Below are 248,778 nucleotides of genomic sequence, written 5' to 3' on the forward strand. Positions count from 1 at the left end.
CTGTTCCTTACAAACAAGGAACGGGGGACACAGAAAGGCTTCTGTGGCCAGGAGCCCCATAGGGTCCCGCTCAGTTTCAGTACTAAGGCCTGGAAATGTGGCTAGTGGGACTGAGGAACTGAATTTTAAACCTTACTTAATTTTAATTAAAGTTTAATTAAAGTTTATTTTTGGAAAAAAGGTAAGTATATTTCAAGTAACTTTAATATGTGAATCTACTTTTTCAAGTGTAAATTTAGTGAAACCTAAATACGCATCAGGTATTTCCAATGAAAATTCAGCATCCAAATAGAAATTTACACTAAAGGTAAAATACACATCACAGTTTGAATTTAGTATGAAAAAAAAGTAATTCAAAATATCTCATTCATTTTATATTGAAGATATCGCATTAAACTGTCAACTGAAATAAAGAAGCAAAATGTAAAAGTTGTGAGTTAAGTTCTGTTCTGGGACCTTACTGAGGGCTATAGCCTAGGAGACAGCCTCTCGGATAGCTCTGAGGAACTGCTCCATAGAGGTCAGGGAGCAGCCAGGAATATATACGAACTTTTTTGCTGTGAAAAACATTTGTAGTCAAGCATGAAAAGGTTACTGCTAATCACAAAGAACAGACATCTCAATGATTTTAGTGCTTTTCTACGTTTGGAAAGATGTTAGAATCTCGGGGTCACTGAAATTTTTCCTTAGCTATGTTTCTTATTTTTCCAGGGGCCAGTTTATCCAAAGTACAGAATGCTTCCTGTTTTTCTCCTTCCTGAATTCCCCTCAGGGTGCACTGTCCGTGAGCCACTGCAGTGGCTAATGGCTGGAATCTTGTAGAAGTGGAATGGCAGGCAACATTTTTTTCTAAACACAACAAAATACATTATAAAAACAAATTTCAGCAGTTTCTTCAAACATTTTAAAGAAGCGGCTACCATAAATGTAAAATTACATACGCGGCTCACATTTTGTTTCCAGTGGCCAGCAATGACCTAGACGGCGTGGCAAAGAGTAAAAGCCCCCCAAATGGTGGCTATCATTTGTGTGATAGGAATGGGAACGACATTCCTTTGTGAAGATTAACAGTGCTTAACAGTGAACGTTGAGAAATTTATACAGTACCCCGTTGGTTTTTGTAAGCCCCTCAAGTTCTTTTTGCAACAGGAAGAGCTAGAAAATAACAATTCTGGAGGAAAAAGAGGTAGCAGCTATTTTAAGGAGAGGTTTTAGATTCTTCACTTCAGGCTTGGTACCACGCTCAGAAATAGAAAACTGTGCCAAATTTCCAGACTCCCATCTCGGTGCGTGCCCTATGGCAGCTCCCAGGACCTGCGGCCAAACCTGCGGTCTTTCCCGAAAACTTCTCAATTTCTTCCCAAAGGAGAAAGGCCTGAGTCTGCGAGGCTCCGGCGCCACCGACCTCCGCGCTCCGGGTGCCCAGTCCAGCCCCAAAGGCGGCTCGAACAGCACACTCGCGGAGGCGGGCGCGCCGCAGGAAAGCCCCAGGCCGATGCCGCCCGACGCCTGCAGGGAGCGGCGGCTGGACAGCTAGCCACCCGGGTAGGCGGCGGGCGGACCCAGAGCCGGAGACGCCAAGCGCCCGGCGCGCAGAGACCAGCTCAGGGATCAGCAGCCGGAGGCGGGCTCCACTCCCCTTTCGAATCCCGAACGGGGCTGATGACGAACACAGGGAGCGACGGACGCACACACGCCCCGCGCTCGCACGACAGTACCGTGCAGGGAGCGGGAGGGAGCCTCGGTCCGTCACCGGCGCGACCAGCGTTCCGCGTCCTCCACTCCCTGCGCTCCCGCCACTTCGGCAACCCGACGCCCGCCTACCGCCTCCGCCCGAGGCCTCCGCCGCTGCGAGGCTCGCGGCTTCCCTCCTGTCTCTTTAAATGGTGGGGCCAATGGGCCGCCCCTGCAGCTGCTACCGGGGTGGCCCCGCGCCCCGCTATTGAGGGGCGAACCAAGATGGCGGCGGCTTTGGCTCTGTGAGGAAGACGGAAGAGGCGACGGAAGAGGCGGCGGCGGCAGCGGAAGAGGCGGCGGCGGCGGCAGCGGCGGAGGGAAAAGGACTCCCAGTAGCCAAGAGCGCTCGTGCGCCAGGGGGCTCTCGGAGTCTCCCGCGTAGTGGTGGCAGCTGCAGCAGGACCAGGCGCCGGTCGGCTTCGGACATTTGAAGCAGGGGAGCGGAGCGCAGTCCCCGGCTGCGGTGGCAGGGCCAGGTATAAGGAAGGAAAACATGGCGGCGGCGGCCTGAGGAGGCGGCGGCGGCGCGGGAAGCAGCTTCACGGAGATCATGGCGGAGGCGGGAGCAGGGCAGTGAACGGCGCCGCGAGTTCCTAGCGCGGCGGGGCGGGAGGCTGCGAAGCGCTGCGTGGCCCCCTCGGGGCGGCCGGCCTCGCCGGGCCTGGACAATAGCGCCGAGGAGCCGGAGGCGAGGAAAGGCGGGGGCCAGAGCTCAGGCCCGGCGGCGGGCCATGAGGGCGGCAGCGCGGCCCCGGGGCGGCCAGCGGCGGCAGTGAGGCCGGGGAGCCCTCCGCTCGTGGGCGTCCTCTCGCCTCGGCTCCCGCCTTCCCCGGACCCCCTTCCCGGGCGACTCCGGCGGGGCCTTTGCCCCGGCCCCCGGGCGGCACGATGACCGACACCCGGCGGCGGGTGAAGGTTTACACACTCAACGAGGACCGGCAGTGGGACGACCGGGGCACCGGGCATGTGTCGTCCGGCTACGTGGAGCGGCTGAAGGGCATGTCCCTGCTTGTCAGGGCCGAGAGTGACGGTGAGTGAACCCCTCGCGGCGGGACCCTCGCCTCGCCCGCGCCCCTGGGCCACCTGCCCGGTCCTGTGGGGCTAGCGGTCCTCTGCCTGAGAAGACGGAGGGGACGGAGGCGGCGGCTTGGGCCGCGGCGGCCGCCGCCTCGGGGGAGGACGGGCCCCCGGCCCCCCTGTCCTCCCGGAGCTGCCCGGAGAGCGCTCCAAGTGTTTCTTTCTCTGAGTGCCCCGGCGCACTTGCGCGGGCACGGGCGGAGCCAGGCGCGTCTGAGCGGTGCCGCCGGGGCGTGTGCAGAGGTCGGGGGCCTGGGAGCGGGAGCCCGGACCGTGCAGTTACTTTGCACAAGAGTGACCTTGAGAAAGCTACTGATCAAACCGATCTTCTGCCTTAGTTCAAGCGTCTGTAAAGCAGCCGTGAAACTTTTCTCGGAGCTGAGAAAGTTCTTAGCTGTTTAACTTTTTGGAGCATAAACATTTTGTTGTGCTTTTCTTCTTCTTTTTTTTTTTTGTTTTTTAACGTATCATTGCTGCATCTTTCCGATCCTGTTGTAGGTTGGCAACCCTGGTTCTGGATCTGGCAACTCTGCACTCGGCAGAGGAAGTGCTTCTTTGCCGTGGGAAGAGAGATTTGTGTTCCCGCAGCGTTAGTTGTCTTTTTCATTAGAAGTGCAGAACTTTGTGTGTAGTTTCACTGGGTAAACGCCCTGCAAGTTTGGAATCATTTTATCCGAGCATTTTATCCGTTGATAAATGTATATTCATAATTTGGTTCAGCTAACAGGTGGTGAGAAGTTGGCAGAAACCTTTAAAATCTTTCGAATCTGCCCTAGGGATGCATGTGTTTCACATATTTTGAAACAGCCCTTCAAGTTCAAAGACCACCGTTGATTGAAGATAAGTGTTTCACATTTTTAAAGACTTAACGCAGTTTAGGGATTGCCACTTCCTCCGGTGGCGTACCATGAATTTCCCTTAAAATGTTCACATCAAGTAAAACTTTTTTCAAAATAGTTCCTTCTGAATTTGAAAATCTGCTTTGTAACGATAGCCTATAATTTTATGGTAGCTAACTGAGTTTATTACGATTGTAGGTCTGTATCTAAATTACTACAAACTCATTTCAAGGACCTTTAATTGGACTTCCTACCCAGAACTCCAATTCCACGGAAAACAAATGAGACTCACCATTCTGTAATTGAAGACTGTAGGGACATTGCTTTTCAATTTGAATTGAAAGAAAAATGGTAACTTGGAGTATATTGCCCACAGATTACTTTATAAGCCTCCCCAAAATAACTTAAAACTGGAGAAAAATTATTTTTCCTTGGAGGCATTTAAATGGTTTTGAACACATTGGGTAAATTTTTCTGAGGCCTATATTATTTGTCTCTTAAAATACAAGTTTGAATGTGAAGTGTTAGTGTACTTTTCTGTATGACTATCATATAGTAACCAACTATTCTAACTTCTATGTTTTTGCTTGTTTGGAAAACTTTTTACATAGTGAGTTGGAAAGTATAGGCTTTATAGGTTCGGTTAATCGTGTAAATGTGAGATGAATTCTTTGAAACCTCATAATAATTTGAAATGAGACATACTTTCACATCACGTGTTTAATTGGACTCATTATACAAAGTCCTTTGTTTAAAGTATTTTTAAGCATTAAGTCTTAACGTCATATTGTCATAGGGAATCATACTCTTCTAACACAATAATATAGGAATCCGGGTTTTTTCCATTTTTATCTAATAGGGAAAGAGCTGAAATAAACTGACTGTCCCCTTGTTAAATTTATAAGTTGTTAGGAAAACTAAATCCAAAGAGTAGGCTTAGAAAATTCCAGGATACTTGTGAAATACTTTGTAAATAATCTTTAATTTGACGATTTATGGGGGTTTTTTTCCTAACAGGAAAACTCCAAATAGGAATAATAGTCAAAATTTATTGAGTGTCTACCGTGTGCCGGAGATTCTTCACTTGTATCCTCTGGTGTCCTCTTGGTGTAGGTACTGTTATTAGCCATATTTATAGATCAGGAAACTGAGGCTCAATGAAGCTAAATAACTTAAAATCACATAGCTAGGTTAAAAAGCAAGGAAGATCAGTGTTCGAACTGAGGTGGGGGAGAGGTGTCAGGGATTGAATAAGACTTCTAGACTATGACTTGAAACTAGTATTATGAATTATTTAATTACCATCATTAACTGTTAATAGTGTGTTTTAAACCCTCATATTATTGTCTACTTGTATTTGCTGCTTTATACTTAGATTCAAGGTTCATTTCAAAGAAAATGAAAACAATTTTTAGCCTAAAGATATTTAAAATTATAGTTCATCTCCAAGCCACATGTGGGAGTTTTGTATTGGCTGCTAGCTTGGATTATCCATTATTGTGTGCTTCCCTCATTTTCCATTACAGGATAATTGAGAATTTTCTTTTTATTGCGATGAGCAAAATGGAAAGTTGTTTCTGGTTTTCCATAAAATGAGTCATTTATCTTGTAAGAGGAGCATATACACTTATCTAAAAATCAGGAACGAAATTTCTGAATGGAAGTATTTGTGTCTTCCCTGTTACAGGGCATAGCTGTCTGGATAAGTATGCCCTTCCCGTCTGGAGCTGAGTGCTTGGCAAATCTGTAGCTCTCCTAGCCTTGGAGGAGAGATGTCCCACTAAGTTACTGAGCCCATTTTCTGGATTGCATCCTTATTCAGTAGGTTCCTACTGGCAGATATGTTGTAGGAACATATCTTTTTTTAAAAACGAAGGTAGATTACCTCATTACCTCATAGCCATGTACCTGCAAAGTTCCATCCTCCAATAAAGATTACTTAGTATTGTTTTTTTTCTTCTCCCAGTTTATGCTGTCCCTGTTAGGTTGGTGAAGTGAGGGTAATGATGTCATCCTTTACTTACTCTCTCACTTTATGTTCAAATCATTCTACTTGTTTTCTCCTTTATTATTTTTACCACCTCCACCTGCCAATTTTAGAATTGATAAAGTAAAGAAATTGGAATTTCTCCACACACTGAAGGATGTCTTTGAACATAAAATCACGTCTATACTCTTTATTCTGGATTACTTTGCCAATCATCAAGAATAGTGTTCTTGGGGCTTGCCTGGTGGCGCAGTGGTTGAGAGTCCACCTGCCGATGCAGGGGACATGGGTTCGTGCCCTGGAGCGGCTAGGCCGGTGAGCCATGGCCGCTGAGCCTGCGCGTCCAGAGCCTGTGCTCCGCAACGGGAGAGGCCACAACAGTGAGAGGCCCACGTACCGCCAAAAAAAAAAGAATAGTGTTCTTATATTTGGTTTTCACCTTAAGTTTTATGAAGTATTTTTTACGTTTCATAATGGTTTTAATTCTGACTAGTCAAAGTTAAAAAGATTTCATTTTCATTGTTATTTGAGGCATGAAGAAATGAGACATGGGGAAATGTTTTGTTCAAGGTAGTGCTGCTAGCTAATGGTAAAAACTGGAATCCTGTGCTTCTTCCTCTTGGTAGAACTTGGTTGTAGGTATATCTGCCTCTACTCCTACTATAAATAGAAAAGGAGGTCAACAGTTTGGGTAGGAGAGTCTGTTTTGTTTTGTTTTGGCTGCGGTGGTGAGAAATAAACAGAGATAGCATCAGCATATTTTATGTTATTCTTATAAATCAGTAAGTAGTATATAATCTTGCATATAGTAAGCACTCCAAATTTAGCTACCAAGAAGAACCCAGTGTCAGTACTGGGAGAAATATTTCACTTTGAAAAGTTGATATAAATGTGCTTTTTTTCTCCTGTGTAGACCTACTTTGTGGAAAATTAATAGGCTTAGGATAACCAAACCCTTATTTTCATCTGTTGCATGTGATAGCTTTTGAAAGTTTGAGGGCCATTGGCTACACTGGGTATACCTGATGGGGTTGGAGTGTAGTGAAGGCTTGACACAGGGGTGGGACCTTTTAACATAATGCTACCAAGTTTTTTTTTTTTCCCAGGCCTTCATTTTAGGTTTTAAATGCCATGTGTAATCTGTGGTCCACAAAATTGGGAGGGAGGGACCTGGAACACAGACCTGCTATAGGTTTGAAACATACACTAGTCTCCTATCATCATGAGATTTTGGACTTCCATTAATTCATTTTGATGGTGTTTTCTTTCTCCTAAGGAAGCATAGTACCTAAGCTCTTGCCCTTAGCTTTGACCGTTGATAATCTCAATATACTGGAAAAGCCAGTATATTGCCAGTAAGATTGAACTGTTTACTTAAGAGCAGCAGACCTGGAAGCTCTTCATTCTGAAATCCTTAAGTATTTATCCAAATCTGAACTGAGGTCAGGATCTAAGTTTCTTAACCGCAAACCAGATACTCCCATATTACCCAAATCTGATTGATTGGTTGGTATTGAAAATAAAGCCATAAAATTATAGAAACTATAGTATTATCATTTCTCCAGTGAAGGGAATTGATATCTTCTGAACAAGTGAATTTTCCAGCTAAATTAAACTGTGTAAACAAGGTTAAAAAATCTCAACAATTTTCATGGAATATTTCCTAAATACTATATATTGGAAGGTTTTTCTTAGGCAGTCTAATGAGCCTGTGTTGGTTAGCCTTTTATTTGTAATGTGTTTCTGGATCATTGTTATCAGTACTAATTTTTCTACTATTCAAGATTATAGTGATGCCAGGGAAATGATATTCTGATCATGCTGTTAAAGAAAAGTATTGAGTGCTGGTTATGTGATAGGTTCTGGGGTAGGCGCTTTAATATAAAATTTCAGTGAATATTCAAAAGCAACCCTAAGAGGTATTATTTTTTTCTAACCATAAGTCTTGGTGCATTGATTCTTTGATTGGATAGTTCTGGGGTCTTTTTTTCCTGTACCCAGCCAGAAATCTAGACTTTTTTTTTTTCCCAATGTAAAATCTTTCCATTATAAAAGATTTGCATGAATTTAGTGTATGAGTATGTTTGTTAGAACTAGGAATCAAACAGGCTGTCTGCTGGCTGGATCTATACTACAGGCACTAGTTTTAAGTTCTCCGATTTCAACTCTTCAGATGAGACTTCATTCTGCATGTACTAACTACCCTCCCCCATCCTTGGAGGTGTTTGTTTTGTTTTGATAGGGGTGTATTGGGGGTTTGCAGCAGGATACTAGAAAAGTTCAAGAGGAACCAAGATGTGAAGTAGGGAGGGAACGTTTTTAATGACCTAATTGTTTATACCCATAATTGTACTGTTTGTTTTATTGTCACTTTTTCTTGCTATCAGTCTGTGACAGCTTTACCTGTAGTTGTCTTGGTGATGTTATGAGTGGCATTTCCCCTTCTTTACCATTGTCCCCCCATTTCCTGAGTGTACAGATCTCCTTGTTATCAGTATATTTGGGGCCTCTGTTTGTGTCAGGATATACAGATCTATCTCATCTAAAACTAGCGTAGTATTCCACTGTATATATTGAATTCACACAGTACAGTGTTGGTGGCATAGAGTAACATTTCTCAGATTTTTTCCCTCAGGATACCTTTATAGTACTAAAATTGAGGATCCCTAGTAGCTTTTGTTTATGTTTAAATAAAAAATATCTTTTGATATTTAGCATATTAGAAATTAAAATAAGACTTTAAAAATCTTTTCTAAAGCAAGAATTCAGTGACAAGAATGTCACTGTTTTACAGTTTTACAAATCTCTTTATAATGTCTGGTTCAATTTTTTTTAAAGTGTTCTTTTCTGCTTCTGCATTCAATCTGTTGCACTATCAGTGTAGACACTGTGAGAAAAATAAGAATGAAAATGGCAAATAATCTGTTAGTAATATTATGAAAATAGTTTTGATTTTTCTAGGCCTCTTGAGATCCCCACACTCTCCAGCTGGCTCATACATTGTTTCTAGTTTTTTTTTGCCTTTACAAACACTGCTAATGATATCTGTATTCATATACTTGGCACCTGTATGAGAGTGTAGGATAATTTCCTAGGATTGTTGGACCAAAGAGTAGTATGTGTTTAGAAGCTTTGTAGATAAAGGCAAATGACCCTCCAAAAAGGTTGTGCTGATGTTCAGTTTGGGTAATAGTAAATGAGAATTAAGGACCCTCTTTATTTTTTGAAGAAGTATATGTGCAAATATGGCCTTGCACGCCTGTCAGAATCTTGGGGATGGACTCTGACAAGCATTTGCTGTGCAGGAGTATTTAGTTCACCTGAGCGTGGCTGATTTTGCTAGTGGTCTGAATGATAGATTCTGCAGTGACAAACTTAATTACATGTATTGATGCATTCCCCTTAGCTACATCAATCTCTCGATTTTTGTGTTTCCATATTTCCTTCCCAGTCATTCAGGTGGGAAGTGGGAAGACCTTTCTCAAGTCTTGATATTGGGGTTTGCTATGTAGGCTTGTCTTTCTCTTGTCTGTGTGAGTGTCTTTCTCAGATGTGTGAGGAGATGGTGTCATGGTGGGGGGTGGGGGTGAGAATGAATTCCTCTTGGAGGATAAAGGCATCTATTTCATTGGATAGGATGAATGTGTTCCTCAAATAAATTGGGGTGGGGGGCTGTTTTACGTATGTGTTTCAGTTACTAAGATATACTGGATCTACCCATTATCAAAAGCATTGTGTTCCCCTTAATGAGAACTTCAACTCCCTTGATGTCATTTAAGGTCTCCTATTAAGGAACATTTTCCTCATTTCTCCCCTTGTTATCTCTGCTACCATGATAAATGCCTCACACCTATAGTTGAACTCTACATCCCCTTCCATACCCACTTATTACTGGGATGGAACTACTGTTCCCAGTACTGTAGCTGTAGCAATTGCTAACAAATAAACTTGTTGGGGGGAAGGATTGTGTAAATGCATATTAACACTCAGCTGGATCTTTTTCAGTTGATTGGATAAGTGCTTCTAATTTTATTCAGTAGAAACTATGAGATGGGAGTGGGGAACCTAATAGATGGACTAGGAATAAAACTAGAAATGTGTCTTTTCATTATTATCTTACTTAGCCCCCCAGTTAAAAGGCTGTTTCCCATATTCCAGCCTCTACAGCCTACTGACATCTTGGGGAACATGGTATTTGGGGACCAGAGCTGGACTTCCTAAAGTTATATCTTAGACTAAAACCATTGGATATGGCTGAAATGGTTTCAGGAGAGATGCTTCGCCCTGACATCTTGAATGGCCCAGGAAAAAGAAAAACTTACCAGAAGCTTCTAGTATGTGCTTATTCTTGTTTTCGCCAGCATTTCGGAAGGGAACACTTCATACTTTGAATTTGTGATTGATTTTTCCTTTTTAGTCATCCTAACACTGTAACACTACCGAGTTTTGAAACAAATGCAAAAAAAAAACGGCAAAAAAACTTGTACTCAAAAAATAATAGTTGGTGTTGGTGTTTTGTTTTAGCAGTTGCCAAGTCAGGTGTGTGGGTTTTTTTGTTTTATTTTTAAATTATTTATTTTTGGCTGTGTTGGGTCTTCGTTGGAGTGTGCGTGCTTCTTATTGCCATGGCTTCTCTTGTTGCAGAGCACGGGCTCTAGAGCGCAGGCTCAGTAGTTGTGGCGCACGGGCTTAGTTGCTCTGCAGCATGTGGGATCTTCCCGGGCCAGGAATTGAACCTGTATCACCTGCATTGGCAGGCAGATTCTTAACCACTGCACCACCAGGGAAGTTCCAGGTGTGTGTTTCTTGAAATCACAACTTGAAGTGATAGCTCCAGCCCCTATGCTGTGTGTCATTTTACCCCTTCTCTTAAACTTAAAAAAAAAAAAAAAAAAAAAACTTTTAAAGTATAATACATCAAAAAGGTACACAAATCTTAAGTATTCAGCTTGATGAATTTTTCACAAAATAACCAGCACAAAGACAAAGAAACAACATAACCAGCACTCCGGAAACCTGCTTCATGTCTCTCTTCAGTCACTATCTCTCCCCTTCCCCTCAACAACCTAACTTCTAACACCATAGATTAATTTTTGCCACTTTTTGAACTTCATGTAAATGGACTTATGGTATATACTTTTGTCTGAGGCTTCTTTCATTTATGTTTGTAAGGTTCATATACATTTTTGCATTTACATATATTTGGTTCATGCATTAACATTGCTGTATGATATTCCATTGTATGAATATTTACACTTTAGCTTTTTTTTTTAACAGAATTCACATGCCATCTCATTCAAAGTGTATATAGTTCCGTATTGTCTAGTATATTCACAGGGTTATGCAACCATCACCACAATGAGAGACCATTTTGTCCTCTAAAAGAAATCGTGTACCCATTAGCAATCACTACCCATTTGTTCCCCCTTCCTCGCAGTCCTAAACAGCCACTAATCTACAAATCCTCTAAATTTGCAAATTCTGGACCATTCATATAAATGCAGTCCTAAAACATGTGGTTCTTTGTAACTTGGCTTCTTTAACTTATGTTTTCAAGGTTCAGTTACAGCATGGATCAGAACTTCATATCTTTGTATAGCCGAATAGTCTTTCATTTTATTTACCCATTCATCAGTTTTTGGACATTTGGATTGTTTCCACTTTTTTGCTGTGTGTACACAAATTTGTGTGGGCAAATGTTTTCGTTTCTCTTGTATGTACCTAGGAGTGGAATTGCCCGTAACTCTCTTTTTGAGGAACTGCCAAATTTTTCCAAAGTGGATGCCTTTTTATATAGCTACAAGAAAAATGTATGAGGGTTCCAATTTCTCCACATGGTTGCCAGCTCACGTCATTGTGTGTCTTTGATTATAGGCTTCCTAGCTGGTGTAAAATGGTTATCTTTTTGTGGTTTTGGTTCGCATTTCCCTAATGACTAAAGGTGGTGAGCTTCTTTTCATGTTTATTTTCCATTTGTATATCTTCTTTGGAGAAATATCTACTCGGATCCATTGCCCATTTTTAAATTGGGTTATCTTTTTATTATTGAGTTGTAAGAGTTCTGGATGCAAGTCCCTTATCAGATATATGATTTCCAAATAATTTTGCACATTCTGTGGGTTCTTTTCACATTCTTAATGGTATTGTTTGTAGCATTTTTTATTTTTGTTTTGATTATGTCCAGTTACCATCATTTATCAATGATGTCTGATTTTTTTCCTTTGTGCTTTTGTGCAGTTTGACTTTTAAGGTGGCATTACTTACTTAGTTTGGTTCTATGACATTAGATCTCTTGCATCTTCTGAAATATGTTATAAAGTAATCCATTTGTTTCACTCTATTATTTATGTAGTTTTCTGCGGATTGATTGTTTTTTGAGGACATGATATATTTCAAAGTAGGGTTTTTGGAATGTATTTTCTCATAGAAACATATGTTTTGAATATGATTATATGCCATGACTCATCTTTTAAAAGTTTGATCCATAATGTACTTGACATACTTTGTGATTTCATTGGGAAATAATAGGGTGCAATTTTTGTTCTAGTAATTAAACAACAAACAGTGAAAGAATATTTACAGAGATAGTTGGAAATTTTAATACTTTTAAGGGACTCTAGACATTGAGTTCGTTTGCTTGCTGCTTTTTCTTCTTATAAATATATCACTAGACAGCTCTTAGTAATTACCGAAATAAAAATTCGTTGATTGTGCATAAAGAAAACTAAGGGGCACTGGAAAATTTATTTTGATTATTGTGGCAAAAGTTGGAAAAATGGGAAGAAGAGTAATCAGGCTTCCTCCAGAATGTGAGAATACTTGTCTGAACCTCAGTGAGCCAATAATAGTAAAAAGAAAAGAGCTTAAAGAAATAGGGTGTTGGGAGTACAGGTGGAGAAAATAGGGAGACTGTTTAGTTACCGTAAGTACAGAAAGGGTAAGAGACAGATTTTGGGTTAAGCAGTTCACCTGTGCTATACACTGGAAAGATTCAAGTAAAGTGGGAAGCTTTCTTGTGCACAAGGTGTTTGCAAATTAAGTCACTGCAGCTTGGCAAATGCTGGTATTTTACTATATATATTCAATATCACTGAGCATCATTACCAGCCCATGGTAGTGAATGATCAGTAAATTACTAACACGGGGCAGTATCATAAACTTAGTAAACAAATTTTAACATAAAGGCAAAACTAGTCAAATTTGGAAATGTTAAGAGTGCCCTTTTCTCAAGTGTCTAGCCACTATTTGGAATGGATAAAGCAACTGTTTAATGTAATATGAGAAGAGTTGAAAGCTTTGGATGAGAGACAGCTGCAGAGAAAATGCTTTTTCTCAAGTATTTTGGGTCAGAACTTGGCTTTAAACTGGAATTGGTTGAGGAGGGGAGAGGTATACATTTAGTCTTAAAATTTGCTCTTTGTGGAGACATACAGATGGCCAACAGGCACATGAAAAGATGCTCAACATTGCTAATTATTAGAGAAATGCAAATAAAAACTACAATGAGGTACCACCTCACAGCAGTCAGAATGGCCATGATTAAAAAGTCTACAAATAACAAATGCTGGAGAGGGTGTGGAGAAAAGGGAACCCTCCTGCACTGTTGGTGGGAATGTAAATTGATACAGCCACTATGGAAGACAGTATGGAGGTTCCTTAAAAAACTAAAAACAGAGTTGCCATATGATCCTGCAATCCCACTCCTGGGCATATAGCTGCAGAAAACTAATTTGAAAGGATACGTGCCCCCCAGTGTGCATAGCAGCACTGTTTACAATAGCCAAGACATGGAAACAACCTGTCCATCGACAGGTGAATGTATAAAGATGTGGTACCTGTATACAATGGAATACTACTCTGCTGTAAAAAAAGAGTGAAACAATGCCATTTGCAGCAACATGGATTGACCTAGAGATTATCGTACTAAGTGAAGTAAGTCCGACAGAGAAAGACAAATACCATATGATATCACTTATATGTGGAATCTAAAATATGACACAAATGAACTTATCTATGAAACAAACAGACTAACAGATATAGAGAACAGACTTGTGGTTGCCAAGGGGGAGATGGGGTAGGGGAGGGAATGAGGGAATGGATTGGGAGTTTGGGGTTAGCAGGTACAAACTATTACATACAGAATGGATAAACAACAAGGTCCTACTGTATAGCACAGGGAACTATATTCAGTATCCTGTGATTAAACCATAATGGAAAAGAATATGAAAAATGTGTGTGTGTGTGTGTATATATATATATATATATGTATAACTGAATCACTTGGTTGTACAGTAGAAATTTAACACAACATTGTAAATCAACTATACTTAAATAAAATTTTTTTTATTATTTTGCTCTTTGTCACAAAGCAGTAGTTATTTTCTAATACCTTGAGTCTTACGATACTGCCGGGGAAAAACAGAAATGTGCAAATTAGCTTATTCTGAGAAGTAAATTGATAATTTGAAGATGGAGAAGTGTGATTTCTGTATTAAACAGAAATATAAGACTTTCTGAAGGTGAATCATAATGTGGGGATGTACTTGGGCAATGGATCATATCCTTGATGTTTTCAGACTTTTACCAGTGAATTCTTATTTTCAGTCTTGAGAGAGACCAGATTTTATTTATAATGCTTATTTGCATGTTTTAAGTTATTTCTCTAAATAATACTGTATATTAGAGATTTAATCCCAGATCATCTGGCTTCACACTGTGCTGTTTCACTACCTTCTGCTGCCCGGGAGTTGTTAGATTTCTCTTACCATCTAGTGCTCGCTCTTTAGATGATCGTGTCTGTTTTGTTAAAAGTAAACATGTATAAAGCAAGCATTTCTTAGGTTACAGGCTATTATATTTAAATTTGTATTGTTTTAAAATAATATTTCCTCAACTGAAGTTGTATGTGCATCAATCCTTCAAAAAAGGAAATGTGTGTGTATGTAAGGGAATATAATTTTGCTGCTTTACAGTTACATAATGGAATGTGTTTTTTTTTTCTTTTTCCTCTTTCCTAGGTTCTCTACTTTTAGAGTCCAAAATAAATCCTAATACTGCATACCAGAAACAACAGGTAAAATTTTGAAGATGTTCTTTATCCTGCATATTATCCTCTCGATTTGGTGATTAAATGAAAATTTGCCATCTGATTCCTTACAATGAAAATTTTGGAGTAGATTATAAGATGCTTTGCCAGTCTAATTCTAAAATCCAGTTCTACCAATCTCTGTATATATAAAGCAGTCATTTTAAATTAAAAAAAGAAAAACTTGCTTCAAGTTAAGCTAAGTTCTAGATATTTGACTAACTGAGCCTTATTCTCAAAAGTTAAAACCTAAAACGACACAGTTTTCTTGTTTCTACCTAAAGAGAATTTAAAAAGTGACCAATGATGGAATAATCAGCTACTAACACAGCTAAATGGTAGAAACTCCTTCCTTCACTGTTGTAAATGCTAGTACAGGAGGAACATTCATATCTCTATACAGCAACTCAGTATAAATACGAATCTGATTTCTTATATTGCCTGACTGGGACCTTATAATGATGTAAGTTTTTTAAGAACTTTCAATTTGAGTACACTCTCTTTCTTGTACCCTTCTGATGCAAGAGATATCTGAAAGTAAATCTCTCACTTAATACTTGCAAGCACTGTCATCAAAATTGGTATTTATTTAGAATATACCCATGTAGATAATACTGAGTGCTTTACAAAGCCAATGAAATCAGTATCAGTTCCCTCACTGCCCTGAAGATGCAGATATAAAATAACTTAAAATACACTACCAACACATTTATATTACTTTATAAATATATAAATATATAACTTTATAAATTATAAAGTGCTTTGCTTCATCATTGACTATTAAAATACTACTAGAGGCAAGTTAGTTTTATTTTGCACATAAGATGATGCCTAAAGATTGTGGCTTGCTTGAGATCACACAGATAGTACCTAGGAAATCGGATATTTACTCCTAAATTTATATAACAGTGATTTATTTGTCCAACAGGTATTGGTACAATATGAAATATTTTCTTGATGGTTCAGTGGTCTGTTAAATACACTTTGTTGCATTTGGTGTTCTTAAGAAAACCCTCAGGTTAGATTGCAATGGCTGGAGACTAGAGTATTATTTGGTTTTGATATTCTATACATAAATTAACGTTTTGAGTTTTCAGTCAGCTGAAGAGTAAAAGCACATCCTAAGAAAAAGAAAAGATCAAGTCTCTTTTGAGGATGAATGAACAAATCTATATGTCTTAACCTATATAGGCTGTTGGATGATAAGCAAGCAGGATGATTTGGTGAAAATTAGGCTCTTCAAGGAAAACAGAAGAGTAATTCCTAAAAATTTTCAAACTTATGAATTTGTCAAATGGATAACTAAGAGCATATTTCTATCTGTGCCCTGATTTAAGCCTCCAAATGATTCTGAATATACATTGTAACAGAGTAGTTGCTTACAATTGTCTTAAACTTATCTTATTACTAATGTGATAGTGGTTTTAGACTTCTTCCAATAGATCTTACCTTATTACTGGTTTTCAAAACAGTATGATCCCATTTATTTAAAGACGAAACTGAGGCCAACTGACTAATTTCTGACATGTTGATCTTACAATGTTAATGTAAATTATTTTGAGCTGGAACAGCTACTCAGTTACTGGAACAGATTGCTTGCCTGGGATCTATGATCTCTTGAGTTTTTGAAGATAATAAAAAGCGGTCTTTGAGCTCTTTTTTAGAATTCTGAGTAAGATTTGTGGATTTATCCTCTTAGTAATGCTGCACAGCCTAATCAGCGGATTGTTTATTTACTTCTGGCTGGCATCACTTCAGTTCAGTAAGAGACTATTGGTCTCATGATTGACAGTTAAATAATTGACTGAACAGAGTAAATATGCAATTTAGCAGACAAATTTTTAAACATGGGATCCATTTGTGTACAATAAGCGGTGTCCTTACGAGGTACTGAAAAGTATTAGAAATTACATAGATCTTTTAAGATACCTTAAAATATAGTCATGTTTCCTCCTCAATACAGGAGCTTTTATCATTTCAGTAGATGCTCAGCCAGCCTTGGCTTGGCTCCTTTCAGTTACTTATTAGATTAAATTATTTTTCTTTATATTGTGTTCACATCTAATTTCTACTCCTAATTCGTCTCTTTGGACCAGTTTGAAAAAGGCTACATGGTAGCTGTTACATTAGGCTTCGTTTTCAAATGTAACTCTCCCTAGTGCCATTCAGAAATTCTTAATGTGATTCATAGATCCCTCTGGAAGGCTCTTTTTTGAAATGGTTAATTGCTGTGAAACAGTGTATGTGTTTATTTATAGTCAGTAATTTCAAAAAGATACCTTAGACCCTATAAATATACCATGCATATTGTAGAATACAGACTATTTGTACTACAGGAAATATAAAGTGGTCTCGGTATTATAATTGTAGTGTCTTGCTGAGATTACATCTTAGTAAAAACTGTTGAACTGTTTATTAAACTATCATTAAAAAAACAAAAATTGGTATGAAATGAATAAAAGGGTGGTAGGTGGTAGGAGCATCTTGCTTCTTGAACTTTGGTGAAAGTTAAAAAACCTCTGTCCGGGTAAATGCTCACGTTACAAATTTAGCCAATAATTTCAAGGGCGTCATGGGCCTCAAGTGCCCCAGGTAAAGAACACCTGATACTGAAAGTTAGAGAGGAGGAGGAGCAGCTATGTTTATTAATCACATCCTCCTGACATGCCCTTGCTACTGAATACTCAGGACTTCCTCTTTGAGCGTTTTGACTAGAGCATAAAATGTAACTTAATGTGCAAGCAAAGGATTGATATAATGTTTAGTTTGTATCTTTTGATATATTTAGATTATGTGCTCAATTTGTAGTGCTTTTCATATATTGGTTCAACTTCTCCTTAAGGAGAATGTTTTCATTTTATAGATTGGATAAAGTGAAGTGCAAAAAGGCATTGGAAATTACTGACATCAGTGTTACAAAAAGTAAAAATGAGTACTGTTCTCAATTCCCTATTGCTTTGTTCATTTGCCTTATACTTTGAAGTAGTTTGTGATAATATATGTTAATCATTCAGACTTCTTTTCTCTCAAGGACACTTTGATTGTGTGGTCTGAAGCAGAAAATTATGACTTGGCCCTTAGCTTTCAAGAAAAAGCTGGATGTGATGAAATTTGGGAGAAAATATGTCAGGTAATTTTAAAAATCAGAAAATCAACATGCTTTCTTTTTAAGCATTTTGTTTTTTGCTGTGCTTTATGCTAATGCCCCAAATTTTAAATAGAGACACATTTCATATAGATCTTCTAAATTCACTGCTGTCTGTGAAAAAGCTTGATTTATAGGAAAGTACAGTTTATTGACATTAATCTACCCAGCCCAGACCTTTTCTGAACTCCAGAGTTTTATATCCAGCTGCTTTTGAGAGCTCCTCCATGAGTGCTAACTAGCATCTCAAATTTAATAGTCTAAGACTGAACGTAATCTCACCGAGATTTGTTCATTCTCGTAGCTATCTCTCTCATCTCAGTAAATGCCACCCAGTTGCTGAAGCCAGAAACGTGTTTATCCTTCCTTCATCTTCTATATCCATTCAGTCCCTCAATTGTAAGTCTTAAATGCATTCACTTATCTTCATTTTCATTGCTGTTAGTTTACTAAGCCACCATCATTGCTTGCCTGGTTTATTGCTTTCATTCCCAAATCTGTACCACAGCTGGAGTGATCTTTTTAAAAATGCAAGTCTGATCGTGTTACCCCTTGTTCAGTAACTTCTTATGGCACTTGACTATCTCTTCAGTGTCATCATGCATGTTCTCAATTGATTCTGGAATTCCTTAGTGGTTCTAGTACCTCAGTCTAGTGATAAAATCTCCACAGTCTTTTGAGAATGGTCATTTTTTATGCGCTCTGATGGCTAAAGCCACTGGTTCTTGTTATGGACTTATTTAGACCATTACATCCTAAGGATGCTTTCTCTATCTTCATGTTTATTTTATCTGGAGAATAAATAACTTTCAGGAGATTCTTTAATTCATTGGTTCTCAAGGTGTGGTCCTCAGACCAGCAGGATGAGCATGACCTGGGATCTGATAGAAATGCAAATTCTGAGACCCCCGTCCCAGATCTACTGAATCAGAAACTATGAGTAGGTACCAGTAATTCTATTTTAACAAGCCCTCTAAGTCAGATTTTCTCTGTAAAGGGCAAGATGGTAAATATTTTAGGGTTTGTGGACCATACAGTTTAACAGCTATTCTGTTCTGCTGTTGTACTGTGAAAGTAGCTATAGATAACACATAAATAAATGGACATCGTTCTCTTCCAGTAAAATTTTATTTACAAAAACAAGTGGTGGTCCAGGTTTGGCTCGTTTGTCAACGCCTGCTTCAGGTGATTCTGATGCAGCCTGAAGTTTAAGAGCCACTGACTTAGGAGAAGCCACAGTGCTCTTGAGGCACAGTTTCTCCTTAACTTGCAGGATTTATTTCTGCTATATAATTCTACTTAGCTGTGTTTTTCATAAATTAACCTGCCTGTTAAGCTGTCCCTTTCCTTCTCTTAACATGTGAAACGCTAACATGTTTTTATGCTTTCTTTATGTTTTCTTTGCTTTCTGTCTCATACAGTTGTTTTTACAGCATGTTCCTCTAGATTTTTGTCATGTGGAGTTCTTCCATAGAAAGAGAAGAGATTAATGAGCTCAGGGTGGTGCTGAAAGCACCCGTTATTAAGAAAAATCTTGTTCTCTTTCACCTTTCTAAGATGAACAGTCCCACCCTGGACACAATCTTTTATTGGGTCAATATTTAACTCAGACCTGGACTCAATCTGTTAACTGTCATGCCTGGCTCTCCTTTAAAATTGTTGGGGCTTTATTATGCTTCTCCTTAGTCTGTAACACCATAAATTTTTCCGTCATTTTCTCTTGGGGCACAAGTAGTAGTACTTGTATACTTTGCTCTACAATGACTTTCCTGGGAATCACTGCCTACTTTGTTGTTCCTTTCTGATCTTCCCCTCCCAACTTTTACATAGTTTATGTTCAAGATGTCATTTCTCAATGACTCTTATGATCCTGGCTGTACTTCTCAATTAATTTCTGGATCCTGGCTTATTTTAGGGAATTTACTGTATTTTGTTCTCTGAGATCTTATGTTTCTCTATTTCTTGAACTCATCATTTTTTGATCTAGAAACAACTAAAAAATCTCCACATTATCTAGTACTCTCCTTGATAGCAGTTATGTCTGGGTGCATCTCTTTTTCCTTTTTATATCTTTATGATCTTCACATTCTCATTTGCTTCATTATCTGTCCGGATTGACTTCTGAGATTTATCCTTTCTCATAAGGAAAGCTCTCTCTTCTAGCTTAGTCTACTTTCCTTTTTAAATTTTCATTCTTCTATTGCTTCTCTTCTGAAAGTAAGACTGAAACATATTTGTCAGATTATTACAGTTTCACCATGTTTCCCTGAGAAGATCAAATTCCTAAACACAGGTCTTTTTGATTACCTGTTCAGCCTTCGTATTTGCAAATTAACTCCAGAAGATGGCATTTTTCATTATAATAAGGGCTCTCATCCCTTATCATTGGTTTTGTAAACAACCCCCTACCATTTTTCTATAGGTAGAGCCATAGCTTGAATACTAGGAGTCTAAAGCTGTGATGAGATCTTACGTAATTTAAAAAAATCCAGGGCCAACTTGAGACCATGCCAGGTAAAAGCTGTGAATGTGCCTAGCCTCCTTTTAGTGGTGCTGCCCACTGGGTTAAGGTCAAGACGGTATTGCCTTGCAGCATTTTTCTATACTTAGTCCAGGACTTCTTCCCTTCTAGTATCCATCAACATCTCTTAACCATGCTAAGCAATTTAAGTTTGTTGGTCATTTCATATAAGGCCTAAATTTTCCATCCCTTTGCCATTCATCTTGGCCTTTTGGGCTGGTTTAGTGGCAGTGTCTCAAATTACAGGGCCAAGATAGCAAAACTCATTTCATTCCAAAATACGTCTTTGACCTTTTGTAAAAATTTTCTTTTACCTTAAAATGTATTTAATTGTGAAGACGTATAAGTTATCTTTTTATAATTAGAGCCCCTACACTGACATACAGTTGGGGTTTATGACAAACTTTAGAGCTTCTAGGGGATCATGAGAGGTATAGGTTTGGGTGTGTAGAAAGGAGAACTTCCATGGTTTGGTTACTTAACTCTAAGCAGGTATTCCTAGGGGATAGCTCTGCTACACATAGGTTGCAGTTACTTTTTATGTGGTTTTATTTTTGTGTGGGTGCACTTGTTTCCCACTCAGTTTTTCTTAATCATCATTTTGGGCTACCAACCAGCGTTTTCATACCAAATCAGTGACCTACTTTGGTCCCAAGCCAATTCGTAAATGCTCTTGGCCCTTGGTTTCTAAATTAACTGATATTAAATATTTTTCTTATTGCTTACAATTATATATATTTTCTATGGTCACAGCATTTGTTTGAATTTTACTTAAACTTTGAAGAGTTTTGTGGCTCTACCAGAGCACAGTGCTAGGAGTGTCTCTGAGATTTGCCCTGGTCTGCTGGAAAAGAGGCCATGGATATAAAACGTGAGTGGATGTTTTACCACTCTGTATGTTGTGCGTCTGCAGGGCACTGTAAGTCACAGTCACACTTAGTTTAGTGGATCTTTAGAATGTTTCCGTTGCTGGTAAACCTTGTACTAACAAGAAAGCTTATTCCATTTCTGAACTTTGAACTTCCTTCCTTAAAATCGAAAGTGTATGTTATTTGTAGAAATGTGTTCAGAAAAGTAGGCAATTGTGTCGAGCTTTGTTTTTTTTTAACATCTTTATTGGAATATAAATTGCTTTACAATGGTGTGTTAGTTTCTGCTGTATCACAAAGTGAATCAGCTATACATATATCCCCATATCCCCTCCCTCTTGCATCTCGCTCCCACCCTACCTATCCCACCCCTCTAGGTGGTCACAAAGCACCGGTGTCAAGTTTGAAGACTTAAAGTTTGTCTAGTCTTAAACTTGAAAATTACCATTAATAGTTTTCTTATAACATCTCTTGTATCTAAGAATACCATTGATTATACTTTGTCAGCTATCATAAATCTTGTTTACTAGGTTCAAGGAAAGGACCCATCAGTGGATATCACTCAGGACCTTGTAGATGAGTCTGAAGAGGAGCGTTTTGATGATATGTCATCGCCAGGTTTAGAATTGCCATCTTGTGAATTAAGTCGCCTTGAGGAAATTGCAGAACTTGTGGCATCATCTTTACCTTCCCCCCTGCGTCGTGAAAAACTTGCACTAGCACTGGAAAATGAGGGTTACATTAAAAAGCTCTTAGAGCTTTTTCATGTGTGTGAGGATTTGGAAAATATTGAAGGACTGCACCACTTGTATGAAATTATCAAAGGCATCTTCCTCTTGAATCGAACTGCTCTTTTTGAAGTTATGTTCTCTGAGGAATGTATAATGGACGTCATTGGATGCTTAGAATATGATCCTGCTTTATCACAACCACGAAAACATAGGGAATTTCTAACAAAAACAGCCAAGTTTAAAGAAGTGATTCCCATATCAGATCCTGAGCTGAAACAAAAAATTCATCAGACATACCGAGTTCAGTATATACAAGACATGGTTCTACCTACCCCTTCAGTCTTTGAAGAAAATATGTTATCAACACTTCACTCTTTTATCTTTTTCAATAAGGTAGAAATTGTTGGTATGTTACAGGTGAGTTAGATCATTCTTTTTTTTCCTACTTAAAAAGATACTGATTGCCTCCAGCAGAAATAATTTTCTGTTCCTTTTAGGCACACAAATTGAATTTTTAATTTTTGTCTAAAGGTATGTATTTTGGTGATATTACAAGAGATTGTAATATATAATACTGTGGGACCAGAAGGTTGTGTTGGATTAGGGGTGATAAATTTAATTAAAAAAAAAAATCTAGCTTGAAGAAATAGGAAAAGGATCTTAATGAAACACTTGAATGTGGAATTTAGGGATATTAATCTATCAGTTATGCATAGAACAGAATAGATTGGAAGAGGAAAGAAAAATAAAAGAGAAGCCAAGAAATAGGTCATTAAATATAGAATACAAATTCTATAGCATTTATACAACTCCCAGGTAATTATTTATTAGAGGTACAGCAGATGTTGGCAAGTTATAGCTGCATGTCTCCCTACCAAGAGGCATGCTTTTGTAATGGATGAGAGTGTGGGGAGATTAGGCTAGAGTATGAGTTTTAGCTCTGCCTGTCACTTAATAGCTATGTGGCTTGGGCAACTTTCTTAATCTCTTAAAGCTTCAGCTTCCTGATCTTAAGGTTGGTGATATTAGTACCTACCCTATAAAGTCATCTGAAGATTAGATCAGATGCATGCCTATAAAGCATTGAACATGATACAAGACTCCTGAGTATTATTTTAAAGTATCTATTAATAATTGCCTATTAAACTCCAGATTTTCTTTTTATAGTATGCCCAGTCTCGGGTGTGGTGTGGTAGGGTGCTTGCATCAGAACTGCCTAGGATGTATCCTGGATTCTGCACATAGCACACAATCCAAATGTCTGAGCTGGCCGGTAATCTGCATTTGTAACACCCCCAAAGTCAGAGAATCTCTCAGTAATTTATCCCATGGTGCATGAATTAGTCTAGTCCAGTTGAAATATGTTTGCATAGTGCAAAGATTTGTGAGTTGCACACTTCCTGGGTGTTTTGTTTCTTTATGCTCAAGATGTTGTAACAATAACAGCTGTGTGATATGATTTGAAAGCTATTGTAAGACCTTACCTCAGATCTACAAATAAAATAATTATTTGAAACCTGGATTTGAATTTAAGAAAGAGGCAAATAAATGTCAGTTAGAGCTGCTTGGTAGCACATGTTATGAGTAATACAGTAAATTTAATTTTTGTTTATTCCTTTTTAGAAAATTGCTGTATTTTCAGTGACCCTGGTTTTATCACCTTAATATATATATATATATATATATATGAATTTAGATAGAAAAGTCAATTTTACCAAAACTGCTTTCCTGAAGCTAGTGATAAGTCCAGTTCACGTTGATTAATTTGACATGTTTTCCATTCATTTAAGACAGACAAATAACATAGGCAATACAGTCTGGTAAGTACAACAGTATTCCTTGACATAGTGTATTGTGATTGATAATGGAAGAAGAAGGGTGTTCTGGTACCAATTTTCATTTGTTCTTTGCTAAGGAACTAGTTTTTGCTAGCTACCTAATAGATCCTCTGTTCTGGTCTAGTTCTGATTTCTGGTCTCCTTGGATAGTCCTAAGCACTGCTGGTCCCTTTCTTCAGCTCCACATGGTTCTCATTTTGTTATATAGGGATTTGTCACTTCTTTGTTTTCTTGGTCTTCAGACCTGTAAAATGCCAGTTTTACTCATTAAGTATGAATAATTTCAAGTTGTTAAGTCTTTGTTTCCCTACAATACGCTCTGTAAAATGCAGGCTGCCAGTGCTGTAGGTCTTTCTGTTTCTCTTGATGCTGAGCATTTATATTGAAAGTGCTGCTATGAAGGAAGGTGAGTTTTACACATTTTTTGACAAGGAGTAATTAAAGCAGGTTCTTACCTTGTACACAGTCATAACCCTTACTGTTGACTGATTCTTTGTAATACTGTTGAACCTTCTTAATTCTCTGTACTTCACAGAAGTTCAGAGAATCTTTTTTAATCATTTGATTTCCATTTGGTGGGATATATTATGTCTGAGATGGATCTTGATACTGGATGCCATTTGAGGTGTGGCCTATTTGTACACTGCAGAAAAAGTAAAGGTGGAATAGCCAAACTAATTTAGTGTCACAGAAAATGTTTCTTGAGCACCTGCAGCAGTGAATAAGGGGTTTATAAACTAGTGGGAGATACACACATACATACATACGTACACATACATATACATGTATATATATATATATACACACACACACATACATATATACATTTAGACTTAGGCATGTCTGTAGGGCATGTAGTGTTGAATTTATTTCTACTAGCTGAGGTAGTATGGAATTAAAACAAAATCTTAACTAAAAATAGTGACAAAAAATTGAACACCTACCTGCTAACTGTGATTGGGCATTGGGTAAATTTCTTATAATTTCTTATAATTTCTCAATTATAAAATAAGGAAATTTCTTATAATTATATATTATAAATTTCTTATAAATATATATTATAAAATAAGGAAATTTCTTATAATTTCTCAATTATAAAATAAGGAGGTAAGATAAGATAACATATGAGGTTATTTCCAAGTTCTATACTCTAACTTTTACATGCCCAGATGAGTATCCTATGAGAGATCTTTTGAATCATTTCTAAAATAATACATTTTAATTTAACATAGAATAATTTAATAATTATTGTTATATGTCTGTAGGTGGATAGCTTCAAATAATAGATGTTTCTTTAAAAGTTCTGAATTTAGCTTTTTACATAATTGAATCATTTCTGGTTTTAAAACATGAAGGAAGTTTTATCTTTATTTGAGTGGTTGTAGAACCTTAACTTCTAAAGTTAAGATTATGAAACCCTATGAAAATCATGGGTCTACAGACCATGTTTGTTTTTGTAAATAAAGTTTTATCTGAACAGAGCCATACTTGTTCATTGACATTGCCTGTGGCTGCTTCCTACTATAACAGCAGAATTGAGTAGCTGTGGTGGAGTCCGCAAAGCCTAAAGTGTTTATAATGTGGCCCTTAACTAGACTTAAGAAATAGAGCCTTGCCAAAATATAAAGGATAATCTTTGTATAAATCCCCAATTTATCCTTTCATAGTTTTTTCCTTCTCTTTTAAAAAACAGCATTGCCAATACCATCTTCCCCTTTTCCAGTTATTGCGATTTATATCTTCTGTATTAGCGTTTTGAAAATATATTACACTCTTACTATTAGCATAATTAATTTATCCTTTGATTTCACAGGAAGATGAAAAATTTCTGACAGATTTGTTTGCACAGCTAACAGATGAAGCAACAGATGAGGAAAAAAGACAGGAATTGGTAAGAAATTTGATATTATGGAGGGCATGAAGCTAAAACAACACACCTTTTATATTCACTTATCCTTTTTCCTAATTTCAGGTTAACTTTTTAAAAGAATTTTGTGCGTTCTCCCAAACGCTACAACCTCAAAACAGAGATGCTTTTTTCAAGACTTTGTCAAACATGGGTATATTACCAGCTTTAGAAGTCATCCTTGTAAGTTTGTTTCTCCTTATACTTAATTACCATCATATTTTTAATCCACAAAATAGTATATTTCTTATGTAGCATGCAACTGTTTGATTATAGCCAATATTTAATATCAGTTGTGTATTACATAAAGTTAAAAAGCTATAAAATTCTAGTATTAGTCCTTACAGAGAGTACTGAAAGGACACATACAGGAATTTTCCATATTTTTAATATCGATAATTTGTTAACTTTGCAGCCTATTAGTTGAAATGTTAAAGTAGAAAAAAAACAGGAGTAAAAGAAAGTATAACTTTATCCATAGAAAAAGAATTTTACATAAGCAGAATTTCCTTGACCTCTCTTTTTTTATTCAAATGTTTTCTTATAATTTGTTAGGTTTTGGATTTATATAGCTTCAAGTTCCATATTTTTGTTACTATAGGAGAAATAAGTGCTTTTTATCTGCAGGGCATGGATGATACACAGGTGCGAAGTGCTGCTACTGATATATTCTCATACTTGGTTGAATATAATCCATCCATGGTACGAGAGTTTGTCATGCAGGAGGCACAACAGAATGATGATGTAAGTAAGAAGTTAACAGAGCAAAAAATAACCAACAAGGTAAATATTATTTGCACTAACAGTAAGTATTTATACATGGGAAGCTATAACTGTATTTATTATTCATTTCTTAAAGATTTAAATAGTTGATGTTTGAGAAAAGTGTAGCCATAATATCATGGCTTATTCTTCCCCTAACTGGCTCCTGTCTCAGTTTATAAATTGTCTTACAGCAGTTGTTAATGCTCAACTTAAATTTCTTTAAAAATTTTTGAGATCGGGCTTCCCTGGTGGCGCAGTGGTTGAGAGTCCGCCTGCCAATGCAGGGGACACGGGTTCGTGCCCCGGTCCGGGAAGATCCCACATGCTGCGGAGCGGCTGGGCCCGTGAGCCATGGCCGCTGAGCCTGCGCGTCCGGAGCCTGTGCTCTGCAACGGGAGAGGCCACACAGTGAGAGAGGCCCGTGTACTGCCAAAAAAAAAGAAAAAAAAAAAATTTGAGATTAAGTTTCTTAATTCAGAAGTTAATGTGCTATGTAGTGTTGTTTAAATCATTTAATCAATAAATTGTTCTTCTATATGTGGAATTATGAATAACTTCCCTAGGAAAACATTGGCTTTGCTAGGGATAGAGTCTCAAAATCATCAAGAATGATGAAGCACATTCCTTTGGAAAGTGTTTAGGGTGCTTTCTTTACTGCCTAACCATAGGGAGCAAGCTGTTGTGTTGTGCGTGCGCGCACACACACACACACGCACACACACACACACACTCACATTCACTCACTCACTCACTTACCCATCAATTTCAGAGTCGGTGAGAGAATGTATCCTGGTGATGTGAAAGGTTCTCCCAGAGTCTGTGGTACATGGCGTATGTGGAAGCCGTAAATGTTTGTGCTCTGTTTTCTTTTCAGATAATTAAACCAATCATCCTGATTTTTTATCTTCTCTTTCCTCCATAAAATCTTGGAAGTAACTTTTTACTTAAGAATAAACTAAGATATTCTGCCCTCAAACAGAGAGGGTAAAAAGACAATCTCTTAGAAAAAAATATATGTAGAATTCCAGCCTATCATATTTTTACAAAATGAGGAAATAGACTTTTTAAAGAGATCGTAATGTGTTGTGATGTCAAAATGAAGTGGAATGCCTAGTAACTTCTATATTTAACACTTGTTTACAAAATTGTAATGTCAGGGTAGGTGCAGGAAGTGCCAGTTTGAACTGTTGAATATTATGTCACATTTTGCTTTTATAAAATAGTCCTATCTTGAAAACCTGTGTGTGTGTGTGTGTGTATATATATATAAAATAAAGGCTATTCTTGTTGGCGCTGTAACCTACTAGTTGAACATACATTGATGTACTTCATTCATACGCAGTCGTCTTCTTGATTCCCAGTCTTGATTGTTATTTCCATGTATGTCTGCATTTTCTCTGTCTATCCTACCATTGCATATATAGGCAAGAGCAGGGATTTTTCTCACTGAATGCCTCTCAATTTTTCCTCTTCAGCCAGGAAAACCAGTCATAGTAGAGCATCAGGAAAACTTAAGTCAATTTTGTATGTCATTTGGAATATCTATAATATATTTGTTCTCCTGTGTGCTCTCTAAATAACGTAATCTTGTTTCCCCCAATTTCAGACATTCAGGTACCAACTAATTTTTTCTTAAATTTATTTTAAATGGAAACTTTATATCATTTCCATAAATGGAGAATAGGTACAGTTATCATCTGCCATAAATAGAAGGAATCTATAAAAATGCAGTGAAAGAACAATGTTATAAATTTTAGCTAAACATTCTTACTGTTAAAGCCCGTTAGCTTTCTTCAGAAGGGAGATTTTGTTATCCAGAGGTGTAAAAGATCTGTTAGCACCAAACTGAAACTTTGTTTTTATTTTCATCGGGATTTAAAGATAAATCTCCTTGATTAAAAGATAAATTCTTTTTGGTACTATTTGTGTAATGTGCCTATACCATACTTTTGGAAAACTGCTCTGTATCCATTAAAGAAGTCAGTCAAGCATTTCATTTTGTTTGCAGTTAAGATAGCCATAGCTAGGTATAATGCTGTAGCATGTCTCATAGTATATGCTTTTTCCATTCCCTCCTATAATAAGTGATCCTTACTATGTGTATTTTTCTCACCAGGATATTTTGCTCATCAACCTCATTATAGAACATATGATTTGTGATACAGACCCTGAACTTGGAGGAGCAGTCCAGCTTATGGGCCTCCTTCGAACATTAGTTGACCCAGAAAACATGTTAGCTACTGCCAATGTAAGCTACGGGCATTTTTCTCTTTTTCATACTAGTATAATTTTTATTGCTGGTAGGAACCAATGCAGTTAAAGTTCATGGAAGTGTTTTCGATTCCTTAGAAAACAGAAAAGACTGAATTTCTGGGTTTCTTCTACAAGCACTGTATGCATGTCCTTACTGCTCCCTTACTGGCAAATACAACAGAAGACAAACCTAGCAAAGGTAAGGTAATACAGGTTGGTAGTTAAGTTCTTGGTTCTTGAATTCTGAAACTCAAAAAGTTGGTGTTAACCTAGAGGTCTACTAATATATTTTCAAAAGAGGTAATTTCAAGGTAAAATTTCTTTTAAAAGTGCTATAATCAGAGGTACTAGAACTGTGAAGGAATATACTAGAGATAATTTTTTGCTTTCAGAATTTTAAAACAATATTTTTTGTTAAAGCAATATTTGTATTTAGTTTGCATTTACATGTATGAAACAAATAGAAGGAAGAAGCTATTAGAAGATTCATTTTAAGTTATTTGTACTCCAGGTGTGTAGATACAGAGCAGAGCTTGTGCTTAGTATTAAGCAGTTTTTCTTTGCATTGAGGATTATTCCAAAGTAGGATTATTTCTGCATTTTATTCCTTTAGCTTTGTGTGTGTGTGTTTGATTTAGAAAATAGTTTTAGGGTCTTCATTGGGAAATTCCTTATTGAAGCTTTGAGAATAAGTAAGTTATTTTGTTATATGAATTATCAATATAGTATATTTAACTTATGACACCACTTAGAAAAAAATGTTAAATTTACCTTTTTTAATGACTCTAGAATCAAGTCTTGGAAATGTGATACTAATTTTTCTTGTCTACTTTATTCATAGTAGGTAAAGCTTGAGGCTTCTTTTCAAACCCACATGTTCAATTCATCAAACATTTATTGAGAACCCATTGTGTGGAAGGCACTGTGCTATATATATAATCTTTAGGGGTTAAATGGGAGAAATAAAAGCAGTGAGTAAAATAGTTTTGGAGGCTTACTGCCTGGTGAGGAAGATAAGCCAGTAATTATAATTCAGCGTGGACTCACTATGTGTAGTAAAAGGAGGCACAAAGTACATGAATCAAAGGAGCAGAGAGAGTAGTTCCATCAAAGCCAGATGATGTGTGGTAGGAGGACCTCCTGTGATATCTGTATATCCGTTGAGGGACATAAGACATGGTAGAGCATTCTTGCCCTCTGGAATGAAACAGATCTAACAGATTTGTATCCCAGTTTGCCTTACTAATATTTCACACCTGGGTCTTGTGACACTAATTCTTCACAGAGTTATTTAAATTAAATGTGAAAAAATGGAAAGCACAGTTCTTGGCACATGGTAGGCATTCAATAAATGTTAGTTCCCTTTTCCTTAACTTTAACATATTTGGGTTAATAGAAGGGATTTTACTTGATTAGAATTCGGATTCTTAATTTGGGGAGGAAAAGAATATAAGCCATTAAATATAATTGTGTTTTGTTTTGTTTAGATGATTTTCAGACTGCCCAGTTGTTGGCACTTGTATTGGAATTGTTAACATTCTGTGTGGAGCACCATACCTACCACATAAAGAACTACATTATTAATAAGGACATTCTCCGGAGAGTGTTAGTTCTTATGGCCTCGAAGCATGCTTTCTTGGCATTATGTAAGTGTTGCTTCTGGTAGAATTACTTATTGTCTGTATATTATTATTGTTATCTTTCGGTGTTATTGCCTGAGAAGAAAAGATCACTGATTGCAGGAGACCGAGGTTCTAATACTAAACTACACTGATAATGTACTTTTGCCACATTTTGATCAGGTGATTTTCCTGACTCTTCTTTCTCAATATACAGTAAAGGGGTTAGAGTGTACCTACAAAATGTATTAAAGTATTATTAAAATGGCACCTTAAATCATTTTATTTGCCGTATTTATTTTTGACTTTATATAGCATGACAGTCACAAATTGGACATTCTTGTGAGACCAGAGTCTCACACTGAGTCATGAAGAATACATTTGTAATTTGGAAAACATAGCTAATAGCACCGAGTTTCCAAAATACATTTTTTCTAAATTACAGAATGCCTAGCACAAATGCCTGCAGATGGTCTGTTCATTAATTCCACAAATATTTTTCCCCCAGCTTTACTGAGACATATTTGACATATCACATTGTGTTACCTCAGATACTTCAGAGAAGGGGTGACAGACCACAGCTGTGGCCAAATCCAGTCCATGGTCTGTTTTTGCACAACCTGGAAAGTGAAAAATAGTTTCTGTGTTTTTAAAGCATTGTTCAAAAAAAAAGCTACAGAGACCATATGTGGCCCACAAAGCCTAGAATATGTATTCTGTAGACCTTTATGGGAAAGGTTTGTCACCTCTCGTAGAGCAACAGATAGTCTTTTAACAAGGCTGTTCTTAGTTATACATGTTTTTCAAAAGTTGACTTTCACTGTATTCTGAAGACCCTAGTTTACAGAAGTAAAACATGTTTCTGAATTAGAAATAGGTTAACCCAGAATATTCTTGATCATGTAGCAGTCAGCCTTCTTTGGTAAGTTGGCACACCAGTTTTAGAGTACCCTAGAGGCTCAATAAGAGATGTCTGTTGGTAACTAACTCTTTTTGGCCTTTTGGTTTTTATGGGTAGGTTTGGTTTTGTTGTTGTATAAAGGCATCATAATCATCCAGTAATTAGAAGCCTGAACATATACATCCATTTTTGCTGTCTTTTTTTACTTCATTTTAAATCATTTTGCTTGGGAATTCCCTGGCCGTCCTCAGTCAGTGGTTAGGACTCTGCACTTTCATTGCCGAAGGCCTGAGTTCATTACCTGGTTGGGGAACTGAGATTCCACAAGCTGTGCAGCACAGCCAAAAAAAATGTTTTGCTTAATTGACTTTTAAAATATCCTTAAATTATGAAAACATTGTTTATAAGGATATTTCTGACATTGATTTATTCTGTCAACATTTTATCTTTAAAATGGTATTCAAAATAGAAAGTTTAATGAATTTTTCTTAGAAGGAAACCTATTAGGGTGACACTTGTTATAGTTGAATTAGTTTTTCAGTCTGGTGTACACACTGCAGTATGAACTGAGAATACATGTGGTCAGATGCTTTTCAGCCAAAAGGAATAGTGCATATAAAGGGCTCTTAAACTCATATTCATTTTCCTTATAAACCTATCATAGCAAAAGTGAGAGTCCCAAAGCAAGTTGAGAGGAAGTTAATAATGAACACTTCTTTGATTTGTTCTTTCATGTCAACATAGAAGGTTTTGTTTGAGTGTAGGAAAGGGAGTTTGAGCAGATGGGACAGAACGGGAAAACTGAATAAATTAAAAAATTAGTTTCATTTAAATAAATTTAACACCTACTACCATGTTTTATTGATTCTAAGATATGTATTTATCATCTCAAATCAAGGTGAGTCTTAAAATTAATGGCATGTCATTATGATTGGTAGCTTTTTTTCTTTGTTTTGTTTTCTTAGTAGTAGAAAGGAAGGTTTTTTGCGATCAGTGGCATCTTACATTTGATGAAGTATGATGCATACCTAATATTAGGAAAAAGATGATTGACCTGAAGTCAGTTGTCAAGTGGCTCAGAGTTCATTAGGAGGAGATAGTCTGTAAATACCAAAACAACATCAAAAGCACTATATCGAGGTGTGTTTGGATGTATAGTGGAAATGATTTATTCTCCCTGAATGAGGCAGATCAGGAAAACCTTGCAAAAAGAAGTAAAGTAAGTTGTGTCTTGATCATGGGAGAGTGTGAAATTCTTGGTTGAATACACAATTAAAATGAACAAATGTGAAAGTGTGGTATGTTAGAGGTTTGGTATAGGTAGAACACATGAGTCTAGTGGGAGAGTGGCAGAAAAGGGAAAGGCCTTTTCATCTCATTTTGCTTACAGTATTGCAAAGAAAATTTCTCACAGTTCAGTGAGAACTATGAAGAGAATCATGACAAATTAATGAGTTTATGTTGTAGGAAATTAATCATGCTAGCAAAAATCTTAGTTATGTTTTATTATTTTAATATTTTTCAAACTAAGTTAGGTTATCATTAATTAAACCTTACTCTTTCTCAAATGATTCTCACTCAGTGTGGCTCTCTTCCCAGGATTGAGAATGAGTAGCTTCTGAAAGAAGATGTCAGTCATTAGGAATGCACTCTTTAGGACTGGCTATACAGTAGGAGTTTTAATCAAGGAGTTCTAAAAGAATTAAGCATAAATTTGCAGAGATTTACTATCTATTCAGTCTTAGGAAAGAGTACATTAAAATATTAAGTATAGTATTTTTTTTTTTAAGGGAGATTTTATAAGTAGATTTAGATGTCCACTTGTAAAGACAAAAGATTGGTTAAATGTACACAGTTTGGGGACTTTGAATTTTTTATACCTGCTGGTTCTTAATTATTATACTTGTATCATATTTAAAGACGACGTAGTCAAGTCTGTGAGTGAGAACAACAATCCTATTTAGTCTTTATAGGTTAGATATGTATGTGTATAAACACACAGACACACACACAGTTTTATCATTCTTGGCCTTTACCAGATTCTTGGATCTTAAATTGTAGCTTTTTAGTTCCTACCTATATGTTGTCTGGCTGTTTTTTAAAATATGGAAATCTATAAGAAGAATGAAGTAGAGAAAAATTTTGTGGTAGATGCTTTTTTTCAGCTATCATTAGTTACATATGCAGCAAAAAGTTTCAGACTTACATAAAATGTCATGTTGTGTAAGGTAAAGATTTATTATTTGTTTTAGAGATGATTGAAACTAAGCGTAAGAGATTCCTGGCATGTTAATAAAGGTTAGAGATGTGAGTGGAAGCAGAGTGCACTTTTACATTGAAAATCCTACATTTGTGCTAACTTGACCTATCGCGAAAGCTTTCTCTGACCTCCTTCGAGCAACGTGACTTCATTAGAACTCACTGGTAAATTTTTGAAAGTAACTTCATTCAACAGCAAGCATAGTGGTTGGACATTTTTCATGCAAGTTTCTTTCTGGGGAGAGGTTTGGGTGGAAATGGCACGATTCTTGATATAAATAAATGCGGGCAAACGAGGAGCAAAACAAAAGAAAAGCCCGTTAGAGTTGCCTTCTGCCCGCCTGGGCAGCTTCTGAGCAGCGCTGCTCTTGAGGCGGCGGCGCCAGCTGCATACTCTGGTCTAGCGAGTTCTAGGAAGGGAGTTTTCTTTGCACTTACCCGGGAACTGCATGCACACCACAGGGTTCAATTAGTGTGTGTTATGGTAGGCCACAAGTCTTCACAAAGCCTGCAAAGTTGGAGTAACAATTTTTAAAATAACGGCACTTGCCTTAATTACTAAAAGCTTAAAATTTGGCCTATTAGCCTGAGCTCTAAAGTATTGATTTTTATTCCAACAAGTGGAACTGCCTAAGTTCCTTTGTCAAGTAACATTAAAAAACAAACAAAACAACAAAAAAAAACAAGCTCTCAAATCATTGTTTTGGGAAAATAAACCCTTATTAGGCTTTGACTTATCACAAAGAAAGATGATGCTTACTGTTTAAAATGTCTTATTTCACCATGCTTATGTATTTGAAAATACTCAGTAGTTTAAAAAATAAAATGCAATTACTCTTCTATAAACTATTTTGAACTCCCTGCCCAGAGTGTCTCTTTAGTAAGAGACACTGTTAAATAAGTTGGATTGTTAAGGCAGTTTATAATCAACTGTACCTAATTGGGCATTCACTTGTGGACCTCTTTTCTGCCAACTAAAGAAAAATTGAGCTGCTTTACTCCTCTGCCTTCCTACCCAGAAACCGTGTCAGCATGGTTGCCTGGCTACCTGCTCATGAAGGACTTGATTAATAACAAATTGGCAATTTAACGAGCCACTTCCATGATCTCCAAAGAAACCAAAATACAAACACAATATTTAATCTTGCCAACCGAAGACGATGTGACTGCATGAAGTGAGTATGCTTTTTTGAACTGTTTACAATAACTGGGGCATTAACTTACTGATAATTCCATTTAGGTAAAGAGGGCTTTGTTGAAGTCTAGCTGTCTGGGTATATTTGGATCTTGACGAATGGTGACTTAAGTAACTCCCCATACCTCAAGATGTAAATATACCTTTTAATCTGTAAGTTAAAGCCTAATTAATTGTAAAAAGGAAAACTAGGGGAAAAAAATAAAAAGCATACTCGCTGCAGTAAGCATAGAGGACCACATTTTAAAAACATCCTCTAAACTGATTCCTAAACTCTGGGAAGGCAAATTTTGGGTCATGCAGATTTCTGTGGGTTTATGGCATTTCTACAAACACATCCAAAAACAAATCAATGTAAACACCATTAACCCTGATAAGAGTGTCCAAAAATAAGGAAGATCAAATTATAGAGTGGATTGCCCTAATAAAACAATGTTTTTTCTGTTGTTTTGAAGGTATATACAAAAGGATATATTTGGAATTTTCTCATCTTAAGTAGTATGATAGGTTAATTCATTTATTAGCCCTAGCTTAGCTCTAATTTCAGATGTAAAGTACATTTTGGTAATCAGTAACTTATTTCCAGAATTCTTCTGGCTCTCTAAGACTTGTGTTCTATGGTGACATACACTGCTTTTAGAATACATTTTTCTGATAACCTTTTTGTAATCCTTATCTTTAGGTTCATACTTCTGGAAGCAGTAACTTATTACTGCATGAAGAACTATGTTTATTTAACAGGTTTTTTTGTAATTCTAAAATATGAAGATATGGTATGTAATTTGAACAACAATGCCTCTGTGTTTCAGGTGCTCTTCGTTTTAAGAGAAAGATTATTGGATTAAAAGATGAGTTTTACAACCGCTATATAATGAAAAGTTTTTTGTTTGAACCAGTAGTCAAAGCATTTCTCAACAATGGATCCCGCTACAATCTGATGAACTCTGCCATAATAGAAATGTTTGAATTTATTAGAGTGGTAGGTTCTATACTTTGTAGTTAGAATTTTGGTTTTGTTTGAGCAAATCAAATATGCATTGTTGGTATTTTGGCTTATTGAGATTATTATATTTGGAGAGAATTTTTGAAAGAAAACCAGTGTTACCAAAAGCTTATGAGAGATTCAGTTTGAACTAACAAAAACCAAAATAATCTCTCTCAGCAGCTAGTTTCAAACTATCTCAGGATAGTTTGAAAACTGATTTAACACTGTCACGGTAGTCATTTTAAGAAAGTAAAATTATAGTTGGCATAAGTATTCAGATGTGTTTTTTGTTTGTTTTTAACTTTGAGGTTTTTTGAATTTTCCTTGACATTCCTCCATATGTCTCTAAAGAGTAAATTTCATTCTTTAATGATATAGTAGGCTGGTAGTTCTCAAACATTGGTGTGTCTCAGAATTATCTGTGGCATGGTTTTTTAAAATTTCGGTAAAATAAACATAACAAAATTTGCCCTTTTAACCATTTTTTAAAGTGTACAGTTCACTGGCGTTAAGTGTATTCACATTGTTGTGCAATCATCACTGCCATCCATCTCTAGCACTTTTCTGTATATATGCCTAGGCACCACCCCAGACTTACTGAGTGAGAATCATCTAGGGTAGGACCTGAGCATTTACTTTGGAAAGAGCCATGGATAATTCTGAGGTACACCAAAAGTCAGGGGCTGTTGAAGTAGCCAGTATTTGTTATGCCCATTTGCATTTTTTTGTCCCTAAGATTGGATAATAATTTTAAGAAATTAAACCATTTTGGGCGGGTTTATGAGTTCACTACAATTAAGCCTCATATTTTGCTAATTTTTCCTATCATTTTTTATTATAATTCTTTTTTATAGGAAGATATAAAATCATTAACTGCTCATGTAATTGAAAATTACTGGAAAGCATTGGAAGATGTAGATTATGTACAAACATTTAAAGGATTGAAACTGAGATTTGAACAACAAAGAGAAAGGCAAGATAATCCCAAACTTGACAGGTAGATTACCACATATTTGAACCTATTCATTCAGCGACAAGTTTATGATGGTAGCTCTTTTTTGCTTGTTTATTATTTAGCTTGGCAGCAGAGGGGGAAATAAGCAGATGGAGGTTGTAGTTTTCTCTAATGGTCAATGTAAATGTTTTCCTGACGGTGTTAGGTGGGTATCAGTATGATTTGTAGACTTTTCTCAGGCATATATCAAGTTAGATAATGCAAAAGAAAAAAAGCAAAACACTGATATGGCAATAAGGCTACTTTTGTGTCCAAAGTAAAATCAGAATATTATTGTATTTGCTTTGCTTTAAGGTTACAAATTATTTTAATGCAATTGTGTACATTTTTTTCTAAATACCTGAGTTCACATACTTGTGGTATATTTTAAAATCCATAAATTAAGACTTGTTAATTCGTAGTTTTGGCAAGTTTAATAACTGATCTGTAACAGTACAATTTTGATAATGGGAATTTTGATTCCACTACTTAACACTAGATATGGTGGAGTGTAGTTTTTTGTTATATGCTAGGTAAAATCTGTTTTTTTTTCCCCCACCTCTGTGTGTATAAATCTGTATTATTCCATTTATCTATTAAGACTGTAATTTGGGATAATATTTGAAGACGAAAGTCTTTATATGAGTCTATTAATTCTACTTTCTTCTCTTTACTCATAGTATGCGTTCCATTTTGAGGAATCATAGATATCGAAGAGACGCCAGAACACTAGAAGATGAAGAGGAGATGTGGTTCAACACAGATGAAGATGACATGGAAGATGGAGAAGCTGTCGTGTCTCCATCTGACAAAACTAAGAATGATGATGACATTATGGATCCAATAAGTAAATTCATGGAGAGGAAGAAATGTATGTTGAAAAGATGGGCAAGGAAATATTGAAGGCTTTCTCACTCTAGGTTTATCCTTTTTTTCTTGACAGAATGATTAGTATCTACTTTGTGTCACAACAGATACTAAAAGACTCTTGCTTTATAGAGTGTGAATTTAATAGCTCTGTTGTGAAGGTATAGACTAAATTTTCCTAATTTGTCTTGAGTGAGATATTTCAGAAGGGTAGGAACACTGACTATAATACTGAAGGTCTCCTTCCTTCTCAGTAGTAAAGTCCTGTGGATAAGGATGCTTAGTATTTTGCTAAGCTTTGTTCATAAACTGAATTTCAGTGTCGCTCTCTGGCAAAGGAGTAAGCTAGTTAATTGTGTTTTTAGTGCCACCTCACTTGGAGGTTTTTGAAAAGATGAGTATGGGTGACAATTATTGACAGTATTCTCATTTTTAGTAAAAGAAAGTGAGGAAAAGGAGGTGCTTCTGAAAACGAATCTTTCTGGTCGGCAGAGCCCAAGTTTCAAGCTTTCCCTCTCTAGTGGAACAAAGACTACCCTCTCCAGCCAGTCACCTGCAACAAATCTGCCTGGTTCTCCAGGCTCACCTGGATCCCCAGGATCTCCAGGCTCTCCTGGATCCATCCCTAAAAATACATCTCAGACGGCAGCTATTACTACCAAGGTATGTTTTTGACTCCCAGACCTACCTAATTTAAGCTTTCCCAACAATAAAATTGTTGTGACTAGTAGTCCCTTTGGTTACTGTCTTTTGGAACTGATTTTAACATTTGTGAACTAGGGAATAATTCTCCCACCAGCAGTTGAGAAATTTCTGAAAGTTTTTATGACCAATTCAGAAGTTTGAATATATTCTTATTTTGGTTGTTTGCATTTTAGCACCTTAAGTTCACATTTGTATGTGTCAAAACATCTACAGAAATTTTAAAGTTAAATTATTATTTACTTTTATCAGCTTTCCCAATTAATACGCAGATAAAGACTTCGTAGGAAGAATATAATCTAAATATCTGGACACTCCTAACTTAATTTTGTCAAGCAAGGTTTATAAAAAAGAATTAACTGTCTACTATCACTAACATTTCCTTTAGGAAGGATCACAATTTTACCACCAAAAATGTAGGAAAGACATAATCTCAGAAAAAACCAATTCTTTTGGCTGCCTTATGTTTCCCTGGACTAGCAGTTAACAGACTGGCATTTGGGATTCATTGATCTACATCAAGACTAAAGTGAGCTACAGTGGTTTCTGGTGAAGGAGCAGGGCTAAAAGGAAGAAGCCTGGATGAAATAATGAGGAAGGGACAGGGCAGAATCACTTTCCTAGCCTCCGATAGTCTGTCTACCCTCATTTCTAGTGGTCTGTTTATTTTCTGTGGTTTTAATTTTGATGCTGTTTAGACTCTGTTAAAGAAAATTTTTTTAATGCAAAAAGTCTTAAAACTTAAGTTTTGAATTTTAAATTCAGTAATTAGTGTTTATCTACTGGGTGTTTTGCAAGGATCATAAACTGCTTAAAATTTTATCATGGAAAACTTGGGAAATATGTAATGAATTTCAGCTGCATACAATCTCACCTCCCAGAAATAACCAGTTAGTATATTGGGGTGGGGGTATATCCTTTACCAGACTTAAGACATATGTATTTGAAAATGTAGTGTTTTCTTAAAGTAATCCTTATTTCCGAACAGGGAGGCCTTGTGGGTCTGGTAGATTATCCTGATGATGATGAGGATGATGATGAGGACGAAGACAAGGAAGACACGCTCCCTTTGTCAAAGAAAGCAAAGTTTGAGTCATAATGGCAGCTGCCTGTGATCAGTACCTGTTGAGAAAACTGGTTCTCTACCCCTCCCCACTACAAATCTATAACAGAGCAGTGGCCTCTTGTGAATGACTGACACAGCTCAGCTCGCACACTTGACTTCTGCTCATCAAGTGCCAATTCAGTGGAGCAGGAGGAGGGGATAATTATACATTTAGGGGGAAGACTTACACCTTCGAGGTCTAAGCTTGGACCACACATTGCCCTTTTCTCAGGGAAGGAAATGGAAACGAAAAGCCAACAGGGCAGGGGTTTTGTAAGTGGAACTCTGGATTGACTGGTCAGTTGCTACAATCAGAATATGCTTTCTCGGACCATGTTTGAGACTCAGAAGAATAGGCTTTTCTGCCCTAATTCTTCACTAGTTAAGAATGCCAGCAGTTTCTTTGTATAAAGAGACCTGCCTTTAAAATCGTACATTCTGAACATTTTAGTCAAGCTACAGCAGGTTTGGAAAAACCTCTTTGGGGGAGGGGCGAATATGAGGTTTCCTCTTTTTTATCTGTTCCCTTTGCCCTTCAAACTGCAGATTTTTTTTTTAAGTGGGGATTTGTCCCTACTTGATTAAAGATTGAGTGGAATTCTAGATGTGGTCATTTGTGTCATAATTTTTTTTGTTTCATTTTGTTTTTGATTTTTTTTTCTCCTGAGTGTATCCTTAGTTGTTGAGTATATATATTTGGGACCATTAAAAACTTTTTTGATGTAATATAACCTAACGTTGTGCTGGTACCTGTTTTACCATGTGTAATTTTTGTTCTCCATCACAGTTCTTAATTTGTTTAGAGTTTTATGAAAGATGGAATAGTTTTTATTGACAAAAGCAAAGTAATCTTACAACTATGTGCATACAAAAAGCAATACTATTTTGTGACTAAATATTTTATATTAAAATTTACATCAGCAACTGTCTTGAGAATTCAGGGAAATAGAGTGGAATTTAAAATTTCAGCAGTTTTGTTAAACCTAGAAACATAAAATTAGTATTCCAAAGAGATTCTGAAATTTCATATCTTGGGAAAATGATGGTACATTAAATCAAAATTGAGGATGAATAATTTAAAAATAACGTATTTGACTTTTGAGTAATAAAAAAAGTGAAGAGTAAGAGAAATTGTATTAGTTGTATTTTTTTTTCTTTTTTTTTAATTACTCCCTTTGGAATACCAGTTGGAGTTGTAAGCGGTGGTTCCTAAATAAATACCTGGCCGGAGGACCATCAGATACCACTTCATTAAAACAGTATGTTTAAATAGGTTCTTTTTATTGTCTTAGGTGTGCTAAAATTCTTTTAAGGAAACGAACATAAATATCTCAATTCCACATACCCTCACTTTTTTAAAGTGAAGATTTTAGAACTTACTGAAGAATGTATTTGCAAATGTGAATAAAAATCCATATCTAGGAAAAGGATACTATTTTAAGTATCATATACTTTAACTGGATAATCTAGCAAGCACTGTGTGCTTCTACCTTAGCTCCTCTTTTGCTTAGCCCTCAGTACATTGCGATACCAAAAACAAGCTTATATGGAATAGTTGCATAGAAAACCAGAAAGCAACAACTTGCCACAGTCATGAAAAGTCTTATTGTTGGCTAATTTTTTTTTACTGAAACTTTGGGTGCATTATTAACTGTAAGAGTTTAAGTGTATTTCACTACAGTATAGAGCTTCTTCTGGGCCACAAGTTCTGGCAATTAATCATTTTAATCAACTTATCTTGCAAATAAAGAGAACAGAAACTTAATAGGATGTAAGTTAATTATATTATGTCTTCCTTTATTACCTAGAAAGTCCCGTGTGAAATGTTTGTGCCTTAAACATACAGTTTAAACTGACCTTTCTGATTGACTCGTGGAACATGTATTTGTCTTGGTATTCTGGGGGTTCTTGGGTAGTGGGAAGAACCATCCCTTGTTTTTATGAATTGTGGTCCAGTATATTAAAAAAAAAAGATACTAACTATTGGCCTTCAACATTTAAGGGATGCCCTTTCATTGATGGACAGATGGGTTACTGAAGCGGAACTTCACACATGCTGCTACAATAGGAGAAAAGTCTAAACAGCTGCTTGTTTCATGGAGGAAGACTCTTAGCAATAAATTGCTAGAAACACAACACTTGAATTGACACAGTACCGTCTGACTCAAGTCCACACTTTCAAGTATAAATACTATTTTGATAACCGATGTGAATATAATAATGTAAATACGTATTTTAATGATACCTGTTGGTTCTTTTGCTCATTTTAAAATGAAAAATTTCACTTCTCAGAGTGATTACCTAGCAGTTTCTGAAAAAGATCTGTAATTGCTACAGAAAACACCCTGACATCCCATCTTGTCCAGAAATGCTATCCTGGCATTTTTTTGGTAGAATGAAGCCTGATGGGTTTTCTCTGCCTGATTGATTGTACTCAGATCCTGCATGTCATTTTCTCTGGAACACCAATGTTGCTGCAAGTCAATTTTGTGAATTTGGAACTGAGGAACATGGAGCAGGGGGGAACATTCCTCTGTTTTTATTCTTTATTTAAGCAGTGGCGTTTGTAAAGCTTGCACGATTAGAACAGCAAGGAGTTTACACTGGAAGATTTCCTTAAGTGGATAACTTTATGTTATCAACCTATTTCTAGTAGTCACCATGAATAACTTTGTTTAAACAGCATGGTAAAATCCCTTTGGGGGAAAATTTAGGACCTTCGAAATTCTTCTATACAAGGAAACTTTTTCTGCCGTAACATCCATTTTGAGCAAGAGAATTACAGAAACATTTTTACGGGATGGATTATTGTCTACCGTTATAGTGGGACATTGACACGTGAGGAAATGGGGCAATCATCAGTATTTGTACTCACTGCTAACTCAGTCTGATTTTCCTCTTTGGCCTTAATGCTTCTTCATCTTGGCTCTTTTGAAAGGAAACTGTAGAGAGGCTCTCTTCAAATAGATTAAACGTCCTAACTGTTGGAGTCAGATGTCTTGGTCCTTAAAATAGCTCTAGTTGGAGACACAACTTTCCTTGACCTTTCTGCTCTCCTAGGTAAGTTCTTCCATGGACTCAAAGGGCATAGTGATTTCTTCAACATGATGCTAGATCGGCTTAATTTCCATATATTCCCACCACGGTGTAAGTCACGTCCTACCTGTAAATTCAGTGGCCCCTTTCCATCTTTATATTACTTGACACTTAGGCAGCATTTGCTACTATCCATTATCTTCTTGATACCTTATTCTCTTGGCTTCTCTCACATGTGCTTTAACATTACTGTTTGATAGTTCCCTACTTTACCTCTTAAATGCTGGGATTCACTAGGGTTCCATCTTGGGTACTCATCTTCCCAAATTCCAGCCAGCCACATTACTTAATGTCCCTGTTCCAATCGTCCTGTGCTCTAAAAGACTGCCTTAACCTGTCACGTGCCCCTCTGAATGCTCTTCTTGCCTTGCCTGCTGATGAACTCATTTATCATTCAGAAGTGCTCCCCTGATACTTGGGACTCCATCCTTGAAGGAAGGGGTTATATCTTTTTCAACTTTGTATCCTTAGTGTCTAGCATGATACCCAGCCCACAGATGGATCTCCACATGTTTATTGGATGAATAAAGGAAAGACTGAGTAATGTGCATGCAGTATAGAGACTGGGAAAGTCTTTTAGCTGATGCCCTTACACAGTCAAGTTTGACTCATTCTTGACCATGGAATTCCCTCTGTGGATATAAAGGGAGGACTCAAGACCTCTGTCCTGTCCTTCATACCTTTGAGCCTTAGGTTAACAACACAAGGGGGTATTTTTGGTTCATACAATTAGCATATCTTGAGTCATTTCAACAACCACTAAAATTCTACTTAAACAGACCAGCTTTCCTGGTCTGTTCATCCTGGGCTCCAGCATCTCTAACTCTAACTCTCTTACTGGTCTGTTGGTCACAGTTCTTCACCTGTAAGTACAGACCCCTGCCTTTTATTGCTAGACTTAGCCATAGCTGTAGATTTCACAAGCCACTTATCTATTGGTCTGATGTTTATTTTATTAAATCTCATGCTCTTAAACTTTTATATCTTGGTCTTTTTCCTGGGGTGTGAGTTCCTAGAAGGCAGGCCCAGATTTAGATGATTAGGTATATAGGTAGATTGGTTGGGTAGATAGATTTTCTATGTAGAATCAATGGATACTTCACAGAATAATAAAAGGGATGCATTTTCTTCATTGCTGAAAGAACATTTTAGATAACGAGCCTGAAGAATGTGATCACTCAAACTGTAGCACTGCATTCTAGCATTAAATAACCTTGTACAGGAATGTGTTAACTGCTGTCTTGCAGAAAAGAAGCAGATCGATTAATTTTACTTTAATGCTGGTGTAATTCACAAAGCAAAACCTGAATTGCTACTTCAGGTTTTCTCCTTCTAAAGTACTATTCTGGAAGGAGATGAGGAAATGATGATATGTTTTATTAACAACTTCCTAGATGGTTCTCTGGCTCATAGGTGTCCCAACAAAACCAAGAGCGCAGAAGAAATTGTCTTTTAGAATTCTCGGGTAGCTTTCAAAAAGGCTCTGAATGTGATTTGAATTATTAGTGAAAACCTTTTGCCCAAAGCCCTGCCAATTCAAGCGCTTCTTGGACCTACACTGGAAGACTAGAATGGGGGTGGCGGTTGGGGATGGAATGAACAAGAGGTTGAATGAGCACTCAAGAAACTCACAGTATGTGCTCCACACATGTTGATTAATCAAATTGATACCAAGAACAAATTTCCTGGGAGAAAGTGGTGTAAAGCTACAGAGACAAGGTGTAATTGCAACAGCATAGTCAGAATGTCCTGAGTTTGAATCCTTACTCTGCTACTGAGACCTTAGACAAGTTCCTTAAGCCTTGGTTTCCCCATCTGTAACGGGAGTAACATTACAAGACAAGTGTGAGGAGTGTAGAATGAACGTGTGTGTGTGTGTGTGTGTGTGTAGATAAAGCAACTAACTATCCCAATGGTATATATTCAGTAGATGGTAGCTATTTAATATATTAATGTCCAAATCTGGAGAGAGATGGGTATGATGATTTTGTCTTTAAAACTTAAAACGATCCGTTTTCAGGAGTCAATTCAGTCTATACTATATAGTCTATACTATATAGTCTATACTATATAGTCTATACTATATATATCAGTCTATATATATATATAGTCTATACTATATAGTCTATATATATATATAGACTATATATATATATATATCTATACTATATAGTCTAGACTATATATATCTATAGTATAGACTATATATAGTCTATACTATATATATCAGTCTATATATATATATATGATATATATATATATCAGTCTATACTATATAGTCTATACTATATATATCAATCCCCCCTATAGTGGGGGATTGATATCCAATATATTGGTTAAAAGTACATTCAGGACTGGCAACATGGACGAGCTTGGCAAATCTGCCCCACACAAAATAATTTAAAAACTGGGTAAAATTGTCAAAACCAACCATTTCAGGACTCTGGACATTAGCCAAAGGTATATAACAAATTGAGAAGAGTTCATTCAAGAATCTTCTTTTTAAAAAGCGAGAGTCTGGCATTTGGCCTGGGGTTACTCCCATGCCCATCTTCCACTATTCCCTCAGCTCAACCAGCTAGGTAGTTCTACCAATGCAGGACAGCTGTGAAAACAAGCAGTTTCATTACTGGAAGTGGCTGACTTGATTCGAGTGGAGGAAAAAAAAATACATGCCCTCAGTTGTTCACAAATTGGTTGTTCACAGAAACAGTAGCCTGACCAAGAAAAATAGAAGATTCAAATTACTAAAATCAGAAATGCAAGATACTTGGTTGGGACACTGTTACAGAAATGAAAAGGATTACAAAGGAATACTATGAATAACTATGCCAATAAATTAGATGAAATGGACAAATTCCTAGCAGGACATAAAATAATAAGAAATAGACAAAAATTTGAACAGACCAATTATTAGTAAGGAGGTTGAATCAGTAATCAAGAACCTCCCAACAAACAGAAGTCCAGGACCAGATGGGTTCACTAGTGAATTCTACCAAACATTTAAAAAAAAATTAATCCCATTCCTTCTCAAACTTGTCCAAAGTTTAGAAGAGGAGGGAACACTTCTGAATTCATTTTATGAGGCTAGCATTACCCTGATATCAAAACCAGACATGGATGCCACAAGAAAATAAAATTATAGGCCATATCCCTGATAAGCATAGATGCAAAATCTAAATCTAAAGATTTAGATTTAAGCAAACTAAATCCAACAATACATTAAAAAGATCATATCCATGGTCAAATGGGATTTATTCCAGAGGTGCAAGGATGGTTCAACATCTGCAAATCAATGTGATAAGTCCCATTAATAAAATGAAGGATAAAAACCATATGATCATCTCAATAGATGAAGAAAAAGCATTTGACAAAATTCAACATCCATTTATGATAACTCTTAACAAAGTGAGTAAAGAGGGAACGTACATCATCATAATAAAGGCCATATATGACAAGCCCACAGCTAACCTCATACTAATGGTATAATAAAAAGCTGAAAGCTTTTCTTCTAAGATCAGGAACAGGACAAGGATGCTCATTCTAACCATTTTTATTCAACATAGTATTGGGAGTCTTAGCCATAACAATTAGGCAAGAAAAAGAAAAGGCATCCAAATTGGAAAGTAAAGTAAAACTGTCACTATTGGCAGATGATATTATATAGAGAAAACTAAAGAGTCCATCAGAAAATAATTAGAACTGATAAGCGAATTGAGTAAAGCTGCAGCAACAAAATCAATATACAGAAATTGATGGTGTTTCTAAATACAAATACATTATCGGAACGAGAAATTTAAAAAACAATTCCATTTACAATTGCATCACAAAGAATAAAATATCTAGGAATAAATTTAACCAAGGAGGTAAAAGACCTATACATGGGAAACTTTAAGACACTGATGAAAGAAACTTGAAGACACAAATGAATGGAAAGATATTCCATGTTCATGGATTGGAATAAATAATACTGTTAAAATGTCCATACTACCCAAAGCAATCTACAGATTCATTGTAATCCCTACCAAAATTCCAATGGCATGTCTCACAAATAGAAAAAACAATCCTAAAATTTGTATGGAACTACAAAAACCCTGAATAGCCAAAGCAATCTTGAGAAAGAAGAACAAAACTAAAGGCATCACATGTCCTGATTTCAAACTATATTACAAAGTTATAGTGATCATAACAGTATGGTATTGGCATAAAAACAGACACATAGATAAATGACATAGTACAGAGAGCCCAGAAGTAAATCCACACATATACAGTCAATTAATTTATGACAAAGGAGTTAATATATAATGAATGGGGAAAGAATAGTCTCTTCAATAAATGGTGTTGGGAAAACTACAGCCACCAGCAAAAGAATGAAACTAGACCACTATCTTACACCATACACAAAAATAAACTCAAAATGGATTAAAGAATTAAATATAAGATCTGAAACCACAGAACTCCTAGAAGAAAACAGATATTAAGCTCCTTGACATCAGTCTTGGCAAAGATCTTTTTGGATTAAGCAACAAAAGCAAAAATAAACAAGTGGGACTACATCAAACTAAAAAGCCTCTGCACAGCAAAGGGAACCATCAATAAAATGAAAAGGAAATAAAACAAAATGGGAGAAAATATTTCCAAATCATGTATCTGATAAAAGGTTAATCCAAAATATATTAGGAAGTCATACAACTCAATAGCAAAAACCAAATAATCCAATTAAAAAATGGGCAGAAGACTAAATAGACATCTTTCCGAAGAAGACATACAGATCACAACAGGCAGGTGAAAAGGTGGTCAGCATCACTAATCATCAGAGAAATGCAAATCACAACCACAGTGTGATTATCATGTTAGAATGGCTATTACCAAAAGCACAAGAGATAACTAGTGTTGGCGAGGATGTGGCGAAAAGGGAACCCTTGTGCACTGTTGGTGAGAATGTAAACTGGTGTGGCCACTATGGAAAACTGTATAAAGGTTCCTCAAAAAATTAAAAATAGAACTACCATATGATCCAGCAATTCCACTTCTGGGTATTTATCCAAAAAACCCCAAACACTAACTTGAAAAGATATATGCCCCTCCCCTCCATATTGACTGCAACATTATTTACAAATAACCAAGACATGGAAGCAACCTAAGTGTCCTTCAATGGATGAATGGATAAAGAAAATGTGGCACATATATACAATGGATATTATTATTCAGCCATAAAAAAAGAAGGAAACCTTGCCATTTGCAACAATATGGATGGACCTTGAAGGCATTATGCTAAGTGAAATAAGGCAGACAAAGCCAAAGTATGGTATCACTTATATGTGGAATTTTATAAAAACAAACCAAACCCATAGATAAAGAGAACAGATGGGTGATTGTCAAAGGTGGGGGATGGAGGGTGGGCAAATAGTTGAAGAGGGTCAAAAGGTACGAACTTCCAGTTATAAAATAAATATCATGAGAATGTAATGTACAGCAAGATGACTATAGTTAATAATACTGTATTATATTTTAAGATCTACTCTCTTAGCAACTTCCAAAGTTCCTATCACAAGAAAAAAAAATTGTAACTGTGGGGTGATGGATATTCACTAGACTTATTGTGGTGATCATTTTGCAATATATACAAATATTGAATAATTATATTTTACACCTGAAACTAATATAATGTCATATGTCAATTATATCAATAAAGAAGAACTAGACAATTTGAACAGATCTATATAATACATGAAGAGATTGTATTAGTGATCAAAAAGCTACCCATTAAAAAAAAGCCATATGGCCCAAATGGTTTCAAAACTGAATTCTCTAAGTTTTTCCAAATTCTTCCAAAAAACAGAAGAGGACTCATTCTGTGAGGTCATTATTCCCTGATACCAAATCCAGACAAAGACATCACCAGAAAACTACAAAGCAGTATCTTACACATATGGTCATAAAAATTCTCAACAAAATACTAAGGAATGAATCTAGCAACAAATAAAAAGAATTAGACACCATGACTAAATGGGATTTATCCCAGGAATGCGTGGTTGTTTACCATCTGAAGAATCAATGTAACACACCATATCAAAAGAAAAAAATACAAAACCTATATGATCATCGTCACAGATGCAGGAGAAAGCATTTGACAAAAGTCAACCCTCTTTCATGATAAAACACTCAACACTCTGGGGAGAGGGAACTTCCTCAACCTGATAAAGGACATCTACAAAAAACCTACGGCTAACATTATATTTAATGATGAAAGAATGTTTTCCACCCAAGATCAAAAACAAGACATGGATATCTGCTTTTGTTACTTCTATTCAACATTGTACTGGAGGTTCTAGCCAGGGCAATTAGGCAAGTAAATAAAAGGTATCCAGATTGGTAAGGAAAAAAGTAAACCTATTTGTAGATGACACAATATTACATACAGAAAATACTAAGAAATACACTATAAAACTATTAGAACTAATCAATGGGTTCAGCAAAGTCTCAGGATACAAAATCAATAAACAAAAATCAATAGTATTTCTATACATTTTCAATGAATACAAAAATGAAACGAAACAATTCCATTTACAATAGCGTGTGAAATTAGCAACAAATTTAACAAAAGAAAAGCAGAGTTTATAACCTGAAAACTATAAAACACTGTAGAAAGAAAGAAGATCTAAATAAATGGAGAAACCTCCTACACTTATGGACTGGAAGACAATATTGTTAAGATAGCAATGCTCTTCAAATTGATCTACAGATTCAATGCAATCCCTGTCTGAATCCCCACCTGACTTGTTTGTACAAACTGAAAAGCTTGTAAAATGTATATGGAATTGCAGGGGACACAAAATAGCTAAAACAATCTTCAAAAAGAAAAAGTAGGAGGACTCACACTTCCAAATTTCAAAATTTACTAGAAAGCAACAATAATCAAGAGAGTGTGGTATTGGGACTTCCCTGGTGGCACAGTGGTTAAGAATCCTCCTGACAATGCAGGGGACACAGGTTCGAGCCCTGGTCCAGGAAGATCCCACATGCCGCGGAGCAACTAAGCCCGTGCGCCACAATTACTGAGCCTGCGCTCTAGAGCCCGTGAGCCACAACTACTGAGCCCTGTGCCACAACCACTGAAGCCCACGTGCCTAGAGCCTGTGCTCCGCAACAAGAGAAGTCACCACAATGAGAAGCCCACGCAGTGCAACAAAGAGGAGCCCCCACATGCCACAACTAGAGAAAGCCCGCGCGCAGCACCAAAGACCCAACACAGCCAAAATAAATAAATAAATAAATTTATTTTTTTAAAAAAAGAGTGTGGTACTAATATATAGAAATACAGATCAATGAAATAGAATTGAGAGTTCAGGAGTAAAGCCACATCTCTGTGGTCAACTGACTTTCAACAAGGATACTGTTATTGGCTGAACTATGTTCCCCCAAAATCTATATGTTACAGTCTTAACCCCTAGTACCTCAGATTGTGTCTGTCTAGGTCTTTCATAAGGTAACTAAATTAAAATGAGGCTTTAGGGTGAGTCCAAATCCAACATGACTGGTGTCCTCATAAGAAGAGGAAACTAGGACACAGATACACACAGAGGGAAGATAACAATCTTTAAGCCAAGGAGGGAGGCCTCAGAAGAAACCAACCCTGCCGACACCATGATCTTGGACCTCGCCTCCAGGACTGTGAGAAAATAAATTTCTGGTGTTTAAGCCACCTAATCTGTGATACTTCATTACCACAGGCAGACCTAGCTAATAAAGGTTTTGGTACTAAGAGTCGTTCGAGAGAACAGAATCTTAAGGATAAATTTTCTAACTTGTTCTGAGATTTCTGGAATTGGTTCTCTAATCTGATTAGACTTAAAGGCACTAATGACTCCATTTCCAGAAGTAAAGAAAGCACAAATAGTCCATGGTGTGATGTGGCATGGAGATATTCAAAATATCACCAGTGGACCCTTCTAATCAAATACTTGTAAGAGGCAAGGTTCTGGGCAATCATGTATATGATACCATGGAACATTTTTGGTCAAACTAACAAGTGTAATGAGATTGGCTGGTTGTTCCTAATTTCACTGAACAAAGTAGGGAAAGAGAAGGATGAGCTCAGGGATTCAAATTTCCAGTTCAAACCCCACATAAATGACTCAGATGCTTCTGTGTCTGCCTGAAAGAGATCCTTACCTCCTATAGCTGTAAAGCAAGCATTGCAGAAAATAAAACCCAGAACTTCATGCTGTGAGTGGCTGAATTACGATGCAGATTGCATTCTGAACCTCACAGGGTATATGCTGTTAAAGCTGGAGCATTGACTGGTGTTGTAGACTAGATTCTGTCCCCTCACAATTCACACGTTAAAGCCTTAACCCCCAGTGTGACTGTATTTGGAGCTAGGGAGGTAATTAACCTTAAATGAGGTCATAAGGGGAGGTCCTTAATCTCACAGGGCTGGTCTTTATAAGAAGAAACACTGAAGCTCTCTCTGCACTTGTGCAGACGCAAGGCCATGTGAGGCCACAGCAGAAGGCGGCCGCCCGTTAAGTCAGGAAGACAGCCCTCACCAGAAATCAAATTTGCTGGCATCCTGATCTTGGACTTCTAGTCTCCAGAACTGTGAGAAAATACATTTCTGCTATTTAAGCTACCCATCCTGTGGTATTTTGTTACGTGGGCCCGAGCAGAGACTAATACAATTGGGAAGCAATGTGATCCTGAAAGTTGTGATAAAAGATATTTTCACATAGCGAGGTCTGGGGAAGTCATTCTGGCTTATACATGAGTTAACTTGAATTTTATGCTAACGAAAACAGCCTGTTTGTGGCCTATCGAGCATACATTGTACATCTGCTTTAATTATTAAAGAAAAGGGCGCACTGACCAGAAGTAAAGAATGTCCATGTTAAAAATAAAGATTAAATGCCTCCCTTCCTGGGATGCCCCTGCTGGTCCCCCGTCCAGGATGACTCCCTTCCCAGGTGCCAAGGCCATATTGACTCTCTGTGTACGTGCTGAGCCGTTTTTCTCTGAAACCTTGAAGGAAAGCATCCCTGACCTGTCTGATGTTCTTTATTCTGACAAGACATAAAACTGTGCTGAAAGCCATGCTTCTCCAGAGCAGTTCCTCACAGTTATCCGAGAGGCTGTCTTCCAGCCTACAGTCCTCAGTTTGGCTCAGATGAAACTCGTTTCCCTTCCTATTATAGACTGTTTATTGATTATTTTCATCAACAGTTGGAATGGGGATATATGCAGAGATCCTGACGAATCTGGGAGCGGAGAACCCCTTAGTTCCGATAAGTCTTCTTTGCCAGCCTATCCAAGGAGATTACCCTGCTTTGCCTGAGAAAGCTGTAATGGTCCCCCTTGCGGTAGCTGCCTTGCCAGACCCTGTGGCCTCACCTCGGTGCCCACAACCCACCTCCCCTTTGCTTCTACATCTATAACTAGACTCAAGTCCCTTCAGGCTCCTCAAGGTGGGGTAAAAAGTGTGACCTGGGCTTCCCTGGTGGCGCAGTGGTTGAGAGTCCGCCTGCCGATGCAGGGGACGCGGGTTCGTGCCCCGGTCCGGGAAGATCCCACATGCCGCGGAGCGGCTGGGCCCGTGAGCCATGGCCGCTGAGCCTGTGCATCCGGAGCCTGTGCTCCGGCAACGGGAGAGGCCACAACAGTGAGCGGCCCGCGCACCGCAAAAAAAAAAAAAAAAAAAAGTGTGACCTATGAGGAGGTGCACTATTCCAAAAAGGACCACATAAAATTTCCAATTAATATAGAAATCCGGGGAATGTGTGTGGGAATGGATATTAGAGTATGAGAAAATGGCGGAAGGAACAAGAAGGTGGGTCAAGCCGAATTTATTTATAGGGCACCACTAGGCAGAGATTCTGTATTTAATGTTGTACTTTAGGGGGTTAAACAGGGTTCTAACAGTTTGGCTGGCTGAAACCCGAACCAAAAGGTGACTCCAGTAAAAGCGAAGCTGAAATGCCAGACCTGCCCTGGGATACTACAGAGGGAGGGATCCGAAGGCTTAGGGAGACAGGAATGTTAGGGACATTTGTCACTTGGAGATCTGCTAACCCATCCTGGGTGGATACGATACACCTTTCACTACACCCACGGAATCTGTGAGCCGAGTCCCAGCCACCTGGAAGAGCTGCGTGGTCCACCATTTTTTTCTGTAGGTCAGGAGTTTCGGTGGGAGCTGCTGCAATTAAATTGGGCAATCTGGGTGCAACAGGGGTGACTGGATCTGGGGGGCAGGGGCCAACACACAGCACGTGAAGGGAAATGCCCACAGTGGACAGACCTTCGAGCAGTGCACCTAGCTGTCCATTTTGCTTGGGAGGAGAAATGGCCGGCTGTGTGATTATATACCAGTTCATGAGCTGTAACCAGTTGTGTGGCTAGATGGTTAGGGACTCAGAAGGAACGTGATTGGAGCACTGGTAACAAGGAATTCTGGGAGGAGGTATGTGGGCAGACCTCTATGAATGGGCAAAAGCCACAAAGATATTTGTTTCCCCCGTGAACGCTCACCAAGAGTGACCTTGGCAGAGGGAGATTTTAATCAAGGGAACAAGATGACCCATTCTGTGGATACCGGTCAGCTTCTTTCCCCAGTCAACCCTGTCATCACCCAGTGGGCTCATGAGCAAAGTGGCTATGGTGGCAGGGATGGAGGTTATGCACAGGCTCAGCAACATGGACTTCTACTCACCAAGGTCAACCTGGCTACAGCCGCTGCTAAGTGTCCAATCTGCCAGCATCAGAGACCGATACAGAGTCCCCGATATGACACCATTCTCTGGAATGACCAGCCAGCTACCTACCTGGTAGTAGGTTAATTATACTGCACAGCTTCCACCATGGAAGGGGCGATGTTTTGTTCCTGCTGGAATGGACGTTTACTCTGGATACAGATTTGCCTTCCTGCACATAATGCATCTGCCAAAATTGCCGACTGTGGTCTTGTAGAATGCCTCGTCAACTACCATGGGACCTTACACAGCATTACTTCTGATCAAGGAACTCACTTCACAGCAAATGAAGTAAATGCATGGGCTCGTGGTCATGGAACTCCGTGGCCTGACCATGTTCCCCACCATCCTGAAGCAGCTGGCTTGACAGAAGATGTTGGAATGGCCTTTGGAAGACTCAGTTATAGCATCAGCTAGGTAGCAGTACCATGTAGTGTTGGGGCAAGGTTCTCTAGCAGGCTACATATGCTCTGAATCTGAATGCTGGCTGTTTCTCCAACAGCCAGGATTCAAGGCTCCAGCGATCAAGGGCTGGAAATGGGCATGGCACCACTATTACCCCTAGTGACCCACCAGCAAAATTTTGCTTCTTGTCCCTAAAACCTCATGTTCTGGGGCTTCCCTGGTGGCGCAGTGGTTGAGAGTCCGCCTGCTGATGCAGGGGACACGGGTTCGTGCCCCGGTCCGGGAAGATCCCACATGCCGTGGAGCGGCTGGGCCCGTGAGCCATGGCCGCTGAGCCTGCACGTCCGGAGCCTGTGCTCCGCAACGGGAGAGGCCACAGCAGTGAGAGGCCCGCGTACCGCAAAATAAAAATAAAAATAAAAATAACTCTTTCTCTCTCTCTCTCCCTACTGTCTCTCTCTATATATTATAGATAGACATAAGTACAGATACACACACATTTTATTGGTTTGCTTCTCTGAAGAACCTTGATTAATACAGATACCTGGATCACTCAATGGGGAAAGGATAGTCTTTTCAACAAATGGTGCTGAAATGATAGATAGCCACATGCAAAAGAATGAAACTCATACAAAAATTAACTCATAATGGATCAAAGCCTTAAGTGTAAGAGCTAAAACCATGGAATTCTCACAAGGAAACACAGGGGTAGAAATTTTTGATCTTGGATTTGGCAATGGATTCTTAGATATGACACCAAAAACATGAGCAACAAAACACAAAACAGATAAATTAGACTTGAAATTTAATCAATGTTTAAAACTTTTGTACATCAAAGGATACTCAAGAGGGTGAAAAGACCACACACAGAATGGGAAAAAAATATTCAAGTCATATACCTGAAAAGAGACTTGTATCTAGAATATATTAAGAACTCCTGCAACTCAAAAATGAAGACAAATAACCCAACTAAAAAAATGGCAAAGGATCTGAATAGACATTTCTCCAAGAGAGATATACAAATGGCCAATGCCATGAAAAGACGCTATACAGTATTAGCCATTAGGGAAATGCAAATCAAAACCAAAATGAGATGATACTTCACACCCACTAGGATGGCTAGAATGAAAAAGTCGAATAATAACAAGTGTTGGCAAGGATGTAGAGAAATCATAACCCTCATACATAACTGGTGGGAATGTAAAATGATGCACTTTGGAAGACAGTCTGGCAGCTTCTAAAATTAATGAAAGACATGAACTAGCAATTCCACTCCTAGGTATATACCTTAGAGAACAAAAACATACATAAATGTTTGTAGGAACATTATTCATTAAGAGTCAAAAGGTGGAAAACAACACAAATGTCCATCAACTGATTAATGGATTAAAAAAATGTGGTATGTCCATACAATGGAAAATTCAACCAAAACAAGGAATAAATTACTAATACATATCAGCACATGAAGGAACTTTGAAAATATTTGCAAAGTGAAAGAAGCCAGTAACAAAAGACTACATATTATATGAATCCATTTATATGAAATGTCCAGAATAGGCAAATCTATAGAGACAGAAAGTAGATTAGTGGTTACTTAGGGCAGAGGAAGGGGGGAAAAAGAATGTGACAGCTAAAGGATATAGGGTTTCTTTTTGAGGTGATGAAAATGTTCTAAAATTGACTGTGGTGATTATTGCAATATCTAGGAATACACTGAGTTGTACACTTCGAATGGGTAAATTGTACAGTATGTGAATTATCTCAATAAAGCTATTTTTAAAAAGAAAAAAGGGTCTCAAAACAACGATCTAGTTTCCACTCTAAGAAGCTAGAAAAAAAAAAGAGGAAATGAGACTCAAATCAAGAAGAAAATAAAGAATAGAAATCAATTAAATTGAGAATAGAAAAACAGACAAATTATTTTCCTTTCGAAAAAAAATCAAAGTTGATAAACATCGACCTAGAATTATCAAGGGAGAAAAAAGAGAAGATACAAATAACAAACAGCAAAACTGAAAGCCGAAAGGAACATCAATACAGACGCTCTAGACATTAAAAGGATAATAAGAGAATAGTATGAACAGCTTTTTGCCCTAAACTTGACAATTTAGATGAAACAGAAAAATTCCTTAAAAGACACAAACTACCAAAATTTAATCAAGAAGAAATAGATAACTTGAATAGTTTATATCTATTATAGAAATTAAATTTGTAGTTTAAAACCTTCCAGCGATTAGAACTCCAGGCCAAGATGTCTTCACTGGCAAATTCTACCAAATATTTAGCAAGAATAGTGCCAACTGTACACCTCTTGGAGGATACACAGAGGAGAGAACATGTTCTAATTCATTTTATGAGGTCAGCATTACTTGACACCAAAATCAGACGAAGACATTACAGAAGAAGAAAACTCCAGATCAGAATCCCTCATAAATACAGATGTGAAAATTCTCAACAAACTACTAGCAAATGGAATCTAAGAACACATAAAAATAACCAATTATCATGGCCAACTAAGGTTTATCCCAGGAAAGCAGGGCTGGTGAAGCATTTGAAAATCAATTAATGTAACCTACTATATTGATAAATGTGACTATGTAACAATATATAATTTTTTCATGGCAAAAACAAACACCAAAAGATAAATGATAAACTGGCAGAAAATAGTACAACATATATCACAGATAAAGGGGCAAAACAATCTTATACGAAGAACCTTTAAAAATTTTTTTAAACATCCAATAATCTTATAGAAAAAATGGACAAAAGATTTTTAAACAGGTAATTCACAAATCGAGATTCAAAGGTAGCCTATGAATATGATGTTCAAGTTCACTCACAATTAGAGAAATGCAAATGCAAACTACACCGAGATTCCATTTCTTTCTGATGGGACTGCAAAGGCTCAAAAGCTTGACAACACCCTTTACTGGTGGCGTGGTGGTGCAAACAGGTACCTAGGTCTGAACATCTGATCATAAAACGGTGTTTTCAGACCCCAAGAGTTAGGACACTAGTCAGAGCCTGCAACAGGCTTTAAAAACGCTTTGTCCTTTTCTGCCTTGGCCGTATGAGCAGAGATTTTCAGGTAACTTTTCCAACGACCAGGAGAAGTCAATTTCCTCTTGATTTTTAAAAAATCTCCTTAAACAAGTAAGCCTTTGTTGAAGATATGCTCACTCTAAAGTGTTGAACAACAGACACCAGTCTCACCTATAGACTGTTCCAAATGAAAACATACTACAAGTCTGGAGTTTTGAAGTGAACCAGCCCGGTCTGGGACTCAGAGAACTGCCCTCTTTGCTTCTTCCTGCCGTCTCTCTCCTCACTCTGTGACACTTGGGTAGGCCTGTACATTTCAAACCTTGTCTCTCCTCCAGTACCCACATACTTCTGATGCCAGACACAACTGAACATGTTTATACTGTGATGTGTCGTTTAATCCTGCATCTTTACAGTAAATCTACCTTTGCCAAAATGGTGGCTCATGCTAGAGGCCAGCTGGCAATGAAAGGGTGAATGGAAGCAGTGCATTCTCGACCCTTGCTTCTCCAACGTTCAAGTGCACAAGAATCAATCAGAGATCTTGTTAAAATGCAGATTCTGATTCAAGTTGATCTTGAGAGGGTTCTAAGGTTTTGCACCCCTACTAAGCTCCCCGGTGACACTGATTCACAGGCCAGGCCTTGCGAAGCAACAGGCTGTGCAAGGCGTTTGGGTAGGGCTCCCAGGGATGGCGGCATAACGCAGTCTTCCTCCCTACCCCAACATTCAGGGAATCACCAACTCTTCTCTCCACCTCTTGTGCTCTAGTTTGGACCCTAATCATCCTTCAGGTGGATGGCTGCAAAAATCCCCCAATGTACCTGCCTTTTCCCCTCTTTGATCCATTCTTTGAGACTGCACAGAGATGATCTTTCTAAAACGCCAGCCTAACCAAGTCCCACCCTGCTTCAGCCCTTCTGATGACTCCTTCTCTTCCTTAAGATAATGTCTAAACTCCTTAACTGGGCCCCCTCAGGCCGCTCACAAGCTGGCCCCTGCCAGCCCCGCCAGCATCACCTCCCTTTATGTCTGTGCCATGTGGGGTTACCTGCAGTTCCCTCCACATGCCCTGCACAAGGAGTGCCCACCTCTCTGCAAGACGAACTCTTGTTCACCCTTGAAAACTCTGGTCAGAGATGACATTCTCAACCAAGCCAAGGGTTAACCACATTCTCCTCTGTACTATTTCGATACCTTATACAGGCTTTTTCCAAGATGTTCTTTTAGAGTACTTGCTTCACACGCTGCTCCCCCCTGCTATGCACCATAATGCTCCCAAGGTCAAGAACCACGTGTTAGTCTTCACTGTGTTCTCACTGAGCACAGAGTTCTGAGCGGACACACAGCTTTGCGATCTGGCACACGTCTTCCATGGAATCAGGATGAGAGAGCATGGGACTCATTCTGGAGCCCTGGCTCTCAGGTGCGGATCTGCCAACGCCCGGCATGTTTAGGCAGATCACTTAACCTAACTCCTCCACGGAGATGCGATGATAAATGACGACGTAAGTGAGAACGCTTTGAAGGATGGCAAGTGCTGTAATAATTTTACCAATTAGAACAGTCACTTTTCATTGGTCCCCTCTGGTATGCCAAGCACTTCACAGTGATGCTCCCAACCCTCACAACATCTGTGTGAGGAAGGTAGTAAGAGCCCATTGTGTGGACAGGCGAACTACAGTTAAGAAAAGTTAAGAAGCTCATTTAAACTGACACCACTAGGATGCGGAAGAGCCAGCACTCAAACCCAAATCTTTGTTGGCCCCAAATGCACACATTTTCTAGTCAGGTTTCGTGTAAGGTTTTCGCAATACATAAAGGTATATTGCCTCATTTAATAATCCAGCTTCATAACAAATGACAACTTTTATTTTTATTGGCCTCAATGCAGCTTTAAAAAACACTAAAGATTTAACTTGACCTGTGTTCATTTCTTACTCCCTGTTGAGAAAAGGTTCATGTCTTTTTTTTTATATATAAATTTATTTATTTATTTATTTTTGGCTGTGTTGGGTCTTCGTTGCTGCACGCGGGCTTTCTCTAGTCGCGGTGAGCGGGGGCTACTCTTTGTTGCGGTGCACGGGCTTCTCGTCACAGTGGCTTCTCTTGTTGGGAGCACGGGCTCTAGGCACGTGGGCTTCAGTAGTTGTGGCACATGGGCTCAGTAGTTGTGAGAATGTAAGAATCTGCATTGGCAGGCGGATTCTTAACCACCAGGGAAGTCCCCATTATAAGTTATTTATATATATATATTGGATGGGCCAAAAGGTTCATTCAGTGTTTTCCATAAGATGGCTCTAGTAGCACTCAGAGCCATTCATTCGAAACAATTTTGCTAGATTGTATGTGACAGCTGTCATATCAGGGTGCATTTAAAAAAAGACTTATCAAAATTGGTGAATTTTTGTGTAGCCATTTTAATATTGAAGATGGAAGAAAAAAAGCCACATTTTTGGCATATTATGCTTTATTATTTCAAGAAAGGTAAAAACGCAACTGAAACACACAAAAAGATTTGTGCAGTGTATGGAGAAGGTGACTGATCGAACGTGTCGTGGTTTGCAAAGTATCGTGCTGGAGATTTCTTGCTGGACAATGCTCCACGGTTGGGTAAACCAGTTGAAGTTGACAGCAATCAAATCGAAACAATAATTGAGAACAAGCAACGTGATACCGTGTGGGAGACAGTGGACATAATATACCCAAATCAAGCACTGAAAATCATTTGCATCAGCTTGGTTATGGGAATCACTTTGACTGGGTTCCACATAAGTGAAAAAAACCTTCTTGACCATATTTCCTCATACGATTCTTCACTGAAGTGTAATGAAAATGTTCCGTTTTTAAAACAAATTGTGACGGGCGATGAGAAGTGGATACTGTACAATAATGTGGAACGGAAGAGATCGTGGGGCGAGCAAAATGAACCACCAACCACCACACCAAAGGCCAGTCTTCATCCAAAGAAGGTGATGTTGTGTATATGGTGGGATTGGAAGGGAGTCCTCTATTATGAGCTCCTTCCACAAAACCAAATGATTAATTCCAACAAGTACCGCTCCCAATGAGACCAACTGAAAGGGGCACTCGACAAAAAACATCCAGAGTTAGTCAACAGAAAACGCATAATCTGCCATCAGGATAACGCAAGACCGCAAGTTTCTCTGATGACCAGGCAACAACTGTTACACCTTGGCTGCGAAGTTCTGATTCATCCGCCGTATAAGTTTCTTTGATGACCAGGCAACAACTGTTACACCTTGGCTGTGAAGTTCTGATTCATCCGCCGTATTCACCAGACATTGCACCTTCGGATTTTCATTTATTTCAGTCTTTACAAAATTCTCTTAATGGAAAAAATTTCGATTCCCTGGAAGACTGTAAAAGGCACCTGGAACAGTTCTTTGCTCAAAAAGATAAAAAGTTTTGGGAAGATGGAATTATGAAGTTGCCTGAAAAATGGCAGAAGGTAGTGGAATAAAAGGGTGAGTACGTTGTTCAGTAAAGTTCTTGGTGAAGACGAAAATGTCTTTTATTTTTACTTAAAAAACCGAAGGCACTTTTTTGCTCACCCAATATATATATACACTTTTCAGATTCTTTTCCATTATAGGTTATTACAAGATACTGAATATAGTTCTCTGTGCTATACAGTAGGTCCTTGTTGTTTATCTATTACATACACAGTAGTGTGATTTGGTTAATTCCAAACTCCTAATTAATCCCTGCCCCCACTTCCCCCTTTGGTAACCATAAGTTTGTTTTCTATGTCTGTGAGTCGATTTCTGCTTTGTAAATAAGTTAATTTGTGTCATATTTTAGATTCCACATGAGTGATATACTTGTCTTTCTCTTTCTTACTTCACTTAGTATGACAATCTCTAGGTCCATACATGTTGCTGCAAATGGCATTATTTCATTCTTTTTTATGGCTGACTAATATTCCACTGTGTGTATATATGTGTGTGTGTGTGTGTGTGTGTATGTCTGTATCTATATCTATTATACCACATATTCTTTATTCATTCATCTGTCAATGGACATTTAGGTTGCTTCCATATCTTGGCTATTGTAAATAGTGCTGCTATGAACACTGAGGTGCTTTTTGAATTAAGAGTTTTTGTCTTTTCTAGATATATGCCCAAGAGTGGGATTGCTGGATTATAACTCTATTTTTAGTTTTTTAAGGAACCCCCATACTGTTTTCCATAGTGGCTGCACCGATTTACATTCCCACCAACAGTGTAGGAGGGTTGCCTTTTCTCCACCCCCTCTCCAGCATTTATTATTTGTAGACATCTTGATGATAGCTTCCCACATGACTAGTGTGAAGTGATACCTCATGGTAGTTTTGATTTGCATTTCTCTAATAATTATCGATGCTGGACATCTTTTCATGTGCTTTTTGGCCATCTGTATGTCTTCTGTGGAGAAGTGTCTATTTAGGCCTTCTGCCCATTTTTTGATTGGGTTTGTTTGTTTCTTTAAGATACTGAGTTGAGCTTCCCCGATGGCACAGTGGTTGAGAGTCCGCCTGCCGATGCAGGGGACGCGGGTTCGTGCCCCAGACCAGGAGGATCCCACATGCTGCGGAGCGGCCGGGCCTGTGAGCCATGGCCGCTGGGCCTTTGTGTCCGGAGCCTGTGCTCCGCAAAGGGAGAGGCCACAGCAGTGAGAGGCCCGCGTGCCACAAAAAAAAAAAAAAAAAAGATACTGAGTTGTATGAGTTGTTCACATATCTTGGATGTTAACCACTCATCAGTTGCATCGTTTGCAAATATTTTTCCCATTCTGTAGGTTACCTTTTCATTTCATTCATGGTTTCCTTTGCTGTGCAAAAGCCTTTAAGTTTAATTAGGTACCATTTGTTTACTTTTGCTTTTGTTTTTTGCTTTCCTCCAGGAGTTTTATAGTGTCCAGTCTTACATTTAGGTCTTAATCCATTTTGAGTTTATTTTTGTGAATGATGTTAGAGAATGTTCTAATTTTATTCTTTACATGTAGCTGTTCAGTTTTCCCAGCACCACTTATTGAAGGGACTGTCTTTTCTCCATTGTATATTCTTACCTCCTCTGTCATAGATTAATTGACCATAAGTGTGGACCGTTGAGTATGTACATTTATTTCTGGGCTTTCTATCCTGTTCCACTGATGTACGTGTCTGTTTTTGTGCCTGTACCATGTTGTTTTGATTACTGTAGATTTATATTCAATAGTATAATCTGAAGCCAGGGAGCATGATACCTCCAGCTCCGTTTTTCTTTCTCAGAATTGTTTTGGCTATTTGGGGTCTTTTGTGTTTCCATATAAATTAAAATATTTTTTGTTCTAGTTCTGTGAAAAATGCCATTGGTAATTTGACAAGAATTGCACTGAATCTATAGATTGCCTTGGGTAATATGGTAATTTTAACAATATTGATTCTTCCAACCCAAGAACATGGTATATCTTTCCATCTGTTTGTGTCATCTTCAATTTCTTTCATCAGTGTCTTATAGTTTTCAGAGTACAGGTCTTTTTCCTCCTTAGGTAGGTTTATTTCTAGGTATTTTATTCTTTTTGATGCTATGGTAAATGTGATTGTTTCCTTTTTCTTTTTCTGATAGTTCATTTTTAAAAAAATATTTATTTATTTATTTGGTCGCACTGAGTCTCAGTTGTGGCAGGCAGTCTCCTTAGTTGCCGGCTCATGGGCTCCTTAGTTGCAGCTCGTGGGTTCCATAGTTGCAGCTCACTGGTTCCTTAACTGCAGCACATGGGTTCCTTAGTTGTGGCAGGTGGGCTCCTTAGTTATGGCTCACAGGCTCCATAGTTGCGGCTCGCCAGCTCCTTAGTTGTGGCATATGAACTCTTAGTTGAGGTATGCATGTGGGATCTAGTTCCCTGACCAGGGATCAAACCCAGGCCCCCTGCATTGGGAGCATGGAGTCTTATCCACTGCGCCACCAGGAAAGTCCCTGATAGTTCTTTGTTAATGTATAGAAATACAACAGATCTCTGTACATTAATTCTGTATTCTGCAACTTTACCGAATTCATTGATGAGCTCCAGGAGTTTTCTGGTAGCATCTTTAGGATTTTCTATGTATGGTATCATGTCATCTGCAAACGGTGACAGTTTTACTTCTTCCTTTCCAATTTGGATTCCTTTTATTTGTTTTTCTTCTCTGATTGTTGTGGCTAAGACTTCCCAAACCATGTGAAATAAAAGTGGGGAGAGTGGGTACCCTTGTCTTGTTCCTGATCTTAAAGGGAATGTTTTCAGGTTTTCACTGTTGACTATGATGTTAGCTGTGGATTTGTCATATATGGCCTTTATTATGTTGAGGTAGGTTCCCTCTGTGCTCACTTTCTGGAGGGTTCTTATCATAAATGGATGTTGAATCATATCAAAAGCTTTTTCTGCATCTATTGAGATGATCTTATGGTTTTTATTCTTCAGTGTGTTAATGTGGTGTATCACACTGATTGATTTGCGAATATTGAAAAATCCTTGCATCCCTGGAATAAATCCCACTTGATAATGGTGTATGATCCTTTTAATGTATTGTTGGTTTCAGTTTGTTAGTATTTTGTTGAGGATTTTTGTATCTATGTTCATCAGTGATATCGGCCTGTAATTTTCTTTTTTTGTGATATCTTTGCCTGGCTTTGGTATCAGGGTGATGGTGGCCTCACAGAATGGGTTTGGAAGCATTCCTTCCTCTGCAGTCTTTTGGAATAGTTTCAGAAGGATAGGTGTTAACTCGTCTCTAAATGTTTTGTAGAATTCACTTGTGAAGCCATCTGGTCCTGGACTTTTGCTTGTTGGGAGTTTTTAAATTACCAATTCAATTTCGGTACTGGTAATCCGTCTGTTCATATTTTCTATGTCTTCCTGGTTCAGTCTTGGGAGATTGTATCTTTCTAAGAATTTGTCCATTTCTTCTAGGTTGCCCATTTTATTGACATATCATTGCTTACAGTAGTCTCTTATGATCCTTTGTATTTCTGTGGTGTTGGTTGTAGCTTCTCCTTTTTCATTTCTGATTTTATTGATTTGGGCCCTCTCCCTTTTTTTCTTGATTAGTCTGGCTAAAGGTTTATCAGTTTTGTTTAACTTTTCAAAGAACCAGCTTTAAGTTTCATTGGCCTTTGTTATTGTTTTCTTCATTCTATTTCATTTATTTCTTTCCTTCTGATCTTTATGATTTCTTTCCTTCTACATTCTTTGGGTTTTGCTTGTTCTTCTTTCTGTAGTTGCTCTAGTTGTGGTAGGTTGTTTATATGAGATTTTCTTGTTTCCTGAGGTAAGCCTGTATTGCTATAAACCTCCCTCTTACACCTGCTTTTGCTGCCTCCCATAGGTTTTGGATCATTGTGTTTTCATTTTAATTTGTCTCTAGGTATTTTCTGATTTCTGCTTTGATTTCTTCAGTGACCCATTGATTGTTTAGTAGCATTTTTTTAAGCCTCCACGTGTTTTGTGTTTTTTGCAGTTTTTTTTCGTATAGTTGACTTCTAGTGTTATAGCATTGTGGTTGGAAAAGATGTTTGATATGATTTCAATTTTCTTAAATTTACAGAGGCTTGTTTTGTGGCCCAGCATGTGATCTATCCTGGAGAATGTTCCTTGTGTACTTGAAAAGATTATGTATTTTGCTTTTGGATAGAATGCTCTATAAATACAAATTGAGTCCTTGTGGTCTAATGTGTTATTTAAGGCCTGTGTTTCCTTATTGATTTTCTGTCTGGATGATCTGTCCATTGATATAAGTGGGGTGTTAAAGTTTCCTACTATTGTTGTGTTACTGTTGATTTCTCCTTTTATGTCTGTTAATATCTGCCTTATATACTGTGGTGCTCCTATGTTGGGTGTATATATATTTACAATTGTTGTATTTTCTTCTTGTATTGATCCCTTGATCATTATGTAGTGTCCTTTGTCTCTTGTAACAATCTTTATTTTACTTTTTTAAAAAATTTTATTTATTTATTTATTTACTTATGGCTGCACTGGGTCTTTGTTGCTGCACACTGGCTTTTCTCTAGTTGAGGCAAGCAGGGGCTGCTCTTCATTGTGGTGGGCAGGCTTCTCATTGTGGTGGCTTCTCTTGATGCAGAACATGTGCTCTAGGTGCATGGGCTTCAGTAGTTGTGGCACATGGTCTCAGTAGTTGTGGCTTGCAGGCTCTAGAGTGCAGGCTCAGTAGTTGTGGCGCACGGGCTTAGTTGCTCTGTGGCATGTGGGATCCTCCTGGACCAGGGCTTGAACCCATGTCCCCTGCATTGGTAGGCAGATTCTTAACCACTGCACCACCAGAGAAGCCCACAATCTTTATTTTAAAGTCTGTTTTGTCTGACATAAGTATTGCTACTCTGGCTTTCTTTGGATTTCCATTTGCGTAGATACCCGTTTCCATCCCCTCACTTTCAGTACATATGTGTCTCTAGATCTGAAGTGAGTCTCTTGTAGGAAGCATATATACTGATCTTGTTTTGTATCCATTCATCCATTCTGTGTCTTTCAGTTGGAGTATTTAGTCCATTTACATTTAAGGTAATTATCAATATGTATGCCATTTTGTTAATTGTTTTGGATTTTTAAAATTTATTTATTTATTTATTTGGCTGTGCCAGGTCTTAGTTGTGGCATGCAGGATCTTCGTTGCCACATGCAGGATCTTCATTGTGGCATGAGGGATTTTTTTAGCTGTGGCACGTGGGGTCTTTTAGTTGCGGCGTGCAAACTCTTAGTTGTGGCATGTGGGATCTAGTTCCCTGACCAGGGATCGAACACAGGCCCCCTGCATTGCGAGTATGGAATCTTAGCCACTGGACCACCAGGGAAGCCCCTGGATTTGTTTTTGTAGGTCTTTTTTTCCCTTTCTAGTTTTGTTCTCTTCTCTTGTGATTTGATGACCATCTTCAGTGGTATATTTGGATTCCTTTATCTTTTTTTGTGTATGTCTATTATAGACTTTTGGCTTGTGGTTACCATGAGGTTTTTGAATAGCAGTCTATGTATATTATCTGCATGATTGTTTTAAGTTGCTGATCTCTTTATTTCAAATGCATTTTAAATACCCTGCATTTGTACTCTCCTCCCCTCATGATTACTGTTTTTCACATCTAATTGTTTTGTGTATCCCTTAACTGCTTATTATGGATACAGATGATTTTACTGCTTTTGTCTTTAACCTCCCTACTGACTTTGTGTGTGGATGACTTCCTACCTTTACTATATGTCTGCTTTTACTGGTGAGCTTTTTCATTCCATAATTTTTTTGTTTCTTGTTTCTTGTTGTGGCCTTTTCTTTTTCACCTAGAGAAGTTCCTTTAACAGTTGACGTAAAGACGATTTGGTGGTGCTGAATTCATTTTGCTTTTGCTTGTCTGTAAAGCTTTTGATTTCTCCATCAAACCTGAACGAGGGCCTTGCTGGGTAGAGTATTCTTGGTTGTAGGTTTTTCCCTTTCATCACTTTAAATATATCATGCCATTCCCTTCTGGTCTGCAGAGTTTCTGCTGAAAAATCAGCTGATAGCCTTATAAGAGTTCCCTTGTATATTATTTGTTGCTTTTCCTTTGCTGTTTTTAATATTCTCTCTTTAAGTTTTGTCATTTTAATTACAGTGTCTTGGCATGTTCCTCTTTGGGTTAATCCTGTATAAGACTCTCTGTGCTTCACTGGACTTGGGTACTTGGGTAACTATTTCCTTTCCCAGGTTAGGAAGGTTTTCAGCTATTATCTCTTCAAATATTTTCTTGGGTCCTTTCTCTCTCTCTCCTCCTTCTGGGACCCCTTTAACACGAGTATCAGTGTATTTGATGTTGTCCCAGAGGTCTCTTAAACACTCCTCATTTCTTTTCATTCTTTTTTCTGTTTAGCAGCAATGATTTCCACCACTCTGTCTTCCAGCTCACTGATCCATTCTTCTGCCTCATTTAGTCTACTATTGATTCCTTCTAGTGTATTTTTCATTTCAGTTATTGCATTCTTCATCTCTGTTTCATTCTTTATATTTTCTAACTCTTTGTTTAAAACTTCTAACTTCTCACTCTGTATCTCCATTCTCCTCCCGAATTCTTTGATCATCTTTACGACCATTACTCTGAACTCTTTCTTGGGTAGACTGCCTATCTCCACTTCACTTAGTTCTTCTTCTTGGCCCTCTGTAGGAGGCGTCCTATGCATCCCAGCAGAGCATTCCCCTTGCATCATCCAAGCTATATGCTCTAGGGGTTCCCCCTAAGAGAGCTGCATGGGTCCTTCTGTTGTGGCAGGCTAACTATGAGGGTGGTCTGGTGGGCTTGGTTGGCCCCTAGTCTGAGTAGGGTGCCAGGCCCTGCCTTGTATAGATGCAACTGGCTGCTGTTGAGTGGGGCGTGGTCTCAAGGTGGCTGGCTGCAGAATCCTAGGGGGCCCCAGGGCTAGTGTTGGCTCACTGGTGGGTGAAGTCAAGGTCCTGGTCCTGAAGACTCTGGGGCTGCTGCCCACTCCCTGGCACGTGAAGTCAGATCCTGGGGTTAATGCCAGACTACTGGCAGGCAGAGCTGGTTCCTGGAATCTGGCTGCAGGGCCCAGGGATTCCAGAGCTCATTTTAAATCACTGGTGGAGTGGGGCTGGTTCCTGACACAACTGGGTGTGGGGTCTGGGGTGTCCTGAAGGTTGCACTGGCCTGCTAGTCAGCAGGGCCAAGGCCCAGATGGGCTCAGGGTAAGGTGGGGCCTGCTTTGTGGGGTCACAGTTTTCTTGCTTCTGGTGTCTGTCCCCTGGTGGATGAGGCTGGTCTAGAGGCTTCTGCAGGCCTCCTGGCAGGAGGGGCCTGTGCCTGTTCACTGGTGGGTGGAGTTCGGTGTTGGCCCTCTGGTGCGCTAGGCCATGTCTAAAGGTGGCTATGGGCTCTTTAGTCTTTAGGCAACCTAAAAATCCAATATGTCAGCTACCAGGAGTGTTCACACAGCTAAATTTTCCCCAATATTCACAAGTGTCTATGTTCCCAGCATGAGTCACAGCTGCCCCTCTCTTCTCCAGGAGACCCTCTGGGACCAGTAAGTATGCCTGGCCGAGGCTAATATGAAATCTGCTTCTGCTCTGGGTCCCAGCACATGTGAAATTCTGTGTGTGCACTTCAAGACTGAAGTCTCTATTTCCCTCAGTCGTGTAGGACTCCCGCAGTTAAGCCCGGCTGGCCTTTAAAGTCAAATGCTCTGAAGATTTGTCTTCCCAGGGCTGGACACCTGGAATGGGAAGCCTGATGTGGAGCTCAGAACTCTCACTCCTGTGGGAGAACCTCTGAAATATAATTATTCTCCAGTTTGTCATTTGCATACCTGGGGAGTATGGGATTTGATTATATTGTGAGTCTGCTCCCCCTATCCATCTTGTTGTGGTTCCCTCTTTATATCTTTAGTTGTAGATCTTTCCTGGTAGGTTTTGGTTCTTTTAAATCAATGGTTGTTCTGCAGATTTTGGTGTGCTCATGAGGGGAGGTGAGCTCAGGGTCTCTCTACTCCACCATCTTAGCTGCTCTCCTGTATAATTCCACTTATTTCAATACTGCAAGAATTTCCAAAATGTCACATCTGTGACAGAATATAGAACAATTATAGAAGATGACTTTTTATTCTATATGCTTATATTTCATTTATTTTACACTGGTTTATGCAGAAATTATTCTGAAAAAGTTGTACTTAAATCAAACCTTTAAAATGAAATATCAAAGTTAAATGAATTCAGCTGAGAACTGACCACTTACTGGACAGTTGTGACCAACCCTGCAGGCATCAATATCCATTCAACTTATTTTTTAAGGTCAAGTTTTCTCATGTAGGTTTGACTTTTTAAAAATATTTTTAAGCTTTTCCTCTAAGATCAGTAACAAGGCAAGGATGTCTCCTTTCACCACTTCTATTCAACATAGTACTGGAAGTTCTAACAAGAGCAATTAAGCAAGAAAAAGAAATAAAATACATTCAAATTGAGAAGGATAAAATACAATTATTTATGTTTGCAGACGATATGATCTTAAATGTAGAAAACCATAAAGATTCTGCAAAAAAAAAGAATAAATGAATTCAACAAAATAACAGAATATAAAATTAAAACTCAAGAATCTGTTGTGTTTCTATGCACTAACAATGAATAATCAGAAAAGGAAATCAGGAAGACAATTCCATTTTCAGTAGCTTCAAAAAGAATAAATACTTAGGAATTAACCAAGGACGTGAAAGACTTGTATAATGGAAACTACAAAACATTGCTGAAAAAAGTTAAAGGAGACATAAATGAATGGAAACACATCCCATGTTCATGCATTGGCAAGACTTGGAAAATGTCAATAGAACTGACCCTTGAGCAACATGGGTTTGAATTGCATGGGTCCGCTTACATGCAGATTTTTTTTCAATAAATATGTATTACAGTACTACATGATATGAAGTTGGTTGAAACTGTAAATGTGGAGCCTTGATTACAGAGGGCTGACTATAAAGTTATATGTGAATTTTCGACTATGTTGGGGGGGTGGCATCCCTAACCCTCCTGTTGTTCAAGGGTCAACTGTATTATCGAAAGCAATCTACAGATGCAGTGCAATCCCTACCAAAATCCTAATGATGTTTTTTTGCAGAAATATAAAAACCACCCTAAAATTCATATGGAAGCTCAAGGGACCCGAAATATGCAAAGCCATCTTGAAAAAGAATAAACCTGAAGAACTCACACTTCCTGATTTCAAAACCTACTATATAACAAAAATAAGAGTTGGTTCTTTGAAAAGATAAACAAAATTGACAAACCTTTAGCTAGACTAACCATGGAAAAAAGAGACGAGAACCAAATCAACAAAATTATAAATGAGAAAGGAGACATTACAGCTAATACCACAGAAACAAAAAGGATCATAAGAGGCTACTATGAACAACTATATGCAAACAAACTAGACAACCTAAAAAAATGGAAAAAAATCTTAGAAACATGCAACCAACCAGGACTGAATTAGGAAAAAACAGAAAATCTGAATAGACCAAACACTAGTAGGATATTGAATCAGTAATCAAAATCTCACAACTAAGAAAAGCCCAGGGCCAGATGGCTTCACAGGTGAACTTTAACAAACATTTAAAGAAGAATTAGGGACTTCTCTGGTGGTCCAGTGGCTAAGACTCTGCGCTCCCAATGCAGGGGGCCCAGATTCCACCCCTAGGTCCCACATGCTGCAACTAAAGATCCCACATGCCACAAAGAAGATCCTGCATGCTGCAACTAAGACCTGGCACAGCCAAATAAATAAATATTAAAAAAAAGAAGAATTAACACTAATCCTTCTCAAACTCTTCCAAAAAATATAAGAGGAGAGAATACTCTAAAACTCATTTTATGAGGCCTTATACCAAAGCCACAAAGAACACTACCAGAAAAGAAAACTACAGGACAATATCCCTGAAGAATATGGATGCAAAAACTCTCAACAAAATACTAGCAAACCAAATTCAGAAGCACATCAAAAATATCATTCACCATGACAAAGTGGGATTTATCCCTGGGATGCAAGGATGGTTCAACATATACAAAATCAATGCAATATACCACATTAATAGAATGAATGAAAAAAACATATGATCATTTCAATAGATGCAGAAAAAGCATCTGACAAAACTGAACATCCATTTATGGTTTAAAAAAACTCTTAAAAAATTAGGTATAGAAAGAATGTACCTAAACATAATAAAGGTCATATATAATAAGCCCACAACTAACATCACATCAATGGTGAAACGCTTCCTCTAAAATCAGGAACAAGACAAGGGTGCTCACTCTCACCACTCCTATTCAACATAGTACTGGAAGTCCTAGCTAGAGCAATCAGGCAAGAAAAAGAAATAAAAGGCATCAGAATTAGAAAGGAAGAAAAAAATTGTTCATATATGCAGATGACATGATTTTATATATAGAAAATCCTGAAGACTCCCCCGACCAAAAGTGCTAGAATAAATGAATTCAGTAAAGTTGTAGAATACAAAATCAACATACACAAATCAGTACCATTTCTATACACCAACAATGAATTATCTGCAAAAGAAATAAAATGATCTCATTTACAATAGCACCAAAACAGCAAAACACCTATGAATACATTTAACCAAGGAGGTAAAATACCTAATCACTGAAAACTATAAGACACTGATGAAAGAAATTGAAGAAGACACAAATGAATGGAAAGGTATCTTGTGTTCATGGATTGGAAGAATATTGTTAAAATGTCTATACCACAAAAGCCATCTATAGAATCAATGCAATCTCTATCAAGATTCTAATGGCATTTTTTAAATAGAAGTGGAAAAAACAATCCTAATATTTATATGGAACCACAAAAGAGCCTGAATAGTCAAAGCAATTCTGGAAAAAAATAACAAAGTGGGAGGCATCACCCATCCTGATTTCCAGCTATATTTTAAAGCTATAGTAATCATAACAGTATGGTATTAGCATAAAAAAAGACACAATGGAAACAGACCAATGGCACAGAATAGAGGCTCCAGAAATAAACCCATGCACAGTCAACCAATATTTAACAAGGTAGCCAAGAATACTCACTGGAGTCTCTTCAACAAGTGGTGTTGGAAAAATTGGATATTCACATGTAAAAAAATGCAACTAGATCTCTATCCCTTACAAGAGTTAACTTGAAGGTGGTTCAAGATGACAACATAGGAAGATCCTGAAATTACCTCCTCCTTCAGACACACCAAATCTACAACTAAATTTGGGGTAATTTTCTTTGAAAAAGACCTACAAACTAGCTGAGCAACTCTTCACATTAGGCAAATGAGAAAAAGGAAACACGGAAGCAGGTAGGAAAAGCTGAGACACAATCTTGCCAGAAACCCCACCCCTAGGGCAGTGACCCACAGTTGGGAGGGAACCCACAAACCTGGAGCTTCTCCCTGAGAAGCAAAGGGTTCCTACCTTACACTGGACACCACAACTTTTTTCTTTTTTTGGCTGTGTTGGGTCTTAGTTGCTGCGCACGGGCTTTCTCTAGTTGCAGCAAGCGGGGGCTACTCTTTGTTGTGGTGCACGGGCTTCTCATTGCAGTGGCTTCTCTTGTTGTGGAGCACGGGATCTAGGTGCACGGGCTTCAGTAGTTGTGGCACTTGGGCTCAGTAGTTGTGGCTCATGGACTCTAGAGCACAGGCTCAGTAGTTGTGGTGCACGGGCTTAGTTGCTCCACATCATGTGGGATCTTCCCAGACTAGGGCTCAAACCTGTGTCCCCTACATTGGCAGGCAGATTCTTAACCACTGTGCCACCAGGGAAATCCCTGGACACCACAACTTTTAGGATCTGCACCTGAGAGACAAGCCCCCAAAACATCTGGCTTTGAAAACCAACGGGGCTCACAATTATGAGACCCTAAGGGCTGCAGCAAACTGAGAAATGACTCTTAAAGGGCTCATGTGTGAACTTACTCACCCCAGGGCCCAGTGCAGAAGCAGCTATTTGAAAAGTACCCAAACTTTATACGAAAGAGATTCATTTGATAACCTTAAAGCATCAGCCACAGGGGCAGGAGTCTTCTGGATACTCTCTGGGGATGGAGTCTGTTGGCTGCCATTCTATGCTCTCCCTCTGCCTTGCGAAAGGTGGCGGGGGCGCGGGCATCATCTTTATTCCCATCCTCAGTGGGCACCATCTTCACACTCGGTCTCTGCTGTAACCCAGAGCGCTGGCAGCTCCTGGAGGGCAGCTTTTACACGTCAGGTGCCCCCGCTTTTATGTCTGGTTCCCAGGTTTTTGTGGCTGCTGTCCCGGGGACACCCCTCGATCATTTAGCTCTGGTGGTCAGTGGGGCTTATACTTACAGGTCCCAAAGGATTGTTACCAATAAAGAAAGAGTTCTTAAACAGTTACGACCTTCAGGGCACAGCAAGAAGCAACAGACCCCAGGAGCTCAGTCTTCCTCTGAAAGCAGCCTAGTAGTCTATCATCATAGCTGCAGCCCGAGGGGAGCTGACTGTAAGCCTTCCAGAGACCTCGAAGGGTGGGTACCATCTTCACCCTCTTCCTTTCTGCGACCTCAGAGCACCAGTAGAGCTCTTACACATGTCTGGTGCCCTGGATTTTGTGGTTTTCCCCCAGGGAATGCTTCTTGATCACCCGGCTCTGGTGGCCTGGGGGGGCTTGTGTCCCACAGCACAATAACAATTAGAGAGACAGTTCTTGGCAGACAGCACCCCCAGGGCACTGTGCAGACAGCAGACTGAAACACACCCCCAGTCCTTCTGTGAAAAAGGCCCACTTGCTTGTCCTGGAGCTTCTGCCTGAGGGGCAGGCTTCAAGTCTGGCACACATCCAGGTGCCTACAGAGATGCTCTCAGGGAATGTAGGGCAGGGGACTCCGTCTTTACGTTCTCCCTCTGCCTTGTCCCAGCTTGCCTGTATCTCCCAGAGAAGAGCTTTACACTCATTTACAGCCCCAATTTTCGCAACTTTCACCAAGGGGACACCTCCAAACTGACGGACTCTGGTGGCCAACAGGGCTTATGCTTGCAGGTCTACAGAACTCTGCACAGTTGGATACTTTATAATTGCATACTTAAAAGCTGCTGCCTGAGGGTCTGGCTTCCAATCAGCCTGAATCGAGGTGCTGAGATCCTCCCGTTTGAGACATGAACAGGTCTTGGCACATCCTCAACTACTGGGAGCCATTCAAAGTAAAATAAGCTCGCTTGCACAAGCATAAAGGTTTGAAAGACAGCCAAGAGCTATAGGGCAAGTGTGAATGCCAAAGTTCATCTTCTACATGTGGCCACTCCTTCAGGACGAAGAGAGGCGGCTGTTTTATCTAATGCACAGAAACCAACACGTAGTCAAGCAAAGTGAGGAAACAGAATATGTTCCAAATGAAAGAACAGGAATAAACCTCAAAAAAAAAACCTTAATGAAAGAGATAAATAGTTTACCTGATAAAGAGTAATGGTCATAAAAATGCTCAGCAAACTTGGGAGAAGAATAGACGAACATAGTGAGAACTTCAACACAGAGAAAATATAGAAATTAGCAAATAGAAGTCACAGAGCTAAAAAATACACTAACTGTACCAACACTAGGGGGGTTCAACAGTAGACTAGATGAAACGGAAGACAAGATCTGTGAACTTGAAAACAGGGCAGTGGAACTCATGCAATCATATCAGCAAAAAGAAAAAAGAATTTAAAAAGTGAAGACAGGGAATTCCCTGGCAACCCAGTGCTTAGGACTCGGTGCTGTCACTGCCATAGCCTGGGTTCAGTCCCTGGTCGGGGAACTAAGATCCCACAAGCCACATGGCATGGCCAAAAAAAAAAAAAAAAAACTGAAGACAGCTTAAGGAAATTATAGGACAACATCAAACACACAAACATTCTCATTATAGGGGTCTCAAAAGGAGAAGAGAGAGAGAAAGAAAGGTGCAGAAAAGTTATTTGAAGATAGAATGGCAGAAGACTTCCCTAGCTTGGGGAAGGAAACACGTCCAGGTCCAGGAAGCACGGACAGCTCCAAATAAGATAAACATAAAGAGATGCACACAAAGACACATTATACTTAAAATGTCAAATGTTAAAGACAAGAAGAGAGTCTTAAAAGGAGAAAGAGAACAACAACTTCTTCTATATAAGGGAACCCCCATAAGACTATCAGATATTTCAGCAGAACCTTTGCAGGCCAGAAGGGAGTGGCACAATATATTCAAGGTGATAAAAGAAAAAAACTTCCTGGCAAAGTTAATATTCAGATTGAAGGAGAGAGAGAGTTTTGCAGACAAGCAAAAAACTAAAGGAGTTCATCACCACTAAACCAGGCTTACAAGAAATAAGGGACTGCTTTACACTGAAAAGGAAGGGTGCTAATTAGTAACAAGAAAATATATGAAAGTATAAATCTCACTGGTAAAGGTAAATATATAGTAAAGATAGCAGACTATTCACTTATAAAGCTAATATGAAGGTTAAAAGATAAAAGTAGTAATAATAACTATAACTACAGTAATTAGTCAAGGGATACAGAAGATAAAAGATGTTAAATATGACATCAAAAACAAAAAACTTTGGGAGGCAGTAAAAATGTAGAGCTTTAGAGCATGTTCAAACTTAAGTCATCAACTTATAATAGATTGTAACAAATGTAAGTTATTATATCTAAGTCTCATGGTAACCACAAAGCAAAAACCTGTAGTAGATACACAAAAGACTGAGAAAGGAATCTTTCTCAGTGAGAGGGAATCTAAGCATACTACTTAGATTGGAAAGTGAGAAAGGAATCTAAGCATACTACTAAAGAAAGTCATTGAAGCACAAAGAAATAGAGCAAGAGATGAAGAAAGGAAGAGAGAGGAACTACAAAACATCCAGAAAACAATTAACAAAATGGCAATAAGTATATATCTATCAATAATTACTTTAAATGCAAATGGACTAAATTCTCCAATCAAAAGACAGAGCAGCTGGATAAAAAAACAAAAAAGAACACCCCAGTATATGCTTCCTATAAGAGACTCACTTTGGATGTAAGGACACGTATAAACTGAAAGTGAAGAGATGGAAAAAGATATTCCATGCAAATGAGGAAACCAAAAGAAAGCTGGGGTAACTATACTTACATTAGACAAAATAAACTTTAAAACAAAGACTGTAAAGAAGCATAGCATTACATAATGATAAAGGAGTCAATCTGACAAGAGAATATAACATTTGTAAATATTTATGCACCCAACATAGGAGCACTTAAATTTATAAAGCAAATACTAACAGATCTAAAGGGAAAAATAGCCAGCAATACAATAATAATAGGGGATTTTAATACCCCAATTACATCAATGATCATCCAGAGAGAAAATCAGTAAGGTAACATCAGCTTTAAAGGACACTTTAGACCATACGGCATTAACAGATATATACAAAACATTCCATACAAAAGCAGCGGAACATAAATTCTCCTTGAGGGCACATGCAACATTTTTCAGGATAAATCATATGCTACGCCACAAAACAAGTCTTAGTAAATTTAAGAATACTGAAACCATATCAAGCATCTTTTGTGACCACAATAGTATGAAACGAAATCAATTATAAGAAGAAAACTGGAAAATTCACAAATATATGAAGATTAACAACATGCTGATAAACCAGTGGGCTAATGAAGAAATCAAAAGTGAAATTAAAAATACCTGAGACATTAATGAGGGATTGCTTGCCTCGGAGGCATTTCACAGAAGCAGGCTTGGTCCTGACCAGCAGCATCCTAGGCTGTCAGGATAGACACAAACTGGGGCTCTTCCATCTGTGAAATCCCCCAAATCACAGCTGCTGACCTAGAATTTTTTAGACCCTCTCAGCCTTTTAAGGCCGAAGGAACTCAGTGGCGAACACCCCTGGGGAGGTCTTCCTTTCCTTGTTACATCTTCAAATTAAATTAAGGTGAATGATCACAGCTAAATTTGAGAAATTATTAGCGCAACTGTCAGTCAAATTCTCTAGATGGAAAATATTATTCTTTAGAACAGAATCTGAGTTCAGAACCCATCTAGGATTTTTCAGCACCCTTGGGATCAACTTAAAAATTCCATTACCTTTTTTTCCAACGCAGACGTCCATCAGGGTAATATGGTGGGGTTTTCTTCCAAGGCACTCAACTTGACAAATCTGGTCACAGAGAGGAAAATATTGGTAAAGATGTCAAAACTAACAGACAATGGCATTCAAAATATGTGGCCCATCTCTAACCTTAGTCATTTGCCCTAGTGAAGTAAAGCAAAGAGCTAGTTAGTTGGGGGTTTTTTGGGGGGTAGATTTTTGGAATTAGTGTAGATAATAATTATTTAGCTCCTACATTTAGATCTAAGAGTGAATTTTTGCATATAGTGGGAGGAAAGATATACTTTTTTTTTTTTTTTTGCCTTGGCATCTTTGTTGGAAAGCAATTGATTGTGACCATAAGGGCTTATTTCTGGACATGCCATTCTGTTTTATTGACCCATATGTCTACGTTTATGCCAATACAAGGTTGTCCCAGGGAATTCCCTGGCAGTCCAGTGGTTAGGACTCCGTGCTTTCATTGCCAAGGGTGCAAGTTCGATTCCTGATTGGAGAACTAAGATCCCACAAGCTGTGCGTTGTGGCCAAAAAAAAAAAAAACAAAAAAAAAGATTGTCCTGATTACCTTTATAGAAAGCTTTGAAACCAGGTAGTGTATCCCAACTTAGTTCTTTTTCAAAACTGTTTGGCTCTTCTATGTTCTTTGCATTTCCATGTAACTTTTAGGGTCAGGTTGTCAAATTCTATTATACCAAAAAAGATTTTCGTGGGGATTATGTGAAATCTCTAGATCAATTTAGGGAGGACTGCCTCTTTAACAATAATTGAGCCTTCTAATTGATGTGCATGGTACACCTCTCCATTTAATCAGACGTTCAGGTAAGTATCTCAGCAATGTTTTAGGACTTTTGGTGCATAGTTCTTGCACTTTTTTGTTAAATTGATTCCCAAGTATTTTGTTCTTTTGGATGCTATTGTGAATGAAATTGCTTTTTAATTTCATTTCTGAATTGTTCATTGTTAGCACATTAAAATATAATTAACTTTGTAAAAAAATAAAAATAAAAATACCTGAGACAAATGAAAACTGAAATACAAAATACCAAAATTTATGGGATGCAGTAAAAGCAAGTCTAAGAGGGAAATACATAGTGATAAATGTTTGCCTCAAGAAACAACAACAATCTCAAACAAATAACTTTATATCTCAAAAAACTGGAAAAAGAAAAACAAAGCCCAAAGTTAGCAGAAGGAAGGAAATAACAAAGATCAGAGTGGAAATAAATGGAATACAGACTAAAAAAACAATAGAAAAGATCAATAAAACTAAGAGCTAGAAGTTGGTTCTTTGAAAAGATAAACAAAATTGGCCAACATTCAACCAGACTGACCAAAATAAAGAGAGGAATCAAAAAATAAGATCAGAAATTAAAAAGGAGACATTATGGGCTTCCCTGGTGGCGCAGTGCTTGAGAGTCCACCTGCCGATGCAGGGGACACGGGTTCGTGCCCCGGTCCAGGAAGATCCCACATGCTGCGGAGCGGCTGGGCCCGTGAGCTTTGCCCACTGGGCCTGTGCGTCTGGAGCCTGTGCTCCGCAACGGGAGAGGCCACAGCACTGAGAGGCCCATGTACCACAAAAAAAAAAAAAAAAAAGGAGACATTACAACTGATCCAAAGGATGGTAAGAGACTACTATGAACAACTATAGAACAAACTGGACAACCTAGAAAAAATGAGTAAATTCCTAGAAACATACGACCTTCCAAAACTGAATTATGAAGAAATATAAAATCTGAATAGACCAACCATTAATAAGGAGACTGAATCAGTAATCAAACACTTCCCAACAAACAAAAGTCTAGGGCAAGACAACTTACTGGTGAATTCTACCAAAACATTCAAGGAATAAATATCATTCCTACTCAAACTCTTCCAGAAATAAGAGGAAGAAACACTTCCAAACTCATTTTATGAGACCAGCATTACCCTGATAATGCAAAACCAGATAAGGATGCCACAAGAAAATTATAGACCAATATCACTGATGAACACAGATGCAAAAATCCTCAATAAAATATGAGCAAGCCAAATTCAACTATACATTAAAAATGATCATATCCATCATCAAATGGGATCATCCCAGGGATGCAATCATGGTTCAAAGTCTTCAAATCAATCAATGTGATACACCACATTAACAAAATGAAGGATAAAAATCATACATGCAGAAAAAGCATTTGACAAAATTCAACATCTGTTTACAGTAAAAACTCTCAACCAAGTGGGTAGAGAGGAAATATACCTCAACATAATAAAGGCCATCTACGACAAGGCCACAGCTAACATCATACTCAATTGTGAAAAGTTGAAAGCTTTTTCTCTAAGATAAGAAACAAGATAAAGATGCCTACTCTCACCACTTTCTTTTCAACATGGTATTAGAAGTCCTAGCCAGAACAATTAGGCAAGAAAAAAAATAAAAGGTATCCAAATCAGAAAGGAAGAAGTAAAACTGTTACTGTTGGCAGATGACATATTATATATAGAAAATCCAAGAGACTCCACCAAAAACACTACTAAACTAATAAACGAATTCAGTAAAGTTGCAGGATACAATATCAATATACAAAATCTGTTGCATTTCTACAAACTAATAACTATCAGAAAGACAAATTAAGGAAATAATCCCATTTAAAATTGCATCAAAAAAGGGACTTCCCTGGTGGTGCAGTGGTTAAGAATCCGCCTGCCAATGCAGGGGACACGGGTTTGAGCCCTGGTCCAGGAAGATCTCACATGCCGCGGAGCAACTAAGTCCGTGAGCCATAACTACTGAGCCTGCAATCTAGAGCCCGCAAGCCATAACTACTGAACCCGTGCACCACAACTACTGAAGCCCATGTGCCTAGAGTCCGTGCTCTGCAACAAGAGACGCCACTGTAATGAGAAGCCCGTGCACCGCAATGAAGAGTAGCCCCCACTCACCACAACTAGAGAAAGCCTGCACGCAGCAACGAAGACCCAATGCAACCAAAAAAAAAATATATTGCATCAAAAACAAATAACATAATTAGGACTAAATTTAACCACGTAGGTGAAAGACCTATACACTGAAAACTATTAAGACATTGATGAAAGAAATCAAAGACACAAATAAAATGGAACGATATTCCATGTTCATAGATTGGAAGAATTAATATTGTTAAAATGTCCAAGCTGGGGCTTCCCTGGTGGCGCAGTGGTTGAGAATCTGCCTGCTAATGCAGGGGACACGGGTTCAAGCCCTGGTCTGGGAAGATCCCACATGCTGCGGAGCAACTGGGCCCATGAGCCACAACTACTGACCCTGCGCATCTGGAGCCTGTGCTCCGCAACAAGAGAGGCCGAGAGAGTGAGAGGCCTGCGCGCTGCGATGAAGAATGGCCCCCGCTCGCCGCAACTAGAGAAAGCCCTCGCACAGAAACGAGACCCAACACAGCCAAAAATAAATAAACTAATTAAAAAAAAATGTCCAAGCTACCCAAAACAATATACAGATTCAATGCAATCCCTACCAAAATTCCAATGGCACTTTCCACAGAAATAGGAAAAAATAATCCTAACATTTATATGAAACTATGAAGACCATGAATAGCCAAAGAAATGTTGAGAAAGAAGAACAAAGCTGGAGGCATTATACTTCCTGATTTCAAACTATATTACAATGCTGTAGCAATCAAAATAGAATGGTATTGAATAAAAACATCACATATGTCAATGGAACATAATAGAGTCCAGAAATAAACCCACCCATATATGGTCAATTATTTTATGACACAGGAGCCAAAAATATGCAGTGGGGAAAGGACGTTCTCTTCAATAAACGGTGTTGGGAAAACTGGACAGCTACCTGCAAAATAATGAAACTAGACCCCTATCTTATAACATACACAAAAATTAACTCAAAATAGATTGAGTTGAATGTAACACCTGAAAACAATAAAATTCTTAGAAGAAAACATAGGCAGTAAGCTTCTTAACATCAATCTTGGCAATGACTTTCTGGATCTGACACCAAAAGCAAAGGTGACAAAAGCAAAAATAAACTCAGACTAAAAAGGTTCTGCACAGCAAAGAAAATCATCAACAAAATGAAAGGCAACCTATGGAATGGAAGAAAATATTTGCAAATCATATATCTCATAATGGGGTTAAAATCCAAAATATATTAAAAAAAAAAAACTCATACAACTCAACAGAAAAAAACCCAAATAATCCAATTTAAAAAATGGGCAAAGGACCTGAACAGACACTTTTCCAAAGAAGATATATGAATGGCCAACAGGTATGTGAAAAGATGGTCAGCATCATTATACTCATTAAGGAAATGCAAATCAAAAACCCGAGAGATCACTTCACACCTGTTAGAATGGCTAGATTCAGAAAGACAAGAGATGACAAATGCTGGCAAAGATGTGAAGAAAAGGACTCCTGTGGATGGTTAGTGGGACTGTAAACTGGTACAGCTGCTATGGAAAACAGTATGGAGGTTCCTAAAAGAATTAAATATAGATTTACCATACGATCCAGCAATCCCACCTTGGGGTATATACCCAAAAGAACTGAAGGCAGGGTCTTGAAGTGATACTTGTACACCCATGTTCACAGGAGCATTATTCACAATAGCTAGAACATGGAAGCAACCCAAGTGTCCATCCACTGATGAATGGATAAGCAAAATTCAATATATACATACAATGGAATAGTATTCAGCTTTAAAAAGAAAGGACATTTTGCAATATGCTACAACATGGTTCAATCTTGAGGACATTATGCTAAGTGAAATAAGCCAGTCACAAAAAGACAAATACTGTGTGATTCCACTTAGTCAAAATAATAAAGACAGAAAATAGAATTAGGTTTTCCAGGGGCTAGAGGGAGGGAGAAGGAAAATTATAGGTATAGAGTCAGATTTACAAGATGAAGAGAGCTACGGGGATGGATGGCGGTGAGGACTGCACAACAAAGTGAATGATTTAATAAAATTAAATTGTACTGAACTGTACACTTAAAAATGGTTAAGATGGTAAATTTTATGTTATGTATATTTTAACACAAAAAATTATGAAATTAACATATGCTCATCATAACAAAAAGTAATTAAAGACATTAACAAATACCCAGTCTCCCCCCCTCCTCAAAGCTGTACAAATTATTTAAGCTCCTATCAAATTACAGAGATGCCATTAGCTTACATTGATGAGCCAGCATTTTCTGGGAAGGGGAGAAAATTCCTTTAGCAGAATGAAGAACATAATTAAAATACTACTTCTGTCTAAGAAGCAATGCAAATAAATTATTTTTCATGCAGAAATGAACAAGAAAAAAATTTAAGTCTCAGACACATGGAGTGAAAGCCAAGGTCTGGAGGGACAGGCAGGGGATAGAGGGCTACTGCTTAGTGTTTAGTAGATGGTCTGTGTGTTTGCTTCCTGAAGCTTATGCCCCAACCCGATGGAGACTTAGGGGAAACAACTCTTATTAAAGTAGTGGTAGAAGGGGGCAAAAGATGAGACGACAGTGAGGAAGATACCTTTATAGACCCTTTTACATGCATCACCTGAACCTCAAAATTACTCTGTAACGTCATACAGGGAAAATGTTCTTATTCTGATTTTATGGAGTAAGAGGATTTCTAGGAAGTGCCTCGTCCAGGTCATCCAGCCCTTTGAAGCCTTCCACCCCGGCAACCTGGGCACCATCCAGTTTACCTGACACCCTGCCTCATGTAGGAACAATGATGTTGAGCCAGCTCCTTCTGAATGGGGTGAGATGGGGTTGAGCCAATGAACTGCTGATGCATCAACGATAATGAATCAACACAGCAGCTAACTGACCCCAAAACAGAAATTCCTGACGTGTTTGTGGCGCAGGGACTGTCCGTATCCCCTAGTGACAAATTCTCTCCCCAGGAAGGGAAATGTCTTACCACAAACGTCAGAAAGCATTTGCCCAATGTATTTCTCAGTGTGAAAGATTATGCTTATCAAATAACTTTAAAGATCACCTCCTTGTCTTTCCAGAAGAGTTGGGGTCAATGTGAAAAAAATTTTGCGTGCACAGAACCGGGCTTCTAAACAGAGATGGGCATAGATACACATTTTACCTCTTTTCCAACTGATTTTACAATATAGGCAATTAAGTAATCAAGGAATTAATGAATTTCTGGTGCACAAGAAAACCACAGAAGCTCGAAGTTCTTCTGCAGTCTCCCGCTTTCTTTTCTGTCACCCTGACTTCCACACTTCTCCTTAGGGACCCCCTAGCCGACTTGGCTACTGGGGCCACAATCTCACCCCCTCTCACCAGCTCAACAAGGTACTGCAGAACTCGGCTGCAATACCACACTTCACCGGTAGATGTCGGAGCCCCAACACTTGACAGAGTCAACGTTCACATTTCTGACAAGCAAACCAGCAGCCATTTAGCGCCTACTGTATACTCGCCGACAATTATGCTAGGCGCTTTCAGGTCAATACCGCACCGGTGGGCTCATCTGGGAAACGCGTGAGGATTCGATTAAATTGTATAAAGTGTTTTGCACAATGACTGAATCGTAGTGTGAAATTATTACCGGCCCAAGGTGAGGCGGCAGAGACCAGCCGGGGTCCACCGCAGCTGTCTCAGCAGCGAGGTCTGCGTCTGGGCCCAGGGCTTGCTTTCCATCCAGTTGGGGCACTTGTCCTTTTTCCTGTCGCCTACCACCAAGCTGCTGGTACGTCCTCCAAGTTGGGATCCGGAATTTGGCTCCCCTCTGGCAAAGTGACGGTGGTGTTGGTGGGTGGAGGAAGGGGTGTCACAGTTGCGGCGGGTCCAGGGCGGGGCAGCTACATCATCCGCTTTCCTGCGGGCACTTATAAAAGGCGGGCAGCCTGGGAGGTGGCACGGTGGGGCGCAAGACGTCGCGCTCCTAAGGTCTAAACTCAACACAAACTTTTCTCCTTTGACTTCCGGGCCTGCGCTCTACCTGCCCGCGAGACCGACCCCGGCACCTGAGGCACGCGGGCTTGGCCCTCCCGCCGCGGAGCCGGGCGGGGCCTCGGCTGCACCTGGGAGGCTGCACTTGCCTGGGGCCGCCAGTCTCGGGCTGGTGGGCTCCGCTGGGCCCCCAGCGGGCGGCGTACCCGGGTCGACTTCGGCGGGCAGGGCGCCCCGGTGGCCCGCCTCCCGGGGGAAGGACAGGCCGGGACCCACGCTCCGGCGCTCCGGCCCGCACTTGGCGCTGGGGCCCTGTGGCCGACGCACACGCGCAGAGAGGAGCCAAGTGCCGGGGCCCCAAGCGCGCGGAGGGTGCGCTCGGCGTAGGCGTGCGGTGGCCGCCCCAGGTGCCGGCAGCCGGGACGCCCCCTCCCCCTACGCACGTGCGGGCCGCCGCCCCCTCCGGGCTACCAGCGCAGCCGCGAGGCGGCGCGCCAATCGCCCAGGGCCGCCGAGGGGCGGGGCCGCTGCCCGCATTGTTCCTCCCCGAGCGGCGGGCCCTCCCCTTCCCCCAGTCCCGGGCGGGGCGCTGGGCCGCCGAAACCGCGGAACGTGGGCTCGCGCCCCGCCTTTGTCTCCCGGGCGCGAGCCGGCGCAGACCCGCCCCCGCCGCTCGCTGCCAGAGCCGCTTTGTGACGCGGCGCGGGGGACGGGGTCGCGGGGTGCTGAGCCGGCGGGCACAGCCTCAGCATGGACGTGACCGTCTCGGAGCTCATGGAGCTCTTCCTGCAGAGCCCGCTGGTGACCTGGGTGAGTGTGCCCGGCCCTTCGCCCCATTGTTGGGGCACTAGCTCCACTCCCGCCCGCCTGCAGTCGCGGCAGACCCGACCCGGCCGGGTTCCCGGAAAGCCCCTGGACGCAGAGGATTCATCAGGTGCCCCCGGTCGGTCATCAAGTGTCCCGGAGTACGGGGGTATTTCCAGCTCTGGAGCCCGCGCGCCCGGTGCAGGACCCCGCCGCGCTCTCGGCCCGGCTGGGGGCTGAGCGGGTACACCTGTTCCCACCGGGGCGTTGGGCCGGAGGCCCTGGAGCGACAGTCTTCCGGTGGTCACCCTGGCCTCCCATGGCTTTGACCATTCGAGAGAAGGACCCATTCCCCAAAACATCCTCGTGTAGTTTCTGAACCCCTGAGACCAGCGGGTGGATGGCGGTGGGGATTAGGGGGTTCCCAGTGAGAACGTGTACAGGCTGCGCTGGGCGCACTGATTTCCAGTGGATTTGAGACGTGAGAAATTTATTGAAAAGCCCCTTTTATTTTTTTTTTCCGCTCTGACACGCCGGAGAAAAGTGGCGAGGAAGTTTTCTTTCTGCTGTCTCGCGTCTGTTGCCTGGCGCGGGGAGGGGAGAGAGGCCCTGGAGAAGGGTGCTGTTTGTTGAAGGGTGGGTGGTCTTGGGTGACCCCCTCCTGCCCACAGGGGCTCTGCCCGCCTGGAGAGCTTTAGACTGTGCGCGTGGAGGTGACTTTTCCTGCCTTTCTCTCCGTGTCCCCTACCCGCAGGTGAAAACTTTTGGCCCCTTCGGAAGCGGCAACCAGGACACCCTGACAATGTACATGGATTTAGCAGACGGCATCTTTTTGAACCAAATCATGTTGCAAATGTAAGTTATATTCGGGGAGGAAGGAAGGAGGGAATGATGCCGCAGCAAGTCGAAATTTAAGGTTGTAGAAATGGAACGTGAAGTTGCAGTGGAGGGTTCTTTGCACGTCGGGCCACTGGTATCTCAGCATTAACGTGTCTTTTCGTCGTTTGTGGGGGGAGAACTCCAGGACAGTGGGTTGGCAGCTTGTTTGATGAAAGGAATTTGAAATTGAGTGACTGTCATCCACATGGTGTAGATAGTGCAATTGACTTCGAACTCAGGGACTTGATTGTTGTTTGAGTAATGAGACGAAAAAAACCCTTTCTTTTGGGGGGCAAGGAACTGTAACGGAGAGTGTCTGGTTACAGGAAGTGTCGGGTGGGACCGGAGCATCCGTGAGTGACTATAAAGTTTCATTCGAGGTCAGGACGCCTGTGTTTCTGAGCTCCCCTTCATCTTCCATTTTCAGTTGCCCCAGAGCAAGTATAGTTGGTTAAGTCCCTTCTCAGGAACTGGATTTAAAGTCACTGTGTTGGGAGAGGCGCAGGGAGCCAGAATACTGTGGTACTGTTTGTCTTGAAGCTTGAGGCTTAAACAGGGTCTTGGTGGAAGTTACACTTGCTAGCATGTTGGTCTGACCACATCCTTTCCTGTTGCTGAATTCTGCAGAGCCTGTCTGATTGACAGCCTGCCACATGTAGGTGTTGGCTCCTGCCGCTGCATTCTGTTTTTAACTCAGGAACTGCAGGGAACATATTGGCATTGAGTGTCAGTTATGATTCACAGGCACTTGAAGCAAAATAAAACATCCTGATGTTCTCTGTGGATCAGGCCCTTACGCTCACCTACTCACCTGCAACTAAGCAAATTGTCATACTGGAGCATGAACCTGTTAGCTGATGAGAATCAGCTTCGTTTTTGGCCCGCGTGGGAGGAGGAACAGTCAGCTTTGGTATATTCAGAAAATGGCTTAAATACATCTACCTACAAAGATCTATTTTAAAAAATATCCCGAGAACATTGGTTCTTTGGTTTAAGAAGTTACCTGATGTTGTGCTCTGGGAGATACATCTCAGTCTTAATTTTTTTTTTTTTTTTTTTAAGGCACTACCACTGTTACCAGTCTTGAGTTTGATTAAATTCTAAAGAGACAAATCTGTTGTCAGCTTTGGCAGCACGTCTCCGAGAACATTGATGAGAAGTTTTCCTCGGGTTATCTTGTGGCATATTCAGGTTCTGGCAACTCTTCCCCCCTCATCCTGTTAGACCCCGAAAATTGCTGGATTCCATGGGTACAGCAACCTGTGAAACTTAGAGCTGTCCTGTTTAATTAAAAAAAAAGCAGCAGTGTCCCCCAGCCTTTTCATTCAGCTTTTACACCCAGGCGAGGGGAGAACAAAAGCCCTGGGACTGTTTCTCTTTCTTCCCTGACCTTTGGAATTCCTGAAGCGTTTACCACTTGCTTGTAAATCAGGAAAGCCTGTTGGACCATTCCTTTGAGAAATGCCAGCTCATCACTTGTTCACACTCGGCTCGCGACTGAATTCAGTTGGACGGGCTTCTCCCTTCCCCTTGACAGTTTGAAACGTTATTTTCTCCTCTGTGCTTCGCCAGGGTAATCGTGCTGGAAGTGGGAACTGATACGTGTGCAGCTCTTCAGGCCTCAAGCAGTGCTTCTGGGTCCTCTGGCCAGGGTTGGACGCCGAGGAGGGGACAGTGGGGAAGATGGGTGGCTTTCCAGAAGGAGGAAATCAAGGAGGGAGAGGCACAAGCAGCACGCAGTTTACTGACTGACTGATAGGAATGACCCTGTTCCAGGTGATAGGTATCAGAGCATTGTTCGCTCTTGAAAGTGGGCAGGGATTGACTGGAAAGGGGGCACAAGTGAACTTCTGAGGGTGGTAGAAATGTTCCATATATTGACTGGAGTATATTTCATCTTTCAAAACTCATCAAGGTGTAACTGAAGATATATGCATTTCACCCTAAATGTAAAAGTTACCTCAGGGGGACTTCCTGGGTGGTCCAGTGGTTAAGACTCTGTGCTTCTAATGTAGGAGGTGCGGATTCGATCCCTGGTCGGGGAACTAAGATCCCACATAAAAAATTACCTCAAAAAAACAACAACGACGAATTTCAACCCTAGTGTTGAAAGCCTAGATAGCCAGCTTGGGTTCAAACCCTAGGTCTCTCTCATGCATGCTTTGTGATGCTGGGCACATCACTCAACCTCTCAGTTTCCTCACCTGTAAAGTGGGAAGGAAAGTACCTTCCTTAAGAGATGGTTGTGAGGATTAAATGATGTTAGTAATTAGCATAGTGCCTGCCACTTAATAGGTATTGGCGTTGGTTATGTAGTTACGCATCCACCTTCTTAATGCAGAAAGGATTTGGGGCACCCCCTAAGAGTTCTTTTTTTTTTTTCCTTTTCTGTCTACCTTTCTCCTACATTCCTAGTCTCCTAGATTACCGCATACTTCTTAGCCTTAGCTCGCTCCCAACAAGATCTAGGGCAAAACTGGACTCTGGGACCCATATCCTAGCCCCACATCTAACACTACTTAAGCCAAGCCTGTTTTCACTTCTCCCAAGTGGAGACATGTTGGGCTAACTAGCAGGTAAGTGATAAGGCTGTTCTGCCTTATCTCCCATGCTAGTAGCCCCAACTGTCTTCAGTTCGCCTATTTTGATAAATTCTCTCCAAGTTGGTAGGACCAGAGAAAATTGCAGAGAGCAGCGTGCTAACCTGTTGCTGGAGTTCAGATAAGAGGCGTGTTACCTAACACTTCGGAGCCATATGGAGGCTGGCTGGGGGTCACGTGACTGCACCTGGGCATTGTCTCTGGCAACTGAAGAAGGCTGCGGTAGTAGTCTCTGGGCCCTGGCCTCCTAGTGACATCAGTGCCTGGAAGCTGGAAAGCCCTGTGGGCTCAGCTTTCAGGGGAGGCCCAGGTCTAAGAGAATTCCTGAATGAAAGTGAGGCATTGAGTGGCGTGGATGGAGATGCTTGGGAAAACTTGCTGAATAGCTCCTCTGTAAATGCAGTTTCTCTAGGTACCTACTGGTAGTCCAGGGAAAAACTAGGTGTCTGATTCACTTTGGACACATTTTTCATGGTCTCATAGGAAAATTAAGAGCTTCGACTCTAGCATCAGGTAGACAAGTTCAAATCCTCCCTCTGCCACTTACTAGTGCTCTTATCTTGGGCAAGTTACTTAAACTCTCTAAGCCTCAATCTCCTGATTTGTAATAGGGGGGATGGTATTTTATGGATTCGGGGAGGATTAAATAAGATTATGCATTATGCATGTATAGGAAATGCCCAACAAATGTCAATCGTCATTATTGTTAGCGTGGAGCCCAGAGCTGGGTTTGTGTGTGTGTGCCCACGTGCGTGTGATGGTGTACATCTGTGCATGTGAGAGTGGACACCTGAACTGACGCAATGGCTGTTGAGTTCAGCTAAGAACTTAGGACTGGCTGGGGCTGAGAGCTTGTGCCGGGGCAAGGCCTGCGTTAAATCCAACACTGTTTGCTTTGTTCAGACTCCTTTCTAACCCCTTGTACTAGCTGCAAATTTAGGGATAATATATTAGTTATTCAGAAGTTGGAAATAGCCTCAGACCAATGCGAGAGTTCCTTAGGCTTCTCAAAAGCATGTGAATGATAATTTTTTTCCTTAGTGTGCTGGAGGAGGAGTTATGTTCCCATTTTGCAGATGTGAAAGCTGAGCATAAAGGGGCAGATACTGATGAGTTGAATGAGTTTGTGTTGGTGCTAGAGAGTTGGAGCAAGAAAGATTTTTACTCATGAACTTGAGTGATACTCTTTCATGGCTGCAGCATATGATACTCTTCATGGGGCCTTTGAGTCTGTAAAAAATTACACAAAAAAATTCACGTCTGTTGGAGGGAGGTCAGAACATACAGATGAGCAAAACGAACATTGCCTATAATTTTACCATGTCGAGGTAGCAGAATTAATATTTTGGTGTTTCCCAGATGTTGTCTATGGTATATACGTAGAATATGTGTTGCTAATGTTCTCTTATACAAATTTGGGCTCCGGCTACTGTTTAACACCTTTTTGATTAACCTGTGATAAATTATCAACATCTCCATCATCTGTATCAAACATAGTTTCTCATTCAGGGTTTTTTGGATTCATTTTTAAATTTAGGAAGTCTTTGGAATATGATGAAAAGTTGGGGGCTGGCCTTTTCACAAAGGAGGGAGGCAAGGTTGCTATAAATCTAAATTATAGTTCTCTTTAAAATTTTAGGGAAAGTTGATTTCTTTTTTTCAAGTTAGAAGTTTTTATCAGAAGGAAGCCCCGGGGGCCCACACTTTGGACTTGTATCTCTCCAGGGTCGGACAAGCTACCAGTTGCTTTGTTGCACCCTTGTCTCTCTCCTGTCCTCTGACATCCTGATGTGGGGCTGTGTGGCTTTGCTTTCTAGGGCTGTCATACGAAGAAGATCCTTATTCTTAATGATGGCTTTCAGGCAAACAGTCTTGCAGTGGTTCTATGATGTCCTCTTCCTGGGATCAAGAACCAGGTACCACGTGTGCCAGTGCGGACCTGGCCTCCCTAGAATGATAACCTTTTAGTGCTGGAAGGATCCTGTGGTCATCTTGCAGATGTGGACAGTGGGGCCCAGAGAACTTTGGCCAGTCCTGGCCCCATTTCCAAACCAGAATCAGTAGCTCCTAACCCACTTCTTGCTGAGGAACAGGGCGGGGTTACACAGTGCTGGGCAGAGTGGGGATAGGCCTTCCTTCACCATAATTGACTTTTGTTCGATTTGTTTCCTAATCTCTCTTTACCCTGAGAGCCTGAGTTAAAGGAGGGAGTGCTAATGATCATGATAATTAGTCTAATTACTCATATAGAACCCCCTCCCCGACCTCCGTCACCTGACAGTCTCCCAGGCCCCGACCCTGGATCCTGGGTGTGTGTTGTGCCATTGCCCGTGCAGTGAATGTCCACATGTTTGCCAAGGTCTTCCAGCTTCTGGCACTCCTCAGGGGGTCCCCGTCTGACTTAATGAAAGCTGGAACTACAATAGCAACAAAAAAACAGAAAAAGCCCTGCATGTTCTGAAGTTCTGCTATTTTAGGAAGCACGTTTGTCACGTTATGAAATTACTTCTCATCTCTTAAGGTGTCTATAGTAAAGGGAAGAGAACTGCACCCTTAAGATAAATTACTTTGTCGTGCTAGGTGCACTTCTGTAGCTAAAATGCCTTTGTGGTTTAAATTCTGAATGCCTCCTCTGCTGCTAAATTAATTGCCACTGAACTGTTAACCTTTATTTTCTCAGTAATGAATGGCTCCAGGAGAAACATGTAACATGTAAATGTCTTGGCCAGATTCTAGTACTGTGTGGGGACAATAAGAAACGTTGTCCCCGGGCTTCCCTGGTGGTGCAGTGGTTGAGAGTCAGTGATGCAGGGGATGCGGGTTCGTGCCCCGGTCCGGGAGGATCCCACATGCTGCAGAGCGGCTAGGCCCGTGAGCCATGGCCGCTGAGCCTGCGCGTCCGGAGCCTGTGCTCCACAATGGGAGAGGCCAAAAGAGTGGGAGACCTGCGTACCGCAAAAAAAAAAAAACGAGAAAAAAAAAAGAAACGTTGTCCCAGGACAGTTGAAAAGAGGTCCTCTGGTTGTCCCAAGGAGCCCATGTGACTGTTTTAGGAGATACAGGATGATTGAATAAAGTCCATGGCTGATTATTGCATGTGATTCATAAAGGGGTTTGCATATACACAATACAGTGTAGGGACTCATAGTGTTTATATCAAATATTTACTTAATGGTTGAATTTTAAACAGCTTGTGTTATTAAGAAATTGTGCTTATAGTGGCATTTGAAGTAATTGCTATTTTTAGATTTTTTTCCTGTTTGTCAACTTTGTATAAATTATTGGCTTTGAATGAGCTGAATGGCATTGAAATTGATTTGCATAACTCCCCACATTCCCCTTCTTGTCCTCTCATCATCATCCTCATCATCGAGGGGCCCGAGTACCGAGGAAGGAGGAAGAGGCCTGTCTCTCCTCCATCACAGCAGCCCCTGGAAGGCTCAGCACCCTTAGCACAGGGCTCGGATGACAGAAGAAACTGTGAAGACAGCCCTCATTTGAATGAAACATCCTTTGTGGTGCCTTGGGACAGTCGAATGGCACGGAGGGCTATGTTAGGAAAAGCTGTGTGGGCTACATGGGGAGAGGGAAGAGAAATCCGTTCTGTTGAGTCTGTTCTCTTCAAATGGGAAATATTTTTGACACTGAGAATTTTTGAGAAATGTCCTGTATGTAGATGAGTGAAATTATAAATCACTTGATTCAGATTTCTAGTTTCATCACAAGCAGACCTGACTTTTGCCTGAGATTAGAAAATAAATGACACTTTGGGGGTTTCCCACAGGAATTATTTGTGTCTCTTCACATTTCTCGTAGGGTGTGTTGTACACCACGTAGTATCGCATACTCATGGTGGTGGTTTTTGAGATAGAATTGTGCCCCTGGAATGTAAATCGCAGGCAAGAGCAATTCGGTGACATAGGCAGGAGACCGGTTTGAAATGGAACATCAATGACTTTACTGGTTTATGAAGTCAGAAAGTGTACTGTTTCCCCCTTTTCCATCTTTCTTGGTATTTCCCGTATTTCGCTTTGGTCAGCTTTGGATCCTTTTTAATCTTCAGATATATTGGGGGGTAGGTTATTGATGTTTACACAGTGCAACTTTTGGGTCTGCACTGACACTTGGTTGTTTATGGCTGCTCTGGGGCCAGAAATAACATTGCTTAAGGGCCGGTGGGGGGCTAAGTGCTTGGGGGGGGACAGGAGGTGATGTGGCTCCCTGGAGGTCCACAGCTTGGCAGCAGCAGAATTAGGACTTGACTTGAGCCACTCTGTCACAGCTGCATAGTAACCTAGGCTTGGAGAGGACCGAATGCTCAGTAGCGCCTGAGGTAGGATGGGGTGTGACAGATGCTGGGAGATGCAATTTTCCATTCTCATTTTTCTTCCCCTAGAGATCCCAGGCCAACAAATCAACGCATCAACAAACACGTCAACAATGATGTGAACCTTCGCATTCAGAACTTGACCATCTTGGTGAGAAACATTAAGACCTACTACCAGGTAAGGCGGGCCCCCCCGCCCCGCGCCGCCCTCCCCGGGTTCTGTGCGTCCGGCAGTATCGTCATTTGAACGGTTTCCCTACAGGAAGCCAAGAGGAAATGGTGGTCAGGCATCTGCTTGTTGAAACTTGGTGTGTTTGCACATGCGTCCCTTTTTTTGGCATTGTGAGAAGGGTCAGAGGTGGGATTGCTTTACTTTGTCCAGGGAATGTTCTCTGAGCCGCGTGCAAAGCATCGTGCCTGGTGCTGTGAGGGCCCCAGGGACGAGCCTTGGTTTTCAGCCACGGCCCAAGCACACAGTCGAGTGGGGACTGGCTGGCACGGGCTCTGGGAGGGGCAACCTGACACGGTTATCACCCACAGCTCCGTGAGTCTGTACAGGAGTGATTCAAAGGGTTGAGGGACAGAAGGGACCACAGAAGGGTTATGTTCAGGACAAATATATAATCAGTGAGCACCCAGCTGGCAGACAGGAGCACCGGGTTCACAGTATGGGGTGTCTGCTTGTGAAATGCTCCCCATATCTCATTAGCAGGTAGTCGGTGGGTCAGACAGGAGGGCCCAAAGGGGGAAGGGCTGTGAAAATCCCCATCCGAGCCTCGGGAAGGTTGAGTGAGAATCTTTGATGATGTTCATGATCTTTAGCTAGCCGGCATTGATGGGAAACATATTTAAACTTTGCACCTCAGAGCCCTGATTGTCAAACTTAGCAGTGAAACTTTTTCCCCCATATGATTTTCTTGAGTCCCCAGGTGAAGCCCTAGCAAATCTGATTGACTTGAGGGCTGGGGGACTCTAGCGCCCTCAGCTCAGCCCCTCTTTCTCCAGGGCATCTCTGGGGGTTCCCAGGACCCCAGGGAACACAGTTGGAGAATCACTGCTCAAGAACCAGTCTCCTTCCAGATTCACACTGGGGTTTCACTGAGCCCTCTGCCTATGAGACCTCCCCTAGCACTCAGCTTCCTGGGCTGTAACTTAGTCCTGGTTCTGGGGCTTGGGAGAATCTTCAGAGTCATGAGGACCCTGTCTCCATGAGGAAGCCCTCCACCCAGCTGTGGCTTCCCTCTCTGCCCTCGTGCAGTGGTGCTGGTTCAGAGGTCACTGAGGTCGCTGGCGAGGCGGCCAGGTGGAGTTTGCACTGTGGCGCTGGGCTGGGTGCTGGGTCCAGTTCCTGCAGAGGGCTGTGGTTGCTACTGGATCTGAAAAAAGGAGGGAAAAGGAGGGAGTGGACAGTGTCTTGGGTTTTCTGAGATGATTATTTCCACTTTCCTCCCACTGGGGTCGGGGTACATGAGAGGGGGCTTGGGTGCTGGGATGTTTTGCTTGTGTGGCCAGTTCAGCCCCTTGTGCTCGTTCCATGGCCCGCTGGTGGCACAGCACCGTGGACACTCCAGCCTTTGGGAGGCTTGGCACCAGGCCCATGCTTTAGTAACAGAGGCCAGCTGTGCTGAGGAGGGGTCTGGGGGTGCGGGAGAGCCCTGTGAGAACTGGATCTATAGGGGTGACGGGGGTTTGTTTCCTTGCTGAGGAGAGCCACTGCCAGGGCTGGGCACGCTGTCAGCAGGTGGGTCTCAGCTACTGCTTCCCTTGTGACAGCCGCAGTCAGGGGAAATGGGTGCTGCCAGTGAACTCGGGCCTGGGTGTGGAGGGGGCTGCCTGGTGGCCGTGGTGATTGTTTAGCAGCTACTCGGGGCTTGATCTCTGGCTGCAGGCACCATTCATGGTAAGCAGTGCTTTCGACGCTGTGTGCTAAGTGCCAGGGGAAGCAGGTGGTGCTAACAGTTGGAGACAGGACCCCTAACTCTGGACAGGTGAGTCTCCTGCCCCAGGTGTGGCTGGGAGGTGGTGACCCTCCCTGCAAGCACTGGGGTGGAGGTCAGGTTTCTGGCTCTGTACGCAGCACGGAACAGTCAGGTGCTTGCTGCAGGCTGTTTGGCCTGGCAGGTGCTGCCCTCTGGGCTTGGCGGCCCAGTAGGACACATGCTGGTGGCACTCAGCAGCTCTGACAGTCCAGTCTGGGCCGGCCAAAGGGCTTGAGACCCTCCACTTGGAGGTAACGTGCCCCTCTTAGGGCACTGTGCCGAGTTCCAGAAGATGGGAGACAGTCACAGGAAGGAAACGATCGCTAGTCCATTCTCAGGGCCCAGAAAGACTTATGGGTAGAAAAGAGGACCCTGCATCCTTGTTCTGTTTCTGTGCTGTTAGCTCTTTGAGGGCAGGGCTGCTGTGTATTGGCAGCCTCAGCTCCAACCTGGAGCAAATGTTTGCTGAAAGCACTTGCTAAAAGCCATGAGGCGTCCCTGACCCTCAGCCAGCCCTGCTCCCTTGGAGGAAGCTGGCAGGACACTGCCCTTTGGGCTGACACAGCTTAGGTGTGGGCAGTGTTCTGTTGTGTATTTTTTCCTTCCAACTTATGATAAAATAAAGTTTAGTTCTGGTTATATAAGTAATATGTGCTCTTAATAAACAGCTTAGAAAACAAACAAGTAGCAAGAAGAAAAGAACCACTCATAACCCCACCACCCAGAGACAATCACTATTAACATTTTTAGAGCTTCCTTCCAGTTCTTGCGTGAATAGTTTTTTGTTGTTGTTTTGTTTTTTGTTTTTAACATCTTTATTGGAGTATAGTTGCTTTACAGTGGTGTGTTCGTTTCTGCTTTATAACAGTGAATCAGTTATACATGTACGTAATATCCCCATATCCCCTCCCTCTTGCGTCTCCCTCCCACCCTCCCTATCCCACCCCTCTATGTGGTCACAAAGCACTGAGCTGATCTCCCTGTGCTATGTGGCTGCTTCCCACTAGCTATCTATTTTACATTTGGTAGTGTATATATGGCCTTGTCACTCTCTCACTTTGTCCCAGCTTACCCTTCCCCCTCCCCGTGTCCTTAGGTCCATTCTCTACATCTGCATCTTTATTCCTGTCCTGCCCCTAGGTGCTTCATGACCATTTTAATTTTTTTTTTTTAGATTCCGTATCTGTGTGTTAGCCTACGGTATTTGTTTTTCTCTTTCTGACTGACTTCATTCTGTATGGCAGACGCCTGAATAGTTTTTGTTTTACACCGTTGTGGTCAGGACATACATACAATTGCATACCCTGCCTGTTTTCCTTACCACCTGACAATTGTAGCATAAACATACAATAACAATAATGGGTTATTATTTTAAAGGGACATTCAAGGAAGTTTCCCAAAAGAAGTACTGCCCAGCATCCCCTTGTGAGAGAGACCCTGCAGATTGTAAGGGCTTGGGGTGAAGTGAGACAAACGTGGTTCTTACTGTGTCTGGGAGGGTGGGAGGTCACCCCTTTGGGAGGGGGACTTCCTCTTGCCATGGCTTTGCAGTAGACACACCAAGGTCATGGAGTCCAACCCCGGGTCTAGTTTGCAAAGCAGTGGTTTGGCCGCCCCCAGGCTGTCCCCTTCTTTGCTGAGGCACGTGGGGCAGGGACAGTCAGCAGGGACAGGGGCCTCTCGTGAATAGCATGGGCTTCTTTCACAAGGAAGCTCAAGTTTTGCCCCTGAAAAGCCCTGGACACAGAAAAGGTCCTTGACATTTTTCTGGGGCAGAGGACAGGCAGTGGGTGAGAACCAGCACGGCCAGGTTCAGTCTGACCACCAGGGTCGCAGGCCTCCCTCTGACCTGCTGCTCAGACTCTTCCGGGGTTGGCGCCTGGAATCGGCATTTTCAGAAGTTCCCCAGCTGTTTGAGTCTTAACATCCTTCCGACAGGATGGGGAATCAGCAGGCTAGAGATAGAGAGGTGGTTCTCAAAGTGTGGTCCCCAGACCAGCAGCATCAGCATCACCTGGGAACTTGTTAGAGATGCAGGCTGTCAGGCCCCTCCCCCAGACCTGCTCTGCATCTTAACAAGCCCTCCAGGTGATTCTGATGCACATGCGTGGGAACTAGTGGGTTAGAGCATTTCTAGTGATGTCTAGGAGGGGCACCTTCAGCCAGGTCTCCTGGGGCGGAGAGGGCTTAGTTCTCACCAGGTAACTCCTCTCCATCACGTACAACGGACACACATCTCATCTGCCCCAGGACGGGAAGAGGAGAGGCTCTGAGGAGAGAGGCTGCAAAGATGAGGGGGTGACCAGAGGGAATAGGTGTCACCGAGGGAGTTGCTGGGAAGGGGCAGAGGAAGCCAGAGTCGGACAGGACCTTGGGAAGAGCTCCCAGTTCAGTCTGTGAATTTTAAGGACGGAAAGGCTGATCAGAATGAGCATCCGTAAATGGGACATCTGCGGAGAGGTCTGGAGGAAAGGCGGGCCTGGACGAGAACTGCACGCTGCTTTGAGCCGCCTGGCTGGTTAGCGTGGAGCCCAGCATCACATGAGGCTTTTTTTTTTTTTTAAATTGGTCCCTCAACTCACTTCTTTTTTTTTTTTAAGATTTCTTTTTATTTATTTATTTATTTATTTTGGCCGTGCCGGATCTTCGTTGGGGCATGCGGACCCTTTGCTGTGGCGTGCAGGGATCTAGTTCCCCAGCCAGGGATCGAACCCGGGCCCCCTGCATTGGGAGCCTGGAGTCTTACCCACTGGACCACCAGGGAAGTCCACATGAGGCTTGTTTTACTCACTCAACAGCCAAACTCTTTTCCATCTGAGTCCTTTTCAGTTAAAATTTGGATTTATAGAATGGTTCATTGTTAACATTCAGAGCCTCGAGTATGGACATTGAGTGCATGTTCGTTTGATCATGGAATCAGTAGGAAAATAACGCAGTATACGCGGAAATCCCCGCTGCAGCAGAGGGCTGATACCTGCTTATCCTTGGCGGGTTGCTCATGGTGTCAACTGCCGTCCCCTGCCCTGGACACCTGTGATCTAGGTCCTTCTCGCGACTCTTAGAGCCTCATTGTCGTGTGAAGTTTCTGAGGTTTCTTTGGCTTTCTGCTGGTGGGAAGCACTTCACACGGCGGCCTGGACAAGTGCAGTGTGTGTTGGTGGAGATGTAAGTCTTCATTGCTGACTCACATGTGGATATCGATCCTGAAATCGGGACCCTCAGGTGCGTGTAGGGACCCGCCTGCAGGACTGACTCTGAAATGGGAAATTGGCTGAGTTTCTCTGAGCATCTCCCCTCGCTGGCCAAGCACTGGGACAGGCAGCTTTCCTTCTGTGGGCCTCCTGAGTTCTCATCTGTCCGAAAGAGGGTGGGCCCTTGTGGTTCTGAAATTCCACAGCCGCATAATGGCCAGAGACCACCAAGGTTTAGAGTTTCAGGTGACCTCGAGGAAGCTGTGTATTAATGAGTTCCTGGAACTCGGCTCTTCTGGTTTCTCACGTGGTTGGAAGGCTAGAACGGACCCAGAATATTTTTCTTTATCTCAGAATGGTTTCTTCTCAGCAGAAGAAACGGTTCAGGGTTGCCCTATCTTCTATAATCTCTTTTTTCCTTCATTGCTTTGAAAAATTAAAAATAAAACAGTACAAATGGTTATAATGAACACCTGTGTATCTGCTCAAAATAAATATGAACATATGTGAATATTTTTCATATTTGCTTCAGACCTCTCTTTCAAGAATCTTTTTTCTGATTGAAGTCTCCAGTGTGCCTCTACTGCATCCAGTTATCCTTCCCTCCCTCCCTGGAGGTACCGCTGTCGTCAACTTGTGTGCGTATACGTACTGTTTTATGTCATCTCTTCAGATAAAACCTCCATATACTGCCTGTACCTCTTGTCCACTCAGCCTTGCTTTTGCTTTTGAGATCTGTCAGCTTTCTGTGGCATTTGTATTAGATAACCATGGGCTGACTACTAAAAGTTAGAATTATCTTTAGGTCTGTGCACACTCAGTTTGAAAAAACGAAAGACTTGTCAAAAGTAAGAACAGAAGGAAATGTGTATTTGACATTGTTGGTGGGAACAAAGTAAACTGTCTCATTCGTGTAGTCTCAGGGTTTTTAGGTAAAGTGATGTCTCCTTAGGTGGGTATGATGTGCTTTGCTTTGGTGGATAGGGACAGTGTTCAAGGGAACTTAGAGTCTGCTCAGGCCCTGTCTACAGGTACCAGTGGCTTTTGCTTTATGAGTAATACAGTGTATTGAATTTGTAGGGGAGAAATTACTTTGTCCACTCTTTAAAGGTTAAAGAGTAAGGCTGTGAGATGGGTATTCTTGTTGTAGCTTATATCTATGTTTTGAGGAAATTAGAAGTAATGTTTTTGATTATAATTTCTTTTTAACTTTTTTTTAACATCTTTATTGGAGTATAATTGCTTTACAATGGTGTGTTAGTTTCTGCTTTATAATAAAGTGAATTAGTTATACATATGTCCCCATATCTCTTCCCTCTTGCAATGATTATAATTTCTGATTACAGATTGGGAAATATAAAGAAAATTAAATCTGCCCACTATTTCATCACCTAGGCATACCATTGTTACCGCTTTGGTATTTATGCTTCCTGACTCTGTGTCTGTTACTACATGTGTTTCAAGGAGTGGGTTGTATGTGACCTGTGTGGTGAGCGTTTTCCCATGTCATTGACTATTCTTTCGTAATATGAGTTTTAGTGTCTACGTGGCATTTCATTATGTGGCTGTACCACTGTCATTGATACTGAGTTATTTCTGTCTTAGAATTATAAACAATACCCCATGAACATACTTGGTCCATAAATCTTTCAACAACTGTTTTTATGTTCTTAGGATAAATTCCTAGCATGGAATTCCTGCGTCAGAGGGCATGAACACTTGGAGAAGTTTTGCTACTTATTGCCAAAATTACCTTCTTTACAGGCCTTTTGTTTTTCTTTACTGAATTGCACCTTTGTGCCCTTCACCCATTGTGATGGTACCTGTTACAATGGCGTATTCTATGTTGCCACTGAACACTGAAGTTTTCTGTGTCTCTGCCATGTGGACGAAGATCTGAGATTATTTTTACCAAACATCTGGGCGAACTGCCTTGAGTTGGTGGGTCACTGGGTCCTGGTTTAGAATCTCCAGCAGGGTTATGGCGTGGTGACCGAACACAGCAGTGAGGCAGGGTGGTCCGGACGTAGGACCGGGAGGCCTTCGTCAGAGGGGGTCCTGTGCCCCATCCCCATATCAGCAGTGGGAGCCTTTGTCTGCCGCAGACTTGACCCAGGAGATTACCGACTTCCCTGTGAATGCTCTCGGTCTAAAGTTCAAGAGCAAGCCTTCCAGACTGAGTTGGGAGGTGAGGCTGAGGAGGGCGGGGGTCTGTGTGGACCCCACCTTTCCTCTTTCCTTCTTCTTGCTTCCCGTCCCCCATTCTCTCTAGTGTAGGGTGATGAAGCGTGGGATGAGGAAGCTGTGGTGGCCCTGCCGGGGCTCACCCAGTTCTCTGTCCCGCCTCCTTGTTCTTGAGGCCAGTCTCCATGCCTGAGATGCTGCGTCTTGTGGGGTGGGAGATGGACCAGCTGCTAGAACACCTGTGTGTGCACAGGACAGGGATGTCACGGGACACGGGAGGGAGTTTCCCGGCCTGGGAAGGGGCGGAGCTCACAGAGAGCTTTCTGAAGGGGGTGACGCTTGGCCTGAGTCCTGAAGGATGGGTAGGGAGCTAGACTGGCAGAAAATGGGGTGCATGGGGGGTGTCCTGGGAGAGCAAAACCTGAAAAATGTAGAGACATAAAGCAGCCGGCAGGCTGTCACCTCTGAGTGGCTAGAGCTTGGGGCTTCTGTGAGGAGTGGTGATGGTGAGGCTCGAAAGATACGGAGGTTCCAGAGGGCGGATGCCATGCTAACGAATTTGAACTTCATCCTGAAGGACTTGGGAGTCTTTATAGCATTTTTAAAGAAGAAAGTTTAAAACAGAAAACTCTTGACACCCGTATTGAGGATGGGTTGGTGTCAGGAGAGAGTGGGGAGTCAGGGCAGGTCGTGGCGGCCTGGACCAACGCAGGCGCAGAGGAGAGAGGGGTACTGGCCACGCGGGGCCGTGGACGGCAGCTTGCTAGGTGCCCCACCCAGAGTGAACATCTGGGGGAGGATAAAGTGCTTTCTCAGGCCCGGGAGAGCTGAGCCCTGCAGCAGGGTGCGTGCCCCCCGGGCTTCAGGGCAGGGCCCGATGGGGTTGAGTGGCAGTGGCTCCAGGTCAGCCCGACAGGGGCTGGAGCGGGGCTGCGGCAGGGTGGCAGCTTTCAGGGCCACCCGCATTCTCTTTCTCCACACTAAGCAGAAGGTGTCTAGTCCTGACCTGTGACCCTCCCTGTCTTGCTGGCCAAGGATGGAGCGGACAGGGCTTCGGACACCTGGTCATGGGCCACTCAGTCCCACACCTTTCCAGAGGCGGGTTTGTTTCTGCAAGATGTGAGACCAAGTGCCAGTTGGACTTGGTTTCTTTTCTTCTCTTTTCAGAAGAAATGCTATGGAGGCGTAATGAATAGTAAGCAGGCACTTTGGGACCCAGCTCTGTGCCCCAGTCAGAAGGCTGAGAGGAGATAACTGGGTGCCTGCTGTAAGCCACGCACTATGCTAGGAGCTTTCAGCCCTGTCACAGTGAGGAGGAGACTGCTGTCCCTGTTTTAGATTAGGAAAGTGAGGCTCGTGGAGTAAGGTGCGGAAGCCCCAGGGAGCGGCAAGTTTTCTTGGTCATCGGCTGCTTGGGGAAACGTCTAAAAATGAAGCTTTCTGCGGTCATGTAGGGAGCTGGCTTGCTGTGGGCAGACCAGCTGTTCTGTGAAGGTGGGCAAGGCCATTCAGGATATCTGCACCAGTGTGGGATGGGTCCTGAGCCCGAAGGCTCGCCAGGCCGGGAGTGCTGCCTCCCCAGGGTCTCCTGCTTGGGCTCCCCCTTACTAACCAGATTTCACACCAGCCGGGAGCCTCAGAGGAAGGGGCTAGATTGCTTCAGGCGCCTCCTGAAACCAGCACTTCCGGGGCTGGGCAGTGGGTGGGACAGAGGGAGCAGCTGGCCCCAGACTTCACCCTGCTGCGTCCCCCAGAGCAGCAGGAAGCAGAGAATCAGGGCTAATTGCAGAGGGTGGGGGAGAGGTGAAAGGTGGGTCTGATGTAATTAGCGGAGACAGAATTTGACCAGGCCCTGGCGGCTTAAGGCCCGGAGACCCGGGGAGGGGGGTGGGAGGTGGGGTGTGTGTGTGTGTGTGCGCGTGCGTGTATGCGTGTGCGTGCGTGCGCGCGCATGCACAGCTGTTGACAGAATCTTTCTGGTCTCTCTGGGCTCCTCCTCCTGGCCTTGAGTCCGGACCTTGAATTGCTGGGGGTTTCCCTGCTCTCTCTGAGCGGCCAGGCTCTCCTTTGCCTTGAAGGAAAGGAAGCAGCTTTCACTTGGAGTCTTCCCTTTGCACCGGGATGGCCCCTGAGGCCCCCGTGGGCTGCCGCCTGCTTTGGTCTGTTCTACGCGGAGCTGAGCCCAAACGCGCGCGGTACACGGTCGGCCCTAAAGACCTCCTCACGGTTACAGATCTGGACTCCCTCAGTGCTTCTGATACATGTTCTCTCGCCATGTGTTTCCTTTTTTATCTTTTGCTCAACTGCTCTCTTAATCCATGGCCATTCGTTTAAAGTGTTAAGTTTTCGAGCCCTTCATGGAAGGTCCCTGCACCCAATTCCTTTTGTAACAAAAAGGAGGGAAATGGATTTCTCAAGTTTGTAAAAAGAAAAAGAGTCTCTCCCTTGCCTTGGGTTTTGGTGTTAAATGCCAAGATCAGCGTGTTTGATATTATAACTGGTTTGTGAGAGGGACTCATGGGAGAACTTGCCTGGGCAGGCTTTGCCCTCCATAAAGCTGGCTGCGTGGCTCGCGTCCAGGGCTAATAACAGTTTCTCTTACTCAACTGTTCTTTGTGGAAAGGCAGTTTCTCTGCTCCTTTGCCGTGGCATTCAGGGCCTTGGTCCTTTACGATATAGCTTCAGTCTTATTTCTCTAGTAATGAGAATGACAGAGTAATGAGGATGAGGCAGCGCTTGTCTTAAGTTGGTGAAGCTCAGCTGGGATTGTTGGAGGGGCCGCAGCTTGTACCCCCAATTCTGAGTTTGAAGTTTTGAGAGGAGGTGGAGGCTTCAGGAGGGTAAAGAGGCTGTCAGCTGAATGCCGCGAGGGTTCCATTGGTTTGGGATTGGGTTTCAGCAGGTTAAGGGAAGAGGGATGGTGCTCTAAATATGGGGCCACTCTCTGTGGGAACAGGGGGGTACAGTGTAACTTTGGGGAGGAGCCTTGCGTTGCCCCCCATAGCTGCCCACCCCCCTGGGCTGGCCCTGGCATCGGCTCCAGCTCTGCAGGGAGAAGTCAGGTTTGCTTTCTCAGCTCGGGGGTAGGCGCTTAGCCGCCCCCCAGTGGAAGAGGATGAGCTAGCTCTGTGGGGTCGCTTCTCCAGTGCCCTAGAAGGTCAGGAAGGTGAAGCCAGAGGAGGAAGAACAAGGTGGAAGGGGAGAGGGCAGAAGTAAGGGCGAGTCATTTAATTTTTTCAAGGGTCTAGAAACTTGTGTGTCACTGTTCCTAACCATATGACTTGGAGCGCATCATTTGATTTCACCTCTAAAATATGGGTAACACCATATTACCGGTCGTGTGGGGCTCAGATGAAATACTGCCTAGTTTCTGAGTCAGTGAAGAACAGTAATAGCGCTAGCTCGTCCTCCCAGGCTGACTTTGCGGGGCCGCTCCCGTGCGTTCACGCTCTGCAGATGGAGGGGCCACGTCGCTTGTGTAGGTGGAAAACCGGAGACACAGGAGATGCACACCAGGTACAAATAGGAAGAGAGGAGGAGAAGCAGCTGCAAGCTCCTTTGTCTGCAGAGGCAGAAGGTGGAGTCGTGGGCTCCATTGAGCTCACCTCTCAGAGTTGTGGCCTTGGGTAATTTCATGTCTGAGAGTCTTTCTTGTGGGAAAAGTGGGGATATTAATAGTGCCTGCCTCAAGCATTGCAGCGAGGTTAAGGAAGGGCTTTGGACAGGTTCATGCTAGGAGTGCTAAGATGCCCACCCGTCTAGCAGAGGTGGGGGGTCGTTACAGAGACCCACCGCTCTGGGCTGTGCTTCCTTCGTTCGTTAGTGATCGGATCATGGAGGGGCCCTTCCAGAGGTTACACTCTGATTTACTTGGATTAGTCCAATACGCGTGCGTGTACGTGCTTGACTCTTGCCCTACACATTTTTCTCCTATATGCATTTTTAATTTAAAGCATACTTACTGTTTGCTTCCAGTGAACTGACTGTCTGAGGCACATTATCTCTTGGCAGCCTCATGACTGTCTCTCCCACCAGCAGTGACACGCCTTAAAAGTAGGTACCGCATCTCTGTCTCTGTTCGCCTCTTACCACACCAGCATGGAAACATGCCTGCCATCAGTCAGCGTGTGCGAGTGACAAGATCCAGGGCCACAGAAGCCGTGACTCGGTGGGTTACTCCACCGAGGAAGTCAGAGAATAACGTCATTGCGTTCAGGGAACATATTACTGGCCTGGGCCCAGGATCTATCTCCAGGCTAAAATCACCCTATAAAAGTCCTCGACTCCTTCCCCATTTCTAGACAGTTGAATAATTGGAGCACAGGGCCCTCCTTTATTCATTCTCTGTCCCTTGAGTGCCTGACACATGTCAGGGACTTAGGACCTGACTGTGAAGGGGGTCAAGGGGGGCAAACCAGGATGGAGATGCAGTGCAGTGGGGTGAGGGGGAGACCGGAGGCTTTGAATCCCACTCTTACAGGGGTCCCCCGCGGCTTTCACGCCGACCTGCAGGCTTTTCACATGGTGTTTGCTTTGTTGATGTAGATGCCATATGTCAGGTACCCGGGAGGCTCAGTCCCTGGGGGGTGGAAGTTAAATTGATTGTTTTCAACTTTGTCTAGCCAGCTTGGCTCCCTTGAGCTTGCCAGTGTTTAGGCTTAATGACTTTGAAACTTTAAAAATAAATCCCTCCTTTTCCAAACCACAGTAACCAAACAGGCAGTCCTCCTGTTCTTGGAACCAGTCAGAAAAGTTGATTTCCCTTTACGTTGTGGAATCACGGTTGCTTAAGATATCAGAAACTCTAAAGCAGTTTTGACATTTTGTGCTAAGTTGGTCTTCTAAACACCTTCCTCCCCCCATTGTTCGGATGAGAATTTGTGACATTTAAATGTTACAGAGTAGAGCTTACAAAATTGGATTTTTCCAAGGTGAGTGGACTGCGTCTCAGATGTGGATGTCCCAAGCTTGAGATGCCGAAGAAGAAATGGTGGTTTCTGATAACTCCAAGCTCTCCTTGGGCCACCTGAGACTGAAGCTTGTCCAGACTTTTAGAGGAAGGCAGAGGAGGACTGAGGTGTGGGTCGCCTGGGAGGATGGCCGCGCTCGGGTCTCTCCGGCTTCTCTTCTCACCTACCATTACCCTGGTTTCTTCCTTTGGGAGGGAAACTCCTCTCAGGCTGCCTTTACCTTGTCAGCCCCTCACCTGCATCCCAGGGGAGCCTCAGGCCAGTGTCCTCCCCATCATTCTGGAAACAGCCGGCAGCTGAGTCTGTCACCCCTGCCCCCCTGCAGCCTCTCCAGGGGCTTCTCCTTCTCCTGCACAAGTGGGAATCCCCTCGCCCACCAGACACCACACACAGCGCTGTGGCCAGGGGCAAGCAGCCCGACCCCTCCAAGTCGTTTCCTCCTCTGTCCGGTGGGGATAACAACCAAACTCGAAGCCCTGGGTCGTGACAGTTCAGACAGGGTGCCTGCGTGTGAGATGCGTTGGCTTGGTGCTGCTGTAGAGCTGCAGCTGGTGAGGGTGGACTGTGCTGCTTCCTGGGCTGCAGTGCTGTCTGTGCTGCCCCGGCCTCTGCACTCAAGCGTCGTGCCTGGGCACTTCTCCCGCCAGAGCACCTTTCCTTGGTCTGCCTCTGTGAAGCCCACGCAGATGCTCTGAACCTGAGTTTAATTATTTTCATTATCACCGTCATCACACTCTTCAGCTCTCATCTGCTTTCTCTGGGTCCTGCACGAGTTTGCAGGCCTCCCTCAGGGCAGGGACTTTGGCGACCTTTGCTCTCCCAGGGTCTAGGAGCACAGTAAATGCCAGCTGATGGGATGCCGTGATACCTGCTTCCATCCCGTGAACTGGGTCCAAAAGAAGCAGACGTGACTGGCCCAACCGTGCCCGCCTGGGCCGAGGGTCCTCCCTGGGGCACGTTTATGTGATGGGCTGGACTCTCAAATGTTCCTACTTTAATGCGTGGCCTGTACTGAAATTCTGGGTCTTTATTGACCCTGGGGTTCAAAAGGTGGGATAAATTGATTTCTAAAGGCGGGCAAAGCCACTTTGATAAGCCTTTTAATCTCGTGCTTTTTAAACAGAAAGTAACTGGAAGTGGGACCAGTGAAGCCTTCCTCTGTTTTTTCCCTTTGGAAGTATTCTCCTCTGGTTCTGACCGAGGTTTCCTCCCTTGCTCTGGAAGGTCAAAGTCAGGACCTCAGAGCTCCATGTCCATAACCATCCCCAGCTCCAAAGTTACTGGGTTTGGTTTCGGGGGGGGGGCATGGTGGGGCACATTTGAGAAGGGGTGATCCAGTGCCTAAGTTCATAGGTCATTTAAATTCCAGGGTGTGTTTGAACTCCTCCTAGGTGCAGTCTCAGGAAGGGAGAGCTTGAACCCCTGGAGATGGCCGGGTTGGTGGGAACAGGGTGAGCTGGAGCAGCTGTTGTGGTGGCCCAGTGGCTGCCACCCTGAGAGATCCCAGAGGTTTGGGAGCAGAGAGATGGAGTTGGGGGGTGAGTTCATCGTATGGCTTTGAAATCCAAGTGTACGTTCAGCTGTGCTTGGGAACAGTTTAGAATGTGTGAGAAGAGGTAACTAGACTTTATTCTAGAGTAGACCAGAAATAAATAAGAAAGGAAGAATATGGTATGCTCAGGAGAACTTGACTTTTGGTCTTCTTGATTTGGAAATCACCTTTGACTTTTAAAAATCAAGGAACTGGGGCTTCCCTGGTGGCGCAGTGGTTGAGAGTCCGCCTGCCGATGCAGGGGACACGGGTTCGTGCTCCGGTCCGGGAGGATCCCACATGCCGTGGAGCGGCCGGGCCCGTGAGCCATGGCCGCTGAGCCTGCGCATCTGGAGCCTGTGCTCCGCAACGGGAGAGGCCACAACAGTGAGAGGCCCGCGTACCGCAAAAAAAAAAAAATCAAGGAGCTACACCCACTTTCATGGTGTTATTCACAGAAGCCAAAGGTGGAAGCAGCACAAGTGTCCATCTGTGGATGAATGGATTAAGAAAATGTGGTACGGGCTTCCCTGGTGGCACAATGGTTGGGAGTCCTCCGGCCAATGCAGGGAACACGGGTTCATGCCCCGGCCTGGGTGGATCCCACATGCCACGGAGCAGCTGGGCCTGTGAGCCATGGCCGTTGAGCCTGCGCGTCTGGACCCTGTGCTCCGCAGCGGGAGAGGCCACAGCAGTGGGAGGCCTGCATACCGCAAGAAAACACACACACACACACACACACACACACACACACAAAAGAAAATGTACATGCATACAATGGAATATTATTCAGCCTTAAAAAAGGAGATTCTGACACATGCTCCAGCATAGATGAACCATGTGGACATTACGCTGAGTGACATAAGCCAGTTACATAAAGACAAATACTGTAAGACTCCACTTGTATGAGGTACTTACAGAGCAGTCAGATTTAGAGAGACAGAAAGTATAATGGTGGTTGCCAGGGGTTGGGGGAAAGGACGCTGGGAATGGGGAATTAAGTGTTTAATGGGATGGAGTTGAGTTTTGCCAGAGGAAAGGAATTCTGAAGATTGGTACAGCAGTGTGAATGCACTTAACACTACTGGATTGTACACTTAAAATTGGTTAAGGTGGTAAATGTTAATGTGTATTTTATGTGGTCTTTCTGTTATGTGTATTCTACCATAATTGTACCCAAAAAGGGACTGAACCCACACTTTTTCCTTCTGGAGGCCCTTGTGCTCTCCATTTTCTCATTCACAGGTACACCTGTGATGCAGGCAAAGGAAGTATAATAGGATGTTTCTACTCCATTCTGTGGACTTGGGGATTTTCTGTGTTGTTTGGGGTTTTGTGTTTGTTTCTAACTCGTTCAGGCTCTGGGAATAGAATGAGACCAGCTGTTGGCTCTTTGCATGTGGAACCTGGAAGGTGGCTTCGGGGACACCTTTAGGAGGATGCGGTGGGTGTGACCGTGGGCTGTTAACTCCTAGGGTCCAGCAGTGTGGACCTGGAACAGCCAGTTAGAAAACCAAGAAGTTGGACTGGTGGGTGCTCCAGCCCAAGGTTGTACAGTCAGGGCTTAAGTTAACACTGATACAGCTGAGGTGCCAGCTGTGTCATCTCTGCATTTAGCATAGAGCATGAGACGTGATTTGGGCATTGCACTGAATTAGATGGGTCCCCACCGTCTCTAATATGGTAATGAGGTGGAGATGCTAGGAGCATGAATTGAGAGGAGGATAGAAGGTTTTTGTGGAACGTATGGCCGTGTGCCAGATGCTGGTCTCAAGTATTTTCTGAAGGAATGAAGAGGGCATCCAATAAGAATGTCCGTGATGTTAATCATACAGGGTGTGGAACCTCAGCCCCGGCTTTAAAAGTGGTGGGTCTTTCCCACTTAGTGGCTAAATGACCATACATGGCTAGCGGAGCAGAATCGCTCAGCATTTCTTTCCTTTCCATTTTTTTTTTTTAACTCCTTCTTTTTCGTTTGTTTTAAAGAAAAAGCTTTTTCTCTTGGAGTCAGCATGGGGGGTTTTCCACATTGAAGCACTTAGTCTTAAGCCTGGAGAGCCAAGATACTCCTGTTGGTGATGGGTAGTCCTAGGGTATAAGGACTTCTCAGCAGTTCATGCCTAAATCAAACCATGATTAAACTGTCAGAAACAGAAGCATCCCTTTCTTTTTTTTCTTTGGATGCTCAATGAACATTTTTTTTTTTTTTTACTGAAGTATAGTTGATTTACAATGTTGCGTTAATTACTGCTGTATAGCAAAGTGATTCAGTTGTACTCACACACACATACACATATACACTCGTTTTTTATATTCTATTCCATTATGGTTTATCACAGGATACTGAATATGGTTCCTGGTGCTATACAGTAGAACCTTGTTGTTTATCCATTCCATATATAATAGCTTACATCTGCTGACCCCGATCTCCCATTCCACCTCCCTGCCTTGGCAACCACAAGTCTGTTCTCTGTCTGTGAGTCTGTTTCTGTTTCACAGATAGGTTCATTTGTGTCATATTTTAGATTCCACATGTAAGTGATATCATATGGTATTTGTCTTTCTCTTTCTGACTTACTTCACTTAGTATGATAATCTCTAGTCGCATCCATGTTGCTGAAAATGGCATTATTTCATTCTTTTTCATGGCTGAGTAGTATACCGTTGTATATTTATACCACATCTTTTTTTTTTAGGAGTTTATTAATTAATTTATTTTTGCTGTGTTGGGTCTTTGTTTCTGTGCGAGGGCTTTCTCTAGTTGTGGCAAGCGGGGGCCACTCTTCATTGCGGTGCGCGGGCCTCTCACTATCGCGGCCTCTCTTGTTGCGGAGCACAGGCTCCAGACGCGCAGGCTCAGTAGCTGTGGCTCACGGACCTAGTTGCTCCGCGGCATGAGGGATCCTCCCAGACCAGGGCTCGAACCCGTGTCCCCTGCATTAGCAGGCAGATTCTCAACCACTGTGCCACCAGGGAAACCCTACATCTTCCATTTTTTTTCTTTTCTGGTATGCGGGCTTCTCACTGTTGTGGCCTCTCCCATTGCGGAGCACAGGCTCCGGATGCGCAGGCTCAGCGGCCATGGCTCATGGGCCCAGCCACTCCGCGGCATGTGGGATCTTCCCGGACCGGGGCACGAACCCGTGTCCCCTGCATCGGCAGGCGGACCCTCAACCACTGCGCCACCAGGAAAGCCCAACACATCTTCTTTATGCATTCCTCTGTCAATGGACATTTAGGTTGCTTCTTGGCTATTGTGAATAGTGCTGCTATGAACATAGGGGTGCGTGTATCTTTCTGGAGTAGAGTTTTGTCTGGCTATATGGAAGCATCCCTTTCTTCTTGAGGTCTTTTGGGTCTAGGTCACTGATGTCAGCTTTGGACTTGGAATCACATATGTCTAGAAGAGTGGTTGGCGACTTGGCCCTGACGAAGCTGGGAGGGATGAGGAGGGAGGCGGTGGAAGAGGCCAGGGTGCACAGCGCCCGCTGTTCCCATTCTGGCGTCTGGACTTGGAGGGAGGGCTGATGGAACCCCTTCTTTCTCCTCACTTACCCCTGCCCGGCCCGTAAAGGCCCCACTCCGTTAGCCGTTAGCTGCTGAGGCTTTAAAAGGAACTCATTTGACCCTCGTCCAGGCAGAGGACAGGAGTGTTCCCTGCACGCTTGGTTTTCCTTGGATTTGGTGCTGGTCTGGCGTCCTGACTAATGTCCTGCCTTGGGCTGGTGAACAGACTGGGGGAGGGGTCGTATTCCACCTGGGAATGAGCTTTCCCCGCCCCTGCGAGGGAGACCTTGGCCCCCTGTGCAGAATCAGGAACCTGGACGCTTTCTTGTCCGCCTTGTATTTTTATCACGTAGATGATACTAATCAGAATAAAACTTGGCCTAAGAAGAGAGAAGGCAGATGTTCCCCACCGTCCTGCCAGCTCAGCACATTAAAGTGGTTCGTAGTTCACTGTCCTTTGGAGCCTGTGGCCGTTCCCTGGGAAGGGAATCTGTGGCTTTCATGGGGACAGCTGATGGCTATTAATACCCCGAGGAAGTCCTCTGTGCCAGCCGCAAAGGGGAGGGGTTCACGTCTTCCTCCCCAAGCATGCTCTGGGCCACGGCCCACTGTGAGAACACATCTCTTTCTTCGGCTGAAATGTCACGTGTTGCGCTCCTTTTTTAAGTCGTCTTCTATGTCCCACAAGTGGCTGTCTGCCTTGCCATGTGCATCTTTTGTTTACAGATCTGTCTGAGAGCTTACTGTGAGCATCTGAGCTGAGCCTGAGCACAGATGCAGTCTTGGTCTGTTCTTCGAGGTTGCTGTAGCTTGTGTCACACAGGAAGGGCCGAGGCCCTCAGCCAGGACCTAGAGTCCCCGTGGCAGAGATGACAGACACCCTAGCCTGGGGCATTTCCAGAGCAAGTGCCGCCTGGTACCTGCCCGGACTTCAGAGGGCGGGAGGCCTGGGGGTTACAGGGTGGCATCAGGAGCTGTGGAAAGCTGGGCTGAGGAGGCCCAGAGCTGCAAGGAGGGGGATTGGGTGGGGGTGCGGAGAACGGGGAAATGGGCTGTGGCCACGTGGCGAGTTATTAGCAGAGCTGGAAGCCAGTTCCCACGTGACACGACAGAAACCTGGTCATAGTTGGCTGGGGCTCATTACCACCCATCCTCTCTTTTTCTTGCTGGCCAGGGGCACAGTCGGGACATCCCTGGGCTTCATAAATGTTCCCCTGCATTGTTAAGCCTCAGGTGACTCTAATGGAGGGTTTTGAACGAGTCCCGATGGCATGTGGCTGGTGGAATGTTAAAGCCGGAAGTGGCCACGGGTGTTTCTGGCCCCGCCGGCCGCATAGCAGGATGCCGGGGAGCTCCTTCCACGCAGCGTGGAAGCCACCTCCCCAGAGGATGAGAGATTCTGATGCAGCTGGTCGGCGGGCTTGGGTATCAGTATCGTTGAAAAGCTCTCTTAGGTGCTTCTGATTAGATGGTTCTGACGTGCAGCCAGGCCAGGAACCACTAACCCTCTCCCCCAGCTCCTCGTTCAGCAAATGGGGAACGAGAAACACCGGCCACCCAGTGGTTTTCTTTGGTCCTTTCAGCGATTCGAAGTCACAGGCAGTTTGAGTCCAGGATCTGAGGTCTGGGCTCCTGTCCCCTGAGGTCCCCTCGTCCCCTCCTGGCCTTGCCTTCCCGGCGAGCATCCAGGCATCAGCCAGGGATCTTCACGAGCTGCGGAAAGCCTCGTGGAAGTCGCCGGAGGGGCTCTGGCTCGTGTACCTGGTGTGGGCAGATGGGTTGGAGAACACCTGAGTCTGCTTCCTGGTGACTTTTCCAGCGTGACAGGGCGGGGCAAGAGAGCTCGGGATTTTCTGTTTGCACCCGGCTTTGAACTTTGGGAGCGCGCTCACAGGCTCGGTGCCATCTGGGTGTGGCTTCTGTGGCACATGCCGCCCTGGAGGCTGGGCCTGAGCAGGTCGCAGGGAGGAGACGCGGGGCAGCCCGTGGGCCAGGCCTCCCCGGGCTGAGGCCTGGCTGCCCCTACCTGGGGGTCCCAGCACCGCGGTCAGGAGAGCATGGAGCTCCACAGGCGCCCCCAGGGGCTCACCTTCTCAACACGGGCCTTTGAACCTGACCGGCTTGGCTTCAAGTCCCCAGCGGTAAGGCTGGAAAACACACACTGTTGTTGAAGACCTGGGCGACGGTGCGTACATGAGCTTATCGCTCCTGCGCTGGCTGCCATGTGATGTAGTTATCTTGTTTTAAATTTCAAGCAGCCAGGGCTTCCCTGGTGGCGCACTGGTTGAGAGTCCGCCTGCCGATGCAGGGGACATGGGTTCGTGCCCCGGTCCGGGAGGATCCCACATGCCGCGGAGCGGCTGGGCCCGTGAGCCATGGCCGCTGAGCCTGCGCGTCCGGAGCCTGTGCTCCGCAATGGGAGAGGCCACAACAGTGAGGGGCCCGCGTACCGGGGGAAAAAAAAAAATTTCAAGCATCCAGAGAGGTGGTTCAGGAATGTCAGGTGCTTCTAGTCCCGTTGAGCCCCTTCTCCGCTGAGAGTCCTTTGCAGAAAGCCCTGGGTGCCCCTCACCCCCATCCCGCTCCAGGCTGGCAGCCTCTGAGAAGGCCCTCCTTCCCCTGAGCACCTGCTGTGTGCCCTCCGTCTCCAGGGCCACCCTGGGAGGTGCTGCAGATGCAGGAACTGAGGGGCCACCGAGAGGTTCAGCCATGTCACTCGGCCACGAAAACACCTTTACCAGGTTCAGAGCCCAAACTATCTGACGGCAAATTCCACAAACAGATTAAACAATACTTGTGTGAACATTTTGTGTTTCCAACCTTGAGGTTCATTTTCTTTTCCAGCACAAGTCCTTGCATTAGCGGCTGTGCAGTTTTTATGTGAATGGCTACACCAAACGCTGATACCACCTTGGGCCTGATCTCTCTACTTCCCTATGCCTCCGTTTCCTCGTTTATAATATGGGAGTCACAGCAAGGTTGCGCTGAGGATAAGTCAGTGTATTTAAAATAAAAGAGGAGGGCCTGGCACTTAGGGTGTCAGTATTTGCAATCCCTGCTATGGTTGCAGCTGAAAGTAGAGGGTGCCCAGAACTGGCCCGTTGCAGTGGGCTCTGGTTGCCCTCTCTGGTGCCATAGTAGGTTCTAAGGCCCCTGAGGTGGTCCAGGGGACTAGACTGGTTCATAACCCACGACAGCAGAGCCCAGGATCCCGCAGGCCATCCCAGCGCTGGGCGTGAGGAGGAAGGGCCTAGGGCATCAGTGAGGGCTCCCTCCTGGTTGAACAGTCATGTCACACACTGTGATGTGGGTGTCATGGGAAGCCCACAACATGCCACACAGGCTGTGTGGGCAGAAGACACAGATTACCCTCTAGAATGGAGACTGCCAGCTACCAGGCCAGGGAGGAATCCAGATGTGACCGTGACGAGGATTGTGTGTGCGCCCACGTGTGCAAATAGACACAAGCCCTGTCCTAACACGAGTCTGCTGCTGCATTTACTTTTTTAATTATAGGTTCGTCATAGGAGAGAGAACACTCGGTCATTAAAGGACTATAAAAAGTACGAGGTAGATGATTCAGGTCTTATTACCCCCGTTTGTCAGATGAGGAAGTAAAGCCCTGGGATGCTAACTGACTTGCTCAGGGTCACATACAGCTAATGGCTGTCAGGCCTGACGTTGGCGCCCAGGCCTTTGTGCTCCTGGTGCAGTGTTTTCTTCTGCGCCGTAGGGCCTCTCAAGTAACACATGTGGATAGTTTTTTCAGAGATGAGGATGTGGGTGGAGATGGGCCGTAAGCAGCGAGCCATGTTCCCCATCCAGGACGAAAATAGTTGGGGTTTTCAAACCCCAGAATATCCAGACACCTGTTTGGCACACCCTGGACTACCCAGGAAGGGCACCGGCTCCTGCCTTCAAAGCTACCTGCCACCCACTGACCTGAAGCCTGTCTCCAAGCACAGGTTTCATTCCTGCCTGTTGGCTCACTTTGAGGCTGCGGGAGGCTCCCGCCTTTGTGATGCGTGCCTGGGTACCACTGTCTGTCCGAACTGGAGGTGACGTGGGCCGTGGGCCCCAGGGGGCGGGGGTGACAGGGAGTGCGGCCCTGGCGTCTTTTCCCCTATTAAAGTTACTTGGCTTTAGTTGGACAGCAGAACCCTGGGTGGGGGAGAGATGGAAAGGCGTGTTGGACCCTGACAGTGGTTGGATGACATTTGTTGGTAGCCCTCTTTTTTCCCTACATTGTTAGACATATCCAGAGTCCTGTAGATCGAATCCCTGGCCAACAGCCTGCACTTTTCTCCTGGGTTCCTGAGGTTTGGGGTCCTGCAGACCTGCGAACCGAAACCTCAGAGCAAACCCAGCCTGGGGCACTGTGCTCCTGGTAGACCTTTCCTGTGTCAGAAAGGGAGGATTTGGCGGTGCAGGTCTCACCAGGTGGCTTGTTGGAAAAGGCTCTTGGGGGTCTAAGTGATCACGTCGCGTTGCTTTACGGGGAGATGTTACTTTGAAAGAAAACAAAGAAAAAATTTGTCTTTAGAGGGTAGGGACTGTATTGTCCTTCGATGCTGGGTGGATGGTGACCTAAGAGCCACCCTCATGCTGTGGATTTGAGGGGCGGGATTCAGAGCATCAGATGCAGCCACATGCCCTCCTCTGGTGACCGAGGGTGTGCCAGTGGGCCTGGGTCCACTTGGGGGCTGTCTGGACCAGGGAAGTGAGGACCTCGGGGCCCAGAGTCCAGCAGTGCAGGAAAGAGTGGCTGATGGTGGGGGGATAGTCAGCTGCCTTTTTCCCTGTGCTAGTGCACAGTTCACAGCACAATAGTGAGAGTCAGGGTCTTTTCTCCTGAGAATATTTAGATGATCCTCGTGGCGTGGATTTTGATGCATTGATTCTCTCACTTCAGTCTTACTGGACGCACCAGTGCACATGGTCCCCAGGTGTGATGCCCTCTGAATGCCTTCCCAGGATGCACAGGGTGCCACGGTCCCCCAGGTGTGATGCCCTCTGAATGCCTTCCCAGGATGCACAGGGCGCCTGGTCCCCAGGTGTGGTGCCCTTAGGATGTCTTCCCAGGATGCACAGGGCACCTGGTCCCCAGGTGTGGCTCTCCAGGAGGCCTCTCCCTCACATGGATGCAGAATTGACCTTCATAGTGGAGATAGAGGGATGCTGCCTTTCTGCAGGTTTCACAGCATCACCTGTTACTGGAAAAGTTTACACGCACAGATAAATTGGTTTGCCTCACTGTCGGGAAAATGGGCCTCATGAAGTCTGATGTGGCCGCATTCCGATGGTACAGCCCTCTCTGTTGGCGACTCCTCCCTGCCCCAGCACGCAGCGGACAATAAAGTGGTTTACAATCTGTGGGAATGCTTGTGTCTTTTCCCAGCGCTTCGTTTCCCCGAGAACAGCGCTGTTCCCAGGGGTGTCCGGTTTCCCACTGCCATTCACCAAGCCCCACACCGTCCTTAAGCAGCAAGAACTGGTTTTACCAAGTAAACCGATACCTCCATGGGTATCCTGGGCGAATAAGGATGGGGCGGCTTAATAAGTCACTGGCGGACCTTTGAGGAGGCCGAATGGCCCTGGCTCGTCACCTCTCCTGTTTCTTAACACTCGAGTGGTCAAGCAGAACGAGGGAGGGCCTCCCCTTGCCTCCAAGTGGGGAGGTGGGCTCGCTCCATCGAACAAAGCCGGTCTTGCCTGGGGCCCACTGTGGCCCCCTGAAGTTCCTGGCCAGACCCCCACTGGAGCAGGGCAGGCCTGGCCCTTTAAATAGACTCCCTGGGAGATGGGCCTCTCTGTCCAGCTGACTGCTCCAGGCGCAGGGGCCTGGCAGAGCCAGGCCACAGGGGTGAATCTTTCACCCCATCTCCAGCTCTGCAGCTGATGGTGAGGCGAAGGGGCTCCTACAGGCAGCTGTGGGCTTGTAAGCTTTTTACGTGCTTTGGCGGGAAGGCCCTGGGGCTTGGGAGCCTGACAGGTGCCGAGAAGGGGACGCAGCGGAGCATGGGAGCCAGATCCCCTGGGGTCTTCAGCCAGAGTCTCAGCTTACCTCCGAGGCTGCGGTCAGTGCCTGGAGGGGCTGCGAGGAGGGAGGACAGCCCCAGCCTTGCGGGGGACAGGGAGGCGACTTCAGGAGTGAGGGCCTCCTTCCCTCCTGGAGCAGTTGGGGGTGACCGTAGGCCTGTGCCGCAGGGTGTCACAGAGGTACAGTCAGGATGATGCCTGCGTGTCCTGAGTGGGTACAGGTTAGGATTTAAAGCTGGTGGCAGGGCCAGGTTTGGAGGGTGTGGTTGAGTCTGTGCCTCGTGTCCAGGAACGCTGTGGTCTCCCCTTGAGTTTCCTGTAGAACACCAGACAGTCTGGGACCCAGGGGCCACCCGCTCATGCTTGCACCCACTTCTCAGACTGAAGTTAGACTGGATTTTATTCCCCAGCCATGGGGGCTGTGTCTTTTCCCTTCTTCTCTCTCTCACCTGCTGGTTGGCTTCCTTGGGGCCCAGCGTGGATCAGCTCGGCCCTGGGCCTCCAGGAGGGATGGAGAGATGAGCGGATGTCCTCCCGGTTCTGGAGGAGCTCAAGGTTAAGACACTGCAGAATACAGTGGAGGCTGGGCTGGAGACGACACAGCTTTGTAAGGGCCTTCATTCCTAACAACCAATTCAGAGTCCAGATACTCTGGGGAAGGGTTAACCGTTCCCACTCTTTGTGTAGTCTTCTCCTAGGTGCTGTGTTGTGGGACCACCATGTTTATGGTGTCCTTAGAAACCGTCTAGTCCAGGGAGTGGCAGGTGGGTTTAGATGGCATCTCTTGGGTGCAGATGGATTAGTTGTGGCTGCTCAGGGTGCTGTGTTGAGAAGAGCTGGGAGGCCTTGCCCTGGATCTGTGGGCAAGAGTGCTTTAATCGATTAGCGATGTCTGCCACGCAGGCGAGAGGAGGCGGCGAGTAGTGTTCCCTGCACAGTGTGTGTTATCTCTGATTTTACAGATGAAGAAACTGAGGCCCAGAGAAGTTGTGACTTGTCTCCGTGTTTGGTGTTGGGTCTGGAACTGGAGCCTAAGGCTGCCGCTCCCAACCCAGCGCTCTTCCCACTGCCCTGACACTGAGGAGCCCATCCTCGCAAGGGGCCAGACGTACAGGCGTGAAGCAGTGGGGAGAAAGTACCAGACTGGGCCCTTCAGGAAATACACCACAGAAGAAATCGGGATGGAGGCAGGGAGATGGGCTTGGACAGGAGAGAGGAGTGAGCTGGGCCTTGCAGGAAAGGCCTGATTTGGGTGGAAGACAGTTCTGACATCCCTCCATGAGGGCTCTCACCCAGGCTGTGGGCAGAAAGTGCAGAAGCTGCCACCCTCAACTCTCTCAGTGTGTCAGGTTTGAAAGTGCTTTTCTTCAGGAGCAGGAAGAATGGGTGACTTTCTGGGCATTGAGAATGCAGAGAAGACAAAATCCTAGACCCCAAAGGTTCTTTCCAGCTGGTTTGTCCCGCCTGCCCTTTGCCCAGCACCTGTGCTCTGGTGCTGTTGGGACCTGTAGCCCTTGCGGTCCTTCGGTAGCGTGTGATGCGTCTGGTGGGTCACAGCCCCCTTCGTAGGGCAGGCTCCCCACGGAGTAGCCTCTGCACCTGTAACTTCCACCCAACCAGTGCCGCTTTGGGAGTCATTGTGCGATGCAGGTGTGGCATATTCCGTGATGGGAGCAGCTGCTGTCAGCGGGTTAAACAAAGGGTGGATCAAGGCATACGCTGCTTCACATCCCGCGTTTTTAGCTCATGTTTCTTGCAGGATGAGGAGTCAGTCTGGCCCTTACAGAAGTTGCTTGAGTTTTCCACCAACCACGTTACTCCACCCTTGTGTGTCGTCATTCCCCCCATTTCACAGTCTCCTTGGCCAGTGGTTGGAGTCACAGAGACCTGCTCAGGGCAGGGGGGTGCAAGTCAGAAACGCTGCCTGGAGCCTCTGCAGGTTCACCAGCAGGAATCCTGTATCTACGCTCTGCCCGCCCCTTCATCCTCTTCCCCGCTACCCTTCTCTCCTTCCCACTTCTGGGCTGTCCTCCAAAAACGTTCAGAGTGCTTCATTTTAATAAGCACATAGGGAAAAAAATTTCAAAGCATGTAATTGTGATTATGTTAGAAAACACCAGTATTCTTTAGAGATGCTTTCTGATGGAGGGGTGAGATGACAAGGTGCTGGAGTCTGCTTTAAATTTTTTTTTTTTTTTATAACAAAGGGAAGAAAGATGGATGAAGCAAATCTTGCACATGGTTGAATTGGCATGTTGGGTACATGGGGGTTTACTGTACTGTTGTCTCTCCTTTTATTTACATCTGAAATTTTTCACGGTAACAGTGTTTAAAAGTGTATAAGATTCTACTGAAAACTTTGTGTGTATAATTTTTGGTGCTCTTCCATAAAACTGCTTTAACCTGCTTAGAGGTGCATGTCTGGCTGACATGCCAGCACTTTGCTCTGTGTCCTTGCTTCTTCCTCCTGCTTGGTGAAACTGATGTGCTCCTTTGTGTAGCATTTTCTGAAAAGTTGTAGTACATTCAGCCACCCCAACGTGACGAGAATTCTATCAATAACATTTTACAAAGGTTTTGGGTACTCTTGCGTAACTGGCGACGTGAGTTTTGTTTTTATTGGATAAACATTTATTGAGCATCTCCGTATGGAGACAAAACACATATGAGGGAATGAATGCTGTGGGGCAGGGGCCCTGCCACTCTCAAGATCAACTGGAAGCTGGGAGGTGCGGGTCCTCTTAGGATCCCACCCCACAGCACAGAGGTGCTTTCTCACAGTGGGTTTGTTCAGGCCCCAATATCTCACTCCCTTTTAAATTTATTTATTTATTATTTTTGGCTGTGCTGGGTCTTTGTTGCTGTGCGCGGGCTTCTCACTGAGGTGGCCTCTCTTGGTGCAGAGCATGGGCTCTAGGCGCACAGGCTTCAGTAGTTGTGGCTCGTGGGCTCTAGAGCACAGGCTCAGTAGCTGTGGCTCACGGGCTTAGTTGCTCCACAGCATGTGGGATCTTCCCGGACCAGGGCTCGAACCTGTGTCCCCTGCATAGGCAGGCAGATTCTTAACCACTGTGCCACCAGGGAAGTCCCTCTCACTCCCTTTTAAGTGACTGTAGCATCTATATTCCACCCCAAACACCTTTGCCTTTACTTAAATTTTCTCATCCTGTTCTCAGGGTAAACTCTTTCTCCACTAATTAAACTGCTTACAGGCAGAGAAAGTTGATTTTTTTTTATGTTGGTGTCAGGCAGGCCCACTGGAAATGGGGAAGGAGTCAGGCACTCCAGTGGGAAGCCCAGGTGCCGGTGTAGGTACAGACCTGGCCGTGGAAGGCCATCGCTGGCACCTGGCGCCTAGGAGAGGAGGTGCTGGAATGGAGTGGAAGGAGGTGAGCTCACGGAGTCCTCTCTGGGGCACTGTCCACATCCTACTCACGTGGGCTCAACGCGAGGAGATGAGGAGTCAGGGGCGGTGAATGACGGACTGAGAAAATGCTGGCCATGGGAGGCCGGGTCAGACTTCGCAGTGGCTCGTCCCGTGGGCCCCCAGAGACAAAGGCCAGATTCTGTCCTCAGACTGTCCTGGGGTGTCTGTGTTTCAGCCCTTGACCCCAAGCTTGACCCTACTGGGATGTACTTCTTGATGTAATCCTCTGACTGCAATGTCATCCTTGCCCTTCCAACCCTCTCCCTCCGGCAAGAGTTGGCCAGTTGAGTGGGAGGCCTTGGCGGGAGGGACACCAGGTTTTAGAGTCACGTTGGCTGGGGGCCAAGAGCCAGCTGTCTCACAGAGTAGTTTGTGATGCTGGGTCATCGTTTGCTCCCTGTGAAGGAGGCGCTGACCCAGGGAGTTGGGAGGGATCAAAGGTCTTGGTGGCCAGTGTGTCGCCAGTGATCACTGCAGTGTTTCTCATCCACTGCGGAGGGAGTGCAGATTGGTGCAGGCATTTTGGAAAACAGTCTGGCATTAAAGCCTAAAGCTCAACATCCACGTGCCCTCCGGCCCAGCTGATTTCACGCCTAGGTGTATACTGGAGAGAAACTCCTGTGCGTGGACTCCGGGAGACTTGTACAAGAGTGTTCACAGCGTTTCTGTGCACAACAGCAAAAGGCTGGAAGCAGCCCAGATACCCATCAGTGGGGGAGTGGATGAATACGCTGAGACGTGACCATACAATGGAATATTATACAGCTGTCCAGACAGATTAACTGCAGCAGCATGCAACGATGTAGATGAATTTTAGCAGTGTCGTCAACATTAGGTAAAAAGAGGATGTGCTCCCAAAGATTACATACAGCACTAATCCTTTTCTGATAAAGTCAAAAGTAACTAAAATAAATGTGCTTTTTTAGGAACATTTTACAGATGCAGTAAAACTGTAAAAAAAAAAAAAAAGGCAGGGGAATGTGCACTTCTGATTGAGGTTGGTGGTATCTGGGATGGGAGGGGTCGGGGTGTGGAATGGGGCACCGTCTGGTTAGATGTAGGTTATTGTCGAGGTCCCAGCCTTTGCTGGGGGTGGTGGGTTTGCAGGTCGTTAGTACGTTGTGAAAAAAAAACTAAATGAAAGTGAGTCATGTGTGACTACAGGTGAATGCCAGGAGCCAGGAATTATGATGAATAATTAACCCAGTTCTGTGCACGTCAGGTCCAGCACTCCCCCACTCCCACCCCAACTCGTTTTAGCAAAGGCTGTGATGGCCCAGTATTCGCTGGGCTGGGGCGGAGCCTACGTTCCCGTTGCTGCTCCTGCCCTACCCCCCACTCCCTGCTTTTGTCCGGCTCAGGCCTCCCTCCACGGTGCCTGCTGGCTGGAGTGGCCTCGCCGGCTTGTGGCTTTGCTCTCCCTTAACCGCTTGCTTCCTCTCTGTGTCACACAATCGGTGCCTTGTTATATGTGGCCTCACCCACTAATCGGTTCCACATGTGTGTATCTTTCTAACGCGATGGTTATTTCCACAAGGCCAGAGGTCACGTTTTATCTCCTCTTATGTGGCAGATCACTTCCCTGCTCCTGTTCACGCGCCCCTTCTGCCTTAGTAAAGGAGCCCCCAGCCTCCCCTCCAGCTGGGCATGGCCATGCCGCCGAGGGACATGTAAGTGGCAGCGTTGAGCGCTGCTTCTGAGAATCCTTCCTGAGAGGAGGTGGCAGCATGCCTTTCCTTCTTCCCCCTTCCTGCTGCCTGGAGTGCAGTGCAGCGCCCAGGTCCCTGACCCCCTGGGGTGGGGGGTAGGGTCTCGTGGTCTGCTGGTCTTCTGATAGCTTGAACCCGGGGTAAGTCCCTATTTCCATGTCTTCGTGGCTCACAGATGAGTGTAATTCTCGGGGATACAGCATGTGACCACCCTGCCCCCGTGGCCCTGAGCACCGTGAGTGCGTAATGATTGCATCCTGAGTCCTGTGGATTCAAAAGGTCAGCAGCACCTTCAATTGGCACCTGGACTCCGAGGAGCCGGTGCCGGGTCCTGGGCTCCACCCCCCTGCAGGTGACCTGGGCAGGTCACCTAACTCCTGTGAACGCCACTAGATCTGCAAGTTGGGAACCGGGCCTGCGACAGCAGAGGTAAAGCAGCAAAGATGGTCAGCCGTCCAGTGCCGCGTGCCCCAGACACTCACTTGTTCGGAGTGTAATTTTCACGGCAGGCTCCACTGCAGAGTCGTGAAGGCCCTCGAGGCCCGCCCCCTGCAGCGGCCTCACTTTCCCGGAATGGACTTGCGGCCTCCACCGCACATCTGTCCCTGTTGAAGATGCCCCTCCCGGACTGGTGCTTCTGTCCCGCCCTGTTCCCTGCGACTCCTCAGGTCTGCGGACAGTGTGAGATGAGATGAGCTGGCTCTGTCAGATGGGGGAGCTTCATTATAGCTTCTGTGTAATTTTTTTTCTTTAGCAAGCTGTCTCGGTGGACACAGGGTGAGAGCCGCTCTTTGCAGGGGGGCTGGCGGCCCTGCTGGTGTGTGGCGAGCGACGGGGGGCAGCTTATGTGTGCATGGAGCTGCAGCCAGAGCCAGACCTGCCCGGAGCAGTTCTGCACCGTGTTCGGCCACGTTCGGCCTTGCTTTCCCGGGTCTGCGTGGCCAGGGTAGTGGCAGCGTGACCGTCGGCAGAAGAGGCCTTTCCTACTTCGGCAGGCCTGGCGTGCCTGTGGGCCATCAGCCGTGGCCCGAGCTAGCGCCATGGCTTATCCTGCTGCCACCATCTGTCCCCGGGCTTGTGGCCCCAGCTGGGAGGCACAGCACATCCCGCTTTTCTGCATCTTTCCTCTCTGCTCCTGGGGATTTATGATGACTGGTCGCCGGCTTTCCAGCGTTCCTTCTCTCCTTTGCATTCATTCAGGGAACGTGTATTTAGAGCTTGTCCCGTGCCCGATGAGAGCCCCGTTCCTGACTCTGCGCTTGAGAGTGGGGGCGGTTGACAAATGCCCGTCTCCACCACGAGTCTGAGTTCCAGGCGGGCAGAGATCCCATGTGCTTTCACTCACCATCACACCCCCAGCTCCTAGTGCGCTGCCCGGAGTAGACCTTGGCTTGTTTTAACAAGTAAGTGCTTGCTGAATGTATGGAGGAGTGAACGAGTGAATGTAAGATTGAGGCAGTTTATGGGAACACAGAGGACTGTGGCTGAGTTTGAGGAAGCAGGTGCAAATAAAGTAGCCCCCAAAGCCAGCTGCACAAATGTCCTAAGAGAAGCACTTAGGTATTTTGAGGCTCTGAGAGGGCAGGACAAGTTGCTCAGGGCGAGAAGCCTGACGTGTTTATTGACAGCCTCTCCCGGGGCCTGAGTGACCCGTGAAGCCTTTCCTGGCCACTGCGGCCTGCGGGGACCACTCCACCTCCCAACACCTTGGGGTCCCTTCTGAGGATGCCCGTGGGCTGTGAGCTCACTGGGTTCATGTCTCTTCTCGCCAACCATGCTGTGAACTCCCTAGGTTCCAGCCCCAGCTTGGTCATCACTAGCCACGTGACCCAAGGCCCAGCTGTGCATCTCAGTTTATTCCTGTGTCACAGTTCAAGCACCTGCCCCACAGGACACAAGATGGTGTGGACACCCTGGAAAGGGTTGGACCAGAGTGAGATGTTCCTCACACGCGCCCCCACCCTATGCCTAACAGAGCCTCCGCGTTACTGTGTGCTCACTAAATGTGCAGAGGTGGGCCTTAACTCTCTTTGGCTTGGCCTGGAAGAGTCCACTTGCTGCAGTGGCAGGGTGGGCAGAGACTGCCATCCTGCTCAATTCGGGCTCAGGAACAGCTGGTGAGGGTGCCTGTATTTGCTTGAAGTGTGGGCTCTCAGCTGGCCCTGCGGGAGGCTGGGCAGCTGGCCTGCCTTGTGACCAGGTGCTGGGGCAGGTCTGCGTGCCTTAGTTCTCCTGCCTCTTCTGAAAAGTTCTTTAAATCTGGTGGTCCTTACACCCACCTTGCTCACATCTGAAGAAAAGCTTCCCTTTTCTTTTTAGAGAATGAAAGTTAGCAGATGTAAACTAGTGTATCAATGTATAGGATGGATAAACAACAAGATCCTACTGTAGAGCACAGGGAACTATATTCAATACCCTGTGATAAACCATAATGGAAAAGAATATGAAAAAAAAGAACGTTCATATGTGTATAAGTGAGTCACTTTGCTGTACAGCAGAGATGGGCACAACATTGTAAATCAACTACAATAAAAAATTTTTTTTTAATAAAGAGGATAAAATTTTTTAAAAAATGAAAGAAAGGGTTTTTTTTTGTTTGTTTGTTTGTTTGTTTTTTTAGGTCCTCAGATCAGAGCCTCATGCAGTAGGGCGCAGTGATCTAACTGTGGGGCAGTGTTTCTGCCCCTGTCCTACAGGATCCACATTCAAGGTCTTCACCTTGTGAACACACACACCGGCCTGGGGCTCGTGGCCCTTCATTAGCTCATCTGACAAATGCCGAGTGAGCCCCTGCTTGTGCCAGGCCCTGGGGGGCAGTGGGGAGGGAGATAGTCCAAGTGTCTACTCTGGGGAGCCTGCAGCCTGGTAAGAAGACTTGGAAAGTGAAGCTGGTTTAGCAGAGGAGTTCAGGTCACGGGTTTATAACTAGTGGCAGAGGATTACTGGTCCCTCCCTCACATCCCTTCACAGTTTTATACCATGTTACAGTGCTTATCACACTGGGTGGGTTACACAAGGGTGTGCCACGGCCGATTAAGTCCTGGCTCAGGCAGACATCACTAATCAATTATCGCACTCTCTGCCTCTGAGCCCAGACCTGGCCTCAGAATCCTTCTTAACACAGCACTCCAGATACCGCTACCAATCACCTGTGCCTGACACCCAGGCTTAAACCCTCTTTCTAACCCCTGGTGTCGTGGTGAGTTACTCGTGTGAGCACTCCTTGTGCCTCTCAAGGCTTCAGAATGGGCTGTCAGACCATGAGGACCACTGCACTGCTGGCTCTGGTTAGGCTGGGCCACCACCAGTATCGGGCTCAGTGGGACTTCACAGCATGTTCTAGTCACCTTCCCATTTGCTGTCCCCTCTGCCTGTAAGTCTCTTATTCCACATGTCCACCTGGCATGCTCTCTCTCTCTCCACTTGTGTTTGTTCAACTGTTGCTTAATCAGAGGACCCTCTTTGACCACCTGTCTGTAATAGCTTTATTTTCCTTCACTCTTGGGTCGTCCTACCCTTATTTTTCTTCTTAGCACTTCTTACTTCCTGGCACGTCGCATGACCTTTTCATTTACCTCTTTATCTCCCTCATTTACTATGGGATCCCCAGCAATGAAAAACATTTGATCAAGTGCATCTTGTGTTGGCAAATCCTAGTGGGCCAGGCGTACCCCCTGCCAGTTCGGATTAAATGAGATAATACAAAGTGTGGAGCCCAGGCTCTGCTTTAGCATCGTTCAAAAGAAAGTGTTCTTTGCACTCTAGCTGGGGGAGGGCATGTCCAGTTGAGACCTTTTCCTTTCCTGTGGTCAGTTGGTTCAGTTTAGCCAGCAGCTGGCGAGCGCGGGCAGCACATGCAGAGGCCGGGGTGGGCGAGGATACAGAAGTGAGCACGCTACAGTGCCCTACCCCCGGCACCCAGGGTTCCAGTCACCTCGAATGTGGGGTACACTGCGCTGGGGCTCAGGGGGCACAGATGAGGTGATTATTTCCAGCCGAGGGGTTTGGGCAGGGAAGGAGGCGCTGGAAGTGGGTGGAGGGGTGGAGAGCATTGCATCAGGTGCCCACCCTGCCAGCGTGGACAGCTGCCTTGAAGTCGATACCATCTGTTGAGATTTTCACTTCCTGCTGAGATGGTAGTTATTACACACTTGTTTCTTAACCTTTCTCCTCCCCAGTTTTTCAGCTGTGTCCTGAATTGCCCTCCCCCAGTTTCCTGCTATAGAATAAGTTCTTGGTGACAGAATGAAAGAACCTTCCAGAGTTTCTTGCTCTCTGGGTGAAGTCTGACCATTTGTTGCAAACTCTCATGATGACGAGAAGTGACTGGCTTGCAGGATTTGTTTGCTTGTACCGCCTGTTTCACTGGCAGCTTTTTCAGAGGGGCACGCGGGGGCGCGGGGAGCAGTAATGCGGTCTCACCTCGCTCCCTTATCCGCCACGGAGACTTCCCTGCTCCCTCGGTGCTCCCACCGAACTTGACCCACTTCTCCAGCCTTTACCATTCTCTGAGGCTCAAGTTCTGTTGCTGTGCCCAAGGCGCAGGGATCGCTAATCAACCGTGCTCACTTTGCCCCTGGAGCCAAGACCTGCGCTTAGAACTCTCAGCCTAGCACCCCGCCAGCCCTTCAGCGTTGAAACCTCTGCCACCCTTCGCAGTGGAAACTGTCGTGTGTGTGCTTTTCTCTTGAGACCAGAGGGAAAAGAGAGAAAGCAGGAGCAAAGGAGGGACACTGAGATGCTCCTGCCTGGCCCTAAGCCCCGAGGGATAGAGCAGGAAAGGGGTGTGGTTGAGCCCAGGGGTGGGGAGGATTTCCCCGGGCCTGGGGATCTCCAGGACAAGCCCCTGCACCCCAGTAGCCGTGGCCGTCTCCTTATGGGTTTCACTTTCCAGTCGCTGCAGGCCTCCTGCATGTGTGCACAGCAGGGCTGTTCTAAGTTGGGACCCTTGAAGCAGGAGGAGGCAGGCGTGCTTGTTCTCCCCGAGCGTGTCTGGGACAGCACCCATTGGGGGCCTAATTACATGCCAGGTGCTCCTGTGGGTTGGGTGTGATACCCCCCTGCCCAGCCACCTGGGGGGGTTGAAGCAGTGATAGGCTGGCGGTGGACCTGGCTAGGGGACTCCAGAGCCACTGCTGCCACTGTGGAGATAAGCACAGAGCGGGTGCCAGGCCCTAGCTCCCTGTGCAGGGCTTCTCTTTCTCCATTCTGGGGCTGCAGTGGGTGGGGGTGGGGTGGGGGGAGACACAGGGTGGGGGAGGGTCTTCTGTTACTTCCTTTGCCTTTGTTGCCACCTGGACGGCACCTGCTCTTTGTTTCCATTTTAGCCGAATGCTCCCTCCTCCTGGAAGCCTTTCTGGATTAGTCCTCCTGTGTGCTCCCATCGTCCCCCAGCTCAGATGCCTCACATCCGCTCTGTTACGGCACCAGGCTTGCCAGCAGGCCCGTCCCCTGCCAGGCTGTGGGCTCCCCGAGAGCAGGGCCTCGCCCCGTGCACACACCCTGGACACCCTCACTTCTCCCTCTCGGTTTTGTTGAGCTTGTCTGTCTGTCTGCATTTCCTGGATTTGAGGACAGAGGTCTTGTCTGTGTATTCTGCCACCACCACCTGACCAGCACACCACCTGACCCCCGGCAGGTGCCCAGGAAATACCGTGGTGTAATTAACAGAGTGAACGGCTACCCTTCTGCTCTCCCTGCCCGCCAGGCCCCTGCCCTGGGGCGATGGGCGTTAGGGAGCAGTGATGCCCCGAGGCCTGCGATGCTCACGCTCTGTGGTGGCAGCGGTGGCCTGGCTTCCCTGCCTGCCTCTCCCTGCCCTCACAGGTCCTGGCAGGCTGCCACCTGCCGCTGATGCGCCCACGCACACTCTGCTCCCCCATGTCCCCCGGGAGTGAGGGAACTGGTGCAGCACCGTCTGGTAGTGGGTAAGGGCTGCCGGGGTGTGCCGCCCGCCCCGGCCCTGCCTGCCTGAGTGGTGGGTGGAGCAGAGTGGGGCACAGTGGCTGCAGAGACGCATGATCCCCAGCCCAGCTGCTTGCTGGGACAGGGGACGGCCGCCCCTCTCCCGCTGAGCTCTTTGGGCATGCCCAGGGCAGAAGGTGCCAGGAAACCAGCCTAGAGCTGCCACCTGGTGAGGGTGCAGGGGAGTAGGATGGGTCCCGTGGACCTGGTGGTGTTGGTGGCTCCACCGGCCCCGCATGACGCGTGTCCCCACCCTGCTGTGACCCCGCACACTGCGCTCTGGCCTAAAGGTGGTGCTGGCTGTGAGCCCCATGCCCTCCCTCTGCCCATCAACAAAAATGTTAACTTTTCCAAGAAGCCCAGGGAAGGGAACTCTACAGCTGCTGATTTGTAGCTCCAGGATCCCTCACCACCATAAAATAGGGTTCTTCACATCAACCCCAAGCACGGATGCTGCTGCTTTGCTGGGAGGAGAGAACAGGGCAGCCCTGAGCCCCTCTAGGCATTCAAGTGTGAGGATAGGACCACCCTCCCTCCCCATCCTGCCTAAACGTCTAAATCCTTCTTCTCCCTCCCCCAAATCCCCACTGCAGCCTGGTCATAGCGTGTAGTAGGCCCTCAGTAGATACTGTTGAATAGAAGTGAGCTCCTTGGAGCAGAGGAAAGGAGTCCTAGGTGTTCCATCCCTAGGGTAGAGCTGAGAAATCCTGGCTTTATAGACCCAAATGGGGACGCTACACCCCGTGATGTTCCTCTCCAGGCCTCAGTTTCTGTGTTCCATAGATAATCTATAAGGCTCTACCGGTTTTCGTTTTTCTTTTCTTTTTTTGTGGTACGCGGGCCTCTCACTGTTGTGGCCTCTCCCGTTGCGGAGCACAGGCTCCGGACGCGCAGGCTCAGCGGCCATGGCTCACGGGCCCAGCCACTCCGCGGCATGTGGGATCTTCCCGGACCGGGGCACGAACCCGCGTCCCCTGCATCGGCAGGCGGATTCTCAACCCCTGCACCACCAGGGAGGCCCTATTTTTTCTTTCTTTTAATATTTATTTATTTTTGGCTGTGTCGGGTCTTAGTTGCGGCATGTGGGATCTTTCGTCGCGACGTGCGGGCTCGGTAGTTGCGGCGCACAGGCTCCAGAGCACGTGGGCTCTGTAGTTGTGGCGTGTGGGCTTAGTTGCCTTGCGACATGTGGGATCTTAGTTCCCCGACCAGGGATCGAATCTGCGTCCCCTGCGTGGGAAGGCGGATTCTTAACCACTGGACCACCAGGGAAGCCCCCTCTGCTGGTTTTGAGATCTGATTCTCACCACCCTCTGCTGTTGGCTAGGGTGGTATGGGTCCAGCTTGCCATCGCCCCTGCTGCCCCTCTGCTTGCTGGTGGCCTCACCGCAGACATTCTTCCTTAGAGCCCAGCTTTAGCTGCTGGTGACGAGGCTTGTATTTACCATGGAAAATGGTTCCTGAGACACCATTTATGGGCAGAATTTCTTCTCAGGAGATGCATGTGGTGCCCTGCCCGTGCTTCTGGAGCTGCCCCCACCACCTTCCTTGGTCCAGGAACTCAGCACAGATGCTTCCTAGCATCAGAGCAACCCAAAGGGAGGGTGGCAGGCGTTCTCGGGGACGTTTGAATTATCCTCCAGTCCCGTCCCTGTGGGTTTCCCCTGGCTCTTCTGGGACGTGTGGGCCCTTGGCTGTTTTCAGAGTTGGCAGCCCTGCGTTAGTAACTATAAAGCTGTGCTGTGCTTCTCTGTGCCAGCACCCCCACCCCACCCTCCCTCTAGAGGAGCCAGACGTCCCTTAGAGAAGGTCCTCCTCCTGTTACGGATGAGGGTTTGGCTCACAGAGGGACTGTGACTTGCCTGAGGTCACACAGCGAGTAGCTTTGCCCTCACTTGGTGTTTGAGTTTCCAGGTGTTCCTTCCCACACATCTCTTCCTCCTGGGTCAGCTCAAAGGAAATATTTGTTTTCCTCTCTGGGAACAAAGGCTGGGCTTGGTTTGTTTCTGTGAACGCAGCCATGAGGAGAGGCAGTCACCAAGTGTTCAGGGGTAGGGGGTTTTCTGACGATCTGGGAACCGCAGATGGCCCAGGTTGGTGGCTTTAAATCGCTGGGTTCTGAGACTTGGTGTGGCCTCATTAGGGGAGCCGGTGCTCCTAGGCTTGTGCGGACCTGAGCTAGTTTCAAGCCCTGGGGACCCCAGGCTTAATTGAAACGAGGTGGAACAGATGGGCTGAGTCTATCAGCAGCTTTACGTGACAGTCTCTTAACATAAAAGCACTTCATTACCCACTCATTTCGCTGGGGCTTCCTGCCCCAGTCGGAGGGAACGTGGCGGAAACGAGAGCCTCTCGTCCAGATGGAATCACAAGCACGTGGCCTGTGGGCCCGTCTCTGAACAGGCGGCCGAGGATAAATCATCAGGCTTACGTCTCCGCTCAGCAGCTAAATTAAACAAATCGTTCCCCTGGCTGTAACATCGCAGAACGTGGGCCGTGTCGCTGCGTTTGGGGGTCAAGTCCCCGTTGCTCTCAGATGGGGTAGCATCGAGGGAGGCATGATTGGTTGGGGGTGGAGGCAGCAGGCTGTCACTAGGGAAGGTATGAGACAAGCGTAACTCTAGAAAGTGCCCCGGTCTGTGGTCTCGGGGAAAGCTCACCAGCCCAGAGCACCCAGCCTGGCCCTCGCTCTGCATCCCGCCGTCAAATCCCTTTACCAGCGTTCTGCTATGGTTCCCTCCGACTGGAAATCCTAGTGATTCTTGTCCTGACCCCTCCACATGATGTTGGGAGGAGGAAAGAGAGGGGACTGTGTTTGGGTGTGTGTTTTTGTTTGGGCCACGATGTTGTGGAAGGGAGTTCAGGAACCCCTCTTGGCCAAATCGAGGTGGGAGTCTGGAGGAGTGCTAATCGATGGCAGGAGTATAAGCCCTGTGATGTGTGCAGAGACCGCCAGGAATACTGCTCCTGACTTTCTCGGTCTGTCCGTGTGAGCGTCTCAGCCTTTCAGAATCCCAGAGGCGCCTCACCTGTGTGAACCTTAGCCGTGCGGTTTCTGGAAAAGTTACGGCTGTGGGGTTTGCAGTCTCTCCTCCTCCCTTGGGGCACTGGAATAGACGCTGGGGACATTGGAATTCGTGTGGTGGCTTTCCCATCTGAGTCACGTCTACTGTTTAGGAATTTTAAATTCCCCTTTCTTTGCTTGTTTGCTCATAAAACTATCACATTTGGGATTTTACAGTTGGAAAGCCTGGCGTATTCAAACCAGCATTACAAATTCACTTTGAGATGTTTTGAACTTCGGTTAACATCTACAAGCTGTGGGATCTTCAGGCACATGGTGGGCGATTTGTAGGTAAAATAGGAAATAACAGGGGAGTAAAGTAACTTATAGTAGTGGAGCAGAGTAGTTAGTTTTCAGGACTTGGTCCTCTTGTTCATGTGAGAAAGAGAAGACACCACTTCCAAAAAAGAGACTTGAAAAAGAATAAAACCTCACTCAGTATAAATTTTGAGGAATATTTTCTGATCAGTCTCATTTTGTCAGCTGTCACTTAGCTGCTTTTTGCTGCCTGTGCGTGGGGAGTCACTGGCGAGGCAAAATGTGAAAGTGCCACAGAAGTGGGAGGGTGAAACATTAGGAGTTGAGGGGAAAGAAACTCATATATGATTAAGGGCATCAAGGATGGCTTCATGGAGGAGGTGACATTTTCACTGAACTTCGGAGGATGGATAGGATTCTGACTGGTGGTGGTCGGGGCCAGTGATGTGTGAGGATGAAAGAGCGCCCCAGTGGGAAATGCAGGGTATGTACAGTACACTGTAACCAAAGGTTTGACTTGCTGGCCACACTTAGCAGCTAATACGTTTCCTGGCTCTCTCCTACACTGCGGGACTCTAAGCATTCTCCGCAGCCCAGTTTAGAGGCTGCTGCCTCTGAGACGTTTTCCCAGACTTGCCTGGGCAGAGTTTGGCAGTGCCCCCCATGCTGTGCTGCTCTGGCACCTGTCCTTTTGTGCTGTGACGGTCTACCTCCCTGCCTTTGCCACCAGCTGAGAGTTCTCAGCTCACAGCTAGGCCGCTCATGTGTGTTTCTGAGTATCTGAACCCCAGACCCCACACCCCAGGTGTGCTGGGTGCGCACTCAAAGCTGTTATTACTTGTGTTACTGATTCTCAGTATTGGATAGGTCTCTGTGTTGCTTGGACTGTGTGGACTGCACATCTTGCTGTCTGGACCATCCTGATCTCCTTGGCAACCGTGAGCATCATCTTCCTCCTGGATGCCTCGTGTGGGTGTTTGTCTTAACTTCTCTGGGATCTCCCTCTCATTTCCTCTATGTTAAAAACTCCTTTTCAAACTCTCATGGAGGGTCATTCTGTGCACCTAAACTCAAGGCATTTAGCAGCGTTTATTCTTCCTTCCTGGCAAAATCTTGAGCCATAAAATTCATTTGGCAAGAGAAAAGGATTTCTTCCCATTTTGTTGTGAAATCATTGTGCTTAATCTAACAATCCCAGTGTTTCCAATGGAAACTGAAGATAACCTTTGCCACAGACACACAGAGTGTTTCCACCCTGCAACTTTCCGGGACCTTTCCTTTCTTCCACCAGCGGAGAAAGTGACCTTTCTGTTTGAGCATGCACAAAGGTTGACATGAGCCTTGGCACGATTTTAAGCCTTTTCAGCGAGGCCCCTACGTTGCCTCAGGCGGTGGGTGAACTTCTCCGGGATCCCTGAGCCTCCGTTTTCCAGGGACTGGTGGTCTGGGAGCCCACCCCTTCCCCCAGGGCCTCCTGCCTCAGGTCCCAGCGCAGGGCCCAGGGCTGTAAGCCAGCCTCTGCCCTCATCCCTCAGTTCTCCTGGCTGGCATCTCTTCTTCCCGGCCGATGGAGGCTTTGCAATTTCTGATGGGGGATGCTGGAAAAAGTTTGATTGGGGGGGGGGCGGTGATTAAAAGAATCAATAATCCACGTCATTTTTTGTGTTGGATACGTTGTGAATTGTCTCTGGAGAAAGGCTTTTTTTTTTTTTTTTTTTTTTAAGTGGACCTGTCATGTTCACGGTTCAATACCTAGTAAATAGATGCTGCTGACATTCTTTGGGGGAAGCCATGCCACAGGGTTAAAATAATTTAAGGTGTTAGAACCACATTACAGAATCCTTTTTAAATGTTGGGAAAGCTTGCTCTTGTCCTGATCACTCTAATAAAGAGAGTTCTGGGGCGTCCCTCGTGGCGCAGTGGTTGAGAGTCCGCCTGCCGATGCAGGGGACACGGGTTCGTGCCCCGGTCCGGGAAGATCCCACATGCCGCGGAGCGGCTAGGTGCGTGAGCCATGGCCGCTGAGCCTGCGCGTCTGGAGCCTGTGCTCCGCAACGGGAGAGGCCACAACAGTGAGAGGCCCGCGTACTGGGAAAAAAAAAAGAGAGTTCTGTCATTTTAGTATATTTCCTTTGAGGGTTTCTTCTTTTTTAGCATATCTTTAATTTTCTACATTCAGTTAGGCATCCTTTTATTCATTTCAGCATTCTTTGCCCTCTTCCTACCCAGGATCGCGGCCGTACCTTCCATCACCTAACCGGTCCCCAGCGTCAGTTTGCGGCACAAGTCCTCAAGTGCCCCTCCCTTACACACACCCGGTCATACTCGGATTTGTATTTTGAAGGTGGGTGTTTTAGAGCCTCCATTTAATATTCTGCTGTTGACAGTTTTGTGGTGAAGTAGATAGCTTGCTAGGAGTTTGGGGTACACACACTTACTCTCAGAGGTAAGTTGAGGGGGTCGGTTGTGGGGGGGCCGGAGCTGAGTCCTCCTGTTCCAACCAAGGGAGGAGGTCCTGGAGAAAGCACGGCTTACCTGAGGGCTTCCAGGACATTCACTGCCATGGCTCCGTGGGTGCTCTATTTATAAGTCCTGGATAGAGACTGGCTGGAAAGGAATTAGGAGGCCCATCTCCCACAGGGACTGGGCAATTTGATGGAGACAACTGGGCGACACGCAGAAAATGAGCTTCACCTGCAAGCCCCGGGAACCGCAGGTCACCTCTGGCCCCAGGGACAGACCAGGTGGAGTGAGGCATCCAGGCTTGTCCTGGGGTCCCTCCCAGCTCCCTCTGTGCGGCCCCCAGCCTCTGCCTTCCCTCCCCCTGTCCCCCTGCCTCTCCCAGAGCCCCACCTCCAGAGGGCAGTGACAGATCCCCCAGATCTTGTTACCTCAAGACTTAGCACCACCTGCACGTGACGTGGAGGCACTCGGGAAGCCTCGAAGCTTCCTTGGGAGGAGTGAGGTTTGAGGGAGTTTGGGAGGGAAGGAACGTTTAGGCTGGAGCGCTGGCCTGTGTGAAGGCTGGTGACAGGAGGGATGACGCGGGCCCAGGTGACTCCCGGAGCCAGCTGGTAATCACAGCCTGGGCCCCATATTGGGTTCTGACACGTGGGGAGCCGTGCTCACCAGCAGGGACGAGCGTTTGGTGTCATGGGTTCAGTGAAGCCACGTGCCTGGGTGCTGGTCTCGTTGACTCTTGGGGGGCTGGGAGGTCCTGCCACCACCAAGGCCACTTGCTTAGTTGTAGTCACGTGTGAGTTCTGCGCATGACCTGGTGCCTCTGAAATCTGCTCTCCCGCTCCTGCATCATCCTTCCTGCCACTAGCAGAGCTCTGTCACCTGTGAAGCCTGGACTGGGGCACCCCCTCCCGTGTCCTGGATTTTCCCCACTGGGTACGTTTGTACTTGTCATGAGAGGATTCTAATAGGAAGGGAGTGTCTTCCTTCCACTCGGCTTCCTGGTTCTGTTCTGAGAGCTTCTCTCCACCTGTGACCCCTGGGAGCCAGTGCCACGGCCTCAAGACGGCCCCTCGGCACTCCCCGTGTGCCCCCAGGTTGCCTCTGGAGGGTCCAGATCAGGAAGCTGTCAATCCGAGGGCGGTCTGAGTCTCTGGGCTTATTGACACTGTGTGCGAAACCAGATGCAGCCCCTGGGAGCCCCAGCTGGGGTGCCAGACGCTTCCTGGAGTGTCCTGCCCGTCCCATCCCTCCCCGAGGTGTAGGGCCTTGTTTGTGTCAGGACAGCCCTGGGAGGAACTTCAGAGTCGATAAGATCCTAAATTTTAGATTTGCAGCCTGGCTGGGGTCAGGTGGGTTCTTTCCCCTTGGGCTTACAAAGAGCTTTCTAGCCCCGACCCCCTTGCTACGTGAGAATCCAAGTACCACCACCCTGCGCTGACCTACTTTTGTGACTTTTCTTTTAGGTGGTTTCAAGTGGTTAGCAATGAGGTCCCTCCAGCATGCAGTTAGTGCAGTTGCGTTTAGGAAAAGGAGAATCTGGGGTTTCCCCAGCATCTTATACTGGGATCTCAGAACACACCTAAAGCAGGTGCACAGAGGAGAGGGAATGGGGGTACAAAATCTGCTCTGGATCTCGGTGCTTAAACCCACCCCCTGCCCTGCTCCTGCCTCTCCGCAGCCCAGTTCTCTGTGGAGGGAGGGCAGGGGGTCTCTGGGAGGGCTGCACCCCAAGCCTGACTCTTCCCTCCTGCCATCAGGCCGCAAGGATGGGATGAGACGAGAGGCCGCAAGGCTCGTGTGTGCCCTTATCCCTCGTCCTGGCCTCGGGATGTGACAGTGTGCTTTGTTTCTGCCTTTGCAAAGGCCCGGGTAGCACCAGGAAGGCTTGTTGGCACATTGGGGGCTATCCAGAGCACACCTTGGGGCCTGTGCTCTCTGTCCTCGCTCCGTGTCCCCACTCCCGCAGCCGGCCGGGGTGTGACCAGTGCCCGCCGAGCCCGCCCGTGTGTCAGCTGCGGGCTCCACAGTGGCTTTCTGTTCTGAGTACCAGGCAGGAGGGGCCCCTTGTCAGCAGCCTCCTCACGTAGCCGGAGGGCCTGGCCCGTCGCCCTGGAGGCCCCGCCGCCCTGAGGGGACGCATTTGCTCAGCTTTCCTCAGGGAATCCCCTCGTCACCAGTGTTGCAGAGCACGGCAGCCACTAGCACGTCACATGTGGCTGGCGGGGCCTCCAGATGTGGCTAGTGTGACTGAAGAAGTGAATTTCTAATTTGTTTAGATTTGAAAGCTGATACTGGATTCAGTTACTGGAAACTTTTTAAGTGTGTTTGGAACAACTTCGGTTTGCGACTCTGCTGATTCAGACTGTGTTTCCAGTGACAGTTTAGCATCTGAATTGCGATGTGCTGTGAGTGTAAACTACACACTGAATTTCAAAGACTTAGTGTGAAAAAAGAACGTGAAGTGTCTCACTCATGGTTTTATGTTGGTTATGTGGTGAAACAATATTTTGGAAATGTTGGTTTAATTAAAGTATATGATTTGTATGTTGTCACTCGTTTCTTTTTACTTTTCTAAGGTGACTACTAAGAACATTTGAAATTAATGTGTTTCATGTTGTATTTCTGCTGGCCAGCTCTGACCTTCGTACTCAAACCTCTGAGCCTGTTTTTGCTGGAAATGTGATTGGTGGTCCTTTGGTGGGAGCAGTTAAGGTCTTGGGGGTATCTTTGGCCCCCAAATTTTGGATTAACTTTTGGGAGGCCCATGATGTTTTGAGAGGAACACATCATGGAAACATTGTTAATAAAACATTACTTCTTAATTGTGCAAGTGATACATATTTCTTGTGGGAAAATTAGAAAATACTGATTAGACAAAATGAACCATCCAGTTCTGGAAGGAGAATACATGGATTTTCCAGCAATATTTTCTAGCAGTGTTTCCAGCAGTCTTTTGCTTAGGTAATCATAAGCATAAAAATACCACTTTGCATTATTGCAATGCAGAGGCCTTCAAGATGATTTCTCATTCTGTATCTCCTTCATAAACGTGTGCACCCTTCTTCAAGCACCCTGATAAATAGGGCTGGCACTCCAGACAGTTGGACCATGGCAGAGGAAACCAGCCAAGACTTCAAAGGCGACTGTAGCTGGTTGGACAGTGATAAGAAGGAAATCTTCTAGAAGTTGGGCTGAGCACTTGAGTTTAGTGTTGAGGCTGGAGAGGGACTCCACGACAGGATGGACCCATCTGGTTGGGAGTCCTTCCTTTTGCTAAAAGTGGATTTACCTGATTTTACTCACAGTGTGTGTTTTGCCCCCAGGGAGGGACTGTGGAATTCTTTGGTGAGCTCATTCAACTGAGAAACAGTTTTTTCCGCGTTGACTTTTCCAAGCCCTGAAGGAGAGCTGAGGCTGTAACGCAGCTCAGACTCTGTCCAGCACTGAGACTTGTTTGAGAAAACATTGGCCATCTCTGGTGAGGTGACACGTGACCTCAGAGAGTAAAGAAAGACATCCTCCAACACTGAGTGCAGAGGGGCCCGTGTGTTTGGGAGTGGGGTACTCCTCCTGGTTTAGCATCCCCTCCCTCCCCTCAATTTCTGGTGTGGCAGGAGCCATGTAAAGATAATAAGGAGAGTGGCTCAAATCATTTTGTACATTCTGTGAAGGTGTTGGCCTCTCCAGGCGTGCTTGCCTAGGCCACCATTCTCAGGATTCAGAGAGCTCTGCGGTGTCCAGCTGGGCCCTGTGGGATTAGCCGATCGTGTTAATTGTCCCCTTTTTCTTCATCAGTGCTGGTTGGCAGTGTACTGAGTACAGAGATTCATCACGTCATCAGTAGAGCGACTGCTGAAAAAAAAGTCGTGTCTCGAGGGGCTTCCCTGGTGGCGCAGTGGTTGAGAGTCCGCCTGCCGATGAAGGGGACACGGGTTCGTGCCCCGGTCCGGGAGGATCCCACATGCCGCGGAGCGGCTGGGCCCGTGAGCCATGGCCGCTGAGCCTGCGCGTCCGGAGCCTGTGCTCCGCAACGGGAGAGGCCACAACAGGGAGAGACCCACGTACCGCAAAAAAAAAAAAGTCGTGTCTCAATAGAAACACTTTATTTATTTATTTTTTGCGGTATGCGGGCCTCTCACTGCTGTGGCCTCTCCCGTTGCGGAGCACAGGCTCCGGACGCGCAGGCTCAGCGGCCATGGCTCACGGGCCCAGCCGCTCCGCGGCATGTGGGATCTTCCCGGACCGGGGCACAAGCCCGTGTCCCCTGCATCGGCAGGCGGACTCTCAACCACTGTGCCACCAGGGAAGCCCGGAGACATTTTTTTTAAAGGCATAAGAGGAGCTTTGTTGGTCAAGAGTTTCTTGACCACTTTTGTAGGACCAAGAATACTTAGGAATCCTACTACCTTGCTTGTCTTCTGTAAAATTAGATTTTTTTATCTTCCGATTTGTGAAAAGCAAGGCACATCTGGGCAGGGAAGACCAGTGTGCCCTGAGAATTGCTCTGGGAAGCATGAGTGGTGGGTCGGCACACTCCAAGGAGAACTTTGTTAGCCGTCCCTACCCCAAGGGGACATGGCCGATGGCTGGTGCCTGGGCCTTCTTTCAGAGGCCCTTGGTGTGAGGGCAGAAGGCAGCTCACTTCCCGGGTGTCCCCTCTCTGACGGGCACAGAGTAGCTGCGATTTATCCCTCCCCCAGGGAAGTCACTGCTGAAAAGAGAGAAGTCTCACTTACAGCCTGTACCAAAGAGCTGCTGAAAGCTAGGATCCCAAATCGTCAGCTTGTAAAGACGCAGTAACATCCCTTTAATCTTTATTCTGTATTTTTTAATTGCACAAGCAAAACATACCGTAAAAATAAAGACATCTTTTAAAAAGAAACTCCTGATCCTGCTAATCTAGCATCTGATACATCTTCTTTTTCCCAAAGTCTCTGTACACACGCAGACCTAATTTTTATTTGGTAATAATCAAGGCGGAAGCACAATTCGCTTTTTTGACTTTTCGCTTACTGGTATCTTAACTATTCCTTCCTGTTATATGGTGTTTTTATAGTTACTGTTTAATGGCTGGCACACTCATCCAGCAACTTGGTAAACTGTAATTGTCTTAATCAGTCTTTATTCTGTTTTCTGTGCTTAATGGTATCCTTTCCCCTTTGTTTCTGTAGGAAGTTCTCCAGCAGCTGATCGTAATGAATTTGCCCAATGTCTTGATGATTGGCAAAGACCCGCTGTCTGGTGAGTGAAAGCCACCCCCCCGACACCCCCCCCACCCCCTGTAGAGCCTGGGCAGGGCCATCAGCCCTGGGCAGCTGTCAGAGGCAGAGCTCTGGCTGCCAGCTTGGAGCCAGCACAGTGAAAGCACGTGATCATTCGGGTGTGATCGTAACGGGTGGGTTTATCACCCTGAGGCATCACGCCAAGAGCGCATTTCTTCCTTAAGAATATATCCTCTGACCCCTGGGATTGGAGCCCAGAGGCAGGCGAGGCCTCGGGCTTAGGGCCCCGAGTTGTATGGTGGACCCCCAGGGGTCTCTCCTCACACCATCGTGGGGTGTGGTCTCTATTGGCAGGAAAGAATCTTTGGAGGGAGCTGATGTCCCTTCCGCTGGGATCCTGTGCTGCTTTATTCCCCCCATGGTAGGTCTCACCGGGACATCCTGTCGTGTGTCCGTTTTCACGTCTCCCTCTGGTCTCTGAGGCCTGAGTGGGCAAGGTTCTAAGTCCTAGTCTCGGACACTCGGTGTGACTTTGAAAGACTGAAATGTCCTCCTGGACACCTTCCAGAGAGCCAGGGCTTAGTTCATCCCTGATAGTTAACACACTGGGTTGGTTAAACAGGGTGATAGATTTCCTCCCCTCCACCTTTGTGTCCGTTCACCTGGACCCGTGGCTCATGGATGAAAGCTTGCAGGCCCCAGGGACAGATGTGCTCGCTGACTGGAACTTCCCTGGTTTCCGTGGAGACCTTGTTAGCCTCCTGGGCTAGGTGTGGAGTCAAGGAATGCAGGAAGGATCCCACACATTAGAGCCTTTTGCAGAAGGAACTGAAGCTTCCCTCTGTCGGTCCCTCCCCGCCCTGCTCTCCCTGGAGTCTGGCTGTCCTTGCTCCTGTCCACGTGAGCTCAGTTGGCTGGAGAGCAAAGGAGAAGTATACCAAGTGACCCGTCGAGGACATTTCTCATGGAGGAGCCCTGGCCCTGAGAGCAGCAGCTTCTGGGGCCACCGGGTCGAGGGCAGCTGAGCATTTAATCACTTTGTTCGTGGAGGCGGTCCTCCTGGGCCCCACTTCCCTTTTCGCTACGGGAGCCAAAGGAAGGGGGTTCCTTGACCTCCTGTTCATCTTCGGTGCCGCTGACCCGTGAGCACCCCCAGCCTTACACAGTGGCTCTGCAGAGCGCACCCAGGCCCTCCTGGTGGCCCCTCACCCTTCCCCACTTGGTGCGTTAATAACAGGCAGCCCTTGGTTCGCGCCACCCCCAGCTCTGCCTTAGGGCCATTCGTTTACTGGCTTTATTTCATGGTTCCCCCAGGTAGAGGACTCAGATGCAGCCCTGGGCTCCAGGGACAGTTGGGACTCCTGTGTTTCTGCAGTAACATCAGGAAAGTAAGGGTCTGCTTTGGTGAGCAGAACTGTGCTGCTTGTCCTGACTTATTTGAGGGGCTGATGTTAGAAGAGAGATGCCCAGAGAGGTTGGTGGTTCAGGCTTAGTTCTACTATTCCATCTGCTCTAGAGACAACATCGTAAGATGAGGAGAGGAAAGCAGTGGAGCAGGAAAGAAGGATGCTCCCTGCTTGAGCCTTTGGTGAGCCTACCGTGTGCTGGGCATTGGACATGTGTTTAAAGATGGAAAGGAAAATGTGCTTCCGGGGTGTGACCGTGCCATCCCGTTTATAGATGAGAGAACAGCAGCTCACGGAGTTGAAGTGACAAGCCCTCGGTCACTTAGCCCATGAGCAGAGGGGCCGATTGGGAATTTGCTCCATCCAGCGCACGAGCCTGAGCTCCGGTCCGTTATCACACACGGACAGGTGTTAGGTTGAACTGTAGGCGATTGCCAGTGTGCAACCATTTGACCTACAAAAATGACGGTGGCATATGATTCCATCTAATACTAACCACGTCCTCCTCCCCCACCCAGGCAGCATGTCACCCCATCACCCCATCATACTGCGTAGTTTGCCACCTTCCCGTTGTCAGTGCCCCCCCACCACCTGCTGCCATTTGGAAGCCTGCCCTCTGGGCTCCCCTTCTCCGGCAGGCACCTCCACTCGCCGGAACCCTGGCTCCAGCCCTCCCCCTAGCTGAGTCTCTGTTCTAGCCCCTTTGAACCACATGGGGCCAAGAGACTGTCCACATGCAAGGAACCCAGGTCGCACCTCGGGTCTGGCGCTGGACAGAAACACCTGCAGAGATGTGGACGCTGATTTTTTTAATAGCTTTATTAATGTATAATATGCATACCATGAAATTCACCTATTTTAAGTATACAATTTAGTGATTGTTTTCATAAATGGACAGAGCTGTGCAACCTTCCCCAACAATCCGGTTTTAGAACACTGTGGGGAAGCCGCCTTTAAGCTGACAGGTGAATTGCCTGCCCTCTGGTCCCCAGCACCATATAGAATCAGTGCACGTCAATTGAAGAGGTTCTGGCCCCGGTTCTGATGGAGAAGTTGGATTGATGAGATGGGGCGCCCTGGGAAAGTTTAGGACGAGAATCCCAACGGCTGCAGCAAGCTCAGAAGGCCCCTGGCAGGCAGGGCCTGACTGACAGCAGCTTCTGCGGGCTCTGCTGAGAGGGGAGGGGCTGCCTCCCCTGAAGTCAGGGCTGGAGGGATGAGACCTGGGCGCCCGCATGGGTAGGTTTTGACAGGAGTGTCGGGGGGCTCTGAGAGCAGAGGAGGTCGGCAGGAGAGGTGCACCAGCGAGAAGACGCAAATATGAGTGCCAGAGACATATTTGTGGAAGTGTTTTCTGTTTTAAATTTTAAAAATAGATGCGTGAAGCATTTGGGGTTTCTTTTAAAATAGAGAACAAAGTTGATTTCTTTCTCGCAGGGCGGCTTTTTTTAGGAATCCTGCCACATGGCTCAGGAGCATGTCTGTGCTCTTTTTGGCAGATGTTGACACTGTACTGCTATTTCTAACATTTCAGTTTTTGGTTATTTTTTGTTTTTGGTAAATGCACCTCAGTGGAGCCAGGGCAGGGGCAGGACAGATGCCAGCAGAACATCTAGTCCAAACACACACACACACACACACACACTCTCTCTCTCTCTCTCTCTCTCTCTCACTAAACGATCCCAAGACACCAAGCATTTATCCCCCTTCCTCTGACCTAAAAAGGAAGCTATCATGACTAATACTATTAGAAGATTTTTCTGTATGTCTGTCCTTCTGCACCCATCAGACAAAAAGATGTTCTTTTTTCCTACCCTGGATGGGATTCAAGGACGGTTTAGTGAATGTGAGAAAACACTTCACGTACTTTAAAACTCCATCCTCAGCGCCTGCCCTCCTGGCCCCCAATCCCCCCAATTCTCTTATTTCCTGTTTGTACCTCGAATGACCTCTGGATTTCCTCTCTGATGCTGCGTGATTTTATAATCATCTCCCTGGATACCCATCCGCGGGGAAGCATCTGTCCAGCGCCTCGTTACTGTAGATGCTGCTTCTTGGAGCCTGGCCTGGGGTCCTGCAGGACCCTGCTCTAACCCTCCCTCACGTACAGTGGCGTGTAGCAGAAAAGCCTTCCCCGGTGGCTGGGCCGTGTGTGGACCCCCAGGACTGGATGTTGTAGGGTGTCCTTTGTCTCGTTTCCAGTTGGCCAAAACGTATCCTTCTCTCCTACCCCACCCCCATTCCTCAGGCAGTGCCCTGGCTTTAATTTCCAAACAGCTGAGCTCTTCTCTCCTCCTGCCCCGCTGCCCACCGGTTCCAGCCACCACCATCCTCCTGGCTAGCACCGGAGTGGCCTTCTGTCTGCCTGCCTCTCTACCTTTGCCCCGTGCTGTCTGTTGCCGTCTATTCTCAACACAGCAGCCGGTCCTCGTAGAAAGTTAGATTATGTCACTTTTCTCCCTGTGCTGTGCACTGGCTGTTCCCTCTGCCTGGAATGCTTTTCCCAGATACTCACAGGAACAGATCCTTCCAGTCTTTGCTTGCATATCACCTGCTCGGTGCAGCCCATCCTGATGACCTCCCTGTTTGCAGCTGCGTCCCTCCCTCGTCCTCAGGACTCCCAGTGCTTTTATCCTGCTCTGCCTTCCCTTTCTTCGGCAGGAATCTTGGGGGTTTTTGTTGTTGTTGCCAATGTCTTCTAAGTGTCTGGAGCAGTGCCTGGCATGTAGTAGGTGCCTAGTAAATAGAGCATAAGCGCTGGAGACCCACTTTGTCGTTTCCCTCTCCTGTCCCCACTTCCCTCTTCCATCAAGCTAGTGATCCTTACAGATGTTAACCACATGCTGTCACAGGTACAGCGGTCAAGTGTCAGTGGTCAGGGTCAAGTGAGAGTCGACCTCTGCCCAACACCATGTGTGTGGCTGCCCTAGGCCGGTAATGATGCAGTGCAAACGGCCTGCACCCCCATCTTGCCAGCTGTGCGTCCATTAAAGATATTTACATGGCTTATCGAAGAGCGTATTCTACACGAGAACCAAGAGATCACAGTGTCCGCGGCATCTGTAAAATGAGGGAAGGCGTGGGCCAGAACTTCAGGCTCTGGTTTCTCAGCAGCCGGGCCTGTCGCTGTGCCACACACACGAAACAGACTAGATTTGTCTGACAGGAAGCCAGGGTGTTAGCAAATTAATTTCTGCAGTGAATCATAGAGCAGTCATGCTGGAAGAGAGCACTGTTTTTTCTTCCAAGGTTTGTATCTAAGTGCAGTTGTGGTTTTCAGACTTGTGAATTGCTGACCACTCCTAAGCTGTTTAGAAAGGAAAGGGTGGAGCCATGTAGGTGTAGAAGAGAAACCCAGCCCAGAGAGGGGAGGGAACTCATTCAGAGGCACACAGCATGGTGGTGTAAAAGATGTATTTATTACCATAAGTTACGCAGATGGTTATATATGTGGACAGTCAGCCACTGGTTCCAAGCCGGAGGACCAGCCACTGTCATTATTCTGCCTGGTGTCTCTTGAGTTCTAAATGCCAGGCAAGATTCCTGGGTCCAAGGAGGGGCTGATCCCGTATTCGCAGCCTACGGGGTCCTGTCTGTGAATACAGCTGGAACCTTTGAGGATAGCCTCCCATTAATTGCTGTTTGGTGATCTGGTCCTCGTCCTCAGTTTTTTCTCTCGTGATGGTTACAGAAGGGGCTTGCAGGGACAGAGAAAGCACCTTGAGGAGTCTGAGATTCTGTGCCCCCAGAGTCTGTAAATGTCATTCCTTCACAGCTTTTGCAGACCTCTGTTCTCCTGCTGCTCTGACCAAAGAAACCAGAAGGCCAGCTTCTGACCCTCCCAAATAGAAGACGGGAACGCGCTTGCATCGCTCCTCCTCACAGAGGAGCTCAGCCCGAGCCCCCCCTCCAGCTTTCTCTGTCAGATGCCCACCATGGGTGCAGTGGCCATGGAGACGAATAGGCTGTCTCTGTTCAAGGAGCCCCCAGTCTGCGTTGGGGCAGGAGGGGAGGAAAGTGTCCATGACTAGCCTGTTCCAGGGCGAGAAGCAGTGCGAGCATGCTTCCCACAGAGTGCAAGGCGGGCAATCAGTTCTGCCTGGGCAGGTCAGGAAGACTTCCTGGAGGAGGCCGTATGTGGCAGGGCCTCAAAGAACCCTCGACAGCAGCAGAGGGAGGTGTCCAGGTGTGACAGGTTCAGAGGAGTGGAAGTGTGCTGGCAGTCCCACCAGGAGCAGCGAGCTCAGGGCACAGGGAGGAAGTCTCTGTCACAGCTGAAGTTTAGGTTCCAAAGGCCAGAGGGAAACGGAACTCCTGAAACTCCTTGGAATTTAATATTTAACCCTCTAGGATTTACTTGCTCTCCTATCAAGGGCGTCCTTGAAGTGCTTCTCGGAACCCACGGAAACCTTCCCTCACTGCACCGCTCTGCCTTTTGATGACGAGCTGCAACCCCTGAGGGCCACTGCCCCCGGGGGCTGGCTCACCTCCAACCCCGCTACCGGAGAGAGGGCTCCAAGGCTGGTTTATTACAAACGGTCTTCCTGCCGCTGAGATTGTTCTTTTAGAAAGCGGGCAGGCTGCCTTCCCTCCCCTGCCACCTTCCTGCGGCTCTGCCCGCCCCAGTGCCCTGCTTGCCAAGTGACATTGTGGGTTGAGGGTCTGCCATTAGGTGTTAATGAGTGATTCTTGAGTTCTTTTTCCCAACCCTAAGCTATTTTTTCATGTCTCCTGAATTCTGGTCTTGTTTATATATATGTATAAAACTTTTGTGTTTGCAGAAACCTTAGGTCCTTTAAATGAGGAGGGAAGAAGTAAGTAAATAAAGAAAAGCTAATCTCGCCAGGCATCCGATCCTCTCCGTGCTTCCTGTTTTCTCCTGGAGGGAGCACGTTCAGAAAAGCACCCACACGCGATTTCACGGGGCACGGCTTGCGGCCTGCTCCCTTGCTTCTGTGCTGCCTGCTGGATTGAGAAATGAATTCTCCGGTCCCTGTAGAGCGCAGGGGGTTGCCGGGCCCTTGAGCTGAATGCCAGTGCTTGGCTCTTCTAGGAACGTGAAAAGCTTGGTTAGCAGCAAGCACAGCGATCGTTAGAGCACGGCCAGATGCCAGCCTTCGGAGCAGGCGCGGGACCTGCCTGGAGACCAGACTTTGTTTGGTCACCTCCTAGTGATGGGCTGTACACAGAGAGGGGGCTCCCCAGCTGCATGACCGTGCATGGCGTCCAGCGGGACTGCTCTCTGTGGCCGTGGCTGCCCGAGGAGGAGGGATGAGCTGTTATTTGTCAAAGGTCTCTATGTTCACCGATAATATTGGGGCTTTGCATTTTCTGCCTGGTGCGTGGGAGGGACCCTTTCTCAGATCACCTCCTGCCTCTGCCGCCGTCTCCCCTCCAGCCGGTGCAGACTCTGGGCCGCAAGCTGCATTCTTGGGGTTGCTGCTCCTTTTCTGATCTTCAGTCGTTTGGTGCTAGGGAATGCGTTAGTTCTCAGCTTCTGTGGCCTAGGCAGGCTGGGCTAAGGAGGCATTTTTGACGATGGCGCTGTCTGAGGGGCTTGACGTGGCTGTTGAAGTTGCTCTCTGGGAGTGGCTGCCTTGTGGCACCTGGGCAGAGGTTCTCATTACCCACACAGGGTGGTGTGAGGGATCCCTGCGGGTGGGGGCAGACTGTGGGGGGGGGGTGAAGGAGAGACGGTGGGATAACAGGGCCCTGGGTCAGGGTACGCTCTGGAGCCCCCCACATCATTTCAAACGGACGTGTGACTTCGAGCCTGCGAAGTCCACGTGTGATAACCGTTTGCTGAATGACTAATAAATGGAGTGCCTGGTGGGGGTCACACGGGTAACGTTCTAGGTGTAAGAAATCTAAGTGAGGGTTTCCTAGGAGTCGCTCTCCAGGCTGTGAGGCGGTGTGTAGAGGTGCTTGCCTCCCATCCCATGACCTGCGACAGGTATTACGGAGGGTCCCACAAGGAATAACCGTATACACTGTTCCTCATGGAACCCAAGGTAACCGTGTTAAAATAATAACAGCTTTTCTCAGTGTAAGCAGAGCCCCCAGGAGGGCCCATAGAACTGTGCCCTTGTGGGTGAGTCTTGAGATGTCATTATGCATTGAGGAGAAATAGGGTCACGTTCAGTGCAGTGCTATTTTCAAATCAATGAGACAGCCCCATAATCAATCATCCTTATGAAATGACTGGTTTTTAACTAAGAAACCAGGGAAAGCACAGTGAGTGGTTGACTCCAGCACATAAGTCAGAGAGCAGAATGTAGAATTATTAAGAAAAAAAAATACGCACATACACACACACACACACACACACGCACGCACGCACGTATATCTCCATCCCAACAAGATTGGAAACTGAAAATGTCTTTTCTCCCTGGGACATGATGCTAACAGTTACCATCAGTCACTCAATCAGCAGACACTGGCTAAAGACCTGCACTGTGGCATTGGGATCAGAAGCTAAACCAGAGAGAGCCCTGCTCTGGAAGGAAATGTAAATAAACAATGGCAGTTTCAGGGAGGGGGATGGTAGCGAGTTAGGCGAGAGCAGGTGGTGACCAAATCTCAGTTCTGTGGCTCAGCTTGTCTGAGCCTCCTCTTGTTTGTAACATGGAGCTAATACTGGCCTTTGGGGATTGCTTTGGGGATTACGTCAAATGATAGCATGTTATATGAAAGTGCTGCGATGGTCTGTAGACGTGAAGGGCACTTGTGGAGGGCAGGATTAACTCCAGTGGGTCAGTCCTTCCAGGCTGAGAGGGTTAAACCCTCACCCTGGCTGGCGACTCACGGACCGAGGGCCTCTGGGGTTGTGGTCCTCCTGGAAAGGGCTGTTTGCCTTCCTTTGTCTAAATCCGCACCTTGACACCCCAGTGATCACTTATACACAAGATTGATTTTCCGTATCCAGAGAATGTATGAGCATTCAAATGACTGCGTCTTAGAGAATCAAAGAGTAGAGCCAAAAGGACCCCACTGATTGTGTACCAGGCATGGAAGCTGGGTTTTGTTTCATGTGCCAGCTTTCATCGCGTGTCAGGCAGTGGCTACATCAGGCGGTGCTGTGTTCAGAAGGATTCTGAGGCCTCCTTCCAGGCTCGGTAAGAAAGTGTTATGATTGACTAGTTATGTTTGCCACAGACTCAAGATCAGAAAGTCAGGAAATTTTCCAATCCTGATCTGATTCAGTCTCCACATTTTAGAGGCTGGTGTACTTTAATTGCCCCACTATGTTTCTATCCCCAGGTCCACCTTTATCACACGTGCGGTATCAGTTTCCCTTCTGTTTTGGAAGCTGATTGCTACAAACATCTGTAGCTTTATGTGTAACTTAGGTCAGCCTATATGCGTTCCATTTATGCTAAGAAAGGCTGGAGTGAGTTTCTCTGTGTCAGGACTCCAGGAAGCAGGTAGTAAAGTAAGTAAGTAAGATTTTTCTTAGACTCGACCGTTAGCTCAGGCTGTCATGGGATTCCCCCTGGGGTTGTGGGTAGGTGTAAAGGGTGTCTGATGTGTTCGGCCCTCCCCCCTCCATTGGTGGCTTGTGACTCACTAGGTACAGAAATCCCCGTTGCTTCCTACCCTGCCTCCCATTTCTCATGAAAACCCACTTTAATAAGCTGAAGCACAAAGCGTTTATAATTTGACAAGCACCGTATTCTCTTGTGTCTAGGCCTTTGCATGTGCTATTCCCTGTGCCTGAAGAGCCCCCACATCTCTCCTCATCCTGGGGTCTCAGCTCAGAAGTCATTTCCTTTAGGAAGCCTTGACTGATCCTTACTGCAGACTAGTCCTTCCTCTGGGTTCCTGTAGAAGTTGCTGGTTTTCTTAGTCTGAGCTCAGAGGACTGTGTTGATTATGGGTATATTCTCAGAAAGTACCCAGCACCTAGCAGGTGCTTGGGAGGGAGCTGTCTGTAGGGTTGTTTCTTCTTTGCCTGTGTAACTGTGTCACTGAGCCATCCTTGCCAGCAAGGACCCAGTAGAGAGTCTTATGATGTGTTTTCGAACTATTCAAAACCCACAATCTGGTAGATTTTAAAAATACTAGAAATCCTGAGAGAAATTGGGCATCAGCTTTCCATGAGCAATGAGGGAACTTCTGCTTCTCTCTCTCTCTGTCTCTGTCTCCTGTCTCTCTCTCTCTCTCTCTCTCTCTTTAAGTTTCCTAGGAATTTGTGTAGGGATAAAAAGCACAGGTTACATTTGTTATAGCAGATGTTTTTATTCACTTAGCTTGGTGAGAATGAGCACAGCGCTGCTTCACGTGAATGAAGGCAGAGGTGAACTTCCTAGTGCCCTGTTCACCACCAAAACGCTTACTTTAAATAATTATTCCCTGAACAGTTTTCTAAAATGAATTCTCTACTTTTAAAATCCTTTTTCCCCTTCTGTTACAAAACCTAGCAAACTGGAATTCTATACTTTTCCAACAGTGCTCTGGGCCAGATTTAGTTTTTTCTTGCTCTCTGATGGGTGTAAATGAATGAATGAAGGGATGAAGGAATGACTCGCGCTTGTTATTGTGCCTAGCTGCAGGATGCTGAGGGAACAGCCTCAGACTGTAGTTTTAAGCCCTCGTGCATGTGTGCAGGGTTTCTCGTCTCTTCCTTGGAATCCCATAACCGGCTATGCCTTCGCTGCTCACAGTGGGCCTTTCTTGTGCTCCTTTCCACTTTTAATTTGCCGTTTTCATCTGCTGTAGGCTGGGAGAGTGGATCATCAGAGTTGCTCAAGTTATCCAAAGTATGATATAATTAGGTCCTATGGGGCCTTTGCTGGGAAGAGCACGTAAAGATTCTTCGTGAACTCTGACCTCTGTTTGAGCTGCTCCAAGGCCTTTAAAATGCTTTCTTCTTGTGTGTCAGCTCTGCTGGCTACAGCACCAGGTACACGGCCTATGAAAGGTGAATCACTGCAGACGAGGAGCCTGGGGACAGCTGGGAGGGATCTGTACTTGTTATATCCACCAAAGGGCTTACGAGGGTCCCTTGCCAGTCATCTGGGGACTGACCGTGAAGGGACAGAGGTGAGGACAGCCACCTGGGCTGGCATGAGCACTGTGGCCAGGGGAAGATTTTGGTGAGACTGATTGGAGTTTTTAATACTCTGGTGGGTATGTCCTTTTCTTTTTGTCAGAACTAAAACCATGACTGATCACCACCTCAGCCTTAATAGAGAAGTGAGTCATGGTGGTGTTACACGTATTTATGTCTATGGATTAGAGCCTCTTGGGCCAAATAAAGGGCCTCAGGTGGGAAAAAAAAATCCATTAAAGTCTTTGAGAATTTTTCCGTTTCAAACATTGATCAAGTTCTATGCTGATTAGCAAAGAGAAGGTTTGATCATCGTGGGTTGATCTGCAACACCAGACCCGATTGACTCTTAAGAGTGTGGAATCTGAATGCTCTGCAGGGACCCTTTTGTCCAGCCCCCCAGCCCGTCCCACCCACCTTCAGACTAGGCGGTGGGAAGGGCGATGCCAAGCCCCCAGTTCTGAGACTCGACCATAATAATGTCATCTCAGGAAAAGCTGTTTTTAGCTATTTCTCAGGTGAGAGATATTAGGATGAACTCACATGTTACTCCATACACGCCTGACACCCAAGGACCCGAAGTGACCCACAGCACTGGTTCTTGGACGTGAGTTTGTTTTTCTGCATCCCGGGTGTCATGGATGAGGCTTGGACCATTTTAGCACAATGTGAGCGGGTGTTGGTAAGCCTTTCAGGAAAACAGTGCTTTTCCTAGCATGTCCCTTCTCCCCCAGAGAGAACAGGATATTATGAAAAGGGCAGAAAACCGTAGAGCTTCTCACCCGAAAGGCACCCTGCACGTCACCCAGGCCAGCTGCCTCCCTTTCACAGATGTGGAAACTGAGACTGGGAAACAGTACGGCTTGTTCCCGTCACAGGCCTCCTGGTGACCAACTCAGGTCTGGAGCTCCTGTATCCTGACTCTGTTTATTTAAGTGACTGATAAACAGATGAAGACGCATTTGGCCTCAAGCATAATGGAAAAGACACAGTGTAAAATGATGAAATACGATTTTTTGGCCTGATTGGCAAAGCTGAGAAGGAGTAGTAAAGCCGTGTTGGTCTGGCCATGGGGAAGTGGGACTTACGGTATATTGGTTGTGAGAGAGAAAAATGGCAGAGCCTTTCTGCAGGGCAGTTTGGAAGCAGGAAAAAGCTTGAAAGATGAGTTTATCCTGAAGGCGGGAGTCAGGATATCCATAAAGAATGAGCTGTAAGATGTTCTTTGTAGCATCGTTTAGATTAAAATGTTGAAAAATCGGATCTCTGGAAAGGGAGTGGTTGAATTTGTGGCCTTTGTACAAAGTAAGTATGAGACGATCAAAAATGACGTGTGTGTCGTGTCTGGGACTTGCTTTGGGGGATGCTCCAGCCAGACATTGAGAAACAAAGGCGGTGGCGGTGAGGAGGAGATGGAATAAACGTGCAAAATGCTGGTAACGTGAAGCGGGTGATGGGCATGGAGGTTCGCCTTACTCTTCTCCTTCATCTGTTTGAGATTTTGCAGGATGGAAGGGCAAGTTTGTGTCCATTCTTATTTCAGAATCGATTGAGTATTTTCCTGTGGGGACTGTTCTCATCCATTGTACTTTGCTTACCACACACACTAAAAAGCGATGCTCACGTTCATTAATTATCGTGGAAAGATTTTATGATATATGTGAACGGAAAAGGGCCACAAATAGTTATGAACAGCATTCTCATTTGGTTTAAGAAAAAAACAAACCCATATGGAGAAAACAGATGGAGTGTGTACACCTTAAGTGCATATCGCTGGGTAGAGAGGGGTTTTTTTAGCTTATTTGGGTTTTTTTTCCCCCTGCAGCAGATATGTGTATATATCACTAGTGAAATTTTACAAACAGTTGAGCGTAATTAACTATGTTGCTCTTTTGATTTAGGGAAGAGTATGGAGGAGATTAAGAAGGTGCTGCTGTTGGTGCTGGGCTGTGCTGTTCAGGTAGGGATTGGGCAGGGGGCAGAGAGGAGGGCTCTTAAGTTTGGGTTTGTGGGGATAAAACACCCCCTTTGGTGAGGTAGGAGTGCAGCTGCTTTCAGCCCAATAGGATGGAAGGTCGCAGGGTTCCTGCGAGAGACGTGACACCGACTTAGGCGGCAACCGTTTCTAGCACCTTGGGCAAGAGGCCAGGTGGGGATCCCTGGGGCCGGGTGCCATTCGCAAATTGTCCCCAGTGTAGGAACATCTAGAGCAAGGATCAGCACACAACCTGTGGGCCAAATTTGACCTGCCACCTATTTTTGTAAATAAAGTTTTAGGGGCACACAGCCATGCTCCTTCCTTTACATATTACCTGTGGCTGCTTTCACACTACACCAGCAGAGCTGAGACCCGTGGCCTGTGCAGTCGAAGATATTTTGTTTTACCATCTGGCCCTTTACAGATGAAGTTTACCAAGTGCTGCCCTAAACCAGCTGTTCTTGATCTTTACTTGTTTAAGAATCCCCTGGAAAGCTTGTCTGTGTCCCACCCCCCCCCCCGGTGTTTTTAAAGACAACCCCCCCCCACAGGTGATTGTGATATAGGTAGTCTGAGCCGCTTCTAGAGAAACCTCAGTTGTGAGGGGCTGGCTGGTAGGAGGACAGAGCACTCTTGATTATAGAAGAAAAAGCCAGGGGTGGGGTAGGTGTCTCCTTTTGAAACTATTGCTGTGGCTCTGGCGGCCCCAGGTTGCCCTTGTAAAACACTTTCATTAACACTTGTAACCCTCCACAGTGTGAGAGGAAAGAGGAATTTATCGAAAGAATCAAACAGCTGGACATTGAGACACAGGCCGGGATCGTGGCCCATATACAGGAGGTAGGTGGGGAGCTTTGTGGGGCTTAGCCGTGGACCATCGCTCCCATGGCATCCAGCAGGCAGGCCCTCTCCACCAGTGAAAAGTCTAAAGAGCACATCACCCATTAATGATTTTGCTAATTTTAGGTTTCAGACACTACAGGCAGATTGATTCGATTTGGAAAGGTGGCTGTTAGCAAGCTAAAATAAAGTGGCGGCTAAAATGAAAAAAACTTTTTCAGAGACTTCAATCAAGTCTTCTTTTGCCTCTTCTTCTTGCCTAATATGGACTCAGACTATTTTTAAGAGCTGTCAAGTGGTTTAGGCTCAGAATTTGATTTACAGTCCCTGAAAATGTATTCTGGCAAATGTCACCCTGCTTCAAATGGTTGATCCTTGGAGAGAGAGATTCACTGCTTCTGTCGGTGACGTGGCAGAGAAACAGCTGCCGCCCCTTGGGAAGTTAAAAACCAGCGAGTCCCAGAAGGGCTGTATCCGGAGACTCGGCCCCCTGGGTGGGGTCAGGAGGGCTCTGCACTAAGGGCAGCCCCTCCGCCCGTTGACTTTGGCAGAGGTGGTATCAACTGAAGGGGTAGTTGCCCTGGAAACCAAGCACCCGCCTGAAAGTTAGTTCCCTGACCTCCACCCCACCCTCCTCCAAAAGAAGCCTTGTACGTTTTAATCATCTTAGGAGGTATGGTTCAGCCTTCCATCTAATTGGACAGATGAGATAAATGCATGAAAAAGACATGAGCAGGAGCACGTAGGAGCAGGTGTGTAACTGGCAGAGGCAGCTGAACACAGAGCTCCCCACGCCGGCTCTGGGGACAGCCTGCTGGGCTCCCGCAGCCGGCTAGGGCACTGTGGGTTGCAGACTCTGAGTCAGGATTTGAAGAAGGAGGTGGATGCAGCGTATGGCAGGTAGAGAGGGTCCAGCAAAGCCCATCAGGCTTGTAGGAAATATTCTCAACCATTCGTGTCAGTGACCTGTTAGCCTAAGTACCATTCTGCCTTTTAACTTTCCTCGTGTGTCCGTGTGTTTTGAAGATGTATCTGAGGACTAGGTCCTCGAGACTAGCTAGGTCTTTGCTACTCACTGTCTCCCCTTCCCTGTTCAGCCAGCAGAATATTTTTTTTAAAAAAGCATGCACCCAAAAAAGAAGCCCTGCGAGATTATCAAGTTCGGTGACTGGCTGTGGGAACAGGACTTCAGAATTAGTTGGGTGCTTCTTTTTTTTTTTTTTTTTTTTTGCTGTACGCGGACCTCTCGCTGTTGTGGCCTCTCCCGTTGCGGAGCACAGGCTTCGGACGCGCAGGCTCAGCGGCCATGGCCCACGGGCCCAGCCACTCCACGGCATGTGGGATCTTCCCGGACCGGGGCACGAACCCGTGTCCCCTGCATCAGCAGGCGGACTCTCAACCACTGCGCCACCAGGGAAGCCCAGTTGGGTACTTCTTAAACATCCAGGTGTCTGGGCCCCACGGGCGATCCATTGAGTCAGAATTGGGAGCAGGACCATAAGCCTTTAATGACAAGCTCCTTGAGTTACTGGTGTGCCGCTGTGTTTGCACCCCTGGACCCCCTTTCCATAGACCTTTCCCAAACACTGGTATGGAGCAGGCCTGGAACCCGGCCTCTCAACCCCAGTTCTGGGCCTTTAGGGTGCCCCGTACAGTGGGGTGAGATTTCTCCTAATTCTTGGAGATTTACTGAATCCCAGCTTTTCTTCGTAAGGGAGGAGAGGTAAGAAAGCAGGTGTCTTTTGAGAAACTGAAGGGCCCTGTCTTTGTTTCTTTGTTGTTAAACTATTCTCTCTCTCCATATACTGCTCTGAAAAACTTAAGACCTTTTTTTGGTGTGCCTCTCTGAGCGGATATCCCTGGTTTCTTTTCGTTTTCCCCTGTTGAGGCTTGAGTGTGCTAATAATACCTTCCCAAACTGAAGGATGGGGACTCAAAATTTGATGTTCTGCCTCCTCCGGCTGGTCTGGGGGTGTCGGGTTGAGAAGGTCAGGTCGGCAGAGTCGTTGCAGAGGCTGCCCAGTGTAGACGTAGCCATGGGCTTCCGCTCACATCTGATGAAAAGGGAAGATCCAGGGGGTCTTCTGTGGCCTGTGGGGATGAGATACAGGCTTACCTGAAAATTGTTTTAGACGATGAAATATTTCCCCAAAAGTAATGTAAGATCGTTATGCACCCAACATTCCAACATAAGATTTTTAACATTTGCCATGTTCGCATTAGATTCTATCTTTTTTTAACACATAGTCCCTCTTTGCACCCGTGGCATCCCTAGGACTTACCTTCTTTGTGTTGTAAATTGATGCTTCCTAAGCATATCTGAGGGCAGTGTATTTTTAGGGAAATACTGTATTATAAGGAGAGCCCTCTGGTGTTAAACAAATCCGTGTCCTCTTGGAGCCGATGTTGAGACTGACTTAACACCCGGCCTGACCTGTGCTGGTGGGACTTGGCTGAGGGGCGTCTGCACTCGCTTGAGGAGCCCCCCGCTCTCCACGGAAGATCTGTCAGTGAGGGTGAATGACGTCAGGGGACCGGGTCAGCTGTGACCCCACCCCCTGACTGCAGGGTCGGGGAGCTCCCGGAACCCCCGGCCGTGCCCAGCCCACCTCTGCAGCGCCTGACCTGTGCCCGCAGGTGACCCACAACCAGGAGAATGTGTTCGACCTACAGTGGTTGGAGCTCCCGGACGTGGCCCCGGAGGAGCTGGAGGCCCTGTCGAGGAACATGGTCTTCCACCTCAGGCGGCTCATCGACGAGAGGGACGAGTGCACGGAGGTGCGTCTGCGGGTGGGTGGTGATCTGGCAGGTCTGGGAGGGACGCCTGGGCCCTGGCCACGTGGCCACCCTCCTCGTCCTGACTCTTCGTCTCAAGCCTGCTGCCCCCTGGTCCTGTCTCTCTGGTTCCTGTTGGCGGTGGGAGCCGGGCACTTGCCCTGCAGCCAGCGGTCGCCTCCGAGAGCCCCACGGGAAGGCATTTAGTTGTTCATCGAACGTGGAGCTCAGAGACCCTCCTCGTTCACGTGCTCCTTTTGACATCCCGTTACTCCTGCTGCCTCCTGGTTTCTCAGTCTCGGCCGACGCCTCTCACTTCCTTCTGGTCCGCTGACCACTGTGCCCCAAGTTCGGGTGCAAGCGCTCCTTCCCTTCCCCCGCCCGCCCCGCTGCAGCTGATCGTGGACCTCACCCAGGAGCGGGACTACCTCCAGGCCCAGCACCCGCCCAGCCCCCTCAAGTCCTCCAGCGCCGAGTCCACCCCGAGCCCCACCAGCAGCCTCTCCAGCGAGGACAAGCAGCACCTGGCCGTGGAGCTGGCAGACACCAAGGCCAGGCTGCGCCGCGTCAGGCAGGAGCTGTGAGTCCTCCGGTCGGCTGGGCTGTTGGTTCTGCTCTTGCACTGTGTGTCACGAACACCCGTTTCTAGCACGTGTGGTGCAGCGGACAGGAGAGCTCTGACTTGGGCCCTATAGAGTTAGCTGGGCTCTGCCCTGAGCGCCGTCGGCGACCCTTCCCAGGCCTGTGCCAGGAGGGGTTCTACCAGGTCTCTAGGGCTCAGGCCGTCTGGGCTTAGATGACCACCCACTGGTATGGTTTTTGGCTGGAGGGAGGATGTGGCCGGCCCCCGTCTGGTGAGCCGTCCCCATTGCCCGCAGCTGGTGAATATGCCACTTTGCCCATCACCTCGGCAGCTGCCCGCCTCCACCTCGTCACCAGTGGGCCCTGCTGCCTGCCTGGCAGTGAAGTGGTGTCACTGCAGCCGAGGTCTCCTTACCCCTGTTCCCCCAGAGGGAAGCCCGCGGCCCAGCGGACGCAGTTTGAGGGTGGGCATTGAAAAGTTAAAAATGGAAAAGACTTTGAGTCAGGAACGTTTCTGCAAGCCCCATGTGCCGTTCCCCTCCTCATCCCCAGAAGCGCAGTTCCCTTTCCTTTTCCTGCTGGGGGCTTGCAGGGTGGCGGGCAGGCCCCTTCACCACACTCGCTCCGAATCGCCCCCAGGGAGGAGAAGACAGAGCAGCTTGTGGACACCAGGCATGAGGTAGATCAGCTGGTGCTGGAGCTGCAGAAAGTCAAGCAGGAGGTGAGCGGGGAGACCTGTCTGTGTGTCCGCGTGTGTCGAGGGGACGGGGTGGGGCGGGGCTGGGGCTCCCCGGTAGCTGTGGCCCAGGGGTTCGGGCATGCAGCAGGGGGAGCTTCCAGCAAAGGCTTCTGTTTCCTTCCCGCTCAAAGTAACACTGCCCGAGAGCCGGTTGTCCTGAGAACGGCTGAGGGGGTGACTGTTTCTTAGTGACAACGAGCGGGGACCCCACGCGGTGGCCTGCACGTGGAGCCCCTCGGCCACCGAGATGTCCTGGAAACGCTGCGCTTCAGAGACTTGGCCCCCTCTTCCCTCCCCAGAGGGGTGCCCTAAGCTAGGCTCCCCTGTCTCTGCCTGTCTCCCAGAATATCCAGCTGGCGGCTGACGCCCGGTCTGCTCGTGCCTATCGCGACGAGCTCGATGCCCTGAGGGAGAAGGCGAACCGTGTGGAGAGGCTAGAGATGGAGCTGGTACGCTGCCGGGAGAAGCTGCACGACGTGGACTTCTACAAGGCCCGCATGGAGGTACGCGTCCAGCTTCCGGGTGGATGCAGGGGAGGGTGTCGGGGCTGAAGGGGGCACAGAGGCCAGGATCCAGGTGGGGTCACTGATGCTTTGCCCACCAATCCTGACTGCCTCGCATCAGCTGCAGGTTCCTGGACTCTCCTTTCTGAGAAATGAGGTGTTTTGCCCCCGTTGCCAGTCTTGGGGTTTGGAGATGGGTTTAACGAGCGGGGTGAGATCAGGATGTCAGGACGTACTGAGTGGCCTGTTTGACGGTAAGAAATAACCCCCAAGTCTCTTCTCGCCACCTAGGTGGCTTTTGAAGGGGTTGAACACAGGTTGCGGGGACCCTGGTGTTGCCCTCTCCCTGCTCAAGGCCTCCTGCCGAGCTGCTGGCAGGCGTGCGTGGGGACGGCTGTTTGGCCCTGACATGCTCCCCCTCAACTCCTGCCCCGCTGTAGATGGGCCCTGGGGCCCCTGGGCTGGGCGGAGGTGGGATGGGGAAGGCTGTGCTCCAGGGCCCGTGAGTTCCTCAGACCTACTTAAGGAGTGTTTGTTCCCTGAGGAATGTTAGTGGCACATTGGAGTCAGTGCATTGTCCTTGCAAACCACCTGCAGACAGTGCCATCCGCCCTGCTTAGCCAGAGGCTTCGTGTGGACCTAGAGCCCTGAGGGCAGGGCCTGGGTCCTACCCGACTACCCGGGGAAGAAGCATGAGTTTTTGTCTCTTCTGGAACAAGACAGTGTTAGGTGTGACGGGCAGTAGGGCAGAGAGAGGAGCACGGCCGTGCTCTCGAGCTCGTTCACGGCTGTGGACAGCCGCCATGCAGGGGCGCTCCTCTGCATACAGCGGGGGTGACAGGCAGCGCAGGTGCTCTCCCCCGGAGCCTGTCCAGTCTCACCGCTGAGAAACAGCTGCCTGTCACAGAAGGAAGAATGCATTAGTGCCACGTGGGAGGAAAGGTAAAGGACGGGGATTCAGGGCGAGGGCGAGGTTAATTTTGGTTAGAATAATATGGAACACAAATTTCCATGTTTTGTTTTTAAACTTCTGGTGGCTTTCATGTGGGTCCTAGTCTAGTTTACATAAGGATTAAAACAGCAAGGAGAGGAGAGCGGCGTGGGCACCCCTAGGTACAGGGGGACTATGTGGGGTGGATACACGGAGTGGTCCTTGACTTGCTTTTGCAAAGCATGGTCGCACCTCACTGCTGTCAGGGCACGGGGGTCGCTGTCCACAGGGCCGCGTGGGAGGAGGACAAAGGCAGAAAGGTTGCCTGGGAGATTCCTGTTGTCCCATGTTGTGTTATTGTCTGAAATTCCCAACACTGAGGACAGGTGCATTGGTGCCGTGTGTGTCCTGGGTAAAGATAAGGTGGGCCTGTCTCTTCTCCTCTCTGGGAGTTACAGCTTCCTGGTCTGTGCTGGCTCTGAAAGAAACAGTAGTCTGAGATGCAGAGACATAGCAGGGCACGGTCCTAGCTGCCACACCAACTTGGTGGGTGTTGGGCAAGTCTTGTCCCATCTGTGAAAGGAGGAGTGGTCTGGGCGTCTCTGAGACCCTTGTGCCCTGGCGTCTCATGACACAGGAGCACGTTTCCAATGAGCTTACGCTAGCGAGCTGCTCTCCACAGAGATGGGGGCCCCTGGAACCAATCCATGCAGTGATTGCTGGGTTGTTGGCAAGGCAGTCAGGAGCTGGGTTAATGGTCAGTCCTGGGGTGCGGTGCACACACACATCACATTCTTATGATATCCCCCCACAGTGCCCAGGTTTAGGAGGGGAGATGGGCTACGGTTTGGTCTGCCCTGCCCATCCGGCTGGGCCTGGGGAATGGGGCCCCAGCTCGACTTCCGCCCTGGCCAAGCCCCTCTGACCCCAGGCAGGGTCGCTCACTTGTGCTCTGGGGCTCCAGCAGCTCTCCCCACAGAGTGCAGTTCGTGAAGTCAGAAACTACATCTCTGTCATCTTCAGCAGGGGGAGGTGCTCAAGATACATTTGTTGACTTGAGTCCCATGCTTAGGATCCTCAGGTTGCTCTCACCTTTAATTTTTTTTTCCACCTTTAATTAAAAAGAAAATCAAACCCTTCCCACTCTCCCCTGACCCTCTCGAGCTACCCCGGTCCCTCTCCAAGCCTGTCTGAGAGGAGAGAACACCAGCTGTGTCCTTCATTGCCTCACCTTCTAACCCAGTCCTCCAGGTCTGCCTCTCCCTCTGCTCACCTGAAACCATGCTTGAGAATCAGGGTCCACGAGTCCTGTGCCAGTCCAGTGGGCACTTCCCAGCCTCCCTCACCCACCCTCTCTGTGGGCTTGGACACCACCACCCTCCGCCCCTCACTCACCTGGCTTTCCTGAGTCCCGAACTCCATCTTCTTGGGCCCATGCGGGTGGTGGTCACCTTGCTCTGCGTCTGCCATCTGGCCTTTCTCCATGACGTCTTCTCTGCCTCCTGCCCCTTCTTTAGCACGTACAGACTAACAGGTCCCAAATCTTCATCTCTGGGCTGGGCCTCTCCCGCACTCCAGACCTCAGTCTGTCTCAAGGTCAGCGTGTCCAAATGCAGTGTCCCTCCCTCCCTCCAACCCGCCCATACTGTCTCTAGACTGGACTCACCGTCCACCGAGGCAGGTACTCAAGCCAGAGCCAGCTCGGCCTTGATTCTCCTTTCTTCTCCCCCCGCTCCCGCAGCCCCAGGTGCTGTCCCTCTTCCAGAGCCCATTTCCCCACCTCCCAGCCTGTCCCTGGCCGAGGCGGACGTTCGGAGAGTGAGTCCCAGTGCCCGGCCGGCCTTCTCCATCGTTGCTTGTTCCCATTATTCCAGTGCCTGCACAGGAATAACATATCTTTATTCCAGAATGCCCTCCACAAGCATCTGAGTTGGCCGTTCTGCCCCCGCCTCTTCTCGTTCACATCTGCCTGGGCTGCTGCCAGAGTGGCCTTTCTAAGAGCTCCTCAGGCACCTCCCCATTGCTCTTGGGATAAAGTCCACACTCCACCCCTTCTTCTGACACCCACTCTGACCCCCGTGGAACTCTCTGCTCCGGCCAAACCGAGTCCCCTTCAGGTCCGCTGGTGCCCCCTGAAGCCCCTCGGCCCAGCGCCTCTCCCTGACACAGGGAGGGCCGGTGAGGGGTGGGCAGGCCACCCTCTGCGGGCTGCATCCCCAGCCCCGCCCCCCATTCCTTTAGGCCCCGTCTTAGCCCCAGGCAGACTCATCGCGTGGTGTCGTAATGATGCGTCCCCTGTTTCCCACCCACACTGGCAGCTCCTCGAAGACAGGATCTGTGCCTTCCTGACCTTGAGTCTGAGTCCCTTGGTGCCCACATTGTCCAGCTTAGAGATGGCCAAACTACCATCAGTCCCGGGGTGGTGTCTGACCCACCATCAGCTCTTTTTTTTTTTTTAATATTTATTTATTAAACAACCCATACATTGTTAGTATAGACATTATGCAAGGTTAAAACATACTCAAACATCAAGATCCACATTCAGGGCTTCCCTGGTGGCGCAGTGGTTGAGAGTCCGCCTGCCGATGCAGGGGACGCAGGCTCGTGCCCCAGTCCGGGAGGGTCCCACGTGGCGCGGAGCGGCTGGGCCCGTGAGCCATGGCCACTGGCCCTGAGTGTCTGGAACCTGTGCTCCGCAGCGGGAGAGGCCACGGCAGTGAGAGGCCCACGTAATTTCTAGAGGCTGGAAGTCTGGGGTCTAGGTGCCAGGGTGGTTGGGCTCTGGTGAGAGCTCTCTTCTTGGTTTGCAGATGGTTGCTTTCTTGTTGTGTCCTCACATAGCAGAGAAAAAGAAAGAGGAAGAGGAGTAAGAGAGAGGGAGAGAGGGAGAGAGGGAGGGAGGGAGGGAGACAGCACCATCAGCTCTTATAAGTAAAGTGTTACTGGAACACAGCTACACCTGCTCGTTCACACAGCCCATGACTGCTGTTGAACTGTGCCTGCAGAGCTGAGTAGTCGTGACAGACTTAGGACCCGAGAAGCCAGAAATATTTACTCTGGCCCTTTACAGACCCATGATCTGGCCCACGGTAGGTGCAGTGAGGTTTTAAATGAGCAGCAATGACTGTGTGTTTATGCAGCTTCTTCCACACACCAGGAACTAACTGTGCTAAGCTCAAACTGTATCATCACATTGAAGCCTCCTGGTGGCCTGGTGAGGTTGAGTAGCCAGCGTCTAGGTCCTCTCCTTTTTTCAGATAACAAAACTGAGAAGAAATTAATAACTTGCCCAGCATCGCAGTTGGCGAAGAGGTGGACCAAGGTGGCGTTGAAATGCCTCTCTCCACATCTGGGACCCCAGCCTTGCCAAGGAAGGAGGAAATAAAAGGGGTGGGGTCACGCAGACAGAAGGGGTGCAGGGGAGGGGAGCTGGGGGAGCGGGTGACGGCGGCCACTGCCTCAGACGCCATGGGGGCTAGAGGGACGCCCAGCCTCAGGCAGTTCATGTCAGCACCTGGGCATCACATTGTAAGACGAGAATGTTGAAATGCAGGGAACCAAGATCACCTTGAGCAGGGAGACCTCTGTTCCCACTTGGGACTCTGTGTTTCCTAATGACTTTTAAGGAGTTTTGATAAGATTCAGTAGAAGGAGAAGTTAGAGCAGGGCAGACCTGATGCTTCGTTTATGGTTCAGTCCACCACGCTCCTCGAATCAGAAATTTAAAAGCAGGCTGATGCTCTATGAAGCTTAAGGGGCTGCAGCAGAACCAGACGGAGGTTAGCGAGGGGCTTGGGTGCTGTGGTCCCAAGTGCAGTGGGCAGGAACCCGTTGTTTCTTTGGTTCTATCCCACCTCCTGGAGTTTGGTGCTTTTGTTAGCCTGTCGCTTGGTGACGCTCAGTGAGTGCTGCCCTGAACAGTGTCTCACGGGGGTGCGCGTGACAATATGGTGATAACAGCAGCCGACCTGCTTACTGGGCCTCGGGCCCTGTGCACGGACTACTTCACGTGCGTTATCGCCTCTGATCCCCACTGCAGCCCTGTTTTCGTGCCCAGCAGAGGACGAGGGATCGGTGGTTGAGAGACATGCGTTTGCTTCAGGCGCCACGGCTGGTAGCGCACGTGGCTGGCGGGGAACCGGAGCCATCGGCCCACTTTCCCAGTCACTGCTCCTGGTCATCACGTAGACGAGCAGGGGCAGCTCTCCAGCCATTTGGGGACCAGCCGTCGGGCCTGGCCTGTGATTTCCTGAACGTGGCCCCTCAGCTGTTTGCCGGGCTGGGTCAGACCTTTAAGTAGCCACCTGATTCAGTTGGGGTCAGGTCCTCAGCGGCGGGCTGGCCTCGGGCAGCTGCCCAGAGGCAAGGAGGCGGGCGTCTCCTGGGGGCCGAGCTCTGGGCTTGCTGCGTGAGCTTGGGCTCACTTTCTTGCAGATCTGGCTTCTCGCTTCTGAGGCAGTGAGGTGTGCAAGGCTGGTTATTTCTGTTGCCTAATATATGGTGGAAGTTGATACCACCAGAAAATTGAGATGTTTATGAATAGTACTGATGGTTGGAAGTCATCCTACCCAGTGCTGTATTCTGCTCCTGGTCACCCTTGTCTGTCCCTGCCTGTTGGAAATCTCTGAGGCCTTCAAGGCCCACCTCGCATGCCACCTGTGATTCCCCCTCACGGCATGATTCAGCTGACAGGTGTTCATTGAACACTTCCGTGAGGCCCGCAAGAGAAGTGGAATATCCTGCCCCCAGGGGTTCACAGTCTGGGGGAGAAGGACAGGCCAGCTCACCATTGCCTCACAGCATACCCAGGGTGCTCTGGGAGCCCAAGTACCTGACTCAGCAGGTGGGACAGAGAGAATCTGCCACCACTTCTCAGAGGGGCCAACTCAGGCTGGGCTTTGGAGGTTGAATAGGAGTTGGTCATGAGGATGAAGGGGTGGCCTGTGCTGTGAGAGCTCAGGGCTGGGAGTGCTGGTGTGTAGACCTGTTGGAATGCCAGGTGAGAACAGTGGGGATGGGACGGTTGCCAGAGAGGGGGGACCAAGTCTTCTTCCTGCTTGAAACCCCTCTGTTTGCTGTGGCTCACACTGTTATTGATAGTCTAGGCCTCTTATCCACACGAACCCCTTGAGGATGGGTTGCAGGCAGCTTTGAGGATGGTGGAGAGAACACAGGTCTGGAACTCTGTGGCCCAGCTTCGAGTCCCAGCTTCACCCCTTGCTGGCTTTGTGACTTTGGGCTTATTCCTTAATTTACCCAAATCAGCCTCTTCCTCCGTAGGAAGGCGCTGTTCCTACCTCCCCCAAGGGCCATTGTGGAGAGTGAGTGGGGCAGGGACAGGGAGTACCTAGTGCAGGGCCAGCCACATAGCGGACGTCATCTCCAGCAGAGAGAGGGCGCCCAGGGAATTTAGAATTTCAATGATTATACCTTTTACGGCTGCCGGGCTTTGATCAGAACTATGTCCGCTGACCGGAAGGCTTGCAGTTTTCCCTCTACCAAGTATCTTGGATTCTGGCCTTTGCAGGGCGAATGAACGGGTGGTGGATAAGCAGAGCTCCCCGCCCAGCTCCCAGCTGTTAGAACCCAAAAGCGGGGCAAGCCTTAGAACACTGCCCACCGGGAGAAACGGACACGTTCCCCTGTGTGCATGTTCACCAGCTGAAGGCATTCAGGGGAATCTCAGTCCCCCAGAGATGCTGAGTGGTGCTGGAAGGACTCTGGGGAGAGGGGAAACCGAGAAGCCCCTTAACCGGTGGGGGGTGGGGAGCAGAGATGAGGCGAAAGACCAGAATCCCTTGTGTGTGCTGGGCTGCATGCACAGGACCAAGAGTTCCTCGGACCCCTTGCCTGTGAGGGACCCTGCAAGGGAACAGCCATCATATTCTACACCCAGCACGTGCCGGGCACACAGGAGGCCTAGGGACTTATTTATGGGGTTCACAGTCCTAAAGACTCCCTGTTTCCAGGACATCGCTGAGAACTGTTGTTTTTCCAAGAGTATGTATGTAAAATGTTCAGATACGAGCTGTGCATTGAATGAAAGCTTGTCTGAGTAGCTGTTTTTCCCCAAGACCCTGATCAGTGGAATGAGTTGAATTGAGAGGACTAGACTCAGTCCTTGAACCTGGGACAGACTCTTAGCCCCACCCCTTCCTTGTTGAGGAAATGGAGGCTCAGCGCGGTCCCGGATCTGTCGGTGGAGTCCACTTGTCCGACCAGACCAGGTTACAGATGTCACATGCCTTTGCACTGTGGCCGGCATAGGAAAAGTTACCTTCCCGGATTTAAATATTTTCTTTCAGTCGAGAAAGTCCATTTGGCCTGACCCGATGAAAAAGGTGGAGGTGCTCCAAAGTGGAGACAGAACTCTCGCAGCTGCAGCCGTATCCCTGGATTGTTTGTTCTGGTCTCGGAGCTCTGTCGTCCTGAACCAGGTGTCTTTATCTGATGGTGCTCATGTCTTTTTTTTGCTGCCCAGGAGCTGAGAGAAGATAATATCATTTTAATTGAAACCAAGGCCATGCTGGAGGAGCAGCTGACTGCCGCTCGAGCCCGGGGCGATAAAGTGCACGAGCTGGAGAAAGAGAACCTGCAGCTGAAATCAAAGCTTCACGACCTGGAATTGGTATTGCAGGCTGTTGTCGCTCAGATCTGTCTAAACGGATTGGGGAGGTTTCGGGTTTGTGCTGCGCCCCTCTCTGGCTTTTCCGTCACTGGGTTTGGTGCCACTGCCGACACAGTGACTCGCTGACTGCAGAGAGTAGCTCGCTCAGCTCAGCGGGCTCGGGTGGGCACCCCTGAACGCCTACAGACGGGTAGGACGGTACCTCTGGGTTGCTTTTCTGTACACATGAGCTAACGTGTGTGTCTTCTGCAAGCAGGGTCTCTGCTGGCTTTTACGGTGTGGGCTGAGCTGTGATCTGTGAGTTTCTTTACAGGCTTCTCAAGGCATGTTAGGTTCCCTAGAGCCTCGAAGCCACCTGTCACCATGGTACTTGCTCTGAAGCTCTGGGCCATAAGTCACTTAGTTCAGACAGCATTCAGTTAGAGACCTCGGCTCTCTTATCACCTCCGTTGCCAGGCAAGGTATCTTTCAGTGGCTGTAACTCTCACAGCTGGGCCCCGTGTTGGACTCGTTTCTGTGCAGGGAAGTGAGCAGGTGCCTGGGGTCCATTCATCCTCGGGGAATGAGGGTGAATGCACGGGGGCCGGGGCCTGTCCAGAGGGGCCCCCCCGGCCACGTTCTCACTCCGTCCTTCTTCCTGCGCTAGGACCGGGACATGGATAAGAAGCGAATAGAGGAGCTGCTGGAAGAGAACATGGCCCTCGAGATTGCGCAGAAGCAGAGCATGAATGAATCCGCCCACCTCGGCTGGGAGCTGGAGCAGCTGTCCAAGAACGCAGACCTGTCCGACGGTAGGTAGCGCCTGGTGCCGGGGAGCCAGCCTGGCTGAGGCCGCTTCCTCATCCACGGAGCGGAGCCCTCAGCTCCGTATCTTCCATGTCAGGCCATCCATTCACCCCAAGTAAGTAGGATTTCCTTCAAGTGCCATTTGGAACTGTTTCATTACCCTTCTCCCCAAGGAGAACATGAGGGGTCTGGCAGCCTTGATGTCAGGACATGAAACACAAATCAAGTGTTGCCAGGTTTCCCAGTTCCCATATGGACGGTCCCAGGAGCTTCCAGATTACAGCACGCTGACACCGGAGGGCATCGTAGGTCTGTCTGTGGACGGTTGAAAGCTCTGGATGGCAGGAGACGTCCCCAGTGGTCACTAATCCCCACTAGAAATGTACCTTGGGCATTATTTCCTCCATTCATTTGCATAATTGGGCAAGACGGATGCAGTCTGTTCTCTGTCTCTCTGGGTGGGAGCTGCTAAGAGGCTGCTTCTCACAGGACCCAGGCCTCTTCTTTTCCCTCCTATGCTTGCACCGCTGCCCCTGCGCAGACAGATGGGGTGTCAGCCAGGGGAAAGTGGGTGGGGCAGCAGTCAGCACCGCAGCAGGAAGCTTCGGCGCCCAGCAAACAATAAGCCAGTTCCTGTGTTCAGAAATAGCACACGTGCCCCCGATAGTGCGAGTTATTGTTTAGTTAGAGCTGGACAGAGCGAGGTAGGGCTTTTGGCTGGTTTGGGGGCTGCTTTTTCAGTTCTGATAAACACCCCCTCAAATAATGGCAAGGTCGTTGAGTGTAGCTGGAAACGTCTTCTCTTCGAGGGGTCCCATCAGTTCCAGACAAAAAAATCAGCTTATTAAACTGCTCATCTCTGAGGGAAGTTAGTCGTATCTGTGCTTCGGTGCCCGCACACTGTGCTGGGGGCTGAGGGTGGGGTCACTCTGATTCCCGGCTCTGGGAGGAGTACAGGTCCATCGGGGAGGACCACTGCCCCCTGGCAGAGCAGAGAAGTGGTGCAGGACTCCTGGGACAGTCCCAGACCAAATGAGAGTATTTCTGTTAGAAACCAGGGTGACTGTGGGGTCAGAAAGCCTCACCCCTTTAGATGACTACTCAGTACAGCCTGTGGGCCCTTTCAGGTCAGTGAGCACGATTTATTCTTGGTGTTCCCAACTCCTGGTGCTTAGCTGGGAGCTGATGAACATTGACTTGAATGAAGGCATGACGCAGGCAGAGCCTGCATATACTTTTGCATGTGTGCTGTGCTGCCTTCTTGATTCAGAAAGACCTGGTGTAAAGTCTTGGCTCCTTCGCTGGAGGTTAGCTGGGTGACCTCTTTCAGACCTCAGTTTCCTTATCTGCAAAATGGGGGTAATGAAGCTGCCTCATAGGAGGAGACAGTGAAACATGATGCCATGCCTGGCCCACGGCCAACAATAAGGGACAGCTGTTCTTGTTGCCAAGGTCTTAATGAAATACATCCCATCACTGGTTGCTTGGCGTGCTAATGAGCGTGGCACTCAGTAGTAAGCTGTTATGTCATAGTACTAGTCTTTGAAGCACTGGCTTTTATGGAAGAAGAAAGGAGGCTTGTGGTCCATGCTGTTGTTTAACTTGTAGGACCTGAGGAATTAGTCCCCATGAGTACAGAGTTCAGTTTGGGATGATGGAAAAGTCTGGAGGGGTATATTGGTGATGGTTGCACAGCAATGGGAATATAGCTAATGCCACAGGACGGTACACTTTAAAATGGTAAATTTTATGTTAAGTATATTTCACCCCAATTAGAAAATGTCCTTTTTTCATGAATGCTGCCAAGGTACTGCCCCAGTGATCCCAGGCTGAGCATTAGCTGAGTTTCAGTTGAGATTTGTTTCATTGGTAGCGTGGTTTCATATGTTGCAAGCATGTGTGCTCACGTGCGTCAGCGCTGGGCCTGGGTCAGAGCCACGGGCACTCTCTCCATCTCCACTGCTTCACGGCCTGTTGTTGCTTGGGGTCTTGAGGACGTTCGGGCTTGTTGGGTCTGAACTGCTATCCTCGGTGCAAGATGAGAACTCAGAGAGGGTGGCACATGCCTTTCAGTCCTTACGACTGCCCAGAGGATCTGAACACACACACCCTTGTTTCTAGCTTGATGTGCTCACTAGGGATGCCATCGTCCTGTATGTACCCCTGCCCCTGGGGTGATGAGTAAGAAGCAGGTTGGGGCGCAGCCCTCTTAACATTGTCATGAGGCTCCCAGAGCTGAGTCCGTGGCACTGATGGGACAGGCGGGGACGGAACAACACCAACCCCTTCTTTCAAGGACTTCCGTACACGTTCCTTTCTCCTCCTGAAAAAGCCCCATGACTTACCTAAAGTCATGCACCTGCTGGTGGCAGGAAGGAGCTAAGAACTCCCATTCCTGACTCTCAGGTATATGCCCCCCTTCTCCATTTGTATTCGAGCTCTTTGAAAGAAAGCAGAGTAGATGATCTCCCTTTTTCTATCTTTAGCTTATATTTTCATCGCACTGAGAATTTTTAAAGCGGTTTACATGTACTATCTCATATTTTTGTCAATGTAATCGTGAAATTAAAAAATGAAATCTCTGTCCAAAGGACCTTATTCAGGGATGGCAAGTACTGGGCATACGTGCCCACAGAGCCTTCTGCCACCAGTGGCAGACATAACTAGTCGATTACCGTGCCCCTCCTGCTGAGCCACCCAGACTCCCACTAGTCTCAGAGCTGGCACAGAAAATGTCACCTATTTGCCATCTCTTTTAGGCTCTAAGACCCTTGAGTTGTACAGTCGGTCAGCTTGGTTAGCAGCTTGGTAAGAAACAGATCCTAGCAGTTAACACAGTCTTAACTTCTGCATTGGCTTCTTCACTGTAATCTGCGTTCCTCTTAAGCTCTGGGCCCAGCTGAGCCAGCAGAGGGACTGAAACTGCCTGAGGGACTTTGAGGCGCTAACAGCGACGGCAGCATGTGAAATGGGGGGCACCCAGCCAACCTATGGGAGCCCTTCCCAGGCCCCTCAAACCTAGGGCATGGGGGCCCAATGGCCCCGGCTCATGGCGGCCCGATGGCCCCGGCTCATGGCTGGAAGCAGAGGCTCCTGGATCCTGGGCCTGACTCAACTTTGTGCTTCAGCCTCCAGGAAGTCGTTTGTGTTTGAGCTGAACGAGTGCGCCTCTAGCCGCATCCTGAAGCTGGAGAAGGAGAACCAGAGCCTCCAGAGCACCATACAGGGGCTGCGGGACGCGTCCCTGGCGCTGGAGGAGAGCAACCTCAAGTGCGGGGAGCTGGAGAAGGAGAATCACCAGCTCAACAAGAAGGTAACCTGGCCTAGGCGGGTGGACACCCCTCCCCCAACCCGGTCTGCCCTATAGAGGCTAGTCGGTGGCCAGGCAAGGCAGTCAGGTGTCGGTGAGGATGCGCCGCTGGGAGCAAAGCATAAGCCAGTGCAGCCGCAGTTAATTACACAATAATAGAAGAACAAGAGCACTTGCGAGAGGAGTTAAGAGGCAGCGTGGCTTGTGCCTGCACTGCCTTGAGGGTGCGTCTCGGACAGTACTTGACCTGTGAGTGCCTCCTTGTCTTCATCTGTGAAATGGGGTTCGTGGGCTTCCCACCTAACACATGTTGCGTGGACTACATGAGCTAGTGTATGTAAGGAGTCTGGCACGTGGTAAGGGCTCAGTGAAAAGAAAACGGTGGACTGTGAAAAAGCATAGGGTGGGTCATAGGGGAGAGGAGGCAATGATGTAAGTCACACCTACGTGTGTGGGGAGTAGGGACCACTGATGGGCATTTTAGGGCACTGCTGGTGGCAAAACAGGATCAGTGCTCACTCCTTCCTCTCAGTCTACGAGATGGAAAAGAAGAGATGGCTGAACGGTATTTGCCTTTCAGGACAGCTGCTGGGTCTTCCCAGGAGCACAGGAGAACCCAGACATCTGGGAGAACAGACAGAGGCTTACAGAGCAGTCTTCCTTCTACAGTTAGGAGGACCCCCCCCCCCACATTTGCACTGGGGATTCAGTCTCAGGTGCAGAAAGGGGCCGTTGAGAGGCTAGGGATCGCCTCCAGGTCTTGGTCACTCCAGGTCAGAGGGCCTCAGAACACCTAGGCCACACTGCGATGGCGCAGTTGCATCGTGGGCTCCGAGCACACCAGCTGTCATAGTCCAGCTGAGGAAGAGGACACGAGCCCCGTTGCTTGCTGACCGCCATGCAGGCCTGGTGCTTTCGGGTGTCCCACCTGCCCACGAGTCCTGCCAGTGTCATTCTCTGCTGCACAGGCAGTGGGAGGGGCACGGGCTGCAGGGAGAGACCTGGGCTCTGCTGGTCCTGGCTGTGCTGGTCCCTTATCTCTGTGTGAGGCTTGGGACAGCCCCTCCTTCTGTGAACTGGTCTCTGGAGCCCCCTCATGGGACCTCCCAGGCTTGATTACTCACTCTTCTTGTCCCTTTGAAGCATCGTGTGCCATGCAGCATTTCGGCCGACAAGCATTTTGTCCTGCCTTCGTAGGACAAGACAAAACCCCACCCCATCTCATGCGATGTCTCTCAGCGTGGAACAGCACGGGGAAGGCAGCTAGGCGGTTTAGGTTCTTTAGATTCACATGGCCCTAGCACAGGAAATGTCTTTATAAGTGGAAGTTCGACCTTGGCCAAGATAAAAAAGAATCAGCCTTTAGAAAGATGAGAACCGTTGACTCTGTGGGTCCTCACGGGTCTGCTGCAGAAAGCCCGCAATGTAATAGCGCTGGCCCGGCTCCCAGCAGCCCTCTGAGATGACCGCTCACGCTTTTCCCCGCCCTCGTGGCTCACTCTGGCCCCTCCTCTGCACAAACAGGATGGCAGTGGGTGCTCCCTGCCTGGCATTACTCCTCAGCCCCCGTCTCTCAGGCCCCACCCTCCTGCTTCCCCTCAGGGTCAGTTCCCTGGTGGGACACCAGCCCTCTCCTGCCACGGTTCTTAGGAGGCATGTCTTGGCATAGAATCCCTGGCAGGAGGGAGGTGCCGCAGTTCCCAGGCCCGTCCTGTGTCTGGTGCCGGGATCCCTGGGAGGCGGCCCTCAGCCCGCCAGAGCGCCTCTTCCCGACCTGCTCAGTCTGCCCGCGGCCTGACCAAAGCTGTCCTGGCCCAGCAGCCGTGGTTTTGCTCTTTCCCCCCAGAGCCCAGCACTGAGGGTGCCCCCTAACGTTGGATGGGTGGACACCTCAGCCCCAGCTGGGGGGCTCACTGGACCCTAATCCATCTCAGCTCACCCCAGTTTCCCTCCTCCAGCCTCAGCCATCCCACCCTCCTCGGCACCCCCCGATGTGGCCTGTCTGGGCCCCAGCGGACACTCGTCAGTCAATCAGTGAACCCCCAGGTCCCGCTGGTGCCAGCCTGGCTTTTACCACACCCCAAGCATAGCCCAGGCTGCGAGCTTGCTTAGGTCTGAAATGTCTGTGGAAACCCTAGTTCCCTGAAGTTAATATCCTCCCCTCTAACCCACAAAACTTCCACGGACCGTAGAGAAGCTGCTTCCTTCCTGCGACTGTGAATCTGCATTGATGTCCTAAGAGTTTAGAATCCTTATTTTCAGGGGAAGGGGGCAGCCCTTTGGGGGCCTGTTACTAGAAGGAAAGAGCAGCCCGGGGCTGAGAGGCAGGCCCCCCGGCACCCACGTGCCCTGGGACCCGGAGTGGCACCTGCAGCCCAAGGCAGGTGCTTTGGGAAGGAAGGACGGGAAACCTCTCAGGGCTGGAAGGCCTGGAGCTAGCCCACATCTCCGCCCGGCGAGTTCACCCCAGGGGCACCGAGGTCCTTCAGGGATGGGCTCTGGTTCCATGGCAAAAAGAGCCAGAAAAGGAGAGAGACGGCTTGGGTGTGGGACCTGGGGAGATCACATCTTTAGACCAGAAGCAACAGCAACGAGAAATGCAGAGGTTGGAATAAGGTTCCTTTCTCTGGGAGAGAAGGGGCAGCAGGGATAGGCTGTTAACAGTAAGGGTGGGGGTAAGCCAGCAGGCCCCCCGACTGTGAGTGAGGACTGGGGGGTCGGCCACGGGGGGTGTGCCCCAGCTCTGCCCCGTCCTCACTGCGAGGCCTCGGGCCAGTCGCTGAGCCCCTCTGGGCCCAGCGTCCTCCTGAGTATTTGGTTGCCTTTGTTCCCCAAGGCTGTTGTCTCAGGCGTAGGCTTTACCATCGGAGGTGATCCCTGGTTGCCCTGCCGAGTCCCAGGCCTTGTGCCGGGAAGTGGGGCAAAGATAAGGAAGGATTAGAAATACGTTCTTGCTTTTGAGAACCACTCGGATGTTTGCCGTGTTACAGCGTGTTTTCCTGTGGACCCCAGCTGGGTGGGGCTCCCCAGCCCTGGGGTCCCCGGCTTGGGGCAGGGGGGGTTGAGGTGCTGCCGGGATGTGACAGTAGAGTATGAGCTCGGCCCGGCTCTCCCCGCTGGTGGGGGAAGGAGCTTGCGTGCTGCTCCCTCCTGTGAGGGTTTGAGAGCTCCCAGATCTGTGCGCCAGGAAGGCAGCGTGCCCCTCACCCGAGGACAGGTACGCAGAGTCTGCTTTAGAGCAGTGATCCTTCCGGGAGCTTCGGAACCTCCCGTGCAAGGCCCCGGCCCAGGTGGGCTGAACTGCAGCAGGCTCAGCCCTGCTGCTCACGGGGGTCGTTGGGCATCTCGGGGTCGTGGCCTGAGGTCCAAGGTCTTTCAAAGCTTCGAGAGCCATCTGGTCTTTGCAATCTATTTTTTCAGGACAGCCATCCCAAACCAGTACATCAGGATCATTTAGGAGCATGTCAAAATGCAGACCGGCTAGTCAGGAGCTCTGTGGGTGGCCGGGCCCGGAGCTCTCACGGGGAGGGGCGGCGAACATCGCTGCACCCGCCGCCTGCTAGGCGTGTGCCGAGCACGACACAGTGACAGAAGCTCTCGAGGATGCTCGCTGCTGGTCCTGCGTCAGTTACAGAAACTTGCTCGTGGTGATGTCATTAGTAGGGAGGGACTGGACTCTGAACTCTGTCCCTGTGACACCAGAGTCATGCCTCTTTCCCAACTCCAGTCCCCCATGCTGAGGGGTTTGGCGTTGGCGGGAAGGGAAGCCCTCGCAGTGCAGACACCAGCATGGGCATCTCCTAGGAGCTCAATCTCAGGCCCTGCCCTGGACCTACTGAGTGGATCAGGATTCACCACCTGATCCAGGTGTTAGACACGATGAAGTAGCTAGTTCGTGTTTTAGGAAGGTCAGGCGGGGTGACCCCAGCAGAAGAGCTCGGTGTCAGGGAGGTGATTGGATGGTTGTCCAGGCCAGAGGGAAGGGGGCCCGGCCCTAGCCAGGCAGTGGCGGTAGAGCAGCTTGGGTAGAGAGGGCAGGACTTGGGGACAGAGTTACTGGAGGGTGAAAGAGGAACATAGCGGAAGACCACTCTGAGCAGCTGGGCGAATAGGTTTGTCACCAAGTGAAGTCCGTGGGACATCCAGTGGTGGTGGCCCCGGGCATGTGGTCTGACCCTTGGGAAAGTGGACAAGGCCTGAGATGGGAGCAGGGAGCCCGGAGGCACTTGGGCACATGGCAGTGCGGGTGAGGAGAGGTGGGCTGGGAGGAGGCTGACTGATGGTGCCCCTGAGCTGGAGATGCAAGTCGTGGGTTAGGAGCTGAGGCTAGAGGGGGCAGGGAGGTCCCTTCAGAGCAACGCCTGGACACTTGCCCTTGAGAAAAGTCCCGTTAAAGTGTTCTGTGGGGGCTGATGAGTTTTGGATTTATTTTAAAACGTAGTTCACTTCGTGAAGCCAACTGTTGCCCGGCTGGGTCTTTTGGGTCTGCAGATCGAGAAGTTACAGACCCAGCTGGAGAGGGAGAAGCAGAGTAACCAGGATTTGGAGACCCTGAGTGAGGAGCTGATCAGAGAGAAAGAGCAGCTGCAGAGCGACATGGAAACCTTGAAGGCTGACAAAGCCCGGCAGGTAGGCACCCCCGGAACAGACCCCTCTCCTGAACCCCTGCCTGCAGGAGGGAGAGTCCGGGATTTAGCCATTTCCTGGGAATCCATCGGGGAAACGTGCATTACCAGGTACCTAGCCTACCTGCAGCTCAAACCAGCAACTCTCAATCAGCTGTGGGGGGCACTGGCAGTGCCTGAAGACGATTTTGATTGTCATGACTTGGGGAGGAGAGAGGAGATGCTCTTGGCATGTGGTGGGTGGAGGCCAGGGATGCGGCTAAACGTCCTGCAACACACGGGACCAGCCCCGCGTGACAAAGAATGATCCAGCTCCAGACGTCCACGGCGTCCCGCTGAGCACCCGACGTTTGTTTGCCTCCCGCCACAGGAAGTCCCGGATAGGGGGCAGTCCAGCGCTGGCGCAAAGGCTCTGTGATGCCGTGCAGGGGCCAGGCCTCTCCTCCCTCTGCCAGTCTTAGCAGTGGCTGCCACACACCCTGGAGGGCAAGGGGCAGAGGGAAACCCTCCCGGGACCTTCTGTCACATCTTATTGGCCACACCCAACACATGACCACCGCTACCTGCGAGGGAGCCTGGGGTATCCAGTAGTTGAGTTTTTCAGCCTCTGATGTAGAGCAGAAATGGGGGGAAGGGATGGTGCCACGTTTCGTGAAAAGACAGGCAGGGCTTCTGCTCAGGTGCGGCTTACGTAGAGGGCAGAAGGACAGGCGACAGGCAAGGCAGTTTCAGACGTGTGCCCTTGAGGGAATAACGCAGAGAACCCTGCTGGATGAAGGCGCTGAGGAGCCCTGGGGCAAGGCTGTCCTGAGGAGCTGCTCACGCTGAGCCCTGGAGAAGGAGGGGGAGCCAGTGATGCTGAAGACCGCTGGGGGCAGGGGTGGTCCAGGGCAGAGGGAGGATCCTGTGCAGGGGCTGCGGGAGGGGAGAGGCGTGAGGGGAGCCCACAGAGGTGGCGGCCAGGATAAACGTACCAAGGGAATCACTATCGTTGTTTTACGTGAGAGGGAGAGAGATGGGGTTTATGTTTCTAAATCATCCTGGCCGCCATGAAGGCATTTTAATTTGAACTGTCTCCGTAGGGGTCTCCATGCTCTTCACCTTGTGTCCATATTAACCCCTGGGAACGTTAGGACTACTTTTTTTTTTCTCACTGAAGTATAGTTCAGTTCTGGTGTACAGCAAAGCAGTTCAGGGGTGTGTGTGTGTGGGGGGGGGGGGGTGTCTGTGTGTGGTGTGTGTGTGTGGTGTGTGTGTGGTGTGTGTGTGTGGTGTGTGTGGTGTGGTGTGTGTGTGTGGTGTGTGTGTAGTGTGTGTGTGGTGTGTGTGTGTGGCGTGTGTGTTTGTGTGGTGTGTGTGTGTGGAGTGTGTGTGGTGTGTGTGTGGTGTGTGTGGTGTCTGTGTGCGGTGTGTGTGTGTGTGGTGTGTGTGTGTGGTGTGTGCGTGGTGTGTGGTCTGTGTGTGTGGAGTGTGGTGTGTGTGGGGTGTGTGTGTGGTGTGTGTGTGTGGTGTGTGTGGGGGGGGGGTGTGTGTGGGGGGGTGTGGTGTGAGTGTGGTGTGTGTGTGGTGTGTGTGTTTGTGTGGTGTGTGTGGTGTGTGTGTGGTTTGCGTGTGTGGTGTGCGTGTGTGGTGTGCGTGTGTGGTGTGTGGTGTGCGTGTTTGTGTGGTGTGTGTGGTGTGTGTGTGTGGTGTGTGTGTGTGGTGTGTGTGTGGCGTGTGGTGTGTGTGTGGTTTGCGTGTGTGGTGTGTGTGTGTGGTGTGTGTGTGGTGTGGTGTGTGTGTGTTGTGTGTGTGGTGTGTGTGTGGTGTGTGTGTGTGGCGTGTGTGTGGTGTGTGTGTGTGGCGTGTGGTGTGTGTGTGGTGTGTGGTGTGCGTGTGTGTGTGTGTGGTGTGTGTGTGTGGTGTGTGTGTGGTGTGTGTGGTGTGCGTGTGTGTGGTGTGCGTGTGTGTTTGCGTGTGTGTGTGGTGTGTGTGTGTGGTGTGTGTGTGGTGTGTGTGGCGTGTGGTGTGTGTGTGGTGTGTGGCGTGTGGTGTGTGTGTGGTGTGTGTGTGTGGTGTGTGTGTGGTGTGTGTGTGGTGTGTGTGTGTGGTGGGTGTGTGGTGGGTGTGTGGTGTGTGTGTGTGGTGTGCGTGTATGGTGTGTTTGTGGTGTGTGTGTGTGGTGTGTGTGTGTGGTGTGTGTGTGTGTGTGTGTGGTGTGTGTTGGTGTGTGTGTGGTATGTGGTGTGTGTGTGTGGGTGTGTACTCTTTCAGATTCTTTTCCATTATAGATTACTACAAGCTATTGGATGCAGCTCCCTGTGCTGTACAGCAGGACCGTTAGGCTGTTTTTTGGGTACACAATGGGGTGGTCTTTTAGGGCCTATGCTTTAGTCCCCCAGATTAAATCAGACTTTAGCCCCAACTCACCGAAATACATTTGTGCAGCAGTCGCTGTCAATCCTGTCGTGTCTTCCCGCAGATCAGGGACCTTGAACAAGAAAAGGACCATCTCAACCAGACGGTGTGGACGCTGCGGGAGAGGTCACAGGTCAGCAGCGAGGCCCGCACGAAGGACTTCGAGCAGGAGAGCAAAGCCCTGCAGGGGACGGTGACGGAGGCCAGCGGCCGGCTGAGCAGCCTGGAGCTGGAGCAGGCGCAGGAGAAGGCGGGGCAGGTGGAGGAGCTGCAGCGGGAGCTGCGGCGGCTGGAGGAGGAGAAGGGGAGGCTGGCGCAGAGGGTGAGCTCCCTGCAGGCGGCGGGCGAGCAGGCGGACGCCATGGAGCGCGAGAGCCGCGGGCTGGCGCTGGAGAACCGGCAGCTGCGCAAGTCCCTGGACGCCCTGCAGAACATGCAGGTGCAGCTGGCCAGCCTGGAGCTGGACAACAGGCAGCTGGACAAGGAGAACCTGGAGCTGCGCAGGACAGTGGAGGCCATGCGCTTCACGGGCGCCAAGGTGGCAGAGCTGGAGCGGGAGAAGCAGGAGCTGAGGACGAGCGTGGAGCTGCTCAAGGCGCTGGGCAAGAAGTCGGAGCGCCTGGAGCTCAGCTACCAGAGCCTGAGCGCCGAGAACCTGCGGCTGCAGCAGAGCCTGGACAGCGGCGGCCAGAAGGCGCAGGCCCTGGAGCGGGAGCTGGGGCAGCTGGAGGCCGAGAACCAGGCCCTGCAGCGCGACCTGGAGGCTCTCCGGCTCGCCAACAGGCAGCTGGAGCGGGCCGGCCAGGACCGGAAGGCGCTGGAGCAGGAGGTGGCCCAGCTGGAGAAAGACAAGAAGCTGCTGGAGAAGGAGGCCCGGCGTCTGTGGCAGCAGGTGGAGCTCAAGGACGCCGTCCTGGACGACAGCTCCGCCAAGCTGTCCGCTGCTGAGAGGGAGAGCCGCGCGCTGGACAAGGAGCTGGCCCGCTGCCGGGAAGCAGCCGGCAAGCTGAAGGAGCTGGAGAAGGACAACAGGGACCTCACCAAGCAGGTCACCATGCACACGAGGACGCTGACCACCCTGAGGGAGGTGAGACGGGGGCGGGCGGCCCCTTCGGTGGGGGTTGAGCAGGGTCACCGTGCTGCCCGGCAGGTGCTTCTGCAATAGAGGTGAGACAGGGAGAGGCCCCTGGCATTTGTCCCCTGCTTCTAAACAGAATGATGCCCAAAAGCATAAAGAAGTAGAAATCACCTGTTACGATCTTACGGCCCAGAGATAACCAGGGCTAACAGTCCAGCATATTTTATTTCTTCTTTTTTCCTTGTCTGTTTGTGTATACACACACTTGATACCCTACCTTCTCCATCCTAGCCCTGTTCTGTTTCTCTCTATTACTATACTTTTTCTCATTACGTTAAATAGGTTTCAAGCCATGATTTCTAATGGCAGTGAGGTATTGATTTTATGGACTTACTGTGATTTCTTTCTGGACATTTAGATTATTTCTGATTTTTCCCACGATTTTAAATAACACTGGGACTCCCCTGGTGGCGCAGTGGTGAAGAATCCGCCTGCCGATGCAGGGGACACGGGTTCGAGCCCTGGTCCGGGAAGATCCCACATGTCGCGGAGCAGCTAAGCCCGTGCGCCACAACTACTGAGCCCGCATGCCACAACTACTGAGCCTACTTGCCTAGAGCCCGTGCTCCACAGCAAGAGAAGCCACTGCAATGAGAAGCACACGCACCGCAAAGAAGAGTAGCCCCTGCTCACTGCGACTAGAGAAAGCCCGCGTGCAGCAATGAAGACCCAACACAGCCAAAAATAATTAATTTTAGAAAAACACTGGACATCCTCGCACACATGCACCTTCACGAATGTATTTATTTTCTTAGGCTATATGCCTAGAAGTGCAATTACAGGGTGAAAGGGTGCAACTGTTTTACAGTTTCTTGGTAAATATGTGTCTTACTTTTCCCTGGTAGTTTCTGCGTGGCTCACCCGGGCTTTCCTGCAGCGCCACAGGGTGAGTCACTGCTCTAGTAAACGACTCCGGCATCTGAGTGGCCCATCACAGAAGCCGAGTGTCCACACGTGTGGAAGTTCCATGTGACTGTTCACAGACACCTGGTGCCCTCCATAATGTGGCCCGGCTGTCCCACAGTGGAGCCCTCTTCTGGCTCCTCTGCCTGCAGCAGGAAGATGAAGAAGAGAAGGACCACACTTCATGGGGCAGAATATGGTCTCATAGCCGCACCTGACAGCCAGGGAGGTTGGGAAATGTGTTCCAGCTGTGTGCCGAGGAAGAAAAAGAAATAGACTTGGTGGGCTTCCCTGGTGGCGCAGTGGTTGAGAGTCTGCCTGCCAATGCAGGGGACGCGGGTTTGTGCCCCGGTCCAGGATGATCCCACATGCTGCGGAGCGGCTGGGCCAGTGAGCCATGGCTGCTGAGCCTGCGTGTCCGGAGCTTGTGTTCCGCAACCAGAGAGGCCGCAGCAGTGAGAGGCCCGCGTACCGCAAAAAAAAAAAAAGAAATAGACTTGGTGACCACGGAGAGGTCTCCACATTAAAAAAAAGATCACTGAGTGTCAGTGCAGGCAGATCAGTACACTGTTGGGGAGAGATGCAAGACACCAGCCTGACCCATAGCCCCTGCCTCTGTAAGCGTAAGTTACATTATGCTGCAGTAACGAATGACCCCAGAATCGCAGGGCTTGTCACATCCAAGGCTGGTTTCTCTTTCACGAAAGTCCAGGTGACCCTCTGGAGAGCTCAGCATCCCAGGCGGCTTTGATCTCACGGCTCCACCATCTCAACGTGGGGTTCGGGCATTCTCCGAGGTAGGGGAGAGGCAGCTGGAAGATCACACACTGGCCCTTCCATGCTGCAGCCAGGGAGCGACCCCGGAATGTTTGGCGAGCACCACCCTCCGTCACACTGCCGTTCCAGGCCTTGGGGGGTGTGTGGTAGGGGGTCCTCGTGTGTGCAAATAGCTGTGACACTGGGCAAAAAACGGTATAACTCCCTGGAGAGTTACAGAGGTGTGGACTAGAGTAAGTGAACCCCTAAATGAGGTCAACATCCACTTTTGAAGAGTAAATCAAAACCAGTATTTAAAGTAAAATCTTTCTCCTCTTTATACTTTGTTCTGAGTTCTCTGCAATGAGCTAACTAGTTATTGATCCATTACTCCGTGGAAAAGGCAATCACATTCACAGAATTCAAACCCGCTCCTCAGAGGTCACCATAAGTGGTGTTTCAGACACTTGTCTGGATGTGTTTGGAGCACGTTCGATCCTTCCTGGACACGCTGCCACGTGGTCTGGTATCTTGAACTCCGGGGGCTGGGAAGGTGTGCTCATCCGTTCCCTTTGGAGGCATCCCTGAGGTTCACCGTCCCCGCAGAACCGCCTGCTTGGCCCTCGAGACACCCAAGCTGGCCATGGCTCGAGAAGGTGGTCGCTCAGCCCTGAGACTGGCCTGCGCCAGGCCATCCTGCCGTTTCCGCTGGGCTCTTTTCCCACGCTTGTCCTCACTGTCCCCACAGGACCTGGTGCAGGAGAAGCTGAAGAGCCAGCAGCTGAGCAGTGAGCTGGACGAACTGAGCCAGGAACTGGAGAAGCTTGGCCTCCACAAGGAGCTGCTGCTGCGGGATGACAGCAGCAACGGTGACACGTGAGGACCCCTCCCTGGGTGGCTGCAGGCTTTCTCCGCTCACGCCTGCGTCCCAGCGCCCCCGCACCCTGCAGGCTCCGCGCCCCAGCCCCACCCCCGGAGCTCAGTTTACTTTTCACACCCGAGGGCCTGTTGTCACGCGGCACTTTCTGTCCAGGGCCTCCTTCCTGGACATTCCAAGGCGGGAGTGGAAGGAGATTCTTTTGTCCAATGAAAAGGCTTCTGAACTTTTTTCTAGTTAGGCTTTTTTCGAGCAGTTTTAACTTCACAACAAGAGTGAGGAGAAGGTGCGGAGATTTCCTGTAGAGCCCCTGCCCCCGATGCGTACCCTCCCCCACCATCAACACCCCCACCAACACCTCATCATCACCCAGAGTCCACGGTTGACATTGGGGTCATTCTCGGTGTTGCATGTTCTGTGGATTTTGACAAACGTATGATAGCCTGTATCCACCCCTATAGCGTCATACAGGGTATTTTCACTGCCCTAAAAATCGTCTGTGTTCCACCTGTTCGTTCCCCTCTCCCTCCACCAGCCCTTTAATTTTTTTAAATTTTAACTCTTGCTGCCTTTGCCAGCAGTGCTTTCCTAGATCATCTCGCTTTTCAAGGAAATCCAACACCTTGGACTTTTGTTGGACTTGTAGCCAACGTGATGTCCTTTAGGTGTGGTGAAAAGGCCACACAGATTTACCGCTTACCTAGCACTGTGGTCTTGGATGGATTCCTTAACCTTTCTGAGACTCTGTTTCCCCATCTGTAAAATGGCCATAATGATACATGAAACGACGCCTGGAAAAGTATAGCAGTGATGTTTCATTGACGGTGTCCCAGACATATCTATGCCAACAGCCTGGGGAACAGCTCTAGGTGATGGTTTTTGACTCCTGCAGTTCTTCTGGGACACATCTTGCAGCGTGACGCGGAAACCAGCTTAGTGGGGGAGGGGTGTGTTGGCAGCTGGGAGACTGGGAGCTTGTGGGTAGAAGAGGCCGATGAATACTACTGTGTATTTGTGTTTTTCAGGAAATACAAGATTTTGGAGAGCATAACTGAATCAGCATTCAAAACAGCACTAGCCAGGAAAGAAGAAAAGATTGTGTTCTTAGAAGCACAGATGGAAGAGAAGACCAGCCTGACTCACCACCTACAGAACGAGCTCCAGGTGGTAAGACCAGCCCCCATAGGGTCAGGCCGTGGGTCCTGGCTGTGAGGTCCCTGCCTCACCTTTCCCAGCCCCTCACCTGGGTAGCAGAGGGGCGGCCTGGATGCCCGTGTTCTGGAGCCAGTGTCGACGGAGTGGACCCCTGAGGCTCGGGAGGGAGAAGTCTGGCTGCGCTCACGTGGCTATAAAGTCGGGACTGGGTCCCGGCTGCTGCCCGGCAGTCATCTCTGCAGGGAGGGGGCAACGTGCAGGACGGAGGTCCTCCCCGCAAGAACAAAGGCAGGAGTCTGGCGGGTCCAGTGCCGGGCGAGGGGTCGGGCATGCTGAGGGGGGTGGGTTTGGTGCGGGGCTCCGAGCCTGGCCTCTTCCTGCCCCAAGTCTGCTTTCCCGTTCTCTCACCCGCAGTTGAAGAAGGAGTGTGAGATCCTCAGGAAGAGCCAAGAAGAGGGGAAGCAGGTGCAGAACTCCTTCAAACACCCTGTGGGGCCGTTGGTCGAGGGTCACCCGGGGAAGGAGCGCTGGGGGCCCAGCCCCAAGGAGGCCACGATGGAGCTGCTCCGTGTGAAGGACCGGGCCATCGAGCTGGAGCGCAACGTGAGTAGGGAGAGGCCACTGTCGACAGTTCTGCAGACGGAGCAGGAACTCCCATTACCGGGAAGGACCCGGGGTGTCAGAAGCTGTTGAGATTTATCCAGGTCTCGTTGGCCTCTTCTTGAGTTCCCTGGCAAGTCCCGTTTGCTCCTTGCCACTTGGGGTCCCTTCAACCTTTCTGACTGAAGGGGCAGGTCCCCCTTTTCCCCGGGGACTTGCTCTATGCTTCCTGTACTGGGTCTGGGGCATCTCCACCAGCACTGTTTCCGCAGTGATCTGTGTTTCGGTGCTCTTCTAGGGGTCGACAGACCACGGTCCGCCCCCTGTTTTCATAAATAAGGTTTCATTGCCCCACAGACACACCCTTTGCTTACATATCGTGTGGGGCTGCCTTTCCACGGCGACGGCAGGGGTCACTGGTTGAGGTAGAGACCCTATGGCCGGCAAACCCCAAAATAATATTTGCCGTCTGGCCTTTTACAGAGCGAGTTTGTCCACGCACGTCTAAACCCCTGATCTTGTTTGACGTCTCCCAACAGCCTTATGAAGTAGATAGTGACTATTTTCCTTTGACAGATGAGAAAGGTGAGACGGAGTTTAAGAGACCGGACCCTAAGCCCCGTGCTGGTCAGGGGGAGCGCAAGACCACACCCCACGCGTCCGGGCCCAGTCGGTGGCGTATCTTGCTCGGCCTTTATCGGTCTCATGGAGCATGAACCGCCTTCTGCCCGCTGTCGCCCGAGTGGGGTGAGGCTTTAGGGCAGGCTCTGGCTCCCTTTTCTGTGCGAGAAGCTCACAGACATGCGTTCTCGGGGTGGTCAACAGAAAACAGAGAAGAGCACAAAAGACAGAAAGGATGAAGCAGCTTTAGCTCCAGCTCGCCTTTGCCTCACACTCGCTTGCTTGGGTTCTTTGCAGCGTCTCCATCATGTGTATTCACTTCTCTTGTGAAAGCACGTACAAAAACATTTTTTTCTAATTCTGTTGTCTTTCCGAGAGGGAAAATGTTACTTCTCTCATCCGGTGGATTTTGGCTTTGGCCCCCGAAGGGTTCCTAACGACACTGTACCTGCTAACCAGCCGTCCCTGCGGCTGCTTAGCGGGTACGGAGCCGGGGTCTGACCTGTCTCATGCTTCCCCCTTCCCCAGAACGCGGCTCTGCAGGCTGAGAAGCAGCTGCTCAAGGAACAGCTGCAGCACTTGGAGACCCAGAACACGGCCTTCAGCAGTCAGATCCTGACGCTGCAGAAGCAGAGCGCCTTCCTGCAGGAGCACAACACCACGCTCCAGACGCAGACGGCTAAGCTGCAGGTGAGGGCATGGCTGGGCAGCTCTTGGGGTGGGGAGGATGCTCTGTGTCTCCTAGAGACTGGCCCCAGCGCTCTGACGACTCCTAATCAGTAAGACAAAGCATGGGAGAGTTCGGTGTTTGGTTTTATTTTTGATAGACTCATTGTAAACCGAGGTTCCTAGCCTCAGGATCTTTGAAGTTGGTTTTCAGTGACTGAACACGGCTGCCCAGGCAAAAAAAAGTTTATTTCCCTGCTTTTCCCTTGCAGTCTTATCTGTTTCCCAAAGTCTGTTTCTTGAGATGCTGTTAGGAATGACTTGGAAAAGAGGTTCTGGGATCAAATAAGTTTGGTTCGACACAGTTAAGCACACTTCTTCACTGTAGGACCTGGCAGAGCCTTTTTGAAGCAAATGTGAATTTTTGATCTCTACGAGTGAGGTAAGGTATGAAGTCGCTCCCGGGCTGGTGAGAGCATCTAGCCAGGAGTGTTCTGGACCACACGTTTTAGGATGTTGGCTTTTATTTACCATTAATAGATTGTGGGAAAGTAAATGAGCGTTTACTGCAGTTTCTGAGAAAGGTGTTTGACAATATGTAACGTGTGGGTCAGAGACAATGAATAGGAGACTGGCAAAGAGGTTGGGATTCGTTCTGTTAAAACGAGCAAATAGGATGTTGGTTTGTAGTTTTGTTTTTGTTGGGGTTTTTGGTTACGGTTGTCATATCTTTGTCTGGTCTTGATATGAAGGTAATTCTGACCTTAGAATTAGATAGGAAGTGCTCCCTTCTCCTAAATTTCTAATAATTTTGGACGTTGGATGGATGTTCTGTAAGCGTCAGTTAGGTTAAGGTCAAGGTAGGTTGTTCAGGTATTTTGTGTCCTCAGTGATGCTCTATCTTTTAAAAATAGGCTTTTAAAAGTATTCAAAGAGGGTATTATTCAGAGAGAGGACCTTATTTGCCCAAAGGTTCCGTCTGTGGAGAGCGGCTCAGGAGTGAAGCGCCCTGCGACAGTCTGTTGATGCCGTCTGGCCTCCAGCAGTTCCTTAAGTCCTGGTAGAACTGTCCTTGGTCCCAGCTGCGTCTTGCCTGCGCCGATGGTCCCTGTTATCTCGGTGTCAGCCTCCAGCCCCCTCTCCCTCTCGGCAGGTGGAGAATTCCACTCTGGGCTCCCAGAGCGCCTCACTCACCGCGCAGTACGCGCTGCTCCAGAACCAGCAGACAGCCAAGGAGAGCGAGCTCGAGAACCTGCAGAAGCAGCAGGAAGAGCTGACGGCCACCTACCAGGCCCTGCTGCAGGACCACGAGCACCTGGGCGCACTCCACGAGCGGCAGTCCGCGGAGTACGAGGCCCTCATCCGCCAGCACAGCTGCCTGAAAACACTGCATCGCAACCTGGAGCTGGAGCACAGGGAGCTCGGGGAGAGGTATGTGCCGGCGGGGCGGGCTCCCCTGGGTTCCTGTCCCCGCCTCTGCTCTGTGCCCCTCGGGTCTCCTCTTGGCCTACAGCTTCACACTGTCCGGGGCACCGGAACTCTCCAAAAGGGAGGTAAATCAAAGTCACCCTTAGCAATTTGGAGTTAGTGCAGCTGGAGACGGAGTGTCGGTGGATCTCCAGGTGGAGAAGGGGCGTCGTGGCCAGTCTTGGCTCAGGGAAACCTGTTGTTGGTGTGGGGTCCCTGCTCCCCTAAGGATTTTCTTCTCTCCTCCCTTTTCTCTCCAAACTAAGAATAAGGAGGAAGTTCACTACAGCTGCCAATTTACAATGACACATCTTGCCCTGGCTTCTCAGTTCTTTTCTTGCCTGTCAAGGTCTGGGCTGCGTTTTTTGGGTTTTTTTTTTTTGCGGTACGCGGGCCTCTCACTGTTGTGGCCTCTCCTGTTGCGGAGCACAGGCTCCGGACGCGCAAGCTCAGCGGCCGTGGCTCACGGGCGCAGCCACTCCACGGAATGTGGGATCTTCCCGGACCGGGGCACGAACCTGCGTCCTCTGCATCGGCAGGTGGATTCTTAACCACCGCACCACCAGGGAAGCCCTAATTTTAAGTATATAGAAAGTAAACAGAATGGTAGAGTGAAACCCCTGTATACCCACGACTGGCTTCTGCATTTATCACTGTTTTGCCACCCTCGTTTCATCTTTACTTCCCGTTCTCCAGCCCCACACTCCTCTTTTTTTGTAGGTAAAATTTACATACCTTGAAATGCACGAGTCTTAGCTTTGCACTCTTGACAATTCGGGGTCCTGGGTCTTGTGTGCATTCGGTCAACCAGCATCACCTGAGCTCCCGCCCTGGCAGATCCTTGATTGTTCCAGGCCGCTGGGCAGGGGCTGCAGGACCCAGAATCTGGGAGCAGGTGTGGTGTGCACATGGCTCTAATACAGGAGAGAGAGGCTCTCAAACACTTGGCACGGGTGGCTGGGTGGGTGAGGAAGAGAAATTGTCCTTGTCCTGTGCTTGTGAGGCGGCCCTGCGGCCAGCGTTCTCCTTGACTCGGCCTCAGGATGCTAAGTAGAGCTGAAGTGCAGGGCGTTTCATCACAGACCCAGGGGGGTTGTTGGGCCAGCAGAGCCTCACGAGGGCCTCTGAGGATGCTGTGGGCACGGGGTGATGGCGTTCATTTATCCTCTCACCCGATGCTTCCTTTCTGCCTCTGTCTGGAGTCCTCCACCCCTTTGATCCACGCGGATCGCCGTCCTTCAGGGGCTGCTAGCCCAAATGAGCATCTTCTGCCTCCTCCTGCACCCATCCTGGATCATGCGACACTTAGTAAACACCTACTGGGTACGGGGTGCTGTGTCTAGCTGTGGTAGGAGAGGTATCCAGTTGACTAATGACGTGGAGTGAGAAGTGTTCGCTCCGCTCTAAAGCTAGCACGGCGCCCAGCACTCACCAGGCACTCAGGTGTCCTGTTATGTGTTATAATAACATCTCACGATATCCTTCATGTCTACTCAGCAGGAGAAGGTTTTTGCAGGTGGAATTTGGACTGGCTCTGAAGGAAGAGTTCATTGTTGCTTTCCCTGTAATTCTTTGCTCAGTACAGCGCAGAACCACTGTGTTACCCAGTACTTTGTTGGACAGAGGCTGGAGGCCCCTTGGGTCTGTCTGCGGCAGGGCTACACGTTCAGGAGTCTGGGTACCTGGAATACAGGGATGATGGCTCTACATTCATTTCGTTTGACACTTAAATCAGACGCTCACTCATTCGTTCTCTTAACAGATACTGAGCACTGTGCCTCGTACTGGGGCTCGGTGGTGAGCCAGACTCGCCCGGGTTCTGCTCTGCAGTGGCGTAGTTTACTAACGGTCAGAGAGATGCTTGATCAGTGAGCTCTTCCAAGACGTTACAGCAGGGAAGCGGGAAGCGGGGACCTTGATGGTCAGCCGGAGGCCCTAAGTTGTCAGACCTTGGATGACTTTTCCCAGAATCGTTAATCTGGATGCGAAAGGTCACCCCTGAGAGCCAGGCAGAGCCCCACGCCCAGATCCACGTTGGGGATCCTCTGCTCTGAAGCTAAAGGCCACACAGATGTCTGTAAACAGCTGCCTGAGCAGGCTTCTGAGCTTGACTCCCACACAAGCACAAGTCTGGGTTCCAGTCAGATGGTGCGAGTACAGCTGCACAGGGACAGGCGGGGTCAGGGTAGAGGTCTGGAGACGAAGGCTGGAAGCCCCCTGGACTTGGGGGCTCTTGAGTCATCGTGAGCTTGGAAGGTTCCAGCAGGTGGGAGGAACAGCCTGGGCTTATCGGGGACTCTGTCCTTGTGCTCTGCTGCCCTCCAGAGATAGCTGTGCAGTACCCCACACAGAGAGACAGGAGAAAATACAAAGAGGAAAATGAAAGGGCGGGAAGAAGGGGTGTGTGTATGTGTGTGTGCGTGCGCAGGCGCGTGTCCCCCGGCAGCTGCCTGGCCCCCCCAGGCAAGCCTCTGCCCCCAACTCGAGGTCTGGCAAGAGCAGGAGGGGCTCCCGAGGGAGAGTAGGGCTCACCCCGTCCCCAGTGAGCAGGGATTTGCTGTGAGATTAGCTGTCATGTGCAGTGGAATTCAGCTGTCTATTCCGTGGTTTCTTCTAGATCCGTTTGTGCTGAGTGAACGCCCTGTTAAGTCATTTGCACTCCCTGAGAGGAGGGTGTGGGGTTCAGAGGACGTTGTCTTGGAGTTCCCCGGGGGCCAAGGGAGGAAGGCTGCTGTGACAGGGAATCGAGGGGGCCGCGGGGGCATGTCGGGTGGGAGGACGAGGCCTCTGGCCCTGGGGCTGGAGGGGACCCCGAGCCTTCCCGCCCAGGTGCTGCTCGCACCCCCGGTGCCTCTCCCAGCCACCTCCCTCCAATTCCCTGCCATGCAGCCTTGCCCCCTGCCCGCCCCCCTCAGCTCTGCAGAGAGAAGCCGCCAGACGAGCCCCGCTTTCTCTGTGGAGGCTTCGCGGTCTCCCAGGGTGTCCGTCGCCCGTGGGCAAAGAAGGCCCGGGACGGGCTGCCAGCGGTGTGTCCCCTCCCCCAGGCACGGCGACATGCTGAAGCGCAGGGCGGAGCTGGATGAGCTGGAGAAGGTTTTGAATGCCGAGAGGGAGGTTCTGCAGCAGGAGCAGAGGACAAGCGCCGCGGTCGCGAGTGAGAACCAGAGGCTGCAGGAGGAGCTGGACAGGTAAACGCCGGGGCCCAGGGGGCCCACCTTCCCGCGGGCAGCAGCAGCTCACTCACTCTGCCCCTGCTGAGCGGAGGTCAGCCTGCCAATACAGCCCCTGTCATGCTAACAGCTGGATGGTGGCGAGGTCAAAGGGATGGTGCTGGGATGGAAGGGCCAGTGTGGTACCCAGGGATAGCACGTCGCCCAAGCTGGTGGCCCTCACCTCCTGCCCTGAGATGCCGATTGGTTGCGTCAGCCACGGGTACATTCGTTATCTAATGAGTTCCCTGTTTGTGAATTCACCTCCTTGCGGACATTGATCTCTAAGCCCCAAATCAGCGTTCGTGGAGCTATCGTGGACATTTGGGTGGCGAGACATTTGGGGTCGCCTGATGCACACATTTCCAACAGAGGAGGAGCAAGGCATTCGACCCCTGCAGCTCATTCTGCAAACGAGCATCCTTTTTTTTTTTTTTTTTTTTTGCGGTACGCAGGCCTCTCACTGTTGTGGCCTCTCCCGTTGCGGAGCACAGGCTCCGGACACGCAGGCTTAGCGGCCATGGCTCACGGGCCCAGCTGCTCCGCGGCACGTGGGATCTTCCCGGACCGGGGCACAAACCCGTGTCCCTTGCATCGGCAGGTGGACTCTTAACCACTGCGCCACCAAGGAAGCCCACGAGTGTCCTTTTTGTGGCCTGTTTAGTGCCATGGTTTTCGTGTTTTTGTGCTTTTGGGTGAGGATTTCGCTGTTTAAAATGGCCCACGAGCAGAATGCTGTCTCGTGTTCCTAAGTGCAAGGCTGTGATATACATTACGGAGAATATGTGTGAGAGAGGTAGATAAGCTTCCTTCAGGCATGAGTTACAGTGCTGTTGGCTGTGAGTACATCACATAAGGTGTCTTTAAACAGAAACCACGTAAAACGAGGTATGTCTTGATCAGCTGACAAAATTGTGTGACCAGACTCACAGGAACCCACCTGTGTGTTTCCCCCAAGAGCTAATTTAGTGTCTCAGGGACCTTTAGAATGTTACTACCAAGAGTAACAAGAATCTACAGAATTACTATCCTTTTTTTTTCAAACAGATGCAGAAACAGGCTGAGATTAAATGCCTTATTCAGAGTGGACGCTTGTAGTCAATGGCAGAGTCAGGATTTGAAGCAGGTCTTGTCTCTGGCATGGCCATGGGTACTGCCTCCTCCCCACCTCTTTGCGTTCATGTGTACCAGGGGCTACAGACTCCGGTGCCAGGCAGGTCAGGCACGTGGGTGAAGAGTGCCAGTGGTAGACTGGACATGAGTGACACGGAGAATATACACTAACGGTTGTCAGCTGGGAGGAAGGCCTGGGGCCACCAGCTTATCCCTTGGTTTATGCTTTTTCTCTTAAGAGAAGCTGGACATTGGAATGTTGATGTGAAACTTTCAGAATTTTAAATGTTGACCCACTAATTCATTTAAAAACACTGTAGCCAAACAAGACACATCTGTGTCTAAATTGAGGCCATGAGCCCCTGGTGCTTTGAGCTTTCTGTTACAAATCTTCCCCTGAGAAAGCCCAGTTGGATAATAGTTATTATGATGGTGCTAATCTTTGTGGATTTACATCATACCCCAGCATCTCATATTTTATCTCGGGAGTTGAAATGAGTAAGGGGCTTGGAATTGAGAAGAAGAGCTGGGCATAGACAAAGAGTTTTAGAGCAAAAATGTCTGGTTCCGTATTCAGAAAGAAAGCTTTTAACAACAGAACCTTTTTGTCCAAGTAGGCAGATATGCCAAAGCTCTAAAAACGTAAGAGGTCATAACAGTGATGCTCTGTTGAAGTGGGTGTCCGAGCCTGCCTGTTCCATCCCCCCATTGCAAGGTGGGGACACCAGGGGTACCTTCATAGAACCCCAAAGAATCCAGTTTGAAAGCCTCTGATTTTGTTCAACTCCCTCATTGTGAGGCCCAGGGAGGTTGTGGTTCGGTCTAAGGTTGCACAGCTGTGACAGGGCCCGGGAGCACCCTTCAGGCCTCAGCCCTGTGGCTCTCCACCCCGCCAGGGTCAGCTTCCTGCACCACCAGCTGAAGGGGGAACACGAGGAGCTGCACAACCACACCAAGGAGCTGAAAACCTCGCTGAACAGCTCGCAGCTGGAGCTGAGCCGCTGGCAGGCCCGGTTCGACGAGCTGAAGGAACAGCACCAGAGTATGGACATCTCTCTGACCAAGCTGGACACCCACTGCGAGGTGGGGCCTGGGGCTGGGCGGGGTCTCGGGACACCAGGACAAGTCCCCTTGGGGTGACAGCCTTGGGCTCAGAGGGGTTGCCATGGGTCCTTCTTGGCGTCTGTGCTCCAAGACTGTGTGAAGGTGGTACAGAGGCCGGGAGGAGACCAGAGGCGTTTGAAAGGGGGACAGGCACCACGACTGGTAGGGATGCCTTGGAAAACACCTTTGCATCTGACCTTTGCTTTCTGCAAAGGGTCAGAGCAGGCTCACGGAAACAGCTGGGTGCTGTTTTATCTCTGTCCTCTTGGCTGTGTCCACACGGTTTTTCCGTTTCCTTGCATGTAGCAGCTGCACTGTTCTAGAGAAAGGTCACAGATTTTCTTCCGTGCTTGGGTTTGGCTGACTGGCTCCTTGGGATGGAACTTGCACACAAACCCCCTGGTTGCAAAAGGGGCAGAGCTCTGCCTTCTGGTGCACTAGGTTGGAAAGTACCTTCTTAAGCAGCAGACCCCGCTCAGATGAAATTGTAAGCAGACCCCGGGACAAGTAAGACAGGCAAAGTGGATGGCACAGGGCAGAGCAGCTGGGTCCCGTCCCAGCTCCAGGACAGCCAGGAGCCCGGACACAGCTCCTCTTGCCCTTTGTTTGTTGAAAAACACTCTGGGGAGCCTTCTCCTTTGAGCTCACGGGGTGCCACAGATGAGGAAGCAGAGGCCAGGGTTCTGGGATTCCCAAAGGCCCCTCTGGGCTGGGGCTGGGGCCTGTGGAGGAGGTGGGGGCCAGGACACAGGCAGACACTGGCTGCAGGAGCCCCGTCATCATAGGCTGTGCCTCACAGGGCCCTGCTTTAGGATTTCTGAGGGGACCTCAGGCCAGGGCCTGCAGTAGGAGATTGCCACCCAGTCTGTCTGAAGCCAAAGCTTGTCGTTTTCCTGCTACACCAACCATGATAAATGTATTCTAGACAAGAGTTGGCCATCCTCAGCCCAAAACTAAAATCCAGCCCCCAAACCTGTTTCCATACGGCCGTGAACTGAGAATGACCTTTACATTTTATAATGGTTGAGAAAGTGAAAAAAAAATGTTTTGCGGCAAGTGCAAGTGGTATAACACTTAAATGTCAGTGTCCATAAGTCAAGTTGTATTGGAACGCGGTCACACCTGTGCATTTACATATTGTTTCTGGCTGCTTTCCTGCTGTAACAGCACAGTTGAGTGGCTGCGACAGAGACCACCGTCCGGCCTGGAAAGCCTAAAATATTTGCTACCTGACTCTTTACAGGAGAAGTGTGCCGACCCTCGTCTAGGGCGGAGCTGGCCGCTAGAAATAATAATGTAGCCACCAGATGTAATTTAAAATTTTCTAGTAGCCACAGTAAAGAAGTGAAAGGAAACAGGTGGGATTAATTCTAAGTAATATATTTTGTTCAGCCAGTATATCTAAAATGTCATTTCCACATGTAACCACAAAAAGCTCATTAACGAGCTCTTTCACATCTTTTTTTTCTTAGTTAAGTCTTTAGGATCCGCTGTTTCCGCCCTTGTGGCTCTCCTCATCGTGGGCTAGCTGTGCTTTAAGTGGTCTGCGGCCACGTGTTGCCCGCGGCTGTCGGATTGGACAGCGTAGCTGCCAAGGGAAGAGGCCGTTTGGGTCCTTTCAAGTTGTCACGAGTGCAGATAGTACTGAGATGGACATCTTGGCGCACGTGGCCTTTGCCTTCTTTTGGAAGCTAGAGTCCCAGCAGCAGACTCACGGGGTCACACAGTATTTAAGACGTTGTTGGTCTGTGTTTTAGCTGCTCTCCCGCCTCAAGGGGAACTTGGAGGAAGAAAACCATCACCTCTTGAGCCAGATCCAGCTGTTGAGCCAGCAGAACCAAATGCTTCTAGAACAGAACTTGGAGAACAAGGAACAGTACCACGAGGAGCAGAAGCAGTACATGTAAGGGGCCCGGGCGGGGGATGCCTGTCGACACGGGGGTCCTGGCTTCTCTGGCCAAGACCTGCCCCGCTCTGGGCAGGAACAGCCCCAGAGCCCGTTCTTAACAGCCTGTCCTCCTCTCTGTTTCCCTGGAGTGTGTCTGGGTTTCTGCAAGTGGTGGTGGTCGGCTTTCGTTTGCTTTTTAAAGGCTCGGCCCACCGCCGGAAGCTTCTTAGTCTGCTTTTGGAATTAAGTGCACTTCTAAAAATACAGCTGTGCTAGCAAGAGGAGTATCTCAGGGAAAGAATTCACGTCGGAGGCTGAGCGCAGGCGCCACACCCAACCTCCTTCTATCGCCCGTGGTGTGTCCCCTGATCGTGTGGTGCGGTGGGTCCCCCGTGTGCCACGGTGTTTGTTTATGTGGGCTTTGCTGTGGCCCCTGCGGTGGTAACCAGGGGCCTAGTGGGGGTGATGGGATGTGGGCATACCAGACAGAGGTTGAGGAGCTTCACGGAGAAGTGGGAAGAAGAGCTGGGGTTCTGCTGCCGACACAGGATGGGCCGAAGGCAGGGCAGACGGGGGACATGAAGGTGGAGCACGGCAGGGCTCTGGGTGCAGGGAACGTGCGGGAGCCTCAGCGGAGGAGGCTGCCGCGCCTGGCTAACGAGTCGGGATTCACTGGGAAGTGTTGAAAGGGTGCTGGTCTCGCAGGGCCTAGGAAGCTGCCAGAGATGAGGTCAAGAGGAAGAGCCTGGCCCTGAGAACCTTGTGGTTTGCAAGTGAAACGATCCAGGACGCATCCGTGGGTCCAGGGGGTTTCCACCGCTCTGCCGTGGTGGTTGAACTGTCCTTGCTCGCGCTGGGAATGGCTGGCCAGCGTAGGGAAGGCAAGAGGAGACAGGCTGCAGGGGGACATGGTCAGAGGCGGCTCGCCATCTACCAGGAGATGGCTTGCCTTGCAAACCGCACTGTAATTTTGGGATAGAAATGACTGTTGCCTGAAGTTGGCCCTCTGTAATCCAGCTGATAACAATTTCCAGCGGACACTGGGTGGTTGCTCACTAGAAGAGTAGGCACCGGGACCCCAGGGGGATGATGGGATGACAGCTGTGCAATAGAGAGCGTCTGCAGAGGGCCAGGAGTTGGCAGGCTTCCCGGAGGCTGCTCTGAGCGGAGCACTGTGCTGGGGGCCGAGGGGCACGGGACCTGCTCTCTGAGTTTGTGCGCATCTCTGGGGCGAACCCAGCCACGAAAGCACTCCGAGCTTAAGGCGGGGCAGCACGGCCATGAGGACACAATAACAGATCACAGACATCGAGCCAAGGAGGCTGGGAGCCGCGAGGGGTTGGGGCTTGGGGGTCGGGGCCCAGTGGTTCACAAAGCTGCCACTTTTCGTGATGTACCCCCTTCGTGGGGAGCTCCTGGGAAAGCCCCCAGTTTGGGTGGAAGCTTGGCAGCTTCTTGACAGAAAGAAGCCTGAGCAGAAAGTTGCCTCTGGCCCAGAGGACTCGTTTTCCAGTGAGGAAGCCGAGGGTCCGAGCTGTAAAGACGGCACAGGTGGTGAGAGGCCGGAAGGGACAGGAGTTGGTGGCCCTGTGGGCAGTGTTGTGTGGAGTCCACCTGCCTGACTCCCTGAGATATAACAAAAGCACACCCTTCGTATCAGGAAGGCCAGAACTTCCCTCCCGGGAAGCAGAGGTGCCCTCTGGCAGCCCAGGGTTCAAGAGGTGTCTCTTTGGTCTCTTCTGTGTTTTTGAAAATACAAACTGGTTTCCAGCATTTACAAGTCAGGAGATTCTGCTTCACAGCCTGAGTTTCTGGCTGCTCTGAAAAATGGGAAGGTCTCCGTGCCACCCCAGGCAGCGATGCGCTGCGGTGGCCCAGTTGTGCCTCCGTCCCCACCACACCCTCTGGTTTTTCCAGGCCCGCTCTGTTCCTTATCTTCTCTCTGGACCCTAACCAGACCCTATCTGGTCTCTCTGGACCCTCTGGACCCAAACTCAGAAAGTCTTCTGAGTTTGTTCCCATGGAAGTTTTCTCAGAAACCCAGCATTGGAATGGGTCCAGGTCAGAGGTCTGAATTTGCTGAAATGACTTTTTCAACCTTGGTGCCCACCCAACTCCCTAAGGGCAGACCTCTCCCACCACCAAGGTATTGTTGATGTGCACGCCAGCAGCTGGCCTCGGGTCTGACCCTGGGGTGTCCCACACCCTGAATGGCCTGGCCAGAGAATCCTTGCTTCCGAGCTTGGGTTGTTAGACGGTTCTGGGTTTGCTCCCTTGAGTTCACTCACAGCTAGATCGGGGTGCTTCAGCAGGCCTCTGCAAGGCGTTAGGGCTTCTGGACCTGTGTCAGATGCTTCCGTTCGCATATTCCCAACTCAGCGACTGTGAGCACTGTGATGTCCGCTGGGCCGGGTCCCAGGCCGAGCTGGTGAGTAAGTTCGTTTGTTTTATTTAAAACTGGCTGGATTGTCTTTTCCCTCTCTCCACAGAGACAAGTTAAATGCCTTACGAAGACATAAGGAAAAACTGGAAGAAAAAATCATGGATCAGTACAAGTTCTATGATCCTGCTCCAAAGAAGTAAGTTGATTTAAGTTTCAGGGACTTGAACACAGAACAGAAAACGTTCCTTATTCACACTTAGGGTGAAACTTTTTGTAAGGCCCGTGTCTTCCACAGTGACAGGTCACCCGTGTGCACATCAGAAAGATTTTAGAATTTCTTGCAGCCCCATCCTCATGCTTGTCCTGTGAGGGGTGGCAAATGCCGCTGACCCTGACGAGACACAGGCTTAACTGAGCCACAGCCCTTTTAATGGGGCAGAGTCAGTGGTTTGGGAGCCATTAAAGCGGGATGGAAGGGTTGCCTTGTCGGCCTCTTCTCAGGATTTAACGGGGTGTAGAAAACCATGTTTCTGTTTAGGGAAGGAACCTTGGATAGGACGCCAGGCCCAGCACTCACAGTCTTCAAACAGGGGCACCTTTTGGCCGTATACAGATTCCTCTGGATTCACTGAACCCCAGGGCGGCTTCACAGACATGTCCCCTTCTCCAGAGGGCAGTGGGTTTCAGGGCTGGCTCCATCCCCCAAGACTGCCAGCCTTGTCCAGCACTGCTCCCCCCAGGAGTCGGCCCTGCACGTGGTCCTGTCCCAGCCCAGCCTCAAAGTCAGGATCGCTGTGCACCCCTCAAGGCCTCTCTGTTGAAATCACACAACCACAGAATTTCAGAACCTCAGTCTCAGCCTTCTCTTTGACAGATGGAGAAGTTGAGGCCCAGACGAGGAAACGGAGGGATTTGTGTAAACACAGTGCAGTTCAGTTCAGAGCAGGAGTAGAACTCGGGTGTGGTTGTCTCTTTTTTGTTTGTTTTTTTTTTCCGGTACGCGGGCCTCTCACTGCCGTGGCCTCTCCCGTTGCGGAGCACAGGCTCCGGACGCGCAGGCTCAGTGGCCATGGCTCATGGGCCCAGCTGCTCTGCGGCATGTGGGATCTTCCCGGACCGGGGCACGAACCCGTGTCGCCTGCATTGGCAGGCGGACTCTCAACCACTGCGCCACCAGGGAAGCCCCTGTGGTTCTCTTTTTGTAACAGCAGAAGCCTCCATTTCCCGTTAGCTGCAGCTTCGTCGCTTCCTCATTAAATTGCCTGTTTTTACTTCACACGGCGCCCTCTTCCCTGCCCTCTGCCACCTCACCCGGATTCCTCAGTGCCGGGAGTGGTCAAGGAATGCCAGCTTATTACGCTTACCGTGAACTTTAGCAGAGGATGAGGAGGAGTGTGACGCTGAAAAGGGCATTTTGGCAGAAAAATGGCCATCTACTAGATCATCAGCAGAGCACGACTTCCTTCCCAGAGATAATCAAGATCTACTAGATCACATTAGCAGAGCATGACTTCCTCCCCAGAGATAATCAAGAGTTAATAGATCATGTTAGCAGAGCACAACTTCCTTCCCAGAGATAATCAGGATCTAATAGATCACATTAGCAGCGCACGACTTCCTCCCCAGAGATAATCAAGAGTTAATAGATCACATTAGCAGAGCACGACTTCCTTCCCAGAGATAATCAAGATCTACTAGATCACATTAGCAGAGCACGACTTCCTCCCCAGAGATAATCAAGAGTTAATAGATCATATTAGCAGAGCACGACTTCCTTCCCAGAGATAATCAGGATCTAATAGATCACATTAGCAGAGCACGACTTCCTCCCCAGAGATAATCAAGAGTTAATAGATCACATTAGCAGAGCACGACTTCCTTCCCAGAGATAATCAAGAGTTAATGGGCGTACTCGAGGTTCTGTTCTCCCAAGAGACTAGTGTGAACTCCTGACCCGATACATGCTTCTAACTATCCCCGAGCGCATGCGTGACCGAGAACTCTGTTCTGCCTCCTGAGCCCCAAATACAGTGGTCATGGTGGTGGTTACTGGCCAGCTTCCCAGGCTGGTGATGGGAATCCCAGCCCACATTAGGGCACCCAGTAACCTGCTGGAGGGGGCAGTGAGGGTTGATTGTGTCCTAAAAATCTACTCCTAACTAGGAAAAACCACTGGATTGGAGCCAAAGCTTTAGTCAAACTCATCAAACCAAAGAAAGAGGGTTCCAGAGAACGATTGAAGTCAACTACAGACAGTCCTCCCCGGCAGCTGGAGTCCCCAGACCCAACCTCGCCATCCACTTCTCAGCCGCTCAGATCCCAGCCGGAGAACCCCGAGGCCACCCCCTTGGGCTCAAGCTGTGCAGAAGAGCGTGACATCCACAAAGGGACCCTGGGAAAAGGTAGGCGGGCTGACCTGGCTGCAGGGGGTGGTCTAAGGGACCCTCTCACTGGACCGGGTAGAGGGAGACGGCGTGTGGCTGTGCACACCTGTGTGTGTAAGAGCGTGAAGGGGATGTGCTGTGTACACGCACATCTGCCTCCATAGGTGTGTTAATAACCAAGAAAATACAAACCCATGTTGAGCGAGAAGCATTGCTAATCCTGTAGATGGCGGGAGGGACTCAAACCAAAGCTGGTAACCACGCAGGCACCAGAGGCAAGCTCAGTTGCATATGTTTGGGGGTTTCCTTGTACGTGTCAGAGTTGTAGAGTAGACTATTTCTGTAGGGAGATCTCCGGCACATTTAACAGGCAGCGCGCACATGTGCGATCTTTTGCAAGCCCACGTGTGACTCCAGTCTTTTTAGCACTTAGATAGGCAGCCAGGTTTTCTTCTCCAGCCTGACCTGGTCTTCAGTCTTACCAGCCAGGGGGCCCGGCTTACCTTTCCATTTGGAGTTTGCCAGGGGTTCTGAAATGGGTTCCTAGTTGAATGTGCTTTATTCTGTCAAACTCTAAGAGGCTATCAATTATAAACTGCCCAATTACTTTATATAACGCTGGCAATCAAATGATGCAGTGCTTTACCACTTAGAATTTTTATTGTACTCTTGTGGAAGAGCTCTTCTAGAAGACTTAATTCGACAGATTTTTGTGTACACACATAAAAGGAAAATATGAGTAAAATATATTGGTCACGGCAGTGACAGTTCTGTCACAGTTCCATCTGGCCCCAGTGGTGACTGTAAGACACTGTGGAAGCTGCATCCTGATTTCAGTGATGTTAAGATGGGGCGGTGGGGGTGGGGATGTGCATCTTAGAATCGATTAAACACAGCAGTTACTTCAAACAAGGTTAAATTTCCAAATTTACTTTTAAATATCATTTCATGGATTATTTATGCCAAAACTGCAGCCTGAATAATTGGAATCTTTATGAAAGACACCAGGACTTTCTGAAGATCAGGCCTATGCCTGAGACCCACACACTGTCGGGGGTGGTGGCTGACATGATAGCACTAAGGGCCTGTGACAAGCCACCCTCTGAGTGTGACACGTGCACAAGCCTTTCAGGAGGCCACATTCACCACTTCAGGTACTGCTGTGTCACTTTCAAATGCACAAAAGAAAATGCATTCACGCACACATTGTTTGGGGACTAATGCTTGCGCTCCCGTTCTTTACAGGAGGTCAGATGAGGTAAAAGGCTCTTGTGCAGATAAATGATAATGAAGCTTAACGTTGGTTTTTATCTAGAGGGGATCTGTGGCCCCAGGTTTTCATTTTGACTGTTTAAATGTTTTGACATTTATCACCTCAATTTGTATTAAAGTTGACTTAATTAACTATAACCAGCCTAATTGAGTCAGGAAAACTTGGAGAGGAAAAGAAATGCTCGTGCCCATCCATGAACGAGCAAGTCAGTGATGATCATCAGTAACAGCTGCCGTGCACTGGGTGCTTTCTTTGGGCTCAGCACCTTGTCAGCTAATTTACTTTATCTGCCTTGCGTTTAGTCCTAACTGCCCCGTGAGGTAGGCATGATTAATCATCCCCTTTTCAGAGCTTAGAAAGTAAGCCTTGACAAGGTGAAACACCTGCTGATATAGTAAGTGGCAGAACTTGGATTCAAACAGAGGTCTGTCAACCCTGGAGCCTGAGCTCTTCACCAACAAGGGCACTGCCTGCAGTTAAAGCTGAACCAACATGCTGCCTAACCAGGGGCCCCGGCAGAGCCATGGGCCACAGCATCACATAAAGTCGGTCCCTTATCCTGTGGTGTGAGCATTGGCCACCAGGTGGTGCCACAGAGGAAGAAATAATGGAGGTTCTGGTACCAAATTTAACTCTAAATCAGAAATTGGATATACTGGTTGTTTCTGTATGACATGTTCAAAAAGTTAGACCAGTTGTCTGCTCTGATAAGACTCTGTGATTTAAAGGCCATGAATTAGAAGATGCATAGGAGATCTAAAAGCATATAATAATTCTTGGTGTTGAGGGCTTTGGGGTATGAAAAAGAGGTACTTTCATTATTTTTAAACTCATCCTGCCAAAAGAGGTTATTTCAGATATACAAGAATTATTAGTGGATACTTCAGGTAGACTGTTTCATTACAGCAGGCCAGAAACGTACTGTGTAGCACGTGAGCCAGATTGTCAGGGAGTCAGTCATTAAAATGGATGAGTAAGAGAAGCTGCAGCTCCTAAATTAATAAACATTCTTATTTAATAGTTTCACACTTTGAAATTGAAAAATTATCTAAGCCCTTCGGCTCCTCGAGCGATACGTAATTCTCTTCACGTGCTGAGTAAGTAAAGTGTTGGCACTCAGATGCTGCTAAATTAATTAAATTGAGGCAGAGCATAAGTGACTCACTGAGTCCTGATTCCGGTCTTGTCGTGGCTGTTGTTTCCATCTTTCCTGGGCTGGACAGGATACTGATTTCCTAAGTACGTTGAGCTAATTTAGAGTCATTTGTTATTATTCATTTCATTTATTTCTTGTGTTTTTTTTTTTTTTTTTTTCCTTCCTCTCGGGTTATCCTGGGGATAACGATTTAGCAACTCAGCGCAGAGAGAGTTCCTTTTTGAGAAGCAAAAGCAAGGACAAAGACAAGTCTCCAGGGGCCCACCCGGCTCTCTCGGCTCTCTCTAAACACCTGCAGTTCTGGTCTTCCTCTGACAACCCCATCCTCTCCTAACGAGCCCCTCCCTTTTTCCGAGATTGGAGATTTCTAATCCTTTTCCTTTACCATGTGTCTTCATCGTGTATCCTTCTTCATTTCTGAAATTCAAACAAACGAAAACAAAACAAAAAAAAAACAGTACCTAAAGGCCAGATGACCTATAGCGGACCCCTCCTCCTGACCCCAGTTCCAAGCCAAACTTAAAGTAGCCAGCGTGGATTCTGAGTTCAAAAGAGAAGATGAGTTGTCACACCCTCTGGACCGTTTCTCCAGTACAGCACAGCTGTAGGGGAGCCTCGGGACATCTATGCACAGGTCCTTTGGCCAGGATGGCCGTGCTGAGTAAGTCCAGGGGCCGTGTGCTGCCCCCCTTCTCTCGCACCTGCAGGCTTTTGTCACGCCCGCGTGTAAAGCAGAGCTGGTCTGTTGTCGCTGTGCTTCCTAAAATATACAGTCTCTGTCAAGTGAGTTTTTTTTAAGACTTACCTCTAAGCATCTAAATTTAAAACCGCTGCCCTTTTCTCCTCTTTCTTTGTCAGAGCCCTGAATTGTTGGCTTTTGCCGATAAGGCCCTTTTTAGAGGTGCTCTATGTTTTGAAGGATTTTATTGTGCTCCATTCAAGCGTTTTGAATAATTGCATCGATGTTGCCCAGCCAGAGTTCAGTCCAGAATGAAGTTTTATGACTGTACTGTCGTTCTCTTGACACCTTGGACGCTGAAGTTAAAACAGCAGTGGACAGAAAGAACATCACGCCAATCACACCCAGAGCGGGGGAAAGGCTGGTCGATAGAGGCCTTTAGCTACTGCCGTTTTTTCTGTCTGCCGTCATTGTTGTACCATCTTCATGATTTGGGCCACATCTTTACATCACCTATGTGGTTACTTACATATTTTCCCTTGAATTGACTCACCGTTTCCACTTAAATTTATCCTAAAAGGAAAGATTATTATCTGTATTGTAAATGGAAAACCAGTACCATAAAAATAAGGTAACTATAGGGCTTCCCTGGTGGCAGAGTGGTTGAGAGTCAGCCTGCCGATGCAGGGGACACAGGTTCATGTCCCGGTCCGGGAGGATCCCGCATGCCGTGGAGCAGCTGGGCCCGTGGGCCGTGGCCGCTGGGCCTGCACGTCCGGAGCCTGTGCTCCGCGGCGGGAGAGGCCCAGCGGTGAGAGGCCCGCGTACTGCAAAAAATAATAATAATAATAACAAGGTAACTATAAAAAATAAATACGTATTAAAATGCTGAAGTCGGCTGATGTGGCAATGACTTTGTCTCACGCACCCTGCCTTGGGAACCCTGGGCTGCTGAGGTCCTGGCCTTCCAGGCCTGTCCTCCAAGCATGCTGCTGGAATGGTGCTGTTTCTCTGCTGTTCATGCTAACTGTGTGGTCATCTCCGCCTCCCCCTCTGCTCCTCATTTTAACCTCACCTGTTGGATGTCTGTCCCGTCCATCCCGCCAGACTTGAGTCTTGCTTCTCATCAAGGTTATCTTTCAAAATCCAAATTTTACGTTGATTTCAAGTCATAAGATTTAGGCACTTAAAACTTCACAGTGAGTCCAGACTTGGAGTGGCCCAGGGGCAGACAGAGTCAGGTCCGTGGAAGAGGCTGGGGAGGGGCCGAGAGCCTGACACAGTGGTTGTGGCTCTATGTCTGCAGCCTTGGGGGTGCCTAGAGTGAGACATTATGCAAAACAGCCCCGTCTTAATGCCAGTAGGAGCTCCAGCTGCATTAGGTTTTGTCTCAGTCTTGGAGAGCCCATCCCCTTTCTTATTACTAGATAGTTGGGGGGGTTTTTTTAAATGTTTTTCTATAGGATTGTATTTAACTTTGACAAGAGTATGTCTTCATGGTAGAAAATTTAGAGACTGCAGAAAAGCATAAGATACAAGGTAAAAATCCTTCTTGTAGTCAGTCTCACCATACAGAGAGTAAAGGCTTCTTACCCTATTGTTAAGGTGACAGTGAATTTTTTTCGCAGATTGTAAGTGAAGCCAGTTGGCAAGTTGCGTGTCCTGGACCTTCAGGGCCTCAGACTCAGATCCGAGTGATCCTGAGCAGACGTCGGCAGGATCTTTTTAAATCAGGGATTTGAGCTATATACAGTGCTATGCAGCAGGTGTGCTCTATAGTTAGTATGTTGGACTTTCACCAATATTTTGTTTGTCCTCTTGAGTTTTTCCTTTTTTTCCTCCCAGCCAAAATTTCAGGGCTCATGGTTTGGCCCATCATTGGAGGTGGGCCCTCCGACACAGGCCTGTAGCCAGGGCCCTCCTGTTTAAACCACAGCCCGGGAGGTGGGCAGCTCAGCTTTTGTACCTGTGGTCCGTGTGCCCTGCCACCCCTGCTTCTAGGCCTCCGTGTGGCAGCCCGGCCTGAGCACAGGAGTCTGCAGCCCCGTTTCTCAGTGTCCTTCTCTGCCCCAGGTCCTGGGGACCTAAAGCCAAAGCGAGGGTCCCCGCACAGAGACAGCCTTGACCGCAAGGATGCCTCTGCTGACCCAGCCATGAAGCCCTGGCCCGTGGAGCCGGGCCCCCGGCCCTGTTCGTCCTCAGCCATCACTACCACCCCTTCCAGCTCCACCCCCATCTCACGGCACCCAGGCCGCGCCAAAGGTGAGTCGTGGGCCCCTCACCTTGTCCAGAAACGAGAGGGCCGAGCATCTGGGGCTCAGGTTCCTTCTTAAAGACCCCAGGCTCTCAGGCCCAGGAGGGGTCTCAGGCTGCGAGGTGGAGAGCAGAGTGCTTAAGCTGTGGGCTGGCTCTGGCGTCACACAGACAAGGGTTCAGGCCTCAGCCCTGCCTGCCAGCTGGGTGGGTGACTCTGAACAGACAGCTTCACCCTCTAGAGGCCTGATCCCAAGCCACTGGTGGGGAAGCCCCGGGACCCTCTCTCACCACCACCCTGCAGACCTTGATGGTACCAAGCAGCTCCAGAAGGGAGGCCCAAGTTTGGGCGAAAAGCAGGCAGCCTCCCTCAGCCCAACTTGGTAGAAGTCTGGAGGTTTATTCTCTACGGAGGATACACCAGAGGGTCTCTGAACTGGAGGTCGGTTAGTAAAGGGGAAGGCACGTTTCCCAAATGAAAAACAAGGAGGTTGCTGGGAAGGCTTTACAAACTGAAGGTCTCCCAGGTTGCCAGTAGCCATGTGTGTTCACATCTTTAGATGTGAGATTAAAACATTCTCCCAGTCATGTGATCAGCTTAAGGAATTCCCAGTTGAATGTCCCCATAAGATCTGGCCAGGTGAGGCCCACGGATACCTGAGGAGAGCCTCCAGTACCAGAGACCAAAACCAGTGTGAGAGGCAACAGAGTAAACAGAAGCACAGAGATGAAAGCTTTACGATGTCCGTCATTAATACAGTCAGAGATGAGCCAAGCTTTTGCACCCATGAAACAAGAATGGGATGCCGCCAAAAGAGCAGTCGGGTGGGTGGAGCAGGCACTGGGAAATTTAAAGTATGCCAACAGAGAGGAAGCAGGAAGCTTCAAAGCAAAAAAGACGTTCCGCTGATAATTTAGCGATCTGAAACCATCCAAAGAAACAGCTGAAGGAACTGAAAGTGATTGCCTGTGGGGTGTTAGAAATTGGAGAACAAGCAGCGGTGGTGATTCTTCATGATAATACCACCCACTTGGCTCTTGAAACCAGAGACTTTCACAACCTTGGTTTGACAAGCAAAGCAAAGACAGGGTCCCTGCCCTCATCCCAGTTGCTTACAAGTAGGAAGCCCCGCTGGGGAGAAGGTGAGTTGGGGGGGCACAGGGCAGCCGGACAGTCTCTCCCCACTGCTGGCCAGACACTGCAGGCGCAGTCACTTACTGTTGGATGTCAGTGGAGCCGTGCCATGTGCTGTCTGGAACAGGCATGCTCTGAGCCCAGCGTGGCAAGGGTGTCTGTTGTCCACAGTCATCAGTCTCCCCTGGTTTCCTGGGCCCTGGGGTACAGAGGCCCTGCCTGGTCTTGGGAAAGAGCTGGGAACACCATCTCCCCTCAGTGTACCAGTGGTCTGTGTGGCTCAAGGTCCAGCCCTCCAGGCTAACCCTGGGCTGTCTCAGTCTGGACCCCCATCCCTGAACCAGAGCCCAAGCCTGGAAACATCACTGGCCAGTCACACATCCGCTGAGCGTGCATGAGGGTCCATCAACCCTGCAACCCCAGCACTGCCCGTGGCGATTCCCTGGCAGCCCAGTTCTCACACTCTGGGTAGTCATCGCCAGTGGGCATGTAACCGTCTTCGAAATGGAACACCCCACCCCACTCCCTGCCCTTAGAATCAGCATTTCTTCAAGTAAATCTAGTTCCTTTTAGAGCAGAATTTAATAATCAAGATCTGGACACTACAGAGTTGTCATTACTTTTAGACCCTTTCAGTAAAGAAAGGGCACATAGATATTATGAGTTCATATCAATATTTCAAATTCCAATTTAATATTACAGGGATTTTTTAATTTCATATGCGTGTGTCCTTTTCTTACACAGAAGTCTTGTCTCTTGAAAAATCTACTTTTCCTGAAAATATGCAGTAATGGTACTAAGTGATGTTTGTTTTCTGGTAGTTCTCTTAGTTCTGCGATTATATCTCACTAAGGATGCACAGTTTTATATTCAAAATTCACTGGAATTTTTTTCTCTAGGTGATTATGTTAGCAGTTTGATATACAGTAAGGTTCATTTGTTTCTGTTTTCAGTGTTAGAGTTTTTTCTTTTTAAATTAATCCTGTTTTTTAATACATAAAATATTTATGTAATTTAAAGCTAAATTAGGTAGGAAGGCATGCTTAGGTTTCTGAGTCTCACATCTCTCCCTTTCCCCTCCATTCCATTGCAGAATCAGCCTATAGATAACCATTTTTTTTGGTTCCTTGTTTATACTTCCAGTGTTTCTTTTTGCAAAAATAAACAAAATAATGCACCTTGATTTTTTTTTTCGTTTAGCCGTATATCATGGAGATCTTCCTCATTCTTCTTAAGAGGCGCATAATAATTAAAATGGTGGTATGACAGTTCATTCAACCAACCAGTCCCCAGAGTTTATTCCTAGAGGTAGAATTGCTGGGTCAAAGGACAAATACAGATATGCTTTTCCTAAATAAGATTCCATATTTTTTTAAAGTTTTCCAGAAAATTCTGATATTAGCCAGGTTTAATGACCAACAGCGTACATATCACTAGCCATGTTATACTGTAGTAATCAAGGCAGCAGGTTTTCATTAAGCCACTACTTTGAGTTGGGCTTTAGGGCAGAATTCAAAATGTAGGCTTCTCTTGCCTTCAATGAGTTAAAAAAAGGAGTCGTCCCGCCCTCATCTCCAGGAGACAAAACCTGCAAAGGAAGCAATTAGATCATACCTAACTTTTTAAAAAAAATTTTTTATTGGAGTAGAGTTGATTTACGATGTGTATTCCTTTCTGCTCTACAGCAAAGTGAATCAGTTATACATATACATATATCCACTCTTTTTTAGATTTTTTTTCCCATGTAGGTCATTACAAAGTATTGAGAAGAGTTCCCTGTGCTCTACAGCAGGTCCTTATTAGTTAACCTATTTTATGTATAGTAGTGTATACATCATACCTAACTCTGGGTGTATCTCACTGCCAGAACTTTTATAATAGGAACTGGGGACAGGGTGGAAACCCTCTTGCCATTTGGTGGGACCCAGGGTCTACTGTCAGAGAGAAGTTAGCAGGCTTGAGGCAGAGGGCATCTGAATCCCTCTCAGAGAAAGGGCAGTTGACGGGTGGCCTGTGCTTCCAGGTCTATCTCGGGTGAGGAGCTGCGGCGGCAGGGCTGTTTCCAGGGAGTCAGCCTCTCCCCTCAGGTGCTAGATTCTCTCCTCTGCCTTCCTCCCGCCTCCTGAAGACAACTGTGGTCTCCAGACCAGAACTGCTGGCACGGCTTGGCCTTGGAGGTTGGGAGGCGCTCCCCAGGGCCCTGAATACTCGCCTCCTTTTGCTGTGTAATCCTTTGGCCAGATCACTGCTTTAGTCTTCAAGTCCCTGTCACTGCACAGGCGGAAATGGGATTTGAAGTTAAATCTAACAGGAGTCGGGAGTGAGGGCCGTGCCAGCAGGAGGAGTAGGGGGAGGGATGGAAGAGGCACGTCCACGCGTCCCTCCCTCGCCTCCAAGGGCTTGGCGCTGCCGTGGCTCAGGTGCCAGTCAGAGGTGGCCGTCCGGCACAGGACGCCGTGTTTCCCTGTGGATGTTCCGGGACCCCTGTATCATCACCTTATTTTCACCACAGGCTATAATTCTGATGACAGCCTCTGCGAACCGTCCCTGGAGCTCGAGTTCGCTCCCCACAGGCAGTACGGTGAGTGGTCAGTGCGATGTCCCCTTCCTCCTGGGTTCTCAGTCTTGTTCTTATCAACAGTGCTTTTTCGGGCTTCCCTGGTGGCGCAGTGGTTGAGAGTCCGCCTGCCGATGCAGGGGACACGGGTTCGTGCCCTGGTCCGGAAAGATCCCACATGCCGCGGAGTGGCTGGGCCCGTGAGCCATGGCCGCTGAGCCTGCGCGTCCGGAGCCTGTGCTCCGCAACGGGAGAGGCCACAGCAGTGAGAGGCTCGCGTACCGCAAAAACAAACAAACAGTGCTTTTCCTTTAAGCTAAGTCCTGTATGGAAGTCCAACACACAAAACAGGTGAAAGTGAAGTTGTTGTATGAGGTGGGAATGGGGGGGTCCACAGTTCCTCCAGGCTCCTTCCTTGCCCTCCCCAGGGCCTGAGCATGTGACTTCTGCTTACATACCTCCAGTGACGGGGAAGTCACTACGTATCAAGCATCCCACTTCTGGAGAGTTTAATTCCTTTTGCTTTAAAGCACCCCTGTTTGCCAGGAAGTTCTGGTGACCCACACAGGGAGTGTTGATTTCAGGAAGATCTCTCACTGTCCTCACTTGGATTTTAGTTGCCCAGAGTGGCTCCAAGTTATATTTAGTCTTAGAAATTGTTAGAAGCACTTGCCGTTTGATTCAGGCATATTGTAAATTTAGGCAGAAGGGAAACCAAGAATTATACCAACCTTCTCAAAAATTATAAACAGCTTTGGGTTTTTCTTAAAGTTTTGCAAAAAAAAAAAGTCATAGGAGGGTTGGAAGGTAATTCTTAAAAAAAAAAAGTTTACATTGAATTCAGTTTATTTCTGATCGACAATAAGTGTTATCTCTACCCTATCCATTGTCTTAAAAGTATTATGATACAAATACAGACATTTCCAATTGACATGAGTAAAGACAGGCTCTGCGATGAAACAGTTTGACACAGGGCGCCCTTATGTCTTTACATTGAGTGGTGGATAACACAACAGCAGAGATCTCCTGCAACATTTGGTAAACCTGAGTAGCCCAATTTATGCTTGTCAGCTGACCAAAAGGGTTTTCTTCCTAAGTATTCTGATTCCTTGAGCTTCTCTTATCGGGAAAAAGAAGGGAAAGGGGTTTTTGATGCAATGCTTAGATAAACAAAAGTGCTTTGGGGTCCCATTGATTTGTATCACAATTTTAGTGAAACTTATTTCCTTTTTAACGAGGGATGTGCTTTTTTTCATTTCAAATATTCCCTTCTCAAAGAGAGGACTTATTCTGCTTTTATATCATGCACGAAAACCATGTATTTTTTGGCTCGTCCCCAAACCCCGTTTGCTAGTAAGTGTTTTCCAGATGCCTTCTATTTGCAGAGAACACATCAGCACGTGGGAACTGGGTGCCCTAAAGACCCAGAAAAACAAAAGCAAACTTGCAGGCAGGAGGGGAGGTAGCTTGTAAGTAGTACGTCTCCAGTTCTCAGTGCGGTCAACACCAGCTGTGTGCTGGGAGGATGCAGAGATGCCAGAAACACAGTCCCCGTCCCCCAGGGGTTCATGGTCCAGCAGGACAAACACTGACACAGGGCAGGCTGATGAGGGCCGTGATGCTGAGTGCTGCTGGCAGAGGGGACCGGGAGAGGTACCCTGCAGGCAGGCCTTGAAGACCCAGCCTGCCCTGTGCCGTGTGGGCGGGGTCCCTCCCTGGACCTGGTTATTCACCCTGGGATCCAAGAGTCGCCACCGCAGACCCGCTCAGGCACAGACAGCAGCCGGGAGGGCTGGTTCCCTCCAGCATTTGTCACCGTAAAGGTCAGGTTTTCCCTTTGGGGCAGATGTGAATTTGACATGGATGAGCCGAAGGACAGCAAACAGCTGGGAAAAGCAAATGCCCCCTCTCCTGCTGAGGGTCCCATTCCCGGGATCAGGGAGCTGAAGCCACCTGCACACGGTACACACTCCCATTCACACACATAACACACGTGTGCGCACACTGCCGTTTCCTGGCTCCCGCCCTCACCGAGCTACACTGTCATGGTCTAGGCAGGAGATTTTCACACGTGTTCCAGAAAGCTCTGTGCACTAATGGGGGTGGGCATCCCCACCCCAACTCTTGGCTCAGCCAGAGCAGCCGGGTTTTTTGTCTGCTTTTTCAGTTCTGCATGAGATTTTCCTCGTTAACAAAATTGTTTTAAGCCACAGCCCTAGACCTAATAAAATATATATATATACACCATAGGCTGTCATTTCTGGACAGTCTGCTGGGTGCCACGCCTGGCGCTCAGGGAAGTTAGCTGTCCTCGGGGGAGAGCACAGACGATCCCGACGCTCGGCCTTCCTGGGGGCGCTCAGCTTCACTTCGGCACAGAGTTACTTTGTTCCATAGTTTTTCTCGGATTAGATGGTTCACCATCGGCCTTTAGGTTATATGTTGGCGTTTCCTTTCAGCGTCCCGGCCGGGGAGCTTGGAGAGCAGTAGAAATGCGTCCAGCGACAGCTCACCTCTTAACCTGAAAGGTGAGCCGGCCTTTCCTTCTGGGCACTTTGCAGTGTATGTGGATCTCTGACTCTGGGCTTATAGTATACTTGTAATTTTAAAAAGACAGTTCCCAAGATCCTCCATGTGTTCTGCGTTTGCATTCCTAGGCCACGTCACGCGGTTGCAAGTGAAGGCCTGGGGTTTGGATGGATTGGGGTTCAAATCCCTTCACCCCTTCTGACAGGCTCTGGGCACCTGGGAGAGTCACCCATCCTCTGAATCCGAGTTACTTCATCTGTAGAATGGACAGAGTGACGCTAGTTGAATTCCACTGTGGTCAGAGGACATAGCGGATGGCTTTGATTCTTTTTAAGTTTATTTTACGGTGCAGAATACGGTCTGTCTTAATGAATGTTTCCTGCACATCTGAAAAGAATGTGTTTGCTGTCCCAAGACCATAAACCCTTACGCAAATCTTTTCACTTCTCAGAGTCCACATGACCAGCCTCTAAAGAACACCTGGCACGAAGCAGGTGCTAAGTAAACCTTTAACTATGTGAACAGACAGGAGCTAATGAGTGTGGTGCCTTAGAGCTCCGAACAATGGAAACTTCAGCAGAAGCTTTTCCACTTTTATCTCAAGTTACTTTGTTCTGAATTCTAAGCATTCCAGAGTGTTCTTAACATCCAAAATCCCAGCCTGGGAGAAGTGCACCCTGGGTTCTCAGGCAGCGTCCTCTCTGTCTTAAGTGAGCTGGGGGCAGCACAGAGCCCCCTGGAGACAGAGAGGGGGACTCACGTGTGTTCTCTGTGTCGCCCGCCCCGACCCCAGGTTCCTCCGACCAGCTCCACGGCAGGTCCGAGAGCTTCAGCAGCGAAGACCTGATCCCCAGTAGGGACACAGCCACTCTGCCGCGGGATGCCAGCACCCCGGGGCGCACTGCCCTCAGCCGCCATGAGTACCCCCCACCCCGGAACGGGCCTCTCCCCCAAGAGGGCGCCCGGAAGAGGGGCGCAGCCCAGCCCCATGGCGGGGTGCGGCCCTGCTCAGCCTCCCCGAGCAGTGAGATGGTCACCCTGGAGGAGTTCCTGGAGGAGAGCAACCGGGGCTCCCCTTCCTCCGTGAGTGGCCCAGGGCTCAAAGGGACACAGCGAATCCCTCTTCCTTTGCTATCTCCCAAACTGGGACAGTAGGCAGAAGCCGTGGCAGCAAAGTCACAGAAAGGGATGGGGCCGGGGGTGCGTGGCCTAGGTGCAGGGCTGCTTGGGTGGGGAGCAAACCCGCGAGCCAGCAGATCCCTGGGTGCCAGCAGCCAGCCCCAGACCTCGGAGGCTGTTTCTCCGTCTGTGAAGTGAGTGGGCAGAACGTGGTGCCGGCATGGAGGGCAGGGGTGCTGTGCGCCCCCCGCTGGGAGCTTCTCAAGAAAAGAGTGACCGGCCCCCCACTCACAGAGTTAGCATCTCACTAGGTTTTGTGGCAGAGCTCGGAATGCCCACTTCCCCTGAGCCTTCGCCAGCAGAGATCAACCAGTTTTTTCTATAAAGGGCCAGATAGTAAATATTTTAGGCTTTCCAGTCCAGACGGTCTCTGCTGCAACTACTCGACTCTGCCGCTTTAGCGGGAAAGCAGCCACAGACCGTCTGTCGATGAGTGGGCGTGGCCGCGTTCCAGTAAAACTTTACTTATGGACATTGACATTTGAATTTCATATCATTTTCACATGTCCCAAAAGACCGTTCTATAAAAAAAATTTTTTTTCAATCATTTAAAAATGTAAAAACTATTCTTAGCTCGCAGGCCAGCAAGCTGGACCTGGCCCATGGCTCTGGTTTGCTGACCTCTGCTCTGCAGCTCTAACCCCCAAACATCACCTGTATTAGGATTCCCTCCGCTGTCACCTTTCCAGCGTCTCCATTTAGCTTTTCTGAAGCTGCATGTGTGTCTTTTACATACTCTGTCTAAATTCAGTCCCATGAGCTATTGGGTTATTCAACAGATGACACATATACTGTCTTGCACTTGAGACCTTTTAAGGTTTAATGCTTCAGTGATTCTCTCTCATTTACCTTAAACAAATACAGTCGAACTTTCTCTAGCCCTATAGTAAACTCTGGCCCACATTAATGGGTCACAGTGACACAGAACACAAAATATTTGTTTGGGAGATATTTATTGAGCAGCTCCCGCGTGTGAGGAAGTATGCATGGTGCCTGCGCTAAGAAAACAAAGCAAACCAGTTAATGGGCAAATTTCTGTCGCATACTTGCTAGGTGCTCGGTCTTGTGGTTGTCTGTGTATCAGGCACTTACTGTGTGTTAGAAGCTGGAGAACTCAAAGTGGGAAAGACAGAAAACCTGCCCTCCAGAAGGTTACGGTCTGATGCAGTGGGTCTTAAACTCCAGTGTGCATCGGACTTGCTTGGCAGAACACAAGCTGGACCCCAGAGTTCCTGAGATTTTGCATCTCTGTGAAGTTCCCAGACGACGCTCTCACTGTCAGTGTGGGTCCAGGCATCACGCACTGAGAATCACTGATCTAGTGGAATAAACAAGAACGTCCAGAAATCAGGGGTGCCTGCAACTGGATGGTTCCTCTCCTTAGTCCTTTTCTGATGATGTGCCGGTCCCTGTGAGTTTCCTTTCTCTGGGCAGATCTCAGGGGGTGGGTGCTAAGCAAGGCTCAGGGCCCCTCCGCACTCAGCTCAGACCTGCCCAGATACTCACCGCTGCTTACCTGTCCCTGCTGGAAGCTGATGCTCACCCTCTGAGAGCCACCCGTCCTCTCCCCCTCTGCCCAGGTGCTCACCCCCATAGCCCCACCTGGCACCCCTACCCTCCTCTGAGCAGGCCTGGAGAAGCCACCCATACCCCCCTTCCCCAAGCACTGATGATGCTGGGGGGAGGGGTGTCACAAGATGGGCTCCCTGGGTGGCCCTGAAGGTGGGGGTTAAAGAAGTTAGAAGTGTGCAGAAAGGGACCAGGAGGTGCTGAAAACAGCTGCAGAGTCTGACAGCCACGGGTTCTAATCCCCAATCTGCCACACTCTAGATGTCTGTCTATGACCTCAGTTTTCTTATATATTAAATATTGTTTTAATACAACCTTAAGCAGCCCTTACAAGGGTTGCTTTCAAAATTAAACTAAGTTTTTTGCGATGATACCCCTGGTTCCTAGCACAGCACCTGGCCTGCGGGAAGCACTTGATAAATGGTTCTGGTCCATACTGATGACCCAGGGTCTTACTGCACACACGTGCCAAGAATGAGGCTTCAAACTAGCCTGAAACCACAAGATCGCACCTCTGTCAAGTTGAGCATCCAGATGTTGTCAGGGGCCAGGAGTTGTCGGCAAGTGGCTCCTGAGCTGCTGACCTGTCCTGCGGACTGATGCCCCCTGACAGGTCACAGCGGGCTGGGGTCTCGTTGCAGCAGCTCTCAGCCCCCGATCTCATCGCTGATGCGGACTCACTTCCCTTCCGCGTTTTGCAGCGTCGGCCTCAGGAGAACCCTCCGCTTGCCTCCTCTAGGCTGTGAGGTGTTGGCAGAAGGCTGAAGTGAGCCTGAACACGGCCATCGAGCTTGGCCCCTGGCGGCTCTTCCTGTCCCCACGATGGTGGCAAAGGACACCAGTTCCCTGGCCAGGGGAAGCCCAGCCAGGTGGCAGCTGCTTGAGGGGGACAGTATAGAGGGCTGGGCCACCTCCCTCTTCTCCTGGACGGTCGACCTTTCTGCTTCCCACCGCCCTCCCCCTGCCCCTTGTGCCTCCTTTCTCCCTTACTTCTCACATTAGGAGAAACATCTGGGAGGCAGTGAGGGTCCTGAGTGTGGTTGATTCTGGCTTTTTGGGAGCTGGTCTTGTTTCTCTTCCTCTCTGCGGCCCACAGTAAAGCCCTTGCAGTGCGTCTGAGCCTGGTGGGCTGACAGAGAAGGTCCGGTCCTGCCAGTCAGCTTTCTGCCCCTTGCTCTGCTTGGTGAAGAAATGGGAACCAGGTTGAAACAGTTGGCCTGACCCTTCCATAAAGTGGATGAGCCTTGTGGGAAGTCATTTCCTCTCTGGACCTGCTTTCTTACTTGTAAAGTTAAGGGGCTACTTGGGAATTCCCAGGCGGTCCAGTGGTTAGGAGTCTGCGCTTCCACTGCAGGGGGCACAGGTTCGATCCCTGGTTGGAGAACCAAGATCCCACGTGCCACAAAGCGCAGCCAAAAAAAAGAAAGAAAAGAGTTAGGGGGCTACTGAGTGGCATCTGGGTCCTCTCCCTGACGAGCCGTGTATTGTCCCAACCCCTGACCAGAGCAGTGTGTATGGTGGGGAAGTTAGGCCTTCAACAGGCCGAGCGGGAAACTTCAGTCCTGGCCATGTGGGTGGCACAGGGGACATCCTGGGTGGGAGGAGGGGTCTCCAAGGCCCCTCTGGCCCTCACTCAGTTCTTCCTCTCTTCCCTGTAGGATGCTCCCAGTTGCCGGGATGACCTGCTAAGTGACTATTTTAGAAAGGCCAGTGATCTCCCGGCCATCGGAGGCCAGCCAGGCCCACCTACCAGGAAAGAAGGGGCCAAAATGCCCACCAGCTTCGTGGCCCCCACCATCAAGATGCCCGTCACCACCTCCGAGGGGAAGCCGCTGAAGCCCGGGCAGTACGTGAAGCCGAACTTCAGACCCGCTGAGGCCGAGGCCCTGCCCAGTGCCCCCCAGAGGCAGGCCCAGCTGCCCCAGAGCCTGTCCCTGGGCAGACTCCGGCAGGCCGCGATGCCCCCCGCTTCCCACACGCCCACTGGCCGGAGTGCATCCCTGAGCCGGGCCTTCAGCCTGGCCTCCGCCGACCTCCTCCGGGCCAGCGGGCCAGAGGCCTGCAAACAGGAGCCAGGGGCTCCCGAGGCCTCGGCGGGCAGAGACACAGGCAGCCACAGCCTGCAGGGCTCCACACCTCCCAGCTCCCACAGCCTGGCCCGGGAGCGGACCCCGCTTGTGGGAAAGGCTGGCGGCTCCTGTCAGGGCCCCGGCCCCCGAAGCCGGCCACTGGACGCGAGGCGCTTCTCTCTGGCTCCCCCGAAGGAGGAGAGGCCAGCTCCCCTGCAGCAGTCCGCCACGTCCCCAGCCATCGCCGCTGGAGGTGGCAGTGGCAGCAACTCCCAGCTACAGCACTGCTCACCTGCTGCAGCCCCGGCTGCCAGGACTAAGCCCCAAGCCTCCCCGCACTCGGGAGAGGCGGCCACCATCGCCCCCGTCCGGGCGGGGTTCAGCCCCTCCGAGGGGGACGGGGTCCCGGGGCAGGGCTACAGCGAGGGCCTCCCTGCCAAGGGCCCAGGCAGGTCTCCCGACCTGGCTCCCCATGGCAGCCGGGCCTCCGAGGACTTCAGTCGTGGGAGCAGCTCGAAGAGCACGCCGGCATCCCCCGAGCCGGCTGGGGACCAGCAGACCGTGTGGTACGAGTACGGCTGCGTGTGACTTGGCTCCGGGACCGGCAGCTCCTAAACCTTAAAGCTACTGACGCACCTGCTCATCATGATGGCCTTTCCCCGTCTGCCTGTGGTGCCAGGAAAGGGCTTTACAATGAGGAAAGGGTTCCCGTGCGTTTCTTCTGTTTGTTTTGTTACTAAAACACCGTGCCAAGCCCTGAGAGGGTTGCACCCTCCCCCCGGTGTGTAACGTGTCTTCTGTACCTGTAGCCTCCAGCAACTGGTATCTTTTGAACAAATCCACTTTGGCATGGGGACACTCAGAACGCAGTGACAAACTGACCCCAAAGCAGACACTATTTGAGCGCGCCCCTGTAGAACACTCGTTTGCAACTTGCTGACCTCCACTGAAGTGCGTGTGTATGTGGGCGTGTGCGCACGCACATACACTCACAGGACTGAGCCCTGGTGGCTCTGGAAACTCTACTCCCCTCCCAAAAGCCATTTGATCCTAGGGAAAGCCCCCACTGGCCAAACTACAAAGATCTGGAGGCCCTTGGGTGGCCCTTGGGTGGACCCCAGAGGCAGGCTCGCTGTTGAAAACCAGACGCACTGCGGTGCCATTGCTGGGGTCCCAAGCGCTTCCCTTCACCCCAGAGCCAAAGCGGCCTTCCAGGCAGGCGGCGGTAGCCTCGGGTGTTTACCTCCCCGCTGCAGCCAGCTCCTGGGCCCTGCAGGGTGGGCTCTGAGGCCACAGGGCCACCTGCCTTCCCTGACGCGCTTTTCTACAAACACTGGATCTGCTGGGCCTGGGGGGCCGGGCAGAGAGAAGCCCACCCGGCAAGTGTGCACAGCATACAGAGGGGAGGCGTGTACAGGAGTGAGGTGCGCCTCGGTTTATAACGTGGCTGCAGTGTCCCCACTTCCCTGTCTCAGGTGAGATGTTGATTTATTATTGCTGAGTAACTTCTCGTGGTAGAAACCAAATTTCTTTTAATATATTACATATGTATGTACACACTCATGTGAAATATATGTACTTTGAGGGGATCTATTTATGTTCCATGGGGAGTCATTCTTTCCTATCAGGAATCTCACCTGCTGCTTTGTGTATTTGGTCAGATTCCTGGCACGTTTTGTTTCCTGTTTAGTAAAGGTGCTCTTCCAGGGATGCACTAAACCTGGTGATTTTTTTTTTTTTTTGTAAGATTTTTTTTTTCCCTTTGATTCAATATAAGAAAGAAATGGGAAGCTAAGATCAAATTTAGGAGTGCTTCGGGTTGTGTGTTAAATAGCCATTCATTCTGGAACACAAGGACAATTGTAATAAAAGGACATGGAACAGTACTGAGTCCTAGTTTTCCTCACTGCACATTACGGCAGCATTGACTGGGCTCTGGGGGCTCAGGGTCCCCGCCTCAGCACCCGTCCCTGGAATCCACAGCTCCCTTGGCCGCTAGGTCATCAGAGAATGTGGAGGGCAAGGTGTTTCTCTTTACAGCAGCTTTTTTCCAGACTTGAATTTATTTTAACTTAGTGTAAATTGAATCCTGTTTTGCGATGGGATTTGTGTCATGGCAGGAGCTCAGCTTAAAGTAGTCTGTTGGATTTTCCCAAGGCTACTCTACTAGGAAGTACCAGACCTGGAATTTAGGCCTTCGGGGCCTCAGATCGGAGGCTGATGGAGGGAGGGAAGGAGGAGGGAAGGCAGGCATATAAATACCCACACATGTCGAAATCTTTCTTCTAGTAGATTTCCCAGCTGCTGCCTCAGCGTCTCCTTTGCTTTCTCACCAGACTTTTTCGAGAGGGTCTCCTCTTGTCTCCTCACCCGTTCTTTCCCGAGCCTCTGCCATCTGGGTGTCTCACCACTCAGCAGAGATCCTGCAGCATATGAACGGCGGCCACCTTGCAGGCTTCATTCCCTGTGGCCTTTGCAGCATTTGACCCCTGGCCAGTCTCCCCTGGGAACTCCCAGTCTCTGCCTCGTGATTCTCCCCCTTGTGGGATGGCTCTAAAGCCCTCAGACTTGCCGGCCCCTCGTTCATTCACTCATTCCTTCCACAGACAGTCATTGGAAGCGTCCTGTTGGCCAAGTCCTAGGTTGCGCCTTCGAGACCTCTCCCTCCTTGCACCCCCCACCCCGGGGCTGGTCCCACCCTGCTCCCGGAGTACCGACTGCCCCTCAGAGCCCCTGCCTGGACGACAGGCTTCCTCAACTCCTCTCCCTGGCTTTTCCAGTGACACCAGCTGTCGCACAATCACAGATGCCTGTGATGCGGGCCTCATCCCTCCTCTCTTCACATCCCACGTTTTATAGGTCACATCCTGGACCTGAGAAGGTGTCTGGAATCTGGCCCCCCTTGTCTTAGCCAGCCGTTCTCATCCTAGGTCACACACATACCCTTGACCCTGGGTTTTGGTAGTAGCCTGCCAACCAGTTTGCCTGCCTCAGACAGCTCAGCCCTCACGGTACCTCAGGAGGTTCACCCAGGTGACCTCCACACCTGCCACACCCATCCCTTTGTGGCTTGGTCCTTTGGCTCACCTCAAGGCACACCCAGACCTCTTATCACTCCCTTCTCTGCCCCAGACAAGCTCATACACATCCAACAACTTTCATTACAATCTGCTCCCAGAGGCTCCAGATGCATCTCCAACCCCAACCTCTCCCCGGAACCTCCAGATCTGGTTCCAGCTCGGATGTCCCGAGACACCACCAATGCAAGGTTCTCAACATGCAGTTCCCCGTCCTCCCCCCATCTCGTCCCTCGAGATAGTGTTTGATGTCCCCCACCCTCCTCCCCATGCCCTACCCATCACTCCATCAGCTCCAATTCTGACACCTCACTCGCCTACACAGCCAACCCCAGGCAGTGGTCCCGGGCAGTACCCCGGGGTCCTGTTACTGAGGCGGGCAGCCCAGATCGTGCCCCTCCTGAGCTCCCAGGCCCCACCTTCTCTGCACCGGCCTGGGAGACACATGCCCAGTGTCTGGGAAATACCCAGCTGGCCACTGGATATTCATGCCCACAGCTCAGCAGTGAGTTCTGCCTGCAGGGAGATTTGGGATCATCTGTGAGACAAGAGGGGCTCACCCTGCAGAGAACATGAAAGTGAGAAAATTAGAAAGCATAGGACAAACCTTACGAAGCACCAGTCAACATTAAACATCCAGCCAAAACGTTTATCAACCAACCTGGGGGAGGGAATCCACACACACACACACACACACACACACACACACACACGTATTTACGGATGTAAAAGATCGTGACACAGAATAGATAATACTTTTTGTTGTAAAATCCATACAGCCGATTGATTCTCTTAGAATGCTCTCACTGATTTTTGCCAAACTTGTGTATTTATAGCCAACCTATTCTTGCAACTGACGAACGAGTGTAGTTCCAGTGTGAATGTTGGTTGATTTTTTTTTATGTTAGCAAGTAAGATGAAACTGAAACAAGCCGGAGATGTATATCAGAACTTCACTCATCTGTTGATGATGTGAGTGACTGCTCAGTCAGGTAGCAGTTTCTGATTGTTGGCCAAATTTCCTCAGTTTTTTGTGCTGTTCACATTGTAATGGCTTAGAGACACAGCACACTTTCTTTTTTAAACTAAACATATAGTTTACATGCTGGAATAGTCACCGAAGACACACTTTTAAGTTTAATCTGTACTATTCACATTTTCCCCATCACTTTCTTTTTTTTTTTTTTTTTTTTTTTGCGTACGCGGGCCTCTCACTCTTGTGGCCTCTCCCGTTGCGGAACACAGGCTCCGGACGTGCAGGCTCAGCGGCCATGGCCCACGGGCCCAGCCGCTCCGCGGTACGTGGGATCTTCCCAGACCGGGGCACGAACCCGTGTCCCCTGCATCGGCAGGCGGACTCTCAACCACTGCGCCCCCAGGGAAGCCCCCATCACTTTCTTAATTAAGTCAAGAGACTCTAGAGACTGCAGAAGACATAAATCAAGCCCTAACTGGTAACACTTGCCAATTTCTGTGGCATAAACACTCTCACCATGGTCGAGTTCAAGCTGCCGCCACAGTGTCCCTAACCACAGAGGTGGAAAGAGATGTGCAGTGTACCCTGTCAGATAATATTGCTTCCATACAGATGCAACAGGTGTAAATAACCTCAAGAGCACAGGTAACAGTAAAGTAATTAGGAAGTGGCACATTTTGAGTGTTTACCATTGTTTTTAATATGAATTATTCGTACGTTTACATAAATTCATCTTTAATGACGGCTGTGCTTAACAACTGACTTGCAAAATTCCGGGAAATTCACTAATCTGCTCTCACAAGCCAGGGCAGGCTGGCTCCAGCGCACCGCTGGGAGCGCCACCTTTTAGGGATGGGCTGTAAAGGAAGAGAGAAAACTGGGAAGAAGGGGCCAAGGAGGAGGAACGTGAAAGAGAAGTGCAGCTGGTTTGCAGAGCTGACCAGCCTAGCGGATGCTGCCGTGCGCAAACCGTGTTCTTCGGCACAGGGCACACAGAGGCCACTTGGGCTGAGTCTGGAGGCTGGAAACTCTTCCCCAGGCTTCTCGCTCCTTCCATTTTCCCTGTTCGCCTGTTCGCCCTTCTCCACCGAGTAGAGCAGGAGTGGGCCCGGGGCGGCTGATACACCCGAGAGCCAGGGGAACCTCTCCATCTGTAACGGGGGCAGAGGTCTCCGCAGGGCAGGGTGGACAACATAAGTCAGGCAGGAGCCTGGAGGGGCGGGGGAGGGGAGGTTTTGGCGGGGGGGGGGGTGCGGGGTGCGGGGAGGGAAGGGAGGTCCTGGCAGGCCCGGGAAGAGGTGGGGGTCATGGCAGGACTCAGAAATGTTCTCCCCTTTCCAAGCTCTGCCTTTTGGGCCCAGCCCACTGAGGTCAAATTCACGGAGTCACGTGGCAAACCGGCCACCTGCTTCCCCACCTCCCCTCCCCGCAAGAGACCCCAAATAAGCAGGTGGAGAAGAAGCCTCCGGGCCCCTCCGTGTTCCCCACGGGAGAGCAATGGCCCTTAGGAGCCCTTCTGGAAGCCGCACCCCGCCCAGGCCGCTGGGGCCGCCTTGCTCCCGCCGCGGCGGGTCCGCCGCGAGCCTCCGCCCCTTCCTCCGTCTCCAGGTGGCGGCGCGGCGGGGGGGCGAGCTGGAGCCGGAGCCGGCGCGCAGGCCGAGCGCGCCACGCCCCCGCCGGTCCCTGGTCCCTGCCGCCGCCGCTCCGCCGTCCTTCCCTCCCGTCCGCCGGCGTCGGGCTCAGCCGGGCCGGACGGAGCCGCGGCCTGGCCTCCGGCACTGGGACCCGAGAGAGGTGAGTGCGCCGGGCGGCTCGGGTGGGGCCTGGACAGCTGGCGGGCGGCGCAGGGGACCACCGACCTTCAGCAAGGCCGGGCCCGCCCCCTCCTGGGACAGAAGATTCCAAATCCAGTCTCGGATAAAGGCCTCTGGGGGGAGTGGAGAGGGGGAAGGGCCGGGAGGGAGGTCCCTGTCATTCCACGGTACAAATTGATGGTGCTTCGGGGTCCCCCCTCGCAGAGGGTGTGCCGCAAGGGTGGCTTTTGGGGCGCTGCGGGCCAGAGGGGGCTGCCCTGCCCTGCCCAGGGCCCCTGGAGGCGATCTGCAAGTCCAACACCGTCCAGATCCCCTGGGGACGTGCCCTGCCCCTGGGTACCTGCAGGCAGGTCCAGGGGAGAGCACTGGGGGAGAAGCCCAAAGACCCAGTCCCAGGCTGGGCGCTTTCCCGAGGGGGAGGAGGGTAGGGGGACTCCTATCTACTGAACACCTGCTGGTGCCTAACTGTGTCAGATGATCCCTCCATCCATTCTAGACTTTCACCAAATGGGCCCTCAGCTCGGCGGTCGCCTCAGGTGGAGGGAGCTGTCGCCTCAGGTGGAGGGAGCTGTCTCTGCCCAGACAACTCACACTATAGCTGGGGAGACAGACTGTAATTCAAGAAGTAACTAGGGGGAGGTCCGCCTTGCTTCTCCTTCTTGCCCCAAAAGACTAAGCTGACTGAGGGAGCACCTGCCCCCAGCAGTACAGCCCTGGACTAGTCAGCAACCCCCACACCCCCGCCATCAGTGCTCACAAGGGCCCCTTCTGTATCCACACACCAGTCACTAGGAGGATTCCCAGGATACCTGCTCGTCCCCTTGCAGGTTTCAGTTGAGGAGTCATCTCTTCCAGGAAGGCTACCCTGACTGCCCTGCTCTTGATCAGGTGCTTTTGTATGTTGGACTCCCACAGTGTGGCTCCTCCTGCCACGTCATCCTCCAATCACAGCTGTTATCAGAGTGTTGTAATTGCTGTGTCAATCCCAGCTTTCCCTTCTAAATCAGAGTTTCAAAAACTCAGCCATTCAAGTTCCATTTCATTATATGCATGATTTTTTCTATGAATATTTTACTTTGGAGACTGGGTTGCTGCAGAACTTCTATTCAGGGAATAGAAACTTGAAACTTGCCATCACTATTTCCGATCTCCCCTGTGCTCCTCAACAGCTTCTTGGGCAGAGTCCATCACTTGTTTTGGTACCTTGGATACAAACCCTGATACCTCAGAATGACCCCTGGGGTCCCCAACTGAAGACAAAGAGGGTCTAAGAACCCACATTCTAAAGAGAGGTCAAGGCCTAAGGCCCCTCCTTCTCCACTCCTCCAGAGCCTGGCTGCCTCGGTGTGTTGGGACAGGAGGGAGAGGGACAGGAGTTTGTGTCCCATGATGCAGCCTGCCCACCACTGAGATCCTCTTGCCCTGGGTCATCTCTTCTCACTGTCTAGCCTGCGCTGGCCCTGCTGCCCCCTGTGTGGCTCCTCAGGGGCACAAGGCGGAGTTCCTCAGAGGTTCCCTGCTGGCCAGCTCCCGCCCCCATCGGACAGCCCTCCTGAGAGCTGTCAGCTCTTTCCTCCTCATCCACTCAATCACATAACCCTGTATGACAGTTGCAGGGCGTGTAGGTCACTCACTGTCCACTGGCTGCCTCCTGTCTCTCTCCAGGTTGCTTTTCTTCCTGTCCAAAAGGCACACTGAGCCGATTAGCACATCCCTTGCCTAAGCAGACCCTGTCCCCTGAGCTCCTCTCCCTGCAGCAGCTGCCCACCCCGCAGCTCTAGGAGAAGTCTCCTGCAGAATCTCATAGCCAGTCAGTGCGCACCTCAGATCCCAATTCCCACTCCCCCCTCCCCAGTACTGAGCGTGTGTGTGTGTGTGTGTGTGTGTGTGTGTGTGTGTGTGTGTGTGCGCGCTGGGGGTGGGGATTAGAATGGGGAGGTCCTGAAGGAGTGGTCAGACCCGTCACTGAGGGACGCTGCCTTCAACTGGACCCCAGTGGTCAACTCCAGGGCAAGAGGAAGAACCCCCAACTCATGGTTTAGTATGTACTTAAATACACTTATTTTTAATAAAATTTTAATAGAAATTGTGATCTACTCCCAGAAGTGGAAAATCAGTGCCCCCTGCCACAAAAGGAAGGTAATTAAACAAATAAAAACAAGGAAAACCAAGCCCTGGTATGAAACTTTAATTAGCACCTGTTGCCTGCAGAATATGCCTGAGGCTGGCTCTCTAGGTTACAAAGGGAGATTAGCAAGAATTAAAGTGGTGCTTGAGACATAATGGCACCCACCTGAGACTTTCTCCTTAGTGTGATAAAATGGATTAGGACAGAATTGGACTGGCAATAACAAACTTTTATGGCTAAACTCCTATCAGTCAGCACCTGCTGAGTGCAGAGCACCACACAGAGCCCAAAGCAATAAAGAACAAACCTTCAGTTCATCCTGTGATGCAGGGTCACTTCCTCCAGGAAGCCCATCCTGATGCGCCCCTTTGTACAAGCCATACCTCCTGCTGTAAGGCTTTTCGTGTTTTATTATAATGGCATATTGGCTCCCACCAGGTCTGTCTCACTCACTTCACTGTCCAGGTACCCCCCGCAGGGCCTGGAGCACAGGTGTTGAATGAACAGATGAATGAATAATGAATGAATAACTAGGCTGACCTCCTTGACTTTGGTCCCACGGGGCTGCTTCCAGTAATGCCTTACCTTCCTCCTCCTCCTCGCTGTCCAAATCCCACACCCTCCATCCTTCAAGGCCCTGCTGAGGGTTCAGCTTCTCCAGGAGGCCTTGTTCAACCCACTGAGCCTGCCCTGAGCTCTCTTGCCCCTGAATAGTCCCTCCCTGGCTGTGCCTATGCCCAGGGGACATTCGGTTCCAGGGTCCAGCCAGAAGGACAGCAGTATGGGTGACACCACAGGTACTCAGTAACTACCGTGGAGTGACTCAACACAGTACCTCCTTCAAGGATGCGGCTGTGTTGGGTCTCGGCAGCTGTATTGAGTTCCCTGTTGCTGCTGTAACAAACTACCACAAACTCAGAGGCTTCCGACAACACAAGTTGATTATCTTACAATTCTGGAGGTCAGAAATGGGATTCCTGGCTGAGTTCCTCTGTGGAGGCTGTAGGAGAAAATCCATTTCATTGCCTCTTTCACCTTCTAGAAGCTGCCTGCATTTCTTGGCTCAGGGCCAACTTCCATCTTCAAAGCCAACCATGGCTGGTGTCTCTCGCCCTACATCATCCTGACGCTCTCCTTCATCTGCCTCCATCTGTCACCCTTGTGATGACATTGGGCGCACCTGGATAGCCCAGGATAATCTCCCCATCTCCAGATCCTTCATCACATCTGCAAGGTCCCTTTTCCCATGTAAGGCAACATATTTACAGGTTCCAAGGATTAGGACATGGGCATCCTTGACAGAGGCCACTATTCTGGCTACCACAACAGCTGTCCCGTGGTACTCTGAGGGCACTGTGGCTGGTGGTGTATTAACAACAGCTGACCTTTACCGAGCCCTACGCTGGGCCAGGAACTGTTGGGAGCACATTACACAACATCCTGTGAGGTAGGTGCCATTCGTATCAGCCTCGCTTCACAGATGAGGCCCTAAGAGGTTAAATAACTTGGCAAGTGGCAGAGCTGGGGTTTGAACCCAGGCTGTCTGGCTCCAAGGAACATCTCCTAATTCTGAGGCTACACGGCTTCTCTGGCACCATTATACCCCCAGGACACTAGCCAACAGCCCGGGAGCAGGCCAGGCGAGTTCTGAAGCCCAACACAGAGGGAGAATTTTCGCCAAGATTTTCTGGGTGAGACCCCATATAGGCTACGAATTGTTTGCCAGTCATTTCCCATTTCAGCCCTCTCTCACCATCCTACCACCCACACCCCATCGGAGGCACCTAAGCTTATCCAGGGAGGCTGAAGGGGGCTTCCAAGTGTTCCTTTTAGGGGCTCCGGACAAGTAAGTCTGGAAGAGTTCAGGGAATCTGAGCCGGAGGGGCACACATAAGGCTTCCGCAGGCACTGGATGAAGAGGGTGTCCTAACATTTAGTGAGCACCCACTAAAGGCAGGCGTAGTTGTAAGAGATTTATTCTTATTAACTCACTTAATACAACAACCCTGTGAGGTACTGTTGTTATCCCCATTTCACAGATCAGGAAACTGAGGCACAGAGAGGTCATGTGACTTTCTGAGGTCACACAGCCAGTGCGAAGAGCCACGATTTGATCCATTCTCCATAAGCAAGAGAACCAAGGAAGAGGCTGGTCAACCCCAGCCTGGCCTGGCGCACCCGACTTCAGTCAGCCAAACCCTCTTTTGTGCCTTCCCAGCATAACCTACTGTCTTTGCACCTGCTAGGCTGGGCTCCTGCTTTCTGTGTCAACCAGATTTCTATTTCAGTCTTACACCCATCTCCATTATTAACCCCATTTTCAAGAAGAAACTGAGCCTCCGAGAGGCTAACTTGCCAAAGCTCTAATAACCAGAGCACAACAGATATGGGATTTGAACCCAGAGATTCAGATGCTACTGCATCTCCCAACTGCCTCAGCCTGAGAAGCCCAGCCTGAAGTCCTCCAGGAGTCCACAGCCTAGCCAGGAACACGACACGGGTTCCCCAGCTCTCCAGGTGTGTGTGCTCATGCTTCACCTGGACTTGAGCTCAGAGTTTCCTGCCTTTGGGTGTCCACGTTAGTCACACTCTGTCTGAGAGCCCACAGATTATCTGAGTGGGAGCGGAAACACTGTGGCGTTAGGTCAGTTGTCTGATTAATCAGCTCAGGCCCGAGCCTGCTGGAGTGTGGTTGATGCCAGAAAAGATAATTTTCAGAAAAACCAGCTCCTTGTTGCCTGAAACCATTGTGGGAGTTGCTTGACTCAGCAGTGGCAAGTATTTCTCAAAAAGAAAATTGTCCACCTGAATGAGGAACTAGGAAGCGCTCAGTGACAGGAAGTCCAGGACAGGGGAATCTGCCAGAGGAGGCCCGGGGCTGAGCGGTGCCAGAGATGAGCTGGCGCTGGGGCCGAGTGAGGAAGTAGGGACTCATTCCGTCGTTTGGGGGATAAGGAGAGATTTCCTGTGAGTCTGGCCAGCTGTGCTCATTGGAAGAATGAATGGGAAAAACAGTAGTGTTTTAAAGTAGATAATCCGTATGCCTTGTGAAATACGCACACATCCTTCCATTAGTGTGAGTTCGCCGTGAAGATGCATCTGGTGACATCCACTTCTGCATCAGTCAAGGTCTCTGCAGGAAGCAGAGGCCACTCAGGTGGGGTGACTGGGGAGAGGTTAACACAGGGATAGTTTTCAAGGGTGTGGGCAGGGTTAAGGGGATCAACACAGGATGGTGCAGCACCTCGGGACTAGCATCTCTGGGGAGCTGTTACTGTCCCCAGGCCTGGAGGAGGAAGCGGGGAGAGAAGAGCAGGAGAGAGATTCCAACAGGAGCAAGACGATTTCAGTAAAGAGAGGCAGCCAGCCGGAAGCAACACCGGCTGGGGGATAAATACGCCCCCAGCCCCACTCCCCAGCCATCCTCTGATCCCAGTGAGTGCTTCCCCTTGGCCAAACCCAACAGACGCCGGAGGGCAAGGGAACCCTGTGATACAGTCAGTAGAGTAGGTGGAGAAGGGTGAAGAGTGGATCTCAGTTGGCCAATAAAAAGTCCTCCACACACTTCCAGCCTCGGGCAACAAGCTTCCATCCTTTCCATCTGCTGCCATTTCTGAGCCCCTGCTGTGCGCCTCCTCAGGCCTGACACCGGTAAAATGCAAATGCCAAGACCAAAACCCCACAAGAGACTGGAAAAGAAGAAATGGACATAATTATCACTTGCACCGGGTATGGAGAAATTCTGACCACGTTGCCAGAGCCCATCCCAATGTGGGAGAGGATTTCTGTGGGCGAGAAAGACAGTATTAGTGCAGCATTTCAAATCAGCATTCCATGAGCATGGGCCATAATTTACCATTCTCTAAGTCCCGAAAGGTTCTGGAAAACGATACATGCTTCATGTTAACTGAATAAGCTGTTTGTTGTTTATATGGCCAATGCCAGATTTCGTTACAAATTCTGTTGGGCCTGCCAAGGACTGGACATCTTGACACCAAGAGACACAGCAAAGTCTAGCCAAAAGGTGACTTTGCAGGCAGTGCAATGAATCTCTTTGCTTCTCCAAATCTGGCATTTTCTTAGGAAGAACATAGCCAGAGATGCCAACCCTCTATTCCACAGGCCAATTCTGGATCTTGAAGTAAGTGGTATAGGTACCATGCTGTTCTGTCTCTAAAAAATGAAGTGTCAGTCAAAATAGAGTTTGTTTTAATTGAAGACTGTTTAGACTGTGGAAGGTTCTAGATATGTTTGGACATCTGTAAGCAGAGACTGAGGGCTAGAAAAAGAGAGGCAGGGAGAGAGGAACACCAAGTACTGCCACACGGCCCCAACTCCAGAGGCCACCACCTGATAGGTTACAATGTGTACGGGCCCACCCTTGGAACTGTGCAATAGGGCAGCCCTGGCAGGATTCACTTGGTAATAAACTTTCTACACGGCAGGCGCTGTACCCCTGAGAGTCCGAATCCTGGATCTAGCAACTGATGATGGACTTTAACACCCCGCTTCTTTCTGGGAGGGATAGGATGAGGCAGAACATAATTGCTGCAGGAAGCAGCTTCGTGGCTGGGACTCCATTCAAGTCCTGGCTCAGACACTCAGAACTGAGTGGCCTTAGGCAATTCACTGAACCTCAGTTTCCTGATCTGCAAAATGCAGAGAATAAAACTGTAGTAAACATTCAAAAGATAAGAGCTATATATAAAAGGGTATTTGGAGTGTACAATAATAACAGCTAACTTCTGTTGAACCCTAATAAGTGCTGGGTGTTGAGCTAAGGGCTTCACTTGATTTAACTCATGCAATCATCTCAACCTCTTTTTTTTTGTTTTAACATCTTTATTGGCGTATAATTGCTTTACAATGGTGTGTTAGTTTCTGCTGTATAACAAAGTGAATCAGTTATACATATACATATATCCCCATATCTCCTCCCTCTTGCGTCTCCCTCCCACCCTCCCTATCCCACCCCTCTAGGTGGTCACAAAGCACCGACCCGATCTCCCTGTGCTATGCGGCTGCTTCCCACTAGCTATATTTCCATGTTCCCATTTCACACACAAAGAACCCGGCACAGAGAAGTTAAGGGATTTGTCCAAGGTCACCCTACTGGCAGGTAGCAGAGCTGAAATTCAAACTCCGGAATTCAGGCACTCCGGATTTGGTCCAAGCCAAACTCTTAACAACTACTTTCAGTATGGCAATCTTTAAAAAGTATCTGTTGGGCTTCCCTGGTGGCGCAGTGGTTGAGAGTCCGCCTGCTGATGCAGAGGATGCAGGTTCGTGCCCCGGTCCGGGAGGATCCCACATGCTGCGGAGCGGCTGGGCCTGTGAGCCATGGCCGCTGAGCCTGCGCATCCGGAGCCTGTGCTCCGCAACGGGAGAGGCCATGACAGTGAAAGGCCCGCGTACTGAAAAAAAAAAAAGTATCTGTGCATTTTTATGGCATGAGTATAGTTAATCCAGAAAACTCCATTTGTGAAGATTTTGCAAGGAGGAATTTCAAAATGAGGACCAGCAGAAGAGGCTGTTGCAGGCTGTGAGAAGAGCCCGCTGGGAGGTTGCTGGGCATGTGCCCAGCAGGAAAAGCAAAATGCCCTGCCTCCCCCTGCTCCCTCGGCCTCTCCTTCTAGGGTATCTTCTGCCCACCTGCCCACTGTCCATTTCCTTCCAGAGACTCACCTAGCAGCCCCGTCACAAAGTGTGGAGCTTTGAGGTGCCCAGAAGAGTCAGCAGAAGGTGAGCCATCAATCTGCCTCTTTACCTTCCTACCTGCACTCCAGCCACCCTCTAGCCCTAACCCCCGACGTCTGTCCTGACATCCAGCCACACAAGCTTCTGCAGACTCCTGCAGCGCCCAGTCCCGGACACTCGCTTCGCAAACAGGAATAGGGCGCCTGGCTCTGAGCCCGGCACTGGACCCGGAATGAGGGTCCTGTAGAGGGGTAGCTGTGGGCCAGTGACCCCAGTGGGCAGTGCAGAGAATTCTGGGAAGGGAGCTAAGGGACCAGGGAGGGGGCTCAGCACGAATTGCCTGGGACGACCAAGAAGGCTTGTTAGGGGAGGTGACGTTCATGTCTGAAAACCGCGGCAAGAGTTCTAGAGATGGGGGCAGGAGGCCTTCTGAGTGGAGACGGACACAGGAGGTAAGGTGTGCAGATGTGAAAGAGGATGCTGAGGGTAGAGCAAAGGGTGGCTTGAGATAGGATGCAGGTGGTGATGAGGGCTCTGGACTCACCTGCTTGGGTTTGAATCTCTTGGCCTCTACTTATTACCTGTGTGACCTTGGGCAGGTTACTTGACTTCTCTGTGCCTCACTCCCCCATGTGTAAAATGGGGATAATAATAGTATGCTGAGGATCAAATGAGTTCATGCGTTTAAGTGCTTAGAACAGTGCTTGGCACACAGTAAGTACTCAGACACTCAGAGCTGTGACTATCATTAGTGATTTTGTCTGTGAGCTTGTGGGGCAGAGGGCCCTAAAGCCTCCTTGCATTCTCAGCAAAACCGTTAGGAGGTCCCCTATGCTGTCCCTGGCCACCTCTGCTGCAGGCCCACTCAAGCCTTGGGAGGCACCCCAGCAGGGATCCAGGAGACAGCAAACCTAAGTGCAGACCCACCTCACTGCCCATCGCCCCCTCCCCCCACCCCCGGGCTCGGCACCGAGGTCCAGCAACGGGGAGAGGCGGAGAGGGGCCCTGACAGCAATAGGACACTGCATCTGCTGAGTGGCTACTGATGTGCTGGTGCTGGGGACACAGAGGTGAACGGTACCGAAAGGTCGCTTCATGGACTCTCCTTACCTAGAGGTTCTGATGTGGCTGGAGAAGGACCCTGGTCCTTTTGCAGCCACGCCCAGAGTGAGCCCACACTGGCAGCTCCGGATCCTGTCCCCGGGACCCAGGAGAGCTGGACCTCCAAGCCGGGTCTGCGCCACTTTCGGCGGCTCTTCCTGGCCAGCGCCTAGCCTGTGGACTGTGGTCACAGCGAAAGGCAGGACGCTGACGGGCGGGGCTGGGTGTGCCCGAGGGGGACGGGAGGAATGGGGGGAGGGAGGCGGGAATCGGGACACATTGTGGCTCCGTGTTCCGAAGAGGAGGAGGGGAGTCTGGCCGGGAAGCGGGCCGCCAGCGTCCCCAGACCACCCCGGCCCGGCAGCCCGAGGACGCTGCGTCCACCCCGCTGGCCGCGCGCCGGCCGTAGGAGGGACGCGGGCGACGCGCGGGGTGACTGCGGCCGGCGCCCCGGCCTCTCGCCGCGCAGGTACGTGACCCCGCATCCCCAGGGCCAGTCCTCTTCCCCTCGCCACCGTGGTGCGGGCAGCGGCCGGCCCTGGTCCCCAGCATCCAGCTCCGCGCCTTCCCCCGCGCGGCCCCGCCAGCACGCGGCGAGGGTGCGGGGACCCGGCCCCAGGTGCGGGCGGGGCGGGCGCCGGGAGCGGACCCAGCAGGTGCGTGACGGCGGCGGGCAGGCGCGGCAGCGGCGAGGCGGCCGGGCGGGATGTCTCCGCCTGCGGTTGCCGCCGGGTTTAGCAACCACCCACTTGGCTGGCACCGTGGCCACCTGGTAATTACTTCCCTTCCCCGCCCCCCCAAAAAAAGTCAGACAGCTAACACTTCTCCTCCTAGAGCTCGAAGGCACAGGTGATCCAGAGATGCCGTGTGGGCCAGGCTTTCCTTGCCCCGAATCTGCCCGGTCCCTCTCACACGAAGGGCAGCTCATTAGGCACACGGCGGGATTACAGGGGCCAGAATAAGACCCCCTGCCACCGAGGGAGGGGAAAGCTTCCGTGATTGGACAGAGGAGCGCGGGGTGGGGGGGATGGCTGGTTGGCAGCGCACCCCCCTGCCCCCGGCCGCCTGCAGTCAAGCGGGCCCAGGTAATCCTGGAGCTGGAGAACAGACAACGGCGGGGAAGGCTCTTTGGGGTTTAGCGGTGGGCAGAGGAGAAAGCGCTGACTTGGAGCCAGAGGCTGTGTGGCTTTGGGCAGGTCACTTGCTGTGGCTGGGCCTCTGTTAAATGGAGATTAATACTGGCCACGCCACTTCACAGAGGGCTTGTGGGACAAAAGAGATGTGGGAATGGTCTGAAACTCTACAAAGCTGAGATGATATGGTTAGGTTTGGTTTCAACCCCCATGCCCACCAACACACATAAGCTTCCAAAAGAAGGAATGAGGGAAAAGAATTCCTGAGCCTAACAGAGGAAGCACGGCTGGAGCAATGTGGTTGCTTTAGACTGTATAGATTAGAGTATCTGTACTCGAGAGCCTAGTTCCAGAACCAGATGGCTTGGGTTCAAATCTGGACTCTAACACCTAGAGCTATTACGTTGGGCAAGTCACATACCCTCTTTTAAGCCTCAGTATCACCATCTGTGAAATGGGCATGATAATAGAGTATACCTCCTAGAGCATGAGATCATGCAGGTAAAGATCTTGCCCTAAAAGCCTTGCAGTGTCCCCTAAATATTAGTTCTGAGTATCCTTGTTATTACTATTATGTTGCACCCTTCTGGGTACAGGACACACTGTAGGGAAAGAAGACTGGTCTAACAGCAAACAAAGAGTGAAAAACAGAGTTTCATCTTTCCTCTCTGGCTGGTCTCAAACAAGATGCCTTACCTCTCTGACCCTTAGTATCGCATGGGAAAAATGGAGACTATTACACTCATCTCACACAGTGTGATAAGCCCTCATGTGATTTTGGAGGAAAAAAAACCAAAAAAACTTTTGTTCCAGTTACCTTTTGTTACATCACAAACCACTTCAAAAGATAGTAGCTTAAAATAGCTCAGCAGTTTTGCTCATGAATCTGCAATTTGGTCAGGGTTTCGTGGGGATAGCTTATCTCTACTTGCAGCATTAGCTGAGATGACCCAGCTGGGGCTGGAGGGTCTTTCTCCAAAATCACACACTCGTGTGGTAATCCAGTTGACCCTGGTTGGCAGCTGGGGCTGTCGCCCAGGGTCTAGGTTCCTCTCAATGTGGGCCTCTCTGAGGCTACTTGGGCTTCCTCACAGCATGGCGCCTAGGTTTCAAGGGCAACTATCCCAAGAGACAGGAAGTAGGAGCTGCCAGTGTCTTTAGACCTGGACTCAGAAGCTGATACAGTGTGGCTTCCACTTTATTTTATTGGTCAGGTAGTCATAGAGCCCACCTAGGTTCAAGGGGAGGGGACTTATACCCCACCTCTCCATGAGAAGATTAGCAAACAATCTCCAACCATCTTGAACCCACTACAACTCGAAAGCTTTCCTTTTCCTTTTTTTTTTTTTTTCTGGGTGCCATGGTAACAAATTAATTAATCTTGGCAGGGGACATAGGTTTTCTCCTAGGAGAAGACCAGCAGAGATACAAAAACCATGACTAGGGCCTTATCGCAGAGCTTGTTTGGTCAGGATCAGTTTCTCTGGGTCTGATTCTGGGTTGAGGGAGCAGGCGTGCTACATGGCAGCTCCTCTAGTGTCTGTTTTCTTGGAACCTCTGAGGCTTCAGTCATCAGCTCTGCCAACCCCATGCCTTTCAAACAAGAGGGAGAAGCCAGAGAGAGTAATTTGAATTCAGAAAACTAGATTTTAGCAGGTGGCCCAGGCTGAGTGTAATGAGTATCTCTATAGCTCTTACTCACTGGAGAAGTCTGTTTCTCAAGAGGGTTGCTGCCCGGGTGTTTGGAGTGATTGCTGTCAGACATTATTCGGTTATTAATTGATAGGTTGGAGCACTCTGGGGCTGGAGGCAGGAGGTTGGTGGGGGTGGCAGGTGGGGAGGGGGGTTGCCTTGGCAACCTTGGGGCCTGTGGTTGGTGCCCTGGCCTCAGAGCAGGAAGGATGCCCCCAGACAGCTCAGATCTTCTCAGACCACAGAGTCTCCAAAGAGATACCAAAGTCTGTCAGGCTTCTGCTGTAATGCATTTTCACATGTGGCCACCCACCCACATGCCCTCAGAGTCAACCCTCTTCCTGTTGCCTCATCCCATATCCTGACAGCCTCCCCCAGTCTGTTAGCTCCTAACTTCAATTTCAGCCACACGGGCCTTCCAGGCGGGCTGCAGAAAGCAATGGAGTTTAGATTCATTTCTTCATTCAAATGTCCAACACATTTTTGTTGTGCATTTTGTGCCAAACCACCTTCTCTCCAACAGAGAACAAAATAGACCCAGCTCCTTCTTCCTCGTGGAGCTTACTGTCCGGAGGGGGAGATGGGCATCGACACACCATCATACAAATTTCCGAGCACTGCATTGAGAATTATTAAAATACAGTTAATTCAGACCTCGACTTGAATCCCAGCGCAGCCACTTGCCAGCCTGGTGACCCTTGGTCTCTTCGGTGGTAAAGCTGGGATAATAATAATTTCCCTGCAGGATTGCTGTGAGGCACCATCAAGACAGCTTGTGGAAGCACAGTGCCTTGTATGTTGAGGTAGCTCACAGCATGTAAACACCCACCCCTGTGCCCTAGTCCAGTGCCATTTGTCATTCGGATGTCACGGGCCACCTTCAGTCTGTATGAAGAGTCCTGGTCCCAGGTCCCTGGCCAGCTCGAGACTTCTGAGTGGTGAGGCCTTTGTGTTTGATCACGCTGGCTGCCAAGATGGGAAGATGCAAGCAGAGGTCAGAGTGGTACAATGTGAGATGGACTCAGTCTGCCACTGCTGGCTTTGAAGATGGAAGGGGGCCACAAGCCAAGGAATGACAGAAACGTCTAGAAACCGGAAAAGGCAGGGAAATGGATTTCCCCCCATACCCTCCAGAAGAAATGGAAGCCTGCTGACACTTTGATTTTAGCCCAGCGAGACCCACTTTTGACGGCCAGACTGTAAGAGAAGAAATGTGTGTTGTCTTACGCTGCTACATGCTGTGGTAATTTGTTTCAGCAGCAACAGGAAACTAGTCAAGAGCCCTGTCTTTGGAGTCAAACAGCTCTGTAGTTTCCCTGCTGTGTGACCCCAGGCAAGATGCTGGCGCCCTCTGAGTCTCGTTGCCTTGCCTACAAAATAGGGTTGGGGGGGGTTAAAACAGGAAACATTTGGAAGGCGCTCAGCACGTGCTCCCAAAATGGCAATGACTTTGCTCCCTCATCCCAAGTTGCTCCCACCTCTCCTCTGACGCCACTTGGGAGGGCAGCAGTGCCAGGCACTATGGGAGGTTCTCTGCTGGTCCTCCTCTGAGTTTTTAAAGCCATCCTAATTCACACCTGGCCACTTTGGAACTTGCAACAATGCGCGCCTTGCCTCGGCTCCCGTGACGGAGGTGTGTGCTGATGTGTAAGGCCTGGGAAGGCCAAGGCCAGCGTTCAATGCGCAAGTCAGTGAAGGTCCCTGCAGTCAAACAGCAGACGGCTCGTGATGGGCATTTCTTGTATTTGTCAGAGCCCTTTGGGAGCCCCCAAGGCCTTTACCCCAACTAGCCGCAAATCAGTAGAGTACGCATGGGGAATACAGTAGGACACCGTAACAAACGTCCTACCAAGTTGGCCTGCCCATCCTTCCCCTGTCTAGGGAGACTCAGATGGTGGGGCAGGACCTTCTAGCCCGAGGGAGTGGTGTCATCACCGCCACCACCATCCTAGTTCATCCTAGTTTCTAGTCCTTCCTTCCTGTTTTAGATTAAAGAAAAAAACCTTAGCACCAAAGTAGAACACAGTAAGGGTGTTCTTTTCTCTTCCTGAGTGGGCATTTCACAGAGGACCTGGGCCAGCCGATTCAATGTCAGCTTCATCTCTCCATCTGCAGTTCCAAAGGCCAAATAGGAAGGGAGGTGGAGGGGGTCCCTGGCCCTGGGGAAAGGGGAGGACACAGTGCCATCAGTGGTTCCCACAGGTATAGATGCTGATGGTGTAGACAGCCTGTGTGTGCAAGTCCTGTTAGGCTGGGCCGCCCTGTACAGAGAACCAGGGGTGTGCTCTTTGGTCGGTGTGTCCTGGGGGTAGCCAGGCATTCACCACTGAACCGATCCTGCACTCCTCCCCGCACAACTCCTGTCCTTTCATATGGCATCAGGGAGAGCCCACAGACTTCTACACTCGGAAACAGCTTCTGGGGCTTCCCTGGCGGTTCAATGGTTAAGACTCCGCTCTTCCGCTGCAGGGGGCACGGGTTCGATCCCTGGTTGGGGAACTAAGTTCCCGCATGCCGCGCTGCACAGCCAAAAAAAAAGAAAAAAGAAAAAATAGCCTCTATGTCTACAGGCACCACTGCATTGTAACAAGGCAGAGGCTTCTGGTGCAGCTGACAGAGGAGCATTTGCTTGAAGGCCCAGGCCCTGCAGAGGGGGATTTTTCCTGGGCCCCCTACCAAAACAGCCCCCCATCAGGACTGTAGTGATTCACTCTCTGGAGAAGATGAGACCACAGATCACCCAACAAAATAGGGACAATGCACATCCTCAGTGACCCCCACTCATGGTGGACGTTGGCTTCCTGGCTCTAGCAACGTTCCTACAGTCAGCTTCCAAGGGGACACCTTGGAGGGAGGAGGTTAAGCCGAAATAGCACCGCAGCTATTTGGAGAATCACAGCTCTATCATTTAGCTGTAAGACCCTATCTAGAGCCTTTGCCCCTTTGGGCCTGAGTTTCCCCATCTGTAAAATGAGGCTGAGCCAGGTAACCTCCAGGGGTCCCGTCGGCCCTGCCGTGCTGAGGGAGTTTAGGAAAGAGTCCTGAGAGCCAGAAGACCCCATGAGGCCAGAGCCCCGTGCTGGCTCCCCGCTCTGGGCCGCGCTGTTTAAAGACGCTGACGCTCGCCTTATTCACGACCCAGAGAATTCCTCTGATGCCGTAGCTCTGTTGGTCTGCAGAACAGGATCCACCCGCCTCCACATCAGTGCTTCTCCTCCTGGCCGCCCTCTGGAATCGCCCAGAGAGCTTTTAAAAACACTGGCACCTTGTCTCCAGAGAGTGTGATTTAATTCATCTGGGGTGGGGCCTGGGCAATGGTGTTATTTTTTATAAGCTCCCCGGGTATTTGCTAATGTAGTTGTGACCCACTGACCCAGATGTTGGCTGCTAGCGGCTGAAGGGTGACTGCCCGGAGGTGGGAGTGGAAACAGCTTCCCCTGCCCTTGCTGATGTGCCATTGCTCTTGTGTCGATGGTACTTTCTAGTTATCTGAGTGTCAGCCTGTGTGGCTCAAGTCAGAATCCCTGGCTCAGGGGGTGCAACATCCTGTATCTCCTGGTGGCTTGTAGGTGCTCACGGGTGGTTGGATGGGAAGAATCAGGGCACCCCGCTCCTCCTGCATCTCCCAAGTCCCTGGGGTCCCTGCCCCTAATTCAGGCTTTAGCATTCCCCGCAAGGTCTGGGGTGCGCGGGAAGGCAGGCCCGGGGTGCCTGGAGGGAGCTGTCCCGCCGCCCTCATCCTCTGGCTGGCGAGCGTTCCTCACAGCTACCCAGCCTGACATCAGATCTGAGTTCACATGATTCTGCCTCAGCTCAGGAATGGGCAGCCTCCAGCTGGGATTTTCTAGTCTGAGCTGGGAGGAGTGGCCGGCGGGAGATCGCAGGAGGGGGAGCTTGGGTTCTGGCTGCAGGGTCACCCGAGGGGGGTCCGCCAGGGCTGGGCCAGGGGCGTTCAGTCTCCTCCCCGGGCCTCTGCGAGCCAGCGAGCACTGGGACGAAGCCGGCTCTTTGAGGTTTGAGGGCAGAGCTTTGCCGGGTGGGCAGAGAGGACCCAGATCCCCTGAGGCTGCTGCTCCCTCACCTGGCGGCAACCACAGTCCCCTTCCTGGGGCCCGGACCCTGAGCAGGCGGGGGTCAGTCCAGCTGTTTCTAAACAGGATCATGACCCATGAGCGGCTCCGGAAATCAATTTAGCAGCTCACGCCCTTAAGAAAAACAAAATAGAGTGGAATGATCAGAGTGCATGGCAAGTGCTAGGGTAAGTACTGCTCTGGGTCTGTGTGTGTCTGTGTGTGTGATGTCTCTTTGTGCTGGTTACAATGACAAGTGCATTCCTCACTGTGGTCTGTGGTCAAAAGAGCTCAAAGGCAGCGAGTTGGTGCCTAGAAGCCTGGGTTCTGGATTCAGATCCACCCCACTTACTGTATGAACTTGAGCAACTAGGTTAGCCTCTCTGGGCTTCAGATTCTGTGAAATGGGTTCACAGTGTCAGCCCCATCGACTCACAGCAACTTTGTGAGCCCAGATGGGCTTGAGCTCTGAGACCGTTATGAGGGCTTTAGAAATGAGATTGTCTCCTTGTTGTTGCTGGATTGAGGCTGTTTAGGGGAAAGCTGGGGACTAAGGGGAAAACGCAGCCTGATTCTACTCCCACCCCAGAGGGAAACATCAACAGCCTCTGAAAAGGGTACTTTTAGGAAATGAAACAGCCCTGTTTAAAGCGTGTTTAAACACGCTGAGGAAACTCCCCAGCTCGGCGTGCTGGGGGTTCCCCTGAGCAGGGCCGCCCGGCCAGTGACTAACTGTGTGCGTGCCGGTGTGCCACCACCGGGAAGAGACGGGCGACAGATTAGCCCACTGTTTATGCGGCAGCTGAACGGCACTGGCCGCCTCTGCCTTCTGGTTTGGAATGTGCAGGCGGCTCCCAGCTTGAGTCAGAGGCCCTTCATGCCTTTGGGGAGCTGAACCGCTCTTGGACGTTCAAGTCCTCGGAGGCCTCTGTGCTGATGGGCATTTGTCTAACAGTTTTGCTCTTCGTGTCGTGCTGCTTCCTGTGTAGTCTCTCGGTTTCTTAGCTGGATGATAAAATGAGGTAGCTGCAGCAGCTCTGTGTTTTGATTCTTTGCCCCAATCCCCTCCACCTTGGGGACCCCAGCCCCAGGCACACAGTAGGTTTTCCTCCATGGGTGGCGAGGAAATGGTTGACCTGCCGGGTGCAGGGGGCTGGCCCAGGCCCAAGCCTGGTGGCCTCGTGGTGGCATATGTATGGACTGGAGCCTGGCAAAGCCTGGAGGTGAGGGTGGTCACTCTGTAACAACTGTGATGAACAGAAAGATAGCACCGTGTGAAGGAAAGCGTGGACCAGTCTGAGTTCAAAACCTGGCCTACGTCGTAGCTGTGGAATTGTTGCCAAAGGCTCAGCTTCTCCGTACACCAGAGCCGAATCGCATCTTGGAGACAGAGTTTTGGGTGAAGTAGAAAAGGATAGCTTTATTGCTTTGCCAGGCAAAGGGGGACCCTGGGCAGGGGGGAGGGTCCCACCTCGAAAACCTATGTGTTCCAATCCCAGAGGATCTGATGAAGGGTTTTATAGCAATGGTTCAAGGGTGGGATCTCTGACAAGATTAGGGTGTACTTTATGGCCTGCACTCCTTTAATCTTGTCTCAGGTGATTGGTCTCCTAATCTTGAGGAGCTTCTCTGGTCCCTTTTTTTTTTTTTTTTTGTGGTACACGGGCCTCTCACTGTTGTGGCCTCTCCCGTTGCGAAGCACAGGCTCCGGAAGCTCAGGCTCAGCGGCCATGGCTCACGGGCCCAGCCGCTCCGCGGCATGTGGGATCTTCCCGGACCGGGGCACAAACCCGTATCCCCTGCATCGGCAGGCGGGCTCTCAACCACTGCGCCACCAGGGAAGCCCCTCTGGTCCCTTTAATTTTGTCTCAGGTGGTTTCTTGGCTGCTTCTTCCTTGATTAGCAACTGTTCCAATCTGCCCTTTGGAACTCAGGGAAGGTCATGGAGGCTGGAGTCTTGCCTACAAGAAACAGGGGACAAAAAAAAGGCCTCCATGCCTGGGAACCTGCAGGGCCTCACTTGGTTTCAGAATCTTGAGCAGCCTCAGTTTCTTCATCTGTAAAATGGGTGCTGGTGAGACTCGTGTTGAGAGAGAGAATGAATCTGCAAAAACGTTCCTGGCATCTGGAGGGCTCTCACTCGGTATGGCTTGGTCCTTCCATCCCATCTACGTTTTTCCATTTATAGAACACTTTGCACCCACTGTGCCTTTGATTTGGGGGAGCAAGCTTTCTGTGGACAGCAGGTAGAGAAGGGACATTCCTGGCAAGATGTAGTTTCCATGGAGGGGTGCCTGTCCTCAGGGAGTGGAAGAAGGGAGAGCTGGTTGTGATGAGGCCCGGGTGAAAAAGCAGGGCCCTCTGCGACCAGCTCAGGCAGCTTAAACAGATGCCAGGTGGCTGGAGAGGAGGCCACAGTGATTCCTCCCTCTCACTTTTCTGTTTCTATTAATAATATTTCCATTGTCCCAGCACCCAACCTCAAAACCCCCCACCCATCCATCCATCTCTTCATCCATCTATCTACCCATTGACCCATCCACCCACCCATTCGTCCATCTATCCACCTGTTCACTCATCCATCTATCCACCTACCCTCTCATCCTTCCACTTATTCATCTTATTCATCCACCTACCCATCCATCCATCCACTCATCCACCCACCTACCTCTTCACACATCCATCCATCTAACAGATAATTTGGGGAAGATTATGAGGACCAAGCACTGAAGAACATCTCAGATTTGTCCCTGATTGTCCCCAGCTCCTTCTAATTAGTTGGCAGTTTCTACAGCTGTTTGTTGTCCCCTCTCTGGCCACACCCTCCTCACACCTAGCTGTTTGTGCCAAGCTACTTTCAGTTCCACACAGGTGCCTGTTCTCTCTCTCTCTGGCATTTGGCCTGTTGCATGCTCTATTTCCACAGGCAGAAACTTCCATCTTCCCTGGCTGCCCTTCCCGCTTCTTCTGGTCTTCGAGCAAAGTGCTGCTCAGGAAGGCTTTTCTAGCTGGGTTAGTTCACCTCCTATGAACTCCCTTAATGTCCTGTACTCTCCCTGGGAGCTAACCCTCTCTTTTCTTCTCCTGTCTCCCATGAGACTAAAAGCAACTTGAATTACGCCAGGGGCCAGTGTCTAGTACAGTGCCTTCCATATAATAATAGACACTCAATAAGTATTTGCTGTAACAACGAGTAAGTCAATGAGTGGATGGATGGATGGACAGATGGATGGATGATTGGAGAGCCATTGAAGGGTTTGAAGCAGGAGTGATTAGGTTAGGTTTTTGTTTTAGAGGATGGCTTTGAGGGTGGTGAGGCGGAGACAGTGAATCCCATAGGAGGCCATGCGCTGATTCTGAGGAGGAAGTCTTGACCAAGCCAATCTGGGGCACTGGGGAGGGAGCTAAAGAGGAGGAGTCGGATGTGGGAAGTATTTAGGAGTTGAAAATGGTAGAACTGAGTAATCAAGTGGGTGCTGTGGACGAAGATGAGGGAGAAAGCTGCAGGCCAGCCATCCAACGTGAGTGACTGGGCAGGAGGAGATGCCACCTCCAAAAACAGACTAGTGGAGAAAATGATGAAAGCAGGGTGGGCCTCACAGAGCATGCCCTGTGCCGCGGAAGGAAGCTGGTTCTGTCAGCCTTCCACCTGGGGGTGCGGAGGACGTCTGGGAATCATCAGAGTGTTGACGGCATTGAAATCACAGAGGCGATGCCGTGTGTGTGGAGGAGGTGTTTTCATCTAAACGTCGTATGTGTTTCTTCTTTGCCCTGCAGACTTGAGTATTTCTGACTTTGCTTGCGGGAATTCGCTTATCATCGGCCTGGCAAAGAGGAACCCGCAAACAGTCACACCAGCCCGCCTCACACATGCGTACACTCAGCCCTAGCAAACGATAGGCTTCGGCCAGGTGACTCTCAACAAATTCCTAAGACCTGAGAGGACATGTTTTCACTTTGGTTTCCTTTGCCATATTTTCTTGGTGCCTGGGAGCCTGTGCTGATGAATGAATTTTTATCTTCCTGTGGGTAGATTTTATGTGGACTGTGGAGAACCCGAGGTAAATTCAGAGACACGGACGTCCTGGGTGGGTGTCGCTGGGGGACCGCTAAGGTGTGGGCTGGGGATCCAGGGACAGGAGGGCTGGCAAGAGGAGGACGAATGGGGCCAAATTTTGACTCGCGGGGCTGTGCAGAGTTTAGGGGTCACAGGCCTCCACTGCCCCTTCGCCCCTTCCTCTCACCATCAAAACATATAAACAAAAACACAAAAAGCAAAAAACAAGAAAACACCCTTGTGCACTGTTGGTGGGAATGTAAAATGGTGCAGCCCACTGTGGAAAACAGAATGCAGTTCCTCAAAAAATTAAAAATAGAGCTGCCGTATGACCCAGCAGTTCTACTTCTGGGCATAGACCCCAAAGAACTGAGAGCAGGGATTCAAGCAGTATACCCATGTTCACAGCAGCATTACTCACGATAGCCAGAAGGTAGAAACAACCCAAACGTCCACTGACAAATAAATGGAAAAACAAAAATGCAGCCTATACGTATAATGGAATATTACTGGGCCTTAAAAAGGAAGGAATTCTGATATATGCGACTACATGGATGAACCTTGAGGACGTTATGCTAAGTGAAATAAGCCAGCCACAAAAAGATAAATTCCGTGCGACTCCACTTATACGAGGTGCCTAGAGCAGTCAAATTCGTAGAGACACAAAGTAGGCTGGAGGCTGCCAAGGGCTCGGGGGAGGAGGGATGGGGAGTTAGTGTTTCATGAGTACAGACTTTCAGCTGGGGAAGCTGAAAAAGGTCTGGAGGTGGATGGTGGTGATGGCGGCGCAGCAGTGTGAATGTACTTAATGCCACTGAGCTGTGCGCTTAAAAATGGTTAACATGGTAAATGTTATGTTATGTGTATCAAACCACAATTGAAAACAACGACAAGAAGCACCTCCCTCCACCACCAACACTGAAATCCAGGCCTGTAGGGCTTCCCTGGTGGTGCAGTGGTTGAGAGTCCGCCTGCCGATGCAGGGGACACGGGTTCGTGCCCCGGTCCGGGAAGATCCCACATGCCGCGGAGCGGCTGGGCCGGTGAGCCATGGCCGCTGAGCATGCGCGTCCGGAGCCTGTGCCCCGCAACGGGAGAGGCCGCAGCGGTGAGAGGCCCGCGTACCCCCCCCCCAAAAAAAAAAAAAATCCGGGCCTGTATCCTGGAGAGAATGGGGAGGTGAGCCCTCCTAGGAGTCCTCGTCTTCCAGGGACTGAGAGGGTGCGGGGAGGCTCAGGTGAGGACTAGACGTGGCAGGGAGGTGGGACTTGGAGAAAGGAGACCTGGATTCTAATGCCCATGCTTCCTTCCTTAGACTGGCTTTGGGCACGTCACTTCCCCTTTCAAACCTCAGTTTCCTCATCTGTAAAATGGGGAAGTGGCATTCACTTATTCATTCTAGAAGTACTCAGGAGTGCCTGTGGTGTGCCAGGCACTGTTCAAGGTGCACAAGGCCCTCTTGGAATTTACAACCTCGTGGAGGAGACAGATCATCAGCAAGCAGACAAGTAAATAAACAAGAAAAATCTCAGACCCTGATGGGAGCTCTGCGGAGCCATGAAACAGGAAGGGGTGATGGTGATGGTGATGGGGGAGGGGCTGCTTTAGTGGGGTGGTCAGGGCGAGCCTCGCAAGGGGGTGGTGTTTCAGCTGAGACCTGGCGGCAAAGGAACAGCCTTGAGGTGGAGGTGGAGGTGGGGAGAGGGCAGGGGGCAGCACTCCAGGAGAGACTGGAGCGAGGCCAGGCGATGAGGCCCAGAAAGCTGGCCAGTGAGGCTGGAGTGTGGTGGCAGCAGACGAGGTGGGGGAGCTGGGGCCGGATCATGCTGGGTCTTGTAAGAGTCTGGGAGTTTTACCGTGGGTGTGATAACTCACTGTGAAACCGTCTCAGTGGGTGTTAAACAATGAAGAGGAGGATCCAGTTTGTATTTTGGAAAGATGGCTGTGGCTGCCCGGGGGATAATGGTCAGGGGCGTGACTGGGAGCACTGGGGTGGGGGGAGGCTTGGCCACGGAGAGAGCCACAGGGAGTCCAGGTGAGAGGGGGCAGCTTTGGGCCAGACCCATCTCTCACCCATTTCAGAGACTCTTATGAAAGCCACAGGACCCTTTTCCAGGAAAAATGCACATACTTACATATTTACAAGTTTGAGCCTGTGATTTCGGGGGAAGTCCTCAAGTTTGTCCTCCATGAACCCCAGGACTGGAACTGCTGGGCTGGAATATCTCTGGGCCCCTTCCCAGAAGGCTCCGCCAACTTCCAGGTTGAGCCCAGGCTCTGGTGCCTGCAGGGCCAGTCAGGAGCCAGCAGGAGGGAGGCTGCGGAGGGAGAGACCCTGGACAGCAGGTGATGAGACGTTGTTGGTTGTGGAAGGGGTTTCCCGTCTGGTCTGTGAGTCCCAGCTTGACTATGGTGAAGAGACAGCAAAGGGCAAGATTGATCTGCTAATACCACAAAACAACTTAATGCAGACCCTGTTCATTTGGAATTTGCAGCCAGATAGACGATGCATTCTCAAGGAGGGGTGAAAATTGGTTCTTAGGTGGGGTGAAAAAAAATCTTAGATATTATAGTGATTTGTCATCCTCCAAAAGCCCATGATACATAAACAGATATGAAATACATCTGGGTTATTCAAATTTCATGGGGGCAGGTGGTTAGGAAAAAAAAATGTCAAAAAAGTTTCCTTGGAAGGATGATTACAAACAACAGCAACAAAAAGGTTAATTTAGACACAGTGAGATTTTTCATCTGAGCCAGAAGTGTTAAATCAATAGAGCAACTCAGTCCTTTCGTTCTGATATATTAATTTATAAAGTAGACCCACAACAAAACATTTTTATTCTGTCTTTGTTCACATGTATTTGTATATATAACAATAGCATTTTCTTTGTTAAATTCTCAACAATGTGAACTTTTCACTAATGCGAGTAAGACTACCATCTTTGGGCTTCCCTGGTGGCACAGTGGTTGAGAGTCTGCCTGCCGATGCAGGGGACGCGGGTTCGTGCCCCGGTCCGGGAGGATCCCACATGCCGTGGAGCGGCTGGGCCCGTGAGCCATGGCCGCTGAGCCTGTGCGTCCGGAGCCTGTGCTCCGCAGCGGGAGAGGCCACAACAGTGAGAGGCCCGCGTACCCCCCAAAAAAACAACAAAAAAAAGACTACCATCTTTTATTCTGCCTCATTGCCTTTGGAAAAACAACGACATGCATTTTGACATATTTTATGTGGCCCTGATACTGACCCTGAGGGCAGGTGTTTTCATCCTCATTTTATTTCTTTATTTATTTACTTATTGCCCTCGTGGCACGGCTTGCAGGGTCTTAGTTCCCCAACCAGCTATTGAACCCAGGCCCCAGCAGTGAAAACGCCGAGTCCTAACCACTGGACTGCCAGGGAATTCCCATATCCCTGTTTTATGGATGAGGAAACTGAGTCTAAGAGAGCGTAAACGACTTGCGCAGCCTGTGAGCAGCTGACCCTAGCCTGGTGCTCACGTCTGTCGGTGCCTGGCCCCCTGTGCTAGGTTCCCAGTTCCACGGAGGTGAGGTAGCAGTGCCCTGCGGGAAGCTCAGCCTTTTTTCTTGCCAGAGCACAGCAGGATGTGGACCAGGCTGGGCCTCTCTTGTGCTGTGTGGAGAGGCCCCGAGGAGGGGCTGTGGCCTTACTGACCCGGCCCATTCCTGTGAGCAAGTAGGAAAAATGCGAATGGTGCTGACTGCTGCAGGAGAGTGGCTGGGGCCCTCACTGGTGTGTGGGTTGGAATTGTTCTTCACCTTGAGCTTCCCTGGAGCTTCCCCGGAGCCAGCTCCACGCCTTGCTTGCTGCACTGAGGGACCAGGAAAGTAAATAAGGGACAGGAAGCCAGGGAAGGGGGATGGGGAGACATAAGTCACATTTCAGTTGAGTTGGAGTTGGTTGGCTGGATCATCTTCTAAATTACGTGAGGCACTTAGAAGAGTGCCTGACATACAGTAGGTGCTATATAAATGTTGGCTCCTCTTATCCTAAGCCTTTCCACCTTTGACTTTCAGGGCCTTACCCATCACCAGTGAGGCCCGGCCTTTGCTACAGCTTGAACCACATCCTAGAAACAAGATGGCGCTAGAGAGACTGGTGCATTCCTGAGCCCATGAAGGGTGAGGCCCCTCCAGGCCCAAAGATGGGGAACGTCACCGGAGACAACGGCTCGCTGAGCTGTGCCATTGACCACACCATCCACCAGACGCTGGCGCCGGTGGTCTATGTCACGGTGCTGGTGGTGGGCTTCCCAGCCAACTGCCTGTCCCTCTACTTCGGCTACCTGCAGATCAAGGCCCGGAATGAGCTGGGCGTGTACCTGTGCAACCTGACAGTGGCCGACCTCTTCTACATTTGCTCGCTCCCCTTCTGGCTGCAGTACGTGCTGCAGCACGACAACTGGTCCCACGGCGACCTGTCCTGCCAGCTGTGCGGCATCCTCCTGTACGAGAACATCTACATCAGCGTGGGCTTCCTCTGCTGCATCTCCATCGACCGCTACCTGGCCGTGGCCCATCCCTTCCGCTTCCATCAGTTCCGCACCCTGAAGGCCGCCGTGGGAGTCAGCGTGCTCATCTGGGCCAAAGAGCTGCTGACCAGCATCTACTTTCTCATGCACGAAGAGGTGGTGGAGGACCTGGACCGGCACCGCGTCTGCTTCGAGCACTACCCGCTGGAGCCCCGGCAGCGCAGCATCAACTACTACCGCTTCCTGGTGGGCTTCCTCTTCCCCATCTGCCTGCTGCTGGCCTCGTACCGGGGCATCCTGCGGGCCGTGCGCCGCAGCCACGGCACCCAGAAGAGCCGCAAGGACCAGATCCAGCGGCTGGTACTCAGCACCGTGGTCATCTTCCTGGCCTGCTTCCTGCCCTACCACGCGCTGCTGCTCGTGCGCAGCCTCTGGGAGTCCAGCTGCCACTTCGCCAAGGGCATCTTCAACGCCTACCACTTCTCCCTGCTCCTCACCAGCTTCAACTGCGTGGCCGACCCCGTGCTCTACTGCTTCGTCAGCGAGACCACGCACAGGGACCTGGCCCGCCTCCGTGGGGCCTGCCTGGCCTTCCTCACCTGCACCAGCACTGGCCGGGCCCGGGAGGCCTACCCATTGGGTACCCCCGAGGCCCCAGGGAAGAGCGAGGAGCCCAACGTGCTGACGAAGCTCCACCCGGCCTTACAGACCTCTCAGCCACCCGGAGCGGGAGGGTCCCCAGCGGGCGGACTGGCCTAGCTGTGTCGCCCCATCACCCACGTGCGGGGCGAAGCAAGGCCTGAGCTTGCTCGACAGCTGCCGCCCACTTGGCCAAGGCAGGTGCCTCTTGCTGCTGGAGGGGACGATGGACCTGGGCCACGGGGCCCTGGGTCTGGGCCGCAGCACAACCTCTCTGGGTCCAGGGAACCTGCTGTGGCTGCCGAGTCCGACGGGGCTGCTCGTTGAGTGTGGGGATACGCTCCGACAGTGCATGGGGGTCGTCTGCTGCCAGCTGGGCGGCTGGTGGGAGGAAGACCTGCTCACGTCCAGGAGGTTTTCAAAGAGAAGCTTGGGTGGGGGACGCAGGGTGTGAGGACATGGAGAGAGGGGCCTGGGAGATGAGAGTGGGTACCTGGGGGCACACCTGCCAGGGCCTTCCAATGCCGTTGTCACAGATGACACCGGTCCAAATGCACTGGTGTAATCGGGGAGGTGACACGCGAAAGTGTATTGTCATCATTCATACTTGGCCTCACTCCACGAAGGGGCGGGAAGGAAGATGCGTGGGCCCGGAGGTGGGATGGGGAGAAGGAATGTAGGGAGGGGTTTGGGGCACTGGGAGTGTGTGTTTGTGGGGGACAGTGGGGGAGTAACAGGTGGAGGAGAGGCACCAGATACAGCCAAGTCACAGTTTCACAGGCGAGGAGGGTTGAGCAGATTCCCCAAGCCCCAGGGCTGATGGAAAACAAATCCTGGGGCTCCCTGGGGCTCCATAGGGCGATGTCTGTGGTCCTTTAAAGTCAGCATTGAAGTTCAAGGGCCAGGACAGAGGCCTAAAGCAGTACGTCCAGCTGAGTTCCCTACACAGATTCGCCTCAATTCATCTTCTGTTTCTATCTGCCTTGAAGCACCAGACCCGGAAGTCTGCGACTTTGTGTGTGTGTGTGTGTGTGTGTGTGTGTGTGTGTCCATGGTTAAAATGCCAGGGTCTCCATGACAGCTCTGCCCTAAGCCACTGAGGCTAGGGTCATGTGACTGCTGGCAGTGTCCCCTGCCACACAGACTGGAGTGCCTAGCAGTCTCAGAGAGGAGCATGACATTCTCCCCAAGTTCTTAGAACAAAACAAACAACACGGAGATGCATGCTCTGTTATCTCTCAGCCCAAAGCCCCGGGGTGAAGCTCCACTGTGGTTTAAATAGCCCCTGTGACAAGAAGAGGAGGGGGCCTTGGGCTCGCCTTGCCTCCTTGGTCCTTCAGCACTGCTCCTCTGCCAGATGTCCCACCCCACCCACCTGGAGAGTGACAGTGGGCCCACGGGCCACACGCAGACTAGGGTACTGACCACCGTCTCTTGTTCTGTCCTGGAAGGCTGGTGGTGGGGCTCCTGCAACTTTGTGCCCAATCATATTAAGCCTCTGCCTGGGGGATATACCAAGGACCAGAGGAGCTTCTTGCTCTTCCAGGGACCTGTCCACCTTTTAGGAAATGCTAGCCCTTCAGATTTCCTGGTCGGTGGGCTGGAGCCAGTTCTGACTTCCCCCAAAGACCTGGGATTTGAGCTCTCACAGCTAAGAGGCTAGGTGGGCTCAAGCCCGGGGAGGGACCAGGGATGGGAAGATAGAAGCTGGCATCAGTAGAAGATTTCTGGAATCTGTTAAGGGGCTGCCAGGGAGAATATTTTTTTCAATCTCTCTTCATGTCTCCCCTCCCCTCTCCCAGAAGTAGAGTCACCCTGAGTTTCTTAACCCTCCCATCAGAGGTGTCCAAGGACTGATAGCCCAGGGTGGGTGTGCCCTAAGGAAGTGGGGTTCCAGGGCTTGCTCTAGCTCCTTCTGGATGGCCTTCCATAACCTGGGGAGGTTCTTTTCCCCTTCACGGAGGAGGAACTGACCAGGTCTGCAGGTAGCAAAAAAAAGGCCACCCAGCCCCAGACCAGGATTACAAGGGCAATGACACTGGTTGAGACCTCCATGCTTCCTCATTCCAAATTTCCTCCTGTTTTGATCTTAAACATGGACATTCCCATTGGGATAAACTGGCATGAGCTGAGGGCAGTTCTATTTACTATCAAGAGTTGTATTTTTGTATTGTCCTCTCTTTTATGCCAAGTATACATGTGTTGGACCATGCAATGGATTTATGTAGCAAACTTGAGTCTGCAAATAAAGCAAACTAACCAGTCACAGCTGGAGTGTGCTGCAGTTCTTATGGGGAGGGAGGGTCTTCTAACACCAGGGGGATCTAGAAGGCCCATGGAATACCCAACAGAGTCAGGAAAGTCCAGGGATTGACATTCTCAGAGAAAACTTGAACAGCAATTAGGGGATTTGTCCTTGATTATCCAGTAGTGGCCAAGAAGGATGAAGCCTTCAAATGAAGTAGGGCCTTCTTCCTCTTGAGATTCATGAAGTATCTTGAGCTCTGCAGCACATTGTTGCTAATCCACTCTGGGACTTAATTTGGCCACCTCCCCTCTGAAGACAGAACTCAACCCTGCAGTTTGGAAAATATCATTCCCTGTCCTTGGACACAGGACCCCTTCTACCCGCTGAATAGCTGCTCCCCACAGTGAGGGAGGGCTTGATCAGTCCCCTCATCACTAGTGAAGATTGCCAAAGCAGGAAGGCCTGTTGTACCCACCCCTTGGGGGGCTCTTCTTACTGTTCGGGTTGTGTTTGGGGAGCCCCACATTTAGTGATCAGCCTTCTTAAGCTGGAGCATCTTCTCAACAGTGGCACCTCCATGTTTATCATGAAAGATTAAATGCATCCTGTTAAAATGTAAATTTGGTTTTAGTCACTTAATCTTTCCCTGGAGTCAGATTCCTGGAGTCCTGGAGTGCTCTGGAAGGATCGATCCTTCTTCCAAACAGACTTATTGGGGATTAAGAACTCCTTTCTTTCCTAAGATAAAAGGTGGAAGAAAAGGTCCATCTGGTTTGGACTGAAGGTGGCAAAAGCAATTAGATTCCTTTCTCATTCACCACTGTTGCTTAGTAAGATGGGGGCTCATCTTCCTGTTTATACACACTGGTCTGTGGTTTGGCCAGACAAGTGTGGGAGAAATTTTCAGCACAGAATACATCCCCATCTGCTGCTTTTCTCTGGCTGGTACAACCAAGAAAGAGCCAGAATCTGGACCTCCTTGGTTCAATGCTTTTCTGAAAAATGTGCTTCTTGCAGCTCACGATCCTGCAGCCTCCAGGAATTCATCTGGCAAGATGATGGTCTTTGATGGCAATAACCCTGGGGTCACAGTGGTGCCCGGTGCTCTGGGGAAATGGTGTGTCAATTCCATTTGCTTTAATTCAACAACTATCAGAAAGACGTTCGTAGAGTAGACATTAGATATCAGTGTTAGAAAGTCCTGCAGAGGTCATGATCTCCAATTCCTTCCCTATGAATTATCCCCTGTATATCTCCCCAAAACGACAGCCCAGTTTTTCTGCAAGTACCACCAATGACGCCAGTTCACTACTACCCAAGACAAGTTATTCCAAGGTTGGGCAGAAAATCTTAACTCCTAATGAGCCAAAGTGGAACCACTTTTCCCACTGGCCTTAGTTCTGGCCTCTGGAAAGACATGACCCTTTAGGTACTGGTATTTGAAGAAAAGTCTCATATCCTACTTCTCAGTGTTAAATCTCCAAGCTTGTATTAGACAGGGCTGGATTATACTGCAGTAACAAATATACCCCCAAATCACATTGCCTTAAAACAATAAAAGTTTATCTCCTGTTCATGCAAAGTCCAACGAGCAACTACTTTCTGGCAAGTCTTTTTCCCAAGTGATGGCAGTGATTCAGGATTTGCTCATCAAGAGGTGCCATCATCTTGGGGTCTTCCCCTTCCATCCACAGAGGCAGGGGAAGCAGCACGAAAAGAATCTCACAGGGGGGTTATGGCCAAGTCTGGAAGTAGTTGGTATCCCTGCTACTCACGTTCTATTGGCCAGATCCCAGTCACATGGCCCCAACCTAACTACAAGGGAGGCTGGGAAATGTAGCTTTCCTATGTATGCAGGAAGAGGAAGCAGAATTAGTGAGCATCCAGCCAGCCTCTGACATACAGATCTTCAAGCCGCCTCCACTTAGGGTTTGAGCATTCACCTTCTTGTACCTCATCTGAACAACGCCCGCTTCTTCAATTGTGGTGCTTGGATCTGAAGTGAGACAGTCTGTCCAACCTGTGCTGGGGAGAAAGGGACCATTTACCTCACTGTGCTTCTACTGACGTAATGGCCTTTCTGGCAAACACATCACATCACTGACATATACTGAGTTTATGTGAATTGCTGTTAAGTCACACCTCCGTCCTGCCTAGAGCAGTGGTCTTTTGAATCTGAGAGTTAGACTCTGTGGAGCCAGTGGAACCCACATGGAATGGGCAGAAAGTAGTAGAATGCAGAGGGCTGGACTAAGGTGGGGCTGGCTGTCAGCAGGGCCTGTGCAATGAGAGGCAGGAAATGACCTCAGAGAATTGCCTTGCCCAGCTGAGCGATGAGGGAGGCACTTGACCAGAGGATAGCCGGGGGCTAAGGAGCCCTGACCCCCTTCCTGGCTCGTTTAACTTCTAATCCCACCTGCAGGGTCTGTGGGGCATGTGCACCTTGATGTGCCCAAGGTCTCCAGCCTGCCCTTGAACACCCACAGAGCATCCCAGGTACTGCTTACCAGGATTCTCTCTCAATATTCCTAGAAATGCCCAGGAATGCTCACACGCCTCAGGAATCCATCCTGGTGGATACCCCAGCCCATCTCTCACCCTGGGCCTCCCCACTAGTCCTGTAGGTCACCTCTTGTCCCCCTGTAACCAGCTTCTAGAGGTCAGAGCCATGCCTACCATGCTGCCTTAAATGTGGACACAGGCCTTCCCCAAAGGACAGCCAAGACTAGAGTGAACTTGAGCAAAACTTTACTAAAGGCTTAGCGGGAATCATATTGTAGACAGAAAAACATAAAACTGGATCCTAGAACTCAGAGCTCCAGTGGTCCCTGGGCTGGATCCTGCTAAGGGCTCCTCTCCTGGCCCTTTCTTGCACCTTAGTCCCTGCCGCAGGGCCACAGGCCTGTCTCTCCCTGCAGGGGGACCTTTGAATGCTTTGCTCCAGAACTAGGACCTGTACTCTCAGCTTTCTTTGGGCTCCACCCAGGTCTTAGCCTCTTTCCCAAATGACTTAAATCTCTTCCCATAAACTTCTGTCCACAGGGAAGATAACCTATCACAGTTATCTTCAGTAACTGAAGCCTATTACAGTCAGGCTTCAAACTTCTTCATGCCAGAATAGAATTCTGCTATTACTACTGCAAAACCAAAGGCCCGTTAGTGTGTATTCCCCAAAAATATGAGTCAGGAAAGTCCCGGGAGGCTTAGCAGATGATGTTTCATCTCTCTCTAGCCATCAAGATTTCAGCAATGCCAGGATGCACTCTCAATCACAGGCCCCCATTACATGGAACTCTGCAGACCCAAATCAGGGACACAAATTGGAACTGGAGGAGACCTGGTCAGTGAGGCTTAGAGCTGAGGTGGGTTCACCGATCTGTGAGAAGTCACAAATGGAGAAAGACAGTGAGCACATTACAGTGGCCCTGATGCCACACCAGCAGGAGCACAGACACGTAGGTGGGGACTCCCCACCAGAATGACAAAGGGATGTCAGGACAGCACCCACCCCAGCTACTTCTGGCCAAAGTCTTCACCACGCCGTGTGTAGGGAGCATTGGAAGTTAACCCCAGATCACTGAACTACACACTTAGGTTTTGCTGTTGAGTGTACAATTTAATTTCTGTAGTATGTGTTCCACGCTTTACAACGTATGCCCTTAAAAGAATCAAACTTGACATGCTTAAGGAAATAAAACAGGCACAGTAAATATTTGCGGCCATAGCTGGGAAGCAGGACAACTATTTCTTTTTTTTTTTTTTTTTTTTTTTTGCAATATGCGGGTCTTTCACTGTTGCTGCCTCTCCCATTGCGGAGCACAGGCTCCGGACTCGCAGGCTCAGCGGCCGTGGCTCACAGGCCCAGCCGCTCTGCGGCATGTGGGATCCTCCCGGACCGGGGCACGAACCCACGTCCCCTGCATCGGAAACCACTGCACCACCAGGGAAGCCCATGGACTACTATTTCTGAACTCAGGTCCAGCTGCTCGCTGCTCAAAAATCAATACTCGAGAGACAAGTGTTGGTAGAAATGGAAAATGTTGCTTTTAATCAGAAAGCCTGCAATCTGGGGAGAAGGTGGACTAGTGTCCCCAAAACCAGCACCAAAGATTCTGCTTGGCCTTGAAAGTTTTTAAAGGGAAAAGGGAAAGTCATCTCAGTTAATCATTGAGGTAGGGGATCAAACTCATTGACATCTCCCACTGCGTGAAAGGCTCGCTGACTCCTTGTCATCTTTCTTTAGATGCTACCTCGTTCACATAGTTTGTTCTTGAGATCACTGAAGGGGAAGCTAGAGAAGAGATCTGGTCGTCTGTTAATTATATTCTTCATTTTTACTTCTTTGCTCTACAGAAAGAGCCAACATCTTAGGCATGGTATTGTGTGAGCAGAAGATTTGAAAGGTGTGCTTGGGCCATAGATGAGTAGAGCAAGGGGGTGCCTGGTTTAAGTTAGTTACAATATAATTTTGCTAAAGTGACAAGACAAAAGCTCTTTCCTGCCAAAAGCTGCTTCCATTACCCCATCTAGATGATCCAGCACAAGATACTGTACTGGTTCAGTACGTGAATGTAACGGGACGTGGTCAGGGATTCTGCTTCGGATTTTGTCGGGGAATGTACAGTGGGAAGTTGTGAAGGAGATAAGGGCAAACCGATGAGTTGTCCAAGAGGACTCCGTGAGTGATCTAAGCCCTGGAAGGTCCTGACCCACCCCCGGGCTCCGAGAATGTGGCTGCCCTTCTATGCAAGGAGGGCAGAGTCTGGCTCTGGAGTGGGGGGTGAGCCGATGGGAAGGAGGTGGGAGAGGTGTCAGGCTCTGCGGCGGGGGATCAGGATGTAAGGGGGTAAGGGAGGGGGAGGGACACAGGGGAAGTGATGGGTGGAGATAAATCTTTTGCCTAAATAAACAGGATGTTGTTTGTAAAAGAGAGCATTTCGAAGGTATAAATATTTTGTTGGTGGTGGTGATGAGTAAACCTTTGGTGAAGCCCCAGAGCTTCGTAATATACACTACACATGTGTACATTTTGCTGTTTCTTCATTAGCCTGGGGGGTTATTCAGGACCCTCTGTGTCTGCCTGGAAGTTCATTGCTCACTGGCGTCACCGTTAGTGATTGGTCAGAAGACTC

The 248,778-nt window shown here is 48.2% G+C and overlaps 3 protein-coding genes across 8 annotated transcripts; all 3 read left to right on the forward strand.

Moving 5' to 3' along the window:
* Positions 1–2,521: 2,521 nt before the first annotated feature.
* PPP4R3A (protein phosphatase 4 regulatory subunit 3A) lies at positions 2,522–39,983 on the forward strand. 3 transcript variants are annotated; one of them, XM_082855980.1, is made up of 15 exons: positions 2,522–2,767; positions 14,658–14,713; positions 17,757–17,855; positions 21,791–22,408; positions 25,643–25,720; positions 25,802–25,918; positions 26,363–26,518; positions 28,617–28,748; positions 28,850–28,952; positions 30,241–30,399; positions 35,537–35,706; positions 36,567–36,709; positions 37,387–37,577; positions 38,010–38,236; positions 39,264–39,983. In XM_082855980.1, the coding sequence occupies exons 1-15, from the start codon at positions 2,626–2,628 to the stop codon at positions 39,372–39,374; spliced, it is 2,502 nt and encodes an 833-aa protein (XP_082712106.1). In that variant the 5' UTR covers positions 2,522–2,625; the 3' UTR covers positions 39,375–39,983. The 3 variants fall into 3 exon arrangements, with proteins under 3 accessions (XP_082712106.1, XP_082712107.1, XP_082712108.1); XM_082855981.1 differs by having other exon boundaries at positions 26,363–26,479; XM_082855982.1 differs by lacking the exon at positions 39,264–39,983 and having other exon boundaries at positions 38,066–38,179.
* A 43,947-nt stretch (positions 39,984–83,930) lies between these two features.
* On the forward strand, positions 83,931–211,112 carry CCDC88C (coiled-coil domain containing 88C; the record flags this gene model as incomplete). 4 transcript variants are annotated; one of them, XM_082841878.1, is made up of 30 exons in its annotated part: positions 83,931–84,004; positions 84,753–84,853; positions 91,874–91,982; positions 137,262–137,331; positions 149,669–149,727; positions 150,502–150,585; positions 153,223–153,363; positions 153,756–153,940; positions 154,495–154,663; positions 155,026–155,184; positions 162,597–162,743; positions 163,390–163,534; positions 166,658–166,842; positions 171,331–171,468; positions 173,926–174,948; positions 177,407–177,534; positions 178,561–178,702; positions 179,105–179,293; positions 180,440–180,601; positions 181,731–182,008; positions 185,089–185,232; positions 187,263–187,449; positions 189,228–189,373; positions 191,848–191,937; positions 193,905–194,143; positions 199,307–199,495; positions 203,134–203,202; positions 205,638–205,706; positions 206,501–206,790; positions 210,114–211,112. In XM_082841878.1, exons 1-30 carry the CDS (start codon positions 83,945–83,947, stop codon positions 211,110–211,112), a joined length of 6,096 nt encoding a protein of 2,031 aa, XP_082698004.1. In that variant the 5' UTR covers positions 83,931–83,944. The 4 variants fall into 4 exon arrangements, with proteins under 4 accessions (XP_082698004.1, XP_082698005.1, XP_082698007.1 ...); XM_082841879.1 differs by having other exon boundaries at positions 154,582–154,663; XM_082841881.1 differs by having other exon boundaries at positions 154,582–154,663; positions 178,561–178,699.
* A 29,290-nt stretch (positions 211,113–240,402) lies between these two features.
* Positions 240,403–241,518, forward strand: GPR68 (G protein-coupled receptor 68; the record flags this gene model as incomplete). Its single annotated transcript, XM_082848445.1, has 1 exon — positions 240,403–241,518. The coding sequence occupies one exon, from the start codon at positions 240,403–240,405 to the stop codon at positions 241,516–241,518; it is 1,116 nt and encodes a 371-aa protein (XP_082704571.1).
* Positions 241,519–248,778: the final 7,260 nt, after the last annotated feature.

The sequence above is a fragment of the Leucopleurus acutus genome (assembly GCF_964270905.1).
Source record: "Leucopleurus acutus genome assembly, chromosome: 1".
Classification (NCBI taxonomy): Eukaryota; Metazoa; Chordata; class Mammalia; order Artiodactyla; family Delphinidae; genus Leucopleurus; species Leucopleurus acutus.

What these genes read in the sequence shown, in the direction of transcription:
- PPP4R3A (XM_082855980.1), top strand. Translation starts at nt 2,626, where the DNA reads ATGACCGACACCCGGCGGCGGGTGAAGGTTTACACACTCAACGAGGAC. An exon ending in CTGCATACCAGAAACAACAG is followed by an intron (nt 14,714 to 17,756) that starts GTAAAATTTTGA and finishes TTTTCTCTCAAG; the next exon opens with GACACTTTGATTGTGTGGTC. An exon ending in TGTTTGAATTTATTAGAGTG is followed by an intron (nt 35,707 to 36,566) that starts GTAGGTTCTATA and finishes TCTTTTTTATAG; the next exon opens with GAAGATATAAAATCATTAAC.